General features: G+C 48.4%; 4 protein-coding genes, 2 non-coding genes and 1 pseudogene across 19 annotated transcripts; 4 read left to right on the top strand and 3 right to left on the bottom strand.

Annotated features, from left to right (window-relative positions):
- Positions 1-17,346: 17,346 nt before the first annotated feature.
- Positions 17,347-47,552, top strand: SLC25A33 (solute carrier family 25 member 33). Its single transcript, XM_027564982.1, has 7 exons — positions 17,347-17,659; positions 31,457-31,636; positions 37,751-37,828; positions 39,808-39,908; positions 42,193-42,259; positions 45,578-45,858; positions 47,051-47,552. The coding sequence occupies exons 1-7, from the start codon at positions 17,604-17,606 to the stop codon at positions 47,251-47,253; spliced, it is 966 nt and encodes a 321-aa protein (XP_027420783.1). The 5' UTR covers positions 17,347-17,603; the 3' UTR covers positions 47,254-47,552.
- Positions 47,553-52,097: 4,545 nt separating this feature from the next.
- On the top strand, positions 52,098-75,740 carry TMEM201 (transmembrane protein 201). Of its 2 annotated transcripts, none has more exons than XM_027564980.1 (11): positions 52,098-52,349; positions 58,918-59,038; positions 59,360-59,554; positions 60,705-60,881; positions 62,083-62,435; positions 62,864-63,067; positions 68,539-68,777; positions 70,807-70,878; positions 71,492-71,791; positions 72,545-72,679; positions 73,785-75,740. In XM_027564980.1, exons 1-11 carry the CDS (start codon positions 52,237-52,239, stop codon positions 73,880-73,882), a joined length of 2,007 nt encoding a protein of 668 aa, XP_027420781.1. In that variant the 5' UTR covers positions 52,098-52,236; the 3' UTR covers positions 73,883-75,740. The 2 variants fall into 2 exon arrangements, with proteins under 2 accessions (XP_027420781.1, XP_027420782.1); XM_027564981.1 differs by lacking the exon at positions 52,098-52,349 and adding an exon at positions 52,520-52,774 and having other exon boundaries at positions 73,785-74,024.
- Positions 75,741-81,111: 5,371 nt separating this feature from the next.
- Positions 81,112-81,218, top strand: LOC113907114. The gene has a single exon (XR_003515102.1). It is a non-coding gene; the product is annotated as a U6 spliceosomal RNA (small nuclear RNA).
- Positions 81,219-114,804: 33,586 nt separating this feature from the next.
- Positions 114,805-176,202, top strand: PIK3CD (phosphatidylinositol-4,5-bisphosphate 3-kinase catalytic subunit delta). Of its 4 annotated transcripts, none has more exons than XM_027564977.1 (23): positions 114,805-114,860; positions 161,616-161,788; positions 164,423-164,651; positions 164,777-165,006; positions 165,425-165,604; positions 165,917-166,066; positions 166,529-166,618; positions 167,601-167,822; positions 168,478-168,574; positions 168,667-168,797; positions 169,286-169,336; positions 169,430-169,597; positions 169,764-169,885; positions 170,084-170,227; positions 170,396-170,495; positions 170,664-170,842; positions 170,941-171,053; positions 171,273-171,351; positions 172,101-172,268; positions 173,029-173,152; positions 173,301-173,446; positions 173,654-173,786; positions 174,454-176,202. In XM_027564977.1, the coding sequence occupies exons 2-23, from the start codon at positions 161,648-161,650 to the stop codon at positions 174,589-174,591; spliced, it is 3,135 nt and encodes a 1,044-aa protein (XP_027420778.1). In that variant the 5' UTR covers positions 114,805-114,860; positions 161,616-161,647; the 3' UTR covers positions 174,592-176,202. The 4 variants fall into 4 exon arrangements, with proteins under 4 accessions (XP_027420778.1, XP_027420779.1, XP_027420780.1 ...); XM_027564978.1 differs by lacking the exon at positions 114,805-114,860 and adding an exon at positions 139,937-140,051 and having other exon boundaries at positions 169,433-169,597; XM_027564979.1 differs by lacking the exon at positions 114,805-114,860 and adding an exon at positions 139,938-140,051 and having other exon boundaries at positions 165,443-165,604.
- On the bottom strand, positions 122,029-122,148 carry LOC113907088 (annotated as a pseudogene).
- On the bottom strand, positions 163,640-163,746 carry LOC113907110. Its single transcript, XR_003515098.1, has one exon. It is a non-coding gene; the product is annotated as a U6 spliceosomal RNA (small nuclear RNA).
- An 88-nt stretch (positions 176,203-176,290) lies between the features above and the next one.
- Positions 176,291-252,272, bottom strand: CLSTN1 (calsyntenin 1). 10 transcript variants are annotated; one of them, XM_027564965.1, is made up of 19 exons: positions 251,934-252,272; positions 215,664-215,786; positions 204,548-204,577; positions 203,193-203,388; positions 201,209-201,417; positions 199,061-199,210; positions 198,757-198,942; positions 195,341-195,589; positions 194,058-194,179; positions 187,612-187,774; positions 184,461-184,538; positions 183,016-183,173; positions 181,806-181,954; positions 181,133-181,359; positions 180,418-180,588; positions 179,956-180,101; positions 178,812-178,947; positions 178,093-178,277; positions 176,291-177,898 (listed from the first exon to the last, which is right to left on the bottom strand). In XM_027564965.1, exons 1-19 carry the CDS (start codon positions 252,022-252,024, stop codon positions 177,392-177,394), a joined length of 3,276 nt encoding a protein of 1,091 aa, XP_027420766.1. In that variant the 5' UTR covers positions 252,025-252,272; the 3' UTR covers positions 176,291-177,391. The 10 variants fall into 10 exon arrangements, with proteins under 10 accessions (XP_027420766.1, XP_027420767.1, XP_027420771.1 ...); XM_027564966.1 differs by having other exon boundaries at positions 184,482-184,538; XM_027564970.1 differs by having other exon boundaries at positions 176,291-177,827; positions 251,934-252,271.
- Positions 252,273-285,822: the final 33,550 nt, after the last annotated feature.

The following is a 285,822-nucleotide window of genomic DNA, read 5'->3' as shown; positions in this document are numbered from 1 at the left end:
GTGGGAGGAACGGATTGGGAGTCCAGGATTAACAGATCTGAACTATTGTATATAGGATGGATAAACAACAAGGTCTTGCTGTATAGCATAAGGAACTACATTCAGTATCCTCCAATAAACCATAATGGGACAGAATATTTAAAAAAAGAATATACCACAGAAACTAACACAACAGGAGCATCTCTGGTGGTCCAGTGGTTAAGAATCCACCTTCCAATGCAGGGGACTCGGGTTCGATCCCTGGTTGGGGAACTCGGGTTCCACACGCCGCAGGGCAACTAAGCCCACTTACCACAACTAGACACTACAGAAGCCTGCTTCCTGCAATGGAGACCCGGCACAGCCACAAACAAAAGCAAAACAAACCAAGAAAAGAAACAAGCACTCATTGTAAACCAACTGTGGTGGTTGATGCTTTAGTCGTTAAGTCATGTCCAACTCTTTGCAACCCCATGGACTGTAGCCCTCCAGGCTCTTCTATCCATGGGATTTCCCAGGTGAGAATACTGGAGTGGATTGCTGTTTCCTTCTCCAGGGGATCTTCCTGACCCAGGGATCAAAGTTGGGTCTCCTGCATTGAAGGCAGATTCTTTACCAACTGAGCCACCAGGGAAGCCTAAAATCAGGTCAATTTTTTTTTTTTTTTTAATGATGGCAGGACTTCCCTAGTGGTCTAATGGTTAGGGCTCTGCATTTCCACTGCAGGAAATGCAGATTCAATCTGTGGTCAGGGAACTAGGATCCCGCACGCTGCACAGCACAGCCAAAAAAGAAAGAAAACATAAGATGGGCAGGATGGGTATCTCCACCTCCACCCTGGAAGTTGATCCTGGAATGAAAATATTCACTTAAATTCACTTTCCCAGTTTACTCATCACTCAAGACTTGTGACTTGTGACCCAATCTGCTTCTAAAGTTCTGGGAATGGAAATCTGATCTGTGACTGCAGGGTTGCCTATAAGGGCACAGATGGGAGCCAAGTCCCAGCACGGTGTCCCTAACAAGCAGGCATGAAGTGCCAGCCCTGCTCCTCCATTGGAAGCCTCGCTCATCCCTGTGGTTGCTAAAGTAGTGCTGGCAACCCCAGGCTTATCCTAGAGCATCAGCCGAGCTCCTTTGTGCTCCCCCAGGGGAAAGCCCGAGGAGTGAGAGGGCAGAGCTAGAGGAAGGAAACATCTCCAACCTCACAGTACAGCAAGTTCCCGGGACCACTGCCAGGACCAGCCAGTCTCCCAGGGATGCACAAACAGAGAAAGAAGGGAAGCGGCATCAAATCGGCTGGCACATGCCCCAAACCAAGAAGCGTGTTTAAAACCTCCTTCTATGGGTAAACAGGGGCTTCCCAGATAGCACTAGAGGTAAAGAACCCACCTGCCAATGCAGGAAACACAAGAGATGCGGGTTCAGTCCTTGAGTCAGGAAGATCCCATGTAGAAGGAAATGGCAACTCACTTCAGGATTCTTGCTTGGAGAATTCCATGGACAGAGGACCCTGGGGGGCTACAGGCCATGGGGTCGCAGAGAGTCAGATTCGACTGAGTGACTGAGCACATGGATAAACAGTAAGATCCTACAGTATAGCACAGGGAACTATATTCAATACCCAGTGATAAACCATAGTAGAAGAGAATATGAAAAAAAAGTCTGTGTATGTATTGAATATGTATGTCTTGACTATGTATGTAATGAATATAACTGAATCACTTCGCTGTACAGCAGAAATCAACACAATGTTGTAAATCAACTATACGTCAATAAAATAAGTTAAAAAGCAAAAACCTCACTCTACACTAAACGGGAGGTGAATTTCACCTCAACTTAAAGCCAAAACAAAAACACTTTAAAAGGAGATCCAGTCTAAAATTCAGAGACTTTTTTTAAATCTTATGGTGGCACAGAACAGCATGTGGGGTCTTAGTTCCCTGACCAGGGATCAAACCAGGGAAGTCCCATAACATTCACGGACTGTTTTAAAGAAGTATCTTTATGGGTACAGAGTTACTTACTGAAACTAAGTGAACCAACTTTCCCATAGCAAGGCTCACACTTGTCCAGGCGATGGATGAGAAGGAGGTCGGGGCAGGTCAGTATTTTTCACAACTCTGTTATCTACTCATTTTACTTGTGCTTCCTGGGCTGGGCACAGGGTGAGCTGTAAACACTGTAGCAGGACAGACAACTGTAAACAAATGCTTCTCCCTGGGACATCCGGCTGAAATGTCCTAGGGTGGCCCTGGGTGTGCAGAGGAAGCAATGCTGAGCGGGCCGGGAGGCCAGCAGCAGGGCTCCTCCAGGAGAGGAGGTGACATTTAAGGTTACTTTACATCAGTGAAAGGGGAAAGAATCCCAGGGAGAGGGCATGGCCTGTACAAAAGCATGGGGACATGAAAGTGTCTCAGGGAAGAAGAATCTGGTGATACTCTCAGGGAAGATTGTGCTTTTTTTTTTTTCTGCCACACCTTGAAGCATGTGGGAGGGCTTCCCAGGTGGCTCAAGTGGTAAAGAACCTGCCTGCCGATGCGGGAGGCACAGGAGACGTGGATTTGATCCCTGGGTCAGGAAGATCCCCCAGAGCGGGAAACGGCAACCCACTACAGTATTCTTGCTTGGGAAATCCCGTGGACAGAGGAGGCTGTCAGGCTACAGTCCATGGGGTCACAAAGAGTTGGGCACAACTGAGCACATGCATGCACTGCATGTTTGATCTTTGTTCCCCCGCCAGAAATGAGCCTTACGTCCCCTGCAGTGGGAGCGTGGGGTCTTAACCACTGGACTGCCAGGGAAGCCCCGGTGAATTGGGGCTTGCATTCAGCTGGGCACCTTAGGATGGGAATTCTGCAGAGTCAGGGTTGAGGATATGAGGCCTCTGCCAGACCCTCCAACACTGCTCCCAGGACGACTGAACTTAACGGATTAAACCTTGTCCGGGATTAACCACATCTCCTCAACCAGCCCCACGTCATGGCGAACACTTCCCAGTAGGCCCCCATGGCTTCTGGAATCCTCTGTGAGGACAAGAACATTTCTGGACTGTGGGGACACATGTTCAGAGTGAAACAGGAGCTGATCGCCTTGAGAGTCACTTTGATGGAGAGATGCCCAGCCCCCACCCCCCTCAGGGACAGTCTGAGCTTCGTCCCACTCAGTCTCCTTGGGGCCCCCTCAGGGTCTGGCCCCACATCCCCACATGAGTAACAGCTTGTTGGCACCCCATTATCCTTCTTCTCCCTGCTCACCTCCCTGCCCCACCTGTGAACACCTCCCACACCGACTGGCCCAACCCAGGGCCTTCTCACAGGCCCTACTTTGAGGAAAAGCAAAGGCAAACATGTATGGATGTGAGAATTAGACTATAAAGAAAGCTGAGCGCCAAAGAATTGATGCTTTTGAACTGTGGTGTTGGAGAAGACTCCTCAGAGTCCCTTGGACTGCAAGGAGATCCAACCAGTCCATCCTAAAGGAAATCAGTCCTGAATATTCATTGGAAGGATTGATGCTGAAGCTGAAACTCCAATAGTTTGGCCACCTGATGCAAAGAGTTGACTCATTTGAAAAGACCCTGATGCTGGGAAAGATCGAAGGCAGGAGGAGAAGGGGACGACAGAGGATGAGATGGTTGGATGGTATCATGGCTTCAACAGACGTGAGTTTGAGTAAACTCCAGGAGTTGATGATGGACAGGGAGGCCTGGCGTGCTGCAGTCCATGGGGTCACAAAGAGTCAGACATGACTGAGTGACTGAACTAATCTGAACTGAAAGGCAAACATAAATTTCCCCTTTAGTTCTTTTTTTTCTTTTCTTTTTTTTGGCTGTGCCAGGTCTTAGTTGTGGCATGTGGGATCTACTTCCCTGACCAGGGATCGAATCCAAGACCACATGCATTGGGATCATGGAGTCTTAACCACCAGACCACCCGGGGAAGCCCCTACCCTTTGGTTCTTTCTGGATCACAAAGGTGGTATAAATTCAAACTCCAAACTCACATGAAGGCAGGCCTGTGGGCACAAGTTTTCAGAGGAGCTCTTTTGTTCTTCCTCCTTGTGTCCAGACGAACAGACAAGTTTTTGTCCCCTGACTTTAAGAGCAGTTATGTTAAAATCCGGGCTTCCCAGGTGGCTCTAGTGGTAAAGAACCTGCCTGCCAATGCAGGAGATATAAAAGATGCAGGTTCGATCCCTGGGTTGGGAAGATCCTATGGAGAAGGGAAATGCTATCCACTCCAGTATTCTGGCCTGGAGAATTCCATGGACTTTATAATCCATGGGGTCACAAAGAGTCAGACACGACTCAGTGACTTTCACTTTCCCTGGTGGTCCAGTGGTTAAGAATCCGCCTGTCAATGCAGGGGACATGGATTCAATCCCTGGTCTGGGAAGTTCTCACATGCCATGAAGCAACTAAGCCTGTGAGCCACAACTACTGAAGCCCGAATGCCTAATAGCCTGTGCTCTGCAACAAGAGAAACCACTGCAATGAGAAGCCCACGTACCGCAACAAAGAGTAGCCACCCCACCTCACTGCAACTAGAGAAAGCCCGTGCAAGCAATGAAGATCCAGTGCAGTCAAAAATAAATAAATAAAGTAAAAATGTGAGATAGTAAAAGTATTTTTTAAAGACCATATACAAAAATATAAATATTTTTTAAAAGGGTATGTTAAAAAACTTTTTTAATAAATGATTCAGAGAAAAACTGATTTTGATTTTTAAAGTTCTCCTTTGTGTTCCATCTTGATGTGGAGGAGTTTTGCAGCAAGGGGTGCTTTTCAGGATCTCAAATCAGTTGTATTTCTGGAAACACAGGCTCTGGTACCAAAGCATGAAGGGCCTGCAAAATCCCTCAGCGTCCCCATCAGCATCCCCTTCACAGTCTTGTAAATGCCGTCAGAGAGCCTGCTTCTCCCTGAGTGTGTGGTTCAGCCATGTCTGCACTGCTACAGACTCATGGGGCTTGAATTAGTGAAGTTCTAGGATGCATTCAGAGTGTAGGTTGCTGCAAGACAATCCCCAGGCTAGGGGTGTGGGTGGGGTAAAACCAGATCCTGAAGTCCATGTTGGCCTGGTGCTGACCTGGCATCTTCCCTCCCTTTCTGACAAGGCTCCAGCCACCCAGGCCTCCTTCTTCCAGTTTCTCACAAATCTAAGCTCACTCCCACCTCAGGGCCTTTGCACCTGCTGTGTCAATGGTGGGGACACTCTCCCCAGGCTCTTACACGTCTAGCTCCTTTGTAGCCTCCACATCTAGCCTAATACCACTTCTGCAGACAGGCCTTCCCTGACCATCCTCTCTGAAATGACTGTTAGATACTTAAAACAATTTACCATCACAGCACCCTACTTACTTCCTTCAGGGAGTGGGACATGTAATAATTTAACTTCACAGACCATTTGTTCCTTTGTTTATTGACAGTCACCTCTGCTGGAATTTGAGCTCTGTGATGGGTGGGGACCACTTCTTTTTCTTACTTGAGGTCCTAGTGCCCAGATCAGAAGGAATTCAGGTAGAAGTTGTGTAAAAAAAAAAAACAAAAACCACAATGACTCCATTAAGCCCTCAAATCGAGCTTAGACCTAGAAGACAACCTGTGGGTGACAATGTCCTTCTTTTTATTTATTTATTTATTTTTGGCTACACTGGGTCTTCGTTGCTGCATGTGGGCTTTCTCTAGTGGTAGGGAGCAGGGACTGCTCTTCGATGTGGTGCTCAGGCTTCTCATTGCAGTGGCTTCTCTGGTTGCAGAGCACAAGCTTTAGGAACTGTGGGCTCAGTAATCATGGCTCCCAGGCTCTAGAGCACAGGCTCAGTAATTGTAGCATACAGGCTTAGTTGCTCTGCGGCATGTGGGATCTTCCTAGATCAGGGATTGAACCTGTATCTCCTGCATGGACAGGCAGACTTTTTACCACTGAGCCACCTATGAGAGACAGTATGTGTGGGGGAGATTCTGAACAACCTGGTGAAGTAAGCACTATAAGCATCTTCTTATAAAAGAGGAAAGTCAGGTAACTCAACCCAAGTTATACAGCCCATTAAGTACCACAATACACAGTGACGTGCTCAGCTGTGATTAACTTTGAAGGTCATGGCCATGGCAGCCAAAGTCCTTCTGGTAAGAACCCAGTCTGTCTGCCTTCCCTACTCTTGCATTCCTCCCCCTTCACTGGTAACAGATTTACCAGTCAGCACAAACAGGAGTGATCAGTGGGAAGGTGGCTTACAGGTCAGGGAGAAAGAATGGGAATACATTCTGCCGAGAGTCCCTAATCCAGTCCTGGGAGGGTTGGAACATGGACTCTGGAGCTCAACTACCTTGGTTCAAAACCTCTGTGCCTCGGTCTCCTCCTCTGTAAAATGGGGACAAGAATAGCAGTCTTCACCTCACAGGATCTGAGAACAGTTGAATGAGTTCACATGGGTACAGGTGCTCTGTAAAGGGTTAGCTAGGGGACTTCCCTGGAGGTCCAGTGGTGAAGACTCTACTCCCAATGCAGGGGGCCTAGGTTCAACCTGTGGTCAGTGAACTGGATCCCACATGCTGCAACTGAGACTTTCATGCCACAACTTAAGATCCCACATGCCACAACTAAGACCCGGCATAGCCAAATAAATTTTTTAAATACATATTAAAAAAGACAATAAAGGTTAGCTAGGATCCTGGGTCGCTTTTTTAGAACTGCCACATCTCCTTGACCTGGGCCCAGGGCAGCAGCCCAGCTCGGCCCCTGCTTAGACTGTGAGACTGCCAGGCTTGCAACCAGAGCCAGCTCCCTGGGAGGACTGCAAACATGGGATAATTTCCAGGAGCTAATGAATCCTTCAAACCTTGGAATTGCTGGCACATCACCCTTTCGGCCCTCTGAAGCATGCCTTGGTTCCACCTCCCTGGGTGAGTAGGCCCAGGACAAAAGCCCATTGAGAAGTGACCATCAGAGCCTGAAGGATAATCCAAGGATACACAGGCACCTGTGCCCCCCTGCACGTCTGCAGGGACCTGCTGAGACTCCCAGGCCTGCTTCCATATCCGCCGTCTACCAACTCCCTGAGGTCCCACAGGAGGCCAGAGAGAGCAGTTTTCCCCTCGATTTTGTCAATTACAACTGAGCTGAAACTGCCCCGAGATAAACAGCTCTTCTCTCAGCTTCCCCAAGGGGAGTTCTCAGCGCATTTCTCCCGGTTTACTTACACGGGTGAAGGATTTCACAAAAGGGTAATGGGAGTCACCACTGGGCTCTGACATTTGTGGTCATCAGTGTTGATGTTGAGATGTGCACCCAGGCTCTAGGTCATCTACATTGGGTCCACACTTTTTTTTGGCCATGTCACACAGTTTGTGGGATTTTAGTCCCCCGACTTAGTTCATTACCCATTAATCATCAGGTCTCCAAGAGAATGAAGCCTCAGGCATGTAGGATCCTCTAAAGTTTAGCCCCTAAAGATGCCCTCTGCTATGCTCAGCTCTGCAACAGAGTAGGGGGCAAATCAGTATTAGTTGCATGAATGAATGAATAAGTAGTGTCTGCCTTGTCTCTCCTTCCTGCTCAGCCCAACTCTTCGGTGGTTGGAGGTTGCTTTGTGTCTAGACACCGTTGCCTCTCCCTGGGATGGCTGCATCCATGTTGATACTCCTGGCCCAGCATCCCTCAGAGGTCAGCACAGCCAGCCTCAGGTACCAGGTTGAGGAGAACAAGGGTCTCTCCCCAGTTCAGAGCCCCAACCTGTGGAGAAGGATCCAGACCCCACTTCTCAAAGTCTCTTGCCTAACAGCCTTGGCAACTGCCAGCCGCCCCCACCAATCAGTGTAGCTTAAATCCTTATGGGTTTATAGTCTTACTGGTAGGTAAAAAGTCTACCTGCAATGTGGGAAACACAAGTTTGATCCCTGGGTTGGGAAGATTCCCTGGAGAAGGAAACGGTAACCCACTCCAGTATTCACCTGGAAAGTCCCATGGACAGAGGAGACTGGTGGGCTACAGTCCAGGAGTTTGCAGAGTTGAACACAACTGAGCCACTTCACTTTCAGGGGTTTCCCTGGTGGCTCAGATGGTAAAGAGTCTGCCTGCAATGCAGGAGACCCAGGTTCGATCCCTGGGTCGGGAAGATCCCCTGGAGAAGAAAATGGCAACCCACTCCAGTATTCCTGCCTGGAAAATCGCATGGACAGAGGAGCCTGGTAGGAGTTTGCAGAGTCAGACATGACTGAAGCGACTTGGCATGCATGCATGCATGTTTACTGGCAGCTTCTATGACCAAGGGACAATTAGCTTATGTAATCCTCACCACAACCCTGAAAGGCAAGCACTATCATTATTTTTTCTTTTCTTTTTGGCTGCACCACTTGCCATGTGGAATCTTAGTTTCCTTACCAGGAATTGAACCTGTGTCCTCTGAAGTGGAAGCATGGAGTCTTAACCACTGGACTGCCAGGGAATTCCCAGCAGGCACTATTATTGTCCATCTCCTCTTTATAGTTGGGAAACAGATGCTCAGAGAAGTTAAGTGACTTGCCCAAGGTTCTGGCCTTTGAACCCACATGGCCTGACTCCAGTTATCTTCTGCCCCTTCTTGGTGATAAAACATTCCTGTTCCACAGGCAGGGCAGCTTACTTAACCTCTCCTAAGCTCAGTTTGCTCAGCTGTTAAATGGGTATAGTAAGAAGACATGGCTTGACGGGAGGATTGAATGAGGTAGCACTGGACCTGACTGGCATTCCAAAGAATAGCAAGGAGAGATAAGAAAGCCTTTCTCAGTGATCAATGCAAAGAAATAAAGGAAAACAATAGAATGGGAAAGACTAGAGATCTCAAGAAAATTAGAAATACCAAGGGAACATTTCATGCAAAAGACAGTGAAAGTGAATTCGCTCAGTCATGTCCGACTGTTTGTGACCCCATGGACTGTAGCCCACCAGGCTCCTCCATCCATGGGATTCTCCAGGCAAGAATACTGGAGGGGTTGCCATTTCCTTCTCCAGGGGAATCTTCCCGACCCAGGGATCGAACCCAGGTCTCCCGCATTGCAGGCAGATGCTTTAACCTCTGAGCTACCAGGGAAGCCCAAGAAAATTAGAGATACCAAGGGAACATTTCATGCAAAGATGGGCTCAATAAGGACAGAAATGGTATGGACCTAACAGAAGCAGAAGATATTAAGAAGAGGTGGCAAGAATATACAGAAGAACTATACAAAAAAGATCTTCAAGACCCAGATAACCATGATGGTGTGATCACTCACCTAGAGCCAGACATCCTGGAATGCGAAGTCAAGTGGGCCTTAGGAAGCACCACTATTAACAAAGCTAGTGGAAGTGACTGAATTCCAGTTGAGCTATTTCAAATCCTAAAAGATGATGCTGTTAAAAGTGCTGCACTCAATATGCCAGCAAATTTGGAAAACTCAGCAGTGGCCACAGGACAGCAAAAGTCAGTTTGCATTCCAATCCCAAAGAAAGGCAATGCCAAACAATGTTCAAACTACCACACAATTGCACTCATCTCACATTCTAGCAAAGTAACGCTCAAAATTCTCCAGGTCAGACTTCAACAGTACATGAACCGAGAACTTCCAGATGTTCAAGCTGGATTTAGAAAAGACAGAGAAACTAGAGATCAAATTGCCAACATCTTTTGGATCATAGAAAAAGGAAGAGAATTCCAGAAAAACATCTACTTCTGCTTTATTGACTATGTCAAAGCCTTTGACTGTGTGGATCACAACCAGCTGGAAAATTATTAACAAGATGGGAATACCAGACCACCTTATCTGCCTCCTGGGAAATCTGTATGCAGGTCAGGAAGCAACAGTTAGAACTGGATATGGAACAACAGATTGGTTCCGAATTGGAAAGGAGTATGTCAAGTATATCATCACCATGCTTATATAACTTATATGCAGAGTACATCATGAGAAACTCTGGGCTGGAGGAAGCATAAGCTGGAATCAAGATTGCCGGGAGAAATATCAACAACCTCAGATATGCAGATGACACCACACTTATGGCAGAAAGCGAAGAGGAACTAAAGAGCCTCTTCACGAAAGTGAAAGAAGGGAGTGAAAAAGCTGGCTTAAAACTCAACATTCAAAAAACTAAGATTATGGCATCCAGTCCCATCACTTCATGGCAAATAGATGGGAAAACAATGGAATTTCTTGGGCTCCAAAATCACTGCAGATGGTGACTGCAGCCATGAAATTAAGATGCTTGCTCCTTGGAAGAAAAGCTATGACCAACCTAGACAGCATATTAAAAAGCAGAGACATTTGCTGACAAAGGTCCGTCTAATCAAAGCTATGGTTTTTCCAGTAGTCATGTATGGATGTGAGAGTTGGACCATAAAGAAAGCTGAACTATAAGCTGGCTGGTGTAAATGATCTTGCCATTTTGCACTCAAGACTCTGTAACTTCAGGCAAAGTCCTCAGCCTGGCCACTCGGGTGGAAGAATACCCACCTCCCAACCTTGATGGGAGGATGAAGTGAAACACTACTCCACTATCCCTCAACCACCGTTCTTAATTCCAAAATGCCCTGAAAATCGGAGGCGAACTCCCTTGGCAGCAGAACCTGACCTGGATCTGGATCTGCCTCATTTGGTAGTAGAGTCTGACCTTGCTGGATCACGAGGCTATTTACACAGTGTTTTTTTTTTTTCTTTTTTTTTAGTAAACTTTATTAAAATATAATTTAAAATAAAATGTATATATCTGAAGTGTATACTTTGATAAGAGTTAATCAAAGCATATACCAATATAATCACCATACATTCACAATAGAGAGCATTTCAGTCATCTTATTTGTTTTAATATTTATTTATTTGACTGTGCCAGATCTTAGTTGTGGCATATGGGATCTTTAGTTGGGGATGTGAGATCTAGTTCCCTGACTGGGAATGGAACCTGGGACCCCTGTATTGGGAGCATGGAGTTTTACCCACTGGACCTCCGGGGAAGTCCCTCTGCCCTCTTAAAAAGTTCCATTTACACAGTGTTTTTTAATCCCACACAGTGTGGTTATTCAGAACTGTTATGTTCCTGCTGATGGACTGCTGGCCTGGGCCTGGAGTGTCATCTAGCATGCAGTTTATGGACGGTCCGATGTCTCTAAAATCTTCAGAATAACTCAGACTTGTGAAACACACCCAAGGTTTTAGATAAGGAGTTGTGTTTATAGCATTCTCTGCACATGGCTGGCATACAGCAGGTGATCAGCAAATAACCCTCCTCTCTTCTTCATGTCCTTAACCCCTCTTTCCAGCCCACTCTGCTCTTCTAAATCAGAAACAAGAGTTCTTGTGCATATCAATGGATGCAAATAGATAGTGGTACAAACTCTGGTAAAAACTACCGTGTTATCAGTGCTGATCATGGGTAGGGCTCTAAGCCGATCATGTGTCCTACCTCTGACCATGCAACTGGGTGATTAAGCGCATTCTCTTTGTTCAAATTCCAGCTTGGTCAGTTACTAGCAAGGCATGCTGTGTGACCGCTCTACCCCATGACACAGTAAATGGGGATACAAATCATAGCTCCAACTGAAAGGGTCCCAGAAAGACTCAGAACGATGTCTGGCACATAATAAGTGTTAGCAGAATTATTATTATTATCATTATTATTTTAATATTTATTTATCTGACCATGTCGTGTCTCAGTTTCTGCACTCGACATCTTTGTTGCAGCACGTGGGCTTCTCTAGCTGTGGCACAGGCTCAGTAGTTACAATATGTGGGATCTTAGTTTCCAGACCAGAGTTCGAACCTGAGTCTCCTGCATTGGAAGGCAGATTTTCAACCACTGGACCACCAGGGAAACCCCCAGAATTATTGTGAACCCTCACTCTGAAGTATGTCCCTTAACTAGCCTTGTTGAATAGGTGGGGTGACATGGGGAGATTAAGTAACTTGGCAGTTGGGCAACACAGCACTATGCTCTACTGCCTCTCAGAATCTGGGACAAAGGGAAGAATGGGAGAGGGGGAGGAGTGAAGAAAATGGGCATTATCCACCCTGGCAGTGCCTGCCCAGCCGGACAGACTGTCCAGTCAATTTCCAAGTTTTATTCCAAACTTATCAGGAACACGAGTCTGGGCCTCCCAGAACTGACCTTTTACCTAAGCTGCTTTCCTTCTAAGGAACCGTCAAGAAAATGTGGGGGTAGGGACAAGCTTACAAAACGTTTGAAAAAACAGGTTCCAGCCTGGTGGACAAGGAGAGAGAGACCCACTGGCAGTGGTTTATTCTCGCCAGAGCCAGAACAACAGAGCCTTTCATCAGCAAGAAGGCTTGGCTTTGCAGAGCCTCATTAGGACTGTAACCGGAAACCCGGCTCAGGCTGGGTCTAGTAAAGAGAAAGGAAAGGAGGGAGAGAGGCCTGCTGAGCATGTGTCCTTTGCCCTCAATCTCATCACCTGCCCCTGTTTCCCTCCAGCCACCAGGCAGGCACAGGCCTTTCAGCATTTGTGGGGATTTGGGGCCCCCAGTATTCTTGCCTGGAGAATCCCATGGAGAGAAGAGTCTGGCGGGCCATATTCCATGGGGTTGCACAGAGTCAGATACGATTGAAGCGACTTAGCATGCACGCATGGGGCCTATCCCAGCCTTAGGCTCTGCAAAACGGAAATGCTCCTTACAATTTCCTGCAAAGAAATCCCAGCCACAGCGACTGGGTCCATGTGCTGCAACTACGCCTAGAGCCTGCGCTCTGCAATAAGAGAAGCCACGGCAATGAGAAGCTCTCCCACCGCAACTAGAGAAAAGCCTGTGCGACAACAAAGACTCAGCACAGCCATAAATAAGTAAATAAATAAAAATGAAATCCCAGCCCCTGGACGGTAGGGTGAATGGTGGAATGTTTTTCTAATGCTATCCCTTTTGCAGAAAAACAAGGATTAAAGAAGCAATTAGAGGTTTGACAGAGGAAGAAAGCAAAAAGAAACAGGTTCATAAGTCAGCAGGAAGGTTCAGGCCCTTTAAAGCCAAAACCTCAGGTTTGGTTACCAAAAACCCAAACAAGCCTCTCCTCTAGACCCAGCCAAGTCTGGGAGTAGTTCACGTCTTCTGAAATTCAGCAACGTCTAAGTGGATCTCTCAGTGTAACCATCCGTCTGCCCTTTCTCATGTCTAAATTTGATATGATGTTCACATATGCATATATGTGGCCTGCCTTACTTTGTTTTTCTTTTTGATTAATATTATTCAGATATAATTTACATACAATAAAATGCACCCATTTTAAGTATAAGTTTTATTGAGTTTTGACAAGTGTATATACCCTGACCAGAATATGGAACATTTTCATCGCCCCAAGAAGTTCCTCTGGCCCCTTTGTCATTAATCCCCTTCCCAGCCCCCAGTTCAGCCCTAGCCCCAGGCATCTACTGATCTGTTCTCTGTCACTAAATGTTAGTTTTGTTTTTTTCTAGAATTTCTCATAAATATAGAATCCTGTGGCCTTCCCTGGCAGCTCAGATGGTAAAGAATCTGCGTCCATTGCAGGAGACTCAGGTTCGATCCCTGGGTTGGGAAGATCCCCTGGAGAAGGGAATGGCTACCCACTCTGCTATTCTTGCCTGGAAAACTCCATGGACAGAGGAGCCTGGCGGGCTACAGTCCATGGGGTTGCAGAGTTGGATATGACTGAGACTAACACTTTCACACTTTTCATGGAATCATGTACTCCTTTATGTCTGGCTCCTTTATTGTTGTTGGGGTTTTCTGATACTATTGTAAATAATTTTTTTTATTTCATATTCATATTGTTTGTAGCTAGCAAAAGAAGTATTTCTTTTTCTGTATATTGACCTTGTCTCCTTTGATCTTGCTAAATTTGCTGGTTAGTTCTAGCAGTTGTTATATAGATTACTTAGGATTTCCTAGTAAACTATTACATCATCTAGGCTAAAGACAGTTATTCATCTTCCTTTTCAATCTTTAAGCCTTTTCTTTCTTTTTCTTGTCTTACTGCACTGTGACCTCAGGTACCACTTTGAATAAATGGTAAGAGTAAATATCTTTCCTTGTTGCCCATCTTAGGGGGACAGACATGCAGATTTATGCCAAAAATTATGATGTCAGCTGTAGGTTTATTGTTACACCTTTCATTCCTTGCTCCAGTTTGCTAAGAACTTTTTTCAGGAATGGGTATTCTGTGTTATCAAATGTCTTTTCTTTTTTCTAAATTTTTGGCCACACCCAGAGGCATGTGGGGCCTTACTTCTCCAACCAGGGATTGAACCCATACCCTCTGCATTGGAAAGCGGGGTCTTAATCACTGGGCTGCCAAGAAAGTCCCTCAAGTGCTTTTTCTAAACAGAGTCAATGCTCAATAAAAATGTATTGAAAAAATGAACCAGATAGCGTCCTTTCCTTGACATGGGGATCAAACGATGTACGCATACATGCATTTCAACATATTGTCAGAAATTCATTTCTCTCTGAAAATGTCCCAGTCTTCACTCCCACCAACACATACACCAGGGAATGAATGTTGGTGTGTTGTTGTTGTTCAGTCGTGTCCTACTCTTTGCCACCCCATGGACTGTCACACCCCAGGCTCCCCTGTCCTTCACAATTTCCCAGAGTTTGCTCAAATTCATGTCCACTGAGTCAGGGATGCTGTCCAACCATCTCATCCTCTGCTGCCCTCTTCTCCTTTTGCCGTCATCTTTCCCAGCATCAAGGTCTTTTCCAATGAATCAGCTCTTTGCATCAGGCCGAAGTATTGGAGCTTCAACTTCAGCATCAGCCCTTCTGATGAATATTCAGGGTTGATTTCCTTTAGGATTGACTGGTTTGATCTTCTTGCAGTCCACGGGACTCTTAAGAGTCTTTTCCAGCACCACAATTGGAAAGAATCAACTCTTTGGCACTTACCCTTCTCTTTGACCCAACTCTCACATCTATACATGACTACTGGAAAAACCATAGCTTTGACCATAGGTAACTTTGTCAGCAAAGTGAGGTCTCTGCTTTTTAATATGCTGTCTAAGCTGAGCAGTGAAGACCAGGAGAAATAAGCACTCCATGGGGTGACTTCAAAGAGAAGGTGATTTCTGAGCTGGTTTCAGAGAAGGTCCAGAAGGAGTCTGGCCAATTGAGGAAGAGGACATTGTAAGCAACAGCATGGTCCACGTCAAGGAGGCGTGAAAGGTTGTTGCATCATCCACTAACTAGCTGAGTGACCTTGGGCAAATCTACCCTGCTTATCCATAAAAGGGAAGGAAAACAAGAGGGCTGCCAAACAGTGTGAGTATCCAATGAGATGAATACAGAAAAACCTTGGAAAAACTCTAACATGAAGGCAGCATTACTATTAACAAGGGGATGGGGAAGCCTGCTTATGTGTTGCTAGTGGTAAAGAATCTGCCTCCAATGCAGGAGACATAAGAGACGTGAGTTTGATTCCTAGGCCGGGAAGATCCCCTGGAGAAGGGCATGGCAATCCATTCCAATATTCTTGCCTGGAGCATTCCTTGACAGAAGAGCCTGGTGGGCTACAGTCCATAGCATCGCAAACAGTCAGACACAACTAAAGCGATTTGGCACACACACACGCTTATGTGTCCGGCACAGACTAGACTGACAGTGCTTAGGGAAAGAGGAGGAGGCGGGCTGCTGCTCTGGGTGAGAAGCCTGGGTTCCAGCCTCAGACACCTGTGTGAAAAAGCACCCAAGATGGAGGGTTGTGCTCCAAGAGTGCATCTCCTTGGGTTTAGAATCTCACCAGGATGGGAACAACTTTCTCCTGGTTAACATGATTGCATTACTCTCTCCTGTTTTCTACTCATGCCTCATAAACCATCTTCAGCTAAAACGAACATTGACTTTCTGAGTAACTGAATCAAGGGATTTGAGAGATCCAGGAAGCAGGAAGAAACAGCTTTCTTTTTTTCCTGGCTGCCTCATTTCCTTCTTCCCTTATTTCTCCCATATATGGAGCACTGATGTGACTTTTTCTGCTCCTAGGGGGAGTAATGGTTTTAATATATAGTAGTCACCATATTTGTATTTTGGATGACCGCTCTTAACACTTGTTTTTAAAGAGCCCCAGCAATCAAATACCCAGCTCCTGTGTTTGCACACAATTTCCCTTCTGCCTAAGCTCTCACTGTGTTTACACACAGGACAGCTAGCAGCCTGGTCTGGTTGAGGTACTGCTTTTAGCAGCCCTGGGAGATTGAAAATAAAACGTTGGCATAGTCTGTACCTGGTGCCTCTGGAGGGGGATGAGAGTGGAGGGCAACCAACTAAAGGGATGAAAGGGTGGCTTGTGACAGGTGGAAGATTTTTGCTGCAAGAGACAGGAAGACTTGAAACCAGCGGCTGCAGTGGAAGGAACACAGAAAGGGGGATGACTCTGGGAGAATTCCAAGGACAGAAGTGCCTGGTGGGCTGAGCAGAGAGATAAAGAGAGGAGTCAAAAGTAATAGGAAAGTTATTGGCGTTGGTGGCTGTGCAGATGGTGGCATCATCTTCTTCCAGGACAGGAAATACAAGAGGCAGACAGGTTTGGGGGAGGGGAAGAATGAAGTGACGAGTCCTATTCAGGGCATTCATTCATTATTTTTTTGGGCATATACCTTGGTATCTGCCAAGAGGCCGACACCTTCTCAGGGAAAACCCTGCAAGAAAGGAACAAAGTCCCTGCACTCCTGAAGCTTACACTCCAGGGGCGGAAGGACAATTTACACAAATAAAACAACAAAAAAACTGCAGAAGCCTATGTGAGGAAATTAGAGTCACGTGGTAGAACGTACAGCAAACGGGGGGCGCAAAGGAAGGCCTGCATGAGAGTGGAGACTTGGAGTTAAGTTGCCAGGTTAAGCTTGACGATGACCCAAGGACACACAAGCAGAGAAACAGCTCGTATACAGAAACTTGAAGCTCAGACGTCTGGGCTGGAGATGATCAGAAAAGAGACCAAAAAGCTACTTCTAGAAAAATCAAAGAAAACACAAAATGATACCACTGGGAGTTAAAGCTGTTTGGATCTTGCTTTTCCCCTAAACTGGGTGATAAGCACAGAGCTTGAGTTGTCATACGTAATTTATATACTTTTTTACACACTTTAAGTATCACAAAGTAAACGACTATAAAAATGAATAAAGGCTAGGCGCACGGTCTCGCTGGGCTCCACCAATCCCAGTTTCCAAGCCTCCCGGATCAGGGACCAGGCAGCTTTAGCCGGTTCTCACTCCAAGCGTATTGGCTCCCGCGGCTCCCACCCGTCTCTCCCTCCCGGTCTGCGCAGTGGCTCCGCCCAGGTCCGCCCTCTGACCAATAGGCGCGCGGAATCCGGGCCCACACCCCCGTCGCGCACCGCCCCGAGCCCGCGCCGCCTAGTGACGTCACGACCCGGCCCCCGCACGTGACAGCCGCGCGCCTGGTTCCCTCTGGCTGCGGCGCTCGCGCTGCAGTGGCCGGTGAGGCGCCTTCAGCCACGCGGCCGACGGCGCAAGCTGAAGGAGCCGGTCGCGGGGTTGCGCGCGCATGGAGGCGGCACCGGAGGCCGCCTGAGGGCAGCCGGGAGAGCGGAGCGACTACCTCGCGCCTCCGTCGAGCCGCCTGGAGCCCGCGGCACCCAGCGGCTGCGGGCCGCGGAGCCGGCGCGGCCATGGCGACGGGGACTCAGCAGAAGGAGAACACGTTGCTTCACCTCTTCGCCGGCGGGTGAGTTACCGGCCCGACCCCGCGCCCCCGCCCTTCTGCCGCGCCGCGCACCCTCGGTGCACCGGGGCCGGTTACCAGCCCTTCCTGGGCTGAAATGCGGGTTCTCGAAGGAGGAAGTCCGGGCGATGGGACGGTGGGGAGGCCCGAGGGGCGCGGGGCCTGTCTCCCTCCAGACCACATCCCCCGACGGTGGTTTTACGCGGCGCCCACGCCCATCCCCATCCCCGCGGCGTCTTCTCCTTTTTCTTCTCTTAAACAATTAGTGGCCGGTCTGACGAGTGTCGCTCGGCGGTCCTGTCTGGCCATGCTGCACTTAGCGACCTCAGAGTAATCCCCCAAGGCCTTTTCCCGAAGGCCCTAGGCGGGCTTGGAGATGCTCAGTGTGGCCCGGGAGTTCCTCAGTGTAGCGCAGGGACGAGTTCATAAGGTAGAGATGCCGGGATTGGGCATCAGCAGGCGCCTGGGAAGTGCTGGTGAACCGTGATGCTCGGGTCAGCAACCGGTGGGAGGGCTGATGGGGGACCGCAGGATCAAATGAGAACGGGAAGGTGTGTTGAAATGCTTCTTACCTGCTAGTTGTAGCGTCAGAAACAACGTAATTCTAAGATGTGCCCTGTTTTTAAAGCATCATTTGGCGGATCGTCAGGGCATCTCTTATGGTTTAGTGGCGGCAACGTATTTTTAGGGAGGTTAGGAAGGGAGCTGGTGTTTTTGTTTTTCGGGAGATAGAAGTTAAAATGTTTCGTATTAGTGATTTGTTTTCTTTCGATACAGCCTTTGGGTGCTTTTGGAGTCTTCTAGATGTTTGGAGTCTTGTTCAAGGACCTCACAGGCCTGGCACAGCCATTTTTAAGTGTAGGACAATTCTACATAAAGTAGCACTTATCCTATTGTTCTGATTTGAGTATTTTAGTTGCAATTTTGTGTTTTAGTTGCTACCCAGATATGTTCCTTATTACAAACAAGCAGTGGTGAAGAATTGTCTGCAAAAATAACCCTTGATGAGAGTGTTCCTGAGTTTTTTGGTATTTTTTATTGTAGTTGTTTACCTAGGTACTTTGTTTCTCCTGTCAGAAAATTTGATTGTTCTTCAGACATAGGCATGATTTCTCATTCATCTCTCTTCTGCCCTTCCCTCTCATTTTGCTTCATCTTTCCATTGAGATTTATTTTGAGAATAACACAAGGTTTGGGGAAGGGGCCGCGTTCCTAAATTAAGACAGAACATTGATTTGTCATTCTGGAGGATTTTAAACAAGTTGGCCATGTTATTAAAGTCATTTCTCAAGCTAACAGGGATTTTTTTTTTAAAATTATTTTATTCTCAGTGATTTTGATCTACTGTTTCTAGTGAGGTGGTCTTTTTTTTAAATGCTTGTATTCTGAACCCAGAGAGTTCCTTGCTGTAGAGCAGCCTCTGTGAGGCTCGCTGCGTGATTGATTCCCCTGTCGACTTGAATCTCCCAGCGCGCCCTTCACAGTGCCCTCTGGCTGCTGATTCTCCTACTGGAGCACCAGCCTTTTTCCTTGTGATGGAGGAAAACTGCATTAGCCAGCACAGCTCCGAACTGATTAAAACGGTGGTTTATTAGGGTGGTGCCTGGGGCCATTGTATTTAACAGGTTTCTATTCCTTCATTAGCAGTTCAAGATTCCTTGCTGATCTGCAAGAAAGAAAATAAGTATTTGAAAAGGATGCTTTCAGAGTAGCTAATTGGATTTTGACTCATTCCCACTAGCCTAAAATACAGTGCTTCCAGTTCTTTTAGGGAAGAACATTAAAGGAGCTAAAATATCAAATGGGTGGGTGTATCCTGCAGTTCAAATCAGGCAGTGCAATGGTCCCACCCTGTCTGTTGGAAGGCTGTGTTGCTTTGCTCAAAGTAACTAGCTTCCACTGTTAAGCTGCCCTCTTTCCAGAGAACTGAGTTTAACTGCTTTTGAAAAGAAGTCAGAGACCCTGCTTTTTAATGTAGACTCTGTCACATTTCTCCTATTTATTGAATAGCTATTGGAAACGAACATCAAACAAGTTTAATGCTATCACTAATTGATGATACTGAGTTAATATTTTTACCAGGTCTAACAGACTTATGAATAGTTGAAAATTAATTTTAGATCCTAGAAAATAAAAATGACACCCAAAACAACTCATGTAGTTTTTTAAATTTCCTGCATTATTAAAAACAGTTTCATGGGTTCTTTGCAGAGGCAAAAATGCTCCTAAATTAACCTGTAATAGTCAGGTTTTTATTAATAGTCATCTTTTTAGTATAGCGTTGCCCTTTAAGAAAGAGGAGAACTGAAGGAGAAACCACCCACAAACCAACACCTTCAGAATCAGGTCTGTGTGCATACATATATGCAGCAAAGGTGATTTCATAGTTAATTTTAAAATAGGCTCCCCTTCTTTATGTGTTGCTTCCTCCTTAGAAATATGTTGAGTTTTGATGGCAGCGTGGTAACGAATTCTCTGAATAGACTTCTAATCAACCCTCACTGTTCCGTGGTTGCAGTGAAGAATGTAAACATTTCCAAGCCCAGTGGCAGGAGTTCAGTGAGGCGGTTACCATCATTTATGACAGGGCTACCTAATTTATTCTGATTACATAATTTCTTTCTGACCTCTCATTGCTCATTTTTTTGAAATTCACTGTATATTTGGCTCTGCTGGGCCTTCCTTGCTGCTGCGAGTACTTTCTCTAGTTGTGCCAAGTGGGGGCTACTCTCCAGCTGGGATGTGTAGGCTTCTCATTGTGGTGGCTTCTGCTCAAGGGCAGGCTCTAAAGCTTGGGATCCATAGTTGTGGCCCTTGGGGTTTAGTTGCCTGCAGCATGAGGAATCTTCCCAGACCTGGGATCGAACCTGTGCCTCGTGCATAGGCAGGCAGATTGGTACCCACTGTATGACCAGGGAAGTCCTCATTGCTAATTTTTGCCATTATAAACTGGACATCTTTATGTGTACCTGTGTAGTCATCTGATTATTTCCTGAGGGTAAACTGTGAGCATGGTATGTACAATTGCTGAGTCAAAACACATTTTTAAGACTTGCGATAGCTATCAGCACCTTCATTAGCCATCTCCTAGGGTGGGTTCTTTGTGTGAGCAAACCTTATTCATTTATGTTGGTTTTTAGTGTCTCTGGCTACCCTGGTGGTTCAGACACTAAAGAATCTGCAATTCAGGACACCTGAGTTCCATCACTGGGTCAGGAAGATCCCCTGGAGAAGGGAATGACAACCCACTCCAGTATTCTTGCCTGGAGAATCCCATGGACAGAGGAGCCTGGTGGGCTACAGTCTATGGGGTCGCAAAGAGTCAGACCTGACTAAGCAACTAACGCTTTCACTTCAGTATCTTTAGGGATTCTACTGTTTTCTGCTTTCTTCTCTCCTATCCCCAAGTCTGGGTGGCACCTTCAAAATGAAAAACCTAAACCAATTTTATTGTTACTTCCTAAAAAAACCTATCATTCCTTTTCTACTATTTAAGCCCATCCCCTTAAGAGAAACACGGAAATCCTCCAAAGTAGCCCTTCCATGTGTAGGCCTCATGACAGAGAAAAATCTATTAAACTTTCCCTATGGAATGACTTGGGTTTCCCAGATGGTGCTAGAGGTAAAGAAAGAATCCGCTTGCCAATGCAGGGCACACGGGAGACGCGGGTTCAGTCCCTGGGTCGGGAAGATCCCTAGAGGAGGGCGTGGCAACCCACTCCAGTATTCTTCCTTGGACAGAGAAGCCTGGAATGCTGCAGTCCATAGGGCTGCAAAGAGTCAGACATGACCAAGCAACTGAGCACACATATGTGGAATGACTTGGTGGTTCTGGTTGTGAACAAGCAGCATTCAGGAGAGTACTCAGCACCTGAAATAGCTCTACTAAGCTGTCCTTAGATTAGAGCTTGACGGCCTGGATTATACGCTTTAGGTCTTATTTTTATGGCGTGGTGTTTTCTCTTGTCACTAAATGTATTTACAGGACCTTTAAACTGTACTTTAATGGGGATATGTATGTCTTTAAGGTTTTAAAAATGATATAATCTAAGATATGTTCACAGTTCAGTCTTTCCCCTCATTGTGGACAGCTGTCATCTGTACTGTCCCTGTCCCTGCAGGTTTAATCTGTATCAGCTAAGTGTTAGCTTTGAAGTATTAGGCATACCTGATAGCTCAGTTGGTAAAGAGTCCGCCTGTAATGCAGGAGACCCCAGTTCAATTCCTGGGTCAGGAAGATCCGCTGGAGAAGGGATAGGCTACCCACTCCAGTTTTCTTGGGCTTCCCTTGTGGCTCAGACAGTAAAGAATCCACCTGCAAAGTGGGAGACCTGCGTTTGATCCCTGGGTTGGGAAGATCCCCGGAGAAGGAAACAGCTACCACTCCAGTATTCCTGCCCGGAGAATTCCACGGACTGTATAGTCCATAGGATCACAAAGAGTCGGACACAACTGAGCAACTTTCACTTTGATTAGGTATACGTTAATATATTTGCTGAGGAACCATATGGAGAAGATGCATGATTTATTTGCAATGATTAAAGAAGCTTTGATAAGACAAATATAGTGTGCCCATGTATTTTATATAAAGCTTATGTAAGTATACTAAGGCTGTAAATTGATTTTCTCCAGTGTATTTCATACAGGCAACATTTTTTTTTAATGTATTATGTTTGGATGAAAGGTTCCTGTTAAAATTTATGCGTCATGTAAGTTTAAGCCTCACGGGTAGCAGCCGTGTCTGTTTTCTTCACTGATCCATCCCAAATACAGTAACCCCCACGTGTTAGAGATAACATCATTGCTACTTGTTTAACGAGTAACTAGATGAGTAAAAGGTATTGTGCATCTAACCTGGAGGTATGTAGCCTGTTAAATTGTCCCAAATAAAAGCACTACTGTATTTGTAATTATCAACATGCTATGCTATGCTCAGTCACTTCAGTCGTGTCTGACTCTCTGTGACCCCATAGACGGCAGCCCACCAGGCTCCCCCATCCCTGGGATTCTCCAGGCAAGAACACTGGAGTGGGTTGCCATTTCCTTCTCCAGTTCATGAAAGTGAAAAGTGAAAGTGAAGTCGCTCAATCGTGTCCAACTCTTAGCGACCCCATGGACTGCAGCCTACCAGGCTCCTCCATCCACATGGCTCTGTAGTAAAATTAGCGTAAGGTAACATTTTGGATTTGTGTGTTTGTAAAAGATACTGATTCTCTTCCATTTCAGAAAGTACTGTAAAGTTGTTTTTAAGTCCTTATTTATTTATCTTTGTCTGCACTGGGTCTTTGTTGCTGTGCACAGACTTTTATCTAGGTGCACTGAACAGGGAGTTTCTCTTGTTGTGGAGCATGGGCCCTAGAGCAAGGGAGCTCAGGAGTTCTCTAGAGCCAGGGGCTGGGCAGCTATGGCGCACGCACCGGCTTAGTTGCCCCCTGGCATGTGGAATCTAACTGGGCCAGAGATCGAACTCCTGTCCCCTGCATTAGCAGGCGAATTCTTATCCACTGTACCACCATGGAAATCCACTGTAGAGTTTTCTGTTCGGGTGCTACTTTATTTTTTTTCCCTAAGTGAGGTAGGGTATAGAAAATAGCATCTAAAGGATAATTAGCTGCATCAGAAAAGAAGCATTTTACTTTACTGAGTGAACACAGAATTTGTATAATCAAAACCTTCTAAGCCTTGTGCTAAGTATTCAAATAAAACATTCCAGAAAATTATGTGTAAAGAGGCATTCATTCCTTTTTTTCAGATAGTGACTATAGAGGTAGCAGATGAAAGGGAGAAGTTATCAAAGGCTCCAAATGTAGGGATCACAGGGTGTCTGGCCATATTATTAGTCAGTAGAATCCATATTGTAGTTAGGTATAAGCTGTGAGTCTGGAAACCAGTTTACTGTCAGTTGGGTAGCAATGATAATAATGAGTGTTTTGGTCTTGGCTTTAATGTCTAAATTGAGTGAATCTATGTATAGAAAACAGCTTCTTGTTGAAAACGTCTAGGTTTTAAAATTCTCTTTGTTACGTGCAACTCAGAGTTAAAAGGTAAAAATGTATCAAAAGGTAAAAATTCATCTTTGATCACTTAAGGACTATAGACAAAAATTTAGTGTATGTATTGTAGTAGTAATGGTCCAGCTTAGCTTTGTTCTGCCAGAAAGTAGAGGGGAGGAGCCTAATCCACAGGCTTTAGAGAAATAACAAGCAAGGCCTACATGGGTAAAGATAAACAGTTAAATACATCTTTATGTAAGAAACAGGAGACTTCAGTTCTGAGCAGGAAGAATGAAAGAAGGTAGAGAATGAGGGGGAGGGGAAGGACAAGTAGTAAAAGAAGATACAGGTGCAGAACAATACAGGTCATAAGTTTTGTTTTGTTTTAGAAAATCAGGCAGATAGATTTCAGAGAGCCTCTTGTTGCTACTCTAAGACATGTATGATTTAACTGCTATTCATGGCCTTTCTGCTGCCCTGTTCAAGCCCTTGGGATGGTTTCACTGAATGGAATATCCCAGAGGTATTGGGTATGGAATAGTCCAATGGTCTCTGGCTTCGGCATCCGTGACTAGAGCAGGATTTTAGGAATGAAATTAAATTAATATCCAGGGAATTTCCTCATAGCCATTAGAAACATAGTCCACTGGAAACACAAGTCCTCAGTGTGTTTTAGAAGATTACTGATAATAGTTAATCCCTTTAAGTACTTTCTTGAGAAGCTTGGGTATAATTTTTTTTTTTAATTGACTAGGCTCATTTGGGAGACTTTCAGTTATAAGTAGTAAATCAAATTCACTTACAGCTGCCTTGATTATTGGCATGTATACCCAAATTTTAGAGTGGGCACAGGCTTCAGGAAGGGCTTACCTAAATAGCTCAACAGTGTCACTGTGGGACCCCTCGACGACTGCTCTGCTTTCCAGAAATATCTGCTTGATTCCAAGGTTGGTCCCTGCGTGAACACAGAATGGCTTCCAGCATCTCTCAGCTTGTTCTCCACTGAACAAGCTCGAGCTTAACTCTGACTGGACCAACTTGGACGTGCATCCAGCTCTAAGGAAAGCGGTACTGCTCCCCAGGGAACTATGTCACTTACCTTGGGCTCAATCATGTGCCGTCTCTGAACAGATGACATGGCTTTATGTTGATTAAGTGAGTTAGGACTAAACTAGAAATGGGTTTAATCCCATTCAAACTATTTGTTGTTTAGTGGCAAAGTCGTGTCTGACTCTTTGTGACCCCGTGAGCCATCCATGGCATTTTCCAGGCAAGAATACTGGAGTGGGTTGCCATTTCCTTCCCTAGGGCATCTTCCCGACCCAGAGATCAAACCCGTCTCCTGCTGCGTCTCCTGCATTGCAGGTTGGTTCTTTATAGCTGAGCCACCAGGGAAGCCTGTCCAAACTATATGACTTAAGAAATTTGGGACAGAGAAAGCAGGAATGGATGCTGGGGACAGTACTCCGCATTGGTTATACCGCCTTCAAATACACACACTGTCCATTTTACTGATCTGGAGCCGGGTTTCTCAAGCTCGGCCAAACAATTGTTTAGAGGTCAGGCTTGTCCTGTGCATTGTAGAATGTTAGCTGCGTCCCTGGCCTCCAGCTCCTAGGTGCTAGTAACCCCTCCCCCAATTTCGGCAACCAAAAGTGTCTCCAGGCATTGCAGGATGTCACTGGAGCCAGGGCAGCAGCATCCTGGCTGAGACCACTGGTCTAGAAGAGTGGTCTTCAGACTGATCACACAAGCCTGTGATTAAAATGTTTGTGCATATCCCCATGTATATTTATATTAACTTATTAATTCTATACCTGTTATAAAACATATACACAAAATAGAAGTTAAATGGTGGTGATTCTAAATACAATGAAATTTTATTTTTGGCTGTAATACTTTCTTCCTATATGCCGTGGATCTTTGTGCGTGCCTTGTAGAGCATTCCCCCACTGTGGAGGTTAGTGGCCTAAAATACGGGTGTCCAGTCGGAATTAGTCAGTTGCTCAACTGTGTGGGGCCAGCACTATGTCACCATGAAACTCCAGGTCCAGTGTGACTTTCCCTGCTGTCTGAGCATCGGCTACCCGGGCCCTCAGCTGAACCTACTCTGAGACTTAAAAGGAGGACAGCCACTGACCACTGCATCCGAGGCTGCATACGCAGAGCAGAAAGGCTATAGGTTATAGATGTCAGCATTGTGGCCTGTGGAGTGTTGAGAGAGGCTGTGCCCGTCACTGTTCCCATCCCTGTCACCAGCCCCTACTGCTCTGTGCTGTAGGTTGAGGCAGGTTGTGAGGCTGAGATGTGGGTACCTTGTTCTGTGTCCAGAGGCTTCCTGCAAGGGGAAGGCTGCCGCCTTATCAGCCAGCGCCAGCAGGATGAGAAGGGACCGGTGTGGCGTGCTTGGGGAGGGCTCGGGGTCACTTCCTACCAAGTGTCAATCTTGTTGCCTCGTGGTGGGCGTGGAAGGACACTAGTGGGCCCCGTTGGCTTACTGTCAAGGAGTATGAGGACCAGAGGAAGGAAAGACACCCAGTGCTGCCAGCAAGTTTCTCAGGCCAAAAGGAGCGTGGGGGGTGGACTGCTGGTGTCTGAACACAGGGGTTCTCAGTGATGGGGCTCTTGGTGGAATTAAGCAGCGCCCAAGGAGGCCTGCACACCATTTACAGACTCATGACATTTGTGAGGCCACCGGTATACATAACACGTAGCCAGGGGACCCTCAGCTAGACCTAGACCTGTGCCCAGAGAGCCCTAAAAGGATGGGAATGGGGAAAAAGTGAAAGAGCAGACCAAGTCCCCTCAGTCTAGCTGGCAGGGGCAAGTTGTGAATCAGATTTGAGATTGAAGTTCTAGGGGACTAAATTTGAAAAACTGAAAGGACAGGAGAGGTGGGATTCGGTGGAGAACAGCTGAAAAGAAGTACTGGCAAGGGCTGGGGAGGACTGGCAGACGGAGCTGATGTCTCCACCCTTTCTGACTGGAGATTCCTGAAAAGCTCGGTTAATATTAATACCTTCAGCAGAGTCACTGTCGATGGGGCTTCGTCCTGGGTAATTGACCATGGTGAGGAGCTGGGCTAACTTGGAAGGTCTTTGCATTGAAGAATTGAGAATTGACAGGGCCTTTTTTTCTACAAAGAATATAATTTGTTGTACTCCTAAGTGCTTTGGACCCAACCTCGTTAAATATCTTTAGAGAATTTGGAAAGCCAATCTCAGAGAAGTCAGTATTTTGATTCCTTTTGTCTACTGTCTCCTCAGACTGATGAATGTCCTGTGTGTTTGGTTCATAAAGAAAGAAAAAGCAGTTGAACCTGTGGCGTGCGATAGTTGCAGAACTCGAGTTTTTAGTTGCCCTGAGGCATGTGGGAATCTTAGTTCCCTGACCATGTCCCCTGTACTGCAAGGCAGATTCTTAACCACTGGACCACCAGGGAAGTCCCAGATTAGTTTTTAAAATTCTGCTCTGGAATGTCTTAAATTTCGGGAAGAATCTTCTTTTGGACAATTTAGTGTAATGTTAGACTAATTAAATGTCCTTTGGGCATTTTTCATTTAAGTGTTTTTTCCTGGTAGATGAGAAGGGACTTAGGTACTGAGCAGCTGCTTCTTGCCGCACTCACTTTCCAGTGTGCAGTGCTTTCCCAGCGCTGTGTATGTTTCCTGGGATGCCGTGGGGCGGGCGGTATCACCCCTCTTGTAGAAAAGGCACGTGGAGACCCTCAGTTTGCCCCTGGAGGAGGCCGGGGTCTTTTCACCACCCGGCCCTCTGCCCTGGGCACGTGGGTGTGTAACATACAGAACGATGGCTGTGGAGCGAGTGTGGCCTGCCACCCCCGCCCAGGAGGTGACCAGCTCGCTGTCAGCAGGTGTTTGCTTAGCACTTCTGCGGCCGTCCTCTGACTGGTGGCATCCGTGTAGATGACATTTGGCCGAGGCAAGAGGCACGGCTGACCTGGGGACAAGGCAAAGGTGGTTGACAGTGTCTTATTGGAACTTGTTGACTTTCTGATGCAAGAATTTACCGCAAGCTCTGGGGTTGTTTTTTTTTTTTTTTTTTTCAGCAACATGGAATCATCACCTAGTTTTTATTGTAATAGATTAAGAGCAATTTATTTTATGTGAATCGATACAGGTTTGGAAGGGGTTTTTGTTTTTGGTTTTTTTCCCTTTTGAAAACGCTATTATATCCCATTTTCTTTAGATATATTTTTGTGCTCGGAGCATGTTATATCAACCAACATTCAACTGGGCTCAGGATTTTTTCTTCATACTGAAAGACACATTAAAGTTATAAGTCCTAGTTGTCTTAATTGACAATTTTCCATCTTAACTGTGAATTGCAAATAGTGTGAACTAGCTTAACAAACTGTATATAAATACCTGTTCTTCTGTAATACTCCCAGAGGGGATACCTTAGTATAGAGGGAAACAAGGCTCTGCAGACAAAGGGTCTGGACTTGGCTTTCAGTTGAGACACTTAGGCACTTGTGACTTGAGAAAGTATATAAACCTCATCGAGACCCAGGTTCCCTGTGAGGTCAGGATGATACCACCCTGCAAAATCGGGAGCTTGCATGATGGTTGTCCCACCCACAGGTCAAGTCCTTCCTGCCATCCTCCCTTCCTGTTCTGGTTGAGATATCCTCTAGGTTGCTTTGTGTTCAATGGGTTTTGGCCGCAGTTCAGCAAACATTGGGTAAAGAGACAGCTGTGTTGTTTGTTTTGTTACATTTGTTTTTTTGCCACAGTTTGTGAGATCTTAGTCCCCCAACCAGGGATTGAATCCAGGCACTTGGCAGTGAAAGCTCAGTTTAGGGTATACTTACCATCATGATTTCAAGGCAGGTTTACCTACATAGTTCCAAATGGCTCTTTTCCTCTCCTCCCTGCTTCCCTAGTCTGTATGTCATTCTCTGTTTTCTGACATTGAGGCTCTTTGTGGTAAATTGAAGCTAAACAATGCTACCTTACTAGGATTGTTGGAGGGTTGAATTCTTGTCATAAAATAATCATTCATCAGTGGCAGCAGTGTAATTTAAGTTGATAGCGTCTATGTAGCTCTTGAGTTAGCAGGATTTTACTTGCTATATGTAACTATAGGCTTCTGATTTTAAAATGCTGCCTTACCTCAGGGCCTGTCCTGGGGGCTGAGGGGCTGGGTTTGCCTCCAGATTTTTAACACCTGCATTGAGTCAGGTAGCTCACTTTCAGATTCTGTGTTTGCCAAGGCCTGTCCCTCCTCTTGGCACTCCACTCCAGTACTCTTGGCTGGAGAATCCCATGGACGGAGGAGCCTGGTGGGCTGCAGTCCATGGTGTCGCTAAGAGTCGGACACGACTGAGCGACTTCCCTTTCACTTTTCACTTCTATGCATTGGAGAAGGAAATGGCAACCCACTCCAGTGTTCTTGCCTGGAGAATCCCAGGGACGGGGGAGCCTGGTGGGCTGCCATCTATGGGGTCGCACAGAGTCGGACACAACTGAAGTGACTTAGCAGGTCCCTCCTCTTTCTTGTTGCTTTTCCCAATCATAGATGCCTCTGCTGTTTCATTTTTATTGAACCACTTGTTTGGCCGGTACTGTGCTCTAACCAGGTACAAGAACATACAGTACACAGCTGCTGCCTTCCGGCCTGTGACAGAAGGTACACATTAAGTGCTATTTTCAAACATTTAGCTCCCTTATAGGGCAGTTTAGTAATCCCTCTTCTGACGAACACATATTGTTTGTGAACCTGTGAATCTTAATCCCAGGGATACAAAGATGAATACGATGCAGGTTCTGATCGTGAGTTTTTGATCTTCTCCAGAGAGAAGAACCGTTGTGACTGGTGGTACTGGAATGTTGTCATCAAGACCCAGCCCACCAGACGTGCAGTTCATGGATATTATTGTTTAAGAAAAGACAGAAATAGCTATTTCATGAACAATTGCTAAGTCGTGTCTGACTCTTTGCGACTCCGTGGACTACAGCACGCCAGGCCTCCTTGTCCTTCACTGTCTCCTGGAGTTTGCTGAAACTCATGTCCATGGAGTCAGTGATGCCATCCATCCATCTCATCCTCTGTCACCCCCTGCTCCTCCTGCCCTCAGTCTTTCCCAGCATCAGGGTCTTTTCCAGTGAGTCGGCTCTTCACATCAGGTGGCCAAAGTATTGGAGCTTCAGCATCAGTCCTTCCAATGAATATTTAGGGTTGGTTTCCTTTAGGGTTAACTAGTTGAATCTCCTTGCTATTCAAGGGACTGTCAAGAGTCTTCTCCAACACCACAGTTCAAAAGCATCAATTCTTCTGCTCTCAGCCTTCTTTATGGTCCAACCCTCACATCCACACATGACAACTGGAAAAACCATAGCTTTGACTAGATGGACCTTTGTTGGTAAAGTAAGATCTCTGCTTTTTAATATACTCTCTAGGTTCATCATAGCTCTCTTCCAAGGAGCAAGTGTCTTTTAATTTCATGGCTGCAGTCACCCTGCAGTGATTTTGGAGCCCAAGAAAATAAAATCTGCCACTGTTTCCACTTTTCCCCCTTCTATTTGCCATGAAGTGATGGGACCGAATGCCATGATCTTAGTTTTCTGAATGTTGAGTTTTAAGCCAGCTTTTTCACTCTTCTCTTTCACTTTCATCAAGAGACTCTTTAGTTCCTTTTCACTTTCTGCCACTAGAGCGGTATCATCTACATATCTGAGGTTGTTGATATTTCTCTCAACAATCTTGATTCCAACTTGGGATTCACCCAGCCTGGCATTTCACATGATGTACTTTGCATATGGGTTAAATAAGCAGGGTGACAATCACAGCCTTGACGTACTGTATATTAGGATAAATAGGTGAAAATATTTAAATTTTAAGTTCAGGTAGTATTTTTATATGAACCAGTTGTGAAGGATCATTAAGGGAACTCTGACCCACAGAGCCAGTGCATCTAGTGAAATTCTGGAGGATGAATTGATTAGTTCTGAGTGAAACACACAGACTTCATTATTAAAAGGTAAGCTTTAGTTTGATTTTCAGTGGAGTCCAAATTAGTCAGATTTTAATAAAAATCTGACTTGTAGTAAACACTGATTTTCAAAACAGTAGCATACCTGAATAATTTTTATTTCACTGTGAAAAGATAAATTTTCTAGAATATTCATTGCAGCATGAGAGTGAAATTGGAAATGAGGTGAACATCTAATGGTAGGAAATAGGTTAAAATATTATACATTGATAGATAGGAACAGGATGCAACCATTGCAAATGACGGTGATGTGGGTGTATATATACTGACATGGAAAGACATCCAAAATATCTAGATAAGAAGAAAAGGATGTGAGGTTAAAAAGCCAGTAATGAAAAGCCCTGAAGGGGGTACTAACATGTTAGCGGTGGTATCTTTTTAGCTGCTGGGATTTCAACCAGTTTTTTTTATTTATTTATTTTTAATTGAAGGATAATTACTGTATGGTGTTGGTTTCTGCCATACATCAAGATGAATCAGCCATACGTATACATATGTCTCCTCCCTTTTGAACCCTTCCATCCCACGCCTTTCGGTTGTCACAGAGCCCTGGTTTGAGTTCCCTGAGTCATACAGCAAATTCCCACTGGCTCTCTGTTTTACATATGTTAGTGTATTCATGTCTCCATGCTGCTCTCTCCGTTTGTCCCACCCTGTTGATATGCTCTAATTATGAAATGAACATAAGTACCTTTTTTTCTTTTTTTAGTAGAGAAAAATCCCATTTCCCATTTCGTGTATGCACAGCTCAGTATAGCTTTTCTGATCCTGTTGTGATTTCCTTTCTTACAGGTGTGGGGGCACGGTTGGTGCTATTTTCACTTGCCCACTAGAAGTCATTAAGACAAGGTTGCAGTCTTCAAGATTAGCTCTTCGGACAGTCTATTATCCTCAGGTTCATCTGGGGACCATCAGCGGAGCTGGGGTGGTGAGACAAACGTCAGTGACGCCTGGACTCTTACAGGTTCTGAAGTAAGTTCAGTCCGGTTCTGGCCTCATGCCACCCGCACCCCCGCCCCCCAACACTGTCAGTGCAGGATGTTTATCCGGCCCATCGGATGGGATGCTCTGTTTGTAGAGGCTGTGACCAAATTTAAGAACTAGGTATCTGTACCAGTATCTTAACTCTGACTTTGCTCTCTTGGCCTCAGGGCTTCCAGCATGCATGTGATCACCATCCAGGGACAGTTAAAGTAAACCTAACAAAGCAAACTCAAAACAATCCATGTTTAAATTGTTACATCAGAGTGTTGCTCTTGCCCCAAGTCTTTTGAGTGCTAGTGAGAAGCTCTGAGGCTTGTAGAATGAATTTTAAAATTGCACAAGAGAAGTATTGTGAATATTTTAAGAGGAAGTAATATGGAAACAAAATGTTGTAATTTTTTACTTTTTATTTGAAAATAATTTTACATTTATAGAAAAACTACAATATATGTTTAGTAAGCTGGTCTTTACAATTTTTGTTTCATACCTAGCCTACCCACCTAGTTTATCTGTTTTTACTGTAGTAAAATATTTCATTTGCTTACCAAGTCGCTGAATATTCTTAAGTTGAATTTGGCTTATCAGTCTCTATGCTTAAGGCAAAATCAGAAATTCAGAAGAGCACTGGGCAATGTCTGCATTTTAGCTCGGGGACCCTGTGCTTTTAAAAGAGAACTTTAAAATGATGACTGACTGTGAACTCCACGTGTTACTCAGAGCTCTAAAGCTGACCTCTGGGAGAGCGCAGGTTCAAGAGAGACACAGCTGTGTACCAGCGTGGGTGTTTAGTGGGGAAGCGTTAGAAAAAGATGCAATAAAATGGAGATGCTCTGTCTTCATAACGACAACACTTTGAATTTGGGGCAGAGTTCAGTCACAGTTTAGATAAGGTAGAATGGATTTGAAAGTGCTTAATTTATTTTTAGGTACGTTTTGTTTGTAAAGCCGACTTCTGGGTAATTCAGGCACCAGCTGCTGAGGGCAAGGTCCCAACTAGAGAAAGAGGTCGCTGATAGCCAAGACTCGAGGCAAATCTTTTTTTTTTAATTGAATGCTGAGAAGGATTGTGGAGACACAAAATGCAGAAGGTCAGGGGCAGGCCAGGAAAGGTGGGGCACTGAGATGGGAGGCGTGCTTTGCTGTCAGTAAGGAGAGAGACCAGCTCTGAAGACACCCTCCCCGTTCGCCTTTAGTAAGTCTAGTCACTGGCAGTGTCTCCAGTGATGCCTCGCTTCTGACGAACTTGAAGGGCTTTGGACATAGTGAAACAGAGGTAATTTGCCAGCTTTGCTAACATCCAAGGTGAACTTCCTCTTACATACTTGCCAATCTCGCATGACTAGTAGATTTATTTATTTACTGTAACTGGGGACCTCTTACCCGGAAGTCGCGGGTGTCACTGGGGCCAAGCCCCTAAGGTAAATAGGAATGTTTCTCTAGTTCAAGTGTGTTACGACACATCTTCTACTAAAATGTAAACCAAAAAAAAAACCAACCTCTCCGTCTTTTAAAACACACGAACAGCGCCCACACCGCATGCAAGACAGCCACCTTCCTAACTGGCCTGGCAGAAGACCTTGTACCCTGCTCCATCCCCAAGCTGTTCTCAGCAAAGCAGAGGAGATCCTTTTGCCCTCACTCCGAGTAAAAGCTGAGGCTGCCCATGGGGCCTCCTGGACCCCTCCCATTACCTCCTTGACTTTGCCCCCTTGAATTTCTCCCTCCTGAACCGTTTTGGCTATACTGGCCTCCTTTCTGGCTCTTTAAAAGACCAGAACATTGGAACATTCCACAGTAGGGCCTCTCTGCTGGACATTATCTGCATGGCTGCCTCTCAGCTGTCCCCTTTGCAGGAAGGCCTTGCAGTGACCACGCTATTGAAAACCAGGCCCTTCCTTCACATTCTCTCCATCCTGCTCTATTTCTAATCCACAGCATTTACCTCTGTCCATCGTGCAGTATAATGTACTGACTTATATTGTTTATTTTCTCTCCCTGCGGGGGCCCCCTGCAAACAGAAGTTCCCCAGAGGTAGGGGCTTCAATTTGTTCTGACGACTGAGGTGTCCCCAATCTCTGAGAATGCCGCCTGCCACATGGCAAGAATGCAGGACAGAGAGAACGTGACGCATCAGTAGGATGTTGACTATGAAGAGCGTGACACCCGCTCCTCCCCCTGCCGTGCAAATAACCAGTATTAGCTGCTGTCATAATACCTGCTTCCTGTGCTTTTTAAACATAAGATTTATAGCTGAGTTTCCTGGTAATGAAGGCAAAAAGGCGGGCTGTCACCCTGTATAACTCTCATCTGGAGAAAGCACATGTGCTCCTTGGGGTACATGTATGTTGCTTCTTGTCACAAGTTCTGAAAGCAGAATGTTACCCAGTACTTACATCAGATAGTGCACCAGTGTAAGCAGCACTGTCTTCTAGGGTAGTTTAACAGAAGATGACTGCTTTTTGCTTCCTCCCCCGCCCCTCACCCGCCTGGATTACTGGACTGTGCTTTCTGATTCCTCCACTAATCACCCCTAGACTAGAGCAGTGGTGAGGGGCTACTGAGCAGGCTCTTTTTCTAGGAGTGGTGAACTGAGAGCAGGGATCCAGGCCTTTTCTCTGCCACAAAGCCCACCAAGGTCATCTGCCCACAATTAGAAGCCATTGGGTTTATCAGGTGGTTTCCCTGGTGGCCCAGACAGTGAAGAATCCGCCTCGGGTAGAAGACCCAGGTTCGATCCCTGGGTTGGGAAGATCCCCTGGAGAAGGGAATGGCAGCCCACTCCAGTATTCTTTGCTGGAGAATTCCATGGACAGAGGAGCCTGGCCTATAGTCAGATGGTTATTCATTTAAAACTAAGCTGCTTATTTTTAGTCTTACTCTTCCAGGAAGTGCTACATTTAAAGACTTAACAGAAAACAGAATTTGTTTACAGGAATTTTATTTTTCAAAATACAAATCAGTGTTTGCTTATGTCTCAGGTTAATCTATTAGAGAAAAGGTATTCTCCATTGGAGCACTGATTACCTTTATATTTTGAATATAGTTATTTGAAGACAAGATGTTAACACAATTAGGCTCTCTCTGTTAAAGTTGCCAAAGGGTCATAATCCATTTATTGAAGTATCTGCCTTAAAAAGTCTTAGGACATAATCTTTTAAAAAAATTTTTTTCCATTCAAAACTTTTATTCTTTAAACTATTTCAGGTACTTTGTTTTTTCAAGTACCTTTTTAATGTGAAAAGTAATATGTTAGTGAGGTAGTTTTTCTTTTAAAAGCTGATGGCTTCAGCTCAGAACTTTGTCTTGGAGCTTGATCTGTGGTATGCATAGTCTGATCTAAAAGAAGGAAGAGAACAAAACACTCCAGACAAGACCCGAGTTTCCTTCTGCATTTCTTTCCTAAATGAAAGCTTATAGGACTGTGGGAAACTTAGTCTGGGCCCTAAACATGCTTTATTTTGAAGCTGAGGAGTACCATTTATAGTAGGCACTTGATTGTTCCAGAAAAGTTTTGTAAACATCCAGATAGGTTGGAAGTTTGAATTATGTAACAGATTTGACTTTTTGCCCACTGTTAATGTGCATCACTATGGAGACAGCCTTTTTGCAGCTCTTAAAAGGACCGAGTCACTCGAGGACACAAGTTCCCCACTGCATTATAGATGCGTGGCTCCCAGCTTCCTGGAGCCAGAGACGCCCTTAATTGTGTTTAAGTGATTCCTAGGGCTGGCGGTACAGTGAACAGTCGTGGGGACCACAGACAGAGCCTAAACTTGAAGAAATTCTAAATGTATTGACCATTTGAAAGCTTTCACATACTATACTATGAGATGTAGGTCACTTCAAGATGTGGTTATTTGAGAGAAGTTTTTTTTCCAGAGAGCGTGTTTTTTTTTTTTTTTTTTTTTTTTAAGCTAAATCCTGTTTGGAGAAAGAGTTAACAGTAAAGAATTTAAAGTTGAAAACACCAAATTCTGTTAAGGACCAAGTGCCTTGGTCCTGGCCAGTGTGAAAATGCAGTGAAACATGTAGTTCCTTTAGAGTGTTAGGATGAGCTCAGTATTTTTATAACCTATGACCTATAGCTTTTTCATTTTTAAGTTTTTTATTGTGAAATGATTTCCAACTTAAAGAAAAGTGACAGGAACAGGGCACACACCTTGCTTATACTCTACCCAGGGCTCTTGTGTTTGACATTTTGCCACATTTGTTTATCTGTTTTTGCTCTATATACATACTTTTTTTTTCCTGAACCATCTGAAAATGTACAGTTTTCAAATTTAGGAAATTTAGTATTGATATAACTAATCTGCAGTCTGTATTCCAGTTATATCATTTATCTTTTGTTAAGTGATTGATTTAGCACAAGAGCAAAAACATGAAAACTGTTACTGCCAATATTTCTTTTATCTTTTAGAACTTCTTCAGTGAGTCTCTGGGTTTCTTGGTTTAACTGCTTTAGTAAGATGTAATTCAGAGCACTTCCCTGGCAGTCCAGTGTTTCCACTCCAGCAGGCACCAGTTTGATCCCTGATCGGTAACTAGGATCCCACATGCCAAATGGTTGGCCAAATAAAAAAATAAATTCAATTAAAAATTTTTTCAAAATGCACTTAAGATGTAATTCACGGGAGAAGGAAATGGCAACCCACTCCAGTATCCTTGCCTGGAGAACCCCGTGGACGAGGAGCCTGGTGGGCTGCAGTCCACGGGGTTGCAAAGGGTCGGACACGACTGAGCAGCTTTGTACTTTTACTTAGTAACTGCGTAACATCCAGCTAGAGACTGGCAGGCAGGTATTCTTTCTGCCCCCTTCTGATGTCTATGTCAGAAGCTGTCTCTATCTCCTTTATACTTTAATAAAACCTTATTATACAAAAAAAAAAGATGTAATTCACGTACCAGATGATTGCCCACTAAATACATACAGTTCACCTGTTTTAATATGTTCATAGAGTTTTGTGCAACCTTGACAACAGTTTGATTTTAGAACGTTTTCCTTCCCACTACAAGAATCCCCTCACTGTTTGCAGTCACTCCCCATCCCCAGACCCACAGCCCTAGACAACCAACCACTATTCTGTCTATAGGCTTATCTCCTGATTATTTCATCTAAATGAAATCATACAACATACGGCCTTTTGTGTCTGCTTTTACTTAACCTAATGTTTTTTGAAGCTTCATCCTTGTGTAAGTCATCAGTACTTCTTTTTATTGTTGCTGTTGTTCAGTCGATCAGTCGTTTCCAACTCTTTGCAACCCCACGGACTGCAGCATGCCAGGCTTCCCTGCCCTTCACTATCTCCCAGAGTTTACTCAAACTCATGTCCATTGAGTCGATGATGCCACAACCATCTCATCCTCTGTCAACCCCTTCTCCTCCTGCCCTCAACCTTTCCCAGCATTGGGGTCTTTTCCAATGAGTCAGCTCTTCATATCAGGTGGCCAAAGTATTGGAGCTTCAGCATCAGTCCTTCCAATGAATATTCAGGGTTGATTTCCTTTAGGATTGACTGATTTCATCTCTTTGCTGTCCAAGGAGTCTTCTCCTTTTTATTACCAAATGCTATTCCATTGTGTGGCCAGGTTTCATTTGAAACGCACTGCTTTGACCTTCCCCAGATGCCATGAAGAAAGAAATGTGCATTGTACTTGTAGTGAGGTGTCTAGTGTGGTGAACAGAGAGTTAGTGACCCTCATGCGACCCTCAGCATGACCAGAGTTAGTCTGGGCCTTGCAGACAAGAGTGCACCTTGGGGTCACTTACAAGGCTTGGATTTGATACCAGCTAGTAAGGAAAATATTCTGTGATACCTGTCAAGTGCTCTTTTTGCCTTGCAAGAATGCCCATATGTTGTGCAAACCTTGAACATTACTCCTGTGTGGACAAGAGAGCTTTTGAAGCATGTTTTTTCACTGTAGTAATGAAGGCAGTATTCTTCAGTCTTTTGATTCCGTATTGTACTATAATCAGATAAGACCTCAGGGGGTTTGTAAACATTCTGTTCTTTATTCAAGGAGCTAATGTGAAGATTGACCCCTTATCATTTTGCATAGCCCTTGCCTAAGGATTTTAAAGATACATCTTTTCTTATTATTCAGGTCAATCTTGGAGAAGGAGGGACCAAGGTCACTTTTTAGAGGCTTGGGTCCAAATTTGGTTGGAGTTGCACCATCAAGGTAAGCAATGAACCTTTCAGCTAGCCCACAACATACAGTATGTAATGCACCAAGTCCTTCCTTAACCAGAGGGGCAGTACTGCTAGGTGACTAGTTTCTTTTTCTGTGTGAGAATCCTAAATGCATCTGATGCATAGAAATAGTGTTAACTGTTGGTATGTCTCTCAATGTGTATGTGTTAGAAAGAGGCTCTTGGTTGTTGTACTCTTAAGTTGAAAATTATTGCTCCCATCACCTAGAACTTTCTCTGTTTGCTCCTCCTAAGTGTGGTGTGTGGTCAGCAGCAGTGGCGTCACCAAAGAGCTGATTTAAATGACAGGATCTCAGACCCACATCAGAATTTGCATCTGGAAGCACTCATCTGAAGGAATTTTAAAGGCTTCTAGGTTTTACTTTATATGTATTTTTTAAAATCCCCAGTTTTGTTATAAGGTTTAATTCTCTTTAAAGCTTATTTGAACACATCGAGCTGCACTGTCTCAATACAATAGCCACTGGTCACATGGGGCTACTTGAATTAATTAAAATTAAAAATTCAGTTCCTTGGTCTCACCAGCCGCATTTCAGGTATTTAATGTTCACATGTGGTTAGTGGCTCCTGCCTGCGGGACCATAGGCGTAGAGCATTTCCAGCTCCGCAGGAAGTTCTGTTGGGCAGGACTGATGCAGAGGATACACACGTGTGGACATGAAAGGGAATGAATGTTTCTGTGTGTGGAGGGGTGGGGGCAGTGTATCTCTGAAAAGCAGGTAAGAAACTGCTTCTAGAAATTGCCTTCTGGAAAGGGGAGTTGGGTGTGACTGCTAGGACACTTACATGAATCGACATATACAGTAGATCTTTACAACAAAAATGAGAATGTCATTTTATATGAAGTGAAGACTAAAAGCTTCTTGAATTCTTACGGGTCAGTGCTCCAGTTTATACACAGATTTCCTGAGGATATCATAAATATGCAGATTCTTATTAAACCCTTTTGTTCCTTTAGAATTCCGTAGCTTGTGTGTGTGTGATCTATTGAAAATACAGCAAGTACTAGCCTGTGAGATTATATGGGGCACGCATTATTAAGAGTACACAGACATGCTGCATATATGTAATTGATGAAGAACACAGAGTCATTCTACTTGGGGACAGTGCTTAACTTGGTAATGCCCGTCAGTCTGATATAGAGTCTTGGCCACCACACCCATTTAGAATAGTTGGGACCTAGAAAAAAAAACAAAAGACAATTTTATAACACAATCATGATAAGTAGTCAGCATCCTAGGTTGAAAAATACATTCTGTAATTGATCCATTGGCCAGCTGGAAAAAAAGAAGGCCATTTTCCTTGGCATTGCTGGTGAAGAGCAGGGAAAACCACAAGCAGGCTCTGCTCCTCAGCCCCAATCTGGGAGGAGACAGACGAGGGGAAAGCAGACAGGCAGAGGAGACTGAAGAGCCGGGGCGGGGTGGGAGGGAGTGCCACCCTTCCAGTGGTCCCGTTCTGGGGTAGGAAGTGCATCAGTGGAGGGAGCCCTTTATGGAAACGTGTGCCAGCCTACATGTCCCTATGTGGTCCCGAGTCATCAGGAAAAAGGTTCAAATTACATGTGACACACTCGTTATGGTGTAAGGCAGGACACATGTGATATACATTGGAAATGTATTATACATTTTAACAGTTACAATATATGTTGGTGCTTAAAAGGATTGGCATTTATCCAGAATGAAGAATGTAAATGGACTTCATATGTATACTATCAAAACCTCGTCTTCCTCAGTTATTTAGGACACTTCGACCATCACAGACTACTTTCTGGAGGGACAAGCGGGAGCTTCCCCAGGGCGGCTGCAGCAGGTTTTGGTTTGAGCCCAGATGAGGTTAAGCTTGCGATTACCTATTAACCTCTTCTGCATATTCCTGAGTTTGTCAGAGGTTGCATGGAGCCAGTGTCCCAAGATGTCCTGACCGTGTTCTCTCTTTGCTCTGACAGGGCTGTGTACTTCGCCTGCTACTCCAAAGCCAAAGAGCAGTTCAATGGCGTCTTCGTGCCAAACAGCAACATCGTGCACATTTTCTCGGCTGGTTCTGCAGGTGTGTTAGGCCAGTGAGTGCTCATGAATGTCTCAGCTCCCTAAGCGTGCGTTGTGCCAGAAAGCCTCTTTCCAGGAGTTAAAAATTAGCTCTCTGCTTCTTTTGCACCTGAACTCATTTTTCTGAAACTTTATGTTAGAATTGATAAAATCTGAGTATATGAGAACAGCTTGTAACTTGCTTCCGTTTATTCTCCCTTAAGATTGACATGTGAAGACTGACATGTTCTCATGCGTGCTGGTGGTCAGTGTGATTATCTTTTAAAGGAATGTTGGTGTGTTTTCATATCTATCACATCATTTTCTAAACTTGGAGCTGCTTTTCTGTGACCCCCAGGTGTCTGGCATACCCTGTGTACAGTTGTCCTCCGCAGCTGGGTTCTGGATGAGGACTCGGGGCTTGAAGTGGGGTTTGTTCAGCAGGGTTGGTGATAGATAAGATGTCGTTTCTGTTCTTTTTTGAGGGAATCATTCCACCTACCATAGAAAATTCACAACAAGATTTTTCTCCCAGGAAATACTTGGCAGAAATATGTCAGTTGTAGATTGCTGCGAGAAGGCCATGCCATTTTCGATATAAAGTTTATGTCTGTTTAAATAGAAAGGTATTTTAGAGAATTAAATTGACATTTTATGAAAAATTTCCACCCTCTGCTGACCTCTAAATTGTATGTATCCATTTTCTCCCTGTTCCTCCAAATAAAAGTACTAGGAATTCATCTGAATAGTTACAGATAATTCTTGGATCCCAAATGGAAAATGACATTAGCAAAGATGCTTCACAAGAAAGGTGTTTACAGGATATGGAGCTGGCAGGGAGGTCAGAGGGATGGAGTGTAGTGCCTCACTGCCTCAGCCAATAGTGAGTTAGCCGTAAACTAAAAGCTGGGCACCGGTTTTGCAACTTTTGACAAATTAACTTAGAGAAACCCTTGGTAAATAAGATGGATCTGAAGGGAAATTTTGTTTTTTTAATAATCTTCAATTTGCTGTTTCAAGGAGCTAATGTTGCTGTAATTGGTTTTTCCCCTCCTTCCTGGTAGCATTCTTTTCTTTCTTTTTTTGTAATGCAAGTGTAGTTGATTTACAAAGTTGTTTTAGTTTCAGGTGTACAGCAGAGTGATTCAGTGTCTTATGGTCTATTACAAGATAGAGTATTGTTTCCCATGCTATACAGTAGGTCCTGTTGATCTACAGACTATCTGCGTGGGTCTTCCCACATGGCACTAGTGGTTAAGAACCTGCTTGCCAGTACAGGTAGATGTAAGAGATGCAGGTCTGATTTCTGGGTCGGGAAGATCCCCTGGAGAAGGGCATGGCGACCCACTCCAGTATCCTTGCCTGGAGAATCCCGTGGACAGAGGAGCCTGGCAGGGTCCACAGGGTCGAAAAGAATTGGACACAACTGAAGCATGTCTAGGGTCATGTTATCAATCTGTTTAGACTGTGAAAGGGATGACATATTCCAGAGGACTTGCTGTGTGTCAGGTCAGTGATATACGATACTGCTGCTTTTTTGGTTGATGGAGAAGGCAATGGGAACCCACTCCAGTACGCTTGCCTGAAAAATCCCATGGGTGGAGGAGCCTGATAGGCTGCAGTCCATGGGGTCGCAAAGAGTCGGACACGACTTAGCAGCAGCAGCAGCAGCAGAGAGATTAACAACATTAAAATGGAGAAGACTTAAAGATGGTTCTTATAGGCAGACCAATCTTAAAATGTCGATTTCCTAAAATGATCAGTCAGATATCAGAATGTCTTAAGTTTGGATTCAGGTAAATGGAGATTTAGTTTCTTCTATTTTAAGTTAAATATAAGGCATTCTTTCGGATTAGATCATAATTTCTTTAAAACAAATTATTTCTGGACCTGATGCTTTCAATTGAGTTTCAGAATAGTTTCATATTTACCACCATAGGAATCACATTAACAGGAATACCAACAGCACCAGCTAGAGTCTGGAAGGACTAGTAGTCGTCCTCAGTTGCTCAGTTGTGCCCTCCTCTTTGTGACCCTTTCGACTCTGCAGGCTCCTCTGTCCATGGACAGGGCTCTAGAAAATTGAGATTTACTTTAGTTCAGTATTACCAATAGATGTTACATTTTAGGGGACTATATTTTCCATCTGTTGCGTGGAAATGGAACTGCTTCTTACCGTTTTTATTATTAAGCCTTGAAAGCCTGATTTCAAGGTTTATCATATGGAAGACATGGCTTTAATAAGCATTGGATCTGTTCGGTGATAACATTTTCTATTTGTTTTTGTTTTGTTTTGTTTCTTCCAGCTTTTGTCACGAATTCCTTAATGAACCCTATATGGATGGTTAAAACCCGGATGCAGCTAGAACGGAAGTAAGTTTTTACTTGTTCCTTCCTTAATGTAAGACTTGAATTCTCAGGGGTTTTTTTTCTTCTGCCAGTTCCAGTTGTAGAGTGAGACCTATAGCATCCTTAACCATCCCCATCTATGTTTTATCTGCATATAAGCTTATGTAGAAACTTCTCTTGTGTTGAGGTTTATACTGCCAAGCCTCAGCGGGGAGACAGAGGCCAGCAGAAATAACACACAAGGGGATGTCAGGAGTTCGCTCAGGTGTGGCCCCTGATCCCCGGGGTAGTCCTGGGTCTCTGCTCCTGGAGACCCCGCCCCCAGGTGGAGTGCTGTGAACTGTGCTCTAATGGCCTCTCTTGTGGGAAGGTGCCAGAACAGCAGCGCCCAAAGCCTCAGAAGGGGCATTTTAGTCTCCCAAGGCCCTCAGACATCCTGGATTTCTCCCTCAAAACTGTAGCCAGGGATCCTTCACATCTCTTATGCTCTGGGTTCCTTTGGCAGTCTCTAGTGAAGCCTACAGGCACTTTTTAGAATGATTTTTTTCTCTCTTTTTGCACTGGGTTTTCATTGCTGCAAGTGGGCTTTCTCTAGTTGCAGTGAGCAGGGGTGCTTGGACTTCTCATTACAGTGGCTCCTCTTGTTGCGGAGCTCGGGCTCTAGGCACACAGACTCAACAGTTGTGGCTCGAAGGCTGAGTTGCCCCTTAGTTGCACATGGAATCTTCGTGGACCAGGGATGGAACCCATGTCCGCTGCATTGGCAGGCAAACTCTTAAGTCCTGTACCACCAGGAAAGCCCTAGAATGACATTTTTAAAAGCAATGAAAACCAATTATTGAAATACAATTATCAGTGTTTTTAAAAGTTACAATATATTAATATACTTCTTTAGTATATTAAATAACAAGATCAAGGAACATCCCAGTAACTACTGTAATTTCAAGTCAGTGATGATGATGATAAACAGTGTTTTCTGATAGGATTCTAAGTACCCTTTTGTTACTAGGTTGCCTAGAAATGTGTGTGGGGCGCTGGAAACTTCCAGCTAGTCCAGTCTAACCTTCAGCTACCTATAGAGAAAGGAGGGGAGAGAGCAAGCAAGAGCTCCACCTAGAAATGGAGGTGGGCTCTGCCTTTGCTTATTTTTCTCTCGAATGACCCGGGTAGCCTCTGAAGTGGGTCTTTGACATTCCCTGTCCGTTCTACCTGAAGGAACCTTCTAAAATGTACCAGGTCTAATCATTTAGAAGAGATATCTTGCTCAGAAGCCTTCAATGAATGTCAGTTACTGTCAGGGTCAAATCCCAACTCCTCAGCTTAACCTTCAAGGTCCTTGGCAGTTTTCAAAAAATGTCACGTGGTCTCTTGCTTCGGTCTCCTTGAATCTGCCTTCCTCACTAGGAATAGAACCCTCAAGAAGCTCTTGTCCTACGACATCCTGACCAGTCCTCTCCTAGAGCGTCTGGGCAGTTACTTCCAAGCGTGCACACGGTGTCCTCACATCACTTCTGTTTAGCAGAGGATAAATGCATTGGTCAGCTGAGAGCCTTCTTTATGTGCATTTGTTAAAATCTGCCTGGTAATGACCTGTGCTCAGGACATTTTAAAGCTATATTTGGTGGGCTCTATTGACAGAGCCCTCAACAACGAGGATTTGTTGCATGTTTTCCTGTGCACCAGTGGCAGCAGAAACAGCAGAGAATAAGACACAAGCCCTGCCTTCCCAAAGCTCACAGCTTCACAGAAAATAGAGAGAATTATAGGTTGGTGGGAGAAGGGGCCAGCAGTGCTCCAGGACCCTGGGGGGTGGGAGGGAGTCCCTGATGCAGTCTGCATGGGACGTGCAGGGAGGCAGCCAGGGAGGGACTCTTGTGGCAGGGATATCTCCCTGTGTCCAGAAGCCCAGTGGGCACTGGCAGTGAAGGTACCGCAGGCAGAGACTCGGGTGTGCAGCAAATTTGGAGACAGGGAAGCTTTGTTCATTCTGAGCAGCAGAAAGTAGGGGTGTGTCATGCATGTGAATGTGCTGGGGAAGGAGAGAGGTACAGGGAAATAAGGCTGGAGAAGCCGCATCCTTGAAAGCCCTGGGGAGGAACGGGAGCTTGGACTCGGCTGTATTTGGAGGCAGTGTAGAGCTATTAGAGCAGGGATTTCAGGGCCCTGTCCCCAGGGGATGTTTGGCAGCGTCTGAATATTTGTTTCTCACAGCTTAGGTGGTATCTAGTGGATAGAGACCAGGGAGACTGCTAGATACTCTATAACACTTATGACTACCCCCAGCAGAGAACTGTCCAGCCCCAGAAATCCCAGTAGTGCCAAGACTGAGAGACCCCTTGTGAGAGGATGGTAAACAGGGGAGTGGGTGCTTGCGTTTGCATTACAAAGGTCATTCCAGGTAGGGGGCGGGAGTGGGGGGACCCAGTGCACTGATCTGCTCCCCCACAGGAGGGTCTCCTACGTGCGCCCAGCGTGAACGCTATCCAGTCCAGGGATTCTGTGTGTATCCAGGCAGTTTATGAAAACTTCCTGTCGTGGGGCAGGAGCATCCAAGCTGAAGGCCTTTTAGTTATTGTATAGTTTCTTCCGTGTTTATAAGTTTACAAATGTGGGAATAATGGAGGGACTTCCCTGGTGGTCTAGCGGCTAAGACTCCAAGATCCGGATGCAGGGGGTCTGGTTTCAATCTGTGGTCCAGAACGGAGATCCACATGCCGCAACCAAAGATCCTGCATGCAGCAACTAAGACCCGGCACAGCCAGATAAGAACCCAAAAAAGAAAGAATAGAGTCAAAATAACAGCATTTGGAGACCACAGTGGTAACAAAGAGCACTTAAACTTACCACCCTGTGAGATTCTTGGCGGATTTTCCTTCAGTGTTTCCTTAAAGTGTGTTTGTATTATAATTGTACTTTACATGGAATTTCACCTTGCTCTCCACTTTAAGCACTTCCCCATGTCTTACTGCCTTCACGACTCTTTCAATCTAGTCTGTGTACCATCCGTCTGCATGTGTAGACACATGGATGGTTTTGATTCTATTACAGTCATATTTTCCTCTTTGGTGAACACCTTCCATCTAGCTCTTCTCAAAGGTAGATCGAAGACTCTGAGCACTTGTCTGCGAGTTGGGACAGATGCGCGTGCCATCCTGTGGGCCTGTGGCCCCATGTAGCTGATGGGCCTGGCCTCACTGTGGACAGGACTCAGCCAAACCCAGACCAAGGAGGACTATGGCGCCTCCCCGTGTACTTTCTCTTTATCATCCTTGTGACTCGGGGGCAGCAGGCAGGCTCCTCAGCATGTGGCGTGACGGCCTGTCATTGGTCTCCTTTGTGCAGAGTGCGAGGCTCCAAGCAGATGAACACGCTCCAGTGTGCCCGCTATGTTTACCAGACGGAAGGCATCCGCGGCTTCTACAGGGGATTAACTGCCTCGTATGCTGGGATTTCGGAAACCATCATCTGTTTTGCTATTTATGAAAGCTTAAAGAAGTATCTGAAAGAAGCTCCGTTAGCCTCTTCTACAAATGGGACTGAGAAAAATTCCACAAATTTTTTTGGACTTATGGCAGCTGCTGCTCTTTCTAAGGGATGCGCCTCCTGTGTCGCTTACCCCCACGGTAGGTCCTGCCTGGCCTTCAGGCGCGGTATAGTGGCCATTGGTGTATGTCAGTACTTCCCAGGCCTCTGGGGTTCAAATGGAGATGCAGGTACCAGCGGGTGATGCAAGGTAGCTGAGTCCCAGCACAGCCGGCTTCAGCTCGTGCGTGCAGGTCATGCGGGCGGTGGGGGCTCTGCTTTCCTTGGCTCCACCTGATTGTGGCCAACACTCAGCAGAATGTGAGCCGTGTGTTGTGGAACATCTGATGTTTTCAAAGAAACAAAAGAAATCTGGATTTTGTTTAAAATTCGTCAAAAAAAATGATATGGGAGCCAAGCTTTTTAAAAAAAAAAAATTCTCTCAGCTTCCACCTTGAATGGAATGCTGAAGAAAGCTACTTTGGGTAAGTTTATTTTGTAAGGAATTCATAATAGACCTCATGTTCTACTGAACTACTTTTTAAAAAAACAGCTCAGTTTATTGTGCCATGAAAAACAGGTTTTGTTTTCCAGCGCCTGCTGCACGGTCAGCTGTGGCATTGCACACGGCCAACTTGAAACAGGCCACTCAGGCCCCGTCATGTGCTGGGGCACCGAGCAGCCCCACGGGCTCTTGGGGAGGGGGTCTGCCACTCGTCCCACGTCACATGCCCTGAAGTCTGCTTGACGGGCAGTGCCAGGTGTCTTGCCACAGGGGCCAGGGTGAGGCCGGGCCAGGTGGGCAAGACTCTGAGAAAGGAGGAGGTGGTTTTTTAAGCTGGATGGAGTGGAGAAGGATCCTAGTAAGAGGAGAAAGTTGGGGAGTACATGGGAAGAAAGCCTTGTTGGAGATACCACTCACTATACTTAATATAAATTAGGCCTCCAGGGAAGTGACAGCGTTTACTTAAGAGTAGAAAATGATAAACTGTCTTAAAATTGTCTCATTCAAATGAAACTTTTATTTTTCTAATCCTTTAGAAGTCATTTGGCACTCTTACCCCTTAGAAGTATACATAAGTCTTGGGACAATTGACCAATTCCTAGAGTTAGAAAATGTTCTGAAAAAAACTCTTCATGGTCTGTGTGGCTGCCCCATCTAAACGGAGCTGAGAGGGCAAAGAGCCACCGTTGCACATTAACGTGTGTAAAGCTGGGTGCTTTGCTGTCTCTCCATGCACCCTTTGGAAGTTCAGTTCGCTCATAGCCTGAAATGCGTGTCTCTTCCTGCAGAAGTCATCAGGACGCGGCTCCGGGAGGAGGGCAGCAAGTACAAGTCCTTTGTCCAGACTGCTCGGCTGGTCTTCCGGGAAGAAGGCTACCTGGCCTTTTATAGAGGACTCTTTGCCCAGCTCATCCGGCAGATACCAAACACTGCCATTGTGTTGTCTACCTACGAGTTAATTGTGTACCTGTTAGAAGACCATGCTCAGTAACAGGCCAGAAAACTGTGCTCTAGAAGAATAAAACTGAGAAACCCTAGAGAATTTTTTTTTTTTTCCATTGACATGTAGAATGTTTGAGACCGAAACAGGAAAGCCATAGAATATGTGGCTCGCATCACCTGTTGGACATTTCCTTTTGGATTCATGCTTTCTGGAAGGTTTAAATTCATTAACGTTAACAGTTAATTATAACTACTTTTGGTTGGTGTTTGTGTTTGTTTTTTTAACTTAAGAGAATACAGGATTAAGCAGCCAGTAAATTAAATCATGGTATTTAATTTAAGTATAAATTTGGTTTGTGTCCTCTTTTATATCCACCTTATGGTAAACTGTAGCTAACGACTTCAGTTAAGCATAAGCTTAGAAACACAGAGAAAAACTAAAAGTACAGTTGTTTTCTAATATGTTAGATCCTGCTCTGATGGAAAGATAAGAAGTGTCCCAGCTTGGTGGCACCAAGCAGACCAGGACAGACCACCCAGCTGGTCTCCTTTCTTCATTTCTAGATCATCTGAGCTCTCCAGCTGCCAAGTTAAAAAAAAATAAATACAACTTCCTGACACTAGATATTTTAACGTATAAACCTTTTCCAGTGGTAAAGAATCCACCTGCCAGTGCAGGAGACAACAGAAGACTCAGGTCTGATCCCTGTGTTGGGAAGATCCCCTGGAGGAGGAAATGGCAACCCACTCCAGTATTCTTGACTGGGAGAATCCCATGGACAGAGGAGCACAGAGGGCTTCAGTCCATAGGGTCACACAGAGTCGGACACGACTGAGCAACTGAGCGTACACAAACCTTTCCCAGAAGTTATCCTCTATCCCCAGTTTGAACCGAAGGCAAGGGTTTATATTGTTTTGGCCACACCCCACAACATGTGGGATCTTAGTGCCCTGACCAGAGAACAAACCCATTCCCCTTGCAGTGGAAGCTCGGAGTCTTAACCAATGGACCACCAGGGAAGTGCCAGAGGCAAGAGTTTTAAAGAACAGTTTACCAACTTCCTTGCCCCTGGGTGTGTTTCCCCAGGTTCAGCCTAGTCAAGCCCAGGTACCTTGTGAGAGCGTTGGGCACCTCCCGAGTTGGCTGTGAGTGTGGAACGTGGCTAGTGAGCAGCAGACCTGCCCTCTGGGGTCTTCAGCCCTGTTGTGGGGGCTCCACCACTGGAGAAGAGGGGCAGGGTACAGGATTGACTGCCTGCTCCTCCAAGAGAGCCCCCTTCTATCCTGGTAGGAGTCACTGGTAATGCTGAAATACCCTAGTACAAGGTTAAAAGGCCTGGAAATGAGAAATTACCAGAGTTTTAAACCACCCCCATTTATAAAGGAACTTTAATAAACAACAAAAAGATAGTAAGAAGGCAGGTAAGATCTATGTAGAGTCTTCCCATTAGCCCTTTCACTGCAGTCTGTATGTATTATACATTAAGGTTATTTTTCAACCTGAATGTTTAGAAAGATAATTGATTCTAATCATGGATACCTTGTAGCTTCAGTTTCAGTGGCAGATGTTGTGGTAGGGATGAGAGGAGAATATTTTCAAATTGAAATACAGTTAACTTTTGTTCACTTTTGGTCATAAAGGAGGTTGGTTGGTGTTTCTGAGCCCTCTGGTATAATTTGCTCCAACTGTCAACACTAAATGGAAATCAAAATAAATGACTTTAGTCAAGTTCTATAGTGCTTGACAGCAAAGAGATTTCTATTCCACAAGCTCATTTTAACTGAGCAACATCTTCCTATTTTAATATTCATAGGAAAGTCTGAGGGGGCTTCCCTGGTGGTTCAGCAGTAAAGAATCCACCTGCAATGCAGAAGACACAGGTTCGATCCCTGGGTCGGGAAGACCCCCTGGAGGAGGAAATGGCAGCCCACTCCCAATATTCTTGCCTGGAGAATCCCTCAGACAGAGGAGCCTGGCAGGCTACTAGTCCGCAGGGTTGCAGAAGAGTTGGACATGACTGAAGCAGCTTGAATGAAACCCTGGTAGTTGCCTGGTGGTCCAGTGGTTAAGAATCCACCTGCCAATGCAGGAGATACGGGATCCGGGAGGATTCCACATGCCTTAGGGCAACGAAGCCAGGTGCCACACCTACTGAGCTTGTGCTCTGTGTTCTGCAGCAAGGGAGGCCCGAACACCTCAACCAGAGAGCACCATCCACTCACCGCAATCAGACAAAGCCCATGCAGCAACATAGCTAGCACAGCCAAATTAATTGTTTTTTAGAAAAAAGTCAGGTTGCTTAATATCCACTAGGTGGGTATGAGAATTTTTGGAGGTAATTCTTATACATTCTTGAAGTGGTAAATTTGATGTTGAACTGACATCCTTTAGTTCTCTGCTTGTTTCTGCACCAGGGCATTGAAATGAAAGAAATGTTGAGTACCAGGAGTACAAGCAGGGAGAGAACAAGCAGGAAAAAACCAATGCTTTCTCTGTAAAGGGGTTATTGTATTTTAAAGTGGGAAATATCACTGAGCTGCTAATGGAGAAATCCCATGATTGATTGCTCTCTTCTCCATAAGCTTAATCATGGAGATTTCACCATTTTTCAGTAGTCCTGTGGCTTACCCATCGTTTACCTGTTTTTGTGCCAAGCAGTATGTGAGGTGCTACTTAATTTCTCATTAACAACCTTGTGAGGCATGTAGTTCCGTGGACATTTTACAGACGTGAGAGGCACTGAAGCTTGCCTCACTTGCCGAGGTAAGTAGGAAACTGACCACTCGTGGCTTGTGCTGCTTGTTCAGTAGATGCATGTCGGGAGGAAGGGGCCACAGAGCCTGTTCCATTCCATTCGCTTAAAGATGATGATGTTCAAGATGAGCTTGTACTAGGCATGCCCAGTGCAGAACAATGGGGTGCATTTTCTGTCCACATACATCACAGAGCCCTTCGAGGGGAATGTCATGCCAGCAGTCTTCCTTGGAAAGAGAATGGTGCTTAAATGCAGCATCTCACATTTTGAAGGGAAGTTTCACTGATATTCATTTATGATGAAAGCAAAAATGTGGGAAAGACTTCCAAGACAGTGGAGCATCCACCAGACTCATCACTGCCCTGCCTCTTTGCAATTCCTGGTGAAGGCTCAGATCTAGAATGTGGGACAGATTGACCAGCAACAGGAGTCAAAGGTAACTGCTGCCAAATCACCCAATACAGTCCAGGACAGTAAAGACTCTAATGTTAACCTCAAAACATAAATAATTGTGGCAACACTGAGATATTGCATAATTAAATACAAATATTCCTTTTTTTTTTTTTTTTTTTAGTTATAGAAGTAATTTAGCGCAAACCAATACTAAAACACTTGCATGAAGTAAATCTTTACCATGCCCTGCCCAGGTAACTGCTGTTCAGTATTAACAATCATGTTTCTATAAACATAGAACCAGACATGCAGCAATGGCCTGGTTCCAAATTGGGAAAGGAGTATGTAAAGGCTGTACACTGTCACCCTGCTTATTTAACGTATATACAGAGTACTTCATGCGAAATGCTGGGCAGGATGAAGCACAAGTTGCAATCAAGATTGCCGGGAGACATATCAATAATCTCAGATATGCAGATGACACCACCCTTATGGCAGAAAGTGAAGAGGAACTAAAGAACCTCTTGATGAAGGCGAAAGAGGAGAGGGGAAAAGCTGGCTTAAAACACAAAACATTCAAACAACTAAGATCATGACATCACTTTATGGCAAATAGATGGGGAAAGAATGGAAACCGTGAGAGACTTAATTTTCTTGGGCTCCAAAATCACTGCAGATGGAGACTGTAGCCATGAAATTAAAAGACACTTGCTCCTTGACAAACCCAGACAGCATGTTAAAAAGCAGAGACGTTACTTTGCCAACAAAGGTCTATGTAGTCAAAGCTATGGTTTTTCCAGTAGTCAGGTATGGATGTAAGGGTTGGGCCATCAAGAAGGGTGAGCGCTGAGGAACTGATGCTTTTGAACTGTGGTGTTGGTGAAGACTCTTGAGAGTCCCTTGGACTGCAAGGAGATCAAACCAGTCCATCCTAAAGGAAATCAGTCCTGAATATTCATTGGAAGGACTTATGCTGAAGCTGAAGCTCCAATACTTTGGCCACCTGATGCAAAGAACTGATTCATTTGAGAAGACCCTGATGCTGGGAAAGATTGAAGGCAGAAGGAGAAGGGGACGACAGGATATAGATGATTGGATGGCACCACCAACTCGATGGACATGATTTTGAGCAAACTCCAGGAGATGGTGATGGACAGGGAAGCCTGGTGTGCTGCAGTCCACGGGGTCGCAGAGTAGGACATGACTGAGTAGCTGAACAACACATGATAGTTTATTCAAACATATATTAAAGTTAATGTGCATGTTGCTTTTTTTAAAAGTGTTTCATCCCTCTAAGACAATACCTATAGCTCTGACATTCTAATAGTAGGATTACGTTCCGAAGCATTGGCTGTCCCATGATCCAATTACCCTCAGGAGCGGAGGTCATGTTTCTACAAACTAATTTTTTGACCATTGGAGTAGCTTCAGTGGAAGAAGCTTAAGAAGTTCCAAGTTGCCGCAAAACAGCATCGCGCGTACGGGCCGGGTTTGGCGAGGCATTGGGAAAACAGGACAAGCAGGGGAAAGACACTAGCTTGAGATGCTGAAGTTGGCGGACTTTTGCGGAAGGCGCCAGTGAGAGAGGCGGGAGCAGAAGAGGGCTGGGCAGGGCTCCGCGTCACCTCCCACCTCCGGCCACGGGAGGGCGCGCTCGGGCCAACACCGCGACTTCCGCCGGCGCCCCGCCCACCAGGCTCGCCCCGCGCTCCGATTGGCTGCGCGGCGGGAGCGCGCCGAGTCAGGAGGCGTGCCCGCGCCGGCTACAAAGCGACGAAGGTCACGGCGGGAGGAGGCGCGCGCCGCCGCTCCGAGTCCTACCCGCGGCCCTCGGCCCTGCTGCCGCCGCCGCCTGCCACCGCCCACCGCTCGCACCGGGAACCATGGAGGGAGTGAGCGCGCTGCTGGCCCGCTGCCCCACGGCCGGCCTGGCCGGCGGCCTGGGGGTTACAGCGTGCGCCGCCGCCGGCGTGCTGCTCTACCGGATCGCGCGGAGGTGAGTGCGCGCGGCCCACGCAGCCGGCGAGTATCGCGCCCCCGCCCCCCGCCCTCCGCCCGCGGCCGCCCCCACCCGCGCCAGCTCCCGGGCGGCCCGGCGCCTTCTTGTCCGTCAGCCTCGAGGCCGCGGCGTGGCGGTGGGGCCCGGCCCGCGAGCCCCAGCGCGGAGACCCGTCGTGCACGCCCCGCCCCCGGAAAGAAAACCGGGCTGGGGCTCCTCTGTCGGAAAGCGGCGGAGCGGGTTGGGGGCGCCCAGGAATGTGGGGCGCGTGGGGGGTACGAACTTCCTCCCCCGCGGAGACCGTGCAGACCGAGCTGCAGGATCTGCTGGGCCCCCAAACCCTGCGGGAGAGACGAGCGGGTGTCCAGCCGCGTTCTCTTCCGCCCGGAGCCCTGATCCCTGGTCCTCAGGAGCACGTTGCGGTAGGTTGAGTACTAGCCGGCGGTTTCTGAGGCGGCCCAGGCTGCCTCAGGCGTTGTTGTAATCTCATATAAGCCCATTTCAGTCACAGCCGTGCTCTGTCTAGAGAAGCGGAGGGACAAAAGAGCTGCAAAAATTGTTATCAATTAGACGAGTCAGGATGTGAACTGAAGCATCCCGACCGTGGAGCCTGCGTCCCTAACCTCTGGACTCTGCAGCCTCCAAGAGCAGGAAAGCCTGACATGACATACTTTAGGGGTGTTTAAATACTGCGCTGGGCTTCTGCTGGGTGGGTTCAGTGGCGGCCCCCTGCCCTGGCCCAGGTTCACAGACCTTGCTGACCCCTATGCAGAGCTGGCCTATCATGGGCTTCCGTGGTCAGGGATAAAAGCTTACTGGCCCTCTTATTTCAGGAGGACCTCAGGGGCATCTCCACTGTCTCCCCACTTGATCCACCTTTACAGGGAACAGGAAAAAACGTGGGGTTGTGAGAACGTTCTGGAGAACATTCTGGGTGGGTGGGTTTGTAGCTTCAGCAGCAGATGTTGGAAGCTCAGCTCTTAGGTGGGAGAAGCAAAGGAACTTGCCCACAGCCAGTCAACAGCAGGCGGGGGAGCTGGGACTTGAACCTGGAGGGCTTGTCTGTTCTTCCTTAGCCACCACCGTGTACCGCTTCTTACCCAAGGGGAAAAGACGTGAGAGCGACTGAGTCACAGTCTTCCCGGGGGAGGAAGGGGTGGGAGGGACATCAGCTGTGTCTGCAGGATGAGCCAGAATGGCAGGCTGCGGAGGGGGTGGCCCCGCGGGACCCTTGACAGCCCACAGTTCGACACGTCCAGGCTTTTGCCCAGTTTTTGGAAGCTGGAGGGGCTCACAGGATCAGCTGGTTCACATCAGTCATTTTATACACGAAGGTACTGAGGTGCAGAGGTGCCCACCACTTGCTCAGATTCCCAGAGCAATGTTGACGGCAGAGTGTGTCCAGAGCCCGGTTTGCTTCCCAGGAAATGCAATAAAGAGTGTCAGCCCAGAGATCACAGCCTGGGCCAGGCACTGCCACCAGGCTTTGTGGCCCCCACCCATATTGTGTGGCTGGATTTGAGCTGGATGTGCCCACTGTGCCTCTCTTGTGCTGCAGCTGTTCCTGGGGGTGGGGGGCGGGGGGAGCCTGTCTGCCTTCCTGGGCTGCCCGCCACAGCCTTCCCTTTCCTGGAGGCAAGAGCCTGAGACCTGCGTGCAGTGTCCTGCGAGGTTTCTGAGGGGAGCCACGAGGGTACACACCTGAGTCGTGATGTGGCCCTGGGACCCATAGGCTGAGAGGACAGCCCTTTCCCGGGAGGTTCTGAGATGCTCCTTAAGTGCTGGCTTTATCTGGGGTCATAAATTGGCCACTGTCACGATTCAGAAGCAAGACCAGCCCCCAGACTGAGCCCTTCTCCCTCCTGGAGGAGATCGGTGACAGTGAGGAACGGCTTTGGCCATAGTGTGGGTTTTAAATGACCCTAGAGAGGGCATGTGAGGAGAGTTGTTTTTGGAAATGGACTTGGCCGGGTGGGTGTTTGCAGGCTCAGCAGAGAGGGACAGGGACGGAGGACTGGCCATGGAGCAGGGGCAGGAGCCTGCTTTTCTGAAGTGTTGTGGTACCCAGAGCCTCGGGCAGGGCCAGCCTGGCTTCCTGCCCATGGAGTCCTCTTGACTGGACTGCCTGTGACCTGGGGGGCAGTGCGTGCTGCTGGTGGCCCCATTCAGCAGATGAGAAAACGGAGGCCGAGGAGATCGGGCTTCCTGCCCAGCAACACCACGACCCTTCAGCTCCTAACCAAGCCTCGTGCCCTGGGTCCTCACTGAGCACCTTGGCTGCCGCTCTGCACCCAGGAGGCCAGGTGGAAGCCGAGATTATACTTCGCCGGGCTTGCTCACCCTGGACCCGGGCGGTCTCTGTGGCTTCCTGTGCCCACTTCACCCAGACTCTCACCCCCAGACTCTGCTGCTGGGCATCGTGTTCATCTTCTGCCGGCACAGCCTGCTCATGGCTGCTGGAGCCCCCAGACGTGGTTATTGGATTGTCCACTGTCTGGTGTTTGGAGACGAGACGGCGCAGCCTCCTGGGTAAAGGAGTGGAGCCTCGGCCACACTCCTGCACACCTCTCGCCACGCTCTCCTGCAGCCATGCAGTCTGGCTCCCTGCACACGCACTGGGTGGTCCTCACCCCCTTGCCTGGCAGTCCCAGCCGTTTGAAGGCCATCTGCCCATTGGCCCTGCTGGCCGGCAGGCCTGTCCTTGAGGGTGACGGCTGACGCTCTGCCCGTTGGCTTTCTGCTGTGGCATCTGTCGCAGCTGCCCTGTGCAGTCGTTCTGTCCTTGCATCCGGGGAGTGGGGAGCCTCGTGCATCTCTGCCTCCTTTCTAGCCCAGCCTGTGCCTCTCCAGCTGGGCCATGCTGAGGAGCCAGGGCCATCCACCGAGAGCAGACCCGGGCCTTCTGTCTGGTGTTGGCTGGACCGCTGTGGACCCAAGTGTGCTTTGCCTAGAGGCTGGAGTGGGCGGCCCGGAGGCCCGTTGGTGCTGGTGCCTCTGCTCTGCAGGAGGCCCTTGGATTCTCGCAGGTGGATTGCACAATACTCAGGGCACAGAGTAGCAAGCAAGGCAGTGTATGGGGTCCCTCAGGGACCCGTCACCTGGGAGGCTGACCTCTCGAGCCCTAAGGAAACCAGCCTGACTGTCAGAGACCATCTTCCAGACCTGCTGGACCAGCACACGGGTCACAGGCCGTGTGCCCAGTCCCCCTTGGGGGACTTCACAGAGCCTGGTGTGGTGGAGACTGCTTGACACATCGGCCTCCCCCAGACTCTGAGCGCCGCTACCCCCGCCCCCAACCCTTAAGAGGGACTGAGCCCACACAGTGTCTCCTCTGTGTCACACTGCACTGGGCTCACAGCTGATGCCCACCCCCGGCAGGGGCCAGGACCAAGGGGCATGGAGCTGCAGCCCTCAGAGTAGTGGGCTGGAACTGACCCCCTGCCCCCACCTGACCTCTTAGGATGTGGCAGGATGTCAGGGCACGAGCTTTGCTATGACTAAACATGCATGTTTGGGGCTCACAAGGCAATACCATCATTAGGGCCTGTGTTCATCTTTTTCCCGTTGTGTGTTTGGTGCTGTGGAGGGATGGTTCCGGAACACACAGCTGCCCCCTGGTTCCTCCCGTGGGGCCCATCCTGCCCTTGGCTGCCTCAGGCCTCCCCTGACCCAAGCAGAGCCCAGGAGCTCAGCACGCAGGCAGCAGGGGCTGGGTGATTACCTTCCAGAGCCTCCAAGCCAACCGCCCATCCTCTGGAGCCTGGTCTTCTACTGGAGGTGGCCTGGCCTCGACCCATCTAAGTCTCTCCTGCTGTGTCACGGGGTCGCTGTCTCTTGGCCCTCTGATCTTGTCTACCACAAGGGGTTTGACCAGAGCTTCGCTGGGAACAGAGGTAGTTGGCTCGGGAGAGAAGTAGGTCAAGGGGTTAGGAGGGGCATAGGGTGGGGGCGTTAGCCTGAGCAGGAGCAGGATGGGGCTGAGCTGGCTTCCACGTCAGGCCCGGTAGAGGCGGGTGCAGTGCCACAGGCCAGGGCCGCCTAGCCGCTGTGGAGACTATGAGCTGCAAGGTCAGCCATCAAGTGCAGCCCGCGAGTGTGAGTCACATGCACCCACGTGTCTGGCATGTGAAGCTCCAGGCAGGCGGGAGCATCGCTGATCCTTGGAGAACTGACACCCACACCTGGCATCGCTGGTCCATCTGCTGCTCACAGGCCTTAGCGTGCTTTCAGGGCGCTCCCCAGAGGAGCTGTGGGGGATGACACCCCACCAGGTGGAACCCATCTGGTCGGGGTGGCCGGCAGCTGCTCTGTCTGTGAGAGAAGACCCTCACCCCCACAACCCTGGGCAGGGATTACCAAGCCAGAGCTGTTGGCTCAGCATGTGCGTACTAAGTCGCTTCAGTCATGTCTGACTCTTTGTGACTCTAGGGACTGTGGCCCACCAGGTTCCTCTGTCCATGGGATTCTCCAGGCAAGAATACTGGAGTGGGTTATCATGCCCCACCCCCCCCCCCAGGTCCCTCGTCCGACCCAGGGATGGAACCCGTCTCTGACGTCTCCTACGTTGGCTGGCAGGTTCTTTACCACTAGCGCCACCTGGGCTGGCCCAGGCCTAATCCCCCCTCCCCTCCCGACCACCCCTTTCCAGTCCGGGCTCACTTCCCCACCACGAAGCTGGTGATTGAGGGTGAAAACGATGACTTCCTGGGTGGGAGGGGCTTCGTGCCTGGCCCCCCAAGCCCAAAGCCTCAGTTCCTGATCGCCCACCACAGGTGCCCACCAGTGGTCATCTTTATTCACTTCCTGTTTGTCTTTACTCATGGGCTGCCAGCCCTTCTGCTGGCTTCTCTCCAGTGACAGGTGTGGTATGGTGGGCATCTGGGGTGGAGGGGCAAAGGGGCCCATCGTGAGGCCAGCAGGACCCAGGGGAGCAGGGGAAAGGTGTTTGGGCCTGCCTCACCGCTCCTGTGGACACGCCTGCCCTCGTGCACTATTATAGAGAAGCCTGTAAAGCGGTTACAGATTAACAGAGAGAAAGCCAAGTGCTTAATTGCCCAAGTGCGGCTTCTCGGCAGAGAGGGTTCCCACACCGCTAGGCGCCTCCTTCCACTGCTCTTGGCCTGAAGGCCAGTGAGGCTGTCAGAATGCCTCCGCTGACCACCTGCCCAGCCCAGCGCTTCCCTCAGTTCTCTCACTTGATCCCTCAGCACGCTTTTTGGAGCAGAGATGGTTGCTATCCGCATCAGCCAGATAGAAAAATGATTTTCCCTGAAGGCCACGCCGTGACCATGGGGCCAGGCTGCCCAGCACTACTGTTTCTGAGCCTTGCCCTCCAGCTCGATGAAGCTGGGGCAAGCCAGGGTGCCCGCTGTGGACCCTGGGACCCTTCCCTGCAGGGTCTGGTTCCATGTCCTCTGTCTGGGCTTGCTTCTCTCCTCCCCTGCCCTCCCCATGTAAACTGCTGTTTATTGGGCAGTCAGCCAGGTTCTGGAAGCACTTCCCACACTTGTCTTGTCCACAGATGATAGGTAATAAGACTGAGGCTTGGAGAACTCTTGTGATCTGCCCATGGTCCATGGACAGGCAAGGCCAGGAGGCAGCTCAGTGTCAGAAGCAGGAGCTCTCTTTCCAGGGGGCCAGGCCCCCAGACAACCCCAGAGTCAGCACCCTGTGTTACAAAGCACCCTTACATGTCTTGTGTCTTTGAGCCCTGATAACACGCAAATGCCAAGGCTGAGAGAGGAGGGATTGGCAGAGCCGGGACTCTGGCTCCCAGAAGCTTGGGGCTGTGCCATCCTCTGGACAGCAGGGGTGTCCACGTGTGGTATGACTGCCCATCCCAGCAGAGGCCCAGACGGCAACCCCACAGCTGGAGGTGGACTCTAGGGGCAAGCAGGGAGACAGGAGTGGCAAGGCCAGGACCCCAGGCTTGAGCTGCCACCTGTTATCGTAGATTTCTGAGACTGGAGGGGTTTGCCTGGCAGTTGCCATGTCCTTGCCTCCTCCACCCCCTGACACACACCCGCCGAACAGCCAGGGAGATGGATGGAGGGTACTCGAGCACAGATCCCTCAGTGTCTGGGCCGGGATTATCCTGCACACCCACCTGTCACCACGCGTGTGGCTGGCGAGGGCCGCTGTGGCCAGCCTGTCCTGTCCCCAAGCCAGGGGGGGCTGGCCCCAGGCTGAGCAGCTGTCTTCAGTCCCCACCCTTGGTCTCCTTGGCCCTGGCTCTCCTGGGGCTTCTTTGAGCACCGAGGCCCCGTCCATCTGGAAATTCCCCAGGGAGCACCGTTTCCTCAGCCTGGGAATGGGCCCAGGTCTGTGGGCCTTGAGGGAGGGAGGGAGGGAGGTCTTGGAGCCAGGTCCCTGTCAGCCCGTAGCCTGGCTGGCCCCGGGTTCCTGGTCCGTCTCCAGCTGACCCCAGGGTCAAGGAGGCTTGGCCTGGTTGGCTGAGGATAAGCCCAGGTCCCATGGACGGGTTCATGGAGTCCCCCGCCCTGCTTGCCGCCACCCTCCCTGGTCTCTCATCCTCCCGCAGACTCCACTCTGTCCTTGTCCGCAGGATGAAGCCAACACACACTGTCGTTAACTGTTGGTTCTGCAACCAGGACACGGTGGTGCCCTACGGGAACCGCAACTGCTGGGACTGCCCCCACTGCGAGCAGTACAACGGCTTCCAGGAGGTACGCCCCCACCCACCCCGGCCACCATCCAGGGCCTCCTCTGAGGACCAGCGCACAGGCTCAGGGAGCCAGGGTGACATGGGCGGGTTTATGTTCAGACCCAGGTCTTTTCAGACTCTGCATCTCGCCTGAGTTGGGGTTCCCTGTGAAGTTCCTTTGGAAGAAGAGCTTCCGTGTTGCATGTAAAGAGAGGGAGTGTTAGCGATCCACCTTGGGGAAGTATCTGCATGTGGGACCTCTGTCCGGCGCCCGGCCTGAGCGGGGGCGGGAGGCTCCTGCCTGTGGGGAGGCCTCCCCCTGACTCGGGTCCTCCTCCCTCAGAATGGTGACTACAACAAGCCGATCCCCGCACAGTACCTGGAGCACCTGAACCACGTGGTGAGCGGCTCACCCGGCCCCCGCGCCCCCGCCCAGCCCCTGCAGTGGGTGAGCAGCCAGGTGCTGCTGTGCCGGAGGTGCAGCCACCACCAGACCGCCAAGGTCAAGCAGCTGGCCGCCTTCTCACCACGTGACGAGGTGAGTGGGGGGCTGGGGATGCTGGAGGCAGTAGAGCCGCTGAGGAGCACCCCCTCCTCACCCAGAACCCCGTGCTGGCCTGCATTCCGGATGTGTCATCTCAGCCACGCGCTTCTCACACTTCCTGTCTCGTGGTCACTGCTGTGGGGGCCCCAAGCCTGGGAGCACCTGCCAGTCCAGAGGGATTTGTCCCTGGGCGAGGGGAGGCAGGGTCCTTGGGCTCCAGCGTGGGGCTCTGTTGGGTCCATCCTGTCCGTGTCCCTCTGAGTCCGTCTAGCCCACCGCCTGGCGGGCAGTTGGCTCTGGAGTGGGCGAGGCTCCTGGCTCGTGGAGGGCAAGGGGAGGCGGGTGCTGCCCAGAGGCTGGATGTCAGCCCTTTGCCTCCTGGGTCCACGTGGAGGCCAGCAGCCTTGTCATCTAGCCCATCTCTCCTCGCCCAGTCTGGGGGTTCCGTGACCTCAAGAGACAATGCTTGCTGAAGCTCAGAGACCCTGACTTTCCCCAAGGCCCAGTCTGGGAGGGAGGTGGGGAGGGAGGAAAATAGAGGTGAGCTGGGGCTGGGTGGAGAAAGCTGGGAAGGCTGCCAAGAGGAGGGCAGGCACATGTGACGGGGCAGTCAGGGCAGGTTTCTGGCACCTTCGCTCCTAGCAAGAGACAAGCCAGGACCCTCCTGCCCCTGCAGACTGAAATGTCTGGCTCCCCTGCAAACCGGGAAGCATGTGCTGCATCTCCTGGGGAAGGAAGGGTGGGCCTCGCGTTGCCTGGGCTGTTCCTGAAGTGCAGAGGCCCTTCAGTTCCTGCCGAGGCCCTGACCTGGCCAGGGGCTTTCTCGTGTTTCCTGGACCGCTGGGCTTCAGTGAGGAGGCAGGTCTACCTCCAGGTGGTCCATCTGTTCAAGCCCAGGTGGTGTCCGGAGTCCGGGAGCAGGGCCTGAGCAAGGGCCACATGCCAGGCTCGGGCCTCGAGGTGTGTCCTTGGCAGCCGCAGAACTAGCTGGAACGTCCCCTGGGGGCCCTGCTGTGTCCAGGGCTGTGGGTGGCTCCTCTTCCCAGGTCATTGGTCCTGTCGAGCCCCCGAGGAAGCAGGTACAGAACAGGGATGACTTGCACATGGTCACCCCCGGGACCCTGAGCCTGTGCCCCCTCCGCAGGGCAGGTACGACGAGGAGATCGAGGTGTACCGGCACCACCTGGAGCAGATGTATAAGCTGTGCCGGCCGTGCCAGGCAGCCGTGGAGCACTACATCAAGCACCAGAACCGCCAGCTCCGCGCCCTGCTGCTCAGCCACCAGTTCAAGCGCCGGGAGGCCGACCAGACCCACACACAGGTGCAAGGGGCGTCCCAGCCCCCAAGTCTGTGCAGGAGACCCCTTCCCGGAGGGCGGGCCGGTGACCAGGGGCAGCTCTTCAGAGCCAGGCCCTTCCTCTGGGGCAGCCACCTTCCTGTGGGGCCGCCTCCCAACCTGTGCCCCAAGCCAGAGTGGAGCAGGGGTGGGGGAGGGGGGTCCCAAGGAGAACTTGTGTCATGGCCAGGGTTTCTAGGCTGCCCTCCAGAGCCTGGGCACCTCCCAGCACCTCTGGGGATTCCTGCAGCACCTTTGTAGTGGGTGCTCTCCGAGGTACCCTGGAAACCAGGCAGGGAGGTTGAGTCTCAGGGAGAGGGCCTGGTGTGCAGCGTCCCCGGGGTTTGAACCTTGGACCAGCTGGCTAAAACCATCGTTAGTTTTTGTCACTGCTCAGATGCTGGAGTGTCCTGCCATAAAAAAATGTGATATAGGAGCAGGTGGATTTAGAAGTAAAAACCATCCTCCCCAAAGAAATTCTCCCCTCGCCCTGGGTCCCCAGAGGTACCTAGCTGGTGGTGGCCGTCTGGCCAACCAGCTGGTGTGAGATTTCCAGTCTGCAGCCAGGCCCCTGACCACTGGCCCGCACGCCTGTTTGCACAGAGAGCTGCGCTGACCCTTGCTTTCCCCCCCTCCACTGTCTTTCAGACTGAACAACTTATTGTTTTTTCTTTCTTTTTATCTTTGTATTTAATGTTGGAGCATGGCCAATTAACAACATTGTGATAGTTTCAGAGGGACAGCTATGGGCCTAAGTTAACAAAGTTAGTAACCGGTACTTTTTAACTTTGACCAGAGTTGTGTGTACGTTCATTAAAATTCTAGTTAAAACCACACAGTAGGAGTTTCCTACAATAACTTGAAAATGATTGGAAACTGTGTTTGAAAGAAAGGTCACCATCAGATCAGAGGATTACTGTAGAGAATGTGGCAGCACAGTCCCCCCGCCCACAGTAGCTCACAGTGGAGTGAAGGCCCAGAAATGAGACAGGTTAATGGGACCCACGGGTGAACCAGAAACGAAGCCAAGAGTGCGTGAGAATTTAGGGCACCTCTAATCACTGGGAGCTGGTGGTTCTTCTGTGAGTGCTGGGGGCCCCTGGCCAGACCCCCATGCACAGAGTGGGCACCCGGAGGGCTGTCGGTGGCTCTGGCCCTGTCGCTGACCTGCCTCTCCCTCCCTCAGAGCTTCTGCGCGTCTGCGGTGAAGGCCCCAGCACAGGTCATCGTGCTCCGGGCCCTCGCCTTCCTGGCCTGTGCCTTCCTGCTGACCACAGCGCTTTACGGCACCAGCAACCCCTTTGCCCCGGGAGCCCCGCTGCCCCCGACCCTGCCAACTGGTAGCAATGGCTCGGCCCCACCAGACAACGGAACAGCCACCGGGGCTGAGGGCTGGCGGCAGCTGCTGGGCCTGCTGCCCGAGCATGCGGCCGAGAAGCTGCGCGAGGCCTGGGCCTTCGGGCAGAGCCACCAGATGGGTGTCGTGGCGCTGGGCCTGCTCACCTGCCTGCTGGCCATGCTGCTGGCCGGCCGCATCAGGTGCGTGCGGGGCAGGGACGCAGTGGGAGGAAGCTCAGCGGAGGCAGGGGCCCTGGGGCCACACTGCGTCCTCTCCCCACCCCAGGCTCTTCACCGCAGTCAGGCAGTGGTGACCTAGCTCACGGGGTGTAGTGCTTGCCTGTGCAGATGCAGACCCTGTACCGAACGGCATCCCCTTCCTCTCACCGCAGCTCTGAGGGAGGTTTCCTTGCCCCGTTGTACAGAGTAGGACACTGAGGCTCAGAAACACTGACTCAGAGCCGTGGGGTGAGGAAGTGTTGGAAGTGGCATTGAGAGCCCCGCGCTCTGCTCGGGCCCTCGATGGTCTCCTCTGAGCAGGGCCAGGGTGAATGGAGGAGGCAGGAGGTGGGGGGCCTGGAGGGGCCTCACCCACCTCGCTGGGCCCTCACTCCCACTCTTCCCCACAGGCTCCGGAGGATCGACGCCTTCTCCACTGGCCTGTGGGCCCTGCTGCTGGGGCTGCACCTGGCTGAGCAGTACCTGCAGGCCGCCTCACCCAGCTGGCTGGACACGCTCAAGTTCAGCACCACGTCCCTGTGCTGCCTGGTGGGCTTCACAGCAGCCGTGGCCACGAGGAAGGCGACGGGCCCACGGAGGTTCCGGCCCCGAAGGTCAGAGAAGCAGCAGTGACTGCGGGGGGAGGACAGACGGACCAACAGGCCCTGGGCTTTGCCCGCAGCCCGGACAGGGCACCTCTGTCTTGCTTCTTTCTTACCTGCCTCACTCCCGCCCCCACCCCCCAGGTTAGGGTCCTGGCCCAGCCCCTCCACTTCCCCTAGGAGTCAGGCCCCCCCATTCCTTTCTGGCTCCACCAAGCCACCCTCCACCCAGCACCCCCAAGTGCTTTCTAGCTGGTCACCACTGCCGCCACCTTTCTGGCCAAAGACCCCACCACCACTGCTCTGAGATCGGAACAGGGCAGCACCCATACTGCCTGCCTCTGCCCCATGGCTATCACTGGCAGCTCAGGCACCCCCACACTGGCCGTGGCCCCTTTCCTGGCGCTGACACCATCGGAAGAGGGGTACGGGCTTGTTTTCTGCTTCTTCTCTCACCTTGCCCCGCCACTGAGCCCCCAACATGGGCTGGCGACGGTGGCTGCAGGCTGGGCCCTCGCCGCATGGCCTGACCACTCGGGCTGCTGGGTGTGGGCAGGTGCTGCTGAGTCAGGGCCAAGCAGAGCCCCCTACCTTGTCCCACTCTTGTTTCTCTGATCTGTCCTTTTGGTCCTACCTGCTGTCAGTCAGCCCCCCAGGAGTTCATGAAACCAGGAGGAGGCAGGGCTAACCCCAGGGTTCCCTGCTCTGAGAGCCCGTTATCCCTCAGCCTCCTTCCCCAGGGATGGAGAAATGCAGTTCTTAGACCCAGACTGGCCTTGACCATGAGTTTGTGGGGTGAGGCCCATGTGGAGGTGGAGGATAGAAAATCATGCTTCTCCCGTGATCAGCAGGTTTCTCCTAACAGCCAGCCTGTGGTGGGAGATCACTCAGGAGGGTGGGGGGAGGGGTCTACATGCTCTTTACTTCCCTATCTTTTGGGCACCGCTGTGAGCCAGACAGCGTAACTGGGGCACACACACTCTGCCCACTCTCCTGGGAAGCCCCTGGCTCTGCCCTGAAAAGGCAGGACCCCAACCCTTACAGCCCAACCCTCCACTCGCTCCCTGCAGGGCTGGGGTTCAGGCTTCCCAGGCCAAGGTGACTCTGATTGGCAGGTAACGGGGCCCTGCCCCTCTCTCTCCATGCCAGGATGTCCCCAGTTTCATCCCGAAACCCCACCTCCATTATTATGCCCAGAAAAAGTTCCAACTGCCCAAAGTTCGGAGAAGGCAATGGCACCCCACTCCAGTACTCTTGCCTGGAAAATCCCATGGACGGAGGAGCCTGGTAGGTGGCAGTCCGCGGGGTTGCTCAGAGTCAGACACGACTGAGCGACTTCACTTTCACTTTTCACTTTCATGCATTGGAGAAGGAAATGGCAACCCACTCCAGTGTTCTTGCCTGGAGAATCCCAGGGACGGGGAAGCCTGGTGGGCTGCTATCTATGGGGTCGCACAGAGTTGGACATGACTGAAGTGACTTAGCAGCAGCAGCCCGAAGTTAGCACTGGGTAAGGGGCTCAAGGGACACGCAGGCCCATGGCACCAGGTCCTTGTCCCTTGTCCCCCTTTGGCTTATCACCACTTTCCTCCTGGCCTCTGGAGCCCCTTGGGGAGGCTCCTGCTTTCCACCTTCCCGTGGGGCAGCTGCAGAGTCCTCAGGGCCTCGGCCTCACTCTCCCTGGGCCAGGCCCCGCCACCCCCTCCTGTGCGCCATCTGTACAGTGAGAGCTGGAACCCTCCAGGGCCCTGGGGTGCTGGCGTGGGAGTGGACATGCTCTGGAGGCTGTTCCCAGCCTGGGGGCTGCCTCCCAGGACCGTGGCAGGGGGTAGAGCAAGGCTGCACACCCCTGCAGGGCCTCGTGTCCTAGTCATTGAGGTGAGCACGAACCCCGCTCCAAGTATGGACCTGGGGACCTGCACGAGCCAGTCACATGTGTGAGGGTGACACTCAGGGCTGTCACCTCACTGAGCCTACAGGGTGAGTGAAGAGTGCCCAGCTCAGGCCTGACCCCCACCATCCTTCTGTTCTTGGGGTCCTGAGAAGCCAGCCCACCCCCCAGCCTGTGTATTGGGTGGCGTTGCGTCCTGATACATGGGTGGAGAGCTGGGCCCAGCTTGCTCTGGGTGGAGGGTGAGGTGGAAGAGCACTGACAAGGTGGAGGAGTTGGGTGGCCGGCCTGTCCCTCGCCTCTGTGAGCCAGCCTCCCGGAGATGGGCGGCGGGAGCCAGGCGGGGACCTGGTGTCTGTTGGCTGTGTGTCCCCTGGTCTCTGGAATCCCCTGTTCTCAAGGAAACTGGCAGAATGGTGCTAATTACTGCTTTTCTTGGCATTGAGTAGAAGCAGGACATCTGTGTGTACGCGTGTATTTAAGTTAAATTATTTATAATAACCGTAACCAGCTCTCACGCTGGCCAGGAGCCTGCTGAGCAGACATCTCTCCTGCCCTCTAGCGGGCGGGGACGGAAAGACACCCTCGTGTCGCGAGATGGACCTCATCGAAGGAAGGCTTCCTGGCATTTTTAGAGTTTGTGTGATTTTTTAAACCACGCATCTGTCCCTTCAAATTCCATTACGTGGAGCATATTTCAGCACCTTCTGACATTACTGGCGACAGCTGAGGAAGTGCGGGCACCACTGGGACCGTGGCTTATTCCCTGGGAGTATGTTGGCCTCTTCTCCCCTCCAATGGGGATCACCATCAGACCCTCCAGAAGGGGGTTGGGGAAGTGGGACCGTCTTCTCCCCCAACCCCAGGCCAGTAGGCTCCCCCATAATGCTTGCCCGGAGCCCCTGGGAGAGGCCGCTGTTCCCTCTGCCTGCGACCGTCGCCCAGTGTCCCGTCCTTTCTGTTGTGTAGACGTGGATGACTGTCTAGTGACCCTGTAATTGCTGTAACCACAACTCCCGGCCTTAGATGTAGTGTGTTTGATGCTGTATTTTCAATAAATGCCTCCGGGGCCCTGCTCTGACCGGGGGGCGTCAGGCACCACGTCTTTTCTGTTTTTTCTTTCTCGTTCCTTCAGAGGCTTCTTTGCCAGGGGCGGGGGCTTCAAGGGATGGGAGCACCCACCAGAGTCAAGTTTGGGAGCTGGCGCCATGGGCCCCGAGCAGCTCAGGGCCCACCGTCCTTGGGTGGCGCGTTTATTTCCTTGTCTCCCTAAGCTGCTCCTTAAATGTCGTCCTCTCTCTCCTCCCGCTCCCAGCCCGGGCCAGGATGGGGTTGGAGAACAAGAGGCCCCCCTCAGTGTCAGACGGCGTGCAATGCAGCCAGCGGACCGCCCCTTCCCCAGAGCCCCTCTATCACAGCGGGCACACAGGCTTGGGTTCTGGGGCTGGATGCCTCTCTGAGATGCGGTTTGAGGGCACAGGTGGTCTCTGGGGTGGGGGGTGGGGGTTGTTAAGAGGAAGCGTCGGTCTGTGTGCCGCGCCCGGGAGCCTGGTGGAGGTGGGGTTCCTTTGACAGAGGCTCCCAGGGTCTGTCTTCTGTGGAGCCAGGACAAAGGCTCATGCCTGACACTTCACACGATCTGCTAGTTGAGTGATGCCACCACGTGTCCCAACAAAAGGGTCAGACTGAAGAACCGTTCCCCCCCCACAACCCCCCAGTGCCACCTTGTCCACTCGCATCAGAGATTGGGAGAGCACCTGTGCCAGGTAGGCAGCCCCAGGTGTTAGCAGGACCTGCGAGGGAGGAGCTGGTCAGACCCAGCCGGCCACCTCTAAGACCCATGGCCCGACTGGGCTTTAGCTTGCCAATTACTTGGGGTGTACTTCGGCCAGCGCCTGGCCTGGCCCAGCCCATGGGCTGCCCAGTGGGGTAGCACAGGAAGCCCAGGGCAGGCAGACATGCTGCCGCCCCCTGGAAAGGCTCAGGCGTGTGTGTGTGCGTGTGTGTGTGTATGTGTGTCGTCGTCTCCCCGCCACCCGCCTCCACTCCCCACTGTGGCCCACACACCCTGCCCTCAGGCTGCTGCTGCACACAACAACCAGGGGTCCTGGGGTAGGTGCAGGGAACGGGGCTTTGTGTGACTGGAGCAAGTTAGCCGAGGGTCCCAGCGCACCCACACTGCCCCTCGGTGCTGAGCATCCCCCCCCGACCTCCGACCACTCCCCAAGGTCGTCGCTGTCCTGCTGCATGGCATCACAGTTCTAAAATGACAGCACCAACCTGTGTCTTGTGTTTAGAGTCAGAACCTTCCCCATGCATTTTGGGGGAAAGGAGGTAGGGATCACCCTAGGCAGAACGGGTCCTTGGGTGAAATGTAGGCACGTCCAGCCTGGGGCCAGCCAGCCAGGTGCCCAGAGTCCTCTATAGATTTGCTTGATAGTTTCCACACCTTGATTTCCCCATGTCCCCCAAACACTGGGCCCGCCTTTGGTTCCGAAGTCCAGGTGGCCTCCTGGCACTTAGAAAGGCAATAAAAAGGTCACGTGATCCTCCAGGCGGGCATCAGCTGACCCACCCTCTTAGAAGTTATTTAAAATGAGGGGAAGGGGTGAAAACCAGGGAGATCAGTAGACTGAAGCTTGGCCAGCGGTACCCCAGGTATGCAGCTGGGGTGGGCGCCTTAGCCAGCCCCCGGCTCTGCTGCAGGGCCTGAGCCAACCTGCCCGTCCGTCGGCACATTGTCCTTGGGCTCAGTTGTCCCCTGGGACTGAGGTAAGGCTGGACCTCTGCAGCTCGGTCCAGACGGCAGACTAATCCCTTATTAACTGCCTCTGCCCCCTCCCCCTCTGTAATCAGTTGCCTTAATCAGAAGCATGGTTGACATTCTGGCTTGGGGCCACTGGGTCCTGTGGTGTGATCTGTACCGCGCTCAAGTTAAAGAGACACTGTCACCTTCCGTCTGCGGACAGCTTCGCGATCGCTCATGGCTCTTTCTAAGTTGGAGTCTGGCTGGCGTCCTGCCAGAGCCTCTTCCTGGAGATCCCCAAGCCTGGCTGCCTCCCCCTCTGCTCTGCCAGGGGCTTTAGCGGAGTGTCCGGTGTCTGAGACTAGAGAGCAGCAGCGGTGGGACTCCCGGGGTCAGGCCCGGGGGAGCAGGGGCTCCCCGAGCTCGGCCACTGCGAGGAGGCTCTGGGCACCAAGCAGGAAGTGGCCCAGTTGAGTGCCCGGTGCAGGACTAGGTGTTTCTGCTTCGAGGTGAAGGGTTGGCGTGAGGTTGGCGAGGGCGACAGTGTCACTTTAATACCAAGACTCGTAGTAGACCTAGTTTGCTGTGAGGCTGAAGGGGATCGGAGGGGGCATGCAGGGAGGGGTGGGTCACGCCAGCACCTCCCAGCCACCTGCTCCTAATGGCGTGAATGTGGTTGGACCGCTTTTCTGCTGCAACTAACACACACCTCCTCTGGGACCCCAACTTGGGCCCCACCTTGCACCGTGGGGGAGGGGAGGGGGCCCACCAAGGTGGAGGCCCTGCTCCAGAGGCCCCCAGGGCTGACCTGCTCCTCTCTCCCATGCCCCCCGGGCTCTCTCATAGGTGCTTCCCAGCAGACTCCGTCGGCCTCTTCCCCACCAGCCCCAGCCTGGCCGTCCCCTGCCCGAGCCTGAGCATCACGGGCCCCTCGCCATCTTTGTTCGTCCCCACCCCGCCTGGCTTCCTGCCGATCGCCAACCACCAGCTGTTCCGGTCCCCCCGCCGGGCCTCGCCCTCCTCGCTGCCTGGCCGCCTCAGCCGGGCCCTCTCGCTGGGAACCATCCCCTCTCTGACACGAGCAGGTAAGTGGCACTAAAAGGCATCGGCGGGCAGTGCGGGGCTTGAGGCACCTAGCTGAGCTCGAGGCGGGGGTGGGGGTCCTGCTGTAGACTTGGCGGAACTGGGTTCAAACCCTGGTGTGTCTACTCAGTAACTGCCTGAGCCAAGGGGCTTAACCATTCTGAGCCTCAGTTTCCCACAAAAAATAAATGAGGCCAGTCGTGGAACCCACCCTGTGTGAAGGTTAAGCCCGGTGATGGACTTAACGCACGTAGGTGTCACAGTTCTCACTGTTGTTATTCCTGCTGTCTTGTGATCCTGTGTATCGTGTGCTCTGTCATGTCTGACTCTTTTGTGACCCCGTCGACTGTAACCTGCCAGATTCCTCTGTCCATGGAATTTTTCAGGCAGGAATACTGGACTGGGTTGCCACTTCCTCCTCCCGGGGATCTTGCCCATCCAGGAATAGAACCCAGGGTCTCCTGCATTTCCTGCAATTTTCAGACAAATTCTTTACCACTGAGCCACCTGGGAAGCCCCTGAGACCCTGGGGGCTGGAAAATTTGCCCCCAGCCTCTGTGGTCCAGGGCCCAGGGATTTGGTTCAAGCCTGTCGTGTTCATGGAGCCCTGGTGGGCCCAGCATCTGGTCCCCACCACAGGAAGCTTTGTCTCATCCCTCCCCTTCCCCAGCAGGATCTTTCCAGGGGCCCTGCTTGGGTCTTCTTCAATGACCCTCCTCACTTGGGGAGGTTGCCTGGTGTCCGCAGGGTTTGCTTTATCCTCTGGGGGATGGCCTGGAGGGCAGGGCGGTGCAGCAGAATCTGGCCTCCAGGAACGTGGGCAGCATCTTGGTTAAGCTGGGCTTTCTGACATGTACTATCTCTCTGAAGCCCCTCAGCAGTTCCTCCATGCTGGGGCTCCCCCCGCCCAGCCTGACATCCCCTGGGCCTGTTCTCTCCATAACTTGCCCAGCAGCTGTGGCCGCCAAGACCTAGGGTTGAGCCCAGGCGTCTTCTCGCCCTGTGTGCAGTCCAGCGGCCTCCTAGGTAGCGGGTGGGTCACACTGCAGGAGGGACGGCTCACTGGACACACCTTGAGCTGAGCAGTGGGTAGTGCTTGAGGCCTGCAGGGTGGGATTGATGGGGGTCAGACTGAGCCCTGAATAGTACCGAGATCTGGACTCCAGGCATTTCCATGTCACCTGACGTGAGCCATGTTGCTGGGAGAAGGGCCTCGTCTGGTAATGGTTATTCAGCAGAGACCCCTAAGCAGGTGAGTTGCAGCTCAGGCCCTGCTCAGACCTGGGGCTGATGGCTGGGGCCCTGGGGGCCCTCTGTGAACAGCCCCTGGAGCTGGGACAGAGGGGAGCGGAGTGGACAGGAAGGCCCTGGACTTGGGAACCTGGGGATCCAGCAGCTGGGCCCATCTGCAGAACAGTGTTCTCTGCAGAGCCTCCAGGTCGGGGCAGGGACCCAAGCTGTAGGGCCTCTGGCGGACGGCATGGGTCTGGCCACTGCCTGCTGTGTCCACAGGCAGTCTCCTTGCTGCCTGGGGAGGCCTGAGGTGAGGGCTCAGGAGGCCGCCTGCCCCAAGGGCCCAGGGCAGTGCTATGGGACACAGGTTGGTCTCAGAGTGACGTGTGAGGGCTGGGACCCAGTTGCCATCGCTGGGCCAACCCTTGGCTCAGGTGTTAGGCGGCCCTGGCGGTCCAGGATCCGTCTTGCCCAGCTCTACCTGCCTCTGCAGCTCCTGCTGCAGGCCTAACCCCGGCTCCCTGCAGCTCACGCTGGGTGGGAAGGCCCCTCCCCTGCACCCATCGACAGGTTAGCAGAGGAGGCAGGACTCAAGGTGGCTGGAGAAAAGAAGGGCACAGGGCAGGCGCCAGGCCTGGGCTCCCGTGTGGCCTGTGTGGGTTCCAGTTTCCTTATTTGTGAAGCGGGGACCTGCCCTTGAGGACACAGGATGTGGGGTGACGCAGAGCAGCCATGCCTCAGGGAGGGGTTGGAGACAGGCCATCTCCCCAGGGACCTGTGTTGCCTTCCTGTCTCCAGACTCAGGGTACCTGTTCAGCGGGAGCCGCCCTCCATCTCAGGTGTCCCGACCCGGGGAGGTCTCAGTTTCAGGTAAGAAGGACCGAGCGCCAAGGGGAGTGATGGGAAGCTGGCTCAGGCAGGGAGCGTGTGAGCCGGGGTTTCCAGAGCGTGTGTGCAGGGCGGGACGGCAGACAGGCCCTTGGAGGGGATTCTGTTCAAATCCCAGCTCCCGGCCTCCCAGCCGTGCAGCCCTGGGCGAGTGCCTAACACCCCGTGCTTCATTTTTCTCTTCTGTGAAATGGGCACCAGAGTTTCTAGGACTAGCTGTGGTGCCGTCGTCCTTACAATGGTGACATGTGGAGGTGGCACTTGGAAATGAGCAGGGCCCAGGTTAGCTGAGCCCAGGTCTCCAGGGTTTCTTTCTCCCCATGCCTTGTTCTCAGCTGAGGGAGGTAGCAGAGACTTTGGACAGAAATTGGAGAGGGGCAGAGGGGGCATCGCTGAGGCTCTGCGATCCTCTTCCCCGCCCTGGGTGCCTCCTCCCACAGTTCCCAGCAGGGGCCCCTGTGCCCAGCAGTCTAGGCCCAGCCTTGGCCTTTCTCCCTCAGTCGGTAGACGAGAAAGCAACAGATCAGAATAGGCGCTCCTGTAAGCAGAGCGAGCACTCACTATGTTGTCGTCTCTGCCTTCCTCCCACCTCCAGATTACTTCTCTCTGCTGTCGGGCAGCTGCCCCTCCTCCCCGGTCCCTTCCCCAGCGCCCTCCGTGGCAGGCTCGGTGGCCTCCAGCGCCGGCTCCCTGCGCCACCGCCGGCCCCTCATCAGCCCGGCCCGGCTCAACCTGAAGGGGCAGAAGCTGCTGCTGTTCCCATCGCCCCCTGGGGACGCCCCACACACCCCCAGCAGCTCCGACGAACACTCACCCCACAACGGCAGCCTCTACACTGTCGAGTCGCCCCCGGCCCCACAGAAGCAGCCAGCACGGGACACAAAGCACACGGCGGGTACGGCCCTCTGATCTCGCCCTGGAGGTGGGAGAGCCCTGCGGGCCATGGGAGGCCTCCAGTCAGTGTGCAGTGATGGGGACACCATCAAGAGGTTGCTCGGGGCCTGTCCTGGCTCTTACCTGACTGTGGCCGCTCTCCCAAGTCCAGGCACCCTACAGCCTGGCTTCTGGTGACCTTGAACCCTTCAGGACCTTGCCCCTAGTTGGCTGCTTTTATTTCCTTCTTTTGCAATTGACTTGGAGGATCCTCTGTTCTGTGCATCGGGCTGCAGATGTTTTTTATTTTGTTCAAATGCTGTTTTTCTACAAAGCGTTCTACAACGTTTTAACTTAGGCCTCAACATTTAACATCTAGATGTTTCCCACGAACCTGTGGATTTCCTGTGTCTCTCATGACATCAGAAGCTCTGGCCACACCGGGCTGGACAGGTAGAAGGGCAGGCTGAGGCCCCTCGCCCCAGCCTCTGCCCCTCCGCAGCCCTGCTTGTGGCGTCGTCTTCCATACCTAGTGGTGTTTGAGTTTGCAGCTCCTGACCCAAAGCTGCCTCTCTTCCCAGCAGCTACACAGACGGGACCTGAGTGAGGAACAGGCCACCCGCTGTCCAGGGCAGGCCAAGCGAGGTGGGACCAGCCAGGCTGGATGGCCAGCGGCCGCATTCATGGACCGTCCTGGGACTGGAGGTGGAGCTGCCCACATCTGTCCCTGGAGGTGCTCCCCCAGCTCCCACTGAAACGCCCCTTCTCCCTGCAGACACGAAGTCAGTGCCAGAAGGGGGCAGCAGCTGCAGCAGCCGCTCCATCAAGAAGGAGGACGACTCATCCCAGTCCTCCTGTGTGGTGGACACCACCACCCGAGGGTGCGCCGAGGAGCCCACCAGCTGGCGAGGTCTGCGCCCTGTGGGACGTGCGGGAAGAGGGCAGGGCCGTGGGTCTGCAGCCACTGTCCCCTCCTGTCTGTCGGAGAACAGCCCCTCAAGGGCCCTCGGGTGGCAGAGGGTGGTTTGATGCCCCCGCACCTGCTGGGCCCCCTGTGGCTCAGCAGACAGCACCCCACGCCCAGGTTACAAGGGTCTGTGCCTGCACTGTCACAGGGGCCTCTGGCCTCAGGTGACTGCTTAAGGCTAACAGTTACGGTGTAATCAGAATAAGAATCTGGCTGCCTACCTGTACCAGCCACATGGGTGTCCCAAGGCCACGTGTGGCCTGCGGCTGCTCAGGAGGACAGCGGGTAAAGAACACTGTCACCATTCCATAAACTTCCCCAGGGGGGTGTCGGCCTGGGCACGCTGGCGGCCAGTGCAGAGGCTGCAGGCCATGCTGGGCAGCAGTTTGCCTGGGTTCAAATCCAGGCTTCTCAGCTTGTGAACTGGGGGTGGGCTATGAGACTGAATCGGGGTTCTGGGTAAAGCCCAGTGGTCAGGTCCTGACACTCCCCTGGGGCATGTGGAAGCCGTGTGTATTGAGCAAGGATTTTCCTGAAACAATCATTTTGGGCTGACCGGAAATGGGGGCCGCCCCCAGATCTGGGACATGACCCAGCAGCATCAACTTCGGGTGGGGGGGCCCACTCAGCAGCTTATTACCTTGAGGCCTGGGCAGGGGCCTCCTCCTGTCCTGACTGTAAAGCTGGTGTCCCCATGGCAAGGTACAGGTGTTACTGCCCTAGCCAGGTACCTGCTAGGTGGTGCAGGGTCGGGGGGGAGGTACCTTCAAGGAGTCAGGACTTGAGAATTCCCCAGAAGTCCAGTGGTTAGGACTCTGCGCTCTCACTACCAAGGGCCAGGTCCCTGGTCAGGGAAGATCCCACAAGCTGCAGGGTGCAAAAAAAAAAAAAGAGAGTGAAGACTTAGAATGACAGCAGGTTCCTGGGGTCTTTTCAGAGAGGAAGGCTTTTAGGGGCGGGGCCTCAGCCCAGGGGAGCCCACCCCCCTGGGGGTGGGGCCTCAACGCCGCAGCGCTCAGCTCACTGGTCTCGGTTTTTCTCTTGGAAGGTCGTTTTGGCCCCTCCGTGATCCGGGGCCTCCTGGCCGTGAGCTTGACCGCCAACGCCCTCTTCACCTCGGCCTACCTGTACCAGAGCCTGCGCTGACCCGTGGTCCGCAGCCTCCTGGCACCCGGAGAACCTCGGAGGGTGCGCCCAGGTGCATGCCGCTGCCACCACTGCCGGCCTTGGCCCTCCAGAGGGCCCGCCGCCTCCGCCCTCTTCTCCAGGGCCCTTGACCTCGCCTCCGGAGGGAGCCCTGTTCCCCGCCGCCTTCTCCCCACCTGACAGACTCCGGGGCTGGGCGTGGTCTCAGGGGCGCAGTCCTCCTTGGCTGGTATCAGTTGTGCGTTTGGTGCTGACACTCTGATCCCCAAGCCGGAGATCCTGGAGGGGCTGCGTGACTCTGGGGTCCCCTCCTGTACCGTCCAGCCCTGCCTGGCAGGAATGCCACTACTACTGTGAGGGGAGCAGGAGCTGGGCTGCCCCCCGACCCCGCATCCCCGGGCTGTGATCACCTCTTTGTACTGTACTCCTTGACCCGGTCAAGTGGAAGGTAAAGCCCCCGTGGACACCCCCTCGAGGACCGGCGGCATCTGCCTATGTCCTGCGCCATGCTGTGGGCTGGGCCTGCCCTCTGGCTCCCCCGGGTGGGCAGTGAGTTTCCTGCCCAGGGCTTCTCAGAGTTCCTGGGTTTCTGGGGCCCAGCGGGACTAGTGTAAGCACCCCCGCAAGCTCCCTTCTCCCTGCTGTGCCCCCATTTTATTACCTCTGGTGACCTCCCAGGCAGCAGCCCGGCCACCCTGAGAACACTACCCAGGACCACCCTGTCTCCAGGCCCCTCCCTCATGCACTGCCCTCAGGGGCTTTGCTGGGCCCCTCTGCCCGCAGGTCTCTGAGGACCCTGGACCCCTGCCCCCATCCTGCCGTGAACTCGGCTCCTCTGGGCGTCCTGCGGCCGCAGTGGGCTCAGTGTGACCTCTGTCTCCAGGCCACCATGGCTGGCCTGCTTCCTACCCCGAAATCCTCGGTCCTGCCACTGCCCTTCCAACTGATACTGCAGGTTTGTGCCCCACGCAGCCCCCCGACCTTGGGCTGGAGTCCCATCCTGCCCTCAAAAGTCGGGCACAGGGACCCTCACGGTGCCGTGAGGAATGAGAAGACTGCGGGAGTCAGCATCCCCACGCTGCTGTCCCCGGCTCTGGATGCAGGTGTGGGGCGGCGTGCGTGTGCACACTCCTACGTGTGTCTGTGCACGTTTGTGCCACTCGGTGAACTCTGAGTCTCCTTAGGGGGAGGGTCGTGAGAGCAGGGGAAGGGTCTTCACTCTGTCATTCAGGGATAAAGTTTAATTTTATTTTTCTACATATTTTTGCCAGGTCAGGCGTTCCGCTCCTAAGCAGGATGCCCCCAATTCTCCCTGCCAGGGAGGTTTAGTTTTTTTAAGCTTTGGGTGCTTTTTTAGTATTTTTTTTTTTTTTTTTTTACCATGTGGGGAAGGATTGCTCTGACTTCCCCCACTCCTGAGAGCTACTGTTTCCTGCCCTGCCCCCCACCCCGGAACACGGGGAATTGGGGGCCGGGGGCCACTTCAGGTCCCTGACTCCAACTGCCAGAGATGGTTCCAACTCGGAGGTGATGCCTCTTGGCCCCCATCTGTACAGTGGGCATGTGTGTCGAGTTTTTTAATTTTACTTTTTGCCTAACCAAGCCAAACTCCATTCCCGAATGCCCTTCTTCTTTGGCTCTGAGGAAGCTCCAACTGAGTGCCCAGCCCTCTTCTTTCACCCTGGCCAGCCAGGCCCCTCCTGTCCAGGGCCTGTGGTCCCAGCGCCCCCCAGGGGCAGGGGAGAGGCTGGGCCAGGAGGGGGCTGACTTATGTTTTCTTTCAAATAAAAACACAACCTTATTTTTCTTTACAAAAGCAGAAAAGGAAACCAAAAAAGATACCAACCTTTGAACTACACCTCAGTCTGTCTTGTCTTCATTTGCTTTGCTCAGGCACCAGACAGGGTTGTGTATGTGTTGGGGGAGGGTGGGTGGAGGCATATTCACTCTATACAGAGCCCAGGGTGAGTGGCCCAGAGCTCTTGGTGTTGAGTGGTGGGTACCAATGGCTGTGTTCCCAGAAGGGCTGAGGGATTTGAAAGGACATCAGCAGAGACATACTTTGCCGACAAAGGTCCATCTAGTCAAAGCTATGGTCTTTCCAATAGTCATGTATGGATGTGAGAATTGGACTATTAAGAAGGCTGAGCACCAAACAATTGATGCTTTCGAACTGTGGTTGGAAAGGCAAGACTCTTGAGACTCCCTTGGACTGCAAGAAGATCAAACCAGTCAATCCTAAAGGAAATCAACCCTGAACATTCATTGGAAGGACTGAAGCTGAAGCTCCAATAGTTTGGCAATCTGATGCGAAGAGCTGACTCTGGAAAAGACCCTGATGCTGGGAAAGATTGAGGGCAGATGTCTGGGGGAGGAGAAGGGGTAGATAGGATGAGATGGCTGGATGGGATCATCAACAATGGACATGAGTTTGAGCAAACTCTGAGAGATGGTAAAGGACAGGGAAGTGTGGCGTGCTGCAGTCCATGGGGTCACAAAGAGTCAGACAGGACTGGGCAACTGAACAACAATCAGCTACCTGGGTGGGCCTGGGCGGGAGGGTGAACTGGAGCAGAGATAGGAGGCCCTGGGTAAGCAGCAAGAGCAGGGGTTCAGCCGGCTCTTCGCCTTTCCCAGCCTGTGGCCCCTGACCTGGCCCTGGATGATCCATGTGACAGACCTTGTTTTCCGAGCCCACTTGGAATGGCCCAGCCATCCTCCCAGCAAGTGAACTTGGCACCAGCCTCCCCAGATGCACTGGTGGACCCCCAGCCCACACGCCAGCCCCAGTGGGCCCTGATGTAGCACTGGGAGATGCCCCAGTGAGCTGGGAGCCTGGGTGGGAACCCCAGGGGCTGGCCTCCTGAGTGTCCCAGCACAGGTTCTGAGCCCAGGCTGCCCAGTGACCAGAGTCTGCATTTCTGTGGGCTTCAATTTGACTCTGAAGCAGGCCCACCATCCAGGGCTGATCTGGAGATGACTGAAGCGCCCCACTATGGCAAAGGACTCATCCAGGCCCAGCACCTGTAGGGAGGATGGTCGGTGGGTCCTTGTCTCCCTGAGGATGGCAGGGCAGGCTGTCTGACCAGCCCTGAGGACAGATGGGAAGGGACGGGCCCGAGCTGCTCACTCTGACCCGCATGGATCACAGCCGACCGTGTGTGGTGGCAGCAGGGCCAAGCCGCCCCAAGTGTGTGTGCCTGTGTGCAACGTCACTTCAGTGTGCCTGACTGCGACCCTAAGGACTAGCCCTCCAGGCTCCCTGTCCATAGGATTCTCCAGGCAAGAATACTGCAGTGGGTTGCCGTGCCTTCCTTCACGGGATCTCCTGCATTGGCAGGAGGGTTCTTTACCACTAGCGCCACCTGAAGATGGAGCCACAAACACATCTGAGTTCACTGATTTCACAGGTCTTGTGATGTCCTCTGAGGCTGTGACCTCAGGAGGCCAAAGGGCCCAGTTCTTAGCAGCCCTCTCCTCCAGGGAACCTGTGAGTGCATGCCCAGGAAGAACCCAAGGCTCCCTCAGAAGTCACACCCGGCCCCCTGCTCAGAGCTCCCACCAAGCCCTGCTCTGGGACAAGGAGACCCAGCTGAGAGGGCTGTGGGGAGACGCCCCCCTGGTTTCTGAAAGCGATGTAGATGTGTCTGTTATCCCCTCACTAATGTCATCTTCTGTTGTCTCCTTATGAAAGAGAAATAAGTTTATTGTAGAAAATCTACAAATACAAGTGAGCAAAAAAGAAAATGACCCATAATCTCACAATTAAAATATTGGTGTCTACTTTTTTTTTTCTACATACGTATCTTCATACTTTCCTTTTATGAAAATGGCATCTCTCTGCCCGCTGCATTCTGCCACTTTGCTTCTCACTTTAAACTGTTACCGGCCTATTCCATATCAAGTGTGCTTGCTCATCCCTCTTACAGCGTGCCTTCCCGGAGAGCACAAGCAGGCAATCTGACCTTCCCTTACTGCCAAGCATCTAGATTCCTGCTTTTAATCATCGGGACAGGGGTAAGCATCTTGTGGGAACCTGCGTCTTCTGTACCTAAAGACTGTTCTTAGGATAGGTTTGGGGGGTTTTGTTCTATCACAGGTTTATCAGGAACCCAAAGCATTTTATATGCATTGCCTGGTTGCATTCTAGAAAGGAAACGAAGGTGATCTAGGGTTTGGTTTTTTGTCTTGGGAGTTTTTTTCCCTTCAAAAATTCTTGATCCGACTTTAGCTTTGGATACCTGCACCTGGTTCCCAGACAACTTATGTGGTGGGATAGAAAGACGGTCATAGGATCCAAGTTCCCTGGTCATGTTGGTAAAGAGATGGTCCCCGCCCCAATTCAGCCCCCAGGGAGGGACTTGGGAGTGGGGTGGGGGGGGGAAGGAGGTGAGCAGGTGCTCAGCACCAAGTCCAGCAGAGAAACTCAGTTTTCATAGTATGGGCTGCACGTGAGGTTGTATGTCAGAAAAAAGGTGTGCTGATTAGAAAAATCACCTACAGCATACCAGCCACCTTGCCTACTAGCTGTGTGACACTTGGAGCACTCCATGCAACATAAGTGGAAGGACCTTGGACCTCCTGTCCCCACTGAGGGGCAATCAGAGGCAGAAGCCCCCCGTTAGAGAATGTTTGGGGGGTCTGGAGTGGCTCCACTGCTGCAAAATGCTTTTTTTTGGCGGGGGAGGGGGCTGCACTGGGTCTTCGTTGCTGTGAGCAGGGGCTATTCTCTAGTTTCAATGTGGGGGCTTCTCATTATGGTGGTTTCTCTTGCAGAACACAGGCTTTAGAGTGCAGGTTCAGTAGTTGGGGCTTGAGGGCTTAGTTGCCTGGAGCCATGGGGAATCTTCCCGTACCAGGCATCGAACCCATGTCCCCTGCATTGGCAGTCGGATTCTTAACCACTGGACCACCAGGGAAGTCCTGCAAAATTGCTTTTTGTGGTAGCAGCTCTGAGGGCATTTTGTTACAGAGGGTAAAAGTGGGGGAAGCTGCTCTCAGCCCCCAAAGCATCTGACAGATGACAGCGAGTGGGCTAGATCACGGTGAAGGAAGGGAGAGAAACAGGATTCCGGTGCGTCTTCTTCATCCGTAACTAGGTTTTCACAATAAGCATTGTGGTGTCCCTAGAGTGCTCCAGGCTGTGCCAGGCACTGGGGCTACAATGTTGGGCAGAACAGAGGTGTCCCTGCTCCCTGGGGGCTACGTAGAGCAGGAGGCCAGGCTTAGATAAGCACCCAGTGAGTACACAATGACACACCTTCAGGGCTTCGAAGTCATGGGTCATAGTCTCGAGGTTGGAGACGAAACTTTAAGGCAAGATGAGACAGGTCACTCTAAGTAGGAGTAAGTGCTTATGCAAAGGCCCCAGGGTGGCGTAAGGAATTGGAAAGTTACTGTGACAAAAACCCTGGGATGGAGGGTGTGAGTAGCTCCAGCTGAACCCAGGAGAGCAGAAGCCACCCACAAAGGATGTCATTTGTCACCCACAAACGGCACATGAGGAATTTTAGACTTCATCCTAAGAGCAAAGGGAAAGCCAATGTCAAGTACAAGCAAGGGAGAGACAGGAGCAAACGAGCATTTTTAAAAGGTGACTCATCGGGACTTCCCTGATGGTCCAGTGGTTAAGAATCTGCCTGCCTAAGCAGCGGACATGGGTTCGACCTCACGGTTGGTGAAGACTCCACATGCCAAGGGGCAGTTTAGCCCATGAGCCACAACTGCTGAAGCCCTGGTTCCCTAGACCGTGCTCTGCAACAAGAGAACCCACCATCATGAAAAGCCCTCGCGCCTCACCTACAGAATAGCCTCCTGCTCTTCACAACTAGAGGGGGAAAAAAAGCCGACGCAGCAACAAAGACCCAACACAGCCAAAAATCAATAAGTAAATAAAATTATAAAAAATAAAAATTGTTCAATTTTTGGAGAACCAAGTAGGATCTGAGCCCAAAATTTATGAGCATAACAGCATTTCCGTATTTTGTCTTTCCTTGACTTAACTGAATTACACAGCTTTGAATAACATCACCAACTCAATGGACATGAACTTGGGCAAACTCCTGGAGACAGTGAGGGACAGGGAGGCCCGGCTTGCTGCAGTCTATCGGGTCGCAAAGAGTCGGACAGAACTTAGTGACTGAACAGCAACAGCAACAAGCTTGAATCGAATGTGGCAATTCATAATACGTACGTAGGGGCTTCCTGACAGCTTGCGGCACCTAAGCCAGAGTCAGGCAGCCTGTGCGTCAGGGTGCGCTGCTGGGGCCGCTCGGTGCCTCTGTAGAAAGAATTTCTTTAAGCAACTTGAGCTCTTCCATTCTAACACCAGTGGACCTTTCCAAGTTCATCCATCTAAATCACACGTGCCAGCATAAATCCACATGGCATAGCCCTCGCTTGCCCACCAAGTTGCCAGAACATTCCCTGAGAATTGCCAGATGCCACAAGGGGATGTGTGATTGCCTCCTTTCAACTTGCTTAGACATGATGCTGGAAGAAATAGGGGGTTAAGGGAAAGCTCGTGATTTTCTGGAGTTGACTTGATGACTAGATCTAGTCCCGGGCAGCCATCCATCACCGGTTAGGGCCTTTTATGACCTTGAGGCATGCCTGCAGCTGCTGAGAGGTTGCTGAGCTGGGATTGTGTCTGGAGATTCGATTTTCTGTTTGCAGAGACATCAACAGCTTATCATGAACTTGCAGCTCCCAAATTCACTGCAGTGGAGCCCAAGGAACATGGATCTCTAGTTTGACCTTAAAAATAGCAAAGTGGCAGGAGAGTTGGGTTCAATATTTCATTTTTATTTGGCCCCTTCACTCCAATCTGCCAAATTACCAACTGCATTAGCTGATGACTTTATAGAAGGGCTGGTATAAATGGCCCCAAGTGACCCCTGGCACAACCAAGCAGTATAGGAAGAGTCCACATCAGCAGGTCTCTTTTTCTGCTTCCGTGCTGAGCAAGCAGTAACCAGCCTGAAGTTGCTTCTCAACACATTTCGTTGACCTTGTATATTTCCCCCACAAAATCACTAGAACACATGGAATTGCTATGGATTTCCAAAATATTAGTCTATTTAAAAAGAAAATATAGAGAGTTTTTTCTAGTAGTAATATCAGTTTATTCATTGTGAAGATTGTACCAGATGCTAGCAATAGTGGACGCTAGATATAGGGTAAACAGGAATTCTGTGTGCCTTCTTTTCTGTAAATCTAAAATTGTTTCAGTGCTCACTTCAGCAGCACATATACTAAAATTGGAACGATACAGAGAAGATTAGCATGGCCCCTGCACAAGGATGATACGCAAATTCGTGAAGCGTTCCATATTTTAAAAAAATAAATAAAATTGTTTCAAAGTAAAATGTTTATTTAAAAAAAATTATTTCCAGAACTTGGGGGATCCTTGATCATTACAATAACACTGCTTAATGGAACGGTTGCTTTAATTATTTTTCTTATGCATTTTCCTCCTAATTAATACCCCTAATCTTCTACTTGATCCCTAACTCATTATTAGAAACACATCAGGGACTTCCCTGGTGGCTTGTGGATAAAAGTCTGCCTGCCAATGCAGGTGACATGAGCTCAGTCCCTGGTCTGGGAAAATTCCACACGCCAAAGCAACTAAGCCCAAGCACCACAATTCCTGAGCCCAAATGCTGCAATTACTGAAGTCTGTGAGCCTAGAGCCTGTTCTCAGCAACAAGAGAAGCCATCATAATGAGAAGCCCACCCACTACAACAAAGACTCAGCACAGCCAAAAACCAATGGATATGTTAATTAAAGAAATAAACCATAAAGAAACACACCAGCTAAATTTTTTGTAGTGTCTTTTTAAAGGTATTAACATTGTACATGATGGCAACTTAAAAGCTTTCAGCTTGCAACTAACTCAGACTTAGTTCAAACTGGACCAGATCCTCTTGTTGGAAACAACAGGAGAGACCACGGGACACATTTTACAGATGAGGAAACTGAGGCACTGCCTCTCCCCATGATGATACGCAACATCAGCAGGAATCTCATGCATGCTCTAGATTCCAGATCCTGAACTTGCCGACTTTTAAAATCAGTGGTTTTCAAACTTTTGTGTGCACAGGACTCCTTAAAAGTCTGAACCTTCGATCTGAGGAAGAACCCAGGTATCTGCATTTCTAACAAGCTCCAGAAACAGTGCTCACAAGTCTTGCCAGATGAAGGGACCCTGAGGGTGTTTCCAGGAGGCAGCACCTGCTCGCCACCACCTCCAATCTTCCTTCTGATCCGAGGCTGGCATTTAGAACCCACTTCCTGATCCAGGGCCCACCAAGATTACCCAAGCAACGCCCACAGGCTGGCTGGAACTCCCTGCCTCACTAACACACAGCTCTAAAATTCCAAGCCTGAATCACTGATTCTCAGCCTTGGCAGGATTCTGGAATCACCTATTATTGTTTAGTCACTAAGTCATGTCCAACTCTTTTGAGACCCCATGGACTGTAGCCCACCAGGCTCCTCTGTCCATGAGATTTCCCAGCAAGAATACTAGAGTAGGTTGCCATTTCCTCCTCCAGGGGATCTTCCCAACCCAGGGATCAAACCCACATCTCCTGCATTGGCAGGCAGATTCTTTACCACTGAGCCATCCAAGAAGCATGGGGGACTTTAAAAAGCACTGTTGCTGGTTCCCACCCTCAGAGATCCTGATGAGCTAAATGAGCTGGGGAAGGGGGAAAATATGGATGCAGATAAACACAAGAGATCAAACAAAAGCACTTTTTGGCCCAGTTGGCTGAGAATCTGCCTTGCAGCGCAGGGGACTTGGATTGAATCCCTAGTCGAGGAACTAAGACCCCACACACTGCGGAGCAAGTAAGCCTGAATGCTGAAACTGGAGAGTCTGTGTGCTGCCAACGAAAGATCCCGCGTGCCACAACTAAGACCCAGTGCAGCCAAAGAAATTAACATTTTTAAAAAAAATCCAATTCCTTCACCTGTTAGATTCTCAGAGACTGACCTTCATTTCGCAGTCCCTGTTTGCCCTCTGCACTTGCTGCAGGACCCAAAACAGGAAAGGAATTAAATGTCCATCCAATGGAATAGGTAAAAAATTACAGTAAAAGTGGACTTTTACGCATGTAGACATTGACACAGCCATGAAATGAGCAGATTTTTTCTATGTGCAACAAAATGGATGAACTCATGGGCTTCCCTGGTGACTCAGTGGTAAAGGGTCCACCTGCCCATGCAGGAGACATGGGTTCAATCCCTGATCCTGGAAGATCCTACATACCTCAGAGCAACAAAACCCTTGTGCCACAACTATTGAGCCTGTGCTCTGCTGCTGCTGCTGCTGCTAAGTCGCTTCAGTCGTATCCGACTCTGTGCGACCGCATAGACGGCAGCCCACCAGGCTCCGCCGTCCCTGGGGTTCTCCAGGCAAGAACACTGAAGTGGGTTGCCATTTCCTTCTCCAATGCAGGAAAGTGAAAAGTGAAAGTGAAGTTGCTCAGTTGTGTCCGACTCTTAGCGACCTCATGGACTGCAGCCTACCAGGTTCCTCCATCCATGGGATTTCCCAGGAAAGAGTACTAGAGTAGGGTGCCATTGCCTTCTCCGGAGCCTGTGCTCTAGAGCCCAGGAACTGTGACCACTGAAACTCCTGCACTTTAGAGCCTGTGCTCCACAACAAAAGAAGCCCCCACAATGAGAAGCCCCTGCTCACCACAACAGCAAAAAGCCCACACAGCAACAAAGACGCAGCACGACCAAAAACTAACTAAATGATTTTTTTTTCTAATGGATGAACTCATAACACAGCATTGAACACATAACTGAACACATAAATATATAAAAATTTCAAAATCAGGGACTCCTCTGATAGTTTCATGGTTAAGACTCCACCTTGCCAATGCAGGGGGCTCAGGTTCAGTCACTAGTCCGGGAAACTAAGATCCCACATGCTGGAAGGACCATCCAAAACATTGAATAAATAAAAAGAAACATTAAAAAATAATTTAAAACAGAGCTTCCCTGGCAGTCCAGTGGTTAAGAGTCCTCCTTAAAATTCAGGGGACACAGGTTTGTCCCTGATCCGGGAAGACCCCATGGACCTCCAAGCAACCAAGCCTGTGCGCCACGACTACTGAACCTGAGCTTTAGAGCCTGGGATCCACAACTACTGAAGCCCTCGCTCCTAGAACCTGTGCTCTGCAGCAGGAGAAACCACCGCAACAGGAGAAGCCACTGCAACGAGAAGCCCGCAGCCCACAACAGGAGGGTAGCCCCTGCTACTGCAACTAAATAAAGCCCACATGCAGCAACAAAGACTCACCACAGCCAAAAAAAAATTTTTTTAATAATAATTAAAAATAAATACATTTGCTAAAACAAAAGTTTAAAATCAGACAATAATCTATAAGGTTAGAATCACAATAGTGGTTGTAAAATCAAGAAGGACCCCATGGGGCCTTCCTGGGAACAGATTCCAGTGTCCCCCTCCCACCTCTTATTTGTACCAAAGTTTTTTTTTTTTTTTTTTTAATTTTTATTGGAGTGTAGTTGCTGAATCAGATCTGATCTGATCTGATATATATATATATCCCCTCTTTTTTGGATTTCCTTCCCATTCAGGTCACCACAGAGCACTGAGTGTAGTTCCCTGTACTTACAGAGAAAGGAAAGTGAAAGTGAAAGTGAAGTCGCTCAGTCATGTCTGAGTCTTTGAGACTGTAGCCCAGGCTCCTCCGTCCATGGGATTCTCCAGGCAAGAGTACTGGAGTGGGTTGCCATTGCCTTCTCCAGGTGTACCAAAGTTTTAACCTCTTAGGTCTTCTCTGAGTTTCAAAGAGCAAATATAATCAGAGAAGTGAGAAAATGCAGAAACAAAGGAAAATAGTCAAGCAAGACAAAATACTAATAGTTTAGCCATAAAACAAATCAAGGACCTTTAGTTCCTCCTCAAGGACTGTAGATAATATACTGAGCCATATCTTTGAGCTGTTTTGCAGATGCTAAAACCCCCAGCAGGTGGAAAAAGTTAACTGCTTGCTGACCACCAGTACCTAGACCCCAGACCAGTTGGAGCCAGAAGCTTGATGATGCTGACTCCTGAAATACCACCCAGTTGCCTCACCTCCCAACCAATCAGAAAACTGTCTACAAGCTGATCAGGCACCCTGAGACCTTCTCCCTTACCTTGCCTTTAAAAATTCTTCCCTAGGGGCTTCCCTGGTGATCCAGTGGTTAAGAATCCACCGTGCAATGTGGGGGACACAGGCTCAATCCCTGGTCAGGGACTGAGGACCCCACACGCTGCAAAGCAACTAAGCCCACATGCCACAAACTACTGAGCCCTTGCATTCTGGAGCCCAGGAACCACAACTAGGGAGTCTGTGTGCTGAAACAAAGATCCTGTGTGCTGCAGCTAAGACTCAATGCAGCCAAATAAATAAATAAATATTTAAAAAAAACACAAACACCTTCCCCGAAAGCCACTGGGGAGTTCAGGTCTTCTGAGCACAAGCTGCGCATTCTCCGTGCTTGGCCCCACATTGGGCACCTGCACTAAAGACTGTCCTTTCCTTCACCACAGCCCACTGTAGGCAGATTGGCTTCCTGTGCATTGTCAGGTGAGCACAGCCAAGTCTGATTTGTATCAGTTAGTCTCTGGGGGGATGGAAAGTGCCTAGAAGGGAACCTGGAGAGGTGGTGTTCTAGGCACTTATCATGTTCTCCTTCCTGAGCTGGATGCAGCTGGTATGGCTTGTGAAAACTCATCAGGCTGTACACATAGGATTTGTGTGCCTTCCTGTCTGGGTGATGTTACAGACTGAACTGTGCTCCCCTAAAATTCATACGTTGAGCTCTAACCCTCAACGTGACTGTATTTGGAAACAGACTCTTTAAGGTCATTACGATTAAATGAGGTCATCCATCAAAAAATGGGCCAAAAAACTAAACAGACATTTCTCCTAAGAAGACATACAGATGGCTAACAGACACATGAAAAGATGCTCAACATCACTCATTATCAGAGAAATGCAAACCAAAACCACAATGAGGTACCATCTCACGCCAGTCAGAATGGCAGCCTTCAAAAAGTCTACAAACAATAAATGCTGAAGAGGACGTGGAGAAAAGGGAACCCTCTTACGCTGTTGTTGGGAATGCAAACTAGTACAGCCACTATGGAGGACAGTATGGAGATTCCTTTAAAAACTGGGAATAGAACTGCCATATGGCCCAGCAATCCCACTGCTGGGCATACACCCCAAGGAAACCAGAATTGAAAGAGATTCATGTACCCCAATGTTCACTGCAGCACTGTTTACAATAGATAGGACATGGAAGCAACCTAGGTATCCATAAGCAGACAGATGGATAAGAGATTTGTGGTACATGTACACAATAGAATATTACTCAGCTATAAAAAAGAATGCGTTTGAGTCAGTTTTAATGAGGTGGATGAAACCGGAGCCTATTATTCAGAGTGAAGTAAGTCAGAAAGAAAAACACCCATACTATATATTAATAAATACATATATGGAATTTAAAGGATGGTAACGACGACTCTATATGCAAGACAGCAAAAGAGACACAGTGTAAAGAACAGACTTTTGGACTCTGTGGGAAAAGGCGAGGGTGGGACGATTTGAGAGAATAGCATTGAAACGTGTACATTACCATATGTGAAATAGATCACCGGTCCAAGTTCAATGCATGAATCAGTGCACTCAAAGCTGGTGCGCTAGGACAACCCAGAGGGATGGGATGGGGAGGGAGGTGGAGGGGGTTCAGGATGTACACCTGTGACTGACTCATGTCAATGTATGGCAAAACCCACTACAATATTGTAAAGTGATTAGCCTCCAGTTAAAACTAATAAATTAAAACTTAGAAAAAAAAAGATTAAATGAGGTCATAAAAGTGGAGTCCTGAGCCCAACAGGACTGGGATCCTTTTAAGAGGAGAGAGAGGGGACTTCCCTGGTGGTCTAGTGGCTAAGACTCCACCCTCCTGATGCAAGGGGGCCTGAGTTCGATCCCTGGTCAGTGAGCAGAGCTGGGTTCATGGGTGTGAGAACCAGACAGTGGCACAGACCACCCCCCCATCCAGAAAGGCTCTGTGATCCATTTGGTTTACTATCATCATCTTAAATTCCTCATCTTTTTTGAACAAAGGGCCCCATATTTTTATTTTTGCACTGGGCCCTGCGATTATGTAGCCCCTCCTGCCACGAAGGAACTCATATCCAACTGTCAGCCCTGATAACCTCTGCGGAATAGGACTGGAGGGCGTGAAAACACCAGGATTTCTTGTAGCCTTCTGTACACTGTATGTATTTACAAGCATTTACTCTTTTGTAACTTTTGTGTGTATACTCAGGACACAATCTAGCCGTCCACTGGAAAGAACGTGGGTTTGGAGCGGGCAGAACCGGGTGAAACTCTGCCTCTACCAGTCAGTTACTGGCTTGCTCATCTTCAGTAAATTACTCTCCTGAGACTCAGTTTCCTCCTGGAAAAAAACTAGGGGCTTGTTTTCTATCTCTTGGGGCTGGTGTAAGTCTGAGTCTATAGTGTAAAGGTGCTTGTTACATAGTTACTGGGCTGGGGATACAGCAGGCAGGGGAGCACAGAAGCTGACAACATGGCCTGATTTAAATCTCAACTCAAGGAATTCTCTGGCAGTCCAGTGGTTAGGACTTGGTGCTTTCACTGCCAGGGCCCAGGTTCAATCCCTGGTCAGGGAATTAAGATCCTGCAGGACATGCAACATGGCCAAAAAAAATCAAACAAAAAAAGTATGTAAATCCCAAACTCAACCAATTCCCACATAAAGTTGGATCCTTTCTGTGCCTCAGTTTTGTAATCTATAAAATGGGAGCAATCCAGACTCACAATCCATTATTGTCAATCCCTAAGCCCCAAAGCTCTGAAAACAGAATGTGTTTGAATTTAGCACAAACTCACTTGGCTAAATCTCTGACCACTGAGATTGTAAGGCTACAATCTCAATTATCCACCCACTCCCTGCCTCCTCACGCTTTGCATGCAAGCCATACATTTTGCTGCAGAACGACTCATGAGTTTCACAATGAGGGACTCTCTGGATGTCCCTGTGGCTTTGATACGGTGGATCTGGATCCTCCCAGAGCCGTAGTGAGGGTTAGCTGCCTTGCAGTCAGTACGACACCAGTCAGTGCTTGGTCCATGGGACTGACCCACGAGGATGTTGCTACTTGGTGTCACCAAATAAACTTGGGCTTAAATCTCCTTTCTGCTCCTCATCATCAGGGTGGGCTTGGGCAACGTGCACAAGGTCTCTGGGTCTCCTAAACTGTGGCCGCTGATGCCACATCATGGCATTTTACCAGGCTTGTGAAGAGCCCATGGAGGGAGGGAAGAGCAGTTGCTCGGTCATGGTGGTCACATTCGCTCATCTGTTAATTGGGTGCTGAGCGCACTGGAAGGCCAGGCTGCAGAGAGGGCACCTGGGCCCTCTGTCTTAAGCAGGGCCCACACCAGGGAGAGGTTTGGGGAGAGACCAGCTCATCTAATTCCAGGAGTACATGGAGGGAAGAGGTGGGGAGGGGCTCCCCGCTCCCGTCCTGCACTGAGAAAACCCCACATGCCTCAAGCTGGTCACAGCTGTACTGGGGATCCCAGCAATCTAGAGGCAGAGCTTCATGGCCTTCACTGGTCCCGCTTGTACAACTAGGGGCTTGCCTCTGGCTCTGGGAGGCGGGGGGCTTGTTCATGGCTTCCCAATGCCTGGGACCCAAAGGAGACCAGTGCTGCCAACACTTAGTGCTGGCTTCCCTGGGTTCTGAGCATCCAGCCCAGTCCCTGGGGGCCCTGCCCCCTTCAACCCTGCCTTCCCCTCCCTCCTTCATCCCTGGCTCCCTGGCTTACCACCCACCCTCCAACCCGGTACCACCCTTAGATTCAAACAAGACAGTACAGGAACTGCAAGGCCCCACACCTCAGGGTCCCCCACACTTTGGATCACCTTCCTCAAAGAGCATCTTCCTCGATGCCTGGGACCAACAGAGACTAGAGTTGTCTTTTAGCTGGGGCACTTAACCACCCAGTGCTTCGAGAAGTTCAGGTCCTCACACCTATGCAGCCAGCCCAGGAGGGAGCCTGGGGTGCCTCCCACTGGCCAGCAAGGCATTACTTCGGGCAATCACATGAGATTGGGCTGCACAGACAGTGATGCCACTCTGATTCTGTATTCTTCAGGATTGTTTATACAGACAAACGTGAAAGTGTTAGCCATTCAGTTGTGTCTGACTTTGTGACTCCACAGATTGCAGCCCGCCAGGCTCCTCTGTCCATGGCACTCTCCAGGCAAGAATACAGGAGTGGATAGCCATTCCCTTCTCCAGGGGATCTTCCCTACCCAGGGATCAAACCCAGGTCTCCAGCATTGCTGGCAGATTCTCTATGGTCTAAGACACCACACAAACCCCGCAAACGCCCTCCAGGATCCCTGCACATGGCGGAGCAATGTGCAGTCCTCTAATGCAGTGATCTTTCTGCAGCTCCTGGAATATCTCAGGCCCCTCCAACTTCCAAGCCTTGGCACCCACAGACATGTGACACTTCCTGCCTGGATGACCCTCTCCACACTCTTCCCAAGGGTCTCTGCTTAGATCTCATCTCCTCAGAGGCGCCTTCCCTGACCACCCCCATTTTTCCCACCCATTTTTATTTCCTCTGTAAGACTGTGTGTGAAGGACGGGAGATGGATGAACCCAGACTCTTGGGCGGCTCCTGTTCTGGTGGCTCACAGGGCCCCATCTGCCTTGGTCAGGAGCCCCCCACCCCCCTTCCAGTTCAGCCTGAGCATTGCCTGGGCTTTATCTGGCCAGTACCCAAACTGGTGAGGTCTCCACAGTCTCTGGGTCTCCCTCACTCTCTGACCAAGTAGCTCACTTCTGCAACTTTTCCTTCCAGTGCGGCTTCCTCCAGGAAGACTCCAAGGCTTCCCATGGCCCCTGGCACTTTCCTCCGGTGGCCTAGACTGCCTGTGGCTTCCTGAGAGGCTGGAGCAGGTGGGCTTCCTCACAGCCATCCCCCACCCACTCCTACCCCGCTGCCTGCAGGGTGAGGCTTGACTCTCAGGAGGCTCCTCTTTTCATAGATGTCAGTTGAAGGAATAAATGAGTGAAATGTGCATATTTGTTTAGTAAAATTGGGATGATGTTGGGGCACACGGGTTTTGTTTCTTTAAGGCAGCTTTTTAAAAAAATGTCTCATCTTTTGAACGTTTTCCCTTTTCATTAAATATTCTTCTACACGATCCTGATGATGGCACACTTTTTCATCTTTGGTACCATAAGTTTTTCTAAGCAACCCCCTGCTGTTGAGAATCAAGCTTCATTAAAGTGAGCAGAGCTGGGCTCCCTGGATGGAAGATGAGTTAGAATGAGTTCTATGTGAGCAATGCTCAGAACATATCTCCCACACATTTTAAAATGTTCCTGCCCCAGTGACCTCTGGAGAAGGTGGAGAGAAGAAGAGGATGGGAAGCAGCTGCTAGTCCTGAGGCCAGAATCCCTTTGGGTTTTGGGGATTCTGAGTTCAGAGAAGGGAATTTGGACAGGGAGGAAGGATCACGTCAAACTTGGCAGGAAAGACCTAACACCCTACTCTGATGTGGGTTGTTCTCCTGCCCCTTGCTTCCTGGGTCTCAGGACCTGGGGACCTTTTGACTGTTAACAAGGGGTCCCTGGAAGGTTGGGAAGGGGGCCCCTTGTGGGAAGACAAAAGCAGCACCAGCAGCACCTACTACAACCCACCCTGTTGTTGCTGTTCAGTTGCCAAGTTGTGTCAGACACTTTGCAACCCATGGGCTGCAGCACGCCAGGCCTCCCTGTCCCTCACCATCTCCCAGAGTTTTCTAAGTTCATGTCCCTTGAGTCGGTGATGCCATCCAACCATCTCAGCCTCTGTCACCCTCTTCTCCTTCTGTCTTTAATCTTTCCCAGCATCAGGGTCTTTTCCAATGAGTCAGCTCTTCACATCAAGTGGCCAAAGTATTGGAGCTTCAGCTTTAGCATCAGTATTTCCAATGAGTATTCAGGGTTGATTTGGGTCCATTTAGGATGGACTTTCCTTTAGGAGGTACTCTGAAGAGTCTTCTTAAGCACCACAGTTCGAAAGCATCAATTCTTTGGCGCTCAGCCTTCTTTATGGTCCAACTCTCACGTTCGTACATGACAACTCACCCTGGACCTCCCTTAAGAGACTCTGAGCCACAGTCCTCCTGTCTCTTTCCACCACATGCCCAGTTTCTGGGTGTCTGAGCCATGTGACCAAAGAGTCCTGTCGCTCAGTTTAATACCTGCTTGAAAAGCCATCTGGAAATTCTTCTTCTTTATTTGGTTGTGCTGGATCTTTGTTGCCACAAGCAAGCTTACTTGCCCCACAGCTTGTGGGATCTTAGTTCCCCACCGGGGATCAAACCCACGTCCCCTTAATTGGAAGGTAAATTCTTAATCACAAGACCACCAGGGAAATCTGCATCTGTAAAATTTTAACTCCCCTTTGCTTGTTATATACCAATTCTCCAATACTTTCACACCTGATGCGAAGGGCCAACTCACTGGGAAAGACCCTGATGCTGGGAAAGATTGAGGGCAAGAGGAGGAGGGGGCAACAGAGGATGAGATGGTTGGATGGCATCATTGACTCAATGGACATGAGTTTGAGCAAACTCCAGGATATGGTGAAGGACAGAGAAGCCTGGTGTGCTGCAGTCCATGGGGTCGCAGAGTCAGACACGACTGAGCGACTGAACAACAACAACACACCAATCCCACCATAACCCTGTACCAGACCCTTCTGTACCGTCCAGCTGCACGGGACCTGGCAGCTTCTGGACCAAGTCAGGCCCCAAGGGCATGAATTCCAGCTCAGCCCCACCCCCCGCTCCCCCACCTTTCCTGGGTGCTGTGGAAATCACAGTAGAGGCTGAGTGGAGAACCACTGTGAGACCTGGGTAAGTTAACTGGGTGAAGATTGCTTACAAAATGCCTGATGCTTGGTAAGCACTGGTTGTGATCACTCCCACTAAGGACCTTGGAACTTTCCAGAACTTTGTCTTTACCTAACTAATGGCTATAGAGCAATGAACTCTTCTGGAAATAGGATCTGGCTGGGACAGGAGGGCAGATGGATAAGAGGAGAGAAACTGAAGTTAGAAGTTTCGAGTAAAGTGTTCAAGGAGATACAGTGAGAGAAACTGGCTCAAACCAACTTCAGCAGAGAGACCCGGGCCAGGGGGAGCCAGGAGCTTCACTCTCCTCCCCTCCCCAACCCTAGAGCTGGGGAAGTCCACGATGAGGCAGGGAGCGAGGCTGGCAGGGGCTGGGGAGGGAAGACAGACAAGCCGATTCACTCGGACCAAAGCCCAAAGCATCTGGAGAACACACAGCCACACCTCTCCCAGAGCTCCTCTTCACAGGATCCCAGACGGACTTTCACACCCTCGCTTCTCGCCTCCATTCTCAGCACCTTTTCTCTTCTCCTCTCTCTCAGCTGATGAGCTTGCTTCCTAATTAACAGGAAAAAAACCCCAGAAGTCCCCATATTCCCACAACCTCTCTGCCAGTCTATGGACAGCCTATGCCCTGTCTTCTTCCCACCTGCCTGTCACCAGGGACTGTCCATGCTCCCATCCAGCCCGGGCCCTCTCATTCCTGCTTCGTTACTGTCTTCCTTCCTTCTGGACCATTCCCTCCACCTGCTTCCCTCCAGGCTGTTTTTCTTCCCATCTTAGGTGTCTTTAGGCCGTATGGCACTCACTGTACTACTCTTTCAGGTTTTGGGAGAGTTTGAAATTTTTCAAAATATCAGATTGAGAGGCGGCTTTCTCTCCCTCCTCCCCTTCCATTCCTTCCTTTCCTTCTTTATGAATTCTGTCCAAAAGGCACCAGAGAGGGGGAGACAGGCCACACAGCAGCTGTCCTGGGTGGCCAGGTGTGGATGTTGGAGTCCCAGCTCGGTGAGGAGGGATCCACACAGGAGGGTGGCCTGGTGGGGGATATCAGAGCCTGAGGGTGAGGCAAGGGGGAAGGGGAGAGGGGGCGGGTCCTTGCATGGGGCCAGTAGCCCGGACAGTGAGGAAGGCAGCTTGTGGGGAGAGGGCAGCAGCCTCCTGATGTGGGGTATGGAGACCAAGCGGGGTGAGGAGGGCACCTGGGGGGTCTGGCGATGGCGGCCCCTGCCTGCTTTCTTCTGCACAGCGCACACTGCCTGTGACGTATTATGAATATGCCTGTTGCTTCTTACTTTTTCCTGTATCGTCTGCCTCCCATACCCTCCAAACCACCCCCCCCCACTTTAGAAAGTCCTCAAGGTCAGGGACATAGGCCACCCTGCGTTCTCCGGGCCATGTTTGGTGGCATTTGACAACGTGTGTTAATGAATGAGTGAAACCTGTAGCCCCCATCCCTCGACGGTCACATGGATGGTGAGATTTGGTGACACCTGAATGAGGCACAAAAGAAAGAAGTAGACAGTGAGGCAGGTTTTGGCTTAGGCCACTGGGGGTAGGGGGGGAGGGGGCAACTTTCACTGAAGCAGAAAGGAAATGCAGGATGAGGGTGGGTTGGTGGGAAGTCAGGTTGGGGGCAGATTCCTTGGAGGGGACTGCCACAGGCCCAAGTGGAGAGGCCACCAGGCTGCTGGGGACCCAGCCAGGAAGGAGCCTGGGAGCAAAGTCCAGGAACAAGGTGCAGCCGGCACCCCAAGGCCCAGGAGCTGAGCTTCTGGGAGAAGGTGCTGGGAGGAGGGAAGAGCTGAGCTGCCAGCGCCAAGCTAAACAGGAGAAGCACCTCTGGAATAACCTGCCACCTGCATACAGGAATTAAGAAAAGAACAGGAAGTTTGTTGCAATATACAAAGTATTTTCAGCAAAATAAGCTTCTCGACACAATATCTACCCCAAACCACCAGTAGCCCAAACACAGCAAGACAAGCGTTGCTCATTTCCCCATCCCTGGAGGGAGCTAGGCAGAAAGGAGAGTGAACGCCGAGTCCTGGAATCCACTGGCTTGGCGCGGTGAGCGCAGTGGAACACGGCTGGGACAGAGGTGCCTTTACCTCACACTACCACCAGGTGGCGCCCGTGATATCCTGGAGTTCAAACGAGAGGCCGCGTAGGAGAAGGAGGCCCAGCGGCCGGAAAGCTCCGCCCCCGGCTCCACTTCAACTTCTTTGTAGAGGTGCAGCCTCGCATCCCATCGAGCCCTTCTGCGGGGGTGGAAGAGGCACTAGGTGTGTGCGTGCGTGCGTGTGCAATATGTGTACATCCAAAGCTTGTGTGTGTGTGTGTGTGTGTGCGCGCAGTGTATGCTGGTGTGTATGCAGTGTGTGCTGCAGTGTGTGTGCAGTGTGTGCTGCTGTGTGTGTGTGTGTGTGTGTGCAGTGTATGTACATCCAAAGCTGGTGTGTGTGTGTGCGTGCATGTGTGTACATCCAAGCCTGGCCCTAAACCCAGGGAGGTGGGCAAGCCCTCCGCACGGTCTGAGAGCACAGCTTCCAAGAGACCTAGGTTCAAATCCCTCATCAGCCCCTTCGTGCTGCCCACGGCTGCCCGTCTCTCTGCCTCAGTTTTCTCACTGGTTAAATGGGAGTATAATGCTCACTTAGGGGATTGTTGTGACGATTAAAGGAGATGATGGTAATACATGTCTTTTCAGCTCTCCCTAAGGGCCGGCGTTGTTCTAAGCATTTTCTTGTACCAGCAGGTCCTCACAGCGCCCTCTTAGACGGGAGGGGCTGGGGACCAGAGGCCCGGGCTCCTGCACAGAGGAAAGGAGGGGGGGATGCTGCTGGGGGATGCTGCTACCCGCAGGGGTCAGCGAGAGGAGGGACGCCTTGACGCTGAGGCAGGAGCCCCTCTCGCCTGCAGCCCACGGGGAGAGCACTGGGCCCTGTGGTCTCACAGCCCAGACGTTTCTGGGAAGGGCGCCCTATCTCCGGGAGGTCGCCCGGTGGCAGCGGCGGCACACAAAGGCCACAGCACGACACCGTAGTTTCCACCTCAGGGGACTGCAGGGCAGCAGCACCTTGCACAGGGGCGGAACAGCTCTGTGGAATGTTGGGGAGAAGGGGTGCCCACCGACAGCTGGAGGTAGAGGGGGTGACCAGAAAGCAGGTGCGTGTGGCAAGTGGGGCTGAAGCCCGTGGGTCAAGATCTGGGGGCAGACCTGGGCAGGAAGAGGCTTAGGGGTGGGAACTCCGTGGGGAGGTCCCCAGAAGCCCCAGGTTGCAGTCCAGGGTCTGTCCCAGGATGGGGCAGACAGAGTGAGACAGGCTTCATGATCCCCGGGTCGGGGAGAGCAGGGGTCCAAGTGAGAGCTTGGGCTTGGGTGGAGAGCGGCCTTTGTGGGGTAAACCTCCCCCTGCCATCACCTTGCTGCACTCAGGCCACCTCAAGTCCTGCTTCTTTCCCCTGGGCCCCATTTGGATGTTGCTTCTCAGACACGGACACATAGAGAGAATTGGGGCTCCCTGAGTTCCAGGCCTGGGAGGGAAAGTGGCTTCTGAGCTCAGCTGGAGTTCTGAGTCCTTTGGATAGTCGGCCAGTTGAGGTCGTAAACACCTGATTTAGTATTTGGGGAGCCTCACTCAGAGGCTGTTATTCCAGTGCCTCCCCCCACCCGACACCCCGTCTGGGGCTCGCCTCTGCTCTTCTCCTGCTCCTTCCATCTCACACATTCCAGGAACCAGGCCCTCAGCTGCCGGCCCTGCTCCCTGTCTTCCCACCAGCTCAGATGTGCTCAGATGCAGGAGCCAGAAACAGCCCTCCCCCACCACACACACCCTCCCCTCACCCACTGAGTGCTCACAGGCCCAGAACGAAAACACACCACAAATAGAAATCAAAGCCTGAGAAAGAATCAAGGAGCCATGACCCAGCCGTGGGAAAGGCTGTGTGGCCTCGGTCAAGTCACTTAACCTCTCTGGGTTTATTTCCTCATCTGTAAGATGGGGTAAAGGTACCAACGTTGAGGAGTTGTCCTGAGTAGGTGAGAAAAGATGTGAAGTGCAGGATGCAGGTGTGAAGTTTGACCTAGGAATGAAGCCCCTCACGCACAAAGGGTCCTTACCAGATTGTCTCCTCACCCCCACCTCCGCCAACGACGCCTGGGCTGGGGCTGCCCCTCACCATTTTCCTGTAAGGCCGCGGGTGGCAGGGGGCTGCCACAGTCTCCGCTGGGGTAGAGCTTCTGCAGCCGAGCTCTCCGGCTCCACTTCCTGTTTTTCTCCCCAACGAATTTTGCACCATTGCTCTTTCATCAGGCCGTGCTGGGGGGTGGTGGGTGAAGGCGGAGGCCTGCTGGGAAGGCGAACTGGGGAAGCAGGAAAGAGGAGTGTACTGTGTGCCGTGTGCCCTGCCTCCCAGCTGCGAGATCTGGACTCTGTGGGCTCCAACTAGCCTGCTAGGGGCTGGGAGGCTGGTTGAGGGGGAGGCTAGGAGGCTGCCTGATAAAAGGAGGAGGGGGTAATATGTTCTCACTCTCAATCAGGAAGCAGTGTTCCTATGCTTGGGGCAGGCCTGAGGGATGGACTGATCCAGACTGCAGCCACACCTCTGCTGATACGAGGGGCGGAGGGGCCACTCCGAAAGGTGGCCCAGCCTCCCTGCCTCCCTGATGTTCTCTGAACATCAGGTTTCAGTGTCACTGGGTTTGACGACCCTGCTGGGAAGAAATGAAAGGGCTGTTTCCACACTGGCGGAGACCAGGAGGACCTCTGTCCTTGTTCTCCCTTGCCCGCAGGCCCCTGACCATTTTCCTGGGCAAAGCCTGACTTGTCCAGCCATGACTGTGTCATTCATTCATTCAGCATTTCTACAGACTCACTTGTTACACTTGTTACACTCTGGGCGGAGTTCGCAGCCAGGGAGTCAGGCCACATCCGTACAAAGTCCCTGCTCCCAGGGAGCAGCTGAGTATGCAGGCAGTCACCCAAGTCTGCAGTGGGAATGGCATAGCCTGGAATAGACTGGGGGTTCCCTCTGAGTGAGGGAGCCAGCCAGGTAACACCTGTGCTGAATAGTCAAGCAAATAAAGTGGTGGGGAGGGACAGAAAGAGGAGTGGGGAAGGGCACTCCAGGCAGAAGGAAAAGCATGAGCAAAGGCCCAGAGTCAGAGAGCAAGCCTGGGGTATCCTGGAGCTTCAAGTCACAGTTCAGGGTGCCACGTGGAGGATGGCCCGCAACCCTGGGGGTCAGCTGGTTGACTCCTTTGATTTTCTGATGACTTCCTTGCTCTTGATTGAAGGCAAAAGGAGAAGAGGGCAGCAGAGGATGTGATGGTTAGATAGCATCACCGACTCAATGAACATGAATCTGAGTAAATCTGGGAGATAGTGAAAGACAGGGATGTCCGGTGTGCTGCAGTCCATGGCGTCACAAAGAGTCAGACATGACTCAGCAACTGAACAACAATCTTGTTCTTGAACCTCAACCTCACCTGATACCCAGTATAGGTCACTTTCCCACCACACATAGGTTTCCGAGAATCAGAAATCAGCCCTGTCAGCTGAAGGAAGAACGAGGACTCCATGGCAAGGGTATAGTGTGTACACATGGAACCCAGAGACACAGCCCAGCTTTGAGGTCCCAGAACCAGACACCCCTGGACACTCTCTCGGCACTGTTGGCTGGTCCCCACTGACCCACCTGCAGCACTGAATGAATCAGATGAATGAACGACACAATCACAGCTGGACAAGTCAGGCTTTACCCAAGAGAATGGTCAGGGGCCTGTGGGCAAGAGAGAGAAAGGACAGAGGTCCTGCTGGTTCCCAATGTGGGGCCCTGGATCCCTTGCCCCAGATAGAACTGTTTCCAGGTCCCAAGCCCATCCTCCCAGAAAGGAGTTGACTATTCACTTTTGAATCAGCCCTCTAACCCAGAGGACTATGGCTAGTGGTCAGGCTCCTGTGCCAAGCTGCCTGTCCCCATGACCACATGAGAGAGGGTGACCAGAAAAGGGGAACAGATGGACTGTCTGTCCTGCCCTGCCCTACACCCTTTGCTGTTCTCCAGTGTCTTTCCCAAGGCATCTCCGTTCCAGTTACACTTGCTTAACCTGACACCGCAACCTTAACCACAGATGCCTCACCCTTGTGCAGCAACCCAAATCTTTCAAACCACCATGCCCTAGGCTTCGTCCCTAGCTGATCCCCACCCCCTCTGTGTTCTTCTTACTTTCTCTTTAATCTTTTGGCTAAGCCATACAGCATGTGGACTCGTAGTTTCCCCACCAGGGATCGAACCCGTGTCCCCTGCACTGGAAGCACAGAGTCTTAACCCCTGAACCACCAGGGAAGTCCCCCACCCCCTCTATTTCTGTTGAATCTCCTCTATGGTGGCTCCTCAGGATCCCCCTCAATCAATAGACTAAATGATTAATTTATTATTATTATTTTTTAATTTAAATTTATTTATTTTAATTAGGGGCTAATTACTTTACAATATTATATTGGTTTTGCCATACATCAACATGAATCCACCATGGGTGTACACGTGTTCCTAATCCTGAACCCCCCTCCCACCTCCCTCCCCATACTGTCCCTCTGGGTCATCCCAGTGCACCAGCCCCAATAAATGATCAATTTAACCTACCCTACCGTACTTGATCTAAAGAAGGCTGATTGCTGAAGAACTGGTGCTTTCAAACTGTGGTGCTGGAGAAGACTCTTGAGAGTCCCTTGGACAGCAAGAAGATCAAATCAGTCCATTCTAAAGGAAATGAACCCTGAATATTCATTGGAAGGACTGATGCTGAAGCTCTAGCACTTTGGCCACCTGATGCAAACAGCTGACTCATTGGAAAAGATCCTGATGCTGGGGAAGACTGAAGGCAGAAGGAGAAGGGGGCAACAGAGGACGAGATGGTTGGATGGCATCACTGATTCAGTGGACACGAACTTGGGCAAACTCCGGGAGATGGTGAGGCTCAGAGAGGCCTGGCATGCTGCAGTTCATGGGGTCACAAAGAGTTGGACATGACTTGGTTACTGAACAACAACTGTACTTGATCTACAGATCAAAAAAAGGCAGCACCATACAGAGCACACAAAACAGCCTTCTAGATGAGCAGAGTGAATGAAGTTTTAGGAGCAAGCTATCATGTGGGGTTTGCTTGGCTGGTTAACTTCCTTGGCCCCCTTGTTGGCAAAGGTGGCTGCCCCAGGTTCTGTCCACTGGGAGGAGATCCCTTGTCTAGAGTTTTTCAGTCCTGACCTTGTGAGGTTCTTGGGAAGACTTTTTGTTTTCTTTCTTTCTTTTTTTCATTTTTGCCACACAATGCAGCACGTGGAATCTTAGTTCCCTGACCAGGGATTGAACCCTCAACTCTGGCATTGGAAACACAGAGTCTTAACCACTGGACCACCAGAGAAGGCTCTTTCTAGGAGGGGATGCATGGACATTCCAGTGGTTCAGTGGTTAAGATCTGTGCTTCCACTGCAGGGGGCATGGGTTCAATCCCTAGTCGGGGAGCTAAGATCCTGCATGCTGCACAGAAAAAAAAAAAAAAGAAGAAGTAGAAAAGAAAATTAGAAAAGGATGCAGCTGCCCCATCAGGTGGCTTCTTGTTGGTACCAGTACTTGAGCCTAGGAATTGCCCAGAGTTTAAGACATCACAAGCCCCAACTTCCAGGCTTCAGGGTTTCCTGGAGTGTCAACCCTCATGAAACCTGAGGTGGTGGCCTGTCAGTTTTATTGTGGGTCATGTCATCTACCAACATCCAATTCCATGAAATCCTCCTGTCCAGCTCAATGCTCGGCCTTAGGCTAGACCGTGCCCCAGGGCTGGGGTTTCTCAGCAGCAAGCAGGGTGGCAAGCTTCTTCTTTCAACCTAAAGATGAGAAGGGGAATCATCATCTGACTTAGGATGGAAGGAAGATTTCTTTCTCTAAATATTCTTGTCAGCTTCCCTGGGGGCTCAGTGATTAAGAATCCACCTGCCAACGCAGGAGACAGAGTTTCAAGCCCTGGTATGGGAAGATCCCACATGCCGCAGAGCAACTAAGCCTCTGCACCACAGCTACTGAGCCCACGTGCCACAACTACTGAAGCCGGAGCGCCTAGAGCCTGTGCTCCACAAGGCTCACCGCAATGAGAAGCCTTCGCACCACAGCTGGAGAGCAGCTCCCACTCGCTGCAACTAGAGAAAAGCCTGAGCAGCAATGAAGACCCAGCACAGCCAAAAATAAATAAATAAATAAAATTTTAAAAAATAAATAAATATTCTTGGAATGTTACCCATTCCTGCCCTCAGGTCACTTGGCAATGGGAGGCCTCAGAGGGACCAGACATTGAGGACTGTTCACTCCCAGGCCTTTCCCAGTTATCCCCATTCCAACTGCTGAGCTTGCAGACTGTTCTTCTTCTGTTAACATGCATGCGTGCCAACATGTGTGTTCGAAACAGGTGAGGCGGACACCGAGGCTGCAGCTCATAGCATGGGCATGGTTAGCGGACCCTGGATAGTCACCTGCTATAGGGAAAAAGGAATCTCCCTTAACGGAGCTCAATATTTGCCCCACTTTTTTCATGATCTTTAGAAGAATGGAACAGAACTGAACTCACCTTGTAGCACCTTCTAAAGATAGCTAGATGTAACAGACAGACTGATAGCCTGGACATTTTGCTACCAAGTTTCCTAAAGTTTCAGCCTTGATGAGCACAAGTTCTGGGCCTCATGAGACCATTGAAAATAATTGAACTGATCTATTACCACATAGCAAGACCTGCTGGTGTCCTCTCCCAGGACAGGGATTCCTCACTGCCCTTCATTCTGCTTCAAGTCATATAGTTTCAATATTTAATATGCTGTGACAAACCATAATGGAGAAGAATATGAAACAGAATGTATATATACAACTGAGTTACCTTGCTGTACAGAAGAAATTAACACCACAGTGTAAATCAACTATCCTTCTGTAACATTTTTGAAAGAGATACCTAGTTTCTTTGAAAAGCTGTTTCTTTCAACACCCTCCTTCTGATACGAATGTCTGTTTTAACTGGGATTTATTAATGTTTGATTGTTTCAAATAACAGAACCCAACTCAAGAGAGTTTGTACTAGGTGAACTATTGGTCTTCCAAAATTCATGCCCACTGCAACCTCGAAATAGGACCTTAACTGGAAATAAGTTTTTACAGATCTAATGAGTCAAGACGAGGTTGTGCTGGATGAGGGTGTCTTTATAAGAAGAGGGAAATTCAGACAAAGGGACAGAGGCACAGGGAGAATGCCCTTTGGAGATGGGCAGAGATTTGGTTGATAAACACAAGAGAGAGGCATGGAGGAGATTCCCTCTCAGAACTTCTGGAGGGAACCCACCCTGCCAACACCTCAGTTTCAAACATCTAGCCTCCAGAATTGTGAAGGAACAAATTTCTGTTGTTTTGAACCATCCAGATTGCAGTCACTTATCACAGCAAGTCTGGAAAGTGGGTCCAGATTTTAAGCAGCATGTGAAAGGCAGGCTTAAGGATGTAGGGGGTTTTCAGAAGAACCCAAGGGCAAGGACACATCGGGACCTCAAAAAGATGAGAGCTGAAAAGTTGCCCAAATCTTCATTCTTGTTTGTGATCCTCACTTCCTCTCCATGCACCTGCTTTAGGGGTCGTCTCTCAATCTCTCTTGCTCAGCAGCCTCTCTGATTTCTTTAGTCTTTTTTTTTTTTTTTTACACTTTTTTTCTGGCCGTGCTGCCTAGCACATGGGATCTTAGTTCCCCAACCAGGGATTGAACTTGAGTCCCCTGCATTGGAAGTGTGGATTCTTTTTTAAATATATTTATTTTCTTTTGGCTGTGTCAGACTGTGCCATCAGGGCTTCTCTCTAGTTGTGGCATGTGGGCTCAGTAGTTGAGCAGTGCTCAGGCTTAGTTGCCCTGCAGCATGTGGAGTCTTAGATCCCCAAACAGGGATCAAACTCAGGTACCCTGCATTGGGAGATGGAGTCTTGACCACTGGACCTCTGGGGAAGTCCCTTCAGTCTTTTTGATGGGCACAAGAGGTCCTACAGCTCCCCAGCTTACATGTCACAGCACCTAAGCTCCAGCTACCTGAAGAAACATTATTCCCCTGGTTCTAACTCCATATTCCCATCGAGATCACTGCTTGGCAAACGTGGCACCAGGTGACCACTCTTGGCCCCATCAACTCAGGCGGGCTCAAAGACAAGCGCATCTGACCGAGACGGCAGTGTAGCCCCAGGCATGCACTGGGGGGAGTGTGTCTAGAGAAAGGAGTTGAAGACAGTACCCACCCCGCCCCCCCACCCCCCGCAAGAGCTCTGTGCTCTCACCAACTGATGCCTTGCTCGTTTGGAATTCCCACTGGCTGAGGATCTGCTATCCACTGACAGACCTCCCGGATGCCACCTGCATTCCCAAAGGAGTCCTTCTCCTGGCTTCTCATCCCTGTACAGGGTCACCCTGTTCTTGATTTGCAGATGCTTGACCATCTTGACCAAGACACTTGATACTCGACACTTGGCTGCAGTACACTATGACTGAAGCCCAGGCAGGACGGAAAGATGGCTCATGTAATGTACTGATGTAAAGAGGGGTTAGAGAGGTTGGCTCTAACTTGGGGAGTGGAAATAACGTTTTACATTTTTTGCATTTTTATTACACATTTGGCAAAGTGTGACTAGAAAATGAAATGGAAAGAAAAACATCTGTCACCTTCCTCCCACACAGCTTTCACTGTCCTAAGCCACCTCCTACTACACGCGTGTGTGTGTGTAGGGCACTTATGTAGTGATACCCAGCACAGAGGCAATTCTTTCTGCATGGAGCCCTTGTCTCTTGATGACGGGATCACTTCCTGTGATGCTACAGGTCTTCACAATCACTATTTTCAATTGCTGCATACTATTCCATTCTATGGATGGACCATGCCTCCCTCTGGACAGTTCTGGCTAGGGGAAGACCCTCCATGATGCAAGGTGACATATTCTTCCTCCCATTTTTGGTTCATGGGCCAATTTACTGCTGCAGCTTGTCCAATAGATCCCTCACCCTCCTTGTTACCTGACTCAGAGGTCAGGTGACAAGGAGGCTGCCATCTATTGGTGAAGCTATTGATCTAGGCACATGGGGTCTGCTAACCCTCACCTGCCAACTGGGTGACCTTGGCCAGTTACCCAAGGGGCTGCCTCAGTTTCTTCCTTCATAAAATGGGGAATAAAAACACCCAATACACATGGTTACTAAAGGTTAAGACAAGATAATGCACAAAAAGGGTGCAGGCTGACTGCTCAACAACATTCCTGCCTTTTTTCATGTTTCTGTAACCCAGACCCTCACCTGGGACGAGATGATTGGATGGCATCACCGACTCAGTGGACATGAGTTTGAGCAAACTCCAGGAGACAATGAAGGACAGGGAAGCCTGGCGTGCTGCAGCCCATGGGGTCGCAAAGAGTCAGACACAACTTAGCAACTGAACAACAACAGACCTCACCATAAGGCCACATCTTGTAATTATCACTTTACTGGTTGCATAATATTCCAAAGAAGGAATATGTGTAAATCAGTTTCCTGTGGCTACTGTAACAAATTGCCACATGCCGTGTGACTTAAAGCAACAGAAATCTATTTTCTCACAGTTCAGGGGGGGCAGAAATTCAAAATCAAGGTGTCAGCAGGGCTTCCCCCTCCATAGACTCTAGGGGAGAGTCCTGCCTGGCCTCTTCAGCACCTAGTAGCTGCAGGAGGTCCTTGGCTGGTGGCCACATTCTTTCAGTCTCTGCCTCTGTCTTCACATGCCCCTCTCTCGTTCCTGTCTCTGAGTCCTCCTCTTAGTCTGTCTTGAATTTTCCTCTGTCTTTCTCTCTTTAAAAACATTATTTATTTATTGGGCTGTACTGAGTCTTAGTTGCAGCACTCAGGATCTTTATTTGGGGCATGTGAACACTTAGCTCCTGACCAGGGATTGAACCCAGACCCCCTGCATTGGGAGCTCAGAGTCTTAGCCACTGGGTCATGGAGAAGTCCCTGTCTTTCTCTTGCTGATACTTTTTCTGTCTGTGGCAGGGAGAGTAACCAGCGGTATGCCTTCTCATTGAGGTTGTAAAGGTTTCATATGAGGGTGCTCCTCAGAATGGGCACTTTTAAAGATAGCTAGCTATCTAAAGCAGAGAAGGCAATGGCACCCCCACTCCAGTACTCTTGCCTGGAAAATCCCATGGACAGAGGAGCCTGGTAGGCTGCAGTCCATGGGGTCTCTAAGAGTCGGACACGACTGAGCGACTTCACTTTCACTTTTCACTTTCATGCATTGGAGAAGGAAATGGCAACCCACTCCAGTGTTCTTGCCTGGAGAATCCCAGGGGTGGGGGAGCCTGGTGGGCTGCCGTCTATGGGGTTGCACAGAGTCAGACATGACTGAAGTGACTTAGCAGCAGCGGCAGCAGCAGCTATCTAGAGGGGCCTTTTCTAGGTAAACAGGTGTTTTTAGAGCAGGGGTAAGGTGTGTGCTGGGTTATGGGTGGGAAACAACCATCAGCTCCATTTAGCACTACGTCTTCTGCACTGTATTTGCAGTGTTGACTAGCTCCAGGCCATTTTCACTGAAGCCTGTCTTTTTAGTCTCACAAGCTCTCTGAAGTTGGCCTCACAGCTTTTTATTATCATTTTACAGACGAAGGGACAGACTGGAAGATGTGGGAGCAGGACTAGATCTCAGGCTTCCCAGAAGAGAAGGTTCAAATATATCCGTCCTCTCAACCCCAGCAGATCTCCAGGGCCAGAGAATAAAAGCCTTGCCTTTGAACTTTCTGCACTTCTACCCCTCTCTTTCTGTGTCTCTGCCTCACCTCCCAAACCACTGTGTTCCAGGTTGTTGTTGGTTTTGTTTTTTTTTTTTTTGCTGTGCCTCACAGCATGTGGGATCTTAGTTTCCCAGCTAGGGTTTGAACTTGTACCTCCTGCATTGGAAGTGTGGAGTCTTAACCACTGGACAACAAGGGAAGTCCCTGAATGCCAAGCTTTTAACACAATGCCCCTGGTTGCACATCCTTCATAGTCTCAAGGGATTCAGACTGGCCCTTCTCCACATCCCCCCAACATCATTCTAATATTTTTTCTTTAAATAAGATCTTAATTTTAGAATAGTGTCAGATTTACAGAGAAGCTGCAAAGATAGTATAGGGCGTTCTCATACACCCCATACTGGTATCTCTGTTGCTAACATCTTACACTGTTGTTGTTGTTCAGCTGCTAAGTTGTGTCTGACTCTTTGTGACCCCCATGGACTGCAGCACACCAGGCTTCCCTGTCCTTTGCCATCACCCGGAGTTTGTTCAAACTCATGACCATTGAGTTGGTGATGCCATCCAAACATCTCATCCTCTGCTGTCCCCTTCTCCTCCTGTCCTCAGTCTTTTCAATCATCAGAGTCTTTCCCACTGAGTCAAGCTTTTTAATCTGGCCAAAGTACTGGAACTTCAGCTTCAACATCAGTTCTTCCAATACTCAGGAATGATTTTCTTTAGGATGGACTGGTTTGATCTCCTTGCAGTCCAGGGAACTCTCAGGGGTCTTCTCCAATACCACAGTACAAAAGCATTAATTCTTCAGCACTCAGCCTTCTTTGTGGTCCAGCTTTCAACATCCTACATTACTACAGTATATTTGTCACAAGTACATAATTATTAACTAAAGTTCATACTTCATCCAGACTACCTTAGTTTTTACCTAACGTCCTTTTTCTCTTCCAAGATCCCATCCAGAACATCACATGACGTTTCGTTGTCAGGTCACCTTAGGCTGCTCTTGGCTGGGACAGTTTCCCCGATTTTCTGTCTTGGGTAATCTTGGTGGTTTTGAAGAGGACCGGCCAGGTACTCTTTAGACTATTTCCTTATTTGGGTTTGCATGGTTGGTTTTTTTTTCTGTGCGTGTGTGTTTCCTTCACGACTAGACTGGTATTTATCAGCTCTTCCTAGGAAGACCACAGAACAAAGTGTCATTCTCACCATATCACACCAAGGGTGCCTGCTGTCAACATACTGACCACTGACGATGGGGACCTTGGTCACCCGGCCAAGCTGGTGGCTGCCAGGTGTGTCCACTGGGAAATCCCTCTTTGTCACCCTTCCACTGCGTCCTCTTTGGAAGAAGCCAACAAACCTACCCTGAAGGCGTGATGACTTAAGCTCCATGAGGGCTGATGAAGTTTCTTCCTAAATTATCTCATCTGTGCAGATTGGTCTAGTCGCCCTTGTTTATTTATTTATTCAATCATTTATTTATATCAGTCTGGACTCACAGATATTTATTTTATACCTTGGGTGTTTTGTTTTTTGTTTTTGGTCATTCACTTAAAAATAATTTATTAAGTTAAATATAATGACAACTCTTATGATAGTAAAGATGAATGAAAATTATCTCTGGGGACTTCCCTGGTTGTCCAGGGGCTAATTCTCCATGCTCCCAATGCAGGGGGCCTGGGTTGGATTCCTGGTCAGGGAACTAGATCCCAGACACCACAACTAAGACCCAGTTGTAGCAAAACAAACAACACTTTTTTAAAAAAGATCTCTGCCTTCAAAAACTTTAAATTCTCAAAAAAAATTAAATTCTCAATCTTTCCTGCTTATTGTGATTAGTTTTGAAATTAATTTTCTAATTTCTCTTCCCAGATTTATTTTTGTAGATGTATTCATTTGTTTCTTAGAAGTTTACAGCTGTATCAGTAGCATGGGAGATATGAATTAAACTTTTAAGGTGGCAACCCTCCAGGCAAATGATTGTAGCCAGGCAGGAGAGTTCCTTGAGGGCTAGGGTCTCATGGCTGATTATTAACATTCTATAATATGTCCATAGAGGAAAAGTTGGGTAAGATTTTGTACCTTTGGCTCTAATCCAATATTACTTTATTTGGTTCCGCAGACTGTCCCCTTGTTGGCCACTGGAAACCTGTTCAGTTGGTGTGGTGTTTTGTTTTGTTGTTTTGTGGTGTTCTTTTCTTTCCAGCACTGTAAGACCCTCCAGGCTCATCTTGTCTATTTCCTGCCCCCATCAAAGAACCAGCCATTTCTCCAAAGAGCCTTGGTTCCTTTTATCAAGGACTGTGGGATTAGAGACCCAGAACTGGGTGCTGGGTGTGTGCTCATTGCTTCCTGGGGGTTAAAGTTTCTACAACTTAAGAGCTGGCAGACCAAGAAAGTGTATAAGCACATATTGTAGACTTTTAAACATGTAAATCACAGCCCACTCCTCCCAGCCCAGCTTAGATCCCTCCCTCTGCTTCTCATCACTCTTTCAGCCAAAGCCCAAATTCCTCGCTGCCCCTCCCAGATCCCCCCGCTTTGTTGTTCACATCCACCCCACCTCCACCCTCCCTGGCCTCCTTCCTGGTCTTTCAGCATGCTGTTGCTTCCACTGACTGTTCCCTCTGCTGGGAATGCTCCTCCTTCAGACAGTTTCCCTGGTGGCTCAGCCGGTAAAGAATTGGCTTCCAATGCAGGAGACAAAGGAGACCTGCGTTCTATCCCTGGGTAGGGAAGATCCCCTGGAAGAGAGCATGGCAACCCACTCCAGTATTCTTGCCTGAAAAATCCCAAGGACATAGGAGCCTGGTGGGCTTCAGTCCATGGGGTTGCACAGAGTCGGACACAACTGAGCACAGACTGAGCAGGGCTCTTCCCTCACCTCATTCAGATCTCCCCAACCCCTCTCCCCTCCTAACCCGCTGAATATTTCTTTGCAGCACTTATTACTTCAGGACACTGTATCCTATTTTCATTCTTCATAGTTTCTCTTCTCACCGGCATGTAAGCCCCAGAAGGGCGGGTCTCTGGCTCATACAGTGCTGTCTCCCAAAGCCCAGAACTTGCCAAATGAATCAGTGTTGCAAAGCCTGGGTCACCTTCAGTGTATGGAGAATCAGGCTTGGATCTAGCCTCATGACCCCAAACCCTGCGTCTCCCCATCATCCCCTTTCAATCCCCTGGTTCAATTTCTGGGTCAGGAAGATTCACTGGAGAAGGGATAGGCTACCCACACAAGTATTCTTGGGCTTTCCTTGTGGCTCAGCTGGTAAAAAATCTGCCTGCAATGTGAGAGACCTGGGTTTGATCCTTGGGTTAGGAAGATCCCCTAGAGAAGGGAAAGGCTACCCACCCCAGTATTCTGACCTGGAGAATTCCATGGACTATACAGTCCATGGGGTTGCAAAGAGTCAGACACAACTGAGTGACTTTCACTTCACTTTCACTTTCTGGACCCTCCAATCTACTTTGACCTCAGATAAAGCTGTTGTCCAGTCGCTAAGTCATGTCCAACTCTTTGCAGCCCCATGAACTACAGCACGCCAGGCTTCCCTATCGTTCACTATCTGAGTTTGCTCAAACTCATGTTCATTGAGTTGGTGATGCCATCCAACCGTCTCATCTTCTGTCGTCCCCTTCTCCTCCTGCCCTCAATATTTCCCAGCATCAGGGTCTTTTCCAATGAGTCAGCTCTTCGCATCAGGTGGCCAAAGTACTGGAGCTTCAGCTTCAGCATCAGTCCTTCCAATGAATGTTCAGGGTTGATTTCCTTTAGGATGGACTGGTTTGATCTCTTTGCAGTCCAAGGGACTCTCAAGAGACAACGAAGGCACCAGGCATGTCATCAGGCTATGTGGAGCGACTGAAGGGCAGGTCCCTGCTAGTCAGAGCGTGACAAAATGTGGTCCACTGGAGAAGGGAATGGCAAACCATTTCAGTATTCTTACCTTGAGAACCCCATGGACACAATGAGATGAAGTGCAAGGGCACAAACCATCCACCTTCGGGGGTGACCTCTGTGTCATTCCTCAGACAGCAGGCACAGCCTGGAGCCCAGACTTCTCTTCTCCTTCCCACCTGATTGCCTCCCTGCACTGGCTGGAGTCTGTGTCTTCAAAAATCAGGCTGCAGGGGCTTCTCTGGTGGTCCATTGGCTAAGACTTGGTATTCCCGAGACAGGGGGCCTGGGTTCAATCCCTGGGCCTAATCTTAACACTAGATCCCACATGCTTCAACTAAGACCCAGCACAACCAAATAAATAAATATGTTTTTAAAGAAGTCAGACTTTCCAGGAACCAAGTCTGACCTTGGCCTAGTTCTCTACTCATTTGTGGTGCCCTTGTATCGCGACCACCAGTATATTGTCTGCAGAAAGTAGCAGCTTCCCAGTTGTGTTGACTGGGAACCGCAGTGAGAATACATCTTACATCTTGATTTAATGTATGCTCACATACACCAATCAACGAGACACAAGCCTCAGGCAGGGATATCACCCTTACTATGTGGAATATAATCAGATAGATTGTATTTATTTATTTGTTTTTGATTGCGCTGGGTCTTCCTTACTGCCCGGGCTTTTCTCTAGTAGCAGCGAGCAGGGCCTACTCTCTAGTTGCAGTGTATGGGCTTCTCATTGTAGTGTCTTGTCTTGTTGCGGAGCACGGGGTCTAGGGCGCAAGGGCTTCAGTCGTTGCAGCACATGGGCTCAGTAGTTGTGGCTTCAGGAAGCACAGGTTCAGTAATTGTGGCATACGGGCTTAGTTGCTCCAAGGCCAGCATGTGGGACCTTCCTGGATGAGGGATAGAACCCGTGTCTCCTGCATCGGTGGGCAGATTCTTTACCACTGAGCCACCAGGGAAGCCCTATTCTGTTTCATTTCGACCTGCTGAATGGATTCCCAGTACACTACCAGGTTAGTATGTCACAATCTGCGGTTGCTGCTTTTGAAAAATACTGCCCTAGAGCAGAGACAAAGAAATAGAGGAAAACAACAGAATGGGAAAGAAAAGAGATCTCTTCAAGAAAATTAGAGATACCAAGGGAACATTTCATGCAAAGATGGGCTCAATAAAGGACAGAAACGGTATGGACCTAACAGAGCAGAAGATATTAAGAAGAGGTGGCAAGAATACACAGAAGAACTGTACAAAAAAGATCTTCATGACCCAGATAATCACTATGGTATGATCACTCACACTCACCTAGAGCCAGACATCCTGGAATGTGAAGTCAGCTGGGCCTTAGGATACATCTCTACCAACAAAGCCAATGGAGGTGATGGAATTTCAGTTGAGCTATTTCAAATCCTAGAAGATGATGCTGTGAAAGTGCTGCACTCAATATGTTAGCAAATTTGGAAAACTCAGCAATGGCCACAGGACTGGAAAAGGTCAGTTTTCATTCCAATCCCAAAGAAAGGCAATGCCAAAGAATGCTCAAACTACTGCACAATTGCACTCATCTCACATGCTAGTAAAGTAATGCTCAAAATTCTCCAAGCCAGGCTTCAGCAATACGTGAACCGTTAACTTCCTGATGTTCAAGCTGGTTTTAGAAAAGACAGAGGAACCAGAGATCAAATTGCCAACATCTGCTGGATCATTGAAAAAGCAAGAGAGTTCCAAAAAACATCTATTTCTGCTTTATTGACTATGCCAAAGCCTTTGACTGTGTGGATCACAATAAACTGTGGGAAATTCTGAAAGAGATGGGAATACCAGACCACCTGACCTGCCTCTTGAGAAATCTGTATGCAGGTCAAGAAGCAACAGTTAGAACTGGACATGGAACAACAGACTGGTTCCAAATAAGGAAAGGAGTACGTCAAGGCTGTATATTGTCACCCTGCTTATTTAACTTCTATGCAGAGTACATCATGAGAAACGCTGGGCTGGAAGAAGCACAAGCTGGAATCAAGATTGCCAGGAGAAATTTCAATAACCTCAGATATGCAGATGACACCACTCTTATGGCAGAAAGTGAAGAAGAACTCAAGAGCCTCTTGATGAAGGTGAAAGAGGAGAGTGAAAAAGTTGGCTTAAAGCTCAACATTCAGAAAACGAAGATCATGGCATCTGGTCCCATCACTTCATGGCAAATAGATGGAGAAACAGTAGAAACAGTGGCTGACTTTATTTTTCTGGGCTCCAAAATCACTGTAGATGGTGACTGCAGCCATGAAATTAAAAGACGCTTGCTCCTTGAAAGGAAAGTTATGACCAACCTAGACAGCATATTAAAAAGCAGAGACATTACTTTGCCAACAAAGGTCCATCTAGTCAAGGCTATGGTTTTTCCAGTAGTCATGTATAGATGTGAGAGTTGGACTATAAAGAAAGCTGAGGACCGAAGAACTGATGCTTTTGAACTGTGGTGTTGGAGAAGACTCTTGAGAGTTCCTTGGACTGCAAGGAGATCCAACCAGTCCATCCTAAAGGAGATCAGTCCTGGGTGTTCATTGGAGGGACTGATGTTGAAGCTGAAACTCCAGTATTTTGGCCACCTGATGCGAAGAGCTGACTCATTTGAAAAGACCCTGATGCTGGGAAAGATTGAGGGCAGGAGGAGAAGGGGACGACAGAGGATGAGATGGTTGGATGGCATCACTGACACAATGGACATGGGTTTGGGTGGACTCTGGGAGTTGGTGATGGACAGGGAGGCCTGGCGTGCGGCTCTTCATGGGGTTGCAAAGAGCTGGACATGACTGAGCAAATGAACTGAACTGAACTGAACTGAGAGCAGAAATATCCAGTCCCACAAAGCACAAAGATTCTGTTCTGGAATAACTCAATAACATTTTCTCAAGGTTTACTCTGTGTCGGGTACTCATAGCATTTTACGTGTATTAACCTAACAACAGTTCCCAATGTTGGAAGCCATTATCAGCGTCCTTATTTTTCAGATGAGGAAATGGAGGCACAGAGAGGTTAAGCCACTCATCTGAGGTCACACAGCTCCACAGGGGCAGTGCCAGGCACTTTGGCTGCAGGGAAGGTGCTCTTAATTGCGACTCTTCACCACGCTTTCCTTCACCACACCCGGGCAAATGGACAAGGGTTTGAGTTGGATAATTTTGCTCTGCCTGGAAGGAAAAGCCTTTCAGCAAAGTGGGCTTTGCACCAGGACAGGTCATGGAGGTGAGTGTCTGGACCCCCTCGTGGAGGCGCTGAGGAAGTGAGCTCCTCACTTGTACCCCTGCAGTTAGGTGTTCAACTTGGCTCCAGCTGCCCTGAGTTAACCCTGCTTGTGGGCATGTGTGGGTGGCGGTGGTAAGTGCTCAAGGTTGAACAAAGCAAAGATGCTCACTGCATCTGTGAGAAACCACGGGGGCTGGATGGTTGCTGCAGGGGAAGTTCTGCAGGAAGAGGGTAGCAGGCGCAGAAGGAAACAGGTCTGGAGAGCTGTGCATGCTCTTCTGAGTGCCCCCTGGGGGGCCTCCCGTCCATGTTCTCCACTGACCGGCTCCCCTCAATACCTCAAAAAATAGAAGAGATCTCCCTTCTTTTCCATAAAATGGGGCTGGAGGATTTCCCAGTCAGGAGGTCACGTGAGTAACACATGTTTTCTTCCGTAAAGCCACTTTTCTTCTAGGACTGCTATAAATAAATGCTCCACCATAGCTGGTCCATTTCACCGATTCAAAAGGAACTTGAAGTAGCTTCCTCCAAAACACACATGACAACAGTTAAAAATAAAGTGAGAAAGAGAGATCAGAAACTGTAGAGAGGAAGGCAGAAGTCTACCAGGAACTTGAGGGGCTGTATACTTGATGCTACACTTAGCCTGAGCTTCCTGGCACCCCAGGCAAAAGAAGGGGGATAAGTCCTATAATCTGGTCTCTAAAATGAAGTGCATTGGGTTACAGGAAAGTGAAACTTGGTCTCAGACTGGAACATAAGCAGTGTGGCATGGGCAAAGAATCGAGGATCTGAAAGCAGACAGTGAGTGTGTGGCCCCTCAAAATGATTCAAACTTCCTGAGTCTCAGTTTTCTTATCTGTTAACTGGGCATGATAAGATTTTTCTTGGGAGGCTGTTGTTGAAATCAGAAATAACAATGTGTGAAGTGCATCTGAATACTTGGCAGGCCTCTCGTCTTACATATTACAAAGCATGATTTGACTGGTTGTCAGCAAATACATAGGGCTTTCCTGAGGGCAGTTCAAGTAATAAAGAATCTGCCTGCAAAGCAGAAGAAGCAAGAGACACAGATTCAGTGCCTTGGTGGGGAAGATTCCCTGGAGAAGGGCATAGCAACCCACTCCTGTATTCTTGCCATGAAGAATCCCATGGACAGAGAAGCCTGGTGGGCTACAGTACATGGGGTCGCAAAGAGTCAGATGTGACTGAAGCAACTTAGCACACACTCACAGAAAATATATATTCAACGAAGAGTTCTTTTGGATCATGCAAAACCTTCCTCACCTGACTGTTTCTTACAACCAGCTCTGGAAATTATCAAGTAGTGTTTAAATTGCACACAGGCAAAATCAGGGTTGGGACAGGTGTTCGGAAACATCAGAACCTGCCATCAGATTTTTCTCTCTGAAATGTCCATTTCTCTTCTGGCTTTTGACAGCCCTGGAGTGGTCCTGGCCTGGTGTAGGAGTGAGGTTGTGAGCCTCATGTTTCATTTGGAAGATGTATACTTCTGGGAACAGACTCAGCATTCTCACCCATAGAGACCCGTGGTCTCTCCTGGCTCCTTCACAGGTATCCAGCCGAGAGATCAGAGCCTGCAGCCCAAATACTAGAAAACGGAGATGACTCAGTAACCCACTCATCTTGCCCAAATTCTCTCCCATTTCCTGGCTGAGCACAGAACTGCCTGTCCTTCCAATGTTGTAGCCAGTGCGGGCCCAAGCCGGCCCTGGGAGTGGCCAGGGGATCTCTTGGGTAGAAAGAATGCGTCTTCAAGCCTCAGTGTCTTCTTCTGTTCAAGGAAAGCAAACAGGTGCTTTCTTTCCCAGGCTGGATTGGGGGTGGGGGTCCTTTAAGTCATTGGACAAAGAAATTGACTGGCTCATCACCCATCACATGCTGGAAGGATCTGAAGCCACTGTAGTAATCTTGGGGGGCACTGACCCATGCTCTTGACCCATCCAAGCCCACAGGCCACTGCTTTCCCTCCAGGACTGAGCTCAGTGGGACTCCAAGCTCCAGGTCCCCACTTACCCACCCCCTGCCAGTTCCCTGCACTTGGCCTGGCTCCCCCCCACCAGGTGCCTCCAGCTTTCCTCCCTCCAGGGCTAAAATCCTTTGGTGTGTGCATGTGGAAGGTGTGGGGCTTTTATGAGTTCTTAGGACCTTGATTTGATCGTTTTCTTTATTAAATAAAAACTGTCCACTTAAAAAAATAGTCACAACATAAAAGTCAAGAGTTATGTTTTATTTGGTGGGAATTTTAAGACGGCAAGCCTGGGAGACAGCATCCCAAGTAACCCTGAGAGAACTGCTACTGATAAAGTGGTGGTGGGGGGGTGGTGCGGAGGAGTGAAATTATATAGAAGTTTGCAACAAGGGGCAAGTAGTCTGAACATCAAAAGATTATTATTAATTATGAAAAAACAGATATCTCAAGTTAAGGAATTTAGCACTTTTCTGTGTACGAAAAGATGCAAGAGCCTGGGCTTGCAGAAATCATTCCTTTCATATGCATCTCAGCTAGCGGAGCCAGAATCCTGCGTTTTTTCACATGCCCGCGCCCCGCCACCAATACCCCCAGCTCCTTAGAGCTGGTCTTTGAGAGCTTCATCCTTCTTCCTGGGCGCCCTCGGGGCTCAGATATTCACATTTGGAGGGCCGGAATCGCCGATGGCTGTGACATCTTTGTGTGCTGACACGGCAGGAAACACTCCACTTCTGGATACAGATATAAACTTGTTTTGAAGAAGGGCAAGGTGTAGCTTCCAGAGGCACCTGGGCTGACGCCCCTCCAGCCCGAGACGGAGGGGGGGCAGGCGAGGCAGGCGGAGGGTTAGAAGAAGCGGCAGGAGGACCTGCTGTTTTTCCTGTTGCAAGTAAAAGGGAAACAAAGTGGGAAGTGGAGTGTGCGGGCTGTCAGCAGGCGGGGCGCCCCCACCGCGCCCCGCCTCCGTCCCTCGAGGCTCACTCGCGCCCAGCGCAGGAGCTCCCAGCGGCTGCCAGCTGCGCCCGGACGGGTAAGCGCTCACCTCCGGCTGAGTCTGGGGGGTGGGGGAGAGGACCGGGACCAGGGACTTCGGAGGACTTAGGGGGACCACGAAGAGACGGGGGACCGGCTTGTGGACGTCTCCCGGCGCGAAGAGCCGGTGCACCCGGGTCTTGTGCACCCGCCGGCGTCTAGCGAGCCGGGCGAGGGGGCGCCCCCCGGAACTTGGGCCAAGGTTGTGCGCGGGGTCGGGGCAGCCCCCGGAGCATCCTCCGAGAGAGGGGTGCACACAGCTCCCGTGCACGGGGACTGTATGCCCCGCGGAGCGGGACCGGGGAGGTCCCGGGCCCGAGGCGGGGTACGGGGTGCGCTCCCGCGGCAAGACAGCCTCGTATGCACCAGCCGAGCCCAGGGAATGACAGCGCTTAGCCGCGTGAGCCCTGCCCCGGGGGCTGGCGAGCGGGACCCGGGGCGCCCGGGCTATGCCGTGGGGTGCAGGCTACGCTCTCTACGGCGGTTCCGCCTCCCCCCACCCCCGCCCCGAGCTCCGGTCGAGCCTTGGGGAGAGGGGTGCACACACCTCCCCTGCGCCCTGGCCCGGTGCACCCTCCCCAGCCCCGGAGAGCGGGACCCGTGGCTGGAGAGGGGCCAGGGAAGGCGTTGCCGGGCGCTTGGACTTGCTGCAGGTCCTTCCCTCCGGCCCTGGCGGGGCTCGGGCCGCTGGCGCCGCTCACCGCGTGTTTACTGCAGCGGCGCGCCGAGACCAGCTCCGGATCTGCGGCTGGGTCCGGGTTACGGCGGCAAAACCGCCTTCAGCTTTGCATTTCCGGACTCTTTTTTTTTTTCTTTCTTTCTTTCTTTCTTCTTTTTAATACTCTTACCCTCAATTCAGCCTGAATGAGGCTGCTGCTGCTGCCTTTTTTTTTTTTTTTAATCGCGTTTCCTGTTTTTATTTAGGGTCCGTCCTGTGCACCCACTTTTCTGAGATCGAGGAGAGAGAGACCGGGGGAACTTTTTTGGGGACCGGGACGTGTGGGCGGGGGCACTGCTTTGCCGTCTGCGCCCTGAGCCCTGCTCCGGTGGGGAGATGGAGAGCCAGGAGAGGACTGATAGGAGGCGCTTCGGGAGGGGAAGCGAGTGGGGATGGGATTTCCGGGGTCGGAGTGGGGGACGCCGTGGGGCAGCCAGTGCCGGCGGCCCAAGTACCAGGTTCAAGCGCAGCACCCTTGGGATCTGCCCAGTTTGCATATGGAGCGGTCTGGAGCCGTTGGATGATTGGGCAGCTTTCATTTCGTTCAGGTGTCCCCAGGAAGGAGGGCGCTGTGGGTCTCGAACCCCACTGGACCATCAAATGGGGCTTCTTTCCCCCGGGGCTCCTGCAGAAACCCCGACAGACGCCACCCCCAGAAATGTCCTGCAAGCACGGTCACGCGTGTGTGAGATGTATGCCTTGGGGCAGGTAGCAGCTTCCTTTCCCAGGAATCTCCCCGGGAAAGGTTCACTGCTCCAGAGCGACTTTGAAACCGAGAACTAATACCACTGCTCACTTCCAGAGGGGCTGCACACCCACCGCTGGCGTGCCTGAGTGCCTCAGTGTTCTTCTCAAGTGAATGGTGCCATAGGGTTTTTTCCATGTATCTTCAGTTAACCAGGCGCTGAATGAGGGCTCCATTTGTACCGGAGGAAACCAAGGCTCAGCACAGTGAAAACTTGCTGACCCACACGTTTACAGTTAGCTGATCCAGAATCCTGGTTCCTTTAGACGCCAAAGCATTTAGTCATCTGATAGTGTTGCTGTTTGCGGATGAAGAAGAATGTATGTCGCCTAACAGTTTGCTTGGTGTTCGGACCTGGGATGTGGGGTGTCCTTTCAGAGCCAGAGTCTAAGGTACCCACCTGGATGCTTTCCTGTAAAACCTTGCTACCTTTACCCACCAGGTTTGAGGAACATGATAAGTGGGGGTGAAGATTCTTCTGATTTAGGAGGCTGCCAGCAAACACAAGGAGAGCAGAATAGAGCTTTCTCTTCTGTTCTCCCCAGAGCAGAAATCGCCAACCCCTTCACATTCCCATGTCCTGCTGTGGCTTAATGTCTTGATGGTGGGATTCTGTCCATCCTGGCTCAGGAGAGCTCTGACTAGCACAGACTGAGGTTCATTCTCTTCTGGTGCTTTCAGCAAAGTAGTGGAAAACACCCGGGGTGTGGGGGTGGGGTGGGAGGATGAGTATACTCTTAAAACCTAGTTGGCAGTTGCCAGTTCTAAAGACAAGCCAAGCTTACTTCCCCTCACCTCTCCACCCACCTTTAGAAACAACACTGCCAATACAGATGTTTCTGGAATTAGGGCAACTGCCCCAGAGGTCCTTCTGGCCATGCTGATGTCCCTTTCCGGCGGGACAATCTGCAATTTTGCTGCTTTAGTCCTTGCCCAGGAAGGACGGGTAAAGTACACCTTTGAATGATGCTTGGGGCTCCGTTCTTTCTCTTGCTTTATTACGGATCCCCCCGGGGGCCAAGGCTAAAAACAAGGCAGGCTGGCAGGGACAGTACCAGCCCCTGGGGGTGCTTACAAGGCAAGACAATCCATAAGTAGAGACCAGCCTCAGACCTGGTTAGCTTTGCTTTTGTGCCTATGTCAAGGGACATTGTGGGGTGGGGAGAGAATGGGGGAGTATGAGGGGTCAGTTCCTGCTTCACCTTGTTTTCCTTTAATTGCACAGTTAAAGGGAGAAGTGAATGTGCAACTTATGAAGCAATTCCCCTTTGGTTAGCTGATTTTTCAAAACCATTTTTTTTAGAGAGCACCTCCCTCCCTCCAGCTGCTTCTGTGGGTCTGATGGTGGGGCTCGGGGCCCCACCAAGTGTTTCCTTACCGTGGGACCTCAGAGGAGCTCTTTCCGCCACTCTCCAGAGGACAAACAGTTTTCCCAGCCGAGCGGTTGGAAGGGCAGGACTGGAGGGCAAGGCTCCCAGGAGGGTCAAGGAAGGTCAGTGCCCCGCTGCCCCCGGGTCAGAGTCAAGACGCGTGTGGTAATTAGCCGCCAGCCCGTGGAGGGTGGTGGGAGCCTGATTGATTTGGGAGAAAGGAAAGCATCTTCATTTTGGGGCCACTGCTGGTGTTTCATAAATGACAAAGGTTGCAAAACTCCTCCTCTCTCCCTGCAGTTAATGCTAAAACTGAATTTTCTTCAACTTGGTTGGTGGAAATCCCCTGCAATCATATCAGAAATGCTGCCAGTTTCAAGGTGGGGGAAGAAAACAGTTTAAAAAACTGGGGAGCCTCTCTCTTCACTCTTTTCCTTGCAGACAAATACTGACTTGCTTTGGATCATTGCAAAATCTGGCTCCCTCTCCCTTCCCTGGAGGCCAGCACAGCCCCTGGGGCCTGAGGTTGGTGCTGCACTGGTGTGGCTTGTAGAAGTCTCCACTCCTCCCCATCAGAGGTGGTGACCTGACCCCCCTCAGAGAAGGGCTCCTGGGGCTTCTCCTGGAAATGGGTGTTTTCCAAGGCTGCTTACTTTCTGAGCTGAGAGGGAGAGTCCTCAGAGTGATGGGTGTGTCTGTTCCTAAAGTGGTATTTCAGTTCACTGTGTTTCACTCACTTTGGGGGAAATTGCTTTTTCCACTTAGAGGAAATGCCAGGAACGTGACAGTAAGTGGGGATGGGGGGATGGGCGAGGGGAGAGCTGCAGAAAGGGAGTAAGCTGCTTGAACTGGATTTTACTGTCTTGGAGGGATGCCGTATTGTTTCCCGTGGCTGTCAATAACAAATTCTTACAGTTTTTGTGGCCCAAAACAACACAAATGTATTCCGTCACAGTTCTGGAGCCCAAAAGTTCAAAATCAAGGTGTCTGTATGGCCTCCCTCTCTCCAGGGACCCCCCCACCTCTTCCAGCTTCTGAGGGCTCCAGCTGTTTTTGGCTTGTGGCAGCATCATCTGATCTCTGCCCCTGTGTTCACACGGCTCCTCCTCTCTGTCTTCTCCTCTTGTGTCTCTTAGAGGGACAGCTGTCATTGGATTTGGGGTCCACCTGAACAGTCCAGGATGAATTCATCTCAGGGTCCTTAATTACATCAGCAAAGACCCTTTCTACACAAAGCTAATTTTCCAAATAATTCATGGGTTCTGGGGATGAAGGCAGACATATCTTTAGGGGCCACCATTCAGCCAACTGCAGAAGGATGGGAGTGTGTTTCTTTGGTATTTTCTGGGGAAGGTTTGAGCACAGTCGTCTTTGCAGGGAATGGAACACTTCCTACATCTGGGCCCTGTACTTTCCTGTGAGTGCAATCAGGCAAGGATTTCAGAGTCACCAGAGGTCCTGTAGTCACCAGCCTTCCTTCCGCCCTCCTGCTGCCCTCTCCCCAGCTTTGTGAACTGGCAGCCGCCTTAGAAGTTAGCTCTGCTGTGAGTAGCACCCTCCACAATCAGGGTCCCAAAGGCAGAAAAGAAAATTCCTGGAATTCAAAGGAACTGCCAAGAGACCAGGCTCTTCACCTGCAGGGAATTGTTTCAGCCCCTTTTAGTCTTCTCTGGTCCTACCTGACCTAGGACAACGCTTTCTCAGCTCAGGGCTCCCCACCTCTGTCTGGGGACACACAGCCCTTCCCATTTTGGAGTTTCCTCTCTTGAGCAGTTGTTGGACTGGCTCAGTTTTGTTGCTATGTCCCTATGTCCTCCTGAGCAGCCACCATTGTGAGGTGGGGTAGGATGGCGCTGGTGGTGTGGGAAGGGATTTGGGGAGCCCCATCCCTATTACTGAAGCTTGTAGGGATGGAAGCTCTCTGGAGGGGCAGGGCTCCTATTCCACCTCCCCATGTAGAATTGCAGAGGGGCATTGCCTTTTTTTCTGTTGGTTGTGAAATCTTGGAGACATGCTGTCTTCTCAATAGGGAAGCAGGTTCATAGCTGTGATGCTGAAACTTTAAGTCCTTTATACATAGGCGGGGTGGGGTGCAGAGGTGAGGGAGGAATTGCCATATGGAAGAAAAAGTACGTCTTTGGAGTCAACCAGACTTGATTTTAATCCCAATCACTTAAAAAAATTTTTTTATGTGGACCATTTTTAAAGCCATTTATTGAATCTGGTACAGTGTTGCTTCTGTTTTATGTTTTGGTTTTTGGACCTAGAAGCATGTGGGATCTTAAGTCCACTACCAAGGATCGAACCCATACCCCCTGCGTTGGAAGGCAAAGTCCCAACCCCTGGACCACCAGGGAAATCCTTCCCAAACACCAGGCAAACCACAGAACCCTCGCAAGCCTCAGAGTCCCCAGTTTTAACAACTGGAATAGCAATTTTATCGCCAGTCTTGAGCATTTCATATAGTCACGTTTAAAGTGCCAGGCACACTTTTATGTCTGTAAAAGAGCTGATGTGTACAGGGTGTGTAGAACGTCTTGTGGGATTTTAGTTCCACGACCAGGGATGGAACCTGGGCCCTCAGAAGTGAAAGTGTGGAGTCCTAACCACTGGGCCACTTTTCCATTTTTTAACGTGCATTTTTAATTGTGACCAGTGTGCTGTGTGCCTAGTCTCTGTCGTGCTCGATTCTTTGCAACCCCATGGACTGTAGGCTGCCAGGCTCCTTTATCCATGTGGATTCTCCAGCAAGGATACTGGAGTGGGTTGCCTTGCCCTCCTCCAGGGGATCTTCCCAACCCAGGGATCGAACCCTGCATTAGGCATATGCTTTTTTACTTTAATTTTTATGTTTTAATTGTGGTAAAATATATGTAAAATTTACCATTTAGACCATTTTTTCAAGTGTATTTCATTCTGTGGCACTTAGTACATTCACATCATCATCAACTATCACTGCTGTCCATCTCCAGAATTTTTTTGTTTTGCAAAATTGAAACTCTACCCATTAAACGCTAATGCTCTCCCCACCTCAGCCCCTGGCAACCACCACTCAGCTTTCTATCTCGGAATTTGACTACTCTTGGTACCTGATACAGATGGAACCGCACAGTATTTGTCCTTTTGTGACTGGCTCGTTTCACTCAGCATCATGACCTCTGGATTCATCTGTGTTGCAGCATGTGTCAGAAGCCCCCCCCCCATTTTAAGGACTGAATAATATTCTATTGTACGGATGGACCGCATTTTGCTTATTGAGTCATCTGTCGACGGACACTTGGTTACTTCCACTTTGGGGCTATTGTGAATAATGCTGCTATGAATGTGGATGTTCATAGATATCTGTTTGGGTCCTTGCTTTGAATTCTTTTGCCTATATACCCAGAAGCGTAATTGCTGGATCATATGATAATTCTATACTTAATTGTGTGAGGGGCAAATCATGTGCTTTTGTAATTTGCTTTTTTCACTTAATGGGGGCACGTACGTTAGCATTCCACATCACTTCATCACCTGGTTATCCTTTTATTGGCAGGATAAATATCCTAGTGCAGGGACACCATTACTTTCTCCGGCATCCTCCACTGCGGGACATTTATCTTGCTTCCAGGCACACACACACACACACACACCACTTTTGAAGCATTGTAACAGATATTTTCAGGCATCTGAATTTTCCTGTATTCAAGAATTATCATCAAAGGTATTGACCATTTTTATGGCTCGTGGAGCTAAATATTTTTCCAGGAAATATTGAATGAGTTTATCCCAGTGATATAGAATAGTTTCATGATGGCATTTAATAATATTGGTAAAAAATGTTTTACTAATTGGCTTAAAAGGTAGTCATCTTGAATTTTTTTTGCTTTATTTATTTATTTTGCTAATGAAGCTAAATAGCTTTCCTTTTGGTTGTTAGCTGTAGGTATAGCATGAGGTTTGCTGCAGTATAACATAGCAATTAAACCCTTGACCTCTAGAATTGGATGGAACTCTGGAATTTAAACTGTAGTTTCCCTACATTCCTGCTGTGTGACCTTGAGATTTCTTACCTTCTGTGATCCTCGGTTTCCTCTTCTGTTAAGTGAAGCTAATGGGACCTGTTCCTAGTGTTGTCTTAAGGATTAAATGAGATAAACTAGAAAATGAACGTCGCATATCATATAGTTGATACTCAGCCCACCAGGCTCCTCTGTCCAAGGAATTCTTCAGGCAAGAATACTAGAGTGGGTTGCCATTCCCTTCTCCAGGGGATCTTCCCCACCCAGGGATCAAACCTGGTCTTCCATATTGCAGGCAGATTCTTTACCGTCTGAGCCACCAGGGAAGCCCAAGCCTACAGCACCTGATATTCTCAGGCAATCTCCCATCCCAAGTACTAATCAGGCCCAATCCTGCTTAGCTTCTGAGATCAGACAAGATCAGGTGCATTTAGGGTGGTATGGCCATAGGAATGGGCTTCTCAGGTGGTGCAAGTGGTAAAGAGCCCACCTGCCAATGCAGGAGAGGTAAGAGCTGTGGGTTTGATCTCTGGGTTGGGAAGATACCCTGGAGAAGGGCAAGGCAACCTACTCCACTACTATTGTTATTATCATTATTTTATTTAACAAGTCTCCATTTACCCTCAAGATTAATCTTGTTACTACAGGGAGAGATGGTTTACGCTTAAGCCAAAAGGATTTGGGTTAAGCATGGGGATCCATTTTTCTGCTATAAAGGTAGACCATCAGCCCTTCTGTCAAAATGGACCTAGTCCCCAGCTGTCTGCCTGGATCTGGGTGTGAGCCTCCCTGGGGCAAATGCATGAACTGATGCTTGCTGAGAGGTATGGCGGGACGGAGGGGCTGCAGGACCCTGTGCTCTGGGGTCCCATCACCCCTGTAGCATGGAAATGAGGGTAAAGACTTACGAATGGTGGAGTCCAGAATTCATCTTGGTGATCGTTTCTGTCCACATCCAGTCGCTCCTTCTTGCGGTTTGGTCCCGCAGACGCAGGACCCTGGGGTAGCACCAGCGTGGGTTGCTGACCATGAAGCAGCCTTTTGCAGCCCCTTAGAGTAAAAAGTAAAGCTTCCTTAGTGGCTCAGTGGTAAAGAATCCTGCCAGTGTAGGAGACGCAAGAGACGTGAGTTCAATCCCTGGGTGGGGAAGATCCCCTGGAGTAGGAAATGGCAACCCATTTCAGTATTTTTGCCTGGAAAATCCCATGGACAGAGGAACCTAGTGGGCTATAGTCCACGGGGTCACAAAGAGTCGGACACAACAGCACAGCAGAGTGAAACGGCGTCCAAGCTCCTCTCAAGCGAGTGTCAGGTAGCCTCAGGTGAGGGTCGTCCATCCCACACACATTTGGTTTAAGCATGCATTTTCCTCTTTGCTGCTGACCTGTGTCTGAGGAGGATATCAATAAAACCAGGGTCTTGATCTCAAACAGCTTCATGAGAAATTTCTTCTAGTGGAAAAACCACCAAAAACCCCCCCAACTTTCCCTCTCACCTGTCCCTCTTAAAAAACGCCATTGAAAAACCTTTCTCATGTTTAGAGCCAATGAAAAGATGAGCAAAACCACACACTTGTTTCTGATGGTTCATGGGTCCAAAAGCCAGCTCACTGGGTTATGAATCTTTTTTCCCTATTGTGTGGTGTGACGAATATTTGAATAAATATTCACCTACTGTCACTGGGAAAGCAGTGCTCTATTTTTAATTAAGTGCACCCTGTGTCTTATATGAGGGAGCTTCATAAGATGTGTGAGGCTTAGTATTTCCAGTGGGAGGCACAGTGTTTGAGAATGAGTAAAGAGAAAGTCTAATGTTCATGTCAAAAGCAAGAGTTTAGGAACTAGAGGGAAGTTGAGATCTTGGCTTTCATCCTAAATGCTTAGTGACCTTGACCTCTCTGAGCCTCCGGATTTTCATCTGAAAATTGACATAACCGTATCTCTTTTATTGGATTGTCATGAGGATTAGAAATAAGGAAAAACCTGTATTAGTTTGGAATGAGCACTTCAAAAGTTGCTGTGTTTGCCACTGGATGAATGAATCTTTGCAGCCCACACTGTAGGACTGAATGGATTTTAAATGACAGGTATCTTTGTCATAAGTTGTTGAGGTTTGCTTTTGTGCTAAGGTTTATTCAACCACTATCCTTTTTTCTTTTTTTTTTTCACTTTTTGGCTATGCTGCTTGGCATGTGGGATCTTAGTTCCCTAACCAGGGTTCAACTCTCGCCCCCTGCATTGAAAAACAGTGTGAAATCTTAACAACTGGACCACCAGGAAAGTCCCCAGTCACTATCTTATTTGATTCTCCCACAATGATCCTTTTGGAATGCACAGGGTGTGTGTCAGTAAATACCCCCATTTTACAGATAAGGGTTGGAATCGCTTTGCCCTTTGTTATCAGCCTGTTCCTCTCAGATGTGCCAAAGCCAGGAGGTTCTTTTTTTTTTTTTCCAGCTTTTTCTAACTGTTCAAGGTCTGGAGGAGCTCGGAGGACAGAGGCTGAGAGGGTGGAGGTGAAGCTTCTAGTGAGGTCTGCCATCAGGTGATCTTGGCCCCATCACCTGCAAGCTGCAGCAGCGAGATGGGGGTGCCCAAACGGGCAGGCTGCTCTGAAGGCAGCCATCCCAGGACAGCTTTCTGCTGCAGGTTTGTGGGAAAGTGGTTGGGAGATGGCTAGGCAGCTGGCCATGACCTTTACCCTTATGGACCTTGCTTCTCCAACTTTCCCACCCACTCCTCCCACCAGAGAGATGGGATTGTGACCCTAGCCTGCTGCAGCCCACCCCAACCATGACCTTGCTTTGAAGCTTCAAGTTTTATTTTTAATCCTAACAATAATTTTACATTCTATTCCTCAATAATCCATGTTTATTTTGCTGTTCCCCCTTACTTTTGAGTCAGATGGATGCTCTGGGAAGATGTTTATGTTCTTGCTGTGGCTTCCGTTATTCCCACCCCAATGTCTCCAACTACAGTTTGAAAAACAGATTAAGGCAAAATAGCGATTAGATTAGATGCAACTGTGATGAGATACCTAGCTTCTTAGGAGCACTTTAAAAAAAATTATTACTTTATTTGGCTGCACTGGGTCTTACTTGCAGCATGCAGGATATAGTTTCCTGACCAGGGATCAAACCCAGGCCCCCTGCATTGGGAGTGCAGACGCTTAGCCACTGGACCACCAGGGAGGTCCCATAGGAGCCCTGTTATCCTATGTGATTCATTGACTGATTAACTGAAACTTCAGTTTAGGTACATAATTATGAAAATGCTGCATCTCAAATCTAAGCATCTTAACTTAAAACATATCCCCGCGTACTGATGTGGGACTTCCCTGGCTGTTCAGTGGTTAAGACCCCAAGCTCCCGATGCCAGAGGATCTGGTCAGAGAACTAAGATCCCCCTTGTCATGCAGCATGCCCTCCTCCCACCCCCAAAAAAGTACATAGATGTACTGATGTGAGGCCAAGAGCTTTTGTTTGATTGGTTCGTCATTCTTAAGTAAGGCGTAGAATCCTTTGTCAATTCTCATTCTTCTCCCCTACCTTTTACAGTTGCTTTGCTCAGTCTCATTTAAGGGAAACTTTGTTTTAGTGACTTGTCTTTACTGTTTTCTAAAGCACTCAATTCCATTTTCATGGAAACAGCTCTTTCTGGTCACACCCATATTTCATCCACTTATCCGCTGACCACACTGTGTAATTACAAAGGTGAACAGCTGGCATGGGTGTGCTTGGGCATAAGAACAGCTAAGTCTTTCAGAGACCAAACCTGCAGCCTGGTATCCTGAGTGGTCAGCACGATGAGACCATCAGTCAAGGTGTCTTGAAGAGGGAATGGTGAGCACAAATCCCCCAATTCTGCTACAGAGAGGTCAGGGGGCGGGGGAGATGGGGGAAGACGGCAGAATCACAGAGCCTGGGTGAGAGGCGAAGTTTGACCTAGAACTCCCATCTCAAAGACACCAGCCCCTCACCCTGAGGAGCACAACAAGCTCCAGAAAAGGGATCTTTCACACTAGTTTCTTTAGCAGTATTTATACCAATGAGCCTTGCTATTGGCCAGCTCTGAATTGCCACCTTAGTCTAGCTTGCCACATCTTTTAATAACAATAAAAACAAACACTTTTGTAGCACCTACTCTGTGCTACATAGTATTCTGGGCACTTTGAAAATACTAACTTATTTATTTATTTATTTGGCTACGCCAGGTCTTTAGTTGTGCATGTAGGATCTTGTTCCCCGAACAGGGATCGAACCCTTCTGCATTGAGAGTAAGAGTTTTAGTCACTGGACCACCAGTTGTTGTTGTTGTCAGTAGCTAAGTCGTGTCCTACTCTTTATGAAGCCACAGACTACAGCCCGCCAGGCTCCTCTGTCCTTCACTATCTCCCAGCATTTGCTGAAATTCATGTTCACTGAGTGTGTGATGCTATCTAACCATCTCATCCTCTGCCACCCACTTCTCCCTTTGCCTTCCATCTTTCCCAGTATCAGGGTCTTTTCCAATGAGTCAGCTCTTCTCATCAGGTGGCCAATGCACTGGAGCTTCAGCTTCAACAACACCAGGGAAGTCCCCCAAATACTAATTTCTTCTTTGAAGCACTCTCATGATCTGTGTTTTACAGAAGGGGGAACTGAGGCACAAAGAGGTTTAGTAACTTATCTAGGTATTACTCAGAAAGGAAGCGGCAGAGCTTGCTCCTCACCCCTGTCCTGTGCTGTCTCCAAATGTGCCCCCTTATTGCCCAGGAGGGGAACCTGGATCCCAGGTGGGAGGAGGGCTGAGGCCTCTGGGAGCCCATCAGCTGTGAAGAGGGTCATCCCCGCCCTGTTCTCACCGATTCCCTCTGTCTCCAGGCTAACTTGGGGTCCAGACAGCCTTTCTGTTCTTGCAGTCCTTGTCTCGGTGGAACTGGCCTCCTGGGTTCTGCTCCTCTACAGAGAGAGGTGCCAGGAGGATGCAGCTTCTGGTACCCAGCCCACCGCAGTCTGCCCAGGTAGTGCCCATTCAGCCCTCTGTCCAGCGGAAGCAGGGCCCGACCTCTGCAACCTCAATTTCTTCCTTGCCCAATTTCTTCCTTGAGCCTTTCGTGGGAAGTCCACCCAAGGGTCCTCAACCTAATGGGTGACACAGTCATGGCAACAGGACTCAAGTGTCTTCTTGACCCGTGGCCCAAATCTGGTTCCTCTGCACACCCAGGAAAGGGAGTATGGTTCAGTGGTGAGAGCAGGGCTCGGGGGTCAACCTGGTTCACGTCTGCCTCTCCCATCACTAGCTGTGCAACGTCACCTCCTCGAGCCTCACCCTCCTCCTTCATGAAACAGAAGGCCTGCCGTAGGGGCTTCTTGTGATGATTAAATGCAAAAACGGACGTAAGGCACCTAAAATGTGCTGGCTCGTGACAGGTGCTTAGTGATGGGGCGATCCTTGCTGTAGCCCCAGAGATGGGCTTGACAACTGATGAAGAGGCTGTTGTTGTTTTAATGTTTATTTATTTATTTGGCTTTGGCAGGTCTTAGTTGAGGCACACGCTGTCTTTATTTGCAACATGTGAACTCTTAGTTACAGCACGTGGAATCTAGTTCCCTGACCAGGGATTAAACCCGGGCCCCCTGCATTGACAGCATGGTGGCTTAGCCACTGGACCACCAGGGAAGACCTGCAGCTATTGTTTTGAACCTATCTGGTAGATTCCTGGGGAGAAGCAGCCTGGAGACCTGGAAGTAGAAGGAGACGTAGAGAGCATCTGCCAAGGAGAGGTGGAATGAGATAGGTGATGGAATGAGACGTTCAGAGTTCTCTGTGGTCCCTGAGGCTTACAGGTTGTCTTCAGATCTGGGGTTTCCTAACAACAGGAGAGAAGGACGTGCAAACCCGTGGCTGAGTGGGGAAGGAGGAGGTTGGAGGCTGAGCCTAGGGAAGGGAGCCTAGGAGAATGGAGTACACTGCCAAGTGGCTGAGACGCTTAGGAGGGGAAGCCATCTCCACTGCCACCCTGAAAGTGTGTGTGTGTGTGTGTGTGTGTGTGTGTAATTCGTTTGGGGTCAGGACAGGAGAGATGAAGTTGAGTTCGCAGAGTTGTTTTTTTATTTATTTATTTTTGTCTGTACTGGGTCTTCGCTGCTGCATGGGCTTTTCTCCAGTTGCAGCAAGCAGGGGCTACTCTCTAGTTGCGGTGTGCAGGCTTCTCACTGCGGTGGTTTCGCTTGTTGCAGAGCACAGGCTCTAGGTGCTCGGGTTTTGGTAGTTGTGGCATATGAGCTTGGTAGTTGTAGTTCCTGGGCACTAGAGCACAGGCTCAGTGGCTGTGGCACCCTAGCTTAGTTGCCTGATCCAAGGCATACAGGATCTTCCTGGACTAGGGATGGAATCTGCGTGTCCTGAACTGGCAGATGGATTCTTTACCATTGAGCCACCAGGAAAGCCCTGCAGTTTTAAAAGATATTAATTTCTTGGGGGTCTTGAGATTGGGGTGGTCTACATCTTCTGGATATTATAGGCTGTGATTTTCCTAGATTATGCATGTGCACATTTTTAATATGTGCTATATGTTTTATAAGTGTGTGTGTATACTATATATATTTAATTGCACAGAATCCATACAAGCTAGTTATGAAAAGTTTATAAATAAAACCTGCCCTACAGCTTCACTACTCAATGGTTTCTAACCTTTTTCAGATTTTTAAATCCTTTTTTTTTTTTTTTGGCATGTGGGATCTTAGGTTCCCCAACCAGAGATTGAACCTGTGCCCCCTGCAGGGGAAGCCTGGATTCTTAACCACTGGACTGCTAGGGCAGTCCCAGATTTTAAATCTTTTTGAAAATCTGTTGAAAAATCACAGACCTTCTCCCCAGAAAAAAGCTCCTAGGAGACCATTTGTATGTATACTTTCATCAGGCTCACAGAGGTCCCCAAGTTTATCCTAGAGTCTGGGAGGGTGCGGTGAAGAGCTGTTTGGGTCCGACCGCCAGCTTCTGACTCTGAAACCAACCTCAGAAGCCAGAAAGAGACGAAAGATTCCGACCTCCCAGAGGCCTCCGTGAGACACACTTGCCCCACCATGTGTTCAAAGTCTGCTTTGAAGCTGTTTCTATTTCCAGTAAATCGACCACCTCTTAGATACTATGTACCAGTGTACTCGGTGCCGTTTAAGTCTTTTTCTTTGCTCTAAATTCACGGCTTGTTTTGCCTTTCATCCAGGACCGGCTTTCCTGCATCACTGGGTAACTCTGCTGTAGGATCGCCTCATTTGTGGAGGCCACTCTGTCCTTTAAGAAGTTGCAGCCTGTGGCTTTGTGGTCACCCCTTCTGCATGAAGGGCAGGTGGAGAGGCCTTCCCGGTAGAGCTGGGTGTCAACCATGCGTGGGTGGGATGGTCTGTAGGGAACAGGAAGTCAGGGCCATGTCCAGGCCCCAGATATTGGGCTCCAGGCGGCTTGAAACCCTGTAGGATGAGTACACAGACACCTTTTCACTGAATGGCAACGGTTAGCCTTCCTGAGACCTTCCCATGTCCTCTGGTCCAGGTATGAAGGGGGCCCCTCCACTTGAAGCACCCCAACGCTTTCCCCAGTCCTACGGGGGGCCAGCCTCCCTCGTGCCACTTCTGACTTGGGACAGTGACCTCACCTGGTTTCCTCTCCCACTTCTAGAACATAACAAGCTTTATTGAGATATAATTCACATGCCATAAAATTCTTTTAATGTACACAATTCAGTATTTTTTAATATAGTCACAGAATTGTGCAACCATTGCTTTAACCTGTTATAGAACATTTTTATCACTCAAAAAGAAATCTTGTAGCTGTTGTTCAGTTGCTAACTCATGTCTGACTCTTTGAAACCCCATGGACTGTAGCACGCCAGGCTTCCCTGTCCTTCACTATCTCCTGGAGTCCACCTGAACCCATGTCCATTGAATTGGTGATGCCATCCAACCACCTCCTTCTCTGTCACCCCCTTCTCCTGCCCTTGATCTTTCCCAGCATCAGGGTCTTTTCCAATGAATCTTCTCTTCTCATTGAGTGGCCAAAGTATTGGAGTTACGTTTTAATTATTCAAAAGTGAAACCTTGTATTCACTAGCAATCACTCTCCATTTCTCCTCAACCCCTTGCAGCCCTGGCAACCACTGCTCTACTTTCTGTTTCTATGAACTTGCCTCTTCTGGACATGTTATACACATGGAATCACACAGGATGTGGTCTTCTGTGTCTGGCTTCTTTCACTTGGCCTGTTGCCACTTCTTTAGGAATGTCTCTGACTCATTATTACAGTGGAGGAGTTGTTTGTACTGACTGTTCAGTCACAGGTATCGATGGAGCCTCTGCTATACTAAGCCTGGAGCAGGTGCTAGGCCACATAGTGAACACCGCAGCCATCAGTGTATTCGTTATCTACTGCTGTGTGACAAGTTACCCCAAAACTTAGCAGCTTAGGGCTTCCCTAGTGACTCAGCGCTAAAGAATCCACCTGCCAGTGCAGGAGACATGGGTTCGATCCCTGGTCTGGGAAGATCCCGCATGCTGTGGTCAACTAATCCATTGCTCCACAACTACTGAGCCTGTGCTCTAGAGCCTGGGAGCCACAACTACTGAGCCCACACATTGCAACTACTGAAGCCTTCGTGCCCTAGAGCCTGTGTCCCACAACAAGAGAAGCCACTTCAATGGGAAGCCTGTGCGCCACAACTAGAGAAAAGCCCCAGCAGCAATGAAGACCCAGCACAGCCAGAAATTAATAAATAAAATTATTAAAAATACAAAACAAAATGAAAAAAATTAGCAGCTTAAACAACAAATGCTATCTTACAGTTTCTGTGGGTCAGAAGCAGGGAGCAGCTGGGGCTGCAGGTGTAAGTGGCTGGAGATACCTGCCAAGGTTTTGATACCTCAGTTCCTTGCCATGTGGGCTTCTTCACAGGATAGCTTAAGTGCCCGTATAACTTGGTTGCTGGCTTAGCCAAGAGATAAAGATGAGAGAAAGATAAAAGATTAAAAAAAAAAAGACCAAAGATTGCCCAAGATTGAAGCCCCATGTTCTTTTATAACCCAATCTCCAAGGCGACCTGGCATCACTCTGCCATATTCTGTAGACCAACCATGCTGTAATATGGGTGTTGTTGTTGTTCAGTCGCTCAGCTGTGTCCGACTCTTTGTGACGCCATGGACTGCAGCATGCCAGATCTCCCTGTCCTTCACTATGCCCTGGAGTTTGCTCAGACTCATGTCCATTGAATCGATGATGCCATCCAACCATCTCATGCTCTGTCACCCCCTTCTCCTTCTGCCTTCAATCTTTCTCAGCATTAGGGTCTTTTCTAATGAGCTGGCTCTGTGCATCGTGGCCAAAGTATTGGAGCTTCAGCTTCAGTATCAGTCTTCCAATGAATGTTCAGGATCGATTTCCTTTAGGATTGACTGGTTTGATCTGCTTGCTGTCCAAGGGACTCTCAAGAATCTTCTCCAGCACCACAGTTCAAAAGCATCAAATATGATTGGGGGCTCCACAAAGGTTTGAATACCAGGAGGGGCAAGTATCTGGGTATAGTTTCAAATAGAGAGAGGTCCTTAGGAAATCCAGGACCCCGTTGGCTCCTTCGTGAAGGGCTTACAGTGCTGACTCTGAATGAATGTTGGGTCAGCCCTGAGTTCTCTGGATGCCGTTCTCTCTTGAGGCCTCTTCCCTTCCTCCCTACTCTGTATTTCTGATTAGGGAGCTTGAATGTAATTACATTGTACTTGTTTCTACCAGATTTACCCACTTCTGTTAGAATATATTTTACAGACTTCTTTCTCCAGGTATCTGTAAATTCTGTTTGCATTTCTGTCGATGAGTGAGCCAGTTCTTGAATTTCCTTTCATTCTTGTCATCAAAAAGGGGTGTTCAATAGAACAGGCCTAGGACCCACCCCCTTGGTTTTGACCACCTCCCAGCGGGGCACTGGGTCATACCACCTAACAGTTGCAGAGACCCCTCATTGCAGGTGGCCTATAAGATCGCCTGTTTTAAATTTTTCATTTACTTCTCTGGCTGTGCCTGGTCTAGTTTCAGCATGCAGCATCTTTTAGTTGCTCCATGTGAACTCTTAGTTGCAGCATATGGGATCTAGTTCCCTGACCAGGGGTTGAAGCTGGGTTCCCGGCATTGGGATCATGGAGTCTTAGGCTCTGGATTACCAGGGAAGTCCCCCATAAGATGGTCTTGAGGGGTGGGCTTGGGTCACAATAAAATGGGCACAATGTGTGTGTCCTGTCGCTCAGTCCTGTCCAGCTCTGTGCAACCCCATGGACTGTAGCCCGCCAGGCTCCTCCATCCATGGGATTCTCCAGGCAAGAATACTGGAGTGGGTTGCCATTCCCTTCTCCAGGGGATCTTCCCGACCCAGGGATCGAACCCAGGTCTCCTGCTATGCAGGCAGACTCTTGACTGTCTGAGCCACCAGGGAAGCCCCAAATGGGCACATATCATGCATTAAAAAATTGAGACAGTTCAGTGGTTAAGACCTCGGGCTTGCAAGGCAGGGGGTGTAGGTTCCATCCCTGTTAGGGGAACTGAGATCCTACATGCTCCAAGGGGTGGTCAAAAAAAAAAAAAAAAAATCCAGCCTAGTGTCCTATAAGAGGCAGATGATTCGCTGTGAGAAGCAGCTGAAGCAGCTTTAGTTGTTGGTCTTGTGGTTTCAGCTTCCTGCTCTGCCATTTACTGTGTAGGTTTGGGTAAGTCTTGGGCCCCAGTTTCCTTAAGGAGATGATGATAATAACTACCTTGTGGGGTTGTTTTAGGACTTAATGAGATAAAGTTCCAGGTACGCATTGCTGCACGAATCACACTGGATTTAGAGCTATAAAGCAGCAACTGTTTTATTATAAGCATGGATTCTATGGGCCAGGAACTCAGATAGGGCTTGACAGGCCAGCTTGGGTGTGTTTTGTGATGTCTGGGGTCAGTGGGGAAGGCTCTCAAAGGTCAGCTGATTACTTGAACACCTGGGGGCTGGAATCACCTGGAAGTTTCTTCCTTTAAAAAAAATTTTTTTAAGGTTATGTATTTTTTTGGTTGTGTTGGGTCTTAGTTGCAGCACATAAGATCTTTGTTGTGCGGGATCATTCACTGCAGTGCTTGTCTAGCTGTGGTGCACAGGCTCAGTAGTTGTAGTGCACAGCCTAGTTGCTTCTTGGTATGTGGGCTCTCAATACCCCAACCAGGGATCAAACCCACGTCCCCTGCATTGCAAGGCAGATTCTCAACCACTGGACCAATAGGGAAGTTCCACCTGGAAGTGTCTTCACTCCTCCAGTTGCCTGGATGGGGCTGACTCGGAGGCTGGGCTCCTATGGGACTGTCAACCCGAGTGCCTACACTGGCTTCTCTTTCTAGCTTGGGCTTCCTCACAGCATGGTGGCTCTGGGCCACACTTTCCTGATGGTCAGAACTCTGAGAACAAGCATTGCTGCTTGACTCCAGACCTAGCTGGAAGCCATTTATGGCCATTTATGGGCTCAGCTCTGAAGTCATTCAGCATCACTCCTACTATATACTCTTGCTCAAGGAAGTCAAAAGGCCACCTAGATATATATATATATATATATATTTTGCCACACCATGTGGCATGTGGGATCTTAGTTCCTTGATCAGGGATCAAACTTGTGCCCCCCTGCAGTGAAAGCACAGAGTCTTAACCTCTGGACCGCTAGGGAAGTCCCCCCGACCCAGATTTAAGGGAAGAAGACATACCAATAGATGCCTTTCCTATGAGGACTGGCCACCATGTTTTAAAAGCTTCATGGTAAATTTGAAAACATTTAGCACAATGACTGGCGTGTTGTATGGGCCAGAAAATATTAGCGGCCGTTCCCTCTGCTGTATCTCTCAGTACTGACTGCTGCGGATCTTATTGTGTGACTTGCACAAGCCCTCTGCCCCCTATCTTAAAGAAACAATCTTAAGCTGCAGCCTTGCAGATATGTTAAAGTCTAATATTGCCAGATTCATTCATTTTACCATTTTCAAGTTTGGACCCAACTTTTAAAAATTCCCTGGCTCTTGGGTGAATTTTCTTACCCTCGCGGCTTCTCAAATGCATCTAGAGTTTTCACAAGAAGCTTCGAGAAGGTCAGTTTCCTGAGTCCCCAGGGTGTCTTTCATGTTCTTTGATGTGTGATTCACACAATCCGCTGTTGTTCCAGGCACCCTGTTTATCCCCTTACTCTAATTTTCTCGGAATGAAAATTCACAACTGACCTTTTCCCACAAACAGAGGAATAATTTTTCTACTCTAAAGTGTATAAAAAAATCTGTGACATCCTGTCCTTCCACAAGAATCACATGCTAGAATTGGAAACCTACGACTCACAGGAAACCACGGTGGAAAACAGGGTATAACCAGGTGCCCACCGCGAGGCCTGGCCAGAAGCCCTCAACCTGTGCTGTCCCAGTGCTCCTTACCTCCACTTGCCACGCTGACACTGTCTGCTAGATCTTCCTCTTTTTTATTTAGTTTTGTTTTTGGCTGCACAGGGTCTCTGTTGGTTTGCACAGGCTTTCTCTAGATGCGGCGAGTGGGGGTACCTCTTGGTTGCAGCCTGCAGGCTTCTCGTTGCGGTGGCTTCTTCTGTTGTGGAGCACAGGCTCTAGAGCCTGTCGTTGTGTAGCTCAGCTGTGTAGCTCAGTAGTTGTGGTGCATGGGCTTAGTTGCTCTGTGGTAAGTGGAATTCTCCCAGACCAGGGATCGAACCTGTGTCCCTTGCATTGGCAAGCAGATTCTTATCCACTGCACCCCCAGCGAAGTCCTGCAGGATCTTCTTTTTACCAAAGAAACAGCTCTGGAGAGATCAGGAAACTCATCCAAATCCTGGTCTAACTCCGGGGCTGGCGCTCCCACGTCTCACCAGGAGACCCTGCAACCAAGAATGCTTTCGGTTGCATGTGTGCTCAGTCACTTCAGTCGTGTCTGACTCTTTGTGATCCTATGGGCTGTAGGCCGCCAGGCCCCTCTGTCCATGGGATTCTCCAGGCAAGAGTACTGGAGTGGGTTGCCATGCCCGCCTTTGAGGGATCTTCCCAACCCAGGAATTGAACCTTTGTCTCTAATGTCTCCTGCATTGACAGCTGGGTTCTTTACCACTAGTGCCACCTGGAAAGCCCACTTTTGGGTTGACACTTGTCAGAATGAGCACTGCACACATGACCATCATTTTTAAAAATCTGTGCCTCCCCTCCCTTAATGCCCCTCCCCTCGAGGTCACAGACTCTGGAAGCCTCAGCTCAGGCAGACTTTTTTGGTCTAAGCTTGGGGAATTGGCAAAAGAAAGAAACAAGCTTCAAAATTCTAATTAACTTTGCTTTTTAACTACAGATGAACCACTTTTTGAGTGATCTGGGGGTGAGAGTCTCAAAGATTAATGAAAATCTGTAAAAGTGGCAGGAGAGCAGGAGGCAGACACTCCTGTAATTACGTTCCTTCATTCCTTGTGCTTAGAGAGTAAAGAGATCAAGGGAACCGAAGGATGGGGGAATTATGTGAATAATCGTGGAGGGACTTCCCTGGCAGGCTGGTGGTTAAGACGCGGTGCTTCCATTGCAGGGGGCTTGAGTCCAGTCCCTGGTTGAGAAACTAAGATCCCATCTGCTTCACGGTGCGGCCAAAAGTAAATAAATAAACAAATTTAAAAAACAAAACAAAACTGTGGAAACTGTCTCCTCCTTTTGAGGAGGATTATTTTCCAGAATCATCTTGTTTTTCCTAATAGAACTTAAAACAAGCATTTAACTTTTTTTTTTTGGTTGTTAGTTTCATCTTTTTTTTTTTTTTTTTTAGTATAGCCTTTCTTGTCTTAGCCCTACTCAACTTTCTTTTTTATATATAATACAACTGTGTCCCTTTAAACAAAAATTATTTATTTATTTTTGTTGCTCTAGTTATGGTGCTGGGTCTTTGTTGCTCTAGTTATGGTGACTGGGGGCTCCTCTCTAGTTGCGGTGCTTGGGCTTCACATTGCAGCGGTTTCTCTTGTTGCAGAGCATGGGCTCTAGGGCATGTGGGCTCAGTACCTGTGGCTCACAGGCTTAGTTGCTCCATAGCATGGGGGATCTTCTGGGACCAGGGATTGAACCTGTGTTTCCTGCATTGGCAGGCGAATTCTTTACCACTGAGCCACCAGGGAAGTACTCCTACTCAGCTTTCTTATCTGACCACATCTAAAAATGCTATAGAGAAAGAAAAATAATTTTCCTTCTACCCTTCTAAGTTCCTGGCTGAGACCCCTCCTACCTGCCCTGTAATAAAAAGAGTAACAGGAGAAAAACAAATTTAAATACATACATATGTACGAAAGCCCCCCCTCCAAAGACAGGAGACTCACAGAAGACACCAGATTTCTTTGTCTATACCTTTAAGACAAAGAGACAGTTTATGAATTGACAAGACAAGGGGTTTGGGCTAGGGGTAGTAAGATGGTGAAGAAGTTAACAAGGTCTGCTTATACAGCCTCCATCTGTCCATGCTCGTGCTCAGTCATGTCTGACTCTTTGCAACCCTCTGGACTGTAGCCCACCAGGCTCCTCTGTCCATGGGATTTCCCAGGCAAGAATACTGGAGTGGGTTTCCATTTCCTCCTCCAGGGGATCTTCCCAGCCCAGGGATCAAACCCACGTCTCCTGTGTCTCCTGCCTTGGCAGGTGGATTCTTCACTTGACCTGTCAAGGAAGCCCCTTGCCCCTAAATTCCCTGCCTCTGGTGATTTAGGGATGTCTTTTTCCCCTTGGTGCAGGGAAGGTACCTTTCACGTGGAAGATTTATTTCCTGGTTTTAGGGGACAAAGAAGGTTCAGAGTGTCCTTTTTGCACTGGCTGTTTCTCAACTCCTTTTAATGTCAAATAATCAATATGCCAAAGTGGCATATCTGGGGTTGACATACTCTGAGCCCTTGCAATGCTGAGGGCCAGGTTTGAAAAGGGAGAGACAAGCAGAATTCCAGGAAGGTTGAAGGTTGGGATATGTGTGGGCAGCAGAGAGAAGCTGACATTTCATCACAGTCAGCTTACGTAGAAATGTCAGGACAGGGCGCAGAAGGAGTGACTGACTCATGGAGCAAATCCTCTTCCTCTTCCAGGCCTGCTGAATGTGACAAGGGGCTCTTGCAGGTGGGACCAGAGGCTCATCTGATCTCTTGCTGCAAGCTCAGGAACTTATAAAGAGGAGATGGCTGGATGGCATCACTGACTCAGTGGACATGAGTTTGGGCAGACTCCAGGAGTTAGTCAAGGACAAGGAAGCCTGGTGTGCGGCAGTCCATGGGGTTGCAAAGAGTTGGACTCGACTGAGCGACAACAGCAACAGCTTTTGGCAATAGGTAGTAGAGAAGTGGGACTCTAATTTCCTTATTCTTTATAACAATGGTGAAACTAACTTATTGATCCACCTAACTAATTTCTTTATGGTGGTCTGGTGGTGGTGGTTTAGTCGCTAAGTCATGTCCGACTCTTGCGACCCCGTGGACTGTACCTGCCAGCCTCCTCTGTCCATGGGGATTCTCCAGGCAAAAATACTGGAGTGGGTTGCCAATTCCTCACTTATATTTCAGAAAGGAGTTAATATATCCGAACTTGGAACCAGATCGGACACTTTGATTTTTCTTCCCTCTCTGCCACTAATTACTGGGTTGCAGATCTCTGTGAGAGAAAACATGTCTGAGCATTTCATATACCACACACCAGGCACTGTCCTAGAGACTTTCCACATGTCTGTATTAATTCACTTAATTATCTCCCAAACAGCTGATTGCATGCTGTATCTTTCTAGAATTTGTCAGTGCAGTTCCAGGACATTTGTAAATACATGCGGGATGACTTCTGTGACTTTTGCCATTTCAAAGAATCCTGGGTTTTTCTCCTGGCTCCAGAGGAAAATAATACCCTCATTTGAACATTGTTAATGGGGACCTTGCTTTGAAGTTGACTTTCAATCAAACCCAGGCTGGAGAGAAAGGAAGTCTGCACCACAGGGCCCCTAGGGAGAAGGGCACCCACGGTGCCGATGGGACCCGCCAACACCTGTCAGCTACTTGGAAAATCTCTTCTGTTGCCTGGCCTTAGGGGGTCATTATCCTTTCCTGGTTGAGGCTTGTTAGGGATACTACCCCTCCCCAGTCAGGATGCCTGTCAGAGAACCCCTCCCTGCATGTTTGCCCATCCAAAGTCCAAGTGTGACCCTGAGGCTTATACTTCATCCTGGGAAACCCCGATTCTGTGCATTAAGGGCGGTCCTACCGACCTCCGCCCCTGCCCCCACTGGGAACGCCTCTCTCCTCGGGGTGAGTCCAGGTCCCATCCACGAGCGTACTGTCTGGGGCTGCAAGGAGGAGCAGGAGTGGAGGTGGAAGCTTGCCAGTGGCGCCCTGGGTTGGGTGAGGGGTTGTTCCCACCCAGCGGCCAGGCTCCGCCCTCTCCAGTGATTGTCGGCCAAGTGCACAGCTCGCAGCGCTGTGTGGATAAAGAGTGCGGTTCAGTGTGAATGCGCACTAGTGCGTGTGTGTCTGTGGTCTCCGCGGCTGTGTGATTGTGGGTTGACATACAGTAATTATGTGAGTGTGTGTTTGTGTGTGTACCTTCGGTCCCTGAGTATTTGTACAGGTTTATGTGACTTTGAGCATAATTGTGTGTGTCAGTTTATGTAGAAGAAGGAGAAGGAAATGGCAACCCACTCCAGTATTCTTGCCTGGAGAGTCCCATGGACAGAGGAGTCTGGCGGGTTACAGTCCATGGGGTCGCAAAGAGTGGGACACGACTTAGCGACTAAACCACCACCACCATATGACTTTCCGCATCATTGTGTGTCAGTTTACGTAACTGTGCCCGAGTGTGTGTGTATGTGTGTGAACGTGCATGCGAGTGTACGCATGTGTGACATCCGGTGACGGGATACCGAGGGAGATCCTCCTATCCTGAACCCCTTCTCTTCACCCACGGCCCTGACAGGGGTGCTGGGGACAGTACGCAGAGATCGCCGAGAGCCCCGGGGCTTCCCAGGACTGGTTCGCCTGGTCCGCGCATACCAGGCTTCTTCAAGATTCCAGGGAACTTCTGTTGGAGTGTTTCTCCTGCCCTTTTCCCAGGCTCTGGGATGGAGGGAGGCTCCTTGGGCTCGGACAGGCGGGCCTCCCTTGGGCGCCTCACCTGGAACCCTCGGTGGAGGTGGAATGCCGCTCAGGCCGCTTTCTTCCGCCCCAGGGGTGGGACACGCTGGGGTCACTCTGAACCTCACACTCTCCTCCGCCGTTTGCGCTCCACTGTGGCCGAGGTTGAAGTTCCGGGCGATGAACTCCAAAGAGCATTCGAGGGGACCTGGGACGTTGCAGGGCAAGAATTGTATGAACCTGGTACCTATCCAAAGTGGTCCTAAAGCTCTAAGAGGCTGTGGGATTGGGTGCGGAAGTGTGTGTGTGTGGTGGGGGGTGGTAGTGAGGTTCCCTGCCCTCCGAGATTCTGCATTATTTACAACTGGAAGGAGAACAATGCCCACCTTACAAGGTGATGCCTGGATAGCATCTAGAACCAAGTGCGTGGGGATTACCGCGCTGTCTCAGACAGGCTCTGTCTGCACGCTTAGTTCATCTTAATGAATAGATGTATCGTGACAGTCCCGAGTTAACCCATTTATTTTCTAAATGGGACTTGTGAGAGGAACTCCGATGGAAAAGGGGGCCCAGCGGCTGGACAATAGTCCGCGCACTGGATTTGAGCCAGTTTACTCTGGTGACCCAGGCTCCTGACAAGTGACACGGGCCCGGTGCCCCGCCCTTTCTGATGATTCCCTGGGAACCCGAGCTGTCTGGCGGACGGCCCTCCCTCGCTCACTTTGCAGGTGGCATTTTCTATCCTCTGGTTACCGGCAGAAAGGGGGGCCGGAGGCAGCGAGCGCAAGCTGTCAGGGGTCCCCGAGCTCCAGGCGCAGCCCCACCCGCCCGCGGGGAGCAGCGGGGCTCGGGGAGGATTTGCGGCGGCGTCCGCAAGGCGCAGAGCGCACGTCTGCGCTCCAGAGCTTCGCCCAGCTGGGACTGTGAGAATTTGCCGACGGTGCCCGCGCCTCGGCTGGCCCCGCCCCGCCTCCGGGACGCCCCGCCCCCTGGCCCTGCCCGCGCCCGCCCGTTGTCCGGGCCCCGCCCAGGGCCGCGCCCCTCGCGGATGCCCCGCTCACCGGCTCCGCGCCGCGGGCCTGCCCTCAGGCCCCCGCGGGCTCCGCGCCGCCGCCCGGAGGCTCGCGCCCTCCCGTCGCTCCGGGACCCGCCCGCCGCGTCCCCTGGGCAACAGTCTCCAGGGAGACCGGGCTCCGCCCCCGGCACCAACACCCGGTACGGAGCCCACCTGTGCGGGCGTCTGCGGGGTCCGAGTGCCCCCCGGTCACGCCCCACCCCGCCCAGCGCCGGGCTTTGTCCGCGAGGGGCGATCCCGTTCCGGGGGTGCGGGGGCTGGGGGAGGAGAGCGCGTTCCGGGGCGCACCCGACCCCGCTGCGGAGGCCGAGGCAGCGGGCCGAGCTCGCGTTGTGCTTCTCTGGCGTGGACTGGTTCATAGTCTCCTTTTCCCGTTTTATTGCCTCCCTTTGATGCCTCCGGGGGGCCGGGAATCCGGGGTGTCCCGCTGCCGCCCTTGGTGGGAATGAGCAGGGCCCTCCGCCGGGCTCCGGACGGGGACGCGCGCCTGTTCAGGGCAAGATGTTTACTTGTCAGGGACCGAGCAATAGCCTCGCGCGCCTTCCCCTCCCCCTGCCCCCGATTCGGGACGGAGCATCCTGCGCTCCGTCCGTTCGCAGCGATGCCTCCCAAAGCTTTGCCCTTGAACCCAGAGGGCTAGAGGGCAGCAGACCCGGCTCCTGAGGTCCCGGACGGTGTTGAGGGCCAGAGAGAAAAACGCACCTCCTCCCTGGCCGCCCTCTTGTGAATTCTGTCCCGGCTCCCTGTTCCCTGACCTGAATTCCTAAGGACCAGTCCCTTCCTTGCCTTCTCTAACCCTCCTTTCTCTCTGCTCCATCGCGTTTTCTGCTTCGTCCTTTCTCGTTTTGAAAGTGCTTTTGCTCTGATCGAGTCTCATTTCCATGTGACTGAGCTGCTGTTTTTTTGTCCTCTTGTTAATTAGCTTTTTTAGTCAGTGATGCAAGTTATTTCTTTCTTAGTTCTTGTCGCTGATCTCACCTTTCTCTGGTGGCTGTGCTCTGGGAAGTCCTTACCATCCTACCCTGGATGCTGAGTGGAGGGACCATCCGAACCCTGCAGCAGGGTCCACGGGGTATCCTTCCAGGGGTTAGGCTGGCAGCAGGGAGAATTCCAGCTTGGACCTTGGGGTGGCATCTTTTCCAACAGCTTCCTGGAATTGGGCGTTTTGTCTCATAGAGAAGAAGCCAATGGTTTAGGTTTCTTGCTCTTCAGGAACTCAGTGGGTTCCAGGCAGGAGAAACCAGCTGGGGAGTGAGGGGGAAGCCTCATGTCCTGCTGCTGGAATCCAGATGCATGGGCTTTCGGAACTCAGGTATCTTTTGCTCTCTGGGGTCAGATTATTTCCAGGAGCCGCCCACAGTGGGTAAAGAAGTACCACAGATGCAGTGAGTGGGCGAACCCCTCCCCACACACCATTCCCTTTCATCTCCACAAAGCAAGGATAAATCCTCCTTTATGATGTGATCTGGGTGTTGAATAGAGACCTCAAGTTCACAGACATGTTTTTTGCAGCCATTGAATGGAACTCGAACCCAGGCTTGACTCAGATCACTTACTTTGCTTTCAAATACCAAACAAAACCAACAAACAACTCTAGAAATGATCTGAATCATCTGTATGTATATAAATTCCTGCTTCGGTCACTGGAAATGTTCCTGTGGTTTGCTTCAGTACCACCAAAGAGAGCTGGGGGTGGCATTGACACAGATGGTGAAAAAGGCCCGTCAAGCACAATGTGACTGGTTTGCAAAAAGGGAACCTTGGTGAAAGAGTTGCTTTTGAGCTGAAGTCCTCTAAGGGAATGTGCCGAAGGTTTCTGAGACTTTCTCTTTTTAAAGATTTCTTACCTTTTTTCTTTCTCTACTTTCCTTCCTTCCTTCCTTCTTTCTCTCCCCTCTCTCTTTCTTTCTTCCTTCCTTCCTCTCTTTCTTTCTGTCTTTCTTGCTCTCTTTCTTTTTCCAGACAGATAAGGAGCTCAGAGTCAGGCAAGAGTGCATTGATGCTCATTGATTCCAAAGCATCTTTAACCTGTCAGGCAGAGGGACCTTTGCTGCTGGTTTTTTGGACCATTCCAGAAAGGTAGATCAGGCAAAGGAAACAAGTGTGTGAGGGAAGAAGAGATGTTATTTTGTAGATAGGTTAAGAATTTGAATGGAATCCACCCTCCCTGACTATCTAGCCAAAGGAGAGCTTCTCTGTAGGACTAGAATGCTAACAGGAAGAGAGTGACCCAAATTTGTGCTCAGAGCCAACAAAGGGGGATGTGAACTTAGATCCTTGCCAGTTTCCCAGCAAAGGTCTGCTGCTGACCAGGAAGAAAGGGATGGCTTTGCTCTGAGGAGCCCTAGAGCTCATTTTTAGGCTGCAGCATTTGGTATTTGACTTGCTTGTTCATGGTAGAGCCAGGCAGGCCTATTTGGCCAGAGAAGAATTAAAACCTTCTTCCGGAGGAAATGGATTGAATTTTCATAACTTGATACCGCTTCTCAAGGAGTCCTTAGGTGGGGACGTTCTGTTTCTCTAGGGAGTCCGCAGTCACTGTACAATAAGAGGATGCTCCTTGGAACTTCCGGGACGTTAGTCCTTTCATTGTGCGAATGAAGAAACTGAAGCCAAAGACTGACACTGGCCAAACCTTGGCTGAGCACCTGCCTTTGGTGTCTGAGAGTGGCTGTGTGTGGTTAACAAGCTCGCAGATTGGTCCCATTTGCCAGCTGTGTGTGTACTTGTGTATTCTTGTACACCAAGTTTGTACACTATAAGCACCAAGCTCCTTATACGGATGTTCAAGCAGCCACTGTCATTTCTGATGGTTCAGGTAGGGCACAGGGTAATAGCATGATGTCATCCTTGGGGGCTTTCCCCCCCACCCTCACTTCATTTCTAGATCTTCATCGGGAATTTCCAAGCATCTTTATTAGTGTGGCTCTCTCTAAAAAGATCAAATTATTAAGCAGAATTTTTACCTATAAAGCAGAATGAAAGAGTGCCACTGTGGTACAACTAGAGACCTGCCCAGAACCCCTTCCACTCAGCACCCTGTCCCACACTTGCCACCCTCTGAAAAGCTCAGGGTGTTTCTGTGGAGCCACAGGACTCCCTGGCACAGAGGCAAAAACCATGGGTTGTGTAGACTGTGTTGAGGAGTTGGAGTTTCTTCTACACACCTGTTTACACTATCTTGATCTGTATTTCAGAAAATGACTTTTAATAATGATTTTTAACCCTCTGACTTTTTGATTCATAAAGGATACCTATTTACTGTTGAAAGTGTACAAAACAGAAAGAAATTGCAAACATCTCTTGGCTATAATTCTACCCCAACCTGAAAGAACCATGTTTCCTTATTGGAGTATCCTCCCCCACCCCACCCCTGGAGAGACTTCTTTGCGTGTATCTTTGGAAGCTTGATTTTGATTTACTGTTAGATATGATCATGAACCTCCACAAAAAGAACTGAATGCAAAAATGAGAGTAAAGGTATAAATCCTTAAGAAAAACAGAAAAGTAGGTGATAGAGAAGGAGGGATGTGAGCAAAACTTTTGAAAGACGGGGAGCAGAGGAGTGAGAGAGAAGCAAAGCTTAGAAGGTTGAATATCCCAGCTGCGAGGAAGGGGAGCTGACATGTACACAGGACCCACTAAAGGCTAAAGAATGAGGGGTACAGAGTGTTCCTGATGATGGGGTGCGGGGGGCAGGTGGAAGCAGGAATATTAGTTGAAAGTTTGTGTTAGAGCCACAGACCCCTCTCTCAGGCTGCCGGCAGCGTCCTCCCCCACCAGCTGCTTTCCTACAGGCAGTGTTGAACCAGGGCAGCCGAGGGTGAGGGAGGCTCTGTACTGAGAGCAGGAGAATTCAGTGAAAGTTTGTGTGCTGAACAGAGAGACCCTCTCCCGCTACTCCCACAGTGTGGCTGTCTGGCTTCTACCCATCCTCCAGGCAGGGTTTTGAAGAACTTCTCTCTGAGGAAATGGACCTCACATGAAAAAACACTCCTTTATCACTTCACACCAATACTAACCAAGCAGCTAGGCCTGTACAATCAGCTTTCAGTACCTCACTCTTAAATTTGAATGGGCAGATCTGGTACATCGCATGTTGAATGAGCCCTCTAGCATCAAAGACAGAGACCCAAACTGACAGGAAAAAGAGATTTTGAAGTCATAAACATGGTTGTTGTTAAAAAGGCATATTTAGGGGACTTCCCTGGTGATACAGTGGTTAAGAATCCACCTGTCAATGCAGGGGACATGGACTCAATCCCTGGTCCAGGAAGATGCCATGGGCCATGGAGCAACTAAGCCTGTGCACCATAAGTACTAAGCCAGAGTGCTGCAGCCACTGAAGCCCGCGTGCCTAGAGCCTGTGCTCCATAACAGGAGAAGCCACTGCAGTGAGAGGCCCATGCACCGTAACAGAGTAGTCCCTGCTCCCCACAACTAGAGAAAGCCCATGCAAAGCAACAAAGACGCAGTGAGAGGCCCATGCACCGTAACAGAGTAGTCCCTGCTCCCCACAACTAGAGAAAGCCCATGCAAAGCAACAAAGACGCAGTGCAGCCAGTAGATAATTTATTAAATTTGAAAAAAGGAATCTGCCTTGCAACGCAGGAGATGTGGGTTTGATCCCTGGTCAGGGAACTAAGATCCCACATGCAGAGGAGCAACTAAGCCCGCATGCCACAGCTAAGAGAGTCTATGTGCCACAATGAAAGATCCCACATGCTGCAACTAAGACCTGATACAGCCAAAGTAAAGAAATAAATATTAAAAAATAAAAAGGTATATTCATAAAATAATAATAAGCTCTTGGATATCAAAACTAGGAGTGGAAATTTCAGTAGAATAGAGTTGAATGATTGAACAAGGAAATTCTGGAAAGTAGAACAAAAAGGCTTGAGAGATGGGAAAGAAGAAAGAAAAGAGAAGAAAATGAGAGTAAGTTTAGGAGGCCCAGTATCCATCTCATAGAAGCTCAAGGGGAAGAAATGGAGAAGAAAATGTTATTAAATAAACACCAGGAAAAAAAATCTGGAAGTGAAAGAGTTTCTGCATTGAGTCTCTGTAGCACTGAGCACAATGATAATTAGATACACTACATCAAAGTAAAAGATGTTCTAAGGGACAGCATCATGAACTTTCAAAACTCCAGAGATAGAAGTTACTAAAAGCCAGCACAGGGAAAAAGAGCCACAAACAGAAGATCAGAGAACAGAATGTCATTGGACTTCACAAAAGTAACACCAGAAAAGGTTGGGGGAGCAACATCAGAAGCTACATGGAGTAATTCTTTCAAGTTTCCAGGGGAAATTAACTCTCAATCCAGAATTCTGTGATCACCATTCAAGCAAAATAATAGAATGAAGACATTTTTCAGACATGTGAATTTTCAAACACTTTACACACACATACCCTTTGTATTCCTTTTCAAGGAAGCTACTGGAGGATGTGCTCCACTAAAATGAGAGAGGAAATCAACAAAGAGGAACAAGTGGTGTAGTGTGCAGTTGTCTTGTTTCTCCTTTGGCTCAGCCGCCGAATGACCTTCTGAATTTCAGTTGTTATCTTTGAGTCTTGACAGTGGGGAGAAAAAAAACCTACCCCACCATGGGAACTGAAAAGTACTCACTTCCAAGACTGGACCTGTGATGTGGGCACCATTAATGAGATGTATCTATGTTACATTTTGACAGAGAAGACAGGGATGAAGTGTGTGTTTTATCCATGGTTATGGTGATGACAGCAGGGATGGGCTGCAAGTTTGAGTTCTTGGCACATAAGTGGCAGGGGTACAAAGTAGCTCCCAGTGTATTCTCAGTTACTCAGTTGTGTCCAGTTCTTTGCAACCCCATGGACTGCAGCTCACCAGGCTCCTCTGTCCATGGAATTTTCCAGGCAAGAATACTGGAGTGGGTTGCCATTTCCTCCTCCAGGGGATCTTCCTGACCCAGGGATTGAACCTGGGTCTCCTGCATCTCCTTCACCGGCAAGCACATTCCTTACCACTGTGCCACCGGGAAGCGCAGCACCCAGTACTCAGTGGCAATACCAGCAGTTTTGCCATCAGAAATGATTCTACACATAGTGTACTGAAATTATATTTCTTTTCTTGTTCAACTTTTTGTTTTCCCTGGAGTTGATAGTTGCCTCACATTTTTATTTTCTTTTTTTTCCAACATGAAAGCAAACGTGTTAGTCACTCAGTCATGTCTGACTCTTTGGGGCCCCATGGACTGTAACCCGCCAGGCTCCTCTGTCCATGAAATTTTCCAGGCAAGAATACTGGAGTGGATAGCCATTCCCTTCTTCTGGGTTTCTTCCTGACCCAGGGATTGAACCTGGGTCTCCTGCATCACAGGCAGATTGTTTGCCATCTGAGCCACCCTGGAAGCCCTCAGTTTTCAATGTTTAGTTCAGTTCAGTCGCTCAGTCATGTCTGACTCTTTGTGACCCTATGGACTGCAGCACACCAGACCTCCTTCTCCATCACCAACTCCTGGAGTTTACCCAAGCTCGTGTCCATTGAGTCAGTGATGCCACAACCATCTCAACCTCTGTCGTCCCCTTCTCCTCCTGCCCTCAATCTTTCCCAGCATCAGGGTCTTTTCAAATGAGTCAGCTCTTCGCATCAGGTGGCCAAAATACTGGAGTTTCAGCTTTAACATCAGTCCTTCCAATGAACACTCAGGACTGATCTCCTTTAGGATGGACTGGTTGGATCTCCTTGAAGTCCAAGGGACTCTCAAGAGTCTTCCCCAACACCACAGTTCAAAAGCATCAATTCTTTGGTGCTCAGCCTTCTTCATAGTCCAACTCTCACATCCATACATGACTATTGGAAAAACCATAGCTTTGACTAGATGGACCTTTGTTGGCAAAGTAATGTCTCTGCTTTTTAATATGCTATCTAGGTTGGTCATAACTTTCCTTTCAAAGAGTAAGCGTCTTTTAATTTCATGGCTGCAGTCTCCATCTGCAGTGATTTTAGAGCCCCAAAATATAAAGTCTGACACTGTTTCCACTGTTGCCCCATCTATCTGCCATGAAGTGATGGGACCAGATGCCATGGTCTTAGTTTTCTGAATGTTGAACTTTAAGCCAGCTTTTTCACTCTCCTCTTTCACTTTCATCAAGAGGCTCTTTAGTTCTTCTTCACTTTCTGCCATAAGGGTGGTGTCACCTGCATATCTGAGGTTATTGAGATTTCTCCCAGCAATCTTGATTCCAGCTTGTGCTTCTTCCAGCCCAGTGTTTCTCATAATGTACTCTGCATAGAAGTTAAATAAGCAGGGTGACAATATACAGGCTTGACATACTCCTTTTCCTATTTGGAACCAGTCTGTTGTTCCATGTCCAGTTCTAACTATTGCTTCCTAACCTGCATACAGATTTCTCAAGAGGCAGGTCAGGTGGTCTGGTATTCCCATGTCTTTCAGAATTTTCTACAATTTATTTTGATCCACACAGTCAAAGGCTTTGACATAGTCAATAAAACAGAAGTAGATGTTTTTCTAGAACTCTCTTGCTTTTTTGGTGATTCAGTGGATGTTGGCAATTTGATCTCTGGTTCCTCTGCCTTTTCTAAAACCAGCTTGAACATCTGGAAGTTCATGGTTCATGTATTGCTGAAGCCTGGCTTGGAGTAATCACTAATTCTTTCTCAAACTCTCCAATAGAATTATTAAACTTCTCACAATTCAGCAAATATGTCAGATAACCCATCATCTCCTTCCCTGCTTAATCATTGAGAGTCCACTTCTTTATTTGCAATCAAGAGCTGTGATTGGTGGAGAGAAGGTGAAGGGAATTCCCATAATAATAGTGAAGACAAGTCCCAGTTGTCTAGAGAGCAACCAGCCCAATTTAGAGCAAGATGGCTGAGGGCCCAGGAGGAATATCTATAAGAAAAAAATGGAGTTGATGGATTATTTGATATATTTGCTATAGTATGAGGGTTTTATAGTTCTGTTAGAGAATTTAGGGAATAGTTACACATTCATACATAGAATGCAAAGAAAATTAATAACCAGGCAACAATCAACTATAGGAGTAACAAAAAGTTGGAACAAGAAAGGATATCATGAGACTTCCCTGGTGGTCCAGAGGTTAAGACTCTGCTTTGCAATGCAGGGGACATAGGTTCAATCTCTGGTCAGAGAACTAAGATCCCACATGCCTCGGAGCTCCTGAGCCCACGTGCTCCCAAGCCTGTGCATTGCAAGAAGATCCTGCATGTTGCAACTAAGACCTGAAGCAGCCAAATAAATAAATATTTTTTTTAAAGAAAGGAAATCATAGTATAGTATGTGGCTTAGCTTTGAACAATGTTTACATTGTTATAATAATGGAAACACTAAAGTTTGATGAACAAAAAATGATCACATTGGTATATCTAGAAGATGGGAGAGAGGATCTGTGCGTGTGTGTAGCTGCAGGAAAGCACAAACTTATCTTCTAAAATAAGTTAAAAGTTGGGACTTCCCTGGTGGTCCAGTGGTTAAGAATCTCCCCTTCAATGCAGGGGACACAGGTTCAATCCATAGTCGGGGAAGATTCCACATGCTGCAAGGCAACTAAGTCCATGCACCACAGCTACTGAGCCTGTGTGCTCCAAAGCCCATGCTCAGCGGCGAGAAGCCGCTGCAGTGAGAACCTGTGCACCCCAGCTAGACGGCAGCCGCTGCTCGCCTCAAAGCCCACAAGCAGCAACAAATAAGTAAATATTAAGAAAAGAAGTTAAAAGTTGAAGATCAAGAAATATCAATCTAAACCTATTATTTAGAAATGCAGAGATGAGTACCCAGAGGAACAACTGATATTGGGGATGGTATGTTCGGATGTGGAGGTCAAGGGACTGCTAATTTTTCGCTGTGAGCATTTTAGTTTTAATTAATTGTCAAAATCCTGTGCTTTCATAACTTTCACAGGTATGAAAATTTTAAAGTCATTATTATGATAGCCACTTCCACTGATAATACAGCTGTTTTCACTTTCTCTATGCTTGCTGAAATGTTTTGTCCACAAACATGTTGCCATGATAACTATATGTGCCGTATTGGTTTTGTTTAATGTGGGGTCTATTTGCGGCGTCATGTAGTATGCACGGGTGTTGTTCTAGTGGCTGTATTCACTCTTGTTGTATATATGGTAATTTATTTAGCCATTTCTTCATGATTATTATTTTAGATGTGTATTTGTTTGGCTGTGCTGCAACTCAGGATCCTTGTTGCAGCATGCAGGATACTTTAGTTGTGCCCTGTGGGGTTTAGTTTCCTGACCAGAGATCGCACTTGGGCCCCCCTCATTGGAAGCTTAGCGTCTCAAACACTGGACCACCAGGGAAGTTTCTCGTTATTGTTTTTGATTTATAACTTTCACAGATAATACCACAATGAATATCTTTGTGCATATAGGTGAAGTGAAAGTTGCTCAGTCGTGTCCAACTCTTTGCAACCCCATGGACTGTAGCCCACCAGACTCCTCTGTCCATGGAATTCTCCAGGCAAGAATAGTGGAGTGGGTTGCCATTCCCTTCTGCAGGGAACCTTTCCGACCCAGGGACCTAACCCAGGTCTCCCGCATTGCAGGGATATTCTTTACTGGGATATACTTCCCTGGCCTGAGCCACCAGGGAAGACAAAGAGTACTAGAGTCGGTAGCCATTCTCTTCTCCTGGGGATCTTCCCAACCTAGGAACTGAACCGGAGTCTTCTGCATTGCAGGCAGATTCTTTACCAGCTGAACCACCAGGGAAGCCCTTTGTGTATATAGCTTTTTCTTTTTTGCTTTTGAATTGCTCCCTAGGACAGTTCCCCAAATTGACCAAATATGAGAACTTGGATCTTTCTCTTTGATTTCTCTATATAGTGCTGAGCCTCCTAGGTGCACCATGAACTGAGCATCCTAGGAGATGTTGAGATAGAATTTTCTGCAGGACAGTTGGCTTGTTTTTTCTGATGGCAGCAGGAGAAGTCAGAAGTCTGTCTTTTCTTTCCACATAGAACAGAACTTCCAAAGCCCTACCCCTCTCCTTCTCTGATGTCTGTCTTAGTTCCCACACCCCCCACTGAGAGTATTTTTCCTTTTTAAAATATTCAAATTAGAAGTTACTGCCCTTTTGAATAATATGGACTCAAAGGAGATACATTTAAAATGGGAGAGAATGGAAAAAAAAAGTGAGAAAGAGGACTTCCGTGGTGGTCCAGTGGTTAAGAATCTGCCTTCAAATGCAGGGCATGAGGGTTCGATCCCTGGTCGTGGAACTAAGATCCCACCTGTTGTGGGACAGCTAAGCCTGAGCCACAGCTACTGAGCCTGTGCACCACAGTGAAGAGCCTGCTTGCCACAGCGAAGATCGCAGGTGCCTCAGCTAAGACCCAGCACAGCCGAAAATAAAGAATTAAATAAAATGGTTTTTTTTTTTAAGTGAAGGAGGCAGAAGTGGGTAGACGAGGAGACCAGGGAGTAAGGCAGTGCATGTCCTCAGCTTACCTTCCAGGGGGACATCGAAATGCCTTCTGCACAATGTGCCATTACTTTGTTATTTTGTCCCATTCTTCACTCCTCTGACCCCTTTTTTTCTCATGGCAGAAGCTGGGGAGTTAGACAGCCCTCCAGACAAACCCATCCTTCCTCATCATGGGATGGTGTTTGGGATGTCCAACTTGCCTGGACCAAAAGAAAGAAAGCATCTATAGTCTGGAAAAATAGCACATCTATCCTAAAAGTGTGCTTGATGAGGGCCCTGGGCCATGCAGTTTCCTCTGGCCTGTGGCCTCATTCTTTTCAAGAAAGAGGAAGATGCAGGCCTCAAGGCTGGGCTGCTGGACTGCCTGCCTGCTAGCTCCTTACGAACAGAGGTTCGGGGCGCTTTGTGGCCTGCAGGGCCCAACACCCTCCCTCATTCGTCTGCCCTGCCAGCTCTGACCCGGGTCCCTAGCCCCATTGCTTTCCCACCTCCATCCTTGCTTCCCATCCTTCCATTTTGCTCACAGCAGCTGAAGCAGTCTTCTCTGTTAAGCATAAAATCAGGCCTTCTCCATTCCCCGCCTAAAATCCCCTAACTTCCCACCACAGTGGTGCCAAAGCCTGACTCCTCACCTGACTTCTCACCTCATCATCTTGCCCAGACTGCCCTTCATGCGTGACTTTCATTTCCTGGTCTCCTGCCTCAGGGCCTCTGCACTTCCCCTTCCACCTGCCTGGAACCCTATTTCATAGAGCTTTGCTGGATCCTTCTCATCATTTGGGCCGCACCTGCAATATAATCTCACCTGAGGACCCTTCCCTGACCTGTCATCCAAAGGAGACCCTCCCAGCAAACCCCTGTTTTATCACTTTCCAAGCCTATACTATCTGAAATCATCGTGATTATTCAAATGTTTCTTTTCATTTTTTGATTTTTCCTGTTAGACTAAAAATTCCATGAGAGCAGGAGTGGTGCCTGTCCCACTCTCTGATGGGCGCATGGAAGGTGCTCAAATAAACATTTTTGAGTGAATGAACAGGCTAGTGAAGGAATGAATAAGGACTTGGGATCTGCAGCCTTCTGGGTTGAGGAGGGCCCCACCTTCTTTTTCCTGAGGGTCTCTGGGGGGATGTGGTGGTTGGAGGATCTCTTAGCAGCCAGAGCAGGGTGGTGGTTCCTGGAAACTCATTTGGAGTAAACATACAGAAGGTTCACCAGGAGGTGAGTAAAAGCATCAAGCATCTTCCACTGCGCCTCTCGTGTACTCATTTGCTGGCACTTTCCATCTAAGGTGGGCAACAGGAAAAGTGTTCATTTCTTTCTCCGTGGGAGGCTGCCTGGAGCAACAGGACTTTTTGAGGCTGAGAAGTCCTGAAAATAAACCCAGGTCAAGGGGCCCAATGTGGACCCTGCTTGTTCAGTGTGATATGGAAGGCCAGCCCTGAGGTCCCCAGCCCCTTGTCACGTGGCTGCTGGCTCCCCTCCTCTCCCACCTTGGGTGGATGGCAGATACTTATTTTGTTCAGTTGCTAAGTTGTATCCTACTCTTTGTGACCCATGGACTGCAGCACGCCAGGCTCCTCTGTCCTTCACTATCTCCCAAATTCATGTCCATTGAGTCAGTGATGCTATCTAACCATCTCATCCTGTTACCCACTTCTTTTGCCTTCAGTCTTTCCCAGCATCAAAGTCTTTTCCAATGAGTCAGTTCTTCGCATCAGGCAGCCAAAGTATTGGAGCTTCAGCTTCAGTATCAGTCCTTTCAGTGATTAATCAGGGTTGATGTCCTTTAGGACGGACTGGTTGGATCGCCTTGCAGTCCAAGGGACTCTCAAGAGTCTTCTCCAACACCACAGTTCGAAAGCATCAGTTCTTCAGCATTCAGCCTTCTTTATGGTCCAACTCTCACATCCGTACATGACTACTGGATACCACAGTCTTGACTGTACAGACCTTTGTCAACAAAGTGATGCATCTGCTTTTTAATATGCTTTCTAGGTTTGTTGTTGCTTTCCTTCCAAGGAGCAAATGTCTTTTAATTTCATGGCTGCAGTCACCGTCTGCAGTGATTTTGGAGCCCAAGAAAATAAAATCTCACTGCTTCCACTTTACTGTAGATCCTTGACTGTGGGCATAACCACCTTCTACAACTTTCTGTGACTGAGGCTCCTTCCCTTGGGCTAATTGGGTTGTAATGTTAGTCTCTGAAATCCAGACATTGGGCAGAGGTTTTGTCCTCAGGTTAAGGACATGAAAGTCTCTCTCTATGCAGGTTCATAGGAGTGGTGCAGGGGGACCGCTAGACTCTTGCTTTAGAGTAATATCCGAAGGCACAGGGCATCCCTTTGGGAGAAGGCTGTTTATCACTCCAACAAGCAGGACACAACTTCCCTTCTCCCGCTGCCTATCCCTTGCGCAGAGCCTGCTGAGAGTGACTCATGTGTTCCCTTGGGAAGCTGTTTCCCAGGACATGTGACTGTAACACAAAAATGACAGTTTTTACATTGACAAAGGCTGAGCAGCAGTTCCTGGTGAGCATGTCGGCTACATCTGGGATGGCCACTGGGACAAGGCAGAGTCTAGCCAACTCAGGAGATGCTCTGAGCCCCCCAACCCCGCCCCCCCAACACACAGTGGAGTTTCAGCAGGAACGAAGGGATCCTTCAGTTGTCCCGAGTTAGGGACAAGCAGCTGGTCTGGCAGCCCAGGGGCCGTTTGGGCTACCCGTATGGGCTACAGGCTCACTCCCCATCCCGTTTGTGGCTCTGGGATCCTACATCCCTTAATTGCCCTTTTCTCTTAGAAATAACTTACTCCCCTAGTGGCTCAGATGGTAAAGAATCTGCTTGCAGTGTGAGAGACCCAGGTTCGATCCCTGGGTCAGGAAGATCCCCTGGAGAAGGGAATGGCTACCCACACAAGTATTCTTGCCCAAAGAATTCCAAGGACAGAGGAGCCTGGCAGGCTACAGTCCATGGGGTTGCAAAGAGTCGGACATGACTGAGCGAGTGACACATTTAGAAATAACTTAGGGCCCCCTGAAACATTCCTGAGGTACAAGGAAGGATGGGGCTGGCGGATGTCCTTTTAGCGAAACCTTTGGAGAAATTCCTCTGCTGACCGCTTAAGACTCAGGTCAGACCCCTCAGACCTTCACGGCTGAGAAACTGTTCTTCATTCTCAGGCCAAAGAAAGTGCATCTATCCAGGAATGTCTTGGAACAGCTTGCAAAGAGGATGGGGACAGCAAACCCCCAGCTGGGATGGCTCTGTTGCCGCATAGCTGTTCTGTGGATGGTGCTGGCCGGAAGTGGGAAGGTGAAAGGAAGCGAGCTCTTTCTGGTCCAGTTTTCTTTGATCTTTTATGAATGAATCAGATGCAGATAAATAGAAAAGCCCTCTCTCAAAATTCTGGATAACTCGGAGTGAGAAGGATGGCTCATTGTTCTTCTTAGGTCCATCCCATTTTGGTCCCCGGAGGGTGGTCCTGGCCCTCACTCACCCTCCAGTCCCCATGGCTCCATGGCCGCCTACTGACCCCAAGTGATGTCTCTATGACCCCAAAGAAGTCTCCTCTGAGCTTTACTGTGACTTTGCCCCTTGGATGTCTCCACTGGGGTGCTCAGTAAACAACTCTGGTTCAGCGTGTCTGAAATGGAGCTCTTGCTATTTCAATCCCCTCCAAATCTGTTTCTCCAGTATACTTTCCTGTCTCAGTAAATATCCACTATCCAGCCAGTCTCCCAAGCTCAACCTGCCTGTCATCCTTGCTCCTTCCCTCACTGTCCCCCATCTGATGACCTCTGCCCCCCACCAGCTCCTAGATGTATGTGGTTCCCTTCCTTTCACCAGCTCCATCTCCTCTTCCTAGATCAAGCCACCGTCATCTGTAGCATGAGCTCCCCCACACTCTCCTTCTTGCCTGCTTGCAACTGTCTAGCCCTTCGTAGCCACAGCCAACAGCATCATTTCAGATGCCAATCAGATCCGGTGGCTCCCTGGCCTAAAACTCTCCAGGACTGTGCATCACTCCTGGAGTGAAAGCCAGGTGTTTCCCTGTGAAGGCTCAATGAGACTGGCCTCCGCTGACCTTCTCAGCCCATCTCATCCCACCGTCCCACATGCTCCAGAGGCAAGGGACCGCCTGCTGTCGGCTCTGAACGTGATGGCTCACCCAGGTCCTCTGCCCGATGTCCTCCCCTCACAGTGGTCTTTCTCAGCCTTCTGCATGTGGTAGCCCCTCCTGCTGTCCTTCTTCGCATCATCACTTGACAATCTGCCATTTACCACCTTGATCCGTCATTGCAGAAACATCCGTCTTGTCTACTGTGTCTCCCCTACTGGTGTGTAAGCTCTTTCTGGAGAGGGACCCTTTGTCTCATTCACCTGTGTGTTCCCAGCACCTCTCGGATTCCTGGCACTTAATAAATACTAGTTGAATAAACTAATACATCTCAGCCTGAGTGATATATACAAAGTGTCAAATCTCATAATACATGAGTACAGATTATTTCTGTGAGATGAAATTCCATTCATGAGTGCAAATTATTCCATGAGAATAATTGTGAGTTTCTGCATTCAGATTCAGGACATTAGTGTTCCTGTACAGGCTGGGAGGGGCTTCCAGGTGGTGCTAGTGGTAAAGAACCCACCTGCCAATGCAGATAGACATAGGTTCGATCCCTGGGTTGGGAAGATCTCCTGGAGGAGGGCGTAGCAACCTGCTCCAGTTTTCTTGCCTGGAGAATCCCAGGGACAGAGGAGTCTGGTGGGCTATGGTCCATGGGATCACAAAGAGTTGGACAAGGCTGAAGCGCTGACTTAGCTTGCCTGCATACATAGGCTGGGAGACCCTGGCTTACTGTGAGAAATATCTGGAGGGTTGGCGGCCCCCAAGCTTGGTGATGTGGCTACCAGAGAACACTCTGTGGGGTAGGCTGGGAGAGTGGAGGCGGGAAACCTGATATACTTTTAGGCCAAACAAATGGGAGTTTGGTGCCCAGAACATTCTTCTACAATTGGCCTGCCAGGCCCCATCTTGTTTTCTTGGAATACTAAACTTTGGCAAAAGGGTCTAAATCTGCGTTGTGGGGAGAACAGACATGCTGGAACTACCATCCTTCAGGAGGGCCAGCAGATAACAGTTCCACGTGCCTCTGGGTGGCAGCACAAAGGACGGGGGTTGGCTCATAGAGCTGGGCCAGTTTCCAAGCAAAGAACTCTCCAAACACTAGAAGCTTCCCAAAAGGAATGTGCTACTTTAGTCATGGAAATAGATACTTTCAGCTACAAGTGACGGAAAACACACCTCAAACTACTCTTAAGTTAACAACAACAAAAAAAGGCAGGGAAGGGAGTTTGGCAGATAGAATGGAAAAGTCCAAGGTGAAATGCAGTTTCAGGCATGGCTGGATCCAGGGAATCACAGGCTGTCCTCAGGACTCTGCTTCGCGTTCCATACAGAGTTCTGCTCTCCTCCACGTTGCTTCTTTCTCAGGTCCCGGCCCTCAGGGCAGCAGGTGGTCACCAGGAGCTCTAGGGTGTGTGTGCGTGTCCTAAGTCACTTCTGTCATGTACGACTCTCTGCGACCCCATGGATTGTAGCCTGCCAGGCTTCTCTGTCCATGGGATTCTCCAGGCAAGAATATAGGAGTGGGTTGCCATGCCCTCCTCCAGGGCATCTTCCTGACCCAGGGACCGAATCCGTGTCTCTTAGGTCTCCTGCATTGGCAGGCAGGTTTTTTTTTTTACCACTCAGCCACCTGGGAAGCCCAACTCTAGGTAGATATTCTGTCTTTTCTCCTCCCCCAGGAAAAAGTCCCCAAAGAAGCCCAGATGTCAAAACCAATTGGATGGACTTGATAGTCACATGCCCATCTTGGAATCAGTGTAGCCAGAAAGATACGATTGGTTGGGCCTATGTCCCATTCCTGCTTCCTGTCCAGTCCCCAAGGCCAGAGAAGACACAGGGCTTTGATTAGCTGGGCCTGGGTCTCAGGCTACCTGGGGACCCAGGAGTGAAGTCAACCCACCTGAGCCACTTGGACTGAGAGTGGAATGAGTTTGTGAAAGGTCCCTGGCTCCCAGGGGGAAAAAAAAAATAAAAATTACCAGCACTCCTGTGCCCCTTTTCCCTGGGGTAACTGCCCTCCTCACTCCCCGTAACCCCTATCTCTTCATCTGCCTATGCAGACTAGTTCTGCCGGTGCTTGTTCTCCTTATAAATGGGCTCTTGAGCACACAGTCTTTTGTACCTGACGTCTTTCACTCAGCCCTACATTTGTGAGATTCACTTATATGATGAATTTATAGATCATCCACTCTCGTTGCTATACACATTCCATGGGAAGAAGAAACCGCTATATGAATTTCATGGGGAAAAGAAGTAGTATTTTCCATTCTACTACTGATGAGCATGTGGCACGTTTCCATTTGGGGACTGTTATGAGTAGCAGTGCTATGCTCTTTTGGGCATCTTCTGGCACACATGTGCTAGCATTTCTGGTGAGCGTGTACCTTGGCATGGAATTAACTGCTGGGTCATAGGGCATACGTGTTTCGGCTTCTCTAGAAGCTCAGATAGTAAAGCATCCGCCAAAAATGCAGGAGACCTCAGTTTGATCTCTGGGTCGGGAAGATGCCCTGGAGAAGGAAATGGCAAGCCACTCCTGTATACTTGCCTGGAAAATGCGATGGACAGAGGAGCCTGGTGGGCTACAGTCCATGGGGTCGCAAAGAGTGGACACGATAGAGCAACTATACACACACACACACACACACACACAGGGCATATGTGTCCAGCTTTCAAAGATACTGCTAACCAGTTTTCCAAAGTGGTTGTGCCAATCTGCATTCTTGGAGCAGTTCTAAAGTCTCTGGATTAGCTGGCATCTGAGTCCCATATCTATACCGAGAGTGATGGGTCTGGGCTTCACGGAGAATGGGGCTTGTTAGTAACTTCACCCTGGGTCCTGGGCCCACAGAAGGGGAAAGAGTCCCCATCTTTCTCCTGTCCCGTCTGGCATTTGATTCTGTCCTGCCCACACCATCACGAGTCTTCCTCTTCTAGGAATGGGTTGTTTTGTTTTTAAATATTTATTTATTTGGTTGTGCTGGGTCTTTGTTGCTGTCTGAGGGCTTTCTCTAGTTGCAGAGAATGGGGGCTACTCTAGTTGCGGTTTCTCACTGCGATGGCTTCTCTTGTTGCAGAGCGTGTGCTCTAGGGCATGCAGGCTTCAGTAGTTGCAGTGCATAGCCTCAGTTGTTGTGGCTCCCAGGCTCTAGAGCACAGGCTCAGTGGTTGTGGCGCACAGGCTCAGTTGCCCCGAGGCATGTGGGATCTTCCCGGACCAGGGATCGAACCTATATCCCCTGCACTGCAAGGTGGATTCTCAACCCTTGGGCCACCAGGGAAGCCCAGAAATTAGTTTTTAAATCAAAGGGTTTCCCTGCATGCCTCATGGATGGGGGTAGTCAAAGGCTTCCCACAGCGCTGAGAGCAGGGAAGTGAGGGATGTCTATGTCCCAGAGCCCCATCCATCTCTCTGGCTAGAGTCCTGGGGAGCTCCTGCCCCAGGTGCTCATCTTAACCTCAGGATCAAGTGGTCAAAAATGCTCCTGACTTTCGAAGCTCAGCCAAACCATTGTCAATGGATTTTTCCAGAATTTCTGATGATCATCCACATTTTGAATAATTAAAAAAAAAAAAACGTGCCTTTAGCCTGGCCATTCTCAGAAAGAGGAACCCAGAGTAGGATGTGGTTTTACAATCAGAGGAAGTGGATCCCAACAGTGGTGACACGGTAGCGCATGCTTGGTCCTGCTGCTCAGGGCAGCTTCTACATCTAACCAAGAGTGAGGCCTGGGCCCCACTGGCAGAGCCCCCAGAACATCTCTCTCAAACTAAGCATTTCCTTCCAGCTATTTTTAAAGTCATTTCAATCTCAGCGGATGTGACCTTAGGGTAAGGAAGTATTTGTTTAAAGGATAAAATTTATAAAACATAAAGGAACAAGATTTGACTACATCAACATTCAAAACTTCTGCTCCTTAAAAAGACACATAAGTAAAATGAAAAGATGACTCAAATTAGAAGATATTCTCAACTCATTCAAGCAATTAAAGAACTGAATCTAAAGAATAGAAAGAAACCCTACAAACCAGTAAGCAAAAGACAACCCCAGGACTTCCCTGGTGGTTCAGACAGTAAAGAATCCTCCTGCCAATACAGGAGACACGGGTTCCATCCCTGGGTCGGGAAGATCCCCTGAAGAAGGAAATGGCAACCCCCTCCACTGTTCTTGCCTGTGAAATCGCTGGACAGAGGATCCTGGCAGGTTACAGTCCATGGGGTCACAAAAGAGTCAGATACAGCTTAGGTACTAAACAACAATTTGTTGTTCAGTTGCTAAGTCATGTCCAACCCCATGGACTGCAGCACTCTAGGCTTCCCTGTCCTTCACTATCTCCTGGAGTTTGCTCAAACTCATGTCCATTGAATCAGTGATGCTATCTAACCATCTCATCCTCGGTCGTCCCCTTCTCCTCTCGCCCTCAATCTTTCCCAGCATCAGGGTCTTTTCTAATGAACAACAATAGTGACAGACAAAGAAGGGAAAAGTTTATAAGCCTGTTATTTGCAGAAGGTAAACATTTTATGGATAATTAGAGAAATGCAAATTAAAACAAGAGAGCATTTTGTGCCCACCAGCTTGGCAGAAATGAGAAAATTGGACAATGCCAAGTGCTAACTAAGACATGGAGATTACAAAGTTAAAGATGTGGTTACCCCTTGTCATAGATTATACTTAAGATCTGACTCCATTCTTAGGCATCTACCCATCACCTGTGCTGTACGATATGGCAGCCACCAGCCACGTTTCTTTCTTGAACATTTGAAATGTGGAGAGTGTAAGTCAAGAATGGAATTTTTAAACATTTTATTTAATTCATTTAAATGTAAGAATTCATACTTGATTCAGTTATTGAAAAACTTAAGTATACTTGGAACAACTTGAGTCGATGAGCCTACTTTTTTAACCTGTGAAAGTCGCTCAGTTGTGTCCGACTCTTTGCAACCCCATGGACTATACAGTCCATGGAATTCTCCAGGACAGAATACTGGAGTGGGTAGCTATTCCCTTCTCCAGGAGATCTTCCCAACCCAGGGATCAAACCCAGGTCTCCCGCATTGCAGAAGGAGTTTTAACCTGTAAGTTGTATGAAATCTACATACAGATGAAATATTTCTAATGAAAACCTACTGTCCAAATTGTGCTGTGAGTGTAAAATACACTGCAGATTTCAAACACTTAACACCAAAGAAAGGTAAACTATCTGAGTAATTTTTCTACACTGATAACATTGAATGAAATGACCATAGTTTGGACACATGCATAATCAGTCACTCAATCGTGACTGACCCTTTGCAACCCCATGGACTATAGCCTGCCAGACTCCTCTGTCCATGGAATTTTCCAAGCAAGAATACCAGAGCAGGTTCCCATTTCCTCCTCCAGGAGCTCTTCCCGACCCAGGGATGGAACCCATGTCTCTTGTGTCCCCTACATTGGCAGGAGGATTCTTCACCAATGGTGCCACCTGGAAAGCCCCATAGTTTGGATATAGTGGGTTAAATAAAATAGATTACTAACTTAATTTTATTTGTGTCTTTTTACTTTTTTAAAAAAGTAACTTTGACATTACACGTGTAGCTCAAATTTATATTTTTCTTAGAGAACACCAAGACTCTCACTTGTACACAAGGAGATGTGTGCAAGAATATACATTGTAGCATAATATGTAATAACCAAATAAATAGACACAAACCTGGAAGTTCCTTAACAAAAGAAGGGGGGAGGAAATAAATTGTGGTTTATTTACACAGTGAAAAGTCACCCGAGTTAAAATGAGTGAATTAGAGTTACATGTATCAGCATGCATAAATCTAGATTGCAATGCTAGATGGCAAAAGCAAGGTGCAGAAGGCTCACTAATCATACAATGCTTTGAAAGCATGGAAAATATTAGGACTCATTTGTGGATACATTTTAGTCTAATAAAAGGATAAAAACATGCATGGAAACTGTAAACAACCAGAATCCAGGTGGTGGTAACCAGAACAGGGTAGAGACTCAGAGACCTCTAATTGTGTCTGTAACATTTTGTTACTTGCTGGAGAGGGAGTTTGGTATGGTTTCCCGAGTAGCTCAAACAGTAAAGAATCTGCCTGCAAATCGGGAGACCTGGATTTGATCCCTGGATTGGGAAGATCCCTGAAGAAGGCCATGGCAGCCCACTCCAGTATTCTTGCCTGGAGAATTCCATAGACAGAGGAGTCTGGTGGGCTATGCTCCATGGGGTCGCAAAGAATCAGACACAACTGAGCAACTTTCACTTCACTTCAAGATATTTCAACAACTTGTTTGATGGTCAAAGCTGCTTGGTTTCTGGTCATAAAATTTCAAAGAACTTTAGTCTTCGGTCCTTCTCAAATCCAGGGTTGTCTGCCCAGTGATCCTGCCATTTTCCATGTTTGCCGGCTAGTGGCCATGGTGAGGTCTCCCATGTGTGTGTTCTTGAGAAAAGTGATTTGGCATGGGTTTGTTGGTGTCCTTTCATAATTTTTATTTGTTTGTTTTGGGCTATGCTGGGTTTTCATTGCTACGCACAGATTTTCTCAATTTGTTGCGGAGAGCAGGGTCAGTGCACAGGCTTCTCATCACAGTGGCTTCTCTTGTTGGAGAGCACAGGCTCTAGAGTGCATGGGCTCAGTAGTTGTGGCACATGGGCTCAGCTGCCGTGTGGCATATGGGGTTTTCCTGGACCAGGGATCGAACCCATGTCCCCTGTACTGTCAGGCAGTTCTTAACCTCTGGGCCACCAGGGAAGTCCTGTAGACATGCTCAGTTGGCCTGCCAGGCTCCTCTGTTCATGGGATTCTCCAGGCAAGAATACTGGAGCGGGTTTCCATTTCCTACTCCAGGAAGTCCTGTTGGTGTCTTAAACTGGAGGCACTGCCGTGAGGGAGGCAGACACAGTACCCGCCTGTGATGAGAGGCTGGACACTCAGCCTAGACAGTGACCTGGGGCAGCAGGAGCCACAAGCCACCTCCTGGCTGGGACTCCATCCTGAGCCTCCTGCTGGCAGAGGTCCTGACTTCGCGTTTTCAAAGGGTCCTTTTAAAGGACTCACCCAGCACACCTGAGGGCCTCACTGTGCTTTGCTTCCCTTGCAGGACGACTGGTATCTGAGAAGTGAAAAAGCAGGATGCCCCCCGGGGTTGACTGCCCCATGGAATTCTGGACCAAGGAGGAGAATCAGAACGTGGCAGTTGATTTCTTGCTCCCCACGGGGGTCTATCTGAACTTCCCTGTGTCCCGAAATGCCAACCTCAGCACTATCAAGAAGGTACGATCTTGACCTTAAAACTAGTCCTCAGAGCTTGGAACTCAGAGAGACAGAAAAAGTCTCACAGTCTCAGATTTGAGATCCTCTGCTATGAATTTTAAAAGACATGGGAATTCCCTTGAGGTCCAGTGGTTAGGACTCCGAGCTTTCTCTGCCTGGGGCCTGGGTTCAGATCCTGAAAGCCTCAAAGTGTGGCTGAAAAAAAAAATTAAAAGATAAAAATAATGTGCAAGAATTCTTTAAAACCCACAGTTAGAATCTACCTATCTTTCCAAATTCAGCTCCTGCCCTTATCATTGCATGTTGCGTGCATGAGTGCTCCGTCATATCTGACTCTTAATGACCCCCATGGACTGTGGGCCAACAGGCTCCTCTGTCCCTGGGATTTCTCAGGCAAGAATACCACAGTGGGTTGCCGTGTTGTCCCTCCCTAGATTCCCGTGAAACCTCCGGGGTACTGGTTCCCAGGGGGGCCTTTCATTCTCTCCATGACTCTGCCCTCGTGTTTGAAACCACAGCTCATCCACGGCCACTTAAGAGTTTTACTGGTCTTTTGTCTTCAGAGCTGTCGTCATAGTCAACGGCATCTTTGGAAATAGTTTTTGGCTTTATTGAATCATTTTCATGGTGGATTACTGAGTCAAAGGATAAAACGTCTGGATGGTATTTGGCAGATAGTGTCTTGTGACCTTTCCAAGGGCTTATCCCACTTGCAAAGGGTGGGACTTCATGGGTCATGTCAGAGGACAAGGCCTTAGCCCCAGATTTGAAAACACTTGGGAGCAAAAAAAAAGGGGGGGGGGGAGAGACGCAGTGAACCATACTTGAGTTTTGTTTAATTTTTTAAAATCTTCCCTTCCTGGGTGTTTCTTTCTTTCTTTTTTTTAATACTGGATCTTAGTTTCGGCATGCAGGCTCTAGTTCCCTGACCAGGGATTGAACCTGGGCCCCCTGCATTCGGAGCATGGAGTCTTAGCCCCTGGACCACCAATGAAGTCCCCCTGGGTGTTTCTATACAAATTAAATTTCTTTTTTTCCTTTTCAAAAGTATATGGACACATTGAAATTTAGGAGAATAAGAAAAAGTTAGAAGGAAAAGAATTACCCATGATCCAGCCATATGAGACAATCACAGTTAACACTTTAGCTGTTTCCTGTTTTCTTTCCTATATAGTGTTTTTTTTGTGATTATTCTCTTTATGAATTTTTATATTCTTTTTCTGAGTTAACATTATAACATCTTTTTTGTGTTATTAACCTTATGTAAATATCATTTTAAAGTGAATCGTATTTTTCTGCTTACAGAGCTATCTATACATGCATGTTATTAAAATTCCAGTACTGTAGACACGTTATTAAAATTCCAACACCACAGAAATATAAAACATATCAGTCCCTGCAGTCTCACCTCATATCCCAATTCAATTTCAGTTTCTTAATATTCTTATTTATACCAGGGACCATATAGTAAATATCCTGGGCTTTGCTGGCCATATGGTGTTTGTCTCGATTACTCAGTTCTTCTGTCTGGGGTGGCAGCAACCGTAGATTGCATGTGAGTGAACTGGCATGGCTGTCTTCCAATAACTTGGCAAACAGTAGCTTGCCAAGTCCTGGTCTACAGTAATTATTAATTACTGTAATACATTCATTAATTGTTTTATGATAATAATAAATTATTACTTATTTTAATAATAAAAATTTATTATTTTAGTAGTAATAATTACATTTATTATTGTTTTTATGGGAATGTTTTTTTTTTTTTTTTAAGATAGAAAGATTTTCTTTATTAATGACTCCAACCGTATTTCTTTAGATACAGGAGTTTTGAACTCAAATACTTAGAGAAAAAAAAATATGGAACGCTTCACGAATTTGCGTGTCATCCTTGCGCAGGGGCCATGCTAATCTTCTCTGTATCGTTCCAATTTTAGTATATGTGCTGCCGAAGCGAGCACGGGAATGGGTTTGAATGACATTCACTGTTCTACAGCTTGGGGTTTCTCCCCACTGAATGCTGTATCTTGGTACAGCATTGTGCCCTTGGTACAAGTATCCTTAGGTTCCATTCACACCTGTGTTCTGTCCCTTTGCATTGTTGGAACATAATTATCCATCCCCCGTGGGAGAAAAATAGGGCCGTTCTCTCCTTTTCCATCTTTTCTGTGACTCAGCGGTGAGCACCTTTGCACTAAAACTTGGCACCCTGGGGACACCTCCACCCAAGGCCACACACTGAGCAGAGCCAGCAGAGGTGTTTAGGGTCCCCTCATTGTGTTAAACTTTTCTGAATTAGTGGCCAGCGTTGAAAGATCAGGGTGATGAGCTCCACAGCAATTAGCTGGGTGCCTGGAGGTTGTGTCTGGCTGGCCATCTCTCAGAGTAGCCTAGGGGAGACCGGAGGACCGGCCCTCAGCTCCAGATGTTAGCACCTACCTGGTCCCCTTCATAGAAGGGCAGGGTCAGCGACTCCTAATGACCCTGTGGACCCTAACCCTGTGGTCAGTGATCAAGGCATGGAGAGGGTAGTGGTCCCGGGATCTTGCCTTTGCCCCACCGGCCCGGGGCTCCTGTGGCCCCGCCCACGGCCCCGCCCACCTCAGGGGCGGGGCTGACGGGCCACTGTCTTCCCAGGTGTTATGGCACCGAGCCCAGTACGAGCCGCTCTTCCACATGCTCAGTGACCCTGAGGCCTACGTGTTCACCTGCGTCAACCAGACGGCGGAGCAGCAGGAGCTGGAGGACGAGCAGCGGCGGCTCTGCGACATCCAGCCCTTCCTGCCCGTCCTGCGGCTGGTGGCCCGCGAGGGTGACCGCGTGAAGAAGCTCATCAACTCGCAGATCAGCCTGCTCATCGGCAAAGGTGCCCTGCTGGGCCGGGCGGTCCTCCCTCGGCCGGGTCTGCCCCCGCCCCCCGGGCCCCACCCCGACCCCCCCCCCCAACCCCGCCCCTGATCCTGACGCTGACCTGGCTCCCTCGCCTCTCAGGCCTCCACGAGTTTGACTCCTTGCAAGACCCGGAGGTGAATGACTTCCGAGGCAAGATGCGCCAGTTCTGCGAGGAGGCGGCTGCCCGCAGGCAGCAGCTGGGCTGGGAGGCCTGGCTGCAGTACAGCTTCCCTCTGCAGTTGGAGCCCTCGGCGCGGAGCTGGGGGCCAGGCACCCTGCGCGTCCCCAATCGGGTCCTCCTGGTCAATGTCAAGTTTGAGGGCAGCGAGGTGAGCTGAGGCTCCTGCCTGCCCTGTGTGCTGCAGGCAGGCTGCCCAGTCCCCCTACGAGAATCCCAGTCCCCTACCAGCCCTCCAGATCCACCCACCTTCCAACAACATTGTGTGGTATTTGTGGGTTATCCATTGCACAGGAGGGGTCAGCCAAACTTCCCACCAGGCGAGTTGCAAGAGGCAGAGTGATCAGATAGCTCTGGTTCTCAGTCTGCTCATGTATCCATCAGATATTTCCTGATGTTGGCCACGTGCCGTCATCAGAGGCTGCCCTCACAGAGCTCACAGTTGGGGGGTAGGGTGTGCCTAATACATGCAGATGGGCCACACACACCGCCCCCCAACCCCGCGTGTGCCCCTATGCCCTGTGGGCTCCCTGCAGGTGTGGAGGGCTGACCCTCCCTCCTCCTCCTAGGAGAGCTTCACCTTCCAGGTATCCACCAAGGATGTGCCCCTGGCACTGATGGCCTGTGCCCTCCGAAAGAAGGCCACGGTGTTCCGGCAGCCGCTGGTGGAGCAGCCTGAGGACTACACGCTGCAGGTGAACGGCAAGCACGAGTACCTGTACGGCAGCTACCCCCTCTGCCAGTTCCAGGTGAGGGCTGGGTGCTGGGAGGGATTCCTGGGCTCCCGCAGCCCTTGCCAGGGTCAGGGGTAGGGGTGGGGGAGCTGCTTCTCAGCCTGTCTTGAGCCCGGCAAGCCAGATCTTGGGCGTCACGATGAAGGTGTCCCCATGTTGAACTTGCTGTCCTCATGAACAAGGGAGGTGGGCAGGGAAAGGAAGGGCCTAGGAGAGACCCCACCCCAGAAGGCCTGGCATGAGCAGTGGTCAGCGTTGGGGGGGGTCCCCAGGTAGTCAGTGGTCCAGGGAACAGTTGGGGCCGCTCACCCTGTGCCCCCATCTCAGTACATCTGCAGCTGCCTGCACAGTGGGCTGACCCCGCACCTGACCATGGTGCACTCCTCCTCCATTCTCGCCATGCGGGACGAGCAGAGCAACCCTGCCCCCCAAGTCCAGAAGCCACGCACCAAACCACCCCCCATCCCCATGAAGAAGGTGAGCCAGCACCCTGCTCTTACCCTCTCCACCAGCCCTTCCTCCCACCCGTGGTCCAACCCTGAAGCCTATTGGGCAACACTGTGGGCCAGCAGTCTCCTGCCCAGTTTCATGCCTTTTGATTGCTCAGGATTGAGAATTGGGCCTTCGAGCTGGGGTTGGGGGCCTGTCTGGACGTCCCAGGGCAGCCTCCAGGCCTGGCTCTCCAGCTGCCCTCTCTTCCTGCTCCTCCTGCTTCCTGCCCTGTAGGCAGGACTGTGTGCCCTGCAGAGCTCGGGGGCCTTGGGGCCATGGGGGTGTCCCTACGGCAGGTTTTCTGGTAAAGGATGGCGCTGTGGGCAGGTACCGAACCTGGCTGTAAACCTGCAACACCCTCACCCCACCCCCAGTGGCCACAGGCCTCATCGACCTCCTCTGAATTCCTCTGCCTTAACTCCCTCTTCTCCCCCTAACCCTGCCCAGCCCTCCTCTGTGTCCCTCTGGTCCCTGGAGCAGCCTTTCTACATCGAGCTGATCCAGGGCAGCAAAGTGAATGCCGACGAGCGGATGAAGGTAGGGGCAGGCTCCTGGCTGGGAAGGGCACAGGCAGTGTGTGTTTTCTGCAAAAACACGGTGGCTGTGGCCTGAAGGGGTGGCAGAGGAAGAAGGGAGGGGGGTCACACGAAAGCCACCTGACCACATTACCCAGCATCCCTGCCTGGGGTGGTTGTGAGCGGCTTCAAAACAGGAAAGGGGGAGGGGGGTGGGCCGGCCAGCCAGAGAGGCCGATTCGCAGAAACCAGGCCCAGTGAGTTCTGGGTATTGACTTTGGTGGAGGTGGTGGGGCCTGGCCCAGCCCAGGGATGTGGAGCTTGGGAGGTGATGGACACAGAAGAGGAGCTGCTCCAGTGAGCCAGGGGGCCAGGCCCACTTCTGAGTCATACACATGCCCGCCTCCTCTGGCCTCAAGATGGCCTGTGAGATGCAGGTTTTCTCGTCCCATTTGCAGAATGGGAAACCCAGGCCCAACGAAGCCAAGGCTCTTTGGGGAGCACTTTCTGGCTGGGGTAACTTCACACACAGGGCAGGTCTGGTTTCCCGTAGACGAATCACGGAAGGGTGCATGGAGGCAGCTTTCTGACTGGGGGGGTGAGAGCAGAGATGGAGGACACAGGGAAGGGTGTTATCTGGGGTATTAAATCCTTCCCTGTCTAGAGGGACTCATGCAATTCTTGTGTGCTTGACCAAGAGGGGCCCCTGGAATTCCTGAGCCCCAATAGGGAAACGGAGGCCCAAAGCAGAGCAGCAACCTGCCCCGGGGTCCCACAGTCAGTGGGGAGCCGCCCACGCCACCCTCCCCTCCCCATCACTCTTTCCCCCTCAGGCAGCCAGTCATCCCTTATTGGACCACCTTCAAGCACCTGGTTGGGGAGGTTCAGGCCCACTTGAAATAAGGATGTTTCAGGAGGATATTCGAGCCCTAGCGGGAAGGGAGCATGCAGGGGGAGAAGGGGCCCGGCCTCTGCCACCAGTCACCTGCGTGCACCTTCCCCAGCTGGTGGTGCAGGCCGGGCTCTTCCATGGCAATGAGACGCTATGCAAGACGGTGTCCAGCTCGGAGGTGAGCGTGTGCTCGGAGCCCGTGTGGAAGCAGCGGCTGGAGTTTGACATCAACATCTGTGACCTGCCCCGCATGGCCCGGCTCTGCTTCGCGCTTTACGCTGTGATCGAGAAGGCCAAGAAGGCCCGCTCCACCAAGAAGAAGTCCAAGAAGGCGGTGGGTGGAGCTTGTGGGAGTCACTCCCTGCTGGTCCGGTCCTGTCCTGCAGCCCCCTGGGGCTGCTGTTCATCCCTCCCAAGCATCCCAGCTGGCACGCACACATCCTGGGAATGGGGTCTGGGTGGGCCTGCAGACCCCGGCCTCCTCCCCATCACCCCACTGGCCACCCCCTGCCCTGCTGGTGTGTGATGGTGCTGGAATCCTGGGCTTATGAGCAGGGATGCTCGGGATATCTAGACCTGGGCCTTTGGTCCTTGAGGGAACCTGGAGGCCTCTCCCTCGGGTGGAAGGAAAAACGCAGTGTCCTCCCAGGGAGCAGGGAGCCTAAGTCAACAGCCAGCTGGGGATGGAGTGGTGGTCGAGCACTGAGTCACCAGGACCAGGCTGTGACTGGCCACCGAACTGCACTGACTCACTGGTTGACTGGGGCCAGCTCTCTGGGGCTGCTATGTTCTGTGAGAGGCTTTCTCAAGAAGCCGAGGGTGGGATGTGTCTGGGAGCAGTAGGAAACCAGTGTGGCTGACCTTCCCGGCTGCCTCATAGGGAGTGTGGGTGAGGGCAGGGCAGCGTGGCCTGACTGGAACCATCCTGCAGTTGAGCAAACAGAGGCCTTTGGGGCGGCTGGCCCTGACCCACCTGGCTTCTTTCCCAGGACTGCCCCATTGCCTGGGCCAACCTCATGCTGTTTGACTACAAGGACCAGCTCAAGACGGGCGAGCACTGTCTCTATATGTGGCCCTCTGTCCCAGGTGGGCCCAGGCCAGGAGGGAGAGGTGGGAGTGTGGGGTGCATCCGGACGTGGCGACATTCCCCTTGCAACTCCATCTGTCCCTGTGTCCAGACGAGAAAGGGGAACTACTGAACCCCTGTGGGACCGTGCGGAGTAACCCCAACACTGAGAGTGCAGCCGCCCTGGTCATCTTTCTCCCTGAGGTGGCCCCTCACCCTGTATACTACCCTTTCCTGGACAAGGTCAGTGAGGGGGTCCTCGCCATTTGGGGTCCAGGGCCCACCCTGCCCAGAAACCTCAAGGCTAAAGATGAGCCGTCCCCACCCTGCCTCTGGGGCGCCCAGGTCATGGTCCCTGCACCCTGTGAATTGCCCAGGGCTGGGGGCTGGGTCCCCACACACATTTGAGGGCTTCCTTGACTGTCTGAAGTCCTCATGTGTCCTAGAGTGGTGGTTCTCAACTGGGGCCACTTGTCTTTTCAGGGGACTTCCGGCAATGTCCAGAGACAATTTTGGTTGTTAAACCTAGCTGGGGAGATGCTCCTGGCATGTCATGGGAGGAGGCCAGGGATGTTGCTAAACACCCTGTAGTGGGTGGGACGATCCCCACCACTGAGGGTCACTCGCCACGAAGTCAGCAGTGCCAAGGGATTGACACCGACTCCCAGGGCCCCCCACCCAGGCTCTCCCAGGTCCCAGGGGCACTGCTGATATCAGGGTCACTCTTGCAGATCCTGGAGCTGGGGCGGCTTGGAGAGCATGGACGCTTCACGGAGGAGGAGGTGAGCTGGGGGCCGTGGGCAGTGGGGTGTGGACCTGGTTGCAGCCCTCACCACTGCCCCCCACCCCACCCCCGCCCCGCCTGTGCCCCTCAGCAGCTGCAGCTGCGGGAGATCCTGGAGCGGCGGGGTTCCGGGGAACTGTACGAGCACGAGAAGGACCTAGTGTGGAAGATGCGGCACGAGATCCAGGAGCACTTTCCCGAGGCTCTAGCCCGGCTGCTGCTGGTCACTAAGTGGAACAAACATGAGGACGTGGCCCAGGTGGGCGGCGGGGGCGGGGCCGGGATGGGAGGGGGCGGAGCCCGGGGAGGGCGGGGTGAGCGGGGGCGGGGCGGGGCGGAGGCGGGTAGGGCGGGGTCGGGAGGGGCGGAGCCTGGAGCCAGACACAGCCCGCACCCCCGCCCTGACCGCTCGCATCCTCCTCCAGATGCTCTACCTGCTCAGCTCCTGGCCTGAACTGCCCGTTCTGAGCGCCCTGGAGTTGCTAGACTTCAGCTTCCCCGACCGCCACGTGGGATCCTTCGCCATCAAGTCCCTGCGGAAACTAACGTGAGTTCCGCGGGCTTCCTCAACCTCAGAGGGCAGCTTGGCCCCCACCGCCCGGGGCCTAGGCACCGGGTGGGGACCTGCCCTAGGGGTCTGCTCAGATGAGGCCGGCCTCCCGCCCCAGCCCCGCCCCCTCGCCAGCCTCAGACCCTCTCCCAAGACGCGGAGCTCCAGGCCCCAGCCGGCCTCCCTTCTCTGCAGGGACGACGAGCTTTTCCAGTACCTGCTGCAGCTGGTGCAGGTGCTCAAGTACGAGTCCTACCTCGACTGCGAGCTGACCAAATTCCTGCTGGACCGGGCCCTGGCCAATCGCAGGATCGGCCACTTCCTCTTCTGGCACCTCCGGTAGCTGGACTCACCTGCAAGGCCACGGGGAGGAGGGGCCTCTTGCCTGCTGGCCTCGGCGTTTCCCACCAGATGGCCGGCCCGGGTGTCCTTGGCAGCCTCCTATGGGTCTGGGAGGGGCTGTGTGGCCCCACCAGGTGAGGCTCAGCCCCCGCTTCCTCCCCCCAGCTCCGAGATGCACGTGCCGTCGGTGGCCCTGCGCTTCGGCCTTATCATGGAAGCCTATTGCCGGGGCAGCACCCACCACATGAAAGTGCTGATGAAGCAGGTGAGGTGTGACACCCCACAACCCCGCCTGCACTCCATGACCCCGCCTGAGCTCCGCTTCCAGGCAGAGTAGCGCCCTCCCATCTCTGTAGAACCCCGTGGGCCCCGCAGGGGCTCAGAGCCTGCTCCTTACAGTCCACCCAGGACACCCTCCCATCCTCCCGGCCAGGGGGAAGCACTGAGCAAACTGAAGGCCCTGAACGACGTCGTCAAAGTGAGCTCCCAGAAGACCACCAAGCCCCAGACCAAGGAGCTGATGCACCTGTGCATGCGCCAGGAGACCTACCTGGAGGCCCTCTCCCACTTGCAGTCCCCACTCGACCCCAGCACCCTGCTGGCTGAAGTCTGGTAAGTCCCAGGCCCTGGGCAGGGCCTCCCCTCCCCCAACCCCAAGCCAACCCCAGGCCTTGGGGAGGTCCTGCTGCTGACTGCTCTCTGCCCCTTAGCGTGGAGCAGTGCACCTTCATGGACTCCAAGATGAAACCCCTGTGGGTCATGTACAGCAACGAGGAGGCAGGCAGCGACGGCACCGTGGGCATCATCTTTAAGAATGGGGACGGTGAGCAGGCGGGCCCCAGGGAGGACCCAGGGAGGCCATGGCTTCCACACACCCTGCCATACTGCTCTGGGTGGGGAGGGAGACCCTGCTGGGGGCGGAGGACTCCTGGAAGGTGAGCTGAGGAAAAGACAGAGTCTCGGGACTCGGGGGCCTGGGCATGGCTGGGATTGGTGAACCCACCGGAAACTCATGCCGTTCCTCCCCGGGGCGACTGTGCAGACCTCCGCCAGGACATGCTGACCCTGCAGATGATCCAGCTCATGGACATTCTGTGGAAGCAGGAGGGCTTGGACCTGAGGTGAGAGGCCTTCCAGTCATCCACGTGTGCCTGTGCCAGGCCTAGGACTGTATCCTGTTGCAGGGGCCCCCTGTCAAAGCTGACATGACTGCCTCAACCTGAAATAAGACTGGCTGGTCTAAGAATTTTGTTGTTTTTGTTTAGTCACTAAGTCATGTTCAACTCTTTTGTGACCCCGTGGACTATAGCCCACCAGGCTCCTCTGTCCATGGGATTTCCAGGCAAGAATACTGGAGTGGGTTGCCATTTCGCCCTTTAAGGGATCTTCCCGACCCAGGGATCGAACCCCTGTCTCCTGCATTGACAGGCGTATTCTTGACCACTGAGCCACCCAGAGGGACCAGTTTAAAACTCGGGGTCAGGGAGGCAATAGGGCCATAGGATGAGGATAGAGAATGCCAGCCCTGGCCCGTGGCACCTGTCTCCCTCTATGGTGTCCTTTGCTCCCCAGCATCCCTGGCTTTCTGCTCCATCTTCTTCATCCAGTCACTGGGATTTTTCTTTTTGAACAAACATGGGCTTAGCCAAGGTGCTGACTTTTCCTCTCTGCATCTTGGGTTCTGGTATGACATCTCTAAGGAACTTCCCTGGAGCCCTGGGAGTCAAGGGCTCCTCCCCATACCTCCTCTTTTGCAGCAACTTGAGTAGCATCTCCTTTGGCTTTTGTGGGCTAAGCTCCTCAGGGTCAAGCAGCCCTTGGGACAGCCCTTGACCACTATGTCTGCCTGCCCCTCCTCCCACCCGGCTAGGATGACCCCCTACGGCTGCCTCTCCACTGGGGACCGCACAGGCCTTATCGAGGTGGTGCTTCACTCAGACACCATTGCCAACATCCAGCTGAACAAGAGCAACATGGCGGCCACGGCTGCCTTCAATAAGGATGCTCTGCTCAACTGGCTCAAGTCCAAGAACCCTGGGTAGGTTTTGCGCCCTCGGGACAGACAGCCTCTCCTTCCCAAGGGGTGGAGTTTGGGAATCAAAGGCAAGAAGGGCCTGTGACAGTCTCTGGGGTTTCTTGCTCACCCGAGGACCATCCCATAGACACTGTTGAGGGGTGGGGCAGGTCTCTGTTCCCACAGGTATAGGTTAGTTACTGCCATGTAACAACCACTCTGAACTTTGCTGCTGCCGCTGCTAAGTCACTTCAGTCATGTCTGCACCAGGCGCCTCTGTCCATGGGATTCTCCAGGCGAGAATACTGGAGTGGGTTGCCATACTCTTCTCCAGGGATCTTCCCGACCCTGGGATCTTATGTCTCCTGCATTGGCAGCCAGTTTCTTTACCTCTAGCACCACCTGGGAAGCGTTCCCCCGCCTCCAAACTTTAGGAGCATAAATCACAAATCTGCACCTTGAGCTGGCTCAGCTGAGTGGTTCTTCTGCTGGAATCACTCATGCAGCTGATCTCATCAGGTAGCTTGATTTGCCTGGAGGGTGGCACATCTGGGGCCTCTCTCCATATGGCCTCTCTTGCCTTAGCTTCCCTCTGTAGCAGTGAGGAAGGTTCAGGAGCCGTAAGGTGCCTTAAGGACCCAGCTCCAGAATAAGCCCAGCATCACTTCCTCCATGTTCCATTTGTGCAAGCAAGTCACAAGGCCAGAGTAGAGGGAAGGGCACAAGGACTTAGTAGAAGAAGCTGCAAAGTGGCGTGGCCATGGTTTCCATCCCCACCCCCCAGGGAGGCCCTGGATCGAGCCATTGAGGAGTTCACCCTCTCCTGTGCTGGCTACTGTGTGGCTACCTATGTGCTGGGCATTGGCGATCGTCACAGCGACAACATCATGATCCGAGAGAACGGGCAGGTGGGTGCCTGTTGGCTGGCCCCAGGCTCTGGCCTCTGTGCTCTGCACAGAGCTGCCAGCAGTACCCCCTCCAAGCCCTCCCAGCTCCTTTGGGCCAGGCGCCCTCCTTTCTGACTCCTTTTCAGTCTTTGCTCTCCCCTCCCCTCAGCTGTTCCACATTGATTTCGGCCACTTTCTGGGGAATTTCAAGACCAAGTTTGGAATCAACCGTGAGCGGGTCCCGTTCATCCTCACCTATGACTTTGTCCACGTGATCCAGCAAGGGAAGACGAATAATAGTGAGAAGTTTGAAAGGTGGGAGTGCCTTAGACCCCCCGTGGTGCTGGGGGCCCCAGGTGGAGTCAGCTTATCCCTGGAGGGGTAGTGCTGGGGGTGGGTTAGAGGAAGCTGGGGCTTTGTGTACACGGCTCTTTCCGGGATAAGAGTGGGCCGGCCAGCTGGCTGGCTGGGGTGGAAGTGGCCGGAAGGACCCAAAGCCCCCTCCCCGGCCTCTCCCTGCAGGTTCCGGGGCTACTGTGAGAGGGCCTACACCATCCTGCGGCGCCATGGGCTCCTTTTCCTCCACCTCTTTGCCCTGATGCGGGCGGCAGGCCTGCCTGAGCTCAGCTGCTCCAAAGACATCCAGTATCTCAAGGTAAAGGCCAAGGCAGGGCCCCATCGGGCAGGAGACCAGGGAGCCCGACTTCCTGAGACCTCCCAACCCCCAGGTGTGATGGACCCACAGGGCCCACTGGCCTGGGACCTGGATCTGGCAGGAAGCAGCCGGCATTAACCCGTGTTCTGCCGGTACCTCCTCTGGCCCGCCCGCCGTCCCCCACAGGCTGAGGGTATTTCCACTTGCACGGGAGGGTTCCCTCTGTGGTTAAAAGATATTTTTCCTTCCTGTGTCTTTTCAGTTTGTGAGACTCTGGGGTGGGAAGTGAAGGGTGGTGGGGCCACAGCCCCTGCCTGGTGTTCTCTTTGGTGCCCAGTTCCCAGGATGAAGCCGCTCCCCTGCTTCCTCCTCCGGCCAGCTTCCAGTGGAGAAGGCCAGGTCCTCTGTCCACATGGGGCTTTGGGGCCAAGACCTCCTGGCACAAGCTGACATGTTATTTTGAGGATGGGTTGGGGGGCTGCCTTGCTTTGGGGTCAGAAGGAAGAAGCTCTTCCCCGGGGAGATGCTGTGGGGTGCTCTCCTGACTCCTCTGTGAGGAGGGGGTGTTACCTGCCCAGAGAGGGCAGAGGTGCAGGGGGGGCAGGGGTCCCTGTTGAGCAGGGCCCAGCCCGTCAGGGGGACACCCACTCCTTCGGTTTTGCCCCAGGATTCTCTGGCATTGGGGAAAACGGAGGAGGAGGCTCTGAAGCACTTCCGAGTGAAGTTTAATGAAGCCCTCCGGGAAAGCTGGAAAACCAAAGTGAACTGGCTGGCCCACAACGTGTCCAAAGATAACAGGCAATAATAGCCCCTCCCAGCCCTGCGCCTGGAGACAAGCAAACTCAGTCTTGGGAGGCGAGCACCCTCAGCTACCCTCCAGGGCCAAAAGGCTGGATTGCATCCTTGGGAAAGAACCTACACGACTGCCTTTTGTTTACACTGGTTATTTATTTATGACTTGAAATGTTTCAGGAACTGAACAGCCATACATAGAAATGCATCCTAGAGCGGGGGCGGGGCGCTGTCCTCCGCGTGCCCATCAGAGCCCTGGGCTTTGATGGGAAGACACTGTGAGCCGCACACCTCAGGCTGCATCTTGCCGAGGGTCTATAACCTCAAGTCTTCCAGCTGGTGGATCTGGAGCCAGCCAAGACTCCTCTCTCCCGCCTGGGGGCTGCCTCCTCCCCAGGCTCCCACTGCGCTGTACATGTGTCCGCGCCTGGCGGTCCAGACAGGGCGCCCACGCCTGCTCACCACCTCCACCTGCGTGCTCTCCATTGACTGAGTTCTGGGCAGCTCCCAGAGGCGGCCTGGGTGCCCTCCGGATTCAGGGAGGGTACTTCTGGATACGGGAATTCTCATCTCTGCTGTAAAGCGATTTTGTTTGCGGGTAAGAAAAAAAAAGGTAGCCCAACTACTTACTGACCTCTGTAGCTCGGGGTGAAGGTGAGGGGGATGGCCCTAACCCCCGTCAGGTTGAGTGCATGCTGTTTCTCAAGCCACATTAGAAAGACGGGAGCTTGACTGAGCTCACCCTGGTCATGGATCAAGAGGCAAGCTGGTACAATTGTGCAATTGTGTGTAACCTCCCTCTCCCTGAAGCAGGTTTTAGGTAGTGAAAGACCTACCTCCTCTCGGAAACACTCACTTTTGAGACTCTGCCCCCAGGACCTAGGTAGCAGAGGCATGAGTCAGGGGCATGGGGGCATCTTTTCCTCGGACAGTACTTAGCCAGAAAATGGTTCAGGCTCAGCCTTGGGTACATCTGAGGAGCCCTAGGAATGCAGGTCCCTGGGCCTCTGTCGGCCTTTTGGAGCTCACTCTGGAGACAGAGCTAAGAATCTGGGTTTCCAGCAGCCCACAGGTGGGCATAATAGAATCAGCAGCTTACTGGGGACCCACAGGGCGACACCACTTACCTCTCAAAGGCCTTGCAAGGCTCAGCAGTGCCAGAGGTTAACTGCCCTCTCAACAGCCCAAGCATACAGCTTCCAGAAGAGCCTGGGGTACTAGCCTGTTTCTCTGTTCATTAGAGGTGGCTGAGCGGCACCGGCCGTAGCAATCCATGCCACCCACAGAGCTCCACTGACCAGACCCTGGTTCCCAATTAAGTGCTGAATTCATCAGACCCATCTCACCTGTCTGGGAATAGGAAAAGCTGAGTGTACATCTGTCTATTTATTTAAACGAGTCTGTGCTTCCTGGCATGGACAGCACAGTGTGTATACACAGCAATGCTTGGTTTGGGTGCATGGCCTGTGTGCCCGGAGAGAAAAGTATTTTCTACGTTTTTTTTAAAAAACCATTTGATGTTTCCGTATGTGGAAGGTGAGTTCGACATAATTGATGAAGGTTCAGACCAGTAGTCTGAAATCTTGAAGTGAGAGGTTAAAACAGATTAAAAGAAACAAAAGCCTTTGTATGTTATGTTCTTGGCTCAGAAAGAAACCAAGGGAATGTAGGATTCAAATGAAAATGAGACCAAAAAAAAACCGCTCTCCCACTGGAGTTAGAACCAGACTTTATTGTATGTATACACTTTCTGACCTATTGTCAATATACACATCTGAAAAGTGATACCACGGCCGCTACAGACAGCGCGAGAACGGTCCTGTCTCCGCATGAGCGTCTACCCACGGTCTAAACAGAGCAGCTACGGTGACAGTACATGGAGGGGTGGCCACACATGACACGGGACAGCTGGCAGTGTCCTCGAGACTAGCGGTTATGATCACAGCGTAGTGTTCAAAATTATTTTCCCCCGGTTTTAGAAATCTAAAATTTTACATGTACATTAAAAACCAAGTGCTGTAGGGTTTTAGCTCCTGACTGCTGTTCTCTCCTTCCACCACCTACTGGGCGTGGGTTGTATCCCTGGGGCGGGCTCTGGGAGGAGGGGAAACAGCAGTTGCTTGGGAATGGAGTGCTGCCCTCCGGCCCCTGGGCGTCATTTCAGCAAGGTTCTGAGTATGGATTCCCCTAGGCCTGTTGCTGTCTCCAAACCAAGTGGTTAGAGGGTCTGCACCATCTGGACGGTCAACATGCACTCTCACCAGCAAGGAAAACTACATCTATTTGGTACGGACCCCAAAGCTGCACCTCTGTGAGGAGCTGCTGGTCCTTGGAGAAGCGAGTACACACAGCCAGGGACCCCAGCTCCCCTCAGCCCTATGCCAAATCAGAAATGGGTAGAATCCCAAAGAAAAGACCTGACCTTTTCCAGCCTCTGAAGAGGGGTCCCTGGCCCGGTCCCCTCCTGCCAGGCAGCAGTTTTGTGCCTGTCTCTCCTCATCCTGGGTGGGGGTGGGAGGTGGGGGTCCTGGGGGTCTCGGTCCCTCCCACGCTCAGTGTCTCCACTTCACTTTGCATCCAGCCCTGGGTTACACTAGCACAAAAGACACGAGGAATCCCAATTTATTTACAAAATATTAAAAAGTCAGTTTATCATCTACATATTAGCCCCATTCTGCCATTTTATACATGCACTAGTGTGGAAAAATAAAAACTTTAAAAAAAAGAAGAAAGGATTACCAGGTGGGAGTGAGCAATTCTAACCCTTTGTCAAGGAGTCCAGTCACTGCAGCTTTTCTGGAGTTGAGCGAGCGTCAGCTCCTCACATAACTTAAGAGCGATCCCGGCGAACGGGAGGAAGGGGGGTGGCAGGGGAGGGAGCCTACGGGCCTACACACCAAGCAGGGCAGAGACTGGCGGTGGGGAGGGTCTGCAGACCTACTGGCCAGAATGACTTTGTACATCATGGACCCTGGGGGTGGGCAGCGATGGCAGCAGAGTCTCCGGAAGCAGGAAGGAAGACGGGGTGGTGGGGGCTGGTGGGGGGGGGTGCGCTCAGTAGCTGAGGGTGGAGTCGTCCCACTCCAGCTGCTGCTGCCGGTTCGCGGTCTGCGGGTCCCCGTGCTCCCCCTCGTCCTCCTCACTGCTCTCCGACTCAGCACTGGTGATGTCGTCCTCCTCGTCCCCATCCTCACTCTCCTCTTCCTCCTCCTCCTCTTCCTCCTCACTGCTATGCTGGTCCTCGTATGTCTGACAAAGGGACAACCCAACTGACCGGGTGCTGAATCCAGCCAGAGAGGCTGGACTAGGCTGGAAGAAGCCTCACCACAGACAAAGGGAAACAAAGCTCTGGTCACCACCCACAGTGTGACCAGGACCCTGTATCAGGCCCCATAGGCCTCACTTTAATTGCAGGGTCGTGGTAAGGACCACACGAAGCACAGGAACGTCGGTGGTGGGGGTAGGGGTGGGGGTAGGGTGGGGTGGATGAGCCTCCCAGGGGCTCCACACCTACCTCCATGGGGTTCACGGTGATGGTCAGGGCGGAGTCATCCCAGTCCATTTCATTCTCTTTCCCGGTGTCCTGGTCCCGCATGGTTCTCTGGTGTGCAGCCCGGATCCGGAACACCCCCAGGATGATCATGAAAACCAGGAAGCTGACGCACACCACGATGACGACGGTGGCCGTGCTGGGCACGACTGGGGCGAGAGGAGACAGGACGGCTGTGATGACAGGACCTGTCCTCGGCCCGTGTGCCCTGGGCCTCCCTACTGCTGGCTCCATCAGCCCCCAGAAAACAGATCTCTGAGAAAAGGCTCAGTGCAGGAGTTTGACCCCTTGCTGCCTTGTCTTTGCTCCAGTTTCCTTGTGTGATGGGGAATAAAAGCTGGGCTGGCCAGTGGCTGTTCTGAGCCAGGGGGAAGTGGGTGCTGAGCTCACAGCAGGAGTTGGGGCAGGAGAAGGCAATGGCACCCCACTCCAGCACTCTTGCCTGGAAAATCCCATGGATGGAGGAGCCTGGTGGGCTGCAATCCATGGGGTCACTAAGAGTCAGACACGACTTCACTTTCACTTTTCACTTTCGTGCACTGGAGAAGGAAATGGCAACCCACTCCAGTGTTCTTGCCTGGAGAATTCCAGGGACGGGGGAGCCTGGTGGGCTGCCATCTATGGGGTCGCACAGAGTCAGACACGACTGAAGCAACTTAGCAGCAGCAGCAGCACAGTCCTACCTGCAAACGGGTGGGGGTTGGCCAGGTTGTGACCCGAGAGGTCAATGAAGGAGCGGTGCTCGGGGTGGACAAACTGCGGCTGGGCAGCTATGTGGCTGGCGTGCTCCATGGGGTTGGCTGTGTGGATGACATTCACCTGCAGAAATGGAAAGGCAGCCCGGATGTGTGTGGGGAATGGATATGCACTTGACCAGCACCACCAAAGTGGGCCCTGGATAGGTGCTGGTGGGTGGAGAAAAGGACAGAAGAAGCCAAGGAGGGTGTTGTAATGATCTGATGTTCACACAGCCAAGAAAAAGCCTGCTCTTGTAATAACTCATTTTTATTGTGCCTAATAAAATAATTCATCCACAGCAGACTGGAGGAGAAGGCCTAGCACCACCAGTGGCCCTTTACCTTGGGTCATCTGAGAAGCCTGGGCACAGACCATGTCCCTCTTTTCTCAAAATCACAGCCACACGAAAGAGCACAAATCATAGGCTTTCTTTCTTTCAAATCTGCTACCCTTGGCTCACAGAACACCCTCGTGGACTCTTCAGCCTTGTGAGTCTAATTCTGGGGCTGTGGGGTCACAGTGCAAGTGCTCAACTGCTGAGAATAACTTCTGGTTCACTCCTCTGGGGCACAGAAGCTCTGAGTGACACTAGACATGTCAGAGTGGCCACGTGCCCCCTGGCCACCTGGGCCAGAGTCACCATGACCACGTTCCTCGCAACGCAGTCCTGCCCTGGGCAGAGCATTCACTCCTAGCAGGGCCAGGCCTCTGCAGAGAACCTCCAGGCACTGCTCCTTAGAAAGCAATGTCAGGTTTCAAGACACACTCTTGCTCCTCAGCCCAAGGTATCAACCGCCACTCAATCCCTGACCACCTCCCTCCAAAGCCCCTCCAAGTCCCGGGCTGAGGGAACCTGTGAAAAGGGCACCGTGCCGGATCCCAGCTCACCCCAAGTACAACCTGTCACCCTAAACCCGTGTAGGTCTAGCCTGAAGCAGTACCCCCAGGTGGAAAAGGTGACCCACCCCGATGAACCCCAACAGTGACCACTACAAATGCCCTGGAAATCAGCATTTGCAAACATCAGGGTCGTAAGTGGGTGCTCATTCACCATGCCACTGGCCTTTCTCCGCAGAGGCCGGCTCTCACCTCCACCTGGAACTCTTTGCTGACGTAACGACCATTCAGCTCAGAGCAGACAAGCTTGAACTTGCGGTCAAGCAAGGACCTGGTGTGCCAGTTCCGATAGCGCAGGAGGTGTAAGATCTCCTCATAGCTGGCCATGGTGTCAACACCTGCGGGCGAGGAGGAGACAGCAGTGTGGAGTTAGGAACACAGGCTGCAGGCAAACGCAGGTGGTTCCCAAGGCACTCAGCCATGCCTGGCTGTCCAACTGTGGGGTATCTCCCCCTCCTGAAGGGCGTGTGCCATAACGTGCCCAGACATCCACCCTTTATGGGGATGGGGCACCAGGCAGAGCTGCCCTCCCCTCCCCATCTGGAAGCTGGCAGCCACCGCTCGGCCCAGTCAACACTCTCCCTTCCCGCCCCATCTAGGGCTCCCTCCAGGTTTTGAGCTGGGAAGACAGCTCCGAGCTGTCACTCTTCCCACCTGTGAAGACCACGCCCATGTCAGAGCTGCTCATTTCGATGCCCTTCTGCTGCAGGCGGGCCGCGTCCACCTCCAGGCTCTCCTGCTCTCCATTCAGTTCTTCTCCCTCCACTGTGACCTCACAGGTGTCCAGGTCGTGCACGATCTCCTCTGACACCAGTGACTCTTGAACTGCAAAAATAGCCCAACCGGAAATAGCAGAGGCCGTGGAGCCTGGAGAGGAGGTCACAGCAACGGCCTGCCTGCTCATCCTCAAACTCACAGAGCCCTTTTAGGGACCATGGATGGAGGTATGGGACAGTCACTTTCAAGAACTGGGGGTGTTTTATGCGTCTAAGGAGGACTGAATGAATAGAGAGAAGGTCTGAGAATGGGGGGCGGTCTGTCCTGCTGGGACTGCCAGCCAGCAGGAGCATCCCCCAACTGCATCCCCTGCCCTGGTCTCCATCCTCTCAACCGCCAAGATCTATCTGACTCTGATGTCAAGCTGGGAAAAGATCAAAGAACCACCCCCTCCCCCAATAAGTGGGTTTCCAAAGATCAGAAGGAGCTCCAGCCCACAGTCAGATTTTAGAAGCAAATCCAAAACAGCACAGAAACATTCAAGTTTCCAAAACCACAGAGGAAAAGGGCAGGGATTTTTCCCTGGCAGCCGCAGTGGGTTTCAGCTGCACAGTTTAGAGCTGAGGCAGGGGCGACTGTTCTGGGCTATCACCTGTCGGGTCCTCATCCCCTTCCCCTTCGGGTTCCACTTCTCTCGTGATGGTGCTGATGATCCGAAGCTCGGGGAAGAGGAAAACCCCCTCCGAGCTTTCAAATTCGGAAGCCGCTCGAGCAAAATGGTGGATGCCGCTCAGACTGATCTTGGGCTCTTCTGGCTGCAAAACCATTATGTAGCCGTCCACTGGGGGGATGGAGATGCAGGTGGCCTCGTTAAAACACCTGTCAACAAGGAAGGGGAGGGGAGGGTCAGGGCTTGAAAAGATGACTTCTCAGGCTATACTCCCAGAGGAGGAAATGTCATAGGGTCATCCAGTATTCTTGCCTGGAGAATCCAATGGACAGAGGAGCCTGGCAGGCCACAGTCCATGGGGTTGCAAAGAGTTGGACGTGACTGAGCACAACACACACACACACACACACACTGCAGGCCACACAAGGGTGCTCGGAGGTGGCACAGGCAGGATTCCACAACCACCTAGGGGACAAGACGCTGGCCACTCCCAGAATGTGCTTCCAAACATCACTCAAAGTTTCTGGAAACAAGTGACCATAAGCTTACAGAAGGGAGGCTGGTTTGTCCTAAAAAACTTAAATGCACATGTTTTCTTCTCAAGGATCACTGGGCAAAGACAGACAAGATTTACTGCTAACAAATCAGCACCTACTTGACCGTGCTGGTGATTTTGAGTCTTCGGATCCCTGGGGTGGGGAACTGTCGTGAATTAAGGTAGGAAACATGCTGCATGGCCTTATCAAGCTCCCCCACGTCCTCTCCCTCCAAGGTCAACGTCGACTGACTAGGGTTGGCCTGGATCTGAAATGGCACCAAAACAGACAGGAGAGGAGTAAGGTTGTCTGCAAGGAGGTGAAACCATGAACGCGCTGACAAAGAGAATTAGCTTGGGATTGATGTGAACTGGTGACTTAGGAAAAGAAAAGCTTGTAGAATTCCAGTGACCATGACCCTATGATACGACAGTAAATATCAAAGGCGCAAACAGATCTGTGATATTAAGAAGAAAAAGAATGCCTGGTCTTTGTTCCTGGTTTCTGGCACGGACCTCCTAAAACCCTTGGAATTTCTTGAGGGACAGGAGCATCTTTTGTTATTCCTGATTAAGCCCCTTTCAACCACCCCAGAGTTTACCTTAATGAGGTGACTCTTGGTGGAGCCCTAGATAGTTTCTGGATAGGGACTGGTTGCTAGAGAAACAAACCGTGTGGTGAGAGTGGACCTTCAGTCCTACCCTTGAAGGGAGAAAGGCTGGAGACTGTGTTAATTGATCACAGTGGTTAATGATTTGATCCATCATGCTTATATAATGGAATCTCTACAAAACCCCCAAACAACAGGGTCTGGAGAACTGGGTTTGCAGACACAGCAAGGTGCTGGGGGGTTGGGGGTGGAAGCCCTGTGCACTCCCCTCACCCCAGGCCCTGAGCATCTCTTCCACCTGCTTGTTCCTGAGCTGCATCCCTTACAATAAACCAGTAACTGTAGTAAAGTGTTTTGTGGGGTTTTCTGAGCAGTTCTGCAAATTATTGAAACTGAAAAGGGGGAGGGGTTTTGGGAACCCTGGACTTGCAGCCAAGCTGGATGGAAGTGTGGGTACCAGGGGCCTGGAAGCTTGTCTGGCAGCTGAGGAGCAGACGTCTGGTGGGCTGTGGGGCCTAGTGCCCAGTCAGTGTCAGGATGGAAGTAGACTATGGGACAACTGGGGAGCAGGGGCCCAAAGAGCTGGAGAGTTAGGGTGTGGTGCCAGAGGTGTGAAGAGTAAAAACAGATCAACCAGTGCCAGTGGCCTTTACACTTGAGGTCAAAGAAGGTGTGGGTGCAGGGGAGTGGGGTGCCAGGCAGGGGGGTGCCTGTGTTACCTTGACACCTCTGCCATTGTCTTCGGGGGTGTGCAGGTCTAGCCCCTCTTTGCAGGTATACAGACAGTCAATCACCTTCTTATCTGTGAGCTTCCCAGAACGGATGGTCAGGCCAGCCAGATTACCTCGGAAAAACTGGGTCATGCGCAGGTCACCACCTGTGGAACATGGGGGAGGGAAAGCAGAAATTGTGGGGGCAGCCTGGGCCTCCCATCTCACTTTTCAATGTGGTGTTACCGGTGGTGGTGGCTTGATGGGTGGACATGCGGGTTAGTTCCTATCAGATCCTGTTAGCCTTGCAGCTGACATGGAAGCACAATGAGGAAATTAAATGGTTTATGATCATGCATGTGGCCCGGAGAAGAGAGGAGCTGGTGGTGATGTGTCCCTCACCAGAAGCCCAGAGGTCCCATGATTGTGGGCCACTCCCCAGTAAGGGTGGTCCATGCTGCACTGGTCACCATGGCACGCAAGTGACATCTTACTGGTGCTAGTCTCTTCAACCACTGCCTTCTCAGTCAGCTGGATCAGATGCTGGGCTGCCTTTTTAAAATTTATTTATTTTTGGCTGGACCATGTGGATGCAGGATCTTAGTTCCCTGACCAGGAATCACACCTGGGCCCCTGAAGTGAAAGCGCTGGGTCCTGACCACTGGACGAAAAGGGAATTCCCCTTAGGTTGCTTTTTTCTAACTGAGCATATTCCCAGAATACATACAAACTCGGGGATGAACATACACAAGCAGGAGTAGAAAGATGAGTGTTAAAACCCCATCCTGCACTTAGAAGCCTAGTATCAAGGCCACTCAGATGGCTGTTTCATTGACTCACAGCATGCCTGTCTCCAACTACTGAGGACAGCTGAGGAGAGTGAAGATGTTATAAGAAAAAGCCAGAAAGTGGCCCTTGACAGGCTGTCACAAAGAGCCAATATCAGGAGGTAGTAAACCCTGTTCCTACACTGAAGGAGAAGAGCCTGACTGTCAGCAGCACGTCTCAATCCTGACAAGGACATTACACGCAACATCACTGTTAGGGATTGAGATCTCTAAGAAACATTATTTAGAATTTATTATCGGGCAGGACAGAATATCTAGACACGAGTCTTTTCCTGTCTGGTGGTTCAGACACACAAGCAGCAGGAGGTAGCCTCCCAAGCCTTGTCTGTGAGATTTCAGCAAGGTGTCTCAGACAGTGGGATGGGGTGAGATTTGATGAAGGGGGTAAAAGAAACTCCCATTAGTGCCTCGCATGAATGAGTCATTTGCTCTCACTTCAGCTGGGATCAGCACGGGCAGAAAAAGGAAATCCCATGATGCAATGGGGCAGCATAAGGCAAAGCAGCAGCTCAAGACAGTGTCTGGGACCCAAACGCAACTGGGGTGTCGCATGCGGAATGGGCAATGAATGGAGGTCTTGTCTTTAAATGAAACACAATAGTGAACCGTAGGCAAGAGTCCAGGGACCTGCGGAGGCCAGAGGCACAGGCTCAGTTTCATTGTCACTTTCAACTCCTGAATACTCTGTAGAAAAGCAAGACAGACAATATAAAAGGACCAAGAGGTTAGGCTCTTCAGAACTGGACCTTGAAAATTAGTTTCGAAAAGTTACCAAACCCAAAGAGAACACTTCGCCTCTCATCCCTCTTGACACACTCCACCTGGATGAAGCTTGTACATCATCACCTTTTACCACCCCAATGCTTCTTCCCATCCTTTTAAAAAAAAGTTTAATTGTAGTTGATTCACGAAGTTAATCTCTGTTGTTCAGCAATGTGATTCAGTTACACACACACACACACACACCCTTTTTCATATTCTTTTCCATTATGGTTGATCAGAGGATATTGAATATAGTTCTCTGGGCTATCCAGTAGGACCATGTTGTTCATCTTTTTCCAGTCTTTTATTTTGCCTTCCTACAGCCTCCTTGCCAAAACACAAGTTGGATTAAAAATAAGACGGAGTGAAAGCCGTGTGCTCAATTCACTGATCTCTTCAACCTGCCCAGGCAGGACCCAGCCAGATGGTGGCTGACGTTGGTGGCAGAGACGGACCCCATGCAAATGGCAGCCCTCCTGGACCACAGTGCCAGCCTTCCTGATGGGGACACACACATCAGCATCCAAAGGGTGCTATGTAGTGAATGTGTATAACTTTTGAAGGCTCAAAAGGAGTACATAATTGGTTGAGACTTTGACTTCCAAGGGACAGAGGAAGGAAGGCATTTTTAACCAGTTTTTCTGAACAGGAAGGGAGTCAGAGATTAGGGAACTTAACCCAGAGAAACATACTCAATCAGTGATGGCTCAGGGACAGCAGCTGCTGTCCCCACCAGTGTTCTGGGTCCAGGCACACACCCACCCGATAAGAGGACAGAGTCTCCACTTTCAAGACTGCTTCCCTGTGTCCGCCCCATCTTGCAGAACAGGCCTCTCCACCTTTAGCTTTAGCTGCAGATGAGTGGGCTCCAGACCAGGTGTGCACAGGTGAGCCCTGGGGCCCACATAGATCCTCTGTCTTCACAACCCACAGTAAGAACTGATGTTTCTGTTGATGCAATGAGGGGGCCTAAAGCCTGAGTTCCCCATAGTGAATTTGAAAAGAAAGGGATCTCAAATCCCCTGAAAGGAAGAAAGGAGATCTTTTTTCCTGTTAACTACAATTTCTAAAAACTTGTGTTTGGTTTGGAGATCTAGGGAGATTTTTCTGGCTGAGGATGCCGAGAGGGCTGAGGTAGAAAGAGATGAGAGAGGGTGAAAGTGACGGCCATCTGACAGCAGAGGCACCAGGACACGAACAGGAAGGCAGACTGGAATGTGAGGGCTTATTTTAACCCATGCAACAAAGTTCTCAGAATACAAAATAACACTTAGGTTGGCTCTTGTATTCTTATTCAAGTCTTTACTGAGAAATTGTGGAAGCTAATATGAACTGAAATTTTAAGAATAAGAAAAACTTCCGATATGCCCAATAATTTATTCCTCACTCCTTGGTCTCACGTTCTCATTTCTTACAACCGACTGTCACCAGAATTAAATCTGGGAATTCACTGAAGAAGTTCACTGTGAATACTGTCGTATTCCTTTTCATTTGAAAGGATCTGCAGGAAGATTATGAAATTCAATCCTCCTAAAAGCAGCAAAACTGTCTTGGAAACTGTTGTTGTTCAGTTGCTCAGTCGTGTTGGACTCTGCAACCCCACGGCCTGCAGCATGCCAGGTTTCCCTGTCCTTCACCGTCTCCCAGAGTTTGCTCAAATGATGTCTTGGAAATTAGGCTCTTTCATAAATTTCTAGTCTAACTCCAGGTACAACACTTCCACAGAGAAGGAAAAGGAAGGCTGATTTAGCAGGTACATGTGATGATGACACCCTGCAGTCACACAACAGAGTCAAGGGCAAGGGTTGGAGGCGGGACCCCATGAACCTCAACGGCAGACCAGGAGACCTGTCAACTTGGGTGGGAAAGATCACATGCTTATTTTCACTAACTTCTAATATTTAGTTTTCCCTTTCCTTATAAATGTCAGCTACAAATGACAAGAATATTGGAAGAAACCGTGACTTTGCAAATAGAAATCATGTCCCATTGCATCGACAAGCATTGTTACAAAGCCCCTTGCTATTCTGACTCACAGCAGTTAACAGATGTGCCTGATCTTCACATGTGAAGAGTGGCGCAAATGTTACTATTTCACAAATAAGGGCTTTTAGCACTTGCATAACTGTATGTACTTCAATCTAATTGGTCACCTTTGAAATCCTATGTATTTTATTTTATAGGGTCATAAGAAATTATCCTTCTAAGAAGGGATCCTCAGGCTTCCCAGACTACCAGAGGAATCCATGGCACAGAAAACGTTAACACTCTTCATTCGGTGGATCAGAGACCCCGGCCTGAGTGCACCAGCTCCAGGGGTTCAAACCCTAGCGCCATGTGATCAGCTGATTAACACGGCTTGCTTCTTTTCTTCATCTCAGTTTTTCAGCTGTGAAATAGGGATAAAAAGAGCTTCTGCCCCACAGACGTACCACTTAGAATTAATGAGATAATGTATGTTAAGCCATAAGCACACAGCCTGCCACTTAGAAAACAAGAATAAGCTGTACTGTCTTGCTGGTGATTGTCATCACATCCCATCTCGGTCTTTCGGCAGAGACGCCCACAGACTCTTCTCCAGTCCTCACTGCAGTGCTTCTACCAGGCTACCAAGCACAAACACTCTGATGTGCCCTCTGGGCCAGAGCAACTCACACATCTGCTGTTTCTGTGTTTTTGTAAACTTTCCAATTAACAGATTAATTTATAAACATATTCCTCAACACACTCTCTCTCTGCACAACGCTCCCTCCCAGGCCCTCAGGAAGGGTGTTCCCATCCTTCACTGCCTCCAGCGAGCATCACAGAGCTGCCCCAAAGCCTTGCACAGCAATGCCCCCAGAAAGGCAACACCAGGCAAAGGAATGAAAAGATAAAGGACAGGACAGCAAGGAATGAGAATACTGAGAAGAGCCTGCTTCTATTAATATCAACACAGCAGAGAAAAAGTATTGCTCCTGAGACTGAGGGGAAAAGGAGTACCCGTGACCGTTACCTTGCCAGCAAGCCCCAACCACAAGCTGGGTTTCGATCTTGGATGGATGAAGTGGGTAATCTTCAGTGACAGAGAAGGGCTCATGAGGGACACCGTCCACGTAGAGGGTCACACTGGGGATTTCCACGTTGAGGACGTAGTGATGCCATTCCTCGTCACAGACCTGTGGGGCCAAGGGAAGTGTTAGGTGTGTAACACTCTCCTTCCTTCTCACCCTTCCACACAACTGGACACGAGAACGAATTTCTGTTTTCCTAGAAAGGAAAAGATTTAATGCAACAGGAACTTCCCTGGTGGTCCAGTGGTTAAGACTTCGCCTTCCAATGCAAGGGGTGTGGGTTCCATCCCTGGTCAGGGAACCAAAACCCCACATGCCTTGTGGCCAAAATACCAAAACATAAAACAGAAGCAATATTGTTAACAAATTCAATAAAGACTTTAAAAATGGTCCACATCATCAGTCAATAAATAAAAAGGCAACAAAATATGTCTCTTCCCACCATGTCTCACCCAAAGGGCCCAGGTGACAACCACCTCAAGGACATGTCAGACTGGGGGGCAGGGAGGGGCGCTTCAAATGGTGAGCTGCCCAACCCCCTTCTGCCAGGAGCGTGACACGAGGGAATTCTAGTATCGGCAGGATGGTCACCACTCGGGGGGCTGGCAGTTCCTTTTCTGGATCAAAATGAAAAACACCTCCCGTCTCAGAATGAGGCCCACTGTGCATCATGTGCTTTCCTTTCTCGGTTCAAAGATGATGCTCTATACAAATATGAACATTAAGCTCAGGTGGCCAAATTCAACTGAGTTCCTCTCCTATCCCTTGCTGTCACGCAGGGAGTGCTGGTCTGCAGTCTCCGAGGCCCCACCTGGTCTGGCACTGGCCTGATTTCTGGCTTATGTTTTATGCAAGAACAGGGACAAGCAGAGAAGGAGATACTGTGGGATGAAATTTCTAAACATGCCTTTCAAATAGTTTGCCCAAAGCTTCCCTGGTGGCCCAGTGATAAAGAATCTGATGACAAACGCTGGAGACATGGGTTCAATCCCTGATGTGAGAAGATCCCACATGTGGCAGAGCAACTAGGCCTGTGTGCCACAACTACTGAGCCCATGTGCTGCAACTACTGAAGCCCACACATTCTAGAGCCCATGCCCTCCAACAGAAAGGCCACTGCAACGAGAAGCCTGCGCACCCCAATGGGAGAGCAGCCCCTGCTTGCCGCAACTAGAGAAAAGCCCAAGCAGCAATGAAGCCAAAAATCAAATAAATGAATAATTTTTTTTTCCAGTTCAGTTTAGTCGCTCAGTCGTGTCTGACTCTTTGCGACCCCATGAATCGCAGCATGCCAGGCCTCCCTGTCCATCACCATCTCCCGGAGTTCACTCAAACTCACGTCCATCGAGTTGGTGATGCCATCCAGCCATCTCATCCTCTGTCGTCCCCTTCTCCTCCTGCCCCCAATCCCTCCCAGCATCAGAGTCTTTTCCAATTTAAGTTTGCCCAATTTACCTTTTAGTTCTAAGAAACTGAACCAAGGAGAAATTGAGAGCTTAAACAGGCCAGAAACATCAAAATAAATGAAGACATTACCAAAGATTACTCCCAAAAGAAAAGCAACTGCTTTTGAGCCTGAGGAAAAATTCAAACCTATAACACTGTATATATGTTTAGTATATACTCATGATATGTGTGTATATAAATGTGTCATCACATATTTCTAAATAAAGGAATTACACAGTAATTCACTTTTGAGATAGGTTCAGTTCAATTCAGTCGCTCAGTCGAGTCCAACTCTTTGCGACCCCATGAATCACAGTATGCCAGGCCTCCCTGTCCATCACCAACTCCCAGAGTTCACTCAGACTCATGTCCATCGAGTCAGTGATGCCATCCAGCCATCTCATCCTCTGGCGTCCCCTTCTCCTCCTGCCCCCAATCCCTCCCAGCATCAGAGTCTTTTCCAATGAGTCAACTCTTCATATGAGTTGGCCAAAGTACTGGAGTTTCAGCTTTAGCATCATTAAGATCTTAATTTTAGTTTAAGTCTTTATTTCAAACAAGTTCTGTAATAGAAGTTTCTTCAGAAAGTAATTTATATTACATTCCTAGTTTTACAGATATTACAGGTTTCTAGGGGATTAGTAGAATAACACTGTACTTAAATATCAGTAATATTTGGTCAAAGTCCATGAGCATATTCTAAGAAGACAGTAGTCAAGTTCAAGTGCGTCGCTAAGTCGTGTCTGACTCTTGCGACCCCATGGACTGTTGCCCACCAGGGTCCTCTGTCTATGGGATTCTCCAGGCAAGAATACTGGAGTGGGTTGCCATGGCCTCCGCCAGGGGATCTTCCTGACCCAGGGATTGAACCCATGTCTCTTCTGTCCCCTGCTGGCAGGCAGGTTCTTTACCACTAGGGCCACCTGGGACCACTCCAACTACTCACTTTACATCAACAATAGCCTCGCTCCCCTTTGTGCACGTGTGTGCTCACTCAGTTAGCTGTGTCTGACTCTTTGAAACCCCATGGACTGTGGAGCCCACCAGGCTTCCCTGTCCATGGCATTCCCCAGGCAAGAATACTAGAGTGGGTAGCCATGTCCTTCTCCAGGGAATCTTCCCGACTCAGGAGTTGAACCCAGGTCTTCTGCATTGCAGGCAGATTCTTTATCAACTGAGCTACGCAGGCAGTGAAGATAGTAGTAGAATTAGTATAATTTTTTAATTTCCTTGAAAACAGGGAGATGAGGAGAGTGAAACCCCAAGCCACAGACAACACCCACGATAATACTGCTGATGAGGTGACTACATGAATGCTGAGACAAGCCAAGTGGAGAAAAGCAACAGGGTTTCAGATTCAGGAGATACCAGAGGGTGTGAAGCCACATTAAAAAAAAAAAAACCTTTATAAAGACAACAGAAAGGAGAGTTCAAAACTTAAAGCTAGGGGGAAAAAAAGTCATGTTGATCAACTATCTCTTTTCAAAGTGTAGGAAAGCTAATTTCATGTAAAACTGAGGGTGGGGGAATGGAAATGATCATGACTCAATTCCACATGAAGTTTTTAAAAGGAAAAGAAAAGACAAACAAAGGGAATAATATCCCTTCAGCTAATGAAACCATACCTGAAAGTCATACCTAACAAAAGAGATGAGAACAACGATCTTTTATCTTAAAACATGCTAAAAGACACAAGGAGAATGACATAAAACAGTAAAAAACAAGTTCATAATTAAAGCAACTCAGAAACGAGGTGACAGGATACAGAAATGATTTAAATGAAAGGGATGGTTACAGTAAAAAAAGGTGAAGAATATCAACAAAAGATAAAAGGACTCCCCAGGGAGGAAAACCAAAGCAATGAAAAAGAATACCGAAAACCCTGCATGAAATACCCAAATATTTGAAACTAGATACTATAAGAGAATAACACATATTTGGGAAAACAGACCTAAAACCACCAAGACGTATTCATAAAATTAAAAAGAAGAGGAAGAGAAAGAAATACATCCTATGATCATCCAAACAAAAAGACTAAATATTTTATAAATGAAAGAAAATCAAGTTGTTGTCAGAGTTTAATAGCAACATTTTATGTTAGAACTCAATGAAGGAGAGAGATTTTCTGTTCTTAGAAATCTTACATCTGAGCCAGAGATGAGATATCCAGCCAAAGTGACCTTCAGTATAAAGGCCACAGACAAACTATTAAAACAACATGTAAGAACTTAGGAATTAACTGTTCCCATGAGCCCTTCCTGGGAACACACTTCCTACCACCCAAGTGACCAGAAAACAAATGCCACAAGGATAGTGACACTGACCATTGATGGCTGCTTACAACACGAAGAGAAAAAACCAGACCCAAGGCTTAAACAGATCAGAAACATTAAACCCCATTCTGATCAAGTCTTTAGAGCCCACTCCCAATGTACGGGGTATAAAGAAAAGAGAGGAGGGACTTCCTGGGTGGTCCAGTGGTTAAGAATCTGCCTTCCCAAGCAGGGAATGCAAGTTTGATCCCTGGTATAAGATCCCATATGCGGAGGAGCAACTAAGCCCACGTGCCTCAACTATAGAGAAGCCCACGCACTCAATAAAGAGCGCATGTGCTGCAACTAAGACCCAACACAGCCATAAGGAAGTAGGCAGATAGATAAATACATAAATATTTTTAAAAGGAGGAGAAGACAGAGGAGCATGTTACATTACACCACAGGGAAGCAACCAGGCAAATCTAAACTCTTGAAAACTATGGGACTAAAGCCTGATTTTATTACCAAATGAATTCCAAGGGAGAAGAGGAGAGTCTATAGATTAAAATAAACTCAAAAAGTCTATCAGTCAATCCCAATGTATGGCCCCTTATTGGATCCTGATTCAAACAAACAAAACTGTAAACACAAAAACACCTATGAAACAATCTGAACACTGGATGGATATTGAAAAACTATTAACAGTGGAGGTAACAGTGAAGTAAGACTGACCAAGAGCTGATAATTACTGAACCCAACTGAAGGGTGTGTGGAGTTGTGCCTTATACTAATCTGTCCACTTTTACCTATGTCTAAAATTTTCCGTGATAAAGTTTCAAAAACATGTAAACAGAAGGAACTAAACACTGGGATGCCCCTGGCAGTCCAGGGGTTAGGACTCTGCTCTTCCACTGCAGGGGGCATGGGTTTGATCCCTGGCTGGGGAACTAAGATCCCTCATGCCATGGGGTGCAGTCAACTTTTTATTTAAAAGAAAAGAAGAAATTAAATATATAAATGCAGGCTATGATTATGAAAACAGAACTATACTTAAAATGTATACCTATGCTGCAAAAGTTTTTTTCTGGATACCTTTCTTAGTGTCTTGAAAAAATTTATGACAATGGTTTCCGAGAAAGAAATGATCTAGGTAAATAAAAATGACAACAGTAAGAGATGAATGCTGTCACCTGGACAGTGACCTCATCTTTCTACCAAAACACACTTTCTTCCTCTCATATGGGCTCTTATGTATCTATCTTGTAACAGTTTCAGACAATGCTATATTTCACCAACTATAAGCACATATAACACTATGTCCGCTCATATCTACTAACTCCAGGAGACAAATAAATTAAGCCCAGGCCAAATGTTTCCTTCTTGTCCCAACTCTAAATCATGAGACAAAACAACCTGCTGTGATTGTAATGGAAAGGCTTTCTCAGTTCACAGCATCTCTTTGCTTCCTATAACACATTGATTCTTTGCACATGACACTTGCTTTTTTACCACTGCAACTGCTAGGAAATCAGCCTTGCAAAGATATGACATCATCACAAGAAGTTTATAATACGATCTAATGCCAAAACTGTAAACTCCTAATACTCCTTTAATACACCCAAGACCTAGCAATTCATGTGATGTCTCAAAGATGTCAAGACTGCTGGTTCCTTGAAAATTTAAAATATCGTGTCCCTGAATTTGCTGAGGCACCAAGAGTCCTGGGCACAATTTGGGAGCCAAGGACTTAGACAATGAATAAACAAATACAAGGATCTCAATTTTTAAGTAAGTGCTGCTTATCTCAATAAATTAAACACAGTATTTTGTATTTGAAACATACTATTTCTTTATATAGGCACACCTTGGAGATACCACAGGTTTAGCTCCAGACCACAGCAATGAATCAAGTATCACAAGAAAGTGAGTCACATGAATTTTTTTGGTTTCTCAAAGCATAAAAAGTTATATTTACACTATACTATTAAGTGTGCAACTGCATTATGTCTAAAAAATACCTGTGTCTGTGCGTCTGTATTTTAGTCGCTTACTCATGTCCAACTCTTTGCGACCACATGGACTGCAGACTGCCAGGATCCTCTGTCCATGGAATTCTCCAGGTAAAAATACTGAAGTGGGTTGCCATGCCCTCCTCCAGGGGACCTTGCCTGACCCTGGGATCAAAGCCAGGTCTCCTATATTTCAGGCAGATTCTTTACTATCTGAGCCACCAGGGAAGCCTAATTTAAAAATACTTTACTAAAAACTGTAACCATCATCTGAAAATGCTTAGGACTTCCAGGGCAGTCCAGTGGTTAAGATTCCATGCTCTCAGTGCAGGCGCTGGGGTGGGGGAGGGCACAGGTTTGATTCCTGGTTGGGGAACTAAGATCCTGCATGCTGCAGAGTATGCCCCCCCCAAAAAAAACCCAATATCTGAGAAGTACAATAAAATAAGGTAAGCCTGTATTAATATTTTATGTATAAAATACACACATGTAAAAAAAACAAAGTCTTTCAATGTGAAGGAGTTCCATGGATTTAATGTGCTATCCTATTACCCACAGACACAGAAATCGTAAAAGCTTCAATACACCTTGCCCGTAAATAGTTGGTCCTGTGCAGTTTCAGTGCCCATTTACTCTCTCTGAAAAAAAATCCTATCAGTGAGTTTTCCATTCCCTCACCTGACTCAGCTTCCAGTGGAACTCTGCAGGTTTGTATTTCTTCTCTTCTGAAGGATCCTGACGGAGGAGGAAAACCAGCCGGCAGCCGTGGACATAGAGTGAGTAATGGTGTCGGTTCATCTCTGCAGAGAGAAATTCTACTGGTAAACCGCCAGCTTAACTCACTACTCACCAGACAGCTTTTGCAGAAACTAACACCTGTGCCCAGCCATTTTTATTCTGGCTGGCCAAAAATTAATTCTGTTATTTCACGAACACTTTGTGGGTTATTACATTCAATAGTTACACCTGACACATCTGTAAATCTTCTCCAGCACCGTTGAATTTCATTTTCACTTTCTACATGAGAATTAATCACTAAGGTTTTTTGTCTGTTAGTTGAATATTCACATCATCTGAAGTATAACTATATTCTGAAGAACTACCATCTTATGAGACTCCAGTATACATGTCACTCAGACAATTAGAGAAAGTATCTGCATTAAAATTCACCGAAGAATTCTTCTTCACTCAAAATTTCATTATGCATCATTGTAAAAAAAATTTAGGGTAATAAACTTGTATTTACAATATACACAAGGTTGGAACAAAAATCTAAGAGCGAAATGTGAATAACAACAATCGTTAAGTTGTGCAGTGAATCCTTGATCAATTTTAAGTTCTAACAACTTAACACAGTGATGTTAATCATATCACTCTCTAAAAATGTGCATCTCCAGTCAATAATGTGTTAAGACCCAAAGGAGAAATAAAAGCTGTTATTTCTTCAATGGATTTTGAAGACAGTTTTACCAGCCTAAACGAACTCTCCAGGGTGGGCCAAGGCAGGGTTAGGAACAGATACACTTGGGTTGTGGGCTTCCCAGGTGGCACTAGTGGTCAAAAACCTGCCTGGAAATGCAGGAGATGTAAGAGCTGCAGGTTCAGTCTCTGGGTTGGGAAGATGCCCTGGATGAGGACATGGCAACCCACTCCGGTATTCCTATCTGGAGAACCCCACGGACAAAGGAGCTTGGAGGGCTGCAGTCCATAGGGTCACAGAGAGTTGACGTGACTGAAGCGACTCAGCATGCATGCATGCACGCAAACATGCACACTTGGGCTTTACTGAGAAGTGGGGCCTGATCCACTGAGTAAAACTAACAAACGCCTAGATGCCAGTGCCAGATCTTGAGCAGAGAACCACGAGTGTCACCAACAGCCTGTGGGAGCCTTTAGGGTTAGAATAAGTGCCAGCTCCAGGCTCCACTGCAAGGATGTCCCTTACAGCGAAGCTGACCTACCTGTTTTGTCTGAGCTGCAAAGAATCGTCTCCTTCTTCTTGCCAAATGGCCCGTGCCTCATCCACACAGAGATCGTAAAGGGCTCCTTGGGGTTGACGGAGACGATGCCGTCTGGGACCCTCACCGCCTGAGTGCCATTGAACTCAAAGACCTGGTCGCTGTCATGGCCGTTGTCCGTGGGAAGGCCAATGGTCCAGTTCCAGGAGCCTCCTGGGGAAGGCAGCAGCTCAGCTGTGCCAGACGCAGCACCTGAAGCAACACAGTGACGCTTACTGTGCACCATGCGATGAACTCACATGGGATAAGCATTTCAAGGCCCACGAGGTACAGTCTTTATTTTAAAATTACTATTGAAACATAGTTAACATACAATGTTGTGCTAGTTTGAGGTACACAGCAAAGTGATTCAGTTATACATAAACGTATTCTTTTTTTACATTCTTTTTCACTATAGGTTGGTACAAGATATTAAGTAGAGTTCCCTGTGCTACATAGTAGGTCCTTGTTGTTTATCTGTTTCATAAATAGGAGTGTGTATATGTTAATCCTCTGCCCTTTCTCCTTTGAAAAGCCTAAGTTTGTTTTCTACGTTTATGCATCTATTTTGTAAATAAATTCATGTGTATTTTTTTTATTCTTCTTAGATTCCACATATAAGTGATATCATACAACGCTCATCTTTCTCTGTCTGGCTTACTTCACTTAGTTTGATGATCTCTAAGTCCATCCATGTTGCTGCAAATGGCATTATCTCTTTCTTTTTCATGGCTCAGTAATATCACACACACACACACTATCCATTCATCAGCTGACGGACACAGGCTGCTTCCATGTCGTGACTGTTGTGAACAGTGTCGCTCTGACACTGGGGCACATGTATTAAGGCACCGTATTTATCTTAATGGCTAAACAATCTGCTAATTCAGTTTTCTTTTCCTCAAAACTAAGAGTTTTTATTACTAAAAAGATGAAAAAATAACCATGGTTACTATCTTTAAAAAAAAGAAAAAGAAGAAGGAATAGGAAAGAGGAGTTTTAACTTTTAAAAACTGTGACTCACTATGTTGTACAGCAACTATACTTTAATTAAAAAAAAAAGCAGCATTACTCGTGATCTCACCCCACTGTATACACTGTTAACATCTGGGTATAAACACTTCCAGTCCTTTCTTTATGAATATACACGTATTACTAAAATATGTATAATGTGTATGCAAATATATTATAAAAATGGACTCCTACTCTGTACTTACATATATGACCATTCATAGTCTCGAGCACAATTTAAAATGTCTGAACAGCACTTTATTGGATAGAATTTGTACAATAATTTATTTAAGTAATCTGTCCTGTGAGCAGAGTCACCTCTAATTCTTTTCTGTGATAAACCTTGCGTCGACGAGGACCTCAGGGTCTCCATGATTATTCCCTTAGGATAAATTCTAGAAACGGGATACTAAGCCAGAGTACATGAGACATTTTCACAACTGTTGTTAAACATTGCCAGGCTCAATTTTTTTTTTTTAATTCGTCCACAGAGAATTCTGCAACCTCTCCCAGCCCCTGGGCCCTTAACTTTCCTATTTATAGGAGCAGCAGGACTAGGCTAGAACAGATTGGTCTTTCAAGTATCATCTGATCTCAGTTCAAATCCAAGCTCAGGCTCTTCCTAAAAGTGTGAGGCAACTCAGTCTCCCTCAGTCTCAACTAATTCCTCTGGAAAGATGAGGAATAACTCCACTGCTTTGTGGGCCTGATGGGATGATAAAGAAAATAACACGTGTGCAAGTAACCTAGTGTATATAGGAAGCACTCGGACAGGAAATTCTTTCTATCTTTGAACTGTTCTGCTGAGAAAATGCTTATTAAATACCAAATAAATAATGGCAGCAGCAATATGGATGAAGCAAGAGACTATTGTACTGAGTGAAGTTCAGATCAGATCAGATCAGATCAGTCGCTCAGTCATATCCGACTCTTTGCGACCCCATGAATCGCAGCACGCCAGGCCTCCCTGTCCATCACCAACTTCCCGGAGTGAAGTTAAGTCAGGAGAGAAGGAGAAATATCCTATGACATCCCTTATATGAGAATCTTAAAAGAAATGATACAAATGAACTTACAAAACAGATACAGACTCACAGACTTAGAGAAGGGTGTCAGGGGTGATGAATTGGGTGGGTGGCGGTGGGTGGGTGGGGAGAGTCAGGAAGTCTGGGGTCGACACTGCTGTATTTAAAATGGATAACCAACAAGGCCCTACTGTATAGCCCAGAACTCTGCTCAATGCTATGTGGTGGCCTGGAGGGCAGGGGAGTTTGGGCAAGAATGGATACAGATAAATGTATGGCTGAGTCTCTCTGCTGTTCACCTGAAACCATCACCACATTGTTTGTTAACTGCTATACCCTAGTACAAAACAGAAAGTTTTAAAAAATAAAAAGCTAAAGAAGAAGAATGGCATGAGAAAGCATGGTTTTTACATTATACTTACATAATTTAAAACAGAAAATACTCCAGACCTCTTCACTTACACATTTTTAGGTACCTGATTATGAGAATCTGGACTCATAGTCAGACACCCAAGTATATTCAGCACAGGGATGAGCCAACAGAGAATATACTTTTTCCCTGTTGCTGCTTCTTCATATGACAATTTTCAATTACGTAAGAAAATCGGTTGCCCAAGTCTGTTATCATTTGGTGAAGAGACAAGTGAGCATCAGAAAACACTGCCTCCGAAGCTCTTACTGAGCAGCTCCCAGAACACAAGAGACCCTTCTGATCATCAAGAAGCAATTTAAGTTAGTGGTGTTCTGGGACTTCCCTGGCGATTCAGTGGTTAACACACCATGTTCCCACTGCAGGGGATATAGATGCAGTCCCTGGTCCGGGAACTAAGATCCCATGTGCTGAGCAGAGTGGCCAAAACATAACATAAAAAAGTTACTGGTGTTCTACCACCAGCTGTGTGAAAGATTCTTCCTCAGCATTTTCCCTGAGAAGTATCCATACCTCTCCTCCACCTGACTTACATAAACCCGAAAAATATCCAGACTGATGGTGAAGATGGAGAACGAGCCTTGGGTCAAATTCTTGACCATTCTATGCTCTACCTGCTCCACACCTTGTTTGTGCGACACAAAGACTATATATTCAATGCAGGTTTCATTTTCATTTCCATTTCCTATTTCACGTTTGCCAAAAGCTATCACATTACCTAGTTTTTTTTCTTTAGTCCTTAAATAATAAATTCATTTCATTTAAAGCACACTCCTTACAGAACCCTTATTTGGATGATTCCCAACGTATGTTAGAGAAAGACATGCTTGAAATCAGTGGGTCTTAAGGTAGCACACGCGCACACTCTTCTGAATGGGCTTTTGGGGCCTGGGGTTCCTCCCTGGCCTCCTTACCGCAGAGCCGATGAAGTGACTTCTCGGAGTAGGTGTCACGGTCACAGCCCTTCCCGATGTGGCTGGTCTCCAGCTCCACCACCACCTGTGCCGAGGCCACCGACTCGTCACACGTTTCCAGGTGGACATTCGGAAAGAGTGTCAGAGCGCCAGTGCCAGGCTCGTATTCCACCCTGTTGTTCCATCCTGCGTGGGCCCACGGGGAGGGTGGGGTGGAGGGGAGAAGAGGAACACTCCTGTTAGGTCTCCATGGTGGACAGACTTTTGGAGCAGGTGCGAGAGCAGCACAGAGAGGGAGGCTCACCTTGCCACCCAGGGGTGCAGGTGGGCTTGATGCTGATCTTCACCAAAACGTCTTCTGCTGCTCTTTTCTTCCCGCAGTCGTAGGCCGTGACAGTCAGCTTGTACTGGTGCTCTTTACCATAGTTCAGCTTCTCTGTGTTTTTAATGTAACCTTCCAAAGGGAAAAACAACAGTGAGAACCCAAACCCATTCCGTTTCCCTCCTCCTGACTTTTTTTAATTGAAGTACAGTTGATGTACAATACTGTGTCAGTTTCAGGTGTACAGCAAAGTGATTCATGTATATACACATTTTTTTCCAGATTATTTTCAAGCCCATGTTGTGTTTTACTTCTGTCGTCCTACGCTGAAACACAAAATGCACGTGCTTTCAGCCCTGGAAGTACTAACACAGAAATAAACTTATGCTTCAGATAATTAACACTCAGTTTGGCTTTCCTGAGCTTGAACACACACTAAATCCACCTTGAAAGACTGTTTAAGCAGAAGAATGAGTCTACAGAATGCAGCCTTCATTTATTCTTACAGCTGTATTTGATTTTATATTTAAGATTTAATATGTAAGGGCTTCCCTGGTGGCTCAGTGGTAAAGGAGACACGGGCTCGATCCCTGGGTCTTGGGAAGATGCCCTGGTGAAGGGAATGGCAACCCACTCCAGTATTCCTGCCTGGGAAATCCCACAGACAGAGGAGCCTGGCAGGCTACAGTCCATGGGGTCACAGAGTCAGACACGACTTACTGACTAAACAACAACAAGATAATGTGTAAAAGCATAAATAGACAAAATAATCCAAGTAATTCAAATATTAAATATGAGATGAAGCTGCATTAAATACTTTTTGCTAAAAGATTTACTTTTTTAGAGAGACTTCCTACCCTCACCAAGCAGGAGAGAAGCCTGCTTTCTCAACATGTGTGCAGATTTCTGCAAAGTGTTTGCATCGTGTCCATCATTTCATCGAAGATTCTGGACTGTGTGTTAACAATGGAGACACCACAGGATCATCAAGAAGGCATAACCCAATAAAGAAGCTGAGCTCCAGACTAAGTTAATACTGTTCCATTACTAAGGATGGAGGTGGGGCTGGCAGTAAGGTATCAACTTCATTTTCAAGATGAGGCAGAAGATTCCAATGTGATGGAGAACAGAAAACAAGGCAAATTGAGAAGCAGTCTTGTTCGGATGCAAGCTGGCTGAAAGGCAGGGAGATGATAAAATAAAAACATCTTAGGCAGTGGATTTTTATTAGATTTCAGTGGGAAAGGAGAAAAATGATCATCCTAAAAGAGAATGTTTTTGTCAAACATCAAACTTTGGTGTCAGAAAACAGGCTTTCAGGGGACAGAGTAAAAATTTAAACGTAATCTAAACAGATATTTCTCCAAAGACATACAGATGGCCAAAAGGCACCTGTATGAAAAGATACTCAACAAGGCTAACTATTAGAGAAATGTAAATCAAAACTACAATGAGATAGGGAATTCTCTGGTGTTTCAGTGGTTAGGACTCTGAGCTTCCCTGCACGGAGCAGGAGTTCAGTTCCTGGTCAGGCAACTAAGATCCCACAAGCCACTCGGTATGGACCACACACACAACTGAGTCACTGTGCTGTACACCTGAAACTAACATAACATTGTAAATCAACTATACTTCAATTTAAAAAAAAACTTAAGCGTGAAACAGACACACCAAGTTAGGTCTTGCTATGGACTGAATGTGTGTGTCCTCCCAAATTCTTACACTTGAAGTTGTGACCCTCATGGTAATGTATTAGGAAGTGGGGCCTTTGGGAGGTGATGAGCTTTAGGTAAGCTCACAAGGGTGGAGCCCTCGATATGGGATCAGTGTCCATACAAGACAAAGAGACTAGAGCTTTCTCCCTGCCATGTGCGGACACACCAAGAAGCAGGTCCTCACCAACACTGAATTACTGAGCACTCTGTCTTAAACTTCCCAGCCTCCAGAACTGTATGAAGTAAGTGTCTGTCATTTTGTGTTTATGGTGTTTGGTGAGAGCAGCCTGAATGGACTGACTGTGAGTTTCACTGAAGTGCAGACAAAGTGTGGGTTTGAAGCCAACTGGTGTAGAGGGGGCTGCCTGCCCCATCTCCCCGTCGGGGAGGAATGCGCCCACTTCTGGGTTCTCACCATCTTTGTCAACGGTGAATGGCACATCTGGGGTGACGATCTCATAGCTGCAGATTTGGCTGAACTGGGGGGAGCAGTCCGCGTCCACCGCCTCCACCCTCAAGATGCTGTCGTACTGCTTCCCCTCCACCACTGTGGCTTTGTAGGACTTCTCCTTGAACACGGGCGCATATTCGTTGACGTCGTTCACCTGAATGTGGACAGTTGCTCTGGAAGAACGGGGGGGGAAAAAAGCTGTCAGTTTTGCTTGTTTGTATTTTTACCCGAAGAATAAACTTCTGCCCTATGGTTAAATTTCCTTTTTTTCCGATATCCTGTTTTATTAAATTATATGTGGAGATGAAAATTAAACTGCTCACTGTTTTTAATTTAGCATGGAGACAACAGAAAGTTAAAACAGGAATTTGGGTTGATGCTACAAAGTCCTACTGAGTAAGGCAGTTGGTACATAACAGACTTGGGAGACTTCCCTGGTGGTTCAGTGGTTAAGACTCTGTGCTTCCAAAGCAGGTAGCACAGGTTGAATCCCCGGTTGGGGAACTAAGATCCCATACACTGCATGGAGCAGTCAAAAAAAACAAAAGAGAGAGACGGGATTTTCTTGACAATGTAGGGCAGGGCATGCACAAGGCGGGTAACTATATACCAGATATCTGTTTGTGCTCAACCCAGAAAGTTAAAAATATTTTGTTACAAAATCTGGGGAAAAAAAAAGTTAGGAAGTAGAGGTAAAAAGCAGAGATAGAAAATGGGAAATTATGAGCTTATTAAAACAAGTTTTATCCTGCTTCTAAGGAATAGAGAGCATCAGTAAACCACTGCTGGGATATCACCCACTACTGACCAACAAATGAAGGACTTCAACTTGCCCTCCCTGATCAACTACATTCCATCTCCCCAGTGTGGGCACAAGAAAACTAAGGCATCATCAGACCAAGCTACTGAAAACCATCAATCTCGAGTGCTACTGACCAGGGCATGTTTCTGAATCAGACAAGGTCCCTGACTGAAACAAGGCCTTTGTCAAGGAAAACTGCAACATCGCACTTTGTAAAATGGATGAGGCATGATTCACTGACATGTAGCATCCAGCTATTCACCAAGACCCTCCCTACCCCATGGTACCCCCATCCATCCTGACCCTCACAGTGGGATATGTGACATCACCTCACCCACGGAGCTTCTTTCCTTAACCAATACAGTAAAAAGAAACTGATACTTGGAAAAATTAAATTTGCCTAATGTTGGGGGACTAGTAAATGGTGGAGAAAAGATCTAGAAAAAGACTAAATCTAGGTCTTGTCCAATTGTCTCCGTGACACCAGTAGTTCTCAACTGGTAGGAAGCATGTGAACATACCCAGGATTGGGGGCAGAAGTAAGCTTTCTTTTACCCGCTCAAATGCATTTCATGCCCTTAAAATTTATGGGAAAAAAAATACATATATATATAAACATAACAAAAGAATATCTTCCTCCAGGAAAAGTGGGCTTGTCGAATTTTCAATGGAAGGCCCTAGCATTTTTACTAGAGTAGCTGGGAGAATAAAATTACTCATTCATTTATTCAACATCTAACAAGTATTGGACACTTGCTGGGAGCCATACACAAGGGTAAACACACAGGATTCCTGCCCTCAAAGAGCTGACAATCTCAATAGGGACAATCAGAAACTATCCTCTGCCTTGTGTTTCAAAACTGAAAAGTCGTGGGACTTCCTTGGCAGTACAGTGTCTAAGACTCTGCACTCACAATACAGGGCGCCGGGGTCCGATCCATGGTCAGGGAACCAGATCCCACATGCCACACTAACAGTTAGCATGCCACAACTAAGACCTGGCACAGCCAAATAAACAAATATTTTAAAAGCAAACAAAAGCAGTAAGTTTTAGGACAGTGGCAACAGTCACTGTTTTCCTTACACACACACACACACACACACACACACACACACACGCATACACTCTTTGTCCCGCTCACTTACTTGTGAGATTTTTTCACATTGGCCCCGTCTGGCCCCTTCCCGCAGTCATAGGCCTGGATGGTGAACGTGTAATCCTTCTGCAGCTCACAGTCCAGCTTCTCTGTGGAACGAATGACCCCCTCGCCAGTGGATTTATCCACCACCACTGCGTCAAAGGGCACATTCTGTCCATGAATCTTAAATCCACAAATCTCACCTGGGGAGTCAAAGCAGCATGGGTTAGGATTTCTGCCACACAAACCCAGGGTGCGCTCCCCTCCACCCCTAAAGAAAATGAACAACGACAATTCGGCAGCCAGGGGTTGGGGGTGGGGGGAGGGTCTGTGGACAAAGCGAGGGCGCTTGTGCTTTCATAGGGGGTAAGTTCTGGGGGCTTTAGTAAAAAGAAGCATGTTCTGGCTTTCCAAGCAACTTGTTTAACTTTGCATCCATTCATGCAGGAATACAAAAGAGAGAAAGAGAAAATATAGACAGGCATTTCACAGGAGTACTTAGGAGAGCTCCGGGGTAAAGTAGTTTCATTAGCTAACAGCCAAGGCCTGGTAACACAGAGGAGCTGCCCAGGGACCTGGGAGGGCCGGGCAGTGGTTTTGATTTGGACCAGAGAGGAGGCTAAAAGGCATAGTTAAGTGTTGAGAAAGGAAGAAGCGTGAGGCATAGGTTCAGCACCAGAATTACAGAAGGTCTGTCCAAAAAAAAAAAAAAATTCTAAGAAACAAGTCTTCCTGTGCAATGAGCCTGGCTAAAATTAGGGAATCAAAACAAACTACTAAATGAGAAAAAGGTAGAAATACCAACTTTTCAGGCATCCATTTCAACAGCTATCATCTGTGATTGAGATACAGTCTCCATTCTGGGGAGGGATGTGCTAGACTGCCCTTGGTTTTGGACTTTATCCTATCAGACCTGAAGAAGAAGCCTGCCTGGGAATGGAAGTGCATCCAAGTTCGTTTATGAGCTTCACTGGGAGTTAAAGTGTAGGTCTCCATTCTGGCCCAGGGGAGAACACATATAAACATTCTGATGTGTGTAGAATGTATTTCACATAAAAACAAAACTTCCAAAATTACAACAAGCAGAAAATGGTTACACAGTGAATCTCTCAGATCCAATTTTTTAAAAAAGAATAGGATTATCCATATAGTTCAAATGGATGTCTGATTTCCAGATATTTCTAACCAAGGGTTTGGTTACATACAATTCCCATCAATAGACTTAAAAAATAGAAACAAAGTAGGAGAATAAATAGGGGGAAAGAGCATGACAGTTTCTTCTGTTTGAGGGCTGAGTCCCAATTTCATTAACATAGTTAGTGGGTTAATGTCATAAGAGGGATAGAAAGAACCCTTTATCACCTTCTTTGGTGACTGTCACCTCAAAACTCTCTAAAGGGAGAAAAGATAAACCCATGTCAGTAATACAGGAAAGAACGAACTCTAAACAATAAGAAAAAAAGGTCAAAGATGCACATATTACATAGAAAAGCTTGACATCGTTTAACAATACACTCAGTAGCCAGTGGCTAACATTATTAGAGCAAAACTGAACCTTCAAGAACAAAATGTCTCTTTGCATCCCACTTACCACAGATGACACTAGCCTAGGGATGAAATACTGCTGTGAAGTTTCCTCACACCCACAGGTGTGATGGGGATCTCTCTTTTCAGGAATGCGTGGATGATAACAGTGTCTAAGTCAGTCTAGTTGCTGTTTTCTAGTTTTCAGATTTTCATTTTGAAGCTAAGTTCTTGGTGGCTGAATACCCTAACATTCAACTCATCATTGGCCTTAAGGAAACAGTGGGAGGGAAAGGTTTTATTTCAACCCCTTTGTTCTTGGCCTGAATAAATAACCATGTTTTCTCATCTAAGGTACCCAACCAAGGCAACCCATATCCATACAGAGACCTCTTCTCCTGGAACATCTGCTTATATGTGAACTGAAAGCAGATTCGGTCCTAACTGTAGCGATGCTGCCACGATCATGGTTTTCACTTCCTGAAACACCTGTTCTTCCAAGTCAGTATAAATCCTGCTCACCTCCCTCTACGACCCACTAGAGAGCAGATACAAGAAGGTCAGGGGTACCCTGCCCCAGACTCAGCGTGGCCTCGCCAAGGAAACCAAAAGGTTACCCAGCCTCAATTTCCTGCCCCCCCCTTTTTTAATGTATATCCCTGAACAGTATTGTTTCATTGTGTTTGTGACATGCAGTTCTTGTGACTTGATTTTTCACTCCACCTTTTCCAGCCGTGCGCATCTGAGATGTATTTATCTTTGCTAGCACCTGCAGATACAGAGTTCATTCACTCTCACTGGTACACACAGTTAGAAGCCAGTGAGTTAAAACGTAAGTGCTTAAAACACTGCCCAGCATAAAGGAAGCCCTCCACAAACACTGGCTGTTGTGGTAATGATTTCCCATTGTGTGAACACACTGGAGTTCCAGTGCTCTGCTGTGTGAACAAGGCTCAAGCCACTAGCCACGTGGCTTAAAACTGCTTAAAACTGAACTGAAATTCATGTTAAAAGTGCATAATATTGGGCTTCCCTGGTAGCTCAGTGGATAAGAATCTACCTGCGAGTGCAGGAGACGCCGGTTCGATCCCTGAGCCAGGAAGATCTCACATGCCTCAGAGCAACTAAGCCCAGGAGCCACAACTACTGAGTCTGTGCTCTAGAGCTCAGAAGCCACAACTGCTGAAGCCTGCGTGCCTTACAGCCCGTGCTCCGCAACAAGAGGAGCCCCCGGCAATGAGAAATCCATACACCATCGCCAGAGAATAGTCCCAGCTCGCCACAACTAGAGAAAAGCCTGAGCAGCAATGAAGACCCAGCACAGCCAAATAAATAAATACTTTCAAAAATAAATTAAAAAAAATTTCTAAGTGCATAATAATACAAACTCAGTTCCTCCGTCACACTGGCTGCATTTCAAGTGCTCAAGAGCCACATGTGACTAGCAACTATTCAATGGAGATGTAGACATGAACATTCCATCACACTGCAAGCTCTACTGGACAGCGCTGCTCAGGGCAGGGGGCAGGCAAACCGGCAGGCCACGTCCAGCCAGAGCGTATTTCTGAGTGGCCTGTGAGCTGAAGATGGTTTCTGTGTGTTATTTCATGACACAAGATAATTGTAAGAAATTCAAATGTCAGTGTCCATAAGCAATGTTTTATCAGATCAGATCAGTTGCTCAGTCGTGTCTGACTCTTTGTGACCCCATGAATCGCAGCACACCAGGCCTCCCTGTCCATCACCAACTCCTGGAGTTCACTCAAATTCATGTCCATCGAGTCGGTGATGCCATCCAGCCATCTCATCCTCTGTCGTCCCCTTCTCCTCCTGCCCCCAATCCCTCCCAGCATCAGAGTCTTTTCCAGTGAGTCAACTCTTTGCATAAGGTGGCTGGAGTTTCAGCTTTAGTATCATTCCTTCCAAAGAAATCCCAGGGCTGATCTCCTTCAGAATGGACTGGTTGGATCTCCTTGCAGTCCAAGGGACTCTCAAGAGTCTTCTCCAACACCACAGTTCAAAAGCATCAATTCTTTGGTGCTCAGCCTTCTTCACAGTCCAACTCTCACATCCATACATGACCACAGGAATGTTTTATAGGGATGCATAAAACAGAGACCTGCTAATGTCTTGTCTTGGGCTTCTTCCCCATGCCTCTCCCCCACAGTGGCACAGCTCAGTCACTGCCAAAGAGACCATCCCCCCATGGACTGCAAAGGTTCAAATCCTCACTGCCAGCCTTTTAGAGAAAGACTGGCTGATCACTGCTCTTTAATCCACCATGAGCAGAAACTGCTGGGTACCAGCTGTGTCCAACTATTTTCCAGAATGTGGTAATTCGCTTGACTATGTTTGCACTTTTGGGATGTAACTAATAGAGTGGGATATATATTAAGATATGTCAAGTTTCCCGGCTTTAATTCAGTGGTATAATAACATCTTGGTTTTGTGTTTTTTTTTGACTTGGAAGTCTGCTGTTCTAAAGAGAAAACGGTGAGGCGTCCTACGTCACTCACAGTGAGTGACAAGGCTTTCCCAACAAGGCCACTGCATAGGGAAGTGAGGTTTAAGACCTCAGATGAAGCCTCTGACCCGGGTGATGCTGCCTACACAGTGCCATGCTGAGTAAGAATTCAAAGACACTCACCAGGGACCTCCCTAGTGGTCTACTGGCTAAGATTCCACACTCACAGTGCAGGGAGCCTGGGTTCCATCCCTGGTCAGAGAACTAGATCTCACATGCTGCAACCAAGATCCCACCTCCCACACCCAAGAGCTGGCACAGTTTAAAAAAATTAGACACTCAGTCAAGCACTGTCCTTGAGATTGCTTCTGACCATGGGACCACAAGGAGAAATGGAACTGTCTGCTAGAAGCTGTAAACTGCCTGCTTCATGCTACCAGGCTGGGAGGAGGGGATAAACTTGGGCATCTCTCAGCCTTGTCAAAGAAGGACATCTCAAAATCAGCTCTCGTATTCTACTTCCTTTCTGTCCTGTTCCTTCCCACTCAATCCAGACCATGTACTATTGCTCCAGGCTTTCCACGTGGTGCGAGTGGTAAAGAGATGTGGGTTCGATCTCCAGGTTAGGAAGATGCCCTGGAGAAGGAAATGCCAACCCACTCCAGTATTCTTGCCTGGAAAATTCCATGGACAGAGGAGGAACCTGGTGGGCTACAGTCCATGAAGCTGCAAAAAGTGGGACACGACTGAGCAACCACTGCTCCACTAGATAAATCTACAGCTCTGCTCTCATCATGTCTGAAATCCCCCACTGGGTTCCCTGGACAACCGACCCCTCTAGCCCTGCTGGCCTCAGAATGGATAAAACCTCCTGTCTCTCTCCACTCTTCATTCCCCTAAGATCATCTAAAATAGTCAAAAGGAGCTTTAGTAAAGAATTTTTAAAAAGCAAAACAGAAAGATATAACAATGGATGAAGCCAGCAGAGCAGAGCTCTCACTTCTCTCTCTCTCTGGCCACGTCCAGTTCTCATCTGACAGTGCTGAGCCCTCACTTTCCACATCGGTCCTTTTGGCTTCCAGCTTCTTCCAAATCTTAGTTCAAGCTCTTCCCCAGACAAGAGAGGGTGTCTCTGGAGCTGTTCCTGCAGCCTCCCCAGGTCTGGCGCTGTCCTGCCCTCATGCTGCAGCCCCAGTGGAGGTCACCAGCACCGGCTTGGATACTTCAGGTTCTCTCGTGTGACAGAAATCCACTCCAGCCAACTCAGCAACAGGGCCTTCACTGAAGAGCCACCAGGAGCTCATGGAATTGACTGCAGGCCAGAGACAGGGACTTGGAGACGGTTAGAAACCAAGGCGGCTCCAGAGACCAGCGAAGAAGAGCCGCACAGTTCCACAGCAAGAAGGCCTGGATGGAAGGGCCATGCCCACAGCTGGTATCAGCACCTATCCCTCGGCTCGACATTCACATCCCAAGAGTGTCTGTCGGCCCGGCCTGGGTCATGCCTGTGCTTGGCTGGGGGAACAGGGTAATGGGTTGTAGACCCACCAACCTGGATCTAACCGGAAGGAGACCAGGGGCTGCTGAGGGAAAACTGACATTTTCTGAGCAGCAAGTGTCCACTACAACGTGCCTGCTAATCCACCTCTCCTCCCTGACCCACTTCTCTCTCCCTGGCCTTGGCACCCTTGCCTACCAGCTAGACGTCCAGGCTGACTCTTACTTATGGTGACTTTTGAATTCCTTGCTTACTGGTCCAGGCTAGTTTCTGGAACCAGCCCACGTGTGGCTCTAATCAAAACAGTTTTTCCAGGTACCTCAGATGTACAGTAACGAAAAACATACACCCAAGGGTTATGCCCTAATGGCCCAGGCACAACAACCTGTGATGGACTCTCACATTCCAGTGCACCAGGAACTGTCCGAGAAACTTGCTGAACATGTCCTTTGCCAAGCCCCCTTCCCAGAAATTCAGATTCAGCAGCTCTGGGGCAGAGCCCTGTCATCTGCGTTTCTAACAAGTGCTGCCAGGAGGCTCCAATGCCGACAAGCTGCAATCCACACTTGAGAGATTGGCCTATCAGTGGTTTCCAAACCTCACCGGCTGGTTATAAATTTCTAAGCTGTGCTCTTACAAGTACAGATTCAACTGGGCAAGAGCAGACAGGGGAACCTGACGGATGCGCCCCAGGACTGTCTGGATGCAGTACTAGAAACCACGGGCGAGGTGACATCCTGTCTAACTCAGCCTGGCAACAGAAACCATGCAGCTCTGGGCTCATTTCCAACCCTCTGCTCCTCCGACACACCAAACGGGCTGACTCTTCACCCACCTCTTTGGGACCCCTGATAGCTCCCACCTCTGTTCCATCCTCCCCACTGCCCGTTACTGCCCAACCATGTACATCCTTCCCATCCTTGGCAGGAGCTCGAGTCTGCCTTTAGAAATCACGTCCTTATCTTTTCATGAACTCCAGTCTACCCAGTGCTGCCTCTCTCACTTGACAATGACCTACAGATGTCCAGGCACCCATGCTTAACTCTCGGACAATGCTGGTCTCACCTTCCCACCTAGAAGACCAGTGTTCTGAGAAATGCTTTTTTGTAATTTCTGGGAGGCCTAGCAAAGCTACCTAATATTTAATGATTATTGATCTCAAACCATTCCTTGTTTATTTAAAACTGCTACTTGACCGATTACTGCCTTGCACTAGGCTGAGTTACACAAGATTTCTGACATTCCGATTTTTCACGTATTTTGACATTTTCAGACAAAAATGGCATTTTCATGTGACTTAACCTAACATATCCAACTCATGGCTGCAAACACAGTCCCAGCCCAGCTGCACATGCTGACAAAGCAAAACTGGGCGGAGGTGTGTGGTGGTGACGCCCGTGGGCCACCCTCAGGGCATGTGAGTCACGAGAATTACACAGAATATGGAGAAGAGCAGCACAGATATGAGCCAGTTCTAATTAAATGTCAACAAAAGTACAGCTCCTGTTCTTGTCCTGAAGTTTCTTGTGGACTCCATTCATATCATAATTGTTTAATCTTGTAAAATATCTGTACTCAGATTAGGAAGGCAGGAAAAAGAATGCTTCTATAACCACATATGAAAGGAAAGAGCTTCAAAAAAGGTAGGGGGTGGGGGTGGATGCAGGGCTTCCTAGGTGGCAGGGTGTAAAGAATCCACTGGTCAATGTAGGAGATGCAAAAAGTTCAGGTTGGATCTCTGCATCAGGAAGATCTCTGGAGGAGGAAATGGCAACCCACTTCAGTATTCTTACCTGGGAAATCCCACGGACAGAGGAGCCTGGTGGGCTACAGTCTATGGGACCACAGAGAGTTGGATACGACTATGCATGCACGCAGAGTGTTCAGCTCCCAATACAGGCAACTCACTGGGGTCAAAGGTGTCACCGTAAAAACAGCAACAATGTGGCTGATAAAGTGGCTCCAGCCTGTAACTGCCCATTAAATACATACAATGCACACCACATGTTTTATCCCCACCTCTACTCGGGCTTTTAGCAGATTAAAGAAAAGGGGCTGAACTGAATGGTGTGGTTTTCATTTTCTAAAATGCTTGACCAATACCAAGACTTTATTTACCTAGTCTTACCCCGGGCCAAACCCTGTGCATTTCACATGATAGTCTGATGAGTGACAAATTACAACACACTTCGGTGACCAGGCTTCCCACATTTCACGGGTGTTTATTTAGGAGTTTAGACAAGTCATCTCCAGTGGCTACCCACACACAGGCCCTATTACGGGATTAAGACCGTGGACCAGAATGTTTACCGTGTCGTAAAGTCAGTGTCGTGAGAGCCGACCTGGTGAAGCTAAGAATCACACTGGGGTCAGGCTGCCTGTTTCAAAGGCTGAGCTGTCATTTGTGGGCTGAGTGATCTCAGGCAAACTCATTCGGTCCTTCTACCAGAATTTATGGATCACTGACTAGTCCCAGGGACTTCTCTGGTGGTCCAGTGATTAAGACTCTGCGCTTCCACTGCAGGAGGCACGGGTTCTATCCCTGGTCAGGGAACTGAGATCCTGCATGCTGTGAAGCATGACCAAAAATTAAAAATTAAACAAATCAAGACAAAAACCCAAACACCAACTAGTCCCGGGGGCTTGTTAAGGGACCGGGGATTAAATGGAGAACCTGGCAGTCATGCTGCTGACAGATGTGCTCTGAGCCTCTGTTTCCTCATCTGGAAAATGGGGGCATGACAGTCTCTACCACTGAGACTGCTGGAAGGAATCAAAGGAACCACGCAGAGCCGGAGAACACCCCACGCTACACAGAAGAGAGCTCAGTCAATGTCAGCAGTGGCTGCTGCCACCACCACCGTGATGCTAAAGTAAACTTAACGTCACCACCAACTGCAACCAAAGCTCAAAATAAGGCTCCAGACCCGTCCTCTGCTTTACCCAAAAAACATTTAAGAAACTCAGTGAGAAAATGGAATACTACTAAGACTACTAGAGGAAGATGGAAGACAGTTCTCATGTAATGTTATATGAAAAAAATTTTTTTTAAAGATTCCTAACAGCAGCAGTGAACACTGAAAATAGCACTTACTACATACCAGGCATTGTTTTAAGCTCTTCCTATTTATAAATAAATGAGCTAATATTTTCCAAACCCTATAAGGTATATGATATTATCTTCATGTTACAAATGATGAGAATGAGGCTCAGAGATGTTAAGTAATTTGCCCAGAGCCACACAGCCAATGAGCCTCAAAGCCAGGATTGAAGCACTAGGCTCCAGGATTTGTGTTCCTTATGTACCTGTCTGCTATAGCCCGGTGGGGGCAGTCCTTCCCAGAACTGTGCAGCTACTCACTTCGGTAGGAAGAGGACTATGCTTCAGGAAGAGTAGATGAGCACCAGTTCCACCCCTGGGTGTATAATCGAGAGCACTGAACATCCACACAGAGACTTGTACACAGATGTTCACAGAATCACTACTCACAGTGGCCACAAAGTACAAACGACTCTGATGCCCATTACCGATGGATGAGTAAACAAAACGTGGTCCATCCATATACCGAAATATTATTTGGCAATAAGAAGGAACGAGGGACATGCCACAACGTGGTGAACCTCCAGATCATCGTACTAAGTGAAAGGTGCGAGTCACAAAAAGCCGCGTGTTGTTCTTGTGTGAAATACCCAGAATACAGGCAAATCCAAAGACACGCAGTAGACTAGTGGCTGCCAAGGGGAGTGACTGCTAACAGAGGCAAGGGTTTCTTTCTGGGGTGATGAAATGCTGTAGGGCTTCCCTGGTGGCTCAGACGGTAAAGCGTCTGCCTGCAATGCGGGGGACCTGGGTTCGATTCCTGGGTCGGGAAGATCCCCTGGAGAAGGAAATGGCAATCCACTCCAGCACTCTTGCCTGGAAGATCCCATGGACGGAGGAGCCTGATAGGCTACAGTCCATGGGGTCACAAAGAGTCGGACACGACTGAGCGACTTCACTTTCACCATTGTAGAATTAGACAGTGGCTGATGGTAGAACAATCTTATGAAAACACTAAAAACCAGTGAACTGTATACATTATGGTATATGAACTGTATTTTTTTAAAAAAGACTATAAGACCAACTGTGCTCCCCTCTGAAAATCTCCAGAAGGAAAATATTTATTTTTTCTGTCCACTATGGCAAATGCAATCAAGTTACCACTATACTAGGCTCTACGCTGCTTCTCCATATAGTTGTTTAAAATCTCAATATATAACTTTGGCACATTAATAAAAAATACCTGAGAATCTCTAAAAACATAAAACCTTGTAAGTACTATTTCATTCAAGACTAGATTATATCAAGGATTTTTTTTTTGCAATACTCATTTATATTTTAGCCAGAAACAATTACACAAACACTAACAACTTATATCAGGGGCCACACAGCATGTAATATCTAAAAAGTTAGATAAATCTTACATTTAATAATTTCACAATTAAAATGGTGTTTTTATTTCCCCAGTAGTAAACCCATATATCAAAACCAAAAAATAATAAAGAAAAATGAAACTATCTTCAATTGTGAAGGTAATAAATATTTTTGAAAAGAGAATTTACCGTAAGAATCTATTTTGTATCCACCAAAAATAATGTATCTGAACTTAAAACAAAACTCACATTTTATTCAGGATGAAATAAACTATATCCCCTGGAGAAAGGAAAGGCTACCCACTCCAGTATTCTGGCCTGGAGAATCCCATGGACTGTATAGACCATGGGGTCACAAAGAGTCGGACACAACTGAGGGACTTTCATTTTCAAACTATACAAAATTGATTTTCTTCACCAAACTAAAAGCAATATTTTCTGTATTATTCCTACATACACCACAAAACACTTATTTTTGTAGGTTTTCTAGGTGTTGCTTAATACATTAAGTTTTAATAAATTACACAATAAAATTAAATTCAACAAGAAAGAAAGAAGTGACACATAAAATGACTTCAAGGTTAGTACTCAATGTACATTTCATTTCCTACTTCCCATCCTCTGTAACTTTCTGTGCTGCCTAACACAGCATCACAGTTAAGAGCCATCCTGCCTGACTTGGAATCTGGCCTCTGACACATCTAAGCCGTGTGACCCAGAGCTGGTAAGTTAGCAGCTCTGTGCTTCAGCTTCCTCTCTTTAAAAAGGGGTGACAAGAAGTATACTTACCTCAAAAGGCTGTTGAGAATTAAACACAAATGCATATTTGTACAGTACTTACAGCAGTGCCCAGGACACTGAATGCTTTATAAGGGTTATGAATCATGAGTGATATAACAGGACAGAGATCCACCAACAACAGGACTGGGTACAGCTGAGAATTTGTAAAGAGAGGCCTGGGGGAGTAGATGCCAGAACTCCTGACTGCAATTGCTAATCAAAATCAATTAGATGTCAGGGAGATGCAAGTACCCTCAGGAACATAAGCTAGATGACCCTAGTAAGGTTACTGACAAGACCCCGAAACGTCACACCCGCAAGGAGGAACTGTATATGATAAACAAAGGTGTTGCATGCAAAGTGTGTGTAAATATATCTATGCAAATACTCAAAAATTTAGTGATGCCCAGAGGAAACCATAGGCAATGCTAAAAATGATTTTTAAATCAGGGGAGGGGGGAACAACCAAAAAAAAAAATCACCTTGGCTACCAAACAGAGACTGTGTGTGTCTTCCTAGCACAGAGCACTTCCTCTACCATGCATCTAATTGGATTTCTCTCTAAAAACCAATAAACGAGTAAAACTAATCAAGAAGATCTGTCTCTACCACTGACTCAATAGCACAAGCTGCTTCTCAGGTTACTCCCCTGGAAATGGGATGTGGCACTTGAACAGAAAGAAGAGAAAATCAGTCTTTAAATAGCTCTTCAGAGACATCCTTGCATTCATGTCTCCTATTTACCATAGTAAATTCAATGTATGGAATGATCTATATGAGCTAATTGAATTTTTCTCATTTGTTTTGAGGCAAACAGAACAAACACATTTTGTTCTGGAAAAACATCAGGCAAAAACCACTCTTTAAAAATTAACTTCACAACGTCCCTTTTGACTCTGAGGCAAAGAAAGGGAGAAGCAGCCTGTTCCTCTGCCTATTAAGGACGTGACCCCAGCCTTGACGTAAAGCAAGAACAGTTTTGATCTGCAAAGTGCTGTTGGAAGCCACTGAGACAGCAGATCTTCAGAGCAATCCTCGATCTGTCCCAGTGAACACTGAGCTTACAATCTTATAAAGTAACTCATGCTAAAGATTTACTGAAAGTAACATCTAAGCCAAATGAAATCAGTCTAAAAGACTGCTCAATATTCTCAACTAAGTCTCTTCAGGTAACTGAAACCTAGGTAGTACAAGGAAAATCATGAGCTGTAATCACTTATATCAGGGGCCCCCAACTTCTGGAATCTGAAGCCTGAAGATCTGAGGTGGAGCTGATGTAATAATAAAAGTGTTCTATAAATCTAATGCGCTTGAATCATCCCCAAACCATCCCTTACCTCCTGCTACAGTCCATGGAAAAATTGTCTTCCATGGAACCTGGTCCCTGGTGCAAAAGGCTTAGGGACCACTGCTCCAGATTCTCACTGCTCAGAGACCAGGAGCACCAGGAAACAGGTTAGAAAGGCAAGGTTGCAGGTGCCCCCAGAACCACTGTATCCAAGCCTGCATTTTAAGCACGATCCCGTGCTCTGCACAGACACAAAAGCTTGAGATGCACTGGTCTGGATGCCCTCTTGCTGGTTACATCAAGACAAAGAACACAGTGATGCAATTAAATGTTTTGCCTTTCAAAAAGTACAGGCTTTGCAAGGGCAGTCAGGTACCCCTGTGGTACGTGGGGGCCACACACAACCCTTAGCTATCAAGACATTCTCAGAAAGGCTCAGAAACAACCCAAATGGGACACGTGAAATGCTTCCCAGACTCACGACAGGGAGTAAACAAAGACAGGTTGGTACCTGCAAAGCGCAAAGGAGCATCTTTGTCCAGGGCGATGAGTGGGGGGTCGAGGAGCACGGTGCTGTCGCTCTCCGTAACTAAGCCATGATATGTGGGCTCCAGCCACGGCTTGTGCTTGTTGACTGTGTTTAAAAAGAGAAGGAGGAGAAAGGACATAGGCCAGGTTAGAACTGTTATTTTCAACACCACCGCTTTTGAAAACATACATCCATATCATTAACAATAAAACCCTCATGAGTCTGAAAGGCCACGCTGCTATTTTTTGTGGCCAAGTCTGGTAACAAGATCCAAGTGGGATGAACTCCTAAAGAAATGCAGAAATTATCTGAGGCCAACCCCCGAAGCAACCAAAAATAAGAAATGAACTGCTCTAGAAACTGAAAGAAAGAAAAAAGATTGATGGTTACATGGACAGTTTCACAGACTAACTCATACCACCTCTGTTTTCAGCCGATCCTAGAAGAGTTACAAATAAAAATATGTTATCTCTTGGATTAAAAGATACAAACTGAACAACAAGGCCCTACTGTATAGCACACGGAACTGTACTCAAAATCTTGCAATAAACCATGGGTTTGTTGTTCATTTGCTAAGTCATGCAACCCCACAAACTATAGCCCACCAAGCTTCCCTGTCCTTCACTATCTCCTGGAACTTGCTCAAATTCCTGTCCACTGAGTCAGTGATGGAAAAGAATATGAAAAAGAATATACAGATATGATAACGATATAAAGATAAAGATAATGTACATGTGTGTATGAGAGAGAGAGAGAATATATATATAAGACCCCACAGACTGCAGCCCACCAGGATCCTCTGTCTATGGAATTCTTCAGACAAGAATACTGGGATGGGTAGCCATTCCCTCCTCCAAGGGGATCTTCCCGACCTAGGGATTAAACTCGGGTCTCCCAAACTGCATGTGTGCTAAGTCACGCAGATTCTTTACCATCTGAGCCACCAGGGAAGCCCACATTTAAGAGTATATTCTTAAATATATACATATATTTTTAAAGACAGAATCACTTTGCTGTATATCAGAAACACATTATAAATCAACTATACCTCAAAAAAAAACTTTTTTTTTAAAGAGATACAAACCGTTACATATAAAAATATGTAACAAAGGTAGACTGTATAGCACAGAGAAATACAGCCATTATTCGAAAATAACTTTAAACGGAAAGCAATCTATAAATACACTGAATCACTCTATCTTACACCTGAAACTAACATAATATTGTAAATCAACTATACTTCAATTTTTAAAATGTTATTTCTTTATGATAATAACAGTATTATTTAAAATTAGCATTACAAAAAGAAATGTAAAACAAATGGGTGAAACAAGATTTATAAATATAAAATTACAAATATAATAAATTAAAAGAAAATGATACGCAAAATTCCTAAAAAATCTGACTGAAAACAGTGATCAGGAAAAACCTGCTTTAAAAAATAATGATAATCTGCTCTGGGATCAGGACAGCCTGGACCCAAACTCCAGAGCCCCTCTATAATGTGCTGTGTGATCTGGAACATGAAACTGATTTCCTGATCTCAATTTCTTTTTTAAAATATTTACTTTTGGTTGCCCTGGGTCTTCATTGCTCCATGTGGACTTTCTCTAGTTACGGCACTTGAACTTACTGCAGTGGCTTCTCTTGTTGCAGAGAACAGGATCTAGGCACAAGGGCTTCAGTACTTGCAGCACAGGGGCTCAGTAATTGTGGCACACGAGTTTAGTTGCCCCGAGGCATGTGGAATCTTCCTAGACCAAGGATCAAACCCATGCCCCCTGCACTGGTAGGTGGATTCTCATCCACTGCACCACCAGGGAAGTCCTCAATTTCCTCTTTTGTGAAGCCTGGACCCCCATCCCCAACAAACCACAGGGCTGGGGTGGACAACTGGAGAAGTGATGTTTTTCCTTCTCAGTTGGGTACTAGCACTGCTCCTTTCCACACACTTGCACTCATCTCACACGCTAGTAAAGTGATGCTCAAAATTCTCCAAGCCAGGCTTCAGCAATATGTGAACCGTGAACTTCCTGATGTTCAAGCTGGTTTTAGAAAAGGCAGAGGAACCAGAGATCAAATTGCCAACATCTGCTGGATCATCAAAAAAGGAAAAGAATTCCAGAAAAACATCTATTTCTGCTTTATTGACTATGTCAAAGCCTTTGACTATGTGCATCACAATAAACTGTGGAAAATTCTGAAAGAGATGGGAATACCAGACCACCTGACCTGCCTCTTGAGAAACCTATATGCAGGTCAGGAAGCAACAGTTAGAACTGGACATGGAACAACAGACTGGTTCCAAACAGGAAAAGGAGTACTTCAAGACTGTATATTGTCACCCTGTTTATTTAACTTATATGCAGAGTACATCATGAGAAATGCTGGACTGGAAGAAACACAAGTTGGAATCAAGATTGCCGGGAGAAATATCAATAACCTCAGATATGCAGATGACACCACCCTTATGGCAGAAAGTGAAGAGGAACTAAAAAGCCTCTTGATGAAAGTGAAAGTGGAGAGTGAAAAAGTTGGCTTAAAGCTCAACATTCAGAAAACAAAGATCATGGCATCTGGTCCCATCACTTCATGGGAAATAGATGGGGAAACAGTGGAAACAGTGTCAGACTTTATTTTGGGGGGGCTCCAAAATCACTGCAGATGGTGACTGCAGCCATGAAATTAAAAGACGCTTACTCCTTGGAAGGAAAGTTATGACCAACCTAGATAGCATATTGAGAAGCAGAGACATTACTTTGCCAACAAAGGTCTGTCTAGTCAAGGCTATGGTTTTTCCTGTGGTCATGTATGGATGTGAGAGTTGGACTGTGAAGAGGGCTGAGCGCCGAAGAATTGATGCTTTTGAACTGTGGTGTTGGAGAAGACTCTTGAGAGTCCCTTGGACTGCAAGGAGATCCAACCAGTCCGTTCTGAAGGAGATCAGCCCTGGGATTTCTTTGAAAGCAATGATGCTAAAGCTGAAACTCCAGTTCTTTGGCCACCTCATGTGAAGAGTTGACTCACTGGAAAAGACCCTGACGCTGGGAGGGATTGGGGGCAGGAGTAGAAGGGGACGCCAGAGGATGAGATGGCTGGATGGCATCACTGACTTGATGGACGTGAGTCTGGGTGAACTCCAGGAGTTGGTGATGGACAGGGAGGCCTGGCGTGCTGCAATTCATGGGGTTGCAAAGAGTCGGACACGACTGAGCGACTGAACTGAACTGAACTGCTCCTTTCGTGTTTAGGGTAAGAACATCTGCTCTGACAGCCTGCTGATCTGAGAAAATGAATTTGTGGTTTCTGTCCATTTCGTTTTTCCCCAGCTGTGGCCCCCAGAGGGTCCGTGCTGAGACTTTCCTCTGGTTGAGGCCACCAAGCCCCTCCCTGGGTTCCTCTCTCCACCAGCCTATTTTGAGCTCCTTTCACAGTTGGAACCTTTCCATTTTCCTATTTTCACCTTCTGAGTATTCACATTATAACCTCAGGATATAGATTAACCATGGAATGACTCATGAAGCTAATGTGATTAAACGGAATGTTGTTGTTGTTCAGCCACTAAGTCATGTCTGACTCTTTGCCACCCCGTGGACTGCAGCCCACCAGGCTTCCCTGTTCTTCACTATCTCAAATTCATGTCCATTGAGTCAGTGATGGGGAAACAATGGAAACAGAGACTTTATTTTTGGGGGGGCTCCAAAATCACTGCAGATGGTGACTGCAGCCACGAAATTAAAAGATGCTTGCTCCTGGAAGAAAAGCTATGACCAACCTAGACAGTATATTAAAAAGCAGAGACATTAATTACTTTGCCAACAAAGGTCCGTCTAGTCAAAGCTATGGTTTTTCCAGTAGTCATGTATGAATGTGAGAGTTGGGACTACAAAGAAAGCTAAGTGTTGAAGAATTTATGCTTTTGAACCATGGTGTTGGAGAAGACTCTTGACAGTCCCTTGGACTGCAAGGATATCAAATCAGTCAATCCTAAAAGAAATTAGTTCTGAATATTCATTGGAAGGACTGATGCTGAAGCTCAAACTCCAATACTCTGGCAACCTCATGCAAAGAGCTGACTCATTGGAAAAGGCCCTGATGCTGGGAAAGATTGAAGGCGGGAAGAGAAGGAGACGACAGAGAATGAGATGGTTGGATAGCATCACTGACCCAATAGAAATGAGTTTGAGCAAGCTCTGGGAGGTAGTGATGGATACTGAAGCCTGGAGTGCTGCAGTATATGGGGTCGCAATGAATCGGACATGACTGAGAGACTAAACTGAACTGAGTCAGTGATACCATCCAACCATCTCATCCTCTGTCATCCCCTTCTCCTCCTGCCTTCAATCTTTCCCAGCATCAGGGTCTTTTCTAATGAGTCGGCTCTTCACATCAAGTGGGCCAAAGTACTGGAGCTTCAGCTTCAGCATCAGTCCTTCCAGTGAATATTCAGGGTTGATTTCCTTTAAGAGTCACTGGTTATAAAACTTTATTTCCATATAGTTGGGGCCTATTTCTTGAATGAACTACCCAGATTCTCTTTGGGCAGTCAACCAGAAGCGACTGAAACTAAATTTAAATGTTTAACTGTCTTTCATGCTGTGTGACCGTGATGTGGTCCTACTTTTCTTTGCTTTAACGATGATGGGACGAGGGGAGACAGTGAGGATCAGAAGCACCTGAGCCCCACCTGCACTAACTCCCATGTGACCTATTGAAGAAGCAGAGTGCTCACATGTGAAATTCCAAAGGTGCAGGCCTGTGTCTGCGAGGGGCAAGATGAGCGACCTGCTCTCTCCTTAATGACGCTTCCACCCGACATTTTATACAGGCTGCACCCAAACCAACAGCAAGTTCCCTGCCTTCACTTTCAAAGCAAACCCAGACCCACAGGGAGTTGGCTAAAGGGTATAGAGGGTTTTGGTTTTGCAAGACGAAAAGAGTTCCAGCGGTTGACTGCACAACAGTATGAATGAATGAACCCAATACCACTGACTCCAACACTTAAAAATGGTCAAGACGGGAAATTTTATGCTATGGGTATTTTACCACGTTAAAAAAAAAATTCCACACTCACAAAATAAACCCAGATGTAGCCATTTCTTATCCCCTGTGCTGTCTACTGAGAGCTATTACAAAAGTCCAGTAATGGCCTCCTCCCCATCTCGTGCACTGACTCGTCCCACAGCAGCTGGGGTACTGCTGTGATCATGGGGGTGGCTCAGAGCCTGCACTCTCAGAATCCATCTACACCAAAGATCCTGAGGACCCCGAACAACTCTGCCTTAGGAGGGCCTGTCTATCGGTAACAACAATAATAATCAGTGCTGAAAGTTAAAACCAAAGAAAAGCGTTAGTACTGATATTTGTTATTAATTCATTTTCAAAAACAAAGCCACTGTGAATTAACATAATATGTTAATGAAAATAAATATATATTTTAAAAGAGAGTTTACTAGGAAGACTGGCAATGCTTTACGTTCTGCAAATCCTTTCATGGCCCGGCTTAGCAGAAGACAGCTGGGTTCTCACCTCCACTCCTACAGCCAAGAGGCTGCATTATGATGCATCATGCAGCCTCTAGGAAACTCCAATGTGCATTCATGAAAAAAATGAGGAGAAAACAAGTGATGTCTTAATATAATTAAAACAGCTTTGACCTCTCGGATGCCCTCACAAGGTCTCTCGCCTCAGGCCTCTGTCGAAGCATTCGCTCCTCCAGCGCCAAAGACTCTGAGTGCTGGAAATAAAGAGTCCCCATAACAAAGACCGAAGACCTGGAGTGCCAAAACTAAGACTTGGGGCAGCCAAAAAAAAACAAAAAAACAAAAAACCACACAATAAAAGAGATTCCCCCCTCCAATTAAGACAGAGCCCGCTGCTCTGCCCCCCAGCCCCACTTTCTCTTTCTTTCCTCTGCTACTCCTCCTGACCACGAGCAGTCAGTCTAGGACCTGGGGCAGGCTACTTGGCTTCCCTGGGCCTCAGTTTCCCCATCTTTAAAATGGGGACAGCAACAGCACCCACCTCTGAGGTTCCCATGTGATCTAACCCGTCCCAAGTAAAATGCTCAGGATGGGATCAGGCACTCAGGAAATACCATAAGGGGCTGAGTTGTTGTTAATTCTCCAGTAAACATACACACACAAAACCATGGATTCCAGGAGGGTGTGACCCTTTTTCTCTACTTATTCCCAGGACTTAGGATCTCATTCCTCAGGAACTATCTAGTAAGTGAGTGAGAATATACCCATGGACGGTACAAATACAGTCAGTACCCTGGTTTATAAATTTTCTCATAGAGAAGAAAGTTTTAGTGTGGAGAACTGAAAAAAAAAAAATGTACTGGGTGTTTTAGATATTGGGAAGATGTCTATTTTTTGTTTCTGGCAGTTGGATGTTCCAGGAAAAGGAGACAAGAATTTTAGAGCCATCAAAATATTGAGGGATCTGCCTGGACAGGTACGTTCTCGTTAGATTACGAAGGGAACTGTTAATAATATGAAAGGAAACCTAGACCACAAAAACCAAAAACACAGTGCCTCTGGAGAACGTCCCCTCCTCTCCTAACAGCTGCTCCTGGAACAAGAGACTTAGTAAAGAAGAGCGTTCAGCTGGTTGTGGCACAATCTCCCCTTCTCCTCCAGAAACGTGCCCCAGGGGAAGGGTGGGAGGAAGGGATAGTTAGGGAGTTTGGGATGGACATGTACTCGATATTATATTTTAAATGGATAACCAACAAGGACCTACTGTACAGCACAGGGAACTCTGCTCAACAGTATGTGGCAGCCTGGATGGGAAGGGAGTTTAGGAGGGGAATGGATACATGCATATGTATGGCTGACTGGCTTTGCTGTTCACCTGATACTATCACAACATTGTTAATCAGCTGTACTGCGATACAAAATAAAAGTTAAAGGAAAAAACAAGACATAACCCCCAGGACAGTGGTGAGTTAGGTGGCTTGGTGCTCTGCAAGGGTCCCACAGTTGGCTGCATGCTTTGAGAGGACAGGGCTCCAGAGAGCACAGAAAACAGCCTCACTTTGCAACCAGGTTGAATGCTTCCCCTAACTGCTGAAACTCCTCATCCTCTCCAGGTCTTGTTAAACCGTCCTACAAGATAGGCTAGAACACTGGCTGGAGTTACAGATCTAAGACAGATAAACAGGCCATTTTAAAGAAAGCATTCCAAAAACCTCTGCTGTCTGTCACTAATCTCTCATTTGAAAACACAGAAGGCTAGGCACTTCCCTGGTGGTCCAGTGGCTAAGACTCCATGCTCCCAATGTAGGGGACCTGGGTTCGATCCCTGGTCAGGGAACTAGATCTCACATGCTGCAACTAAAACCCAACTCAACCAAATAAATAAATGCTAAAAGGAAAAAAAAATTCAGAGGCTATTAGTTCAATTCACTATTGATAATGTACTACTAAAAGCAATATTCAATTCCAATTTGTTTTCACATTTAAGATTTTATTAATAAAGTTACAAGCACAGTAAATAAGACTAAAGAACACTATTCCAATATGTGAGTCAGTAAAACTCCTGAGACTTAAACTAAGTGGATTTGCTTGGTAAGAAAGTAAAAAATATCAAGACAAGCAAACTACAGAAAATCTGTGATGAATTTCTGGCTACCCTAAGTGGAAAGGCCTGCAGCTGAAAATGGCTAATGGTTCAAGGGGAATAATAATTGAACAGCTATAGTCCCAGCTCTTTTATTTTCCCCCACTATTCTAATTTTATAGCTCAAATTTCTAAATTGCTACTTAAGCTGGCAGTAGAATGAAGAGATTTGGCCAGGTCCACTGACTGAGCTTTTAAATATTTAATAAATGATATTTTTAATATTTCATCACATTCAAGTGCATTATAAAATATTGATGGAAACAAGTGATTGATGTTTCTGTCATCATCCAAAAAAAGATCACAAATAAAGACATTAGACTACTGGCCATAAGTCCAGGAGTGGGTCACCATATTCAGAGTCTTTACCCAAGTCATTTCATTGCATTCTAGATCATTTAAAAAAGCCAGCTAAAGTTTGAATGCCACGGCATTAACCAAAATCACAGAATAGCAAGGCTAGCGACCAAACCTCTGCATGTGTGCTCAGCTGCTTCAGTCATGCCCCACGCTTTGCAACCCCATGGCCTGTAGCCTGCCAGGCTCCTCTGTCCATGGGATTCTCCAGGCAAGAATACTGGGTTGGGTTCCCATACCCTCCTCCAAGGGATCTTCCCGACCCAGGGATCGAACCTGCATCTCCTGTGGCTCCTGCACTGCAGGCAAGTTCTTTACCACTAAGCTACCTGGGAAACCTGATCAAACCTCTAAGTGTAGGGTGTTTCTGGGGTAGATACCTATCATTTTAGGACATGGCAAGTTTTTATGGTTGTGGTAGATTTTAATCATTAGAAACTGCCACTAATTGAAAAATTAAAATGAAAAGAATACAGCAGTCAACTCCAAGGTTAACCTGAAATATAAAACTTATGTCTCCCTAGCACTGGGTTGGCCAAAAATTCGTTCGGGTTTTCCATACCCAATATATCCCAACTCTCTGGACTAAAAAGAATGGCCCCTTATCCAGGTCACACAAGTTACAGACCCAGGCAAGGTGGTTTCAAAGCCTGCATGCAGTGGCCTTGACATCAACCCAGCACCACAAACAATTGCCTTCTGACTTCTTCGGTTACAAAGGGAAATCTACTGTTTTTCAGAAATCACTGTTTTGAGGTATGACCCTCCTCACTCCAGAACACCTAGCTTGGTCATATAAGGAAGATACTGACATCATAACATATAGTGACAGGTGACTTAGTTTTAAGAGTCTGTAGGCATCTCCCGTAAATCCTAGATGAGGTTACACGTTTTGTTTGCAGATTAAATGTTTAACCTCAATTCATCAAAAAAAATCTGCAATTAATGAACACTGCCACTAGGTGGCAACACGGCTCAGTGGTAAAGAATCCACCTGCCAAGGCAGGAGACTCAGGAGAGGCGGGTTTGATCCTGGGTCAGGACGATCCCCTGGAGTAGAAAATGGCAACCCACTCTAGTATTCTTGCCTGGAAAATTCCACGGACAGAGGAGCCTGGTGGGCTCCAGTTCATTGGGTCGCAAAGAGTTGGACACGATTAAGCGGCTGGGCACAGGACAGGCTTTGATTAAAAAATCCAGCTCTTACCAAGGAATGGGAATGTAATCTGAGTTAGCAGGCCCTTTGTTAAAGATGGGGGCTTCCCTCGCAGTTCAGTTGGTAAATAACTGGGCTGCAAAAAGACCCAAGTTTGTTCCCCGAGTGGAGAAGATCCCCCAGAGAAGGAAATGGCAACTCACTCCAGTATTCTTGCCTGGAGTTGTTAAAGATGATACACACAGATAGGTGTCATAAATGATAAGAGTATAAAATATCCACCTGACTTTTTTTCTCAAAAATATTGAAAATATTAAATATCCTGAAATATTCATAGTCCCCTAATTAAAATATACTGCCTCAGTCATAAACTCTTATTTAAATTAAACCATCCCTGATTCTTCAAAGCAGCTTAACATCAAAGGTCCCCTTGGCTTCCCATCATCACTGACTGGGAGTTAACTCTAAGACATCTTTCTTGAACACCTACTATGCATGCTCACACTGCAAGGAGTTGGGCTCTCAGGAAATCAAGTTACAAGCTTGGGAGCACACAAACATGTCAACATTCTACATTCTAGATGGTGTGGCTCCAGTGAAGGGGTTATGCGTTGTACCAGGAACTTCATCAGTCAGCAGGAGCCAAGATGACCAAGGGGCCACCATCACCAACATGGCAATGCCCCCTGCAAGAGGAAGGACAGGGCTCTGGAGCTGAAACTTCCGCCCAGAAGGGACACAAGCAGCTCCTAACTCATAGCCAGAACCAGCCACACAGCCCCATGAAAGCTCCCGGGGGTAGGGAGGTGCCATTCTACCCTGTGTCTGGTGAGAGAGCTGGGAATACCTGAGGTCAACCCTAGGAAGTTGAGTATTCCCACTTGAAGTACCAGGGGAGACCCTCTTCCCCAGGAACAGCCCTAACAAGAGAACAGGTTTCTCAGGAGTAAGAGTATTTTATCAGAATAAAGATACATATAAAGGTTCCTTTAAGAACTCAAAGCAAAGTTGCTGTATGATCCAGCAACCTCACTCCCTCAGCATGTATCTGACAAAACTATAATTTGAAAAGATACATGCACCCCAATGTCCAATAGAAGCACTAACAGCCAAGACATGGAAGCAACCTAAATGTCCATGGCTATGTAAATGGATAAAGATGTGTTACATATACACAATGGAATATTACTCAGCCATAAAAGGCAAAAAATAATGCCATTTGCAGCAACGTGGATGAACCTAGAGATTATCGTATTAAGTGAAGTAAATCAGACAAAGACAAATATCATATGACATCGCTTATGTGTAGAATCTAAAAGACTTATACAAATGAATGTTATTTATAAAACAGTAACAGACTCACAGACATAGAAAACAAACTCATGGTTGCCAAAGGGGAAAGTGTTAGTCATCCAGTCATGTCCAACTCTTTGCAACCCCATGAACTGTATGTAGCCCATCAGGCTTCTCTGTCCATAGAATTCTCCAGGCAAGAATACTGGAGTGGGTAGCCATTCCCTTCTCCAGGGGATTTTCCCGATCCAGGGATTGAACCCAGGTCTCCTACATTACAGGCACATTCTTAACCATCTGAGCCATCAGGGAAGTCAAAGGGGAAGGGGAGGTTAAATCAGGAGCTTGGGGATTAACAGGTACATACTACTATATATAAAATAAACAACGACGACCTACCATATAGCACAGGGTACTATATTCAATATCTTGTAATAACCTACAATAGAATCTGAAAATATGTGTGTGTGTGTAACCGAATCACTTTGTTTTGCACCTAAAACACAAAATCGTAAGTTAACTATACTTCAATTAAAACAGTTTTAAAAACACATGTAAGGTAGAAAGATAGAAAAATATATGGCTCATTCTAGGACTAGCAACACAGTCATGAACATGTGGCTCTGAGTGTGTAAGGAGAGGCTGGGCTGCGATTTAGGGGCAGATTGTTTAATTATTCTGTACCTATTTCTGCATCCTAACAGTGAGCATTCCTCTTCTGCTTCACCCCTGAGTTCTCTCAATTTTTTAAACAGTTGTTTGGTCACTTAGTTGTGTCTGACTCTTTGGCAACCCCATGGACTATAGCCTGCAAGGCTCCTTTGACCATGGGATTTCCCAGGCAACCAGTAGAGTGGGTTGCCATTTCCTTCTCTAGGGAATCTTCCCAACCCAGGGGTCAAACCTGGGTCTCCTGCATTGCAGGTGGATTCTTTACCACTGAGCCACCAGGGAAGCCCCCTTTAGACAGTGAGAAGCTGGGACTTTGGGATCAGACAGAACTTAGTGAGTTCTGTTTCTTACTCCCTGTGTAACTAGGGGCAGATTGTTGGAACTATTCTGTATCTGGTTCTGCATCCTAAGTAAGGAATGAGATCACCTTTCACAACCTTGTGTTGAGGATTACAAGTGAGGTAAGTGAAGGGTCCACTCTATGCCTGACACATGGATATCCAACAAATACTTGTTGATAAATTAATCGTAAGCAAAGGGTACACTTTAGAAGTAACAGCGAGTACAAAAGGACCAGAGCTTATGAGGCTCAGGAGGTGTTCCCATGACAACCTTCCTGTCACCATCTCCCTGAACACGACCTGCAGTGAAAGGGAATCCCTGCAGCCCACACTCAGGTGTAATTTCATCCCCCTCTACTCAGCAAAAGGAGAGAGAGGAATATTATACAGAGTGAAACTGTTAGATGTGAAACAACAGTGAAAAAACAACTGACTTTTTACCAGAAGAGGAAACTTTTTAATCAACCAAAGTAACAGTGAATGGAATTTATAAACAATAGCTCTCCTTTCCAGCTGAGGTTATTCCTGGTAACAATTCTGGCTAATCCAACATGGGTTTCCTCTGACTTTGTAAAATACGTTTTTAAATTACTCTTTTTAATTTTTTTCTAAAACTGAACATGTTCAAAGAATCACTAGACAAACTGTGTAGGCAGGTCTAAGGGCCTCTTCATCACAATTCCCAAATAAATTTAATGTTAAATAAAGTGTCTGAAAAATCTGTATGTGTTAGATATTATTTAGATGAGGGTTTTCAACCTCAGCACGGCTGTCATTCTGAACAAGATATTTCCAGGTGTGGCTCATCCCGTGCATCGCAGGATGTTCAGCAGCATCCCTGGCCTCCATCCACTAGATGCTGGCAGCATCTCTGCAGCTCTGACAACCCCAAACGTCTCTAGCCTCTGCCAAGACTCCTCTGGGGGCAAATGTCTTCCCCGGCTGCCACAGAGCCACTTAGACCTACCACCTTAAGGAAAGCCAAGGTTTTCCATGTTAAAATCATTTAAGGGGTTCAAAAATAGTCAACTTTACAAACTGTGTGTACGCCATCAATGGTGAAGTTCATCTCTAAACTAAAATCACCTTTCAGTGTAAAATGAATCCTTGAGCAAACAAGCAATTAATCTTTTTTAATGGTACAGTGGAACACTGCTTGTGTTTATTCCCATTTCAAGTTCACCTACTGTGAGCATGCAGCCCTGCATGTGAGGTGGTGTTATCTTGTAAGAGGAGAGGATGGTGACCTGCCTGCGGCGCCTGTCATTCCGTGTGTCGGGGATCGGGATGCGTGTCACGAGGTGAGACCAGAGTAAGCAAGAGTTGAAGGGGAGGAGCATGGATGCCCTTCTCCCAAGTTCAAAACGCTGAGGGGGAAGCAATAGAGACGGAAGCAAGGGAGAGAGATGGTGAGGGAAGACTAACAGCCTCAGGATGAGGGGATAGGAAGGGGCAGGAATGCAACTGGGGAAACCAGTTAAAGACGCTGGCAGCAGGAACAAGACGAGAAACAATAAGGGGCTGACCCAAGACTGGTTTGGCATCTGAGCTTCCACAGCACATGGTAGATGGGACAGCTGTTCCCCTCCTGGACTGAGAGTTAAGGAGGGACGACGGCTGGGGAGAATACAGGGAAAGGGGAATAGAAAGAATCTCTCTGATTCTCTTCCTTCTTTCCATTGTCCATCCATCCATCAACTCATCTGTCCATCTCTCCAGTCCATCCATCATCAACCTATCCACTGTCCAACATCCATCCACACTCCATCCATTCACACTCCATCCATCCACAGTCCATCTATCCATCACCCATCATCAATCCATCATCCATTTCCACTGCCCATCCACTCCTCATTCATCCACCCATACATGCATACATCGTCCACCCATCCATGGGCCATCCATTCATCTATCTTTACTGAGCCACAGGTAGTCTTCTAAGTGCTGCGGAAACAGTGGTGAAGAGAACACCTCCTGCCCCTGAAGAGCTTGTGTTATGGTTGATTAAAATATTTTAAGCACATTCTGCAAAGGAATTCTTAGGGAACAAAATCACACTTTCTACTATTCCAACTTTTCCAAGCAAGGGGCCCTTCTAATTATCCCTTCAAATTTCAAACAAGGTTTTCAATTGTTATAAAATATGCATTTACCATCTCAACCAGTTTTAACTGTACCACCCAATGGCATTAAGTACATTCAAATCCAGGACACTTTTCAGCCTGCACAATTGAAATTCTGTCCCCATTAAACAGATTCTCCATTCCTTCATGCCAGCCCCCAGCAACTATCAGTTTACCTTCTGCCTCTTATGACTACTCTAGGCACCTCAGAAAAGCAGATACCTGTACTTTTATGATTGATTTGCTTTCATTAACATAATGTCCTCAAGGTTCACTGATGTTACAGCATGTGTCAGAACTCCCTCCCTTTGCAAGACTGAATAGTATTCCACTGTATATACTGCCTATGTGCTCAGACGCTAAGTCACGTCCGACTCTTTGTAACCCCATAAGACTGAAACCAGCCAGGCTCCTCTGTCCATGGGATTCTCCAGGCAAGAATACTGGAGTGGGCTGCCATTTCTTCCTCCAGGGGATCTTCCCAACTCAGGGATCAAACCCACGTCTCTTGCGTTTCTTGCAATGGCAGGCAATTCTTTACTCCTGAGACACCTGGGAAGCCCATGTGTATACTGCTGTTTATCCATTCTTCCATCAACGGACACTTGGGTTGCTGCTATCTTTCAGCTACTATGAAGAGTGCTGTCATGAACATGTACACATACCTTCTCAAGACCCCGCTTTCAATTCTTTAGGCTACATACTGTGAAGTGGGTCATAGAGTAATTCTACTTTTAATTTTCTGAGGAAGTGACATACTGTTTTCCATAGCAGCTGCACCATTTTATGTCCCCACCAACAGCGCACAGGCTTCCAATTTCGCCACATCTTCACCGACACTTGCTATTTTCTGGTTTTTGACAGTAGCCATTGCGATGCATGAGACCAAACAAGTTCTCCATCAGGTGATTTAATCTTTTTATATAAGATATAAAAGACAGACTAGAATAATGAGTCCCATGGTCCCAAGATTCAACCACTACAATTACCAACACAGTGCCAGTCTTGTTTGATTTATACATTCCCATTCCTACCACAAATTTCAAATATTCTGAAATGAATCCCAGACATTATATTAAATCCACCCTTCAATACTTCAACATATATCTCTAAAAGATAATGACTCTTTTGGAAACTAACCATAATGGCACTATCATCTAAAAATTCACAGTAATTAATGTCAAATATCCAGTCAGGATTCAAACTTATCTGTTTTGGTGTATCAAATAATTTGGCTTGGTACATCTCTCTGTGATGTGTCATTGTGAACAGTACTTTGATCACCCTTAAACAATAATGCTTCAATGGTTTCCACAACATCCCAATTTTTGTTTCACCATCGAGCATGTTTATTAAGTATGCTTTTTGTAGATGTTCTTTATCAGTTGAGAGAGCTCCTCTCTATTCCTAACTTGCTGGATTTTCTATCGTGAATGGGTGTGGGATTCTGTCAAATGCTATTGCTGCATTAACTGATACGACCATGTGATTTTATGAATTTTCTTTAACCTGCTAATATGATGGTTACTGATTTTTTAAATGATGAAACAGCCTTGTGCATGCAGAATAAATCCCATTTGGTCATTGTGCAAAATTCTTTTCGTATATCACTGGATTTGATTTGCTGCTGTTGTATTGAGGACTTTTATTTTGTATTTGTTGGTATTTATTTAGGGCTTCCCCGGTGGCTCAGATGGTAAAGAATCCATCTGCAATGTGGGAAACCAGGGTTCGATCCCTGGGTTGGGAAGATCCCCTGGAGGAGGGCATGGCAATCCACTCCAGTATTCTTGCCTGGAGAATACCCATGGACAGAGGAGCCTGGTGGGCTACAGTCCATAGGGTCGCAAAGAGTTGGACACGACTGAGCAACTAAGCACACAGCACACACACTGAGATTGTCAAATATGAAAACACACGACACACGGCAGGAGGTTTTAGGGGCCTCAAATGCCCATTGACACCAGTCCAGGTAAGAATCACTATTCCCAAACACAGTGAAATCTCTATTAGCTGGCCCTCAGAAACCTGGCATCTTCCCCTTGCACCTCAATGTAACTGGAAATCAAACTGTAAAATTACGTTTCTTATGTGCATGTGGTTCTCAAATTGTACTTGTATTTCATGGTCTTCCACAGCAACACCTTACCAGTTCATGGAGACTTCCTCATTGACCCTGGGAGAGAGCCAGGGAAGAAATAACAAATTAGGAAAGATACTGTTGCTGCATTTTTAAAGTATGTAAAGGTTAATGACACAGAAAGGCTGAAGGCAACAAAGAAGTTAATTTGAAGCTGAAAAGATAGTCTGCTTTGAATAATGGTGAGGAGTCCAACTGATAAAGATAGAAGCCTTACACATTTATTGAGAATAACTTTAAAAATAACTTCCAAGAGGACTGCTTCCATCTTGTCCCCCTAATTAATTTTATAGAAGGGCATCTTTGTTACACTAGTCAAGAGGTTACTTAAGTAAACATTCCTTTTTTTTTTTTTTAAGTAAACATTCTTAACTTCACTGTTAGCAGAAAGAGGCAAAGGAAACTGAGTGGGTGGGTGGGCAGATGGATCCACAAGCAATAGAATAAGGATTTCCTTCTTCAAATAAGTTCCAGGTCTGCTCTACAGATGAGTCTGTGACAATCTACTTGTACCATCCACAGCACAGTATAATTACTGATCCAAAGTCATCCAGGGAGTTATTTAGCATATTTAATTCACTACTATCAGGAAAACGTGGACATTTTAAAGTAGCCTCTAATAAAAATTTTTTTTAACATTTAAGAAGGCTACTGAGGGACTTTCCTGGTAGTCCAGCGGCTAAGACTCCGCACTCCCAATGCAGGGGGCCCAGGTTTGATCACTGGTCAGGGAACTAGATCCCACAGGCTGCCACTAACAGTTTGCATGCTACAACTATCGATCCCAGTGCAGAAAAATAAATAAATATTTTTTTAAAAAACAAACAAAAACCCTTTAAAATTTTTTAAAATTTTTTAAATAAAGAGGCTACCTACCCTTCAGTTATCCATCATCTCATTTTTTTAACACTCAAATTTCCACAGTACGTTGTATTTAACTCTCCAAAGTAATAATTAGCAAGTCTAACTGTAATGCCTGTGTTCCACGGTTAGTCTCCTGAGCTCCGTGGATGCTCTCTCCCGTGGTAACTGAGACCCTCTTGTGAATGTCACAAATGTGATGCGGCAACCACTCCAGTGTGGGAGCCTCATGTCCAGCTGCAACATGGCTTCCAACAGCAAAAGCCCTTGCCCAACTCCTCCGGAAGTTCTAGGTGATAGGCAAGGAGCACGGGGCAGACAGTCTTTAAACTTCTGGGAAGCAGGGGCGAGGTCTCCTTCAGGGTTTGCACTGGGAAGCGACAAGGCAGAAGTGCTCCAGGCTCACAGGATTCCTCTAGAGACCTGGTCATGAAAACTCCACAACCACCTGGCCCCTGTGCTGGGAGCCCTCCCCTCAGCTATAGCCTCCCTGGGAACGGAGGAGGCACCTGGCCCCAGTCCCACAAGACCCCACAGTGATGCACGAGGGTGGTCTGCAGGCTGACATCCCCAGGAAGCCTAGGGATCTTCTCTGACCAACACGGTGGGCACTCAGGTTAGGCTGAGGGGGCCCTATGAGCTTTCCTTGTGCTCTGTTTTCTCTGGTAGTGGCTGTCTGTGCATGAATACTGAGATATCTCAGAACGCAGCCTTGGGAGGCAAAGAAGAGGTAGGAAACTGGAGGAGCTTATTAAAATTAGCATCCTACCAGAAGAGGGGAGCCCAAACCACAGAGGGCAAAGAATACACTGAATTCACATACTACAGCAGTGCTCTGTAACTGGGGTGTGGGGCAGAACCTTCTAGACCTGGTCTCCTGGGCCATGCCCTGGAGTCTGAGCCAGTCAGGCTGACCAGGAACCAGGCAGGTTGGAACCAGACATTCGCCCAGAAGTTCTGCTGTGCTCCCCAACAATGAATAGACATATCAGGCGAAGTTCATGAAGAGGCACTGGCAGAGTTCTCTTTAAGGGAAACTGGGCAATTCTCACTTGTGTTCTCTTAAATGCTTTCTTGCTCTCTGTTACACACCAACCCCCACCCCTCCCCGCCCAACCCTCACCACTATCCCCAGAAAGCCATTTTGTGAGACACCTGTCTTCAGCTTCATTCTTCTGGGATACTTATAACTGGTACCAACTACAGCCCCTGCTTTTGTTTCAGCACAAGAGCCCTCTTTAAGCAAAAGCATTTCATGCTTGACTCTATTCCCTGAAATGAGATGTACGGCAAGGCCATGCATTGATTTTCAGGTCACCCCACCGCCTTTCTGTACATGCAGTGCTGCATACTCATCTGCCTCACCCCATCCCCACCCCATTAGAGTGTTTCCAGATTTTCGTCTTCATTTGTACCAAATCCACACTTACCTACTCTAACTTTCCACCTTTCAGAACCCTTCTAGGACTAGTCTGACAAACTAATTTGAGCTGGGTGCAAATGAAGGATAATGACCAGATACCCACAACTGCATTTTGCAACATATTTCAATGATTTAATGTAAATGTAGGAATGAAGGTAAGAAACGCAGGCACCCTGCCAGGTGGTTGAAGAAAATATTTTTGGAACAGAGCCCTTGAAAGCCTCTCAGTTCATATCTTACGTGCATGGAAATTATTCAGAGTACATGTATTTTTATGCAGTTTTGTACAGAATTAGACAGATAGAATGACAGGAATAAATCTACTGCCAAACCACTCTTGGAGCGTTTCAAGTCATTGATATGTACATATCCATTTCTCAATTTACTCTTACAATGCAAGTCAATCAGGAATCTAGTTATGCAAAAAAGCACCTGCCATGAATTCCTTAAATTTCCTATTCTGCAATGTTATCAGGAAATACAGGCTGGGTTTGCCCTTTTCTTTCTTTTTTATCATCATCACACTTGTCTTGAATTAAAACAGGGCAGGGCGCTGTCCTGAATCATAACATAATAGTCCAGTGGTAGTTTCCAAGTTCTGCATGCTTTTTTAGTCTCCTGACCTTCATATACAATGGAAAACTTTATCATATATAGTTCAGAAAAGGCCACAGAATGTTCAAGACTTTGTGACATTCACTATCAATGCAATGTTCTTAACAGCTGTTACACAAAGTTCTGTTGTAACTTGACTGGAATTGTCTAATAAACCTGAGATACCTGATTGGGGAGGATAAATGTTTTTACATAAAAGTTTTACATTATTTAAAATATAGGGACTTCCCTGGCAGTCCAATGGTTAAGACTCAAGGCTTCCACTGCAGAGGGCACAAGTTCAATCCCTGGTCAAAAAACGAAGATCCCACATACCATGCAACATGGCCGGAAAAATAAAATAAACGTAAAGGTTTTGTGATCAACACAAAATATGAAACAGCTCAATCTTATTTTGCCACTGAGTCTCTCAAGAAGCACATTTATGTTAACAAAAGCAGACTCAACATAGTGATGAGAGAAAGTCCAAGACTGGGGAAGACATGAAGGAACAAACAAGGACGTAGTTTCCCCTAAGTTATTCTAGGTGTTTCAAACCCCAAGGCGTTGAAAACAGACTTGCAGAGAAAATAAGAGGTTGTGGACATATGCTATAGCCAATCTTTAAGGAATCTGTGAAGAATATGGTATCTGGTTCAAGACCTGGAAGAAAATGAACATTTTTAGCTATATTTCAGTAAGTCTGCACTGACCCTGGGCAAAATTCTAGATTGGTTTCTGTGCCTTTAGAGAAGAAAAGAAAATCACAAATAGTTGGTAACATTATTCACAAGAAGAGGTATTAAATAAACATTTTCTCTTTTGAGAGTTATTAGGAAAGTCACCAGAAAGCTAGAAAAATAACATCAGTTTCAAGTTATGAAGTGCCTTGATAAAAATTTTACTCAACTACGAGGCATTTGAATCTCTAAAAATAGTATATTAAACCTTGAAAAGCATTTAACGAGACCATTCCTCATTTCCTCATGACTGAGAACAAGATGGCAAGGTGGAAAACTGGATAGAAATAAAAGTGGGTGGACTTATAGTGACCATCCCAAAAGGTCACTGAAGAAATGCACCCCAGAAACCTGGACCAGACTCTGGTAACCCTTCGAAGGCTCATTCTCAGTTAGTGCTCTTTATCCTCCGTATCAAAGCGGAGAATCACACGAAGCTAGAATGGACACTTAGAAACGTGGAGTCAGGATTCAAAATTACCTGACAGTGTGGAGAGGCAGATCACGTGCAGCAAGAAGAAATACAATGGAGACGAACGTGAACACCAGCACCAGTGCACAGCATCTGGTCACAGTTCAGGACCAATGTGGAGGTTCCTGGGACTGGGGTTAATAAAGTAGGTATGAAGGGACAGCCAAGAAGCTTAGACAAGGGGTAGTGGCCACATGCCACTCCAACTCCACTCCTGTTGTGTGGAACTCTATTAAACCTTCTGCCCCATCTAAAAGGTGGTGTCGACACCAGGGAGCACCCAAAGAGAAAGTAACCAGGCAGGCTGGCAGAAACAAGCTGGTACATAAAAAGCCGGTATAGGGAGGGAAGGAAAGAAGAAGGGATGGTAACTTCCTTTGTGGGTGGGGATGCAGAATGGTTCAGCCACTGGTTTGGCAGTTCCTCAATAAATTACACATAGGATTACTGTATGACCTAATAATCCCACTCCTAGGTATATACTCCAAAGAATTTAAAACTCAAATACAAACTCAAACAATTACCCATATGTGAATATTCATAGCAGCACTATTCATGACAGCTGACAGCTGCAAACAACCCAAAATGTCCATCAACAGATGAATGGATAAATAAACTGTGCTATATACACATGGGGGAATATTACTTGGCCAAAAAAAGGAACGAAGTACTGATATATGCTGCAATGGGAACAAATGTCAAAAACATTAAGAAGTCATACATAAAAGGTCTCATACTGTATGACTCCACTTACATGAAATATTCAGAATAATTAAATCCACAGAAAGCACAGAAGCGGTTGCTAGGGCCTTGGGGGAGAGGGGGAGGGAGTCACTGCTTAAAGGGTATGCGGTTTCCTTTTGGGTAGTGAAATGTTTTGGAACTACGCAGAGGCGGTGGCTGAACATCACTGTGAATATTCTAAATGCCACTGAACTACACACTTTAAAACATTATGTTGAGTGACTTCCTTGGCAGTCCAGTGGCTAAGACTCTGAGCTCCTAATGCAGGGGGCTTGGGTTCAATCCCTGGACAAGGAACTATTAATAGATCCCATAAGCTGCAACTAAGACCTGGCACAGCCAAATAAGTAATTTTTTAAATTAAAAAAAAAAATTTAATTTTATAAAAACTATAGAGAAGTAAAAGGATGAGTGGTTGGTTGCTAGGAGTTCAGGGAGCAGGAGGAATGAACAGATGAGCACACAGATGGAGGACAATGAAAGTACTCTGTACGATACCACAGTGGTAGAGACCTGTCACTATACATTTGTCAAAACCATGGAACACACATGTGTGAACCTGAAACTCTGGACCTGGTGAGGACATATCAAAGTTCTTCAACTGAATAGCAATATTGGGGGAAAGTGTGCATGTGTGGGGTGGGGGCATATGGAAATTCTCTATACTTTGCATTCAATTTTGCTGTGAACTTAAAACTGATCTAAAAAACAAGTTTATTAATTTGTTATTTTTTGAATGCAATGGATTCTCGAAGCATCTTAACATTTATTTGATTCTACCCTTCTAAGTAGATCCATGTTTCCTAAATGTATACACCACAAGGGTCCCTGTAAACTATAGGGGAGATGCAGGATATTTTAAATTTGAGGGAAATGTGACACTTTAAGTCTGTCAGGTAGAGACAAGCTGCTGCTGTGCTGTGCTTAGTTGCTCGGTTGTGTCCAGCTCTCTGCAATCCCATGGACTGCACTCCGCCAGGCTCCTCTGTCCATGGGATTCTCTAGGCAAGAATACTGGAGTGGGTTGCCATGCCCTCCTCCATGGGATCTTCCCAACCCAGAGATCAAACCTAGGTCTCCCGCATTGCGGGTAGATTATTTTACCGTCTGAGCCACCAGGGAAGCCCAGACCAGCTGCTAGTTTGGGGTAGTTCATAGCTCAACAGCAGACTGCACTGCATTCCTTTTGATGGTGTCATAGCTTTGCAAGGCTGAGTTTTCAGCAGTTGCTGTGATCCAAAGAAGTGTCCTGGGAAAATTAATATGGAACAGAGAAGAGGGCGTCAGTGTCCGATCACACTCCAGCTTTGAGAAGCTGTGCCCTGCTCGACAGGAGCACACAGTCCATTAGTAAGTTCCTGGAATTATTTTAAGATGAATTAAAAGTATTATTATTTTTTTCTTTCAATTTCTCTGTATTTTTTTCAAACTGCTACTATGCTGTTAGGATATAAATGTTAGATGCTGGGATGTAAATATTAAGCTGGTTGGACCTAAGCTAATTAAAAAGAATTGTTGGGCATTTCTTTTGGCTCTGTGAAAAGATTACTGAGGCACCAAGGTCCTGTGGGCAGAGACGGGCTGGAGGGGCTCTGGAGCAGACAATGAACACAGATACACTCAGGACATGTGTTAAGGCTAACAACCCTGTAAGGTAGATACTATTACTCCCTTTCACAGAGGGAAAAAATGAGGCACAGAGAGGTTATGGAAGCTGTTGGTGAACACCCAGAAAGCGAGCAGCAGAGCTGGGATGTGAACCCAGGAATCTGGCTACAGAGTCCATGTTCTTCTCCATTCCATGGCACTTACAGAGGGCCAGCACTTCTGTGGAGAGGAAGAGGCAGAGCTGAGATCAAGGTTGTTGTTCAGCCGCTAGTGAAAGAAAGTGAAAGTCGCTCAGTCGTGTCTGACTCTTTCTACTGCAAATTCTCTAGGAATTCTCTAGGCCAGCAGAATATTGGAGTGGGTAATTGTTCCCTTCTCCAGGGGATCTTCCCAACCCAGGGATTGAACCCAGGTCTCCCGCATGGCAGGCGGATTCTTTACCAGCTGAGCCACCAGGAAAGCCCAAGAATACTGCAGTGGGTAGCCTATTCCTTCTCCAGTGGATCTTCCCAACCCAGGAATCGAACCTGGGTTTCCTGCATTGCAGGCAGATTCTTTACCAGCTGAGCTACCAGGGAAGCCCCAGTAGCTAAGTTGTGTCCAATTTAGTTGCTAAGTCGTGTCCAACTCTTTTTCGGCCGTTTGGACTGTAGCTTGCCAGGTTCCTCTGTCCATGGGATCTCCCAGGCAAGAATATTGGAGTGGATTGCCATTTCCTTTTCCAGGGGATCTTCCTAACTCAGGGATCGAACCCATGTCTCCTGCATTGTCAGGTGGGTTCTTCACCACTGAGCCACCAGGGAAGCCCTAAGACCAAGGACTTTCTGACAGTGAAAACTGCCCTCCAAAATGGAAGACGCTCTCTGATTAGATGACTTCCAGTGTGGACTGGCCAACTAGCACCAGTGCTCAGAGAGCATTACATCCAAAGTTTCACAACACCATTTCTAAAGCTCTTGTCAACTCCATAACTGATTTGAGCACAGTGTGAAGACTTCTGAGATACTCGCATAAAAACAAGCGCTACAGAATTTAAGAGTACAAATTTATGTCAATACAATGTACCTTCCTTCAGAATTTTTAATACTCCAATTTCATCATCTTTCCTGACTCAACTGCACGTGAAAAGTTCGTAACAAGTCACCCAGATGTATGCTTCCTGAATATTATTTATTACAGAAAGGAACGGGGTTAAAGATACTCTCAACTGGTCTCCACTATGTTTCCTACTTTTCACATTCTGAGCTATAAAAAGATTATACTGACAACAATAACAACGTCACTTGTTTCCTCTATGGGAAAATGGGCTGACTGAACTAAAATGATTTCTAAAACCACTTCCTTTCTAGAATTCTAGCCATACTAATTCAGAAAGTAATCTTTTAGATAGATAAGGAGTTTTTTTTTTTAATTTAGTGGTTTAAAAATACAAATACTTAATGTTCCAATGCAATGATATCCAGGTAACCAGTTATTTAAGTGGGAAGACAAATTGTGAGATTTCAAAAGTAAAGGACTTTATCATAAACGCGGAGAAAGGATTAGATGACCTCTCAAGGGGAAATCAAATTTATGGAATGTAGACTAGCTGAGAACTAGCTCACTGGCCATCTGTGGGAAATGCCAAAACAAACAAACAAACAGTCATTCCCCACCTAGACAAACAGAACACGTACACACCAATGCACAACTTACTTCAGATTCTGAGAACACCCCAAAAGATTTTTCAGGAAAGTAAAGCAAGCAGACTTCTCTTATTGTGGAAGTTACAAAAACATTTTTACAATGGTATCAGTCATTTTAAAGTCTCAAAAGGCCCATATTGTAAGGAAAAACAAAGACATTAACCTTTCAGTTTAAGTATTGAACTTTTTTTTTTAAAAGACAAGTTTTCCCCAGATTTCATCTAGAAAACATTGAGTAATTATACACTACCAAAGAAAAATCCTAATAAACCTGATTTTTAACATGTACTCATACTTTATCACCCATTCTTGCCTTCTCCCTCATTAAAAACATGTCCCATAGTGAACATAGAAAACCAAAGGAATAATCCATAAACATGCAAGAGCTGGACTGATAAAACGGAGGGCACTGACTGCCCACTTCTAAGGGTCCCTCTGGCAGCAGAACGTGCTGCAACAATAGGCAAAGCCAGTCTATAATGAGGGCCATTAAGTCCCGTCTTCCCCAGTCAAGAAAGCAAGTGACAATGTAAATAAGAGGAAGACATGATTATAGGATGGAGAAGGAAATGACAACCCACTCCAGTTGCCTGGGAAATCCCACAGACAGAGGAGCCTGGCGGCCTACAGTCCATGGGGTTCCCGAAGAGTCAGACATGACTTAGCAACTAAACAACAACAAATAATTACAGGAATAAGTGAATTAACCCTAATTTCTCTCCTTTTTTAAGTAAATCACTTGCAAGCTTTGCTTTGCTGCTTCAACTACTACTTAGAAGCAGAGTTCTGGTGACTCAGTCCCCAGCTGCATTTCAACATCAACCACTGCCCCAGGGCACCAATTGTTAGAACTTGGTGGGAAGACTCCTGTGGGGAAAGTAAAGCAAGCAGACTTCTCTTATTGTGGAAGTTACAAAAACATTTTTACATGTGGGGGGAGGGGGTCCCCAAGACCCTCTAAGGGTCTCCTCACAAAGTCTCCCTTTTGCAGCTACACGTCTCGTGAGGCCGAATTTTCTTCACCTACTTCAACCAAACAACAGATAGCAACAAGTTGAATGCAGAATCCTCCTGCCTTCTCTTAAACCCACGGAAAGGGATTAACAAAAATATAAAGCAATGCCAGTCTTCCTAGTAAACTGCTTTTTGTTTTGAAATATGGAGGGTTTTTGTTTTTGTCTTTTGTTTTTAATTTGGGCATATGCAGCATATGGGGATTTCATTATTTCCCCAACGAGGGATCAACCCCATGGCCCCTGCAGTGGCAGCAGAGTCCTAACCACTGGACTATCAGGGAATATGCAGGTATTTTTTTTATCAAAAATATGTTGTTACCATCTAATGGGCTGTTACTGCTATTTTAAACAAATTAACAATTAAACATTTTAATATTAATAGGTTCTCAGTTTAATTTCTGATAGAGTGAATATTGAGAGATAAAACCCACATAAACACAAGTTCTTGGAGGTCCTCAATACTTTTTGAGAGCATGGGGCTCCTGAGCCCAGTCTGGAAATCCTAAAGGACTAGTTAAGTAGATCCTACCACAGCCCGCTAATGGACTATTACAGCCACCATACCTGAGACAAATGTTTAATGAATGACACTGAAAAAGTTATAAAATACGCTGTATAAAATCAACTCATTTCTTTACAATTTTGACTTACGTAGATAATTTTCTATAAGAGAAATAAAAAAATCTAGAGATAGACACAGAAGTGTTAAGACTAAGGATCTCACAAAGGTAGTATTTTAGGTCATTTTACCTTTTTCCTTTTTGTACTAAATTGTATTATGGGGGGGGGGGGGCAGAATTTGGAGCAGCATTTCCCAGAGTGTGTACCATGCAACACCAGTGCCGCAACAGGCTCCAGAAGAGTTCGTGTTCTACTTAGTTGGATAAATGTTGATTATACCCGGGCTCAGTAATTCCGCAACACACATGATGGTACTAAAAGTTCCAAGAAGTCATACAGTAATGAAACGTGTTTAACTGCATGTCCCAAACTCAGGTGACCAACAAACCCTTTGGCTTCCCTGGTGGCTCAGAAGGTAAATCTGCCTGCAATGTGGGAGATCCAGATTTGATCCCTGGGTCGGGAAGATCCCCTGGAGAAGGAAATGGCAACCCGCTCTAGTATTCTTGCCTGGAGAATTCCATGGACAGAAGAGCCTGGCTGGCTAGTTCATGGGGTCAAAAAGAGTCGGTCACGACTGAGCGACTAACACTCACTCACTTAACACCTATCCATATACCATCCTTAGGGAAATGCTGCCTCAGAGATCAACTTATCCTATATAACAATTCAAGGAGGAAGCCCATCCTTTAGCATTTACTGTCAGAAGTCACCATTATTCAGAAGGGATGACCTCCAGAAATGACACCTAAAAACTCCAATTGAGAATTTGGGGAGTTATGTCAAGCACATTTTTTTTTACATTTGCTTTAGTAAAATAATTTTATGAAGCCATAAATTTAATTCATATATATTCAGGAACCTGGAAAATTCAAGAAAAGTTTTCAATAGCACTTCCCCCCCCCCTTTTTTTTTTGGACCTTGCCACAGCATGTGGGATCTTAGTTCCCTGACCAGGGATGGAATCCACACACCATGCCTCGGAAGTGTGGCGTCTTTACCACTGAACCACCAGGGAAGTCCTTTAAATAGCAATTCTTAAGTAAAATTTTCCTTGATGAAAACATTCAGTACATTGGAGCAAATGACACACACCAATAAGTACTCTCCTGAGAGAATGACCTGCACAAACAGGCATTCCCCACGTGGCTGACATGCCACCCGAGGGTCCTGCACCCCAGCCACCCAGGCAGGGCTGCCACCTGGTCCCGGGGGTCTGCTGGCAGCCTGCCTCTCCTCCCTTCTGTTGCCTCTTTTCCTTTTCAGGACACGGTGAACAGGCCACACTCCCTCCTTTTCCTCTCACTCGGATCCTCAGGCTCCTCTGTCCTTCTCGACCTTTCTCTTCCTTCTGGGCTCTTCCATCCAGGCCTGAGCCAACATGTCTCACATTCTCTGAAGCTATCTACAACTTTAAGACCTGTGTACCACAAAACATGAACTAGCACTTCACTGTTAATTAATGATTAATATTGTAATATATAACATATTATAATGGTGAATGTGTGTGATGTGTGTTACTGCCAATTTGCTTGATTTTCACTCGTTCTGGATTAAACCAGTTTCTGACCATCACTTTTGGAGTTTTAAGGAGTTTGTAACAATGTATCCATGGAAAAACATAATCCAAATTCCAATTTATATTCCTAATAAAGCAATCACCGACTCGATGGACATGAGTTTGAGTAAACTCCAGGAGGTGGTGATGGACAGGGAGGCCTGGCATGCTGTGATTTGTGGGGTCGCAAAGAGTCGGACACGACTGAGCGACTAAACTGAACTGAATAAAGCAATATGAATTGCTTTTTCAGGTTATCTGGGAATCAGAAATGGATCCCAGGAAACAATACATCAAGACAAAGCTGGGTGAAGGCAGCCGAAAAACAGGCACTGGAAGACAGCATGGAGCTGGGGGTGGGGGTAGGCAGACAAGGAGCCTCACCTGGGCTGAGTTCAGCCGACCCAGGCAATCCACATTTGGAGAAGTAAAACGTGCCTGAGAGTTTGGGCAGACAAGACCTAAATCTGACGGGTTAGACACGGGTTAACTTTTGTTGGCCACCAATGGGAGATTTCCTCCGATGTCAGGGTTCCACCACTGCCCACCGCACTGGCCTGCCTCTGTTACCCTGTCTGTTACCTGGGTTTCCAAAGATGAGCAAGTACAGTCACGACTGCTCTGCTCCAAGGCAAAGCTTTGGCCCCAAATACCTGTCGGCTCTCCTGCACCCAAGTTGAGTTTTCAGACAAAACAGAAACGTCAGGAAACATTTAGCCTTCTCCCTTCAGGCTTAAACAACCAAAACCTGGCCTGAGTGGCCTGTGTTTGCTTTCTCATTGGCCCTGGCTTCACTCTGTTCATCAGCACTGAAAACCACGTAAGCAAACACCATTTTAATAGAAAAGAAAAAAATGCAAGGAAGACATACTTGCCTTATGCACTGCTTTTTTGAAGTAGTAATAAACACAGCAAACCTTTCAATACTCAGAAAGGACTAACTCTAGAAAAAATGGGGTTAATAAACTCTATCAAATGAATAAATAAATATATATTAATTACTGGCATTTATGACCTTTCTAAAACATTTCATCAAACAAGTATTAATATTGCAGTTATTATTAATTGAAGTCACCATTGGGGGAAAGGCGAGACTATGTTATTAAATTATTCTACTGGTACATCTTCCTCCAAATAGAAAAGGTTTTTAAAATGTCAAATTTCATATGAAAAAGCATTTAATTCATTTTCCATTCTAGGCTTTGAATGTTTCTAAAATACTTGTAAGCTGCTTCTTTTAATTAGGCAGGAGGAGGCTTCATACACTTGGGCATGGACTTTTGAAAACCCCTGCCAAATACAAGGGCTGTATTCAGGAATCATGGGTAGATATTAACGGATATTTACAAGCAACTCAGAAGCAAGATCAGAACACTGCCAGTTCGGGGCTTTGTAATTCAGGCTGAGGAATTATCAAGGGACCCTCCCATTAACCCAGCACTAGCAGAGGAGGTGCTCAAAGGCTGGGAATGGCCACTGCCCACCTCTCAAGCCTCCCCACTGTTCTCTGTAATAGTGGTCCAAAGTGAGAGCAGCTTGGGGAGAAAATTAAATTCAAGCCAGTGCATTCTGCTCTTTACCAGCCACTCTGATAAACGTTTGAAACACAAGGCAAAAAAAAAAAAAGATTAGGGATTATCCAAGAATTTTAATTATTTCTGTTATCCTTGCTACTAATTCTGTGAGTAATAGGAAACTGGCATGAATTAGTTATGGCTTTTTCAAGGTAAACATAATCTGCTTGACGCAAAGGGCTTTAATCCTGCAAATCAAAAGCGGCCCTATTCCTCAATTAGCATCTACTGCCGATGAGCTCTGTGAACCGAGCATAGTCTGCCCTTCACCAGGTGCTGGGCATGGCAGAGTGTGCAGCCTCCACCCTGAGGCCACCAGGGAATAAAAGTCTTCGGCAGGGGTATGGGGGTGGGGGTGGGCCATCAGTGGGGAGGTGCCACCCGGGAGGGGTGGGGCTTCATCTGAGAGGGTGCCCAGAGGACCAAGGGCTCTGGCTAAAATCTTAGTCTCAGGACCACATTCAATGAATACTCTGGCTATATTAATTCTATCAATACTTAGGGCCGGTTTCCTGGGCATGCTGGGCCCCATGCTTGGTTTAATGCTCTGCTGCCATCTTGAAACTCCTAATAGTGTTTGAACAAAGGAGGCCCACATTTCGATTACGCAGCTGATCCCATCAATATTCATCATTAACTACATCTTAAATATACAAAATTAAATGTGACTGGATTCTGCCTTTCAGATGGAATACATTTTGCTCTTTAAAAGCCACTTAATAGACAACCTCATGCAAATCATTCTCAAGTTTTACACTATCTACAATTTAAGTTTATGACCTTCATTTTTTTTTCCTTGGCAGTTCTTAAAATGAAAGCACTCTATTAATACTTTTAAGATTTAGGAAGAACTCAGAATAAACGCATCTTCACTATACATTAAGTAGGTATTAGAGAAAGATGACATTCATTTTTACTGTTTAAAAATTCACTTTCAATCTAAAGACACTTCTAAGTGTTTTATACTATAATTGAAGACTAGGTATATCATGAATAGTTTAAAGAATAAATCAAAGGACCAAACTAATTTACTTTAACAGTACTTTCTGGGCAATCAAATCCAGGCAATGAAAAGGTAACGAAGAAACCTCGTTTTCTAAACTAGTCACAGTTTAAGAATTCTAGTTGTTCCTTAGACATCCTTAGAATTTCATAAAGCCCAGCCTTAGCTATCTACTCTGCTTGTGACGGGGTGTCCCCCATCACTGGGTTGGCAGCACTGTATTGTACTAGCTCACTTCTCAGATCACAGGCAGAAAGGGCAGGTGGGGGGTGGGGCACAGCTTGGGAAGCTGGGGTGTGGATACTAGGTTACATTTGCTCTCAGTCTGGGTGTCTGCAGAGGCTTCAAGGACTGGTGAGATTCTGTCCTAAGGAGAGTTGATTTAAGTACCAAACAATGCTTTGAAGAAAACGGGTGCTTTGTGAGCCAGTGAGTGCCTAGGCTGGATGATCAATTTTCAGGGACGTGTAAAGAATCATCTGTCTTATAGAGACGGCTACTTGAGTTTCTGCATGCTGGTAGCTCAGATGGTAAACAATCTGCCTGCAATGCAGGAGACCTGGGTTCGATCCCTGGGACCGTGAAGATCCCCTGGAGAAGGAAATGGGTGCCTACTCCAGTATTCCTGCCTGGAGAATCCATGGACAGAGAAGCCTGGCAGACTACAGTCCATGGGTTCGCAAAGAGTCGGAGAAGACTGAGCAACCGACACTTTCACTTTTTTTCTCCTTGAGGGCAGAGGACCAGAATGATATGGGAGATGGAAGGAGAGAAGGAGCAAGCTGGTTGGATGAAATGCCAATTTATCCTGAGTGGAGCAAAAAAACTCAGCAACTTAAAACTATCATAAGAAAACCCTGAGACAATTGTGAGATATTTATCTCCTTAGAAAGACACTCCTGGGAGTGATTACAGGGGTCAGGACTCAATGTAGAATGGTGTGGCAACTCTGGAAAACAGTTTGGTAGTTCCTCAAAATGCTAAACACAGAGTTAAAAAACTCAGTAATTCCACTCCAGTTATATACCCAAGAGAACTAAAAATATATGTCCACTCAAAAACCTGTATGTTCATAGCAGCATTATTCATAGTAGCTACAATGTGGAAAATAATGCAATGTCCATCAACTGAGGAATGGATATACAAAATGTAGTCTGTCCATACAGCATGGAATACTGTCTTAGTCTATCTGGGCCCTATAACAAAATATCATAGACTGGGTGGCCTATAATCAACAGAAATTTATTTATTACAGTCCTGGAGACTGGGAAACCCAAGATCAAGGTGCCAGCAGATTCAGGGTCTGGTGAGTGCCCACCTCCTGGTTCACAGCCATCTTCTTGTTGTATCTGCCAGTAGCAGAAGGGGCCAGGGAGCTTTCTGGGGTCTCTTGTACAAGGGCATTGACCCCATTCATGAGAGCCCCACCCTCATGACCTAATCACTTCCCCAGAGACCCCACCTCAAAATACCATCACATTGGGGATTAGGTTTCAATAGTGTGTGAATTTTGGAGGGACACATACATTCAATCTATAGTAAATATTATTCAGCCTTAAGATGGAATGAGGCACTGATCCCCGCTATGATGTGGATAAACCCTGAAAACATCATGAATTGAAAGAAGCTAAGGCCATATGTTGTATGATTCCACAGACATGAAATGTCCAGAATAAAGACAGGCAGTAGATTACTGGTTGCCAGCAGGGGCCGGTGGTGGGGGGGGAGGGGGGGATGGGGAAAAGGGGGAATTTGGAGTGACTGCTAAGGGCTTTCATCACTTCTTTTTATGATGATGAAAATGTGCTGAAAGTAGATACTACTGGTGATGGTTGCACAACTGGTATATATACTAAAATCATCAAACTGTATACTTCAAAAGGGTGAATATTATAGTATGTGTCAATAAACCTGCTTTTTCCCCCCAAGTTTTTATTGAAGTTGTTACAGTATTATTTCTGTGTTAAGTTTTTGGGTTTTTGGCCACAAGGAACGTGGGATCCAAGTTCTCCAACCAGGGACCAAAGCTGCAGCCCCTGCATTGGAAATAAACCTGTTTTAAAAATGAAGAGAGAGCGAATGCAGGAAAAGTCTTCTTTTGCCCTAAAACAATAAGTTCCAGAAAGTACAGATCAAAGTAAACTTGAAGAGTGGCAGACTTGACAGAAGTTCTTGTCCTGAGAGAATTATGGTCCGAAACATATTTATGCCTGACCAAAGGTGAAAAAAGAAAAACACGATTCTTCCCCTACTGTGCTACTGCATACCTCGTACTGGGGTTCTGGAATGGAAGTTAACTTTCATATGTGTCTTACAGGTTTTTAAGATGTTCTAAATTCAGTTACTTTGAAGCAACTGAATCTTCCCATAGAATTTTAAAAGTAAAAAAAAGCCTTAGCAACCAATCTTGTGGAAAACTTTAATCTAATAATAATATCATCTTACAGCTAAGGGAGAAAATGAACAAAAATAGCCTTAAAGCATAGGGAAGAATGGACTTATCACACAGGGGACAACTGGATGCTTTGCTCAAATCCTAGGCGATGGAGGCTCCATGGAAAAACCGACCCCTCGAATCAGGCTGATGTGTTGGCAGGGGGACCATCAGAGCCTAAAGGCTCCTAACTCTGGCCTTTGATAGCCTTTACTGGTGTTAAGATGTCGCTTCTGAGGGTTTGGTTTTTGTTGTTTTTTAACAGTGCAAGAACATGACACTGCATAAATCATTTCCACCCAACTCTGAACCCATTTACATTCCTGAGGCTCTACTAAAATCTGTATTTTATCACGAATCAGTATCTTAAATTTCAAGATACATTTCTTAAGTACCTCTGCTGTTACCAACTCATAACCACAGAAAAAGCAAGGTATATTTTTAAAACCCTAATGATCTAAAACCTCAATTAATCAGAACAAGTGAGAAATAACTCTTGATTTTTCAGAATAACCAAATATACTTTGTTTCAAACCTTAAAATGAAAACTCTATGCAAAAAAATTACATTTTATTGTCTTAGAAAATAATAATTCAATCACTTTTTTCATTTCTTAGAAATTTAACATCCCTCAGGTTCCTCATTTTAAACATCAAGAATTGGCTTAGTGGGACTTCCCTGGCGGGCCAGTGGTTGGGACTTTGCCTTCCAACGCAGGGGGTGCAGGTTCGATCCCTGATCAGGGAGCAAAGATCCCACATGCACTGTGGCCAAAGCATACTATAACAAATTCAGTGAAGACTTTGAAGGCGGTCCACATCAAAAAAGACAAAAAAATTGGTTTAGTAAGCTTAACCAAGTCCTGAAACTAGTGTCGTGGAATTATAGCATTTTCCAATTTCATTAGGAAAATAATGTTATATTTCACAAAAATTCCAATTATTGGATTATATTCCTCATACCTAAGACTTAATTCACTGTTTTCTTTTTGGCTCAAAAATCAAATAGTACTGACCCACATAATATGTGATATGAATGCTTAAAATTTCCTTTTGAAAAAGAACTTCTAGGAAACTGCTTGGTTTTCTGCTTCTTTTCCTGAAAGTAGCATGCAGCCAAAAGCTAGGTTCCAGTCAACTGAGGGTTCCAGTTAACAGAGTCCTAGCTCTTAAATTGCAACACATTCAGAATCATTAATATTATTTCTTTAGTAGTTATAGGTATCATGTGAAATAAATATATTTACTTTCAGCAACAAAAATATTAAACTAAGCATAATATTTAAGTCTATGATAAACTTACTTTTCCTCAAAATTGCTTCTGAAAAGCAAGGTAACAAATTAAGAAACTGTTTTCCCAAAAAGGTGAGAATTACAGTATTTTTGAAACATGACCTTAACATGATAGCCAAAGAGTTACAGTCTACAAAGCTGTTTAATGATCTCATGTCCCAACACTGCAATGAATAGAATGAATCCTTGAAAAATTATCTACTAGTGAATTCTCTTATCCATGCTGTAGAATTCAAGTTCCTTTAGATTCTATGTCTATAATGCTTTTCTCAGCATTAAACATCTATGTCAGGTGAAAATCAGGATGTAAAAACACAGTGGTGCCTAAACCAAACATGACCGTGCATTCATTCACACAGCACTGAGTCCACTGAGTGCAGGTGATAGGATACACAGGTGAGTACCACAGACCACTTGGGGTGCGTGTTCCAGTGAGGAGAGACAGGCAATGAACAGAGTAAGTAAATAACAGAGCTTGTTAAGATGGGGTAAATGCCATGGAGAAGTAACAAGTGAAGCAGGGGAGGGAAGATTCAGGGGTTCAGAGAGATGAAATTTCAACCAGGATGGTTTGGTAAGCAGAACCTCTACTGGGAAGTCTGTGTGCAAATGGGAAAATAACAGTGCACGTTATTTATTTGGCTTTGAAATGCATTACAAGATTGCATTTGCTCTTATTTAGTATTCATATAAACTTTCTATTTTCTCTATTTCAGTTTTCTATTTCCTGATCATTGACAGACTGGAGAAGAAGGCAGGCAGCCTTGGGCATGCCAAGGAAATTTCTCCTAATTTTCTGGTTTACTTGATTTTTTTTTTTAAGAGAACTATAGCTACAATTAAAATGAAATTTAGGGTTCTCCATAAAACAATGAATAGTCAAAATGGAATTTATATTATAAACCTTACAGCAGCTTAGGTTATCTTCCTCCCATTGTTTTTAGAGGCAGCTAGAGTATGAACCAACAGCAGATCGCAGTGTCACACTGTCTGGCAGGATTAAGAATTCACGTATTAGCTGAAAAGATCATCTTTTAAAAAGAGCCCACAGAAGGTGTCTCCACAAATTGCCTGTTTACATACAAAATATGTTTCTGATAGCTCAAAAAGAAATCGTTTTATTTGCATTTCATGGAACACATTTTCTAACTGTAAGCTAGAAAAAGAAAAAACAAAAAACAGAACAACACAACAGAATAACTGAGGTTTAAAATGCTTTTATTTTGAAGACTAAGAATTCTTAAATACTAAAAATGCACCAAGAAATCTTATAGAAAGTTAGCAAATGACAAAGGACTCGAGTCCTCAACGTGTCTTTCATGTGAGATTTCTGTTAGTCCACCATAAAAACTATACTTGATAGTTGAAATCTTCAGCAATGCTAATAGGCTACTTAATTAGCCCATTGCTAATTCAATAATGAACAGTAAATGTAGATGAGTGGACACACTTAAGAAAAATGTGGAGTTTTAATAAGAAATATTATCACTGACTAAATACACTTGTTCCCCAAATATCCAATCCCAGCACATATTTTTAAGCTGTGTGGGTTTTCCCCAAGAGAAGCAAACTTTGACATTTTTTCTTGGATATATTAAACTTACAGACCTCCATCCCACATCTGGAAAGAACATTCCAAACTCAGCTTGATGTAACTTTTAAAGATCAAATTGAGAGCAATTAGATACTTAGTGACTGAGATCTGAATTTGACAGAGTCAACAGAATGTTAGAAATGAAATAAATAAAAGAAGTATTCAAAGTTTATCATCCTCAATGTGACGAAAGGAACATAGAACAAAAGATGCATTTGCCTCTCCTGCCCTTTAATTTGTGAACACCATACTTCTCTTGATATGTCATGCCCAGAAAGAGAAAGTGAGATTTTTTTTTAAAAGCCTGGCTAAATTGAAATATGACCATTCCATCTGGGCTTCCATCAATCCTCCCTCCCTCCAATTTTTATTTAAAAAACCATAAGCACAAATCTAAGTACTCTCTATAGACTACACCTAGATTACTTTGCTCCAAGGCCGAGAAAAATGTTTACCAATCCAAGATCCACTCCGAAGCATGTATCTGCAATGCGTAAGCTTTTCGTTGGCAAGATCAGTCAATATCACAAGGCGTGCAACATTTAAAAGGTTAAGTGGTTGAAGGTTAAAAAATAACAAAACAATCGATTCACTAACAAATTTTTTTTGTCAAGTAACCATGAAATAATTTCGACCCTAAGAAATCAAAGAGGGGTTTCTCCTTTTTGTATGGTGTAAATTACCGTCAGAAAAACTGCACCAATGTGTCGGGGGCGGGAGAGAGGAAGATTTCTAACACCGGGTGAGACCACGGTTGTAAACCTCATCACGATTTCACCTTTGGGTGAAAAGGTGGGAGGGGAGCCAAAAGTTTCAGCCTCTGCTCCTTTGAAAACAGACGTTGGTAAGACCCTGGACGGAGATGGAAAGGGGCGCAGATGCCGCGTCTGCGGTTGCAGCCGCAGATAATCGGGATCTGGGAAGGGATGCGGGGGAGTGGTTTCTTATGTAAGCATACACCAAAAATTGTGCATGCACCCCCAGCCTGATGCACATCTGAGCACACAACACAGGCACACGGCATCCCTCCCCAAGAATGCAGCCCCAGCTTGCGGGCGCTGCCGAGGAAGGCGGACCGATCCTTCGGCCTGTCCGCACGTTCCCCGAGATCCGTGCAGCCACCACCCGGACGTGGGTGCAATGCGGGCGGCCAGGCCCCCGGTGCGGCGCCCGAGACGGAACCTAGCTTCCCCCCGGCGCCTGCAACGCGCGCGCACGGCCTCCGGTGCCCCGACCCAGAGCCGCTCGCCTGGCCCCGACCCCTCGCTTTCCCACCCGGCTCCCGGCGCTCGTTCCCCGCGCCCCGACCCGGCCTCGGGGCTTACCTCGCGAGGCCCAGACCCCGCCGCTGCAGAGCAGCCCGGCCAGCAGCAGCCAGGCGGCCGGGGCCAGCGCGGGCGCAGGGCGGCGCAGCATCGCTCCGGCTCCCGGCGCCGCGGCCGGCCGGAGGCGGGAGCGGCAGGGACGCTCGTGGGGCGCCGAGCGGGGCTCTCGCGGCCCGGAGCCGGCTGCTTGCCGCCGCGGCGAGCACTGGGGTCCGAGGAGGAGCCGCCGCCGTGACGCTGGGCCGCGGGCGCCCTCCCCTCGGCGGAGGCAGCGCTTCGCTTGAGGCAGCGGCAGCAACTAAGATGGCGGCGGCGCTCTCTCTCGGGTCCGGCGAGGGTACCCGGCCGGGGGCGGGGTGGCGGCGGGAGGGGCGGGGAGGGGAGCGACGGCGAGGCGCGCGCGCGGCGGCCAGGGGAGCGCGCGGGGCGTGGGGTGGGGGCGGGGCGGGCGCGCCTCCGAGTGCGCCCGCGGGGTCGCGCCGAGAGACAAGCTCCCGAGAGGTTGGGAGAGTCCGGGGTTAGAGAGGGGGCTGCATCCCCCGCCCTAGTCGGCTGCTAACGAGGGCATCAACGCCTCCTTCCCACGCGCGCTCCGAGGCTCCGGAGCCGACCTAGCGGTACCCTGGGACGCGTGCCCTCCCTTTCTCCCCCTTTCCACCCCCACCCCCAAGGACGCAGACCCCGTTTGGAGGGTGCAGCCATGGGCCCCTGAGCGACAGCACCCTGTGCCACTTCGAGCAAGTCACGTCGCCTCCTAGAACCTCGGCGTCCTCTTCTGCCAAGTGGAGGTGCTGAGAGGGAGCTTGCGGGGTCGCAAAAGGTGTTCAAGGAGACGAGGTCAGCGAAACGCGCTTTGTAAACAAGTCAAGGCTGCGCAGCACGTGCTGTGGTGGTTGTAGCCCTGGGAAAAGGCATGTTTGTCCCAAGTCCGTAGTGAATTTGCAAGTCGGGGGTCCCTCCATTTGCTGAAGAAATCCGTATGTGGCTTTTTAAAGGCGGGTGGTGCGGGTGCTCTTTCTAGATTTTAGTGTGACGCTAACGGTCCCTTAAAAATGCAGAGATCCAAATGGATAAAGAAGGATCCCTTCACAACTCTCTCAATTCCTTCTCTTCTCCACTTGTCCTGGGGACCCTACCTCCTCCCGCCCCCACCCCAGAACAATCATGGATGGTCTCCCGCGAGTCATAGAGCCACCGTACCCTATGGGCCGACTTTACTGGCTCCATTTTGCAGAGAGGCAAACTAAGGCGAAATGACTTTCCCGGTTGAGACAACTGCTGTAAAAAGATCAGCCCTCAGGGACAAGGCTGGCATGAGGGAGACACCCACAGCCAAAGTCAAACAGCAATAAAATGTTAATTATTGAAGACTCTGCTGGAAGACCTATCAGAGGGAATTCACAGCACAGTGATTGGCACAGTGATTGGCCATGTTTGCTGAGAAGGTCTGGCTGGCTGGTGGGCTTTGTGGGAACCAGCTTGGGGTGGGGGTGGGGTGAAGGAGGGTGGGCAGCCAGGGAGACTGGGAGGAGAATGAGTCACTCAGATTGTGTAGAGCAGAGGACTTATTTAGGAGAGTAGTGGGCGAAGAGCCCAAAAAAGGTAGACTGTGGCCAGAGGGAAGTGCCTGAAATGTCAGAAAGATGGATTTGGACCGAATCCTACAGGCCACAGGAAGCCTTGAACAGCAATGAACAGAGGCGTGATGTGACCTTGGAGGGAGTTTCAAAGCCATCTGTTATGGAATATGCTCCTCCTTGTCTTTATGCCTCAAAGTCATCTTCCTCCAAAGCCTAAAGACTCCACCTCTGCTCCCCTGTCCACCCAGCCCCTGAGCCCAAGAGGACCAGACTCCCATGGGTGGACCCTTCCCAAGACACCTGCCTGGCCCTTGTGTCTTTAAGCCACACCCACCCCCTCCTTCCAGCCAGCACTGCAGAGTCATACTCTCCGGGTGTGGCTGTTCCCTCCCTGGTTCCCAGATACTCCCTGCTGCCACCTCATCAGGTCCAGACAGCTCTGCTGGGCTTCCCATCCCTCAAGCCTGGACCCACCCAGCTGAGTTCAGGATCCACTATCAGAGGATCCACTATCAGAGCTCAAGTTCATTCCTTCCCAGAGCCAGCATAACGTGGCATGCTGGCATCACATGGCACACCATCCACAACCTGTGCCCTGAGCCTCCAGTCCTATTAGTATACTTCTGAGCTGCCTCCTCCAGGAAGTCCTCCAGACTCTCAGGCCCTCCCTCCATAAACCCACACTCTCTGAACTGGATGACCCAGGCTTAATAATCTGCTTTTTTTGCTGTTGATTGACTATGCCTTGTGTGTCCTTTTCTCCTCCATGCTATTCTAGTGGGAAGAACCAGTGCTGATTCAGTCAGACGGCACTGGCTGAGAATTCTGGCTCCTGCTACTTCAAATGACCTTGGATAAGTTACAAACCTTCTGAGTCTCTGCTCACTTGTGAAATGGGATAATGATACCTATTTCCTAGAGTCGTGAGAATTAAGTAAGATGATACTGGACTTCCCTGGTGGTTCAGTGGCTAAGACTCCAAGCTCCCAATGCAGGGGGCCAGGGTTCGATTCCCGGTCGGGGAACTAGACCCCACATGCCACAACTGAGAGTTCATGTGCTGCAACTAAAGATCCCACATGCCACAACTAAAACCCGGTGCAGCCAGATAAATAAATATATTTTTTAATTAATGAGATGAGGCAATTAAAGTGCCTCACAGAGACTATATGTGTGTGTGTATATATATATATATATATATATATATATGTATGTATGTATGTATACTATCAGATCAGATCAGATCAGTCGCTCAGTCGTGTCCAACTCTTTGCCACCCCATGAATCCCGGCACACCAGGCCTCCCTGTCCATCACCAACTCCCGGAGTTCACTCAGACTCATGTCGATTGAGTCAGTGATGCCATCCAGCCATCTCATCCTCTGTCCTCCCCTTCTCCTCTTGCCCCCAATCCCTCCCAGCATCAGAGTCTTTTCCAATGAGTCAACTCTTCGCATGAGGTGGCCAAAGTACTGGAGTTTCAGCTTCAGCATCATTCCTTCCAAAGAAATCCCAGGGCTGATCTCCTTCAGAATGGACTGGTTGGATCTCCTTGCAGTCCAAGGGACTCTCAAGAGTCTTCTCCAACACCACAGTTCAAAAGCATCAATTCTTTGGTGCTCAGCTGTCTTCACAGTCCAACTCTCACATCCATATGTGACCACAGGAAAAACCATAGCCTTGACTAGACGGACCTTTGTTGGCAAAAGTAATGTCTCTGCTTTTCAATATGCTATCTAGGTTGGTCATAACTTTCCTTCCAAGGAGTAAGTGTCTTAATTTCATGGCTACAGTCACCATCTGCAGTGATTTTGAAGCCCAGAAAAATAAGGTCTGACACTGTTTCCACTGTTTCCCCATTTATTTCCCATGAAGTGATAGGACCGGATGCCATGATCTTCGTTTTCCGAATGTTGAGCTTTAAGCCAACTTTTTCACTCTCCACTTTCACCTTCATCAAGAGGCTTTTTAGTTCCTCTTCACTTTCTGCCATAAGGGTGGTGTCATCTGCATATCTCAGGTTATTGATATTTCTCCCGGCAATCTTGATTCCAGTTTGTGTTTCTTCCAGCCCAGCGTTTCTCATGATGTACTCTGCATAGAAGTTAAATAAACAGGGTGACAATATACAGCCTTGACATACTCCCTTTCCTATTTGGAACCAGTCTGTTGTTCCATGTCCAGTTCTAACTGTTGCTTCCTGACCTGCATACAAATTTCTCAAGAGGCAGGTCAGGTGGTCTGGTATTCCCATCTCTTTCAGAATTGTCCACAGTTTATTGTGATCCACACAGTCAAAGGCTTTGGCATAGTCAATAAAGCAGAAATAGATGTTTTTCTGGAACTCTCTTGCTTTTTCGATGATCCAGCAGATGTTGGCAATTTGATCTCTGGTTCCTCTGCCTTTTCTAAAACCAGCTTGAACATCAGGAAGTTCATGGTTCACGTATTGCTGAAGCCTGGCTTGGATAATTTTGAGCATTACTTTACTAGCATGTGAGATGAGTGCAATTGTGCAGTAATTTGAGCATTCTTTGGCATTGCCTTTCTTTGGGATTGGAATGAAAACTGACCTTTTCCAGCCCTGTGGCCACTGCTGAGTTTTCCACATTTGCTGGCATATTGAGTGCAGCACTTTCACAGCATCATCTTTCAGGATTTGGAATAGCTCAACTGGAATTCTATCACCTCCACTAGCTTTGTTCGTAGTGATACTTTCTAAGGCCCACTTGACTTCACATTCCAGGATGTCTGGCTCTAGGTCAGTGATCACACCATCATGATTATCTGGGTCGTGAAGATCTTTTTTGTACAGTTCTTCTGTGTATTCTTGCCATCTCTTCTTATATATACCTAATATACAGTAGGTCTGAAACTATGGTATAGGGGATTCCCTGGTGGCTCAGCGGTAATGAATATGCCTGCCAATGCAGGAGACACAGGTTCAATCCTTGGGTCAGGAAGATCCCCTGGAGAAGGAGATGGCAACCCACTCCAGTATTCTTGCCTGGGAAACCCCATGGACAGAAGAACCTGGTGGGTTACAGACCATGGGGTCACAAAGAGTTGGACACAACTTAGCGACTAAACAACAATAAAACTATTGTAGTGTCTTCTTTTCCTTCAAGAGGCTTCTGAGCTCCTAATGTACTGCTGAATGCACAGTAGGTACTCAATAAACACTCCTTGATGAAATAAATAAATTGTTGTGTTAATTTTTTTAATCATTATTATTATGGAGATCACATCTCAGAGAGTAAAAAAATACCCTGTAGGTTTCCAGGGACCTTGGAGACTTACAAAACATAAAATCAGAAAGGTATAATCTCAGAACTATGTTTTAAGTCAATAAGCTGATGCCAAGAGGGAAAATGTAATGTATTCAGTTCTATAAGAAACACAAACAAAAGCTCTTTGGTGTCTGCAATCCTGATCCCTTTATCTTCTCTCCCTCTCTGTCCCTTAGAGAAACAGAGCGATAGATCTAAGCAGGTCCATCAGCAGGTGGGCAGGCAGGCAGCCCCAGAGCTCAGTGAAGCCTGCACATGCTGAGATTTTGCCCACAAGAGAGTTCCTGCAGCTGCAGGACTCAGCTTGAGTGTGTTGGAAGCCAGAGAAACCAGTGAACTCAGCCTCTGGTTGGCCTGACAATAGCCTCGGCCATATTGGCACTTTTCAAAGGTCTCCATGTGATGGATTAGTTAATCCTCAAAATGGCCCTGAGATGAGGATCGATGCAAATCTAGGCTGTGGGTAGCAGAGATGGTCCTTGCCTGAGCTGAGCCAGCTGCTGACCCAGCAGCAGCCCTAGTAGTCCTAGAGCAGGGAGAAATGAGGCACCACCCAGGCCCATCCTGAGGGGAAGACTGGGAGGATGAGCTGGTGCCTTTGTCTTTTGAATGTATAGTCAGCCTGTCTGTGCAGTAAGTAGAGAGGGCACAGAATGTTCATGGGGCTGCATCCTTTGAAATGGCTTTTACTATTAATAATAACAGCAGCCTGTGTACTGAACTCTTTTCCTGAAAGTGCTGTATCACTTCTGCCTCCAGCAACCCTTTCCAGAAGGTACTTTTATGGTTCTAGATGAGAAAAATGGAAAATGTGCTCAAGAGCTAACTGCTAGAAAGGACACCTGGGATTCAGTTTCATGTCTCAGCCCACACAGTACCTTCGCCGCTGCTTGAAATGACACCTCAGATGGCAGCTTCTCTGGTGGCTCAGTGGTAAGGAATCCACCTGCCAGTGCAGGAAACACAGGTTCGATCCTTGATCTGGGAAGATCCCACGTGCCAAAGAGCAACTAAGCCCGTGCGCCACAACTACTGAGCCTCTGCTCTGGAGCCCGAGAGCCAAAACTACTGAGCCTGAGAATCCTAGACCTGTGCTCGCAACAAGTGAAGCCACTGCACTGAGAAAGCTGCACACCGCAACTGGAGAGTAGCCCCCGCTCGCCGCAACCACGGAAGACCTGTGTTCATCAATGAAGACCTAGCACAGCCAAAAATAAATAAAATTTTTAAAAAGAAATTACACCCCAGATACAAATAAATAAAGCCCTGCATAGGATCTCTGGAGAAGGCCATGGCACCCCACTCCAGTACTCTTGCCTGGAAAATTGCATGGATGGAGGAGTCTGAGAGGCTGCAGTCCATGGGGTCGCTAAGAGTTGGACATGACTGAGCGACTTCACTTTTAATTTTCACTTTCATGCGCTGGAGAAGGAAATGGCAACCCACTCCAGTGTTCTTGCCTGGAGAATCCCAGAGACGGGGGAGCCTGGTGGGCTGCCGTCTATGGGGTCGCACAGAGTCGGACACGACTGAAGCGACTTAGCAGCAGCAGCATAGGATCTCACAGCTCAGAGCCAGCCTACTCCACCATGTCAGCCCCTCCAGGTATGTAAGGCCCTGGGAGACAGTCCTTATTCAGGCTGGGAGTTCCTCACTGGGTTGTTCATTACCAGGTCTAGAGATAAAATGGATGGACCGAGGTCTCAAGCGGGAATGCTCTTTGCCAGGAAGCCAAGCTTTTCTCCAGTGATCATGTCATTCCTGTTAACGTAGCATGTGCTGCTCGGCCAATGTTTGTGGAACCCAGCTGGAAGCAGGTAAGTCGTCATTGAGGTTCCTCTCCTAATGATGTGCTTAGGAGGAAACCTACTTTGGGGTTGCTCAGGAGAAGGTTGTGAGACTCTTGATGAGAGCTACAGATTGTAAATTCCCAAAAGTACTAAAACCACAGCCCCCAGCACCATCACCAGGGTCCCCTGAGACCTCAGAAGATTCGAGGTCTGGCCCCATCTCTGACTTTTGGTGGCCTGGCCAGGTCACTCCATCACTGTTGTTGTTACTTTTGTTGTTTAATTGCTAAGTCGTATCTGACTCTTTTGCAACCCCATGGACTGTAGCCTATCAGGCTCCTCTGTCCATGGGATTTCCTAGGCAAGAATACTGGAGTGGGTAGCCATTCCCTTCACCAGGGTATCCTCCCGACTCATGGATCAAGCCCCTGTCTCCTGCATTGGCAGGCAGATTCTTAACCACTGAGCCACTGAGGAAGCCCCCTTCACTGTTAGAAGGGATAATTAATGAGGGACAAGATGACTTGTACTTAGAGCAGGGACTCTGGTGGGACAGATCTGGGCAAAACCTATATCTATCCACTTCCTTCCCTTTTGTAAAATTTCCTTTTAATCGTGTATGGTTATAGTAAATATTTGCATGGGTACAAAGTCAAAACTAGAAAGCAAGATGCTCAGACAAGTCTAGTTCCATTCCTGTCTCTTCATTCCTGCCCACTCCTCCCCTTAAAGGTGACCATTTAATCTTTTTTGGCTTATCCTTCCATTATTTTTTTTTACAAGTGAGTATTTAAATATATGTCTCTCTTAGATAAAAAAAAAAAAAAACAGCCTATCACAGGACTTTTCTGGTGGTCCAGTGATTAAGCCTCTGTGATTCCACTGCAGGGGGCATGGGTTGGATCCCTGCTCATGGAACTAAGATCCCAAGTGCCTCACTGGTGCAGCCAAAAAAAGAGCAGCAAATCGTACCAGATACTCTGCATTTCTTTTTCTGGGTAAAATATCCTGGAAATGGATCCATCTCAGTATACAAACAGAGTTTCCCTTCCTTTTAATATTTGCATAATATTCCCTCACATAATGTGATATAATCAGAAATCCATACTTGGCCTTTGTCCCTGAATCCTAGGATTCCTGGGAATCCCTTGAAATTTCCTGGGTGAAAGGAGCATCTTTTATTCTAATGAGGTGACTCTTGGTGGGCTTTCAGATAGTTTCAGGATAAGGGCCAGTCACCAGAAAGACCATGCTATTATCAGAAGCTTGGAAATTTCAGCCCCACTTTGCCCCTAACCTCAGGGAGGAGAAAGGGGCAATCATACCTACATAATGAAGGCTCTATAAAAATCCCTAAACTGTAAGATTCAGTGAGTTTCTGGGCTGGTGTCCACACCCACTTGCTGAGAAGGTAGTGCCCCAAGTGCCTGGGGACAGAAAGAAGCTCCGGCACTCGGGACCCTTCCAGACCTTGATATAGACACCCCTTTCTCTAGCTGATCATTTGGATCCTTCATAATATCCTGAGCTTCCCTGGGGCTCAGACGGTAAAGAGTCTGCCTGCAATGCAGAAGACCCAGGTTTGATCCCTGAGTTGGGAAGATCCCTTGAAGAAGAGCGTGGCAACCCACTCCAGTGTTATTGCCTGGAGAATTCTGTGGATGGAGGAGCCTGGTGGGCTACAGTCAATAAACTGGGAAAGGTAAGTCAGGTGTTTCCCTGAGTTCTATGAGCCATTATAATAAATTATTGAAACTGAAGAAGGGGGTCACAGCCAAGTCAGACAGAAGTGTGAGTAACCTGGGGACCCACTACTTGGGATCTGCAAAAGAAGTGGGGGCAGTGTGGGGCTGAGTGCTAACCTGTGGAGTCTATACTAATTCCAGTTAGTTAGTATGAGATTAATTCATAGGACAGCAGTTGATATCCACAGAGAATCAGAGAGTTGTTTGGTGTGGAAAACCCACACATGTAGTGTCGGAAGTGTTGTGAGTAGGGAGTTTTCCTTCCCGCAGTAAGCCTTTTTGTGTTTTTTGTCACTTGTGCTGCTTTAGGGTTAGGGTTAGGGTTAGCCATCTCTGTGGCTCTGGATAAGGTTTCCACCTCTTCAATCTATGTATCTCCATCTGTAAAACACAGATACGTCCATGCCCACCTCACTGAGGAGTTAGAAGAACCAAAGCCTGACATCAGCTATTATTATTATTCATTTCTGTCCGCAGCTCAGAGCTTTAGTAGTCACGTACAAATGTGCGAGTTGGACCACAAAGAAGGCTGAGCACCAAAGAATTGATGCTTTTGAACTGTGGTGTTGGAGAAGACTCTTGAGAGCCCTTTGGACAGCAAGGAGATCAAACCAGTCAATGTTAAAGGAAATCAGTCCTGAATAATTCATTGGAAGGACTGTGGCTAAAGCTGAAGCTCCAATACTTCGGCAACCTGATGCAAAGAGCTGACTCATTAGAAAAGACCCTGATGCTGGGAAAGAGTGAAGGCAAAAGGAGAAGGAGGCAGCAGAGGATGAGATGGTTAGATAGCATCACCAAGGCAATTGACATGAATCTGGGCAAACTCCGGGAGATAGTAAAGGACAGGGAAGCCTGGCGTGCTGCAGTCCATGAGGTCGCAGAGTAAAACATGACTTAGCTACCCAACAACAACAATAGAGCTTTAAGCCTCTCTGGCAGTGGCAGAAACCCTAACTTAGGAAAGGTCATTCCCGTGGTCTCCAGCAAGTTGGACTGGTGCCTGTGGGCTTATTTCAGACTCTCGCCATTTGCAAAGGAACTAGGAATTCCCATGTATGAAGCACCAGGTACCTCTGGCTGGTGAAATTTTCCAGGAAAAGAAAATCCCACCTTGACACAGAAGGCAGGCAGCTCAGTTTTGTGTCTCCAAAATGGACAAGGGTTGAGGTTTCCTGTTTATCTTCCCACCCAAAGGTAACATACAGAACTTTTTCCTCTCTTTGAGCTTCCAGGGGATGTGCTGGAGCTGCTCAACTTTTGCACACCATGGAGGGAGGGGTGGCTGATTGATTCTAGAGCATCAACTATACACCCAATGCACTAGACACACACACGCACGCACACACACACACACACAACATATGGACAAACATGATCTCTCAGAGGGCACACAAGCCAAATCTGGTGTGCCCTGTCTGCATACAACGCATTGATGGAAAGGACTAGACTGGGTTTCCAGGGAGGACGGAAAGGTAAGAGGAGAAACTGCCCAGAGGAAACACAGCTGCTGTTTGGGCCCAGTGGAAACAGCCCCAAACCTGGGTCCTGTCTGTAGCGCCATCATATTTTCTAGAATTAAGGGGTAGGCTGGGGACATTGTAGGATAAAGTAGTTAAAAACAAATAGGAAGATTGTCTTACTCACGTGGTCTTACTTCAGACATAGCTGGCTTCCAGTTACTAGCAGAAAAGACCAGACAACCTAGATACTGTGTGCTTCAGTTCCTCATTTATAAAATGGTCATCATTGGACTTCTCTGGCAGTCCAGTGGTTAAGACTCTGTGCTCCCAGTGCAGGGACATGCCTGGTTGGGGAATTAAAATCCTGCATGCCAAATAGCAAGGATAAAAAAAAGAAAGAAAATGGTCATTGTCACCATCATCATCACAATCGTTGTCATCATCATATCTCCTTTAGATGACTGCATCGATCAAGTGAGAAGATACATATGAAGGGTTTAGCTCAGTCTGAGACACAGTTATTGTTGCTGTTCAGTTACAAAGTCGTGTCCAACTCTGTGATTCCATGGGCTGCAGTATGCCGACTTCCCTGTCCTTCACCATCTCCCGGAGTTTGCTCAAGCTCATGTCCATTGAGTCGGTGATACCGTCCAACCATCTCAGCCTCTGTTTCCCCCTTCTGCCTTCAATTTTTCCCAGCATCAGGGTCTTTTCTAATGAGTCAGCTCTTCGTATCAGGTGGCCAAAATATTGGAACTTCAGCTTCAGCATCAGTCCTTCCAATGAATATTCAGGGTTGATTTCCCTTAGGATTGACTGGTTTGATCTCCTTGCTGTCCAACAGACTCTCAAGAGTCTTCTCCAATACCACAGTTTGAAAGCATTGATTGTTTGGCACTCAGCCGTCTTCATGGTCCAACTCTCACATCCCTACAAGACTACTGGAAAAACCATAGCTTTGACTATACAGACCTTTGTTGACAAAGTGATGTTTCTGCTTTTGAATACACTGTCTAGGTTTGTGCTTTTTTCCAAGGAGCAAGTACCTTTTAATTTTGTGGCTGCCCACAAAATTTAATTTAATTTTGGAGCCCAAGAAAATAAAGTCTTTGACTGTTTCCATTGTTTCCCCATCTATTTGCCGTTAAGCGATAGGACTGGATGCCTTGATTTTAGTTTTTTGAATGTTGAGCTTTAAGCCAGCTTTTTCACTCTCTTCTTTCACCTTCATCAAAAGGCTCTTTAGTTCCTTTTCGCTTTCTACTATTAGGATGGTGTCATCTGCACAGATGCTCAGTTAGTGGTCACTGCTCTCGACATAACAATGCTGGTGATGGTAATGATGAGGATGTATGTGGATGGACTTGACATGTCTAAGGAGTTGATGATGGTTATAATAATGACTTTTCTGCAGCCGTTTACACTTTGCATCTGTTTAGTATACTTCCTTTCTCAAGGGCATCTGATGCATATGGGACTCACAACAATCTCCCTCATAGGGGTTTTTATTTAACTGATGGGAAGCAGGGTTCAGAGGGTTGAGTGACTTGCCAAGACCGTGCAGCACAAAAGTAACAGAGCCAAAAGTTCCTCTGGCCTTTTTGTGTTTCTTCCTTGGCCCAGAAGCTCCCTGGACCAATAAACTCCAATAAAATATCATGAGTCAGATTTCAGAAATCCTGGCTCTTTCAAGCCTCCAGCTCATTTAATTGCTCAGGGATACCTTTTTTCCCTCCTTCCTCATCTGTATAGCAGGGATTAATCACCCCCCAGAGATCAAGAAATAACAAGCTCAACTCACATAGAGAGTGTTTGCTGTGCACGGAGCATTCTGGGCATTATCTGATTTCATTGCTGGCAGCAGTCACCAGCAATGAAGACCATGATTATCCTGGTTTTTCAGAGGAGGATGCTGGGGCTGAGAAAGGTAAAGTCATTTGCCCAAAGTCAGTGACAGAGCCAGGATTCACACCTAGATCTGTCTGGCCCCAAAGCTGAAGCTCTTACCCACAACATCACTAGCTCCCAGAAACTGCTCTGATGGTGAAAGTGACTGCGAGGCCAGGGAAAAAGTCAGGAGGGCACCCAAATGGGAGAACTGCTTGGCTGGTCTCTGGCCTAGCCAATACCTTGGCCAGCTCTGGGACCTCCTGGCACGGCAGATGGATGGTCAGGATTAGGCCTGGGTCAGGAGCCTAGACATCTTCAGGGCCCAGAAGATCACAGCAAGCCTTGTGCCCACAGGCCTGGTGCTGCCCGTTCCTGGTCCAGCAGGCAGGAAGGACAAGGTAAGAACACTTACCTATTGAGGGACTTCTGCCCCTGTCCCTCTGTGCCCTCCCAAGGGCTTCTGGTTTCTAGTCCCCTTTGAGCTGCAAGGGACAGCAGGAAGGCCTTTCTCCTCTCCTCTGCTGCAGCTTCATTGACGTTGACATGCTGGGTTTCCATCATCTGAGGCATTGACTTAGAGGATGCAAACGAGGAGGCTACCTGTCAGAGGCAGACAGTCTGCCCCCACTGACCCATGGGCCGACCAAAGAGAGGACCCAAGAATTCTCCATGAACCGTGCTGTGGCCGGCTTAGCAGGAGCTGGGCAGGAGGCCCAGCATAGCCTGGGAAAGGCTGGCAAGCAAATTTCAGGAAGGCACTGGAGCGAGAAGGGCCTCCCTTGCCCTCTGTCCAGGCTCTGGGAGACAGGGGCACCCTAGTGGCCTGGAGAGGAGGGCAGGGGCCAGCTGAGGAGCTTGTTAATCCTGCTCCCTCCCAGGCTGCACAGGCCCAGCTAGGATGGACGGGGGATGGGGGGGAGGGTGTGGGTGGCAGGGGCAGCACCCAAACTGCAAGACACAGGTTTAGTCTGTTCCTGGGGCCCTGGGGCAAGACCTGGGAGCTGGAGGAAGAGGGAAGAGGCAGATGGGGTAGCTGAGGATGAGGAGCCCCAGACATAGGGTAGGTGGGTGGTGTGGGAGGAGAGGCTCTGCTGTACACTCGCTGGTCCTGGGGATCTACGAGTCAGCACCGAAGCTTGGGCCAGCTGCCTCCAGGCCTGAGCAGGGTGCTTTGCAGCTGAAGGAGGCAGGCGCAGACAGAGCAGGCTCCAGATGGCTATCCCTGGGGTGGCAGAGACACAAGGCAGTCAGGCCTGAATGCCAACAGGGCAGAGGGGCTTCAGTCTGCTCTTCTGAAGGGGTTTTCCATCTCTCCCTGGACTTGACCACCGTCTCAAGAATGGAAGAGAAGAGGTCCCAGTGTTGAAGAAAGGGGGACCCCTTTCAGGGCCTGAGAGTAGGCTCTTGTGCAACACTTGGAAACAAATTGTCTGAGGAGACACACTTGCTGACAAAGGAAGAGACTTTACTGGGAAGGGATGCTAGGGCAGAGATCAGGAAGGTAAGGGAAACCCGGAGAACTGTTCTGCCACGCGACTCACAGGCTAGGGTTTTATGGTGAAAGAATCAGTTTCCAGGTTGTCTCTGGCTAATCACTGTGACTCAGGGTCCTTCCTGGGTGGTGCTGCATTGCTCAGCCAAGATGGATTCCAGCAAGGAGGATTCTGGGAGGACCTGTGGACCGGAGTCTCCTGTCTCCTTCTGCTGCTGCTGCTAAGTCTCGTCAGTCGTGCCCGACTCTGTGCGACCCCATAGACGGCAGCCCACCAGGCTCTGCCGTCCCTGGGATTCTCCAGGCAAGAATACTGGAGTGGGTTGCCATTTCCTTCTCCAATGCATGAAAGTGAAAAGGGAACGTGAAGTCGCTCAGTCATGTCCAACTCTTCGCGATCCCATGGACTGTATAGCCCACCATCCGTCCATGGGACCTTTCCCAAATTCTTCCAGTTGGTGGTGTCTTGTTAGTTCTGCATTCCTTACCAGGACCTCCTGATACAAAATAACTCATGCAAATGGTTACTGTGGTGCCAGGCCAGGGTGGGCAGTTTCAGTCAGCCTGACCCTAACACCAGCACTGAGCCTCAGTTTCTAAATCTGAACCAGTGTTGCCCTGAGCCCAGCATACTTGCCACTTGCACGTGAGTCGTGCACATGCTCCAGTCAACAGCCATCCTGGTTGGGGAGGGTGGGGGGCAGAGGAGGAAGGTGGGGGGGGTGGGGGTGTCTGCCAACGCCCCCGTGTCAGGACTTGTGGAAAGCTCTGGACTCCTCACTCCTTCAGCGCCCTCATCTTGCCCACACTCCAAAGGCAAGCGTGGTTCTGGACAGGCTCCAACCAGTGTGCCCGCCAAGCATCCCCCTCCGCAAGGTTCCCCCACAGCTCCCCTCAGAGCAGGGTGAAGGGGAAACGGATGTTAATTTGCTCGTCTTTGCTAATTTGAAAAGGAGCATAAACAGCGGAGCTCAGTCACACGGCTCTGCCGAGGGTGTAGTTTAGGTCCAATTATGTGTTATTAGTGCATTTGCTCTTTGTTCCCGTGGCATATTAATTACAGATGTGGTATTGTGGCAATTAACACAATTATGGGCTCGCTCTCTCTTCCAGGAGGCCACAATCCACGTGCTTTTGGGCCAAGGAGTTGGGCTGGTATGATGGTGGGAGATTCCCGCTTGGGAGAAGGCCCACCATTATGGGTTGAATGTGTCTCCCCAAAATTCGTATGTTGAAGTCTTAACCCCCAGTACCTCGGAATGTGATCATATGTGAAGATGGGGTCCCAACAGAAGGAACCAACTTAAAATGAAGTCATTGGGGTGGGCACTAATCCAATATGACTGCTATCCTCATAAAAAGGGGAAATTTAGCCACACAGAATAAAGAAGATACGAAGAGACCTGGGAGAAGACGGCCAAGGAGAGAGGCCTGGAGCAGCCCTCAGAAGGAGCAGCCCTGCCAACACCTTGATTTCATTTTTATTGGTTTTATGTGTGTGTGTTTTAATATTTATTTATTTGGCTGTGTTCGGTCTTTTTTGCAGCATGCAGGATCTTTAGTTGTACCATATGAACTCTTACTTGCAGCATGTGGGATCTAGTTCCCTGACCAGGGATCGAACCTGGGGCCTCTACGTTTGAGTACAGCATCTTAGCCACTGGACCACCAGAGAAGTCCCCCAGCACCTTGATTCTGGACTTCTAGCTTCCAGAACTGTGAGAAAATGAATTTCTATTGTCACTTACAGTGTTTGTTAAGGCAACCCAAGCAAACTCATAAACCCATCTCTGTCCCAGGCAGAGTTCTCCATGGGAGAAAAGAAAGGCTCAAGGAGGGAATATCAATAATGCTGTCTGTTCTGAAGTCTTGAGAAGGAATCAGTGCTGCCCTCCCACCCAGCACCTCTTTCCAGAGTTGTCCATCAGTGTGGCTTCTGTTGTTCTGGCCCCTGAGCCCTTAGTCTCCACAGCACTGCTGTTGGAATTCCTCTGCACCCACCTTTAATTAGTCACCTGTCTGGCAGGTCCTGAATGCATCACTTCCTCTCCATTTGCCATCCCCTAGTCTTGATGACACAAGATTACTTACCTTGTAAGGTAAACGGTATATGTTATTTCCCAGGTTAAACCAAGGAATGGTCAGGTATCTGCACAGTACTTTCAGGCTCACAAGATACTTATCAAAGACCCGCTTCCATTCCATGTTTGCAGCCACCCTATGGGGGTTTGGTATTATCACTCATTTCATAGGTTTCCCTGGTGGGTCAGATGGTAAAGAATCTGCCTGCAGTGCAGGAGACTGGGGTTTGATCCCTGGGTCAGGACGATCTCCTGGAGAAGGGAATGGCAACCCACTCCAATACTCTTGCCTGGAGAATTCCATGGACAGAGGAGTCTGGTTGGTTTCAGTCCATGAGGTTGCAAAGAGTCGGACACAACTGGTCAGCTAACACTTTCACACTTTTACTTTCACAGGTGGGGAAACTGAGGCTTGGAGAAGTCACACACAACCCATAAGCAGCAGGGCTCAGAATTTTAGAGTTCTGTGTTCAGGGACTTTCCTGGTGGCTCAGTAGTAAAGAATTTGCCTGCCAATGCAGTAAACACGGGTTTGATCCCTGGTCCATGAAGATCCCACATGCCGCAGAGCAACTAAGCCCCTGAATCACAACTTTGAGTCTGTGCTCTTAAGTCCAAGAACTGCAACTACTGAAGCCCTCATGCCCTAGAGCCCATGCTCCACAAGAAGCCACTGCAAAGAGAAGCCCGTGCACCACAGCTAGAGAGTAGCCTCTGCTCCCCACAACTAGAGGAAAGGCCACACAGCAATGAAGACCCAGCAGAGCCACAAATAAATAAAATTGTATATGTAAATAAAAGAAGTTCTGTGTTTAGATAGGTGAGGGAAGATCTAAATGAAAAGCTCAATGAAATGGGTGTCTTTATTGCAGGACTTCTCAGGACCTTTAGCATGCTGCGACTCTCCAAAAGAGTACCTACAGCACACAACATTTTCCAGTCTTGTGCTCTTGTGGGACACCTGCTATTCTAGGTAGGGGCTATGTGATACCACAGTGCTGCTCTAGGATGGCAAAACCAGGTCTCCAAAGGGAAGAAGAAAACTCTGATCTCAAGGGGCAGGTCCCTTTTCTTCCCCCATGGCAGGTTGGCTGAGCACCCAGGGTTGATGTCACCATGGGATTTCTCACCCCTTGGGGTTCAGCCGGCACCAGACCCCAGGGGTGGATGGTTTGTTCCCTATCGTATAGCATCGTTCCCTTTAGGTACCACTGCTGTCCTACATGTTACTCTGTTGGCCCTCAGTAGCCTGTCTTATCTTGGTCACAGGAAGGGAATGTGGCTAAGGCTTTAGTAACTGTGATTGGTCCAAAGGTGTCATGTGACCCAAGCAGAGCCAATCAGAGACTGCTCTGGGATTGTTTGGAGCACTAAGGATATTGTAGAGGAGACAGTCTCAAAGGAGATGATGAGATCAAAAGGCAAGGTCAAGAAGAAACCAAAACTGATGGACCTAGAAGAGGAGAATCCCCTCAAAAGCACTGAGTCTCCAGTTTTAGCCCCTGAGGCCCTGGTTCTGACAGCAATCACCTTCAGCCTATAAGCTGCCCCAGACATTCCCCAGCGATGAGATCTGGCTGGAGATGGGTTTCTGCTGCCTGCAAGTCGGAAGGTCATGACCGCTGCACATGCCTGAGCCTGGAATTGTTTTACCAGCCCAGACAGGCCCAACAGGGCTGTGAGTTTGGGTGCCGCACAGGTGCCAGGGCCCAGCCTCCCTGAAATGTGCCCAGAGGCCTCAGCCAGAGAAACAGACAATGCCCTTCTGTCTGTAGGTTCCACATTTCCTTATTTTAGTTCAGAAAATAGGGTCACTGTAGCTGGGGGTCACAGAGGGCTCAGCAGAGGAGCCATTTCAAGATCAAGGTTATTCATTCATTTAACAAACCATATTGACAGCCCACAATGTGTCAGGTACTAGGGGCACAGCTGTGCAGAAGCCAGATGAGGATCTTGTTCCCACAAGCTTACCTTCTAGTGGGAGGAGTAAGAGATAAACAAAGGAAGAAAATTATAAATAAGGTTATTTCAAATAAGCAAAATAAACAGAAAAATGGGATAGAGGGACTTCCCTGGTAGTCCAGTGGCTAAGACTCCATGTTCCCAATGTAAGGGACTCGGGTTCCATCCCTGGTCAGGGAACTAGATCCCACATGCTGCAACTAAGAGTTTGAGTGCCATAACTAAGACCTGGCACAGCCAAATAAATAAATGGGATTGAGTATGTGAACGTGGAAGTGAAAGTCACTCAGTCCTGTCTGACTCTTTGTGGCCCCATGGGCTATAACAGTCCATGGAATTCTCCAGGCCAGAATACTGGAGTGGATAGCTTTTCCCTTCTCCAGGGGATCTTCCCAACCCAGGGATCAAACCCAGGTCTCCCACATTGCAGGCAGATTCTTTACCAGCTGAGTCACAAAGAAAGCTCAAGAATACTGGAGTGGGTAGCCTATCCCTTCTCCAGCGAATCTTCCTGACCCAGGAATTGAACCAGGGTCTCCTGCACTGCAGGCAGATTCTTTACCAATTGAGCTATTAGGGAAGGCCTGGGATATAGCATGTCAGAGAGCAAATTAAGGTAGTTAGTGAAGACCCCATGTTATGGTTTGAATGTTTATGCCTCCCCCTTCCCAAATTCATATGGTACAATCCTATATACCAACATGAAGGTGTTAGGAGGTGGGGCCTTAGGGAAGTTATTAGATCATGAAGGTAGAGCCCTTATGATTGGGATTAGTGCTCTTATAAAAGAGATCCCATAGAGCTCCCTGGCTCCTTCCACTGTACAGTAAGAAGCTGGCAGTCTGCACCCCAGGAAAAGTCACCAGAACCTGATCAGGCTAGCACCCTGATCTTGGACTGCCAGCCTCCAGAACTTTGAGGAATACATTGCTGCTGTTTATAAGTCACCCAGTATGTGATATTTTGTTATAGCAGCCTGAACAGACTAAGATGGGGGGTGACATTTGAGCTGACATCTGAAAATTGAGGATCAGCCATGTGTAAGAGAATTGTAGGCAGAAGGAAGAGCCCTGAGCTGGGGGCAGGCTCAGGCTGGCTGAGGGATGAACGGAGCCAGGGGCTGGTTTTGGAGGGCAGGGGAGAGGGGCAGGAGATGAGGTCAGAGGTTAGCAGGAGCCAGGTCACCAGGTTCTTGGGCTGCCCCTGACAGGGAGCAGAGATTTTATCCTGCATACAAATGGCAGCCATCCTTGCAGGGTCCCGGGTGGGAACATGGGCGGCAGTTTCCTCCGGTCCCAGAAAAGCAAACGGCTCCAGACATAAGCTTTCGGGGGAGCCCAAGTGTAAGTGAAACAGAGTGGAGCAGAGACTTCCCTGACGCAACAAGAGTCAGAATGCCCCTCGCCCTCAAAGGCTTGGGATCTCTGGTGCTACCTAGTGGTCCAGAGAGGTTGGGTAACGCTGCAGAAGCAAACAGGCCCAAGACCCTCAGGGCACAAAACAACACACTTCCTCACTGGTGGACTAGTGAGGGCTCTGCCAGGACCCAGGCTGGTAGACCAGATGCCTCTGGAACATTACCAAGCAGTTCTTCTTCTTTTTTTAATATTATTTTTGGTTGTGCTCAGCCTTCATTGCTGCCCATGGGCTGTCTCAAGTTGTGGAGAGCGGGGGCTACTCTCTAGTTGTGATGCACAGGCTTCTCATTGTGGAGGCTTCTCTTTGTGCAGCACAGGCTCCAGACACCCTGGCTTCAGTAATTGCAGCATATGGGCTCAGTGGTTGCAGTTCATGAACCCTAGAGCTCAGTAACTGTGGCTCACAGGCTTAGTCACACCCAGGCATGTGGAATCCTTCTGGAAGTGAAGTGAAGTGAAAATTGGTCAGTCGAGTCCAACTCTTTGAGACCCCATGGACTATACAGTTCATGAAATTCTCCAGGCCAGAATACTGGAGTGGGTTGGCCTTTCCCTTCTCCAGGGAAAGAGATTATTCCTAACCCGGGGTTTGAACTCAGGTCTCCTGCATTGAGGGTAGATTCTTTACCAGCTGAGCCACAAGGGAAGCCCAGAATCCTTCTGGACCAGGAATCAAATCTGTGTCCTTTGCATTGGCAGGTAGATTCCTATCCACTCTACCACAAGGCAAGTCCCCAAGCAGTTATCAAAGGCTCCACCTGAGGGATTCCCTGGAAGTCCAGTGGCTAAGACTCTGTGCTCCCAATGCAGGGGGCCCAGGTGGGGAACTAAAGCCTGTGTGCCAGAACTAAAAGATTCCACATGCTGCAACTAAATAAATAAATATTTAAAAACAGGGGAAAAAAAAAGCCTCCACCTGAGATGGCCCAGCACTTCTGCCCATGTTCCATTGGCCAAAGCAAGTCAGGGCCACGCTTAACTGGAAAGAATGAGAGGACGAGGGGTACCCAATCCTTCCATATGCCTGGATGGGAAACAGCTCAGGAGTGTTTGGGGAACAGCATCAATAACTCCCACAACCCTCTGCTTTAGGGTGGGAAACTGAATCTTAGACACGAGGAATGGAATCACCCAAGGTCAGTGGCGGAGGAGGCTAAGCAACCAGACCCTGGGGGTGATCCAGTGCTCTCTCTGTGCTACCCCACCCCTTCCCCACCCTGCCCAGCCTCCTCTTCTGCCTAATGACCTTTTTGAAAGTAAATTTATTTATTTTTAATTGAAGGATAATTGCTTTATAATATCGTGTTCGTTTCTGCCATACATCAACATGAATCAGCCACAGGTATACATATGTCCCCTCCCTCTTGACGCTTCCTCCTACCTTCCACCCCTCCCTACCCCTCTAGGTTGTCACAGAGTCCTGGTTTGTGTTCCCTAAGTCACATAGCAAATTTCCATGGGTTATCTATTCTACATATGGTAGTGTAACTGTTTCCATGTTACTCTCTCCGTGCATCCCTCAGCCCGTGTCCTCTTTTTCCTCCCCCAGCCCATGTCAAAAGTTTGTTTTCTGTGTCTGCGTCTCCATTGCTGCCCTGCAAATAGGTTCATCAGCACCACCTTTCTAGATTTCATATATATGCATTAATATACGATATTTGCTTTTCTTTCTGACTTATTTCACTCTGTACAATAGGCTCTAGGCTCATGCTAATGACCTGTAAGAGCTTTATCTCATAAGCTGCTCATACCCTCCACTTATAAGCGTGAGTTCATCCTCCCAACCTCTCAGTGGAGGGACAGGGTCCTGGGACACCCCCTCTCACCCTTCTTCTCTCCCGGGCAAATGTTTGGGCCCTGAAGAGATCACACAGCCTGGAGAGGGGGTGGCCAGAGCAGGCCTGGGCTCGTGCTGGCAGCTGCCCATCCAGCAGCAGGAATCTGCGGGGCCGGGCAGGTCAGGCCGCACAGATGGCTGTTCTGAAAGCATCAGAATCCAGCCTGAACTCCTGGGCCTGCCCTGACGCATCACCCCACACATCACTGTTTCCTCCTTCAGAAGCTATTTCCTGGGCTCCTCTGGCCACCCTCCCTGGGTCTGGGTGCTGGGGAGGAGCCAGGGACCAGTGGCCCTGGTGGACTCACAGACTTCTGCAACGGCCCTGCCCTGACCCCCCATGTGCCGCAGGATGGGCAAGGAGAAGGACAGCCCCATGGGCAGGTGCTGGGGCTCCCAGGGACCCTCCTAGCTGCCTGGGCTCTGGGCGACAGGCCTGAGTCTGCTGGCTCCAGATCCGCCTTCTCTGTAACAAGGGTTCTGTTTTCCCCAGAACACTGCCCTATAGTTTGTTTCCAGACCAGTAGCCCCAGTGGCCTCTGCCGGGCTGAGTCCTTGTATGCCACCTTCCAGCTCCCATGCAGGAGGTCCTCAGTCAGCGTTCCAGTGGCCCAACTGGGGCAGCTGGGCTGGGTTAACTCTGCCAGAATCTGGAGAGGTCCTGGGGGCCAGCCAGAGGACTCAGGGTGCCCTCTCTGAAGCCAGCCACCCGAGCCGGGAGGACCCGTGCAGGCCACCAAGCAAGGTTCTGGATGGAAACCTCAAGGGGCCAGAGTCCAGGCTGCCCCTCCCAGGGCATGGCCTTCTGCAGCCCCAGCAGTTTCGGATGAGGTATGGGGGCGGGGAGAAAACCCACAGATCACCTTCCTCTGGGATACTGGACCACAGCCAGGAGAAATCTCCAAGGGGGCAAGCGGGCAGGAACGGTCCTGTGGGAAGGGGGTGGGTGGGCAGGGACAGCCAGGCCTCACCTCTGGACCTGCCCCAGGCCTCCTGTGGGCTGCAGTCTGGGGGCAGAGCATCTCTGATTGTGCACCGCAGGGGCTGCATGGTAGGCCTGGCCAGGAGTGGCCAAGCCAGGTCAGGGAGACCCAGCGGGGGCGGCTTTGGGTGCTGCGTGGGGTTAGGTGGGTCTGTGGAAACAGCAGAGGGTGAGGCTGGCCCCACCGGGGCCCTGTCTGGCCTGCCCCTCATCTGGGTGCTTTCCCACTCACAGTCCGGCTCCTCCCCGCCCCATGCCTGGGCCTGGGCTGCACTGGGTCTGGTTCCCTAGGGTGGTCCGAGTTTCTCTTGTGAACGAGGACACAGGAGGATGTGCAGCCTTGGGTAAACAAAGGGCTATTTTTACCGCCTCATTGTTTCCTCCCTCAGCTCCCGGCCAAGGTACACCTCACACCTCCCTCCTCACAAAGGCTGCCAGGTGCTGGCGGCTCAGCCATCGCCTCTCCCTTGGCCAGCTCACAGCAGGCTGGGTTGCAGGCGGAGGACAGGAGGCCGTCCCTGAGCTGCAGGTGGTGGCCTTGAGGCTGGAGAAGTCCACAGAAGACCCCAGAGCCCAGCGTGCAGGACCATCGCCTCAGTGAGGGGCTGCAGTCTCCCCCGCTCCTCTGGGTGGACTTACAACCCACCCAGACCCACGAGCTGCTCAGAAGAAGCCACCTAAGGAGAGGTCAAGGCTTGGGGGCAGGCCCCATAGCCCCAGGGTTTGCGTTGCTGGTGATGGAGACCAAAAAAAAATAAGCAGGCCAGATCTTTAGCTGGTTTTACTGTTTGAAATTCCCTCCAGCCAACTCCCTGCCTGACCCCCAGGCAGGCTGCTCCCAAGGGCAGCCCACTCTGGTCCTGCCGCTGCTGGTGTCCACACACTGCTCCAGACCGCAGCCCACAGTGCAGGTATCATCCTGTGGTCCAGATGGGGAAACAGAGGCTTGGAAACCTTCAGTGGCTTCCTGGGTTACACAGCTGGTAACTGGCAGAGCCTGGGTTTGAACCTGGATCTGTGTGGCTCCCGGGCTCCCGAGTCCAGCAGCCCCCACCTCCAGAGACTGACAGGGGCTTTGTTCCACTCCACAGCTCTGGTAGGGGAACCCTCAGGCCCAGGCCTGGAGGTGGGGGTGGGGCTGGGGCTGGGGGTGATGGAGCGGGAGAGTGCTGGGCATTCAGAGGCAGCGGCCCCATTCCCCTCCTCCTCCTGTTTGCTCCCAGGCAGAGCTGCAGCTTGAAGGAGCCTCTGGCTGTGATGGGTTTTTTTTAACCACTTGATCATGATCAAGGATTTAATTTTATCCTCTTCCCTGGCTGGCTCTGATTCTATTTGGAGTTGAAGCACGAGCCAGTGAGCAGGAGGGTCCTTGGAGCCCTGGTGGAGCCGCCCACCCACAGGCTCTTCGAGGCCCCTCCGTGCCTGTCCAGACGTGGCAGGGTCCATCTGGGAGACCCTCTCAGCTCTTTAGGCTCCGCAAGGCTGGGGGCTTCCATTCCAGTTACCGATCTTCCTCCTTGCAAAGCTGCTTAGCAGAGGGAGAGGCCCTAGGATGGGGGTCAGGGGAGATGGGAACAGGAGGCAGCCTTGGCCACAACAGGGGAGCCTTTCAGCTCTCTCATCCTCATCAAAACAGCATTTAACTAGCACCTGATTGGACCTGAGGCTTGTTCCCCCACCCCACCCCACCCCACCCCCAGGATCTCCAGGAGCTGCAGGCTGACGAGGCCTTGCTGGGGGTTAGGGGTGGGGGTGGAGGACACCATCATGGTGACTTAATGATGCCCATATGTGCTGACCACCCACTGTGGGCGGGTCACCAGGCTAAGCTTGTCCTGTGCATTATCTCGTTAATTCTCAGCAACAGCCTGATAGGATAGATGCTCCGGTTTTCTCTATTTTTCCAATGGTGGCTAATTTGCCCCAAGTCACATAGCTGCTGAGTGGTAGATCCAGACTTCAGTCCCACCAGGTGGCCTTCAGAGTTCTTGCTCTGAACCGTAATGTCTCCCCAGCCCCCAAAGACATAAAGATTTACACTGTGGGAGAAAACAGCATAAAGCGAGGTCTGGAGAGAACAATGTTTGTCCAGGAATTTATTGGGTTCAAAGAATCTTTCTTCTTCTTTTTTTTTCTTTTTTATAAAATATTTCTTGATCTGGCTGCATGGGGTCTTGGTTGCGGCATTCCAGGTCTTCACTGCGTCGTGCAGGATCTTTGGCTGTGTCGCATGGACTCTCTAGTGTGGCATGTGGGTTCAGGGGTTGTACATGGGCTTAGTTGCTCCAAGGCCTGTGGGATCTTCGTTCCCTGACAAGGGATTGAACCCGTGTCCCCTGCATTGCAAGGCGAATTCTTAACCACTGAACCACCAGGCAAGCTCCTCAAAGCACCTTCATGTAGAATTTGTCAAAGGTTCAGTTGTTTCTATTATTTTTCCCATTTTATAGATGAGAAAAAATCAGACTGAGACCTGCCAAAATGTACAGAGTTCACAAACCTGGCCTGTTGTCCCCAAACCCACGGCTCTCTCATTGCCCTCTCTTGGACATAGGTGTGCTTCAAGGTGGGATTGCCAGGTGCTGGCAGGGGACTGTGACCAGGAAGCGTTAGGGCAAAGTGGAAGAGGAACTTATTCTAGAAAAACCAGCTTAGCCTGGAGAAGTGCCAGGTCTGCACGCGGAGGCCCCAGAGTGCCCGACAGGAGAGGAGCAAGAGTCAGGATGGATGACTGCAACAGCAGCTTCTTCCTGGGGAGGAAGGCTGGATGGAGGACTCAGCAGTTGGGTTAATCCACCTGACAACCTACTAAAGTCACATACAACTGGGCTTGGAGAACAAGGGCAAGTACCAGACTGGCCCTGGGGTCATAGAGCTGGCTGGCAGGGAGAAGGTGCTCACGCTCAGCTGCTCAGTCATGTCTAACTCTTTGTGACCCTCCTGGACTATAGCCCACCGGCTCCTCTGTCCATGGGATTTTCCAGGCAAGTATACTGGAGTGAGTTGCCATTTTCTCCTCTGGGGGATCTCCCTGACCCAGGGATCGAACCTGTACCTCCTGCATTGCAGGCAGATTCTCTACCTGCTGAGCCATCGGGGAAGCCCAGGGAGAAAGTACCAGGCTGCAAGGTTTACTCCCCATGACCTCCTGCCCCCTCCTGTCAAAGTTAGAAGTAGTAACCATAAGCCTGGACTCTGGGGTCAGACAACCTGGGTCCAAGTTCTGGCTGAACCACACCGACCTTTAGCAAACTAGGTAACCCTCTACTTCCTCATCTGTAAAAAGGGGATCAGATCAGATCAGATCGACCCCATGAATCGCAGCACGCCAGGCCTCCCTGTCCATCACCAGCTCCTGGGGTTCACTCAGACTCACGTCCATCGAGTCAGTGATGCCATCCAGCCATCTCATCCTCTGTCGTCCCCTTCTCCTCCTGCCCCCAATCCCTCCCAGCATCAGAGTCTTTTCCAAGGAGTCAGCTCTTCGCATGAGGTGGCCAAAGAACTGGAGTTTCAGCTTTAGCATCATTCCTTCCAAAGAAATCCCAGGGCTGATCTCCTTCAGAATGGACTGGTTGGATCTCCTGGCAGTCCAAGGGACTCTCAAGAGTCTTCTCCAACACCACAGTTCAAAAGCATCAATTCTTTGGTGCTCAGCCTTCTTCACAGTCCAACTCTCACATCCATACATGACCACGGCAAAAACCATAGCCTTGACCAGATGGACCTTTGTTGGCAAAGTAATGTCTCTGCTTCTGAATATGCTATCTAAGTTGGTCATAACTTTCCTTCCAAGGAGTAAGCGTCTTTTAATTTCATGGCTGCAGTCACCATCTGCAGTGATTTTGGAGCCCCCAAAAATAAAGTCTGACCCTGTTTCCACTGTTTCCCCATCTATTTCCCATGAAGTGATGGGACCAGATGCCATGATCTTCATTTTCTGAATGTTAAGCTTTAAGCCAACTTTTCACTCTCCACTTTCACTTTCATCAAGAGGCTTTTTAGTTCCTCTTCACTTTCTGCCATAAGGGTGGTGTCATCTGCATATCTCAGGTTATTGATATTTCTCCCGGCAGTCTTGATTCCAGCTTGTGCTTCTTCCAGTCCAGCATTTCTCATGATGTACTCTGCATAGAAGTTAAATAAGCAGGGTGACAATATACAGCCTTGAGGTACTCCCTTTCCTATCTGGAACCAGTCTGTTGTTCCATGTCCAGTTCTAACTGTTGCTTCCTGACCTGCATACAAATTTCTCAAGAGGCAGATCAGGTGGTCTGGTATTCCCATCTCTTTCAGAATTTTCCACAGTTTATTGTGATCCACACAGTCAAAGGCTTTGGCATAGTCAATAAAGCAGAAATAGATGTTTTTCTGGAACTCTCTTGCTTTTTCCATGATCCAGCGGATGTTGGTAATTTGATCTCTGGTTCCTCTGCCTTTTCTAAAACCAGCTTGAACATCAGGAAGTTCACATATTGTTGAAGCCTGGCTTGGAGAATTTTGAGCATTACTTTACTAGCGTGTGAGATGAGTGCAATTGTGTGGTAGTTTGAGGAAAAAGGGGATAATAACATACTTAACTCACATGTGATTGAAGATGGTGTATGTAAAGTGCTACACACCCTTACACATGTAACATCTGTCCACAACACAGTCTCTGTGTTATTCAGACTGGGACAACTGGGAACTTCCCTGGCAGTCTAGTAGTTAAGACTTCATGCTGCCAGTGTAGGGGGTGAGGGTTCAATCCCTGGTCAGGGAACTAGGATCACATATGCCGCAGGGCAAGAGGTTAAAAAAAAAAAAAAAAGTCAAAAAGACTGAGACATGGGAGATACCCACATAAAAAACCAGCACTGGGCTTCCCCAGTGACTCAGATGATAAATAATCTGCCTGCAAGTGCAGACCTGGGTTCAGTCCCTGGATCAGGAAGACCCCCCTGGAGAAGGAATGGCAACCCACTCCAGTATTCTTGCCTGGAGGAGTCCATGGACAGGGGAGCCTGGCAGCTTGCAGTCCATGGGGTCACAAAGAGTCAGACATGGCTGAGCAACTAACACTTTCACTTCACTTCACTGCCTTCCACAGCCAAGGTCAAGGCCTGGAGGAGGAAACTGTCAGAGGTTTAGGCACTGTGCAAGTGGGTGGGGCTCCCACAGGTGTGCCAAGAGGGTTAAGTTGCTCACTCTCCACCTTCCCTAGGGGTCCAGAAGGCCTAGGCAGGGCCAGCAGGGTGGGGCTCCTAACTTTGTGGCCCCACCCCTAGGAAGCCATACTCAAGGGGCAGTTCCAAGCTTAGGCAAGGCACTGGCTGATATTCAAAGGGTATTTTCTGCCCTTGTCCTATGAGAAGGACTTTCTTTAAATCCCTCGTGGCTCAGAGGTTAAAGCGTCTGCCTGCAATGCAGGAGACCTGGGTTTGATCATCCCTGGAGAAGGAAATGGCAACCCACTACAGTATTCTTGCCTGGCGAATCCCATGGATGGAGGAGCCTAGTGGGCTACAGTCCACGGGGTTGCAAAGAGTCGTACATGACTGAGTGACTTAACTTTCACTAACTTCCTAGAGGAGCTATCTCACGTTGAAGGTCAGGAAGGGCAGCGGTGAGGAGATACCCCTCATCCAAGGTAAGGAGCAGAGGCTAGTGCTTTGCTGGAGCAGCCGTGAAGAGATACCCCATGTCCAAGGTAAGAGAAACCCAAGTAAGACGGTAGGAGCTGCAAGAGGGCATCAGAGGGCAGACACACTGAAACCATACTCACAGGAAACTAGTCAATCTAATCACACTAGGACCACAGCCTTGTCCAACTCAATGAAACTAAGCCATGCCCGTGGGGCAACCCAAGACAGGTGGGTCATGGTGGAGAGATCTGACAGAATGTGGTCCACTGGAGAAGGGAATGGCAAACCACTTCAGTATTCTTGCCTTGAGAACCCCATGAACAGTATGAAAAGGCAAAATGATAGGATACTGAAAGAGGAACTCCCCAGGTCAGTGGGTGCCCAATATGCTACTGGAGATCAGTGGAGAAATAACTCCAGAAAGAATGAAGGGATGGAGCCAAAGCAAAAACAATACCCAGTTGTGGATGTGACTGGTGATAGAAGCAAGGTCCGATGCTGTAAAGAGCAATATTGCATAGGAACCTGGAATGTCAGGTCCATGAATCAAGGCAAATTGGAAGTGGTCAAACAAGAGATGGCAAGAGTGAATGTCGACATTCTAGGAATCAGCGAACTAAAATGGACTGGAATGGGTGAATTTAACTCAGATGACCATTATATCTACTAATGCGGGCAGGAATCCCTCAGAAGAAATGGAGTAGCCATAATGGTCAACAAGAGTCCAAAATGCAGTACTTGGATGCAATCTCAAAAACGACAGAATGATCTCTGTTCGTTTCCAAGGCAAACCATTCAATATCACAGTAATCCAAGTCTATGCCCCAACCAGTAATGCTGAAGAAGCTGAAGTTTAACAGTTCTATGAAGACCTACACGACCTTTTAGAACTAACACCCAAAAAAGATGTCCTTTTCATTATAGGGGACTGGAATGCAAAAGTAGGAAGTCAAGAAACACCTGGAGTAAGAGGCAAATTTGGCTTTGGAATACGGAATGAAGCAGGGCAAACACTAATAGAGTTTTGCCAAGAAAATGCACTGGTCATAACAAACACCCTCTTCCAACAACACAAGAGAAGACTCTATACATGGACATCACCAGATGGTCAACACCGAAATCAGATTGATTATATTCTTTGCAGCCAAAGATGGAGAAACTCTATACAGTCAACAAAAACAAGACCAGGAGCTAACTGTGGCTCAGATCATGAACTCCTTATTGCCAAATTCAGACTTAAATTGAAGAAAGTAGAGAAAACCACTAGACCATTCAGGTATGACCTAAAGCAAATCCCTTATGATTATACAGTGGAAGTGAGAAATAGATTTAAGGGCCTAGATCTGATAGAGTGCCTGATGAACTATGGAATGAGGTTCATGACATTGTACAGGAGACAGGGATCAAGACCATCCCCATGGAAAAGAAATGCAAAAAAGCAAAATGGCTGTCTGGGGAGGCCTTACAAATAGCTGTGAAAAGAAGAGAGGCGAAAAGCAAAGGAGAAAAGGAAAGATATAAGCATCTGAAAGCAGAGTTCCAAAGAATAGCAAGAAGAGATAAGAAAGCCTTCCTCAGCAATCAATGCAAAGAAATAGAGGAAAACAACAGAATGGGAAAGACCAGAGATCTCTTCAAGAAAATTAGAGATACCAAGGGGACATTTCATGCAAAGATGGGCTCGATAAAGGACAGAAATGGTATGGACCTAACACAGCAGAAGATATTAAGAAGAGGTGGCAAGAATACACAGAAGACCTGTACAAAAAAGATCTTCACGACCCAGATAATCATGATGGTGTGACCACTGACCTAGAGCCAGACATCCCGGAATGTGGAGTCAAGTGGGCCTTAGAAAGCATCACTAGGAACAAAGCTAGTGGAGGTGATGGAATTCCAGTTGGGCTATTTCAAGTCCTGAAAGATGATGCTGTGAAAGTGCTGCACTCAATATGCCAGCAAATTTGGAAAACTCAGCAGTGGCCACAGGACTGGAAAAGGTCAGTTTTCATTCCAATCCCAAAGAAAGGCAATGCCAAGAATGCTCAAACTACTGCACAATTGCACTCATCTCACATGCTAGTAAAATAATGCTCAAAATTCTCCAAGCCAGGCTTCAGCAATACGTGAACCGTGAACTTCCTGATGTTCAAGCTGGTTTTAGAAAAGGCAGAGGAACCAGAGATCAAATTGCCAACATCCGCTGGATCATGGAAAAAGCAAGAGAGTTCCAGAAAAACATCTATTTCTGCTTTATTGACTATGCCAAAGCCTTTGACTGTGTGGATCACAATAAGCTGTGGAAAATTCTGAAAGAGATGGGAATACCAGACCACCTGATCTGCCTCTTGAGAAATCTGTATACAGGTCAGGAAGCAACAGTTAGAACTGGACATGGAACAACAGACTGGTTCCAGATAGGAAAGTGAGTACATCAAGGCTGTATATTGTCACCCTGCTTATTTAACTTCTATGCAGAGTACATCATGAGAAACGCTGGACTGGAAGAAACACAAACTGGAATCAAGATTGCCGGGAGAAATATCAATAACCTGAGATGTGCAGATGACACCACCCTTATGGCAGAAAGTGAAGAGGAACTAAAGAGCCTCTTGATGAAAGTGAAAGTGGAGAGTGAAAAGTTGGCTTAAAGCTCAACATTCAGAAAACGAAGATCATGGCATCCGGTCCCATCACTTCATGGGAAATAGATGGGGAAACAGTGGAAACAGGGTCAGACTTTATTTTTCTGGGCTTCAAAATCACTGCAGATGGAGACTGCAGCCATGAAATTAAAAGATGCTTACTTCTTGGAAGGAAAGTTATGACCAACCTAGACAGCATATTAAAAAGCAGAGACGTTACTTTGCCAACAAAGGTCCGTCTAGTCAAGACTATGGTTTTTGCTGTGGTCATGTATGGATGTGAGAGTTGGACTGTGACGAAGGCTGAGCGCCGAAGAATTGACGCTTTTGAACTGTGGCGTTGGAGAAGACTCTTGAGAGTCCCTTGGACTGCAAGGAGATCCAACCAGTCCATTCTGAAGGAGATCAGCCCTGGGATTTCTTTGGAAGGAATGATTCTGAAGCTGAAACTTCAGTACTTTGGCCACCTCATGCGAAGAGTTGACTCCTTGGAAAAGACTCTGATGCTGGGAGGGATTGGGGGCAGGAGGAGAAGGGGACGCCAGAGGATGAGATAGCTGGATGGCATCACTGACTCGATGGACGTGAGTCTGAGTGAACTCCAGGAGTTGGTGATGGACAGGGAGGCCTGGCGTGCTGCGATTCATGGGGTCACAAAGAGTCGGACACGACTGAGCGACTGAACTGAACTGAACTTTTCTTTTCTTTAAATCACTATATGGTACCACAGATGGTAAAGAATCTGCCAGCAATCCGGGAGACCCAGGTTCAATCCCTGGCTCAGGCAGATTCCCTGGAGAAGGAAATGGCAACCCAATTCAGTATTCTTGCCTGGAGAATTCCATGGATAGAGGAGCCTGGTGGGCTATGTAGTCCATATGGTCACAAAAAATGGGACATGACTGAGCAACTAACACTTTAATTTTTCTTTAAATCAGGACCAGTAGTCATGGTTCCCCAAGTCCGCTAAATACCAGTTGTTGCCCTAGAAGAGAAAGCTGCTTCATTGGCTGGAAAGGTGTTTTTGTTTTTTTGTTTGTTTTATTCCCTGCCCAGGGATTTAACCCAGGGCCACTGCAGTGAAAGCCTGGAATCCTAACCACTAAGCCACCAGGGAACTCCCAGAAGTGTTTTCTAAACGTGGCCTCAGAGACTTCCCCAGTGGTTAAGATTCAATTGCAGAAGTGAGGGCGGGTTCCATTCCTGGTCTGGGAACTAAGATCCCACATGCTGTGCAGCATGGCCAAAAACGACAAACAAACAAGGCCTCAGGTTAGTCTAGGCCTAGTTCATCCTCCAGGAAAGGAATGGGTGGCCATGAGCCTGAGAGAAAGCAAGAGACAGACAGAGAGGGAGGGAGGCCATGTGAGCGGGCAGGTGGGTGATGGATGGGTGGTCCCCTGGGGCCCAGAAATCTCCCCTGCTCTGGCAGCCACCACCACTGAACCAGGTGCCACAGAGGGATCGTTTTCCCTGCCACAAAGGGCCGGTTCAAAAGCTGGAGCAGCCTGGATTCTCATAGGTGCTATTCACTGTGGGTCTAGGGGGAAGGCTTCACTGATTCTCCACCACCCTCTCCCCAGGCCTGGGAAACGTCAACAAAAGGCAAGGTGCCCTGTCTCCCTCCTCACCCCACGCCCCCACCCTCCCCCCTCCCAGCCTCCCTCAGGCTCAGGTGGCCCCAAGCTGTCTTGGCCTCGGCAGTCCTAATCCCGCTGTTGGGGTCCCCTGGAATTAGGAAGGTGGACCCAGAAGGTTGCCTTCTATGGGGGCTGAGGGACCCCAAGAGAGACAATCCTGCCCGTGTTTCCCCTTCACCTGTTGAAGCAGTTATGGGAGACTCCTCCCTCCCCACTTCCAGCAGCAGACTCCAGGCAGGTGGGACCCGGGCCAGCCAACCCCTCCTCTGCACAAGGGCCGAGCTTAAAAGAGCCGATTAAGTCCAAGGTTAATTACTGACAATGCCACTCAGGAGGCAGGCTGGGGGTGGGGAGCTTCTGTACATAACTTAACCTGACAAAAGCCCCTTGAAGCGAAAAGCAAAGGAGAAAAGGAAAGATATAAACATCTGAATGCAGAGTTCCAAAGAATAGCAAGAAGAGATAAGAAAGCCTTCCTCAGCAATCAATGCAAAGAAATAGAGGAAAACAACAGAATGGGAAAGACCAGAGATCTCTTCAAGAAAATTAGAGATACCAAGGGAATATTTCATGCAAAGACGGGCTCAATAAAGGACAGAAATGGTATGGACCTAACACAGCAGAAGATATTAAGAAGAGGTGGCAAGAATACACAGAAGACCTGTACAAAAAAGATCTTCACGACCCAGATAATCATGATGGTGTGACCACTGACCTAGAGCCAGACATCCCGGAATGTGGAGTCAAGTGGGCCTTAGAAAGCATCACTAGGAACAAAGCTAGTGGAGGTGATGGAATTCCAGTTGGGCTATTTCAAGTCCTGAAAGATGATGCTGTGAAAGTGCTGCACTCAATATGCCAGCAAATCTGGAAAACTCAGCAGTGGCCACAGGACTGGAAAAGGTCAGTTTTCATTACAATCCCAAAAAGGCAATGCCAAAGAATGCTCAAACTACCGCACAATTGCACTCATCTCACACGCTAGTAAAGTAATGCTCAAAATTCTCCAAGCCAGTCTTCAGCAATACGTGAACCGTGAACTTCCTGATGTTCAAGCTGGTTTTAGAAAAGGCAGAGGAACCAGAGATCAAATTGCCAACATCCACTGGATCATGGAAAAAGCAAGAGAGTTCCAGAAAAACATCTATTTCTGCTTTATTGACTATGCCAAAGCCTTTGACTGTGTGGATCACAATAAACTGTGGAAAATTCTGAAAGAGACGGGAATACCACACCACCTGACCTGCCTCTTGAGAAATCTGTATGCAGGTCAGGAAGCAACAGTTAGAACTGGACATGGAACAACAGACTGGTTCCAGATAGGAAAGGGAGTACATCAAGGCTGTATATTGTCACCCTGCTTATTTAACTTCTATGCAGAGTACATCATGAGAAACGCTGGACTGGAAGAAACACAAGCTGGAATCAAGATTGCCAGGAGAAATATTAATAACCTGAGATATGCAGATGACACCACCTTATGGCAGAAAGTGAAGAGGAACTAAAAAGCCTCTTGATGAAAGTGAAAGAAGAAAGAGAAAAAGTTGGCTTAAAGCTTAACATTCAGAAAACGAAGATCATGGCATCCGGTCCCATCACTTCATGGGAAATAGATGGGGAAACAGTGGAAACAGGGTCAGACTTTATTTTTCTGGGCTTCAAAATCACTGCAGATGGAGACTGCAGCCATGAAATTAAAAGACGCTTACTCCTTGGAAGGAAAGTTATGACCAACCTAGGTAGCATATTCAAAAGCAGAGACATTACTTTGCCAACAAAGGTCCGTCTGGTCAAGGCTATGGTTTTTGCTGTGGTCATGTATGGATGTGAGAGTTGGACTGTGAAGAAGGCTGAGCGCCGAAGAATTGATGCTTTTGAACTGTGGTGTTGGAGAAGACTCTTGAGAGTCCCTTGGACTGCAAGGAGATCCAACCAGTCCATTCTGAAGGAGATCAGCCCTGGGATTCCTTTGTAGGGAATGATTCTGAAGCTGAAACTCCAGTACTTTGGCCACCTCATGTGAAGAGCTGACTCCTTGGAAAAGACTCTGATGCTGGGAGGGATTGGGGGCAGGAGGAGAAGGGGACAACAGAGGATGAGATGGCTGGATGGCATCACTGACTCGATGGACGTGAGTCTGAGTGAACCCTAGGAGCTGGTGATGGACAGGGAGGCCTGGCGTGCTGCGATTCATCAGGTCACACAGAGTCAGACACAACTGAGTGACTGAACTGATGTGTCTCTATGTAGTTTTTAGCTAACACAGCTATCTTTTTTTGGTCTCTCAGTAACTATAATTTCCTTCTTGGAAACGGAAGTTACAGAGAAGGGCAGACCAACTCAATACAAGGCTGAGCGTAAATTACCTGGAGGCAGAAAGAGCTATCTTACGAGGCAGTGAGTTCCAGAGCCCTAGACTGGGCTTGCCTGGTAGCTCAGATGGGAAAGCC

Source organism: Bos indicus x Bos taurus, chromosome 16 (assembly GCF_003369695.1).
Source record: "Bos indicus x Bos taurus breed Angus x Brahman F1 hybrid chromosome 16, Bos_hybrid_MaternalHap_v2.0, whole genome shotgun sequence".
Taxonomy (NCBI): Eukaryota; Metazoa; Chordata; class Mammalia; order Artiodactyla; family Bovidae; genus Bos; species Bos indicus x Bos taurus.
Note: the sequence above shows the minus strand (reverse complement) of the source record. Positions and strands in the feature narration are given on the sequence as shown.

What these genes read in the sequence shown, in the direction of transcription:
- TMEM201 (XM_027564980.1), top strand. Translation starts at nt 52,237, where the DNA reads ATGGAGGGAGTGAGCGCGCTGCTGGCCCGCTGCCCCACGGCCGGCCTG. An exon ending in CCCCTCTCTGACACGAGCAG is followed by an intron (nt 68,778 to 70,806) that starts GTAAGTGGCACT and finishes TCCTGTCTCCAG; the next exon opens with ACTCAGGGTACCTGTTCAGC. An exon ending in CGGGGAGGTCTCAGTTTCAG is followed by an intron (nt 70,879 to 71,491) that starts GTAAGAAGGACC and finishes TCCCACCTCCAG; the next exon opens with ATTACTTCTCTCTGCTGTCG.
- SLC25A33 (XM_027564982.1), top strand. Translation starts at nt 17,604, where the DNA reads ATGGCGACGGGGACTCAGCAGAAGGAGAACACGTTGCTTCACCTCTTC. An exon ending in CGGATGCAGCTAGAACGGAA is followed by an intron (nt 42,260 to 45,577) that starts GTAAGTTTTTAC and finishes TCCTTTGTGCAG; the next exon opens with AGTGCGAGGCTCCAAGCAGA. An exon ending in CTGTGTCGCTTACCCCCACG is followed by an intron (nt 45,859 to 47,050) that starts GTAGGTCCTGCC and finishes CTCTTCCTGCAG; the next exon opens with AAGTCATCAGGACGCGGCTC.
- PIK3CD (XM_027564977.1), top strand. Translation starts at nt 161,648, where the DNA reads ATGCCCCCCGGGGTTGACTGCCCCATGGAATTCTGGACCAAGGAGGAG. An exon ending in TCAAGTTTGAGGGCAGCGAG is followed by an intron (nt 165,007 to 165,424) that starts GTGAGCTGAGGC and finishes TCCTCCTCCTAG; the next exon opens with GAGAGCTTCACCTTCCAGGT. An exon ending in CCCCCATCCCCATGAAGAAG is followed by an intron (nt 166,067 to 166,528) that starts GTGAGCCAGCAC and finishes AACCCTGCCCAG; the next exon opens with CCCTCCTCTGTGTCCCTCTG.
- CLSTN1 (XM_027564965.1), bottom strand. Translation starts at nt 252,024, where the DNA reads ATGCTGCGCCGCCCTGCGCCCGCGCTGGCCCCGGCCGCCTGGCTGCTG. An exon ending in CGGGGTCTGGGCCTCGCGAG is followed by an intron (nt 215,787 to 251,933) that starts GTAAGCCCCGAG and finishes TTTTAAACACAG; the next exon opens with TCAACAAGCACAAGCCGTGG. An exon ending in TTGCAGCTCAGACAAAACAG is followed by an intron (nt 194,180 to 195,340) that starts GTAGGTCAGCTT and finishes TTCTCTCTGCAG; the next exon opens with AGATGAACCGACACCATTAC.